At 49.2% G+C, this 282,747-nt stretch overlaps 10 protein-coding genes and 2 long non-coding RNA genes across 20 annotated transcripts in view; 5 read left to right on the top strand and 7 right to left on the bottom strand.

Annotated features, from left to right (window-relative positions):
• Positions 1-4,111, top strand: part of LOC308064020 (E3 ubiquitin-protein ligase TRIM39-like) — a 5,542-nt gene extending 1,431 nt beyond the window's left edge. The window contains exons 2-6 of one of the 2 annotated variants that reach the window (XM_080387843.1): positions 1-71; positions 1,666-1,893; positions 2,031-2,053; positions 2,542-2,654; positions 3,199-4,111. The exon at positions 1-71 is cut by the window's left edge and continues 25 nt beyond it. In XM_080387843.1, coding sequence (XP_080243969.1) covers positions 1-71; positions 1,666-1,893; positions 2,031-2,053; positions 2,542-2,654; positions 3,199-3,770 — 1,007 coding nt within the window. In that variant the 3' untranslated portion in view covers positions 3,771-4,111. Of the gene's footprint in view, positions 72-1,662; positions 1,894-2,030; positions 2,054-2,541; positions 2,655-3,198 lie in introns of both variants that reach the window. The other variant, XM_080387842.1, reaches the window with a different exon arrangement.
• A 6,461-nt stretch (positions 4,112-10,572) lies between these two features.
• On the bottom strand, positions 10,573-12,019 carry LOC308064031 (C-C motif chemokine 4 homolog). The gene is made up of 3 exons (XM_080387869.1): positions 11,786-12,019; positions 11,313-11,427; positions 10,573-11,001 (listed from the first exon to the last, which is right to left on the bottom strand). The coding sequence occupies exons 1-3, from the start codon at positions 11,922-11,924 to the stop codon at positions 10,914-10,916; spliced, it is 342 nt and encodes a 113-aa protein (XP_080243995.1). The 5' UTR covers positions 11,925-12,019; the 3' UTR covers positions 10,573-10,913.
• Positions 12,020-20,915: 8,896 nt separating this feature from the next.
• Positions 20,916-22,615, top strand: LOC308064037 (C-C motif chemokine 4-like). Its single transcript, XM_080387884.1, has 3 exons — positions 20,916-21,101; positions 21,614-21,725; positions 22,105-22,615. The coding sequence occupies exons 1-3, from the start codon at positions 21,029-21,031 to the stop codon at positions 22,190-22,192; spliced, it is 273 nt and encodes a 90-aa protein (XP_080244010.1). The 5' UTR covers positions 20,916-21,028; the 3' UTR covers positions 22,193-22,615.
• Positions 22,616-28,717: 6,102 nt separating this feature from the next.
• Positions 28,718-30,915, bottom strand: LOC308064486 (C-C motif chemokine 5-like). Its single transcript, XM_080389040.1, has 3 exons — positions 30,546-30,915; positions 29,955-30,066; positions 28,718-29,341 (listed from the first exon to the last, which is right to left on the bottom strand). The coding sequence occupies exons 1-3, from the start codon at positions 30,616-30,618 to the stop codon at positions 29,254-29,256; spliced, it is 273 nt and encodes a 90-aa protein (XP_080245166.1). The 5' UTR covers positions 30,619-30,915; the 3' UTR covers positions 28,718-29,253.
• A 4,590-nt stretch (positions 30,916-35,505) lies between these two features.
• Positions 35,506-58,261, top strand: LOC308064394 (myeloperoxidase-like). Its single transcript, XM_080388854.1, has 16 exons — positions 35,506-39,115; positions 39,262-39,693; positions 43,262-43,348; positions 44,374-44,451; positions 45,038-45,134; positions 45,991-46,166; positions 46,785-46,908; positions 48,829-48,958; positions 49,557-49,757; positions 49,857-50,172; positions 51,343-51,503; positions 51,865-52,117; positions 53,510-53,680; positions 54,514-54,751; positions 55,265-55,482; positions 56,843-58,261. Exons 3-16 carry the CDS (start codon positions 43,306-43,308, stop codon positions 56,881-56,883), a joined length of 2,247 nt encoding a protein of 748 aa, XP_080244980.1. The 5' UTR covers positions 35,506-39,115; positions 39,262-39,693; positions 43,262-43,305; the 3' UTR covers positions 56,884-58,261.
• A 138-nt stretch (positions 58,262-58,399) lies between these two features.
• On the bottom strand, positions 58,400-90,458 carry LOC308064383 (eosinophil peroxidase-like). The gene is given in 22 exon segments (XM_080388825.1): positions 58,400-59,115; positions 61,522-61,594; positions 62,108-62,203; positions 62,483-62,658; positions 63,128-63,261; positions 64,582-64,711; positions 71,932-72,155; positions 73,833-74,070; positions 76,305-76,475; positions 76,856-77,102; positions 78,696-78,856; positions 81,334-81,613; positions 81,617-81,649; positions 82,648-82,854; positions 83,961-84,013; positions 84,016-84,089; positions 85,468-85,591; positions 87,761-87,884; positions 87,888-87,936; positions 88,849-88,942; positions 89,319-89,393; positions 90,253-90,458. Coding segments are annotated over 21 exon segments (2,907 nt in total). The 5' UTR covers positions 89,392-89,393; positions 90,253-90,458; the 3' UTR covers positions 58,400-58,969.
• Positions 90,459-95,946: 5,488 nt separating this feature from the next.
• Positions 95,947-169,413, bottom strand: TSPOAP1 (TSPO associated protein 1). Of its 4 annotated transcripts, none has more exons than XM_080388676.1 (31): positions 165,580-169,411; positions 153,116-153,223; positions 151,263-151,391; positions 148,900-149,076; positions 145,369-145,638; positions 139,986-140,093; positions 139,026-139,109; positions 137,517-137,606; positions 136,088-136,210; positions 135,584-135,688; positions 134,978-135,028; positions 132,337-132,357; positions 128,791-128,974; positions 128,252-128,472; positions 125,790-125,899; positions 124,594-124,703; positions 122,323-123,138; positions 121,637-121,788; positions 120,044-120,637; positions 117,750-118,052; positions 117,286-117,465; positions 112,886-114,010; positions 112,152-112,278; positions 111,844-111,995; positions 111,503-111,671; positions 109,284-109,355; positions 108,875-108,910; positions 107,772-107,875; positions 105,741-105,812; positions 104,450-104,578; positions 95,947-97,293 (listed from the first exon to the last, which is right to left on the bottom strand). In XM_080388676.1, the coding sequence occupies exons 1-31, from the start codon at positions 165,859-165,861 to the stop codon at positions 97,078-97,080; spliced, it is 6,420 nt and encodes a 2,139-aa protein (XP_080244802.1). In that variant the 5' UTR covers positions 165,862-169,411; the 3' UTR covers positions 95,947-97,077. The 4 variants fall into 4 exon arrangements, with proteins under 4 accessions (XP_080244802.1, XP_080244803.1, XP_080244804.1 ...); XM_080388679.1 differs by lacking the exon at positions 95,947-97,293 and adding an exon at positions 97,472-101,373 and having other exon boundaries at positions 108,875-108,913; positions 165,580-169,413; XM_080388677.1 differs by lacking the exon at positions 132,337-132,357 and having other exon boundaries at positions 108,875-108,913.
• LOC308064493 lies at positions 151,398-156,322 on the top strand. The gene is made up of 2 exons (XR_013928402.1): positions 151,398-152,822; positions 154,820-156,322. It is a non-coding gene; the product is annotated as an uncharacterized lncRNA (long non-coding RNA).
• A 2,045-nt stretch (positions 169,414-171,458) lies between the features above and the next one.
• On the bottom strand, positions 171,459-186,529 carry SUPT4H1 (SPT4 homolog, DSIF elongation factor subunit). Its single transcript, XM_080389028.1, has 5 exons — positions 186,400-186,529; positions 185,907-186,013; positions 185,736-185,791; positions 185,476-185,529; positions 171,459-183,676 (listed from the first exon to the last, which is right to left on the bottom strand). The coding sequence occupies exons 1-5, from the start codon at positions 186,466-186,468 to the stop codon at positions 183,609-183,611; spliced, it is 354 nt and encodes a 117-aa protein (XP_080245154.1). The 5' UTR covers positions 186,469-186,529; the 3' UTR covers positions 171,459-183,608.
• A 23-nt stretch (positions 186,530-186,552) lies between these two features.
• LOC308064496 lies at positions 186,553-191,286 on the top strand. Its single transcript, XR_013928403.1, has 2 exons — positions 186,553-186,694; positions 187,240-191,286. It is a non-coding gene; the product is annotated as an uncharacterized lncRNA (long non-coding RNA).
• RNF43 (ring finger protein 43) lies at positions 189,817-250,114 on the bottom strand. Of its 2 annotated transcripts, XM_080388840.1 has the most exons (10): positions 249,723-250,114; positions 247,687-249,240; positions 205,866-205,988; positions 201,598-201,672; positions 200,127-200,258; positions 199,506-199,607; positions 198,684-198,839; positions 198,007-198,109; positions 196,110-197,627; positions 189,817-189,944 (listed from the first exon to the last, which is right to left on the bottom strand). In XM_080388840.1, exons 2-10 carry the CDS (start codon positions 247,921-247,923, stop codon positions 189,901-189,903), a joined length of 2,490 nt encoding a protein of 829 aa, XP_080244966.1. In that variant the 5' UTR covers positions 247,924-249,240; positions 249,723-250,114; the 3' UTR covers positions 189,817-189,900. The 2 variants fall into 2 exon arrangements, with proteins under 2 accessions (XP_080244966.1, XP_080244965.1); XM_080388839.1 differs by having other exon boundaries at positions 247,687-250,114.
• A 1-nt stretch (position 250,115) lies between these two features.
• LOC308064406 (heat shock factor protein 5-like) lies at positions 250,116-277,080 on the bottom strand. Of its 4 annotated transcripts, none has more exons than XM_080388883.1 (7): positions 276,902-277,080; positions 276,599-276,792; positions 273,402-273,767; positions 267,257-267,354; positions 261,787-262,305; positions 256,593-256,752; positions 250,116-250,517 (listed from the first exon to the last, which is right to left on the bottom strand). In XM_080388883.1, exons 1-7 carry the CDS (start codon positions 277,072-277,074, stop codon positions 250,489-250,491), a joined length of 1,539 nt encoding a protein of 512 aa, XP_080245009.1. In that variant the 5' UTR covers positions 277,075-277,080; the 3' UTR covers positions 250,116-250,488. The 4 variants fall into 4 exon arrangements, with proteins under 4 accessions (XP_080245009.1, XP_080245007.1, XP_080245008.1 ...); XM_080388881.1 differs by lacking the exon at positions 250,116-250,517 and adding an exon at positions 251,938-252,136; XM_080388882.1 differs by lacking the exon at positions 250,116-250,517 and adding an exon at positions 251,938-252,136 and having other exon boundaries at positions 256,593-256,749.
• Positions 277,081-282,747: the final 5,667 nt, after the last annotated feature.

Genomic DNA, 282,747 nt, shown 5'->3' with positions numbered 1-282,747 from the left:
ATCTTTCAAAGGAAGTGGAGGACGTGAGGAAGCGTGAGTCAGTGGAAAGGATGAAAACCCAGGAGTGCAAGGCAGGTGCCTGACTTAATTCTTAAAGAATGAACTTCAGAGATATCAGCAATTAAAAAAAAAAAACCCTGAATGATCTTGTCTGGGGGCCATGAATTTGGCTTAGTCTTCAGGACTGGGCATGTCCCCACATCCATACGTAGGACCAGTGCTGGAATCCAGGCTCAGTAACCATGCATGGCTCTACAGAAAATTACAAAGGTTGGCAAAGAAATGCTTTGCGAAGAGCAGCACGCCAGCTTCCCCAAAAATATGGGTGCTTGTGCGCTGGTTAAATACATAGATGCTGGCTGGTTTTTATTTGCCTTTTGTTTTACAACAGGCACTTGAGTTACAAGCCAGGTGTGAGCCATAGAGTGAGCTCTGCTACACAGCGATAGGAACTAGATGTGTTTTCATTAAGAAAAAGAAAAGCTGAATTACTGCACCTCTGCCCGACTCCAGACAGTCCTGGGAAGACCCAATGCCAGCAAAACAGCTGGCCTGGAAGCTGGAAAGTAAAAGTACCTGCAGAAAAGGAAACAAAACTGCTGGACGAGTTATTCAGCCCTGAGCTGATGATTAATCAGCTTTGGCAGGGAAAACAGGTTTCTCTGGACTCTCCGAGTTATTTGCTCAGCTCCCCGCCTGCCTGCTGCAGCCTGCTTGGGGTGGTGGGTTTCTGGGGTGGCCCTGTGCCTGCCGTTCCCCTGGGATCTGGGCTGGGGCTGAGGCTGTGAGAGCCGTGTCTGTCTCCCCCATCCACCTGAGTCAGGGCTCGGGGCATTGGCTCAGCTGCCCCCGGCTCCCTCCTGGCTGCTGTTTTAGTAAAAAGGAAAAAATACATCTTGCGAATTCTGGTGGGAAGTGGCTGTGACCATCCTGGCTTATCAAGCTTTTGTGACTCAGGTCCAAGAAATCATGTGCTCAAACAGAAAAATAAATGCAGTTCAGTTTTGTTTATCTTCTGCATTTTGAGGTTTCATGGTACCAGCTACCTGCAGTGTGTTTTCCTGGTGCTTCAGGTTTCAAGGGAAGTGCCAATTTTAAGGGCTGAGGCAAAAAACCCTAAAGCACTGGCAGACTGCTGCCGGCTCCTCACCCTGGGCTGTCGTGAGACACCAGGGGAGTCCCCTTGGCCTCCCCCTTTCCATCCCTCCCCCAGCCCGGGGTTTGTTCCCCTTGCTGTGGGTTTTTCCAGCATTCCCCAGGCTGCCCGAGTAGTGGGTTAGCCCGGGTCTAGCTGAAGGTACAAGTTGTACCACATCTCACAGAAACCTACCCTGACACCTGATGGCATCTCCTTGCAACCTAGCGGCATCCCGTCCCCTGTGCTCCACCAAAACATCATCAGACATCTGAGGTCCAGCTGAGCAGAAATGCCCCAGGCAAAGTCCTACTGCTGGTAAACTGAGGATGTTGAGTGGAAACTCAGGCAAGGTGAAAGCACAGCAGTTAGCCTCCGGCTGTTTTTTTAAATAAATGTGCTTATTTAAAAAAATGTGGTGGTTTCCCAGGGCCTGATGCTGGGCACGGATGCTGGCGCATCCAGCTCTGTCTGAGCTGCCTGGCTGATGTTGCCTCTCTTCACCCCATGTATCTTCTTATCCCAAGGAGACGGTGAAGAAAGAGCGGGAGAGGATTGTGAGCGAATTTGGGAAGCTGCATCGGCTGCTGGCTGACGAGGAGAAGCTGCTGCTCCAGAAGCTGGAGGAGGAGGAGAAGCGGATTCTGCTGCTGATCAATGAAAACCTGGCCAGGCTGGTGGAGCAGAAGTGCTTGCTGGAAGAGCTGGTCCTGGAAATAAAGGAGAAGACCCGGCAGCCGGCCGACGGGCTGCTCAAGGTCAGGCTGCGCCACCAGCCCCGCTCACTCAGCCCCAGTGCCTGTGCTGTCTGGGCAGGTGGTGGGGGCCAGGCTGGCCGGTGGGTGCGAGGCTCTGGAGCCACACACCCAGGAGGGTTTTTCTCTTCTCCTTCTAGGACATGAAAAGCATCCTGAGCAGGTAGGTACCCATGCTCATTTCTCCTACCGCCTTGACTGCCTCCAGGCTCTGCGATGTTCCTGTCGGCACCATGCCTGCCACCCCCTGTCCTCCTTGCCCAGTGTCTGGCTTGGTCCTCCCTGTGGCTGCCAAAAGAGGGACTGAGCCCAGCGAATGCTAGAGAATGGACCCCATCCTCTTCTCCTAGGGCCCCTGAGCCAAGGTCTTGCCAGGCCTTACGATGTGCGAGATGTGTCCCCTCCTGAGGGACATGCTGTCCAGCAGCCTCGCTCCTTCCTTCCCAGGGACTGGCGCTGCCACCCCTGCACCACGCAGCGCTGGTCCCACCAGGCTGGCCTTATTGGTTGTCCTGGTGCGCTGCACGGCCAACGTGCTCAAGGGCAGAGATGCACCAGTGCAGCCCAGAGAGAGGTGCCAACCCCTGCCCAGCAGGACCTGGCCGTGCTGTGGGCTCTGTGTACAGCCCATGGGCATCGCTCTCCTTTCAGGTGCGAGGGGGTAAAGTTCCAATCCCTCAAGGCTGTGCCTGTGACCCTGAGGGAAAACTACAGCATCCCCGAGCACTGCCTGAGCATGAGGGACATGCTGAAGAAGTTCAAAGGTAAGGGGGCTGCTTTCGTGCCAGCTTCTGGCACATCTGGGCTCAGGTCATCCCTCCCCATACCCTCGGGCACGGGGAGTTTTTTTCCAGCAAACTGTCCAGCTGGCCCCAGTTTGTGTACTGAGTTCAGGCTGGTTTCATTGGTGGGGAGACCTTCCTCCTGCTGGTTTTCAATGGGTTGTGAGGTAACCCCGAAGCCTAGGAGGTCACTTGGGAATTTCAGGCTCCATGTTGCCCATGATCTCTTGCTTTCAGCGTTGGTTGTTTCTGAAGCGGTGCCAGGGGCTGCAGAGCCGCCCCTCATTCTGCTCCTGCTCTGCAGCCAGATGGCTACTGTTTTGATGTGGTTTATGGTTAGCATGATTTTCTGTACTGCATTTTCCTGCTGCCAGGCAGCACTGGGAGCTGCGCAAAACCACAGGTACAAGCAAATAAATGTGGGAGGCAGGAAAACATGGAAGCCCAGCATCCAGGTCACAGGCTGATGTCTGTGCCTGCAGACCCCTGAAGCCCTGTCTGTCCTTCCACCTTCCTTTCACTCCAGTGGACGTGACTCTGGACCCTGAGACGGCGCATCCTGAGCTCACCCTGTCCGAGGACCGCAAGAGTGTGCGGCGCGGGAGCAAGAAACTGCTTCTGTCCCTCTTCGACAACCCCAAGAGGTTCAGTACTGCTCCGGTGGTGCTGGGGAGCCAAGTCTTCTTCTCAGGCCGCTGCTACTGGGAGGTGCAGGTGGGAGACAAGCCCGAGTGGGGCTTGGGGCTATGCAGGGAGTCTGCCAGCAGGAAAGGCAACGTCCTCTTCTCCCCAAACAACGGCTACTGGGTGCTGCATCTGCAAAATGGGGGCAACTATGAGGCCCTCACCTCACCTGTCTCCCCTCTGGCCCTGAGTGTGAGACCCCGGCGCATCGGGATCTTCCTGGACTACGAGGCAGGAGAAATCTCCTTTTACAATGTGAGCGACCGCTCCCACATTTACACCTTCACTGACAAGTTTTCGGGGAACCTCCGGCCTCTCTTTTTCCTGGGTGCCTTTCTCGGGGGCAGAAACGCAGAGCCCTTGGTGATCTCCTGGGTCAGGGACACGCAGGGGACTGGGTGCATCATCCTGTGACAGCACCTGCCCTGGCTTCTCACTGGTGGGCAGAGACTGGGAGCCCAACCAGCTCCTCCTGTGAGCAGGGCAGCACCGGGGAAATGTCTGTGTGCCTTGGTGAAAGTCCTGGCTGCTGGGGGTGACCCGCCACATGTGACACCCACCGTGTGCCATGCCTGTGCTGTGAAGGGCACTCTGCAGCAGGGATGTGCCATAACCCTCCCGCAGGGACAGGGGAGCCCACTGCCCGCCACTGTACTGCTGCTCATCTCGTCGGCTGTACACATGCAGCCTGCTGCATAGTGCTGATTTTGGTGTGAATTGTAGTGGAACAAGGCAATAAAACATTGATTTGGGGAGCCTTGTGCAGTTAGCAGTGTGGCTGTGGTGTGTCGTTAGCTCCAGCTAATCCACAGTGTCTCAGAGGGCAAATGGTGCTGCTGGACCTGGTTCTCTCCGGCCCAGAGAGGGTCCCCGAGACATCCCGCTGTGGCATCGGTGGGGCACCGCAGCGAACCTGGCACCCGCCAGGCAGGGATTCGGTAGCAGCAGCTGCCTCTGTAGCCTTGCTTCCGCCCCGTGGTGCTGGGTCCTGGGGCGAGGGCCGGAGGGTGTCTGATGGGTGTGGGTGGTCCCCGGGCTGCTCTCTCTTGTTCCCTGGCAGGGAGATTACCTCCAGGTCTGGTAGCTCCGGTCCCTCTGCCTCCCTGCACAAGCCCTCTGGGTGGGAAATCTCCAAGCGTGGGAAGCAGTGTGTTGCCCACCCCAGGATGGGGGCACTTTGGGGGCTGCAGAACCCAGAGAAAGAAAAATAACCCAGCCTCTGCTGATGTCTCCAAAGGTCACCTTTGGTTTCTCCATCCGCTGGGACATCCCTTCCCCTCCAGGCTATGTTGCTGCCCTGGCCTCTTGCCTCAAGCAGCCTGCCACAGTGTTGGCGGAGGAAAAACTCTCAGGTCCTTAAGCTCAGCTGTGGCATTAGCCAGTCCTGCTCATCTAAACCAAAGTGCCAGGAGGCAGGAGACACTGCCCTGGGGGCAGACGGTGTGGAGGAGATGCCAGCAGCCAGGGACTGCCAGCTGGAGTGGCTGTGGAGTGTGTCCTTCAGGCAAAAATAGTGAAGCTGCTTAATTTAAAGACTGATTCAATTCAAATAAAATGAAATTTGATAAAGCACAGTCTTAAAAGCTCAGCAACAGTTTCTCCGGGGGTGTCCTGGATAGTGCTTTAGGAGTCTTATAGTGAAAAATGATGCTGGACCTGAGACAGCAGTTCCTCGGCTGCGTTTTGGGGATTCCCACCCCCTCCCTTCAGCTGCAGGCTCTTTCTTCTGGAAGCTGCAGGGCAGAGAGAAGAGGGCAGCTGAAAGAGCCCAGTCGCAGCTTCGCCATGTGCCAGGAGGGAGAAGGGCAGCGGGTCTCGGTGATCTCTGCAGCTCAGTGACCTCCGTGGAGATCTTACAGAGGGAGTTTATGGAGCCTGAGAAGGTAAGAAAGGACATGAACTTTGAGGTCTTGACAGAGGGCTGGAAGCAGAAGCAGTTGGGGGTGGGGGAGGAGTGGTGAGGACAGCCAGGGAAACCTGTTGTGTAGGGTGACCGCTGGGAAGGGACCAGTCTAAATGTCACTGAACCAGTGGCAGGAGGAGCTGGTGGGACGGAAACTGTCCAGAAAGCCAGAGCAATCTGACCATGGCAAGATGAGTAGCACTTGCTGCAGCGCTGGAGGGACAAAATGTTTACAGAAGAGGCGAGAGGAAGTGCAACAGTTTGGAGATCTTGCAAACAGGGTGAAGAAATGAATGAGCAGAAAGGATGTGAACTCACCCTGATGCAGCATCCAATCCATTCCTAGAAGTTATGAATCTGCCTTTCCCAGGAAGGAGGGTAAAGGTTGAAGGTATGAAATTGCCCTTGAATAGGCTATAAAATTTTCCATCTGTTGGACTCTTTGCATCACCTGCGACTAAGAAACTGCTCAGGGCAGATACCAGTCCCCTCTGAGATGCCTGGACTGGTTGGCAATGGGCAGCTAGAGAAAAGCCAGGAGCACTGGGACCCGCCTTTTAGAGCTCCCTGCTGACTTAAATCTGTTTCTAAAGCTATTTATAAGCAGGTGTTTTGTTTAGATCATGACGAGTCGAGCCTGCCCCTATCCTCGGTGGAAACACATTTATTGCCCGGCTCTGGTCTCCACACAGATCCTGCCCAGCAAGGACCAGGTCCTGCTCAGACCACCCTCCCCAGCCAGGAGGGATGGCTGCAAGGCACAGAGTGGTCCAGCCTGAGCACGTGGGTCGTCCTGCAAGGGCTTCTGCTCCCCAGCTCCAAGCAAGCTGGTGACCCTCTCTCGTGGTTTAACCTCGGCCAGCAACCAAGCCCCACGCAGCTGCTCTCACTGCCCCTCACCCAGAGGGATGGGGAGGAGAATTGGAAAGGAATGTAAAGCTCCAGGGTTGAGATAAGAACAATTTAATAGGTAAAACAAAAGCCACACATGCAAGGAAAGCAAAGCAAGGAGTTCATTCACCGCTTCCCATGGGCAGGCAGGTGTTCGGCCATCGCCAGGACAGCCGGGCTCCATCATGCGTAATGGTTACTTGGGAAGAAAAACACCATAATGCTGGATGTCCTCCCCTGCCTTGTTCTTCCCCCAGTTTATATACTCATCATGCCGGCATATGGCATGGAATAGCCCTTTGGCTAGTTCAGGTCAGTTGTCCCGGCTGTGTCCCCTCCCGATTCCCCATGCCCCCCCAGCCCTCTCGCTGGCAGGGCCCAAGGAACAGAGAAATCCTGCACCAAGTGTAAACATCAGCCAGCAACAACCCGAACCATCAGCGTGCCCTCAGCATGGTCCTCACCCCAGATCCAAAACACAGCACTGCACCAGCTGCTAAGAAGAAAATCAACTCTGTCCCAGCTGGAACCAGGACACCCTCACACGACATCGCAAGTGTATTTATTACCAAGGAGGCTGACCGGTATGTGCCAGGTAGTCATAGTCACACCATTTCCATTTGATTTCCATACACTGAAGGAAGATGGGCATATACACATGCCTGTACATACATTCTGCAGGGACGTTTTGGGTTGGAACAGTCTCTTCCTGCAGTAGGTCGCAGGATGGGTCTGCTCAAGGTGTCTGATTTTACTGAAGGGAGTAATCCCTCGGGACACAACGTCTGGCAGAACAGCCATAGGTTGGGGTTGGGTGATCAGGGAGCTGTTTTTCTGAGCCATCAGTACATTAATGTCGCAGAGGCTGTGGCCTTGGGGCAGTTGGGTCACCCAGAGGCGCTGACTATGTCCCCTGTTAAGATTCGCTGCAGCAGAATTGACAGGCTTGCAGTTGTAGAAATGTGCTTTCTCAACACATGTTAACATTTTTCTTTCTCTTCTAGTTCAGTGGAAAACACTTCATCATCTTAGGGGGATGTGAGCAGTCACCTTGTGTCTTTCTAAGAACTGAGCAGAAATGCTCTTTTGGGTCTTCATTGCTACTTCGTTTTGCCTTCTGTTGGCTGTTACAGGGAAGGTGGTAGCCAGGCACCATTTCCAGCATAACACTTCTGTGCCTTCCTCAGCCCTGGAAGTCTGGGATATATCGCTGCCTTAGGAAAACAGTGCTTCTGTATGCAGCATGCAAACCCATCTGCTTTTACACGCCCTTTTTGGATGCTGCCCACCCCCTAAGAGGTATGCTCCCCCATCTTGGTGCCTCTGGAAGACATTTGGTGTCTCTTGGTGACTCTGGGAAGAGCTGTTTTGGGTGGAGGACCGAGCCTTCCCTCCCTGCAGCAGCCACACATCCCTGGGATGGTGAGGAAGGCACAGCGCTGGCACTTTTGAGCACACAGGCATTTTGCCTTCAGGCTGTCTAATTCCTCTCTGAAAAATTGGAGATGTAAAAGCTGTCAGACCATGAACTCTGAGTGCCGTCACTCTGTACCTCTATCAGCACAGCTTTTCCTCCTGTGCAATGCCAGACCCCGACCTCCAGCTCCCCTGGCTGTCCTGATACCTCAGAATGCCTATGGACACCCCAGGGTGACATAAACTACAAATGTGCATGTGCATGTACATTATAATAATGATGCTATTCTTATCAGAGGAATGATGTTACTTTTGTTCACAGATAGACTTACCCAGGGTTTTAATTACAAATATTTACTTTTATATACATTGAAAAAATTATTCAGTAAATACCACACACTAGTTTCAGGATGAGTCTCTTTTTTAGGAGTTCACAAATTCTGAAACCCTTGACACCACTGCCCTTGTCTTGGTCTGAATCCAGAGGAAACCCCCTGCAAACCACCCTCCTCTTGGGTCCCAGCCTCCCTTTTCTCATGTGCTGCCTCAGGCTTAGTGCCCTCTGCTTCTTGCATTCACCCACCCCGCCCACAGTGGGGGCTCCCCGAGCACCCCCCCAGGCTGTTTTTCAGAGGGATGAACATCATGATTAGCCCCCAAGACCCTTGCATGAGCGCCAGGGCATCCTGGGGGTCCTCCGCAGGCTGCACGGTGTGAGGGTTTTCTTGCATCGCTCAGCTCTAGCAGCAAGGCCAGCCCCAAAGAGCTGCATCATTGTATATGGCAAATACATCCCCTGCTCTGGCCGGGGTAATCCCCGGGTGCAGATCTGAGCTGATGGCAGCATGGGTACCGCAGCCCCTGCCTGCCAGTCCCTGCTCCGCGCTATCTTCTTGCACTCCTCCTCCTCTGAAAAACGTGGTGGCTCTGAAGATGGCCGGGGATGCCTTCTCCATGCGCACACCTCTGCCTGCAGGCTTGGAGGCAGCTGTCAGCTTGCCAAAAACTGCTGGCTGCCTTTGCCTTTCTGGTGCAGGCTTTGTTCACACCCCTGTGCCCGGGGGTGTGGATTAACAAGCATACTGTATTCCTTGCGTGCACTTTGAGGGCTCCTCTGAGCTGTCACACGTAGGTGGGTGTAAGATCAAGAAAGACATGAGCAATTCCGGACTCCCTGCAGGCTCCCAGAATAGCGGTGAGGAGTTAGCTGAGGTACCCAGGGTAGGTGTCTGCTGTGGGTGGCTTGGATGTGACCTGGGTTGTTAAGGACCTCGGTGCGTGGGGTTGTTTGCCACAGGCTCCAACGGTGCACGGGCTGGATGGTGCTCCCTGGGTGACACTGTGCTTGTGTGTCCTTTGACAAGAAACCCCAAGGCTGTGTCACTGCTCCCAGTGCCACGGGGGCAGGTGGGGCTTATGTCCAAGAGGGACTATGAAGGCTTAAGCCATTTTGGGATGACCCCATCACATGTCTCCCCCCTCCTGTCCCCTGCTGTTCCCTGGAGCGAGGGCAGCTCTGGGCGCTCAGCTTTGTGCCAGTCTCAGTCCCCAGGGTGAAGCTGCCGGTCTCCAGCGCTCCGGTATGGGGCTGGCTGGTACCCAACGGCCAAGGTGGCCTCACCTCCAGCATGGCCACTATAAGCCCCACTCCTGCAGCCATCCCTGGGGCATGCAGTGTCTGGGGAGGCAGGCCTGTGACCAAAGCCACCACCCTCGCGTGCAGGAGCAGCTCCTTGTCATGGAGGCACAGCCACCTCCATGGTGATGCCCACCTGCACCTCCCAGCCATGGGCTCCCTCCCAGCAGCATCTCAGGGAAGGGGGCTCTGGTTCTGCTCACTGGCACACCTCTCCGTGCTATCCCCCTCCTCCCCAGATGCTATTTTGAGCTGGGTGCAGTCAGTGTTTCAGCAGGATGACTGCTGGGTGCACACCGCCCTGTGGGCTGAGGAGCTGGGGGATGCAGTTCCTGAAGTGATGAGGTTCCTGACACAACCAACATAACGCAAACACATCCACACCCCCTGGTCCCTTCCAGCCCCCACTGAGGCTCCTCTCGCTGCACGGCTCCCATCCAGCCTCCACCCTGTGTCTGCTTGTCTTCACCCCTCCCCAGGAGCCCCCTTCCTGCTCTGCTCCCCGGTGTCTCAATGATGTTTGTGGTTGTCCTCCCCAATTCAGTGTGTGATCAGTGTAGGTGAGCTGTGTGCAGGCGAGTCTCCGATCTAAGCCTTTTTTGTTGGGCTGCCCTATAGGCACCAGAGGTCCAGGCAGGAGGAACCCAAACCCTCATTCTTCAGCCGACAGCGCCTGCTCAGAGCTGATGCGAGCAGCCTAAGTGCTCTCAGTGTTGTGGCTCTGTCTCCTTCAGCTCCGGTGGGAGACCAGCCCCAGGGCTGCAGGGGAGAAGTCTCCTTGCAGGGGCAGATCCTGCCTTGGCGCTGGGGTCTGGCAGGATGATTGCAGGGGGACTCTGCATCTCTGGACAGGCATCTCCTGAGATGGGCAGGTTTTGGAGGCATGGAGAAAAAACACCTTTTCTCATACGAGGGACTCATGTCCCAGCTAAATGAGAGTTTAATGAAATGGTTCTAAAAATCTTGTAGTGAAACATATTTTTTCCATCCTCAGCTCTGGGAATAGCTGATTCATTTTAGCTACAGCTCTCAGAAAACTTTCCTTGAAACAGCCAGCATGTTAAATTTCAGCCCCTAAAGGTAACATTTTAATTGACTATAATGGGGCCAGAGATGGAATTTAACTAGCTGCCAGTAGTCATAATGAGTAGTGATTAAATACCTTCTAAAAAGAGTGAGCCAAGCTACCTGAATGTAACCTGTGCCCTTGTCACACCTCCTCTTTGTGATTTTTCTCTTATTTTGCAAAACAGGATGTTTGATAGGGAAACTTGTGGGGGGTGTGGCAGCATAGAAAAGGGAAAAAGAACATGTCACTATTAACATTTCAGCAATTGCCATCACAAAGAACTGGAATAGATGCAAAGACAGAAAGTTCTTACAAAAATATTTATTTCTCAAAATTTGAATTAAATATTACATTGAAAATACAAGCAATTAAATACAGAAAATATAAACTGAGCTTAAGTCTTCACATAAAAAAATATATCTATTAATTAAAATTCTTATTTGTCTGGAATGGAGTTATTGCACCTGAACCCTCCCCTATAAAAAATTAAATAGCAAAACACTAAAGTCAGGATCTGGAACATTTTCAATTTCTCAGCTAGCTTTAAATGACATTGAAGTATTTCTGACAGCGCCCGCAGGTGGCTGTGGCTCGCTTGTCCCGGCAGCCAGGGGACACGGGGCGCAGGGTCTGCCCGGGACCTCAGTTCAGCTCCAGCTCGTTCATGTACTGCTGGACCCACTCCTGGTCGGGGTTGGCACAGACCTCGCGGCCCTTCTTCGTGACAAACCTGTGGGGTGCGGAGAGGTAAGTTTTCAGCGGGAGAGCCCTGCAAGGAGAGGAGCCCTGCCCCAAACCCAGCCTTTCCTGAGGACCAGCAGAAGTCGGCCTATCGCATCAAGCAGCCACCAGTTCCTTTGCAAAGCAGTGGAGCAGGACCGGTGCTGAGCCCACGGACCATCACCTTGACCTCTTGTCCCCCCATGTCTTCCGTCCTCTGGGGCCAGCCTCCACCCCCTGCCTTTTGAAAAGGGGTCTTTCCCTCTCTGGATCCTCAGCCCAAAGGGAGAGCCCACCCCCGCCCCGGAGGAGAGGACTTACACAACGGCCGGCTGGGAGCACTGGCTGTTGGTCTCGTAGTACTCCACCACGAAGCTGCGGGGCAGCTGCCGGGCGGTGTAGCTGAAGCAGCAGGAGGTCGGTGGGTCGGAGCCAACTGTGAAGGGCAAAGGTGGTCATTAGCAGTGGCAAGGGATGGGGGGCAGGGGCAGGGAGCTGGGTCCACCGATCTGGGTCTGGGGCACGGGAACAACTTGGAGGAGGAAGAGAAAAGATCAGGCCCTTTTTCTTCTTCCTTTGATCCTTTCTCTTTCGGGTTGACCCTGAGCCGGCAGTGACACAGCCCGTGTTGTGCTTCGAGCTGCACCTCTCCCATGACAGGAGAGCCCAATGGCCCTGGGACACCTGCTAGAGGGTCTGACACTGGAAGGGACCCGGGGGCAGAAGGGATGGCAGAAGTGACCCTCTCCCAGCAGGAACATCTTTCCTGTTCCCATTTAGAGAGGAGGACTTACTTGGTGCAGCAGAGGTTTGATAGCAGAAGACGGCAATGAGAACAGCGAGGGCAGCCACAAGGACCTTCATGTCAGCTGAGAAGTGGTAGCTGGAGCTGAAGCAGGCAAGTGGAGCTGAAAAGCCTCTTTTCTGTCGCATGCTGAGACAGCCAGCAACTCCTCAATTTATAGGGTGAGAAGGTCCATGCAGTGGCTTGCGTAGGCATGATGGAATTTCCCCTAGAGAAGAGACTGCTTGTGGTGCAGTCTCGTGGTGGAGTGGAGCAGCAGCCCCAGCCCCGGAAGGGTGAAGCTCCCCCCTCGATTCAGTGCCTCTTCAGTGACACAGGATATGAAACAATCACCATTGCTATTTCTGCTTCTTTCTTGCATGTCCCTTAGTAAGAAGTTCCCTTGCGGAGGTTCCCGCATTGGTCAACAGACCCCTATTACCCAACCTGCCCAAGAAGCTCGAAGGCGAGAGTGTGCCGGTGGGCTGAAGAGCGTGAGTGGGATGAGGCCATCAACTTCCTGGTTAGGGAAAAAGGGGCTGAGGTCTCTTCTACCATGCACTGTTTCCCTCCTGCATCTGCACAGCCCATGCTGCCCCAGCAGCAGCAGGTGGGAGCTGTCACCAGTGGGCTCCTTGTCCTGCGTGTGCTTCCCACAGTTTGAAGGGACTCAGGCCACGTCCTGCAGCTGTGACAGCACTGCAGGCACCAGCACAGGTTACAGTGGAGTCCCAGAGGATGAAGCACTTGAGTTTCCTCCTCAATTTAAGGGAAGGGAGATAGGGTGATCTCCTGGAGATGCCTCCTGCGCTCCAGGTCCTATAAGGAGACACTAAATGACCAATTTAGATTAGACAGTTAAATGTCAAGGGCTCCTGATAGGTGAGGCCTATCAGTGATAAGCAAGGAGATGCCAAGAACCAAAAGAAGTACGGAAACTTTCAATGTGACCCTGAAGATGAGGCAAAAGGAGCTCCAGAAGCAAGGTGACAAGACACTGCTTCTGAAGATGAGGAGCAGATTAACTGGGGAGTGAGGGCGTGGGCAGAAAATGGGATGTCCAGAAAAAAAAGAGTATCTCATCTCAGGAGAAGAGAAAAAATTGTAATGACCACAGACAAGGAAGAATGACCACACTTTATGGGAGAGAGTAAGATCTCACAGGTCTCTGTGGGCTGGGCAAGGGCTGTGACCAGGGATGGTTCACTGGGAAGAAGCCACACAGACTGCCATGGAGGTCTGCCAAACTCCTCTCTGTCCCTGGGGAGGGAGGTGATGGATGCTCTGGGAGAGGGCTGTCCAGCTGTGATGAGATGTTCCTAGAAGGACATCTCTTCTCAACAGAGAAGTAGGTACATCTCTGTGAAAGTCTCCATTTCATTGATTTCAAGACATCACTAGGTGGTGAGTGATATCTTGGCAGATGCTGCCTGAAAGTCAGTGGAAGGACTGTGATGTAAAGCGGAGCAACCCAACCGCACCACCAGCGCCTCTGCACCCTTACTGTGGTGCTGGTCTCTGACTCACTGTGTTTCTATTAAAGATCCCAGCTATTGACCCAAGCGCCTTCTGTAAATAACCTGGTGCTTTCCAAACATCACTCCAACACCATGTGGTGTGCACAGCCCTCCACCAGGTGCGGCAGGGTAGCTCCACGCAGGTTAACTGCTCTGCTCCATGCAAGCAAAGAAGGGTCTGGAGGACAGCGTGGTCCTGGACTTGCACAGGTGAAATCCCAGAGGTGGCCCACCCTCAGCGTAGGTTGGGAGCCGTGGTGGTGCACCTGCCCCTCACCGAGGCTGGGAAGGGCAGTCTGTGGAGTGAATGTGGCTCTTGCCAAGTTGAGCATCACCTCCTTCTTTGCCACATCATGGCCAGTTTGGTCCCCTCTCCATCCTTCCCTTTGCTATTTGCGGAGAGAAGCACCTCACAGGCTCACTATTCAGTTCAGACCTCACTCCCCTCTCCCCTTGTCAGCTTGGTTGTCCCCAGATATCCTGGGAGGATGAGAAGAGAGCCTGCCTCCGTAGGCAGCGCACCCCGCCAGGCAGGAGGTGGGAACTCGGACACCAGCTGGACCAGAAATCCTCTCTGAGCTTGTGTCAGCTTACTTGGCTCCTCTGTCTGGCTGTTCAGGGAATATAACTTGTAGATGTACGTAAGAGCATGCTTTGCCTCTGAGCTGTCCCCTGTGATTGTACCTTCAAGCATTCCTGGGTCATGTCTTGAGACCTGCCGCCTACCGCCGTCTGGTCCTGTCCTGCTCCCGAGGCACATGGTGTGACTAGGGCAGGAAGGTGAAATACCATTTATGGTGCAGAAATGGTCTGATAAAAAATGAGTTTCGTTAAAACAGAAGAATTAGTTGGAAATCTGCACTGATTATTCAGATGTTTTCAATGAGGCATCTGAAAACCTCCATGCCTTTATGTTTTTGTCAGCAAGCAGATGCCAAATTATTTTGTACTGGTAGAGACTATTTTTTAATTAATACATTATTTTTTTCTTAGTTTAGCCGAGTCAGTTTAGGATCAGTTTAGCCTACATAATGTGTGTTACAGGTAAGGGCTGAAATTTTTCTACTGCTGAAAGGCAAAACCAACCCCAAAGTCAGGGTATTTGCTTCCCAGGGGGTCTGTTTTTACCTTAGAAATCTGACAAAAGCCCCTACCCTGCCAGCTCTGCAGGCTGGACAGAGGTGGGAAGCTATAGTCACATCAGTGAGCCCTGGGATGTTGCAACTCGCAACTAAAAAGTGTTCTCTTACCCACTCCCCCACATCCAAGTCGTGATGAAACGAGAAAGTAATTTCTTCTAGCTCTTTCACCTTTTAGAAAGAGAGGATGCTGCGTGTCTCAGACGAAGGACCATCTAACCTGGGAGATGCTCTGAGGGGGGGAGATGGCCGCAGAAGAGCTGCCAAAGTGGGCTGGAGCATCTCAGGGGAATTTAGGCTCATAGCACAGCAAAATGGTGGTGTAAGATGGAAATTTTCCCAGCGTGGCTCCAGGTGGTTTCAGGATTCACGGCCCAGGCTGTGCCCTACCCTTGCCCCCGCTGCCGGCACGCAGTGCTCGGAGCCAGCAGGACAGGCCGTCCAAAGCAGCCTGGCCGGTGGTGCACTGATCTACACAGAGGGATACGATAGAGCTTTTCTGCAAGCCCCCCAAGAATCCCAGGAGAAAGTGCTAAGTAAAGCAAATGCCCAAAATAGATTTGGTGATAGTAGAAATAGGGAAATTCTCGATCTTGAATGAAAGGGGAACCCTGAAAATGGTGAGACTGGCTGATGTAAGTTGCTATTTATAGCAGGTTTTAGTGCTGAGGAGTCAGGATTCATTCAGAAAAGGAAGTACTTCAAAATGTCCAGTGTTCAGAAACTGCCTCTGAGACAAGCTCCGCTTCCACCTGCAGCAGCCTCCAGCCTGCCCTGCTCAGAGCTCAGGCGCTAGTGACTTTCCATTAGTGTACAGAAACTTTACCCCCACCATTCTTGACATTTCTGGAGAAATACTGGAATTTTTAAGATGATGTCATGTCCTGGAACTGGCTCCATGCAGAACCTGAGCCTGTGGGAGTGACTGGGAACCATCTGTCCCCACCGTGGTGGGTGAAGGGGAGAGCACGGCCACACCAGGCAGATGGTGTGAGCGAGTGGCCACCGCCATCTGCATTGCACAAGAGACCCGTTTGTGTTTCCCTGAAATCCTGTCATGCCAGGAAGATGTTTGTAGCTGATAAGAAAAAACGCCTCTTGTTAAAGGTTCAGTCTTTCTCCAGCAAGAGCATTTTCTGAAAAAAATACCCCAAGCAATGCTATCACTTTCTAATGACAGATGCCTCATTTTTCCTGGCCTTTCCTTTGAAGCAAATCAAACCAAAGAAAATTAACTGGACTGTATGTCAATGCAAATTAAAATTAAATTAAAAAGCCTCCTTGCTCCATACCCCTCTCCATCCTTCACATGAAAGGAAATGAAAGAAACAGGGAAAAATTGAGTTTTAGCAATTTTTGAGTCTGGTCATGGTTCACCCCGACTGCAGCTTCAGGGGTTGGGGCGCACCCGACCCGCGCCCCCCAGCATCCCTCAGACCCTGCAAATGCCTGGGGGGACCAGACGACGTGTCTGCTGGGGCTGAATCCTCTGCTCCGGAGGACAGCCCACCTCACTCAGATCTTTGGCGAGTCCTCCAAGAAGAGCAAGGAAAACGAGGCTGAAAATTCAGAGCTCTGCTGGGATGAAAAACAAAACCAGTTTATAAATGAGCCGACTGGGCCTTGTGTGTTTATTGTAATCAAGCAAAAAGGAAAAGAAGCAAGCCACAAAATGATTATTTTCGTTTTCATTAGTGGTCCTGGAGCCAAGCTCTCCAGGGGGTTTAGGTGGGCCAACTGCAGGTGGCTGCAGAGCACTGGGTGGCTGGCTGCACCCCATGAGTGTGTCAGGGATGGTGGTGCACCATGACCCTCCCCTGCTCACAGAGGGGGCTGAGACCAGGGTTAACCTTTAAGCTTGTGTCAGGGCCACTGCCACAGCTGAGGAACTTCTGTAATGTGTGGCCCTTGGACCTTCTGAAGACCCCGTGTCCACGTGCTGCACCTGCTGGCAGGGATGCGTGTGTTGTTGGTGCCACCGGCAGCACTGACGGGATGTAGGAAACTCCACGGGAGGTGTGAACCCTGTGTTTCCACAGCGAGGTGTGAGCTTTCCAGCTGCAGTGGTCACACGCACAGACCGGCAGTGGGGCTCGGATGTTTACTAGCCTCATGATTTATTTTGGGTTTGTTGCAAGGCTGCAAACCACTTCCCATGTGTGGAGGCTGTTTGTAGGTTAGGGAGCACTGCAGCATCTTTCTGAAGTGCTGATGTTGGAGGCTTTGCCACCCCAGATGGGTTTGTGCCCATCAAAAGGGCCATTGTCTGGCCGCCTGGGCCAGCACGGGCTCTGCCTGGCACCCGTGTCCCCTGGGAAAGGGGAGGTCTGGGGCAGCCCTGGCACTGGCGTGCCTCGGCCCTGCAGCCTCCCCACGCGGCATCCTGCATCCCTCCCACACCACGCAGTGAGGTGCAGCCGCAGGAGGGACTTGCTGGGGACGGTTTGAGTGGGAGAGGAGGGGAACCAGGCTCGGCCAGGCAGCACCCTTGCCCCAGGCTGCAAGTAGAGGAACAGGGCTGTGACCCTCAGGGCACTGCACCTCTGCCACAGGCGAACCCCCAGCTCCTCCACACAGAGCACCCCACACCCCAGAGCTTGTGCCCGCTTGGCTCGTGGGCAAGCAGAGCAGATGGCTAGCAGGAGTGACAGGGATGGGAACATATCCCTTCACGTGCTCCAAGTTCCTTCTGAGGGTGCTGCGGCGCCAGGGCTGGAACGGTGCAGCCCCCACGGGTGGGCTGTGTCCCCAGGGGAAGGCAGACAAGGGGACATCAGCCTGGGGACAACCCCCACCATCACCCATGAGTGAAGTATCCTGCACCCCTCTGCCCTGGGGGGGATGTGCTTTGTGACTGTGGCTCTTGGTGAGGGCAGGATTTCAGGGGGGCCTGAAGGAGTCCCAGGGCCTCTGGGCTAATCCTTCTCACCACCTATCCCAGGGCATGAAGACAGCACCCACCGTAACAGCCTTCCCTACGGTCTCCCTCTTTGAATAATTTTAGCTTACTTTTTCTACTCTGCCTGCACCCAAACAAGTCTCGTGCCCGTCTGGGTGAGACTAAACTTTTAAAACTGGCTCATTTCCAGGAACAATAAAGGAAGCTTGAGAGAGGTCAGCTTAGAAATACTTGATCTGCACGGACTGTGACAGAAGAGGGCTCCGGGGTTTGAGAAGCAAAAAGCAGTGTACAGAGACAGAAAACTGAAAATGGAAGGTGGCCTCGGGGGGTGGCGAGGGAGCAGAGGGCAGCCTGGCGGGGGTGTGCAGCTGGGCTTGCAGCTGGGGGCTCGGCGCTGGAGCCCAGTGCAGGGGGTCAGTGCAGGGAAGCGGCCGGGAGAGCAGCCCCCCGTCCAGGTGGCTTCTCAGCACCCCGGGGAAAACAACATCCCAGCTGACAAAGGGCAGTTTTGTAAGCATAGTGGGTTTGTGCTGATGACACAACCAAGCGATCGCAGCTGCAGCAGCTCTTTGCAGACCCTCCTCCTCCAGCTCTGTCAAATTCGTTAGCAGTAAATGATGGCCCCCATCCTTCCACGGACCATCTCAGGGCTTCCCGACAGAGGACAGAGCTGCTTGACACAGATCACATCACACCTGCATCACACCCCCATCACACCTCCATGCAGCAAGTGGGACAGCACCGTGCGCACCGCCAGCCCTGCGGCTCGCTGCTTGCCAGCAGCAGGCTGGAGAGCAGAAGCTGTGAAGTTCCCATTATCAAAGCTGTCTCTGGCTGGCATTAGCCACAAAGCTGCTTTCTGCAGCCACAACCTTCCTCACCCGGCAATGCGGCGCCGGCCACCAGCATTTGTCATTTCCCCCTGCACACTCTGGCATGTGAGTTGCAAGCACAGGGGAACATAAAACTCCCACTGTTGGTTTCTGCATGATTTATTTCCATGGCAAAAAGCCAGAATTTGGTTTTGCTCTGCAGCAATTCAACCAAAAGCTGGAGCCGCTTCGTCTTCTGTCGTGCACCTCTGCCCAGAGCTCTCAGACTTGCGCAGGGAAAGCAGAGCTGGTCCTGCCAGGGCTCGCTGTCAGTCCGGGGGAATCCAGCACTTCCCTCGATGCCCGTGTGAGAACTCACAGTCTTTGGCCCCAGTAAAAGTGCACTCTCGGGCGCTCTGCTGGTGTCTGCCCAGTTGCAGGGTGAGCCTGCAGCCTGGCACAGCCCATGGCACCAGTGGCCTGGGTGGCCGTGTTGGGAAGCAGGAGTGCAAACGGGATCCACCCTGGGAGGGCAAGCGTGGGGAGGAGCAGGTCACCACATACCTCGGGGGCCCTGAACCTTCTTTCTGTCCCTGCCAGAGGCAAGGTGTGAAGGACGGTGTCTCCACTGCTCTCACTTGCAGCACCATGGTAGCCAAGCAGGGGATTTGTACTTCTGGGAATGAAAATCCAGATCCAGGCCCGGGAGCTTGAGCATCATCTCTACACTGGAAGGGGCTTCGACCCCAGCTGCAGCCCCAGGCTGTGGCAGGATGTCAGGAAGCCCCAGGTCACCCACTCCCTGCAGAGCTGCTGCTCTGCCCTGCTCCCCAGCAGGAGCTGCCCAGAGCTGGAGACCTGCCAAGGCTCAAAAGTTTCTCCCATGCCAGGCAGGTTCTCCACTACTCACTTCTCAGCAGAAAATCCATCTTGTACTCAAAGGAGCTTTTGTAGGGACCAGTTCAGGATGGCAAAATGTCTCAGGTATGGCAAACCACCTCTTCCAGCGAACTCCCTGCTCCCCAGGGACTGAGGTTGAGGTGGCAAAAGACCCTCCTGCCTGCAAAGACCCTCCAAAGAAGGGTGAGATCCTGCCCTCTGATCCCTTCGTGGAAGCCTGTGACTGTTAAGGTGACTGAGTAGTTAGACACCTCACCAACCTGGTAGCCTTCAGAGATGAGGTGGCTGGCCAGGTAGATGGGGTCAGAGGGATGAGTGGATGTTGCTTCTTTTGGATCCAGTAAGGCTCCCGTAACATCCTCACAGGCAAACTGATAAAGTACGGATTAGATATAAATGGCAGTGAGAAGGATGGAGAACTGGCTGAACAGCTGGGCTTGGAGGGCTGTGGTCCATGGCACAAGTCCAGCTGGAAGCCAGTCGCCAGTGGAGAACCCCAGGGATCGATACTGGGACCACTACTCTTTAATATCTTGATGACCCAGATGATGTGTCAGAGTGCACCCTCAGCAGGTTTGCAGATGACACAAAGCTGGGAGGAGTGGCTGACACACCAGAGGGGCATGCTGCCATTCAGAGGGTCTTTGTCCGGCTGGAGGAATGGGCTGACAAAAATCTCATGAAGTCCAACAAGGAGAAGTGCCAAGCCCTGCCCTGGGATGGAACACCTCCAGGCACCAGTATGCGCTGGTGCTGACCAGCTGGAAAGCAGCTTGGCATGAAAGGACCTGGGGCTCCTGGTGGATACCAAACTGGACATGAGTGGCAACGTGCCCTTGCCACACAGGAGATCAACAGGCTTTCAGGCTGGATGAGGAGAAGTGTTGCCAGCAGGTCAAGGAAGGTGACCCTTCCCCTGTGCTCAGCACTGGTAAGGCCAGTCCTGGAGTGCTGGGTCCAGTTCTGGGCTTCCCAGTTCAAGAGGGACAGGGAACTACTGGGGAGGACCCAGTGAAGGGCCATGAAGATGATGAAGGGACAGGAGCATCTCTCCTAGGAAGAGAGGCAGAGAGAGCTGGGACCATTCTTCTGGAGAAGAGATGGCCCAGGGAGATCTTGTCAACTTGCCTGTGGGGACCAAAGCAGACAGAGCCCAGCTCTTCTCAGTGGTGGCCAGGGACAGGAAAAGAGGCAACTGGAAATTCTATTTAAACACCAGATAAAACTTTGTTACTGAACACTGAAAGAAGTTGCCCAGAGAGGTTTGGAATGTCCATCCCTGGAGATACTCACAGCCCATCCAGGCATGGTCCTGCGCAGCCTTCCCAGCTGAGCCCACTTTGAGCAGGGGCTGGACTGGACGATCTCCAGGGGTGCCTCCAGCCTCAGCTCCTCGCTGGCCCACGTTATGCCAAGCACAGCAGAGCCGGTGCAGGCAGAGCACTTTGGGTAGCGCAGAGCCTGCAGTCCGGCCACCTCTCAGCCCCACATGCTGCAGTTTAACAACCTTTAATAAACACCCTATACACAGCAGCACGAGCGTGCTTTGGACCTTGCCTGATTTTTTTTCCCCAGAGTTGCATAATCTTAGGCAAACATTGTGTCTTGCTATACAGACTCACAGGGAAAATCCCTGCTGTAGTTCAGATAAATAGTTTTCCTCTTTGTGGCCATGCCACTTGGCACATTTTAGTTTCCTTTTGATTTGCTAAAATCGAAAATGAATGCTGAGTAAGAGCTCAGCATACTTGGCTCCAATGTGAACTATATCCCATTCTTTCTGATTACTTTTTTTTCCTCCTAATTTCCTTTGGCTATTTCATTTTCATGACATCCTCTGTCTTCATTCTGGAATTTCCATTCGGGCCTCTCCTGACTGCCTCCAGGACTCTGTTAAAAGGGAGCTGAATCCATCTGCTGCAGTCTGAGCTGCATCTGCCAGAGCTCCTGGTCCTGCGCCGACTGCCCTCACCCAACGGGAAGATGAAGGTCTCTCCAGCCATTTTTGCTCTTCTCCTCATCACAGCCTCTTGCTCCCAAACTTTCTGTGGTCCAGGTGAGTCCTGCTTTTTTGTTTATGAAGGAAGGACAGATTTGAATCTGGCAGATAACTGGGAATTTTTCAGTATTTGTACCACTCTCCACTCTGCACTGAGATCAGCTATGTGTAGGAACCCCAGAATTAGAAAACCATCCATCCATCCACCCATCCATCCATCCATCCATCCATCCATCCATCCATCCGTCCCTTATCCATCCATCCATCCATCCATCCTGCACCTGGAGTACTTATTCCTGGTTATAGTGTAGGGACTTTAGTCTCTGCCCTGGGGCTGGGGGAGGTGGGAAACAAAGCTCTGAGCAATGACTGGGTGGGAATGTCCCCCAGTACCTGACAGTACTGTTCCTGGCATTGGACTGGATGATCCCCAATGTCCATTTCAGTCTTAATTATTCTCTTATTCCTCCCTCCCTTCCCTGCCAGCATGGCTCCCTGAGGTGATGGGCTGCTTGCTCCCAATGCACAGCCCAGCATGTGCTCACATGGTCTCTCCTTGCCTCCTCCAGCTGGATCTGACCTCCCAGTCTGCTGCTTCTCTTACACATCCCGCAAGCTCCCGCAGAAGCTCATCTTGCGTTATTATAGCACCAGCACCAGCTGCACCCTGCCGGCCATCGTGTAAGTACCAGAGCTGACTCCTGGGTGCAGACATGCTGGGGTGGTGTGGGGGCAGCCGTGGTGGGAGCTGTGTGGGAGAGTGACCAGCTCTGCAGGGTGGCTGTGGGCATAGGGATCTGTGGGAACAGAGCAAGGGGAAAGGACTTACACAGAGACTGCCAGGGATGCTCTTGTGGGGACTCCCAGGGATGCTCCTGCAGGAGTCAAGGAGGCAGTGTGCGAAAAGGGATGGGAGTGAGGGAAGTCAAAGTGAGCCGCTGGTTTCAGCATCAGCTTAGCATACAGGGGAGAACCTTTTGCAACACCCCAAAGCTGGGGTCCAGGGTCCCCTGGGATGTAGGTCTGAGCAGAGATCTAATGCCTCATCCCTGTTCCACAGGTTCATCACAAAGAAAGGCCGCCAGGTATGTGCAAATCCTAGTGACACCTGGGTTCAAAGTTACCTACAAAACTTGGACCAGAACTGAGCAGAGCAAGATGGCAAGCGTAGCGTTATCCTGAGCTCCTGCAATGGAGCAGGACACTAGGGCAGGAGGAGGTAGAAGAGCCCACGTCAGCTGCCGGCGGCCCTGGGGACTGCTGGAAGGGCACCGCGAGGCACCTCCTGCTGCGGTGCTGCTACTCGCCCTCAGCTTGCACTGACCAGTCTGCAACCTCATCCCTCTGCCCTGGCACCTCCGCCTGTGGCCTGGAAAGGCTCATGGGACTGTATCTCTATTGTTATATTATTTCAAATTATTTAAGAAGTTATCCTATGGGACAGGCATTACTTCTGTGGATAATAATGCTATTTATGAGAGGGTGGCTCAGAGTCTCAGTGTTGGATGATGGGTGGCTGTGGCTTTTGTGTGTGAAATCATGATTCTGGAGAATAAAGTATTTGGACAAAATCTCTTACTTTTTTCCTTTTATGTGCCTCTGAGTGGTGTTCACCAACACAGAGACAGAACTTCACCCTGATCCTATCTGCACACTCTGTATGACATGTGGTGATGGGAAATGGTTTGAGGCAAAACCATAACATTTCCATACTGCAGACATATGAACATTCTCTGACACCTCATTCCCCCACCACATACACCCCTGCCTCCCACATCTTTTAAAGAATTAGATGTGTTTGTACACACATATGGGCCTTTTACATATAAGAATATGTTCTCCGCACACCACAGCATGTTCCATATGCTCTTTTGCTATGCCCAGGCCCACACGCTGCACCCCAAAGTGGTCCCTGGGCACACTGTGTGTGCAGTAGGGTGGTGATAGGACATGTCACTGTAAGAGGTAAAATACCACCAGAGGTTTTGCAGGGGGAGAGCAGGGAGAGTGATTCATGGTGGGATGGGAGGAAGCAGAGGGCATGGAGCTACCATGGTGCTGAGGCTGCCCTGGGAGCTGGCAGGTACCTGGGGCTCATGAGCTGCTCATCCACACTTGTGCCAAGGGTGCTGAAGCACAGATCAGGGCCAGTTCCTGCCCATACCCACCCCTGCTAGCCATTTCTTTCAGCTAAGCGTCAGTGTTTCCTAGCATAGAGCCCGCAGGCATCCACATGCACGCTGTCAGCAGCCCTGCAGCTCCTCTCCTCATATGTGTCTGTTCCTCTGAGACATCACTGCATCTCTGCCTGCCAGCTGCCCTGTGCTGCTGGGTCCTGCCAAGCCCGGCAGTGCTGCCTGGAGAGGGGCAGGGACCCCAACTTTCTTTCTGACCCCCCTAATGGGGGTTGTTCCTCACTTTGCCACCTGTAAAACAAAGGGAAGGGTTCAGCTATGCTGCAGGGGCAAAACAGCCACCAGCAAACCTGCTGCAGTCATTCCCAGGATGCAGCTTTGCATGGGAACATGAATAGGAGGTAGCAGGTCTGAAGGGTAAAAGCACAGGGCTGGGCACAGCTGGCCCATCAGAATCGTGCTCAGCACTCCTTTGCTTCTGCACATGGAGAAGAAATGCTCCCAACAGCATGGTCACCCAGAGCTGGCCTGGCTTTGCAGCCATCCCATTCTTCTTCTTAATGCAAAAAAAGCCTTTCTGTTATTGTCTCATCTTCTTCCTGCAGCTATAGATCAGATTTGGCAACCCTGAGGCTGGGAAAACACCTTCATGTTGTCTCGTGATTTCCCTCTAGTCTTGTGTTTTCCAGGCTGGAAAGCTGGCTGCAGGAAGGCAAGCTCATGGGAAATCCAAGGAGTAGCATCCCAGCAAAGGGCAGGCTCAGCCCAGGTACCATTCTGTGTCCCAGGAGAGGGTGCTGGTGATGGGGGACCATGCAGAGGGCTCCAGCTCTGGATGGCTCCTGACCACTCTGCTGGGAGGGTGATTTAGGAAAGGCACAGGCTCTCACTCACCCCGCAGGGTCCCTATGCTCTCCTGGCACGGTGTGGTGCTGGTGGAGAGGGTCAGATCAGGTCCAAGCAGGGACAAAGTGGGTCAGCATGTCTGCAAAAATCTTGTCCCACTCTAAGCCAGGGCTTACCACTGTCAGGGAGAGACAAAAATCTGCAGAGGGAGGTATCCCGAGCAGGGCTTCCCAGCTGTGCCATGAAACATGGGAGCAGAGAGTGGCCACTGCGTGGTGGGGTGGATGGACAGGAGCTGCTGCCCATGGGTGGGCAGGTGAGGACCCCGGGAAGGGGGTGCTGGGGGTCTCCTCTAGCCCTGAGGGCATCCCGCCTGCATGCTCTGTCGCCTTTAGTGCCGAGGAGCTGAGTTTGGTGTTGCAGAGGGAAACTGGTGCCTGATGTGGGGCTCCGTGTGCTGCGAGGGGGTGGAGGGTGGGTGTCGCGGTGAAAGAGAAGGCTGCAGGGGGTCTGAGGTTTGCCCCAGGCCCGGGTGCGGGGGGCAGGCTGGGGAGGCTGCAGGACTCGGAGCTGCAGCTGGCTCTTCTCCGGACAGTCCCTGGCCTGGAGCCCGGGCTCACGAGGGAATTTCCCTTTCCAGCCTTCCCAGTTTTGGTTTCCTTTCTGCAGCTCCAGCCGCAGCAGCCAAGCCAGCCCGCTCCCCGAGCCCCTTCCCCTCAGCCCAGCCCGTCTGCCCCGGCAGGAGCCAGGCACGGTGCGGACAGGTCCCTCCGCACGGGACCGTGGCCACCCAGCCCAGGCTCCCGGGGTAAGAGCACAGGGGAAGTCATGGCCCCAGGGGTCAACCGTGCCGCCAGCATCCTTCCTGCAGCCTGCTGCCAGCTCTGGGCAGGGGAGGGTAGCCAGCAGGGGACACCTGGACAAGCAGGAGAGCTGCCGTGGGGAGAGGTACTGCTGAATCCAGGGGATGCATCAGCTGCTCTTGATGGTCCTGTCTTGAGGCTTGGGGCAGCGCCAGCCCTTTCTTGCCTGCTGCACAGAAATCTGCAAGAGATGGCTCAGCTGCCAGTCAGTCCCTGGCCCTGACATCCTTCTCCACGGACAGCTCAGCACTCCCTTTCCTGCAGGTTTCTTTGCTCTGCAAGCAGTTCAGGGGCATCTGTGCTGCAAAATGGGGTGCGAGTTGGGATGGCTGCAAGTGGGACATGGGCACAAACGATTATGGAGCCATGTATTGAGTCTCAAGACACAAGTCAGGACTCAGCAAGGCCAAGTGGTCCACCAGCCAGATCTGAACTGAAGGAATGAGAGTCCAGCAGAGAGGCAAGAGAAGCGTTCAGTTCCCCAATTGTCTGCTGGAAGGTGACCACCACCCAGCCATCAGGCTTCTCATGTGCTGACAGAGGTGGACAAAAGCCAAGGCCAGCTGCTCCCATGGGACTGGCAGGTTGACTCTGCTGGACCCCATGATCCAGGGGTATCCTGGTCCTCCTCCCTGCCTGCGGGAGCCAGCAGTGAGTTGAGGCAGAGCCAGGAGTCTGGCCCAGGGTCCTTCTCTGGTTTCTCAGCAGCTGCCCTTGGCTGGATGCCTCCACACCAGACAACGGTCGCAAAAAGGACATTCCCCAGCCCTGGTGTGACTCAGTATAGCTCCGTGGTGGTGCATCCCTTCCCCACCACAAAGGTTTCCTGGTCCTCCCCACTTCCCACCTTCATCACCAGGAAGGAACATCAGGCCTGTGCTGACCCTGATGCCAGCTGGGTGAAGGCACTTCTGAGCATTTTGGGGGCACACTGAGATGGCCACCCCTGCCTGGTCCTCCAGAGCTCCAGCTCTGGCCCCAGGGAGCCCAGGGCCAGTCCCAGCTTCTTTCACTCTTCTTGCAAAGGAATGATTTTGATGTAGTGGACTGCTTGCCTCCTGCTTGTCACAGTCCTGTGGGCAGGGAAGTGGAACGTGTGGCCCCAACAGGGAGTCTGGGTCCCATCAGCCCACCTTGCCCAGCCTGGCTCTACAAAGGCACTGTGCCTCAGTTTCCCCATCTGTAAGCGAGGGATAGCAATGCTTAAAAGCTTTCTGTGAAGTGCTCAAAGAGCCATTGTATGAAAGCAAACCGCCACGAGCACTGTTTGACTACTCTCATGCTCAGGGAGACCTGTCTGATTTTATACCCCTCCCCTGCTTGCCTCCGCTGCCGGGCTGTGCCGCAGGGTCCCCCTTGCCTCCTGTCCCAGCGGGCTGTGCCACAGCTGCTTTGCAGGGATGCAGAACAGAACCTCGTACCTCCCCCTCCCGCTGAGCTGCCTGCCCAGCCTGCAGAGGAATTGGGGTCCTTTGAGAGCTACTCAGGGTCATCTCTCTTCTGCCTTGAGGGAAGGGGCATTTCGGGTGTGCTGCTGCATATTAGCAATTTTCAACCTTATTCTGTAGATGTGGTTTCACGCTGTCTTTAAGGGGTAAAGCTTTCTGCTCATAATGCCTGTCTCCATTGCTGAGCTTGGATATCGATGAACCTCCTCCCTGATGATGAAGGCTACCCCTTCCCACCCACCCCCAGCAGAGTGGTCCTTTTGGGACAACAAATCCTGCTGTCCACAGCCCAGAGTCCTGGATGCACAGGGGAAGGTGTGGGGAACCAGCCGTGGGCCTGCTGTGAGCCCCAGTTTGGGATGGAGCTGGGCCCTGGCTCCCTGTGGACCACACCGTCCCCCGTCTCCTCCTGCCAGGCCTTTTGTTCACTCTGCAAGGCTGCTGTCAGGGTGAGATGTGGGGCAGCATCCCGGGGCCTCAGCCCCTGTGCCTGTAAACCCCACTGACCCCACAAGGCTCTTCCCATCCCTAAGCACCGGGATACCTTCCTTTGCTGCATTGTCCTTCTCCCTCCCTTGCCCCTGTCCTCTGCTCCCAGCCTCCCAACTTCCCGCCTCTTCTTTCTGCATTTTCTTGATGCCCTGCTGACCTCTTCACCTCAGGGTGCCCTGCACCCAGCCCTCATCACCCACCTCCACTCCCCTACACCTTTCCTCCCCATCCCCAAGGACAGCCACCCTCTTCTACCTGGGGTTGTGCTGCCCTGTGCTCCATCACCAGGGATGTGGGACTCCCTCCATCCCTGGGACCCCTCCATCTCTCAGCACCCGGGAAGCATGCAGGCGTGTGCCCCGCTAGGATTCACGGACAAGATCTGTTCAGGTTATGGTACCAGCTCTTGGTGCACAGACGCCTCAGGGCTCTCTCCACTGCCTGCTCTCACTGCAAGGATGCTCTGCCAGCTCAGCTTGGCAGAGCAGGGTCCACCAGAGCTGCAAAGGCTGCTTTCTGACCCTGGCTTCATGGCTAGGGCAGCCCCCTCCTCTCTGAGGACCCTCATCCTGGGCACTGAGACCCTCCCCTGTGCCCTTGGGCTCTGCGAGGTTTCTGCACCCACACAGTCAGCTGCTCCTGGGAATTGTCCCAGTCTGCAGAGAGCCCCAGGAGCAGCGGGTGAGAGCTGTGGCCTTGGCTCCTGCCAGAAACAGAGACTTTGAGACAGTTAATAAGGAACTGCAATAGGAAATGCTGGTTAATAAACAGGGAGACCTGCGGAGAGGTGGTGATGAGCAACAAGAGAAAAGGAGACAACCTGAACACTTGTGTGTTCAGCATTCAACGACATGAACCCTGTGGCACCAGTGGGCTTGGGGGTGTTTTACAGACACCATAACTCACAGATTTGCTTGCCTCTAGTTATGGGGGTTCATTTGTTGCTAGCAGTGAGGGGGACCTGAGAAATTACTCCCAGGGGTGATGAATGGCTCATTTTGTGATGGAAGATGTCCTGGGAGGTGAAGAGCTGACATGCACAAGATGCCAGGTAGGGGTACTCTCAGCCAAGGGACAATACAAAAATTTCTGAGCTTTTGCTTCAGACAGCTCTGATGGAGACAGGCCAGTGAGCAAAGGTCCCCACGTCCTGCCAGCACAGCTTCAGTGGCAAGAAGGTCACACCCAGCAGTTTCATTCTCTGCCCACAAAGATATCAGCTAGTTTTAAATGCAAACCATAAGCTGATAAAGTGCTTTCGTCGATTTTACTTGGTGCAAAAGATCTCTTGTGATTTTTTAAAGGAAATTCAGGTTTCCTTCCCAAAGCAGCTGATGACCAGCAGATAATTGGTGCCTGTCCTTTGCAGTAACACACTAACAGAGTACCCAGAGCCGAGCACAGCTCAGGCTTCGTTCCCAGAAGAGCCTGTGCTGGGGACGTGGTCCTGGCTGGCCAGTTCCTGAGCCACCCTCCTTCCAGCCCACTGCAGAGATGTCGCTGTACCCCTACCTGCTGATTTCCAGACATCCCTTTGCCAAAGCCACAGTGGCAAATCCCCGGGGATCCAGCTCCACCAGCTCCTGCCTTTGGCTACTAATATGACAGGGGAAAAGGGCTGGGGGAGAGGTCTGGCCCCGCAGCAGCACAGAGGCTGGGAGGGAGCAGCCCTGGGGGTGCTGGGGTGGTGGTGGGGCTGCTGCTGCAGTGCCGGGAGCAGGGAGCTGCAGAAGGAAGGTGCAGAAGGGAAGGTTTAAAGGACTAAGAGGGCCGAGGCATTTCCAACGCAGAACTTGGAGTTCTTCCTCGGCCTCTTGCAAAATGGTTGTAGTGGGGTCCCATCAGCCCTGTTTTCCCAAGCGGGAGGGGAACAACCTCTTCCAGAGCTGACACAGAGAGCACAGACACTTTATTCTTTGGCACCAGCAAGAGACAGAGTTTTGAGGACAAGGCTGAACGATGTGGTTCCACAATGAGCAGCCTGTAAGTAACCAGCATGCCACTTCCTTCGCTCGCGACACAGATCTCAGGCAGAGCAGCTGGCTGGGAGGTCAGCTGGGTTTGCACAACAGCACCCGCACTTAATCCTGACACACCGCTTCCCACAAATAGCCCTGGGGATAAAAAACCCTTCCCATTCTAGCAGTGTAGGCACAAGGAGGGGACAGTTTAGCCACATGTCACACAGCAGGCCATTCCAATATGGGTCTGCAAGGCCAGGAGGTCCCCAGCATCACAGCTGCCCATATGGGTGGCTAAGTTATCGTGGATACATGACATATTTGCAAGACAAAAGGAACTTCAGGGTTCCCAAGGTGGCTCAGCAGGTCCTGGTGCTCAGCAGCAGGATTTCTAGGTCTGTGCCAAGACTGCTGGATGGTATCGCAGGACTTCTCCAGGGCAAAGACCTCTCAGCTCCCAGCACTCACTGCAGCTCCAGGGCGTTCACGTATTCCTTCACCCACTTGGCATCAGGGTTAGCACAGACCTCCCGGTCCTTCCTGGTGATGAACCTGTCAAGTCAGGCAGGGAGGTGTTACAGTCCCCGATGGGGACAGGGACATGAGGACCTTGGGTCACCTCGGGCACATGCCCTGTGGTCAGGGCTAGGTCCCAAGGAGGTCACCTCCCCTCCAGGCTTCCGTCCCACAAACCCCCAAGCATTAGGGGGCTGCAGAGACTGCTGGAACCCAGAGGGCAGGGAGAGATCAAGGTCTCCTGGGAGACCCTCCCCATGCTCAGAGGTTCCTGGCCATATTCAGTGCAGAGGTGACCCTGGAAGCAGCGCGTGGGTGGCTGGCACATCAGGTGCAAGTCTTGCAGGTGGCACATTATGTGCATTGTACTCATCACCTTTGGGGGGTCCTGCTGGCCACACAGAGACCTCCACGCACTTTATTCCCAGCACTAGGGTGGTTCAAGGAGACCAAGGAGACCACTTATTTTTCAGCTGGGAAGGATGAGTGTTCATCTGCTGCACATGGGACCTGTGGTAGCTGTCCCCTTCCCTTGCTCCAGGTATGGTTGCTCACAGCACCGTACTCTTGGCCCCACTGGACATGAAGTGAAGAACCCAAAGGCTGGCAAAGCCTTTCCTCAGAGCCCAGCGCAGGAGCTGGTACTTACACAACTGCTGGCTGTGAGCACTTGCTGCTGGTGTAGAAATAATCCTTCACATGACTCTGGGGCAGCTTTCGTAAGGTGTAGCTGAAGCAACACACAGTTGTGTCAGCCCCAACTGGAAGAGATCATGAAAACCAGCATGAGTCTGTCACTCAATGAACTGCACATTCCCCAGCTGAGAGCATGGGCAATCATCCCCTTAATCAGCTGTGGAGCCCTCTTCTCTTCCTCTTTCCCCAGAAAGTTAGCAATAAATTGCTGTAAACACCAAAGCTTAATTAAAATCGTTGCTAGGATTGCTTGTTACATGTTTTGCAATCACATCCAATGATAAAAACTCCTTCAGTCACCCTGGGGCCACTCTTAAAGCCCAGCAACAAAATCAGGGGAGATGAATCCTGAAAACTTTGATACTTATCATTAAAACTCATCTTGAAGATAAAAGGATGCTAGAAAGGAAGATTAGTCCCAAGAAAGCAGAACTCACACAGGCTTCCAACCTTTGCAGCTAACTTCTTCCAGCTCTGCTTCAAAATTACTGCCAGTCAGAGCAAAAGTCCACCCCAAGAGAGCAGAGAAAGATGCTGTACTCACATGGAGCAGGAGAGGCCTGAGAAAAGAGGGCAGCAACAAGGATGCTGGAGAGGCACACTGTGGAGGCGTTCATTATGGGCAGAGATGAGCTGCAAGGGCAGAGGCAGGACCAGAGCAGATTCCTCCTCTGTCTGATGCAGGGTGCAAGCCCAGTTCTTGCTTTTTATAGGTAGGGTGGACAGCCACACAGTCCGATTTCAAGGCAAAGACTTGGAGTTTCCAAAACTTAATGGAGCTGATGTCACGGCACCTTTGCCTCACAAAAAAAAACCCAAAAAACAAACAACAGCAAAAAAAAAACCCAACAGAAAAAGGGAAGTAACAGGTCTAGGAAATACCAGAATAGCCTTTGTGTGAGGTGAGGTAAGGCTGAGCGAGTCTGCACCCATGAAGGCTATGCTGACCAAGACAGGATATGAAACCACTCTTGAGGTGCAGGTTCACGCTTAGATTCACCAGCATGACACCAATAGTCATCAAACTCCTCTCAGCATCCTTCCCAAAGGACCAGGAGGACCTCAGCTCAGTCTCCTTTTCAACGACCCAGACATTGAGGACAAAGGTGCTCAGACCCTCAACCCTCAAAACGGCTTGGGGACAGTGCAGGTCCAGGGGGGGTCCTTGCTGCTGTGACTGGGTCTGGGACATGCACAGGGTGGATGCGGGGGGGCAATGTGGGCAGCATGGGCAGCAGGCACGGTCTGAGCTCTACTGCCTGTGCAGGCAGCAAGGATCACCCAGCACCCTAGAGACTGCTTGTAGGTCTGGGCTGGCAGTCTTAGCACCATAGAACACAAAGTCCTCAACTTCAACAAACAAAAGTTGTACTTCCACTATGGAGCTCGGGACCTCCAAACCCCTCCTAACACACCGCAGCATCAGCCGGTAAGGGGAGGGCTTGCCTGAGAAGCCCGACTGAAGGTCTGACTCTACAAATACTGTTTTCTCCCAGAGCCAAGGGAGAAACACAAATGCCAGCATGGGTTTCATACAAGGTGGGATGGAGAAGGCAGAGTGGGGGGTTCCCCTGGCTGGGGATGTGAGAGACCAGCTCTCGTGCAAATGTGTAGCCCCATGCCCTTGTGCACACTCACAGTCACAGGGCTCACGTTGTGGTCTGCCCAGAGACCCCAGTGCTGCCCTTGCCATGAGGCGATGGGCTCCCCAGGATACCCGCCCAGGGAGCATTTCCCCTTTTTCCAGCTCCCTTTTTTCTGCAACAGGCACCAAATTTGCCAGCTCACAGCCTGTGGTTTCTCTGGGTATTTTCATGCCTGGCTCCCAGCGACAACTGCTGTTCACGAGGCACCACGGGCTCATTTCCCTGGGATTTTCTCGCTGCCCCACAGTCCCAGTAATGCAGCGGGGACCGCAGGGCAGTGCTGCTCTGCTCCCACTCTCCTTCCCCTACTACACACACCGCATGGGTCTGCATGGGGCTCTTGGAGACCTCCTTGTGCCTGGGTGTATTGGAGCTGTCTCCCCACAGTGTCCTCTTCACTGCAACGTCCCCACAGGAGGTGGTGGGGAATGGTCCATGGCTTTCCCAGCTCATTCTCCCAGGAGTCACCCTCATGGGGCTGGGTGTGGTGGTGTCCTGGGGACCCTGAGGACTCCTGCCTTCCAAAGCATGTGAAGGACCAGGGACTGAACCAAGTGACTGACACCATGAGATTTTCACAAACACGTGATGGTGGCATTTTGGGGCAGCACAGCAGCATGCTAGCTAGTACTTGGGCTTTGTAAGGGACAAAAATCTCAGCTGGAATTTGCCAAGGGACATCCCACTCTGAGAGGTGGGGAGAGTGATTGTTCATTGCTACTCCTGTATTGCATGTATCCCAGCATTGCAATTAGCCTATTGTTCTGGCTAGTTTGTGTATGTGTTGCTCATGCCCCATACCCATGTAGGAGTGTAAAGCAAGGCCATGTGTCTCAGCCTCATCTCCTTGCTACAACAGCAATTGCATTTTCTACTGAGCCTTGACCTGTCCCTGCTGCCCCAAGGCTGATCCTGGGGCCGGGACTTCTCTTTTGAGGGAGGAGTGCCTGTAGAAAGTAAGTTTTTATATCCCAACCACCTGCCTTGCCCCATGCCCCTGCACACTCCTGGGCTCCAACACAGCTCCTGGGCTGCATCGCTTCCTTGTTGCAGTTTGTGGGGTGGCAGTCGCCCCTCTCCCCTTTGTCTGCCAACACAGACAGAGACCATCTTGCTATGGGACATGCAAGTGAACCTGTTTTGGTGTGCCCAGATCTGCTGACAGAGGAAGGAACTGTTACGATCTATGACAGAATATCTGACAGGTCTAGATAGAGATCTGAGAAACCGCAGAGATATACTGACGCTTCCCCAACCGCAAGGCTGCCAGAGCTCATGCTCCGCTAGAGCTTGTAGGGGCAACTGAAACCATGACATCTGCATATCTTTCTGAAAGCCTCAGCCCAGCACAGTGCTCTCTTGCCCTCACCCAACATGCCCAGCCTTGCCCCTCGCTTGGTGGGTTTGGCCCTGTGCAGGGGTTTGGAGGTGTATTCTGCAGCCCTGACCATCACAGCAGAGATGCCGGAGTGTTGGAAAGATGCCAGGCCGTTCATCGTGGCTCCATCCTTGCTCCATGGTGACACTCCTCCCTGCTCTCCTTCCTCCTCGTCCTACTCTGCAGTGCTCCAAAGCCACCTGCTGCCTCCCTTTGCCTTCTCCTGCTCCCTGCAGTGCAGCTCCTCAGGGAGAGGTGGTAGCCAAGGCAGCAGCCAGCGGCTGGGATCCACCAGGCATTGCAGAGAAACCTGGGCAGAGCTGGGGGCACCGTGGGGACAGGGGAGCTGGATGCCACATGTCCCACTGCAATCCCTTGGAAGGGTTGCAAGGGGCACCATGCTGGGCTTTGGCTTCAGATGGAAGGGGAGTTGCACTGGCCATTTTTGGGAGCTGTGTGGGAGAAGACAAGCCACAGGGTGGTTTCATCACTGTGTGCACTGGCCCCTGCAAGTCAGAGATATTTTTCTCTCTGTCCATTTACTTCCCCTCCCAACCACACACGAGCATCCAAGGAGCACCGGGCCCTCTGCTGTCTTCTGTGGGAAATGTTCCTGGAGCCTTTTCGTTCACGTCCACCTCAGTCGTGGCTCATCCACCTGCTGAGAAGCCCTGCAGTGCTTTCTCCTGCCCCCCAAGTGCAGGGCTGGGGCTCCGTTCCCTGCGCGCAGCCTGGGGCAGGCAGGGCTCCTGCACAGGGCACCCCCCGGGTGCCATCCCGTGTCACTGCTCGGTCCCCTCAGGCCTGAACCCCGCTGTGCTGGGTGCTGCAGGGGCAGGTGACACTTGTACTGTCATGAGCCCTGGGCTCTCCCTGGGGCTCTTTGCCCTGGGCAGGGGTGCAGGGCTCTGCAGTGCCCTGTTGTGCTGCCCATGCTGGTAGCAAACACCTGCAGCACGGGGGGGTGGGGTGGGGGGGCGCACATTTCAATCCCCTCTCCATCTTTCTATTCAGCAGAAAGCCTCCTTTCTAGGAGGCGAGTGTAGGTGGTAGAGGAGAACTCTGCTTTTGGTTTTGACCCAGCCTGACTTAGCCTCTTTTTTATTTTTTTTTTAATACAAAATACAATTTTTTATTAAGTGAAATGTATTCTTACGTCTTATTTTCTTAAGTGAAATGTATGGGGCCAAGGACCCAGGCTATATGTAGCAGGCAGGACAAGGGTGGGGGGATCACTGCAGCAGGATGCCCAGGCAACACCAGTGCATCGCTGCCACCCAGCCCCTCCGGCAGCACAACCACCCTGCACGCTGCTAACGAGAGCTGCTTCCTTCTGCAGGGTAAACAAAGACAAAAGTCTCTGCCCCCTCAGAAAGACCCTCTGGAAACTGGGATCACCTGCCCTTTGCAGCTCCAGATGAAGTCTCAAAAGATGGCCCCGACTGGCTATTTTCCCTTAGGAAAACAAGATGCAAACATCACTGTAAAACCAGTAGGACCAGGGACTCCAGACACACTCCCTCTGCCAGCACAAGGTCTCAGACCCCTGTTTCCCCCGAACAGGGAGGGCTCCGCTGGCAACCATCAGCCTGTACCTGCTCTGTCCTGCTTCTCCTGAGGTGACTACAGGGAAATCCTGGCTGTGCACTGGGAGTCAGCGTTGTTGTGTCCATGGAACTGGATCACCTGTGCCCAATGCAATGTGTGTCACGAGAGCCTGGCAACGTACAGCAGCACAAATGGGGTCCGTGCTCCACCATCAGCAGGACTGAACCTCCCTGGTGAACTCCCAGAGGACTGCCAAGTCTTTTATTGAACCATTGGCCATCATTGCCTTCCCCAAATCTGCCTTTGGCGGTGAGCAGAGTCCTGGCATAGCCACCCACTGCTTCCCAGGTCTGGCAGGGATGGGGTCCTCTTGCAGATAGTCTTCCCAATGACACAGCTCTTGAAAGCAGCAGATATCCCTGCAAAGTCCCCTGGAAAGGCTGTGGCATCCACCCCACCTGGTCATCTTCTTGGGCTGAAGAGCCCAAGAAAGTGCCCTGCCCTGTCAGGGCTTGGTTGGTGACCATCAACCAGGTCCACAACCACCACCACCTTGTCCCTGGTGGTCTAGTGGTCAGGATTCGGCACTCTCACTGCCGCGGCCTGGGTTCGATTCCCAGCCAGGGAAGGGGGGTCCTGCAGCCACTGCAGGTCTCAGCCTTTTCCTGGGTGGCTGCGCTGCTCTTGAGCAGCTCCGGGGGTTCAGTGTGGTGTTCGGGAGCTCCCACACCCAGTGCATGGGGCTGGGTCAGGATTGGAATTTTGGGGGGTGACACCAGCCTCCTGTCCCCTCAATGCCATCAGGCTGTGCCCCCCGGCAGAAAAATACCCCAGGAGGGCAGCCATGCGTGAGGGGCTGTAGGGAGCAGGGTGACCATGCTGTGTGGGGTGGGCATGCTACCGCAGGAGTTCTTGTGAAGAGGAGAGGTCCTCTTCTAAAGGTAAGGGGGTCCCTGGGCCCGGGGGACAGTGCCAGGTCTGTCCTGGGGACAGGAGGGTGGGGGCTGCCAGTAAAAGCTCCCGCTGTGAGCAGGACTTGAACCTGCGCAGGGAAACCCCATTGGATTTCAAGTCCAACGCCTTCACCGCTCGGCCATCACAGCAGCTTGCACAGTGTCTGCAGGAGCCCGTGGTTGTCACTCTGCCCCAGGGGACAGATGAGGACCTGATCTCACCCTGCACGTGGGTTCTGCCATCCTGGTCCCCACTGCATACCCAGCACGGGTGCTGCTGTCCCTGCTGCCACCTGCCCTGCACAGAGCTGAGGCTGATATGGGAATCAGCATCCCAGCGGTGCTGGGAAAGGGAACTAGGCATCAATCACAAAACCAGTGGTGGTGACATGGGAAATGGATGTGGTGGGACCTTCATCTCCCATCTCATCTCCTCGTATCCAACAGGAAACTTGCCCCTGGACAACCATTCCCAACCTCCTTTGCTGATCTGGGAACATCCCAGTCTCCTCCGTCCCCCTCTTCCCCCAGTACACATACATTTGCCTCTGTGAAAAGAGGTCCAGCCTTCGCTGGCTGAGGCAGTGTGTCACACAGAGCAGGCAGCGCTTGTCCTGTAGCTGGCAGGGTGACATTGCAGACTCGTGTGGGTTTCACCTGGTTGCTGCCTGCCTTTTGGCTTTTGGAAGAGGCAAACTGGAGAAAAGAAGAAAAGGTGACTGTCAAGAGGAAATCCTTGCTGAGCAAGGTCTGGTGGTGACCTTGGCCTCTCCTTTGGAGCACAAATATCCTATCTGAGGACAGTCCTAGAAACACTTGCCTGTCCCTGGTTTGGGTGGGAGCTGGCTCTGCGACCTCATCCTGAAATATCCAAAGCCCTCTCTGGCTTCCCAGACTTATGCCAAGAGCTGTGCAAGTGTCACTGGCACCCTACCACTCTCCCATGGGGATAAGCAGGGAGAAGTTCGGCTGGAAACCTCACCTTGTAGGAACTGCTCCTCCATGCTCAGCTCTGAGCCCCAAAGAGGGTCTGTCTGTACTGCCCCCCTCCCTGGCCTCTGCTTTGCTGGGTGGTTTGATTTCCCTCCTCCACTGGCCAGGGAGGAGCATAGTCCTGACACTGAGTCAGGCTTGGCACAGTCCCGCAGGCGTGGATGGATGCCCAGACACTGGTGGCCACCCTCTCAGATGCATCCATGCGTTGGAAACCAGGTGCTCAAACCGGCTCCATCACTGGACAGATGAAAGAGTGCGTAGAGCAAGGCCAGAAAATGTGATAAAATGGGTAAGTGGGGGGAATACTGACTTTGGACAATTATGGAGACACTCAGGAGAAAGGTGAAGCTTAAATTCATCCCTTTCATTTATCCCAGTTTCCTTCCCCCTCCTCTATGTGCCATGTTCATGTTTGGGGCCGTGAGATACATTCCCTGAATCTCCTAGTGGGCCTGTGGAGTTCAGGTCAGGGTATGGCACAAGAGTGGAGACCCTTCAGAGCTGGAAAGCCACTAGCATCCTGGTGGGCACAGTTACTGAAGCTGAGGTCTATGGTGTGCAGTGAGCTCTTTCTCCTTACTGCTTCTGAGGATGAAGTACTGTGCATTCGATATCCAAAGAGGTCTGTTGAGGTGAGGTTTCATTTCAGCGTAAGGATTTGAACATCCTTCAGATGGCAGAGGAACCCAGAGGGACCAAGCCAGAGCAGGTAGACCTGCACATTACCAGAGCCCCAAAGGAGGGGTCTGCACTGCAGGGGTCCACAGTGCATATGGAAAGGACAAGGGGGTCCAGAAACCCAGTGGAGGGACCTGGAGAGGACCAGAGCAGTAGCAGAGGGACCTGGAGAGCAGTGGTACCCTAACAGAGGACCTTGGAGGGGACCAGAGCCTGAAAGAGAGGACTGAAGGGGTTAAGGAGGGCAAAATACATGATCTGGATGTGACACTGTGCTCGCCCCGACAACCTGAGCTTTATTTCCTGTAACCCTGCTCAAGCGATAACCACCAGCGGCAGTCCTAATGGACGTGTCTGGTCCTGGTGGCTGCACCTGACTCCAGATGGATTTGGGGGAGACAGATAACAACACAACAGCCAAGGGCTAATCTGAGCAACATGCCCACCTAACCACAGTGCTAACCATGGTCCGACTCAAGGCAAGTTTGGAAGAAGCTAACATCTGTAGTCAGTATGCAAATATGACTATGAGTCAGTTATCTTACCGTGTAAACAGTGGACAGCACGGGGTGCATTGAGCTCTCCATGATAGCAAGCTGCACAACTTGAGTAGGGATGCCTTTCAAGGTTATCCCTTGAGGATTAGAGAACCCTTATCATGTCAGATACTCAGTAAGTGAATTGGGAATAAGAGCACTGAAGCTTTGAAATCTTAGCTAAGTGATATAAAGGATTGACTGTGCATATATCATCCTTTAGACATAAACTGCTGACCAAGTCTGGGACTAGGAGTGGCCAGCTGCATCTAGAGTGCTCCCTGTGAAGGAGTTTAGAGCACAAGGGTGTCCATTCTGAACCTCAGGACTCAACAAGAGGGTCTCCCTGACAATTTTGTCCGACCCTGTCCTCTATGAGGTAAATACTCAAGCATATCTTGCCACTGAATCTTGTTAAATCACTGCCACATTTACCATTGAATTTTGTTAACTCACTGTCTTATATCAATAAAATATATTGTTGCTTCTTTCTTGAGAATGAAGTGCATGAGTCCACGTGCAGCACTGGAGAGCTCCAAGGTCCCAGACAGAAGGGTCTGGAGACCAGAGGAGACCGAATGCCCCAACTGGTTCTTGCAGCTGGGCTGGACTCAGACTGTCATTGCACTGGCCAGAATTCCCACAGTATTTCTCACAGTTCGTCTTTCTTTGTTGACCTTTTTTCTTGTCTAATCTTGTGTCATTGGCAGTGAGCACCTATTTTCATCTACAATTCTTGTGGTATTTGCAGACAAAACAATCTTGCCTAGTAGAAAGAACAGGATGTATTTATAGGAAAGTCTGAGTTCAAAAGAGAACTTACAGCTCTTTCCCTGTAATAAATGGCACTTTTCATATTATGCAATATAAAAAACCACAAGGTCTTTCACGAGGCAGAACTTATTCTTCCTCAAAGAAATGTTCAGGCTTTGCTTCTACTTGCAAGTTTTCACTTTTTAATCTTCCAACTTCCAGAAAAAAGCGACTGCCTTGGTCGAGTACTGGCTTTGCTGAACCAGCCCACAGTGGTCACCATTCACTGCTGTTGTCCCATTGCCTGATGTAATGTTGAAAACACTTTGTCCTGACCATAAAACAGTGCTTAACCATCTCACTGGTTGTGATATGATGGCCTATGATGACCAAGAGGAGACTACTGCTTGTGCATTGTGAATATCAATGAACCCCTTCAAGTTCTGTCCTTACAGACACTCCTTCACATGGTTAGTCATTGAATCAAACCACAGAATCTGTGATGATTTTTACATCTATTCATATATTCAGCCTCTCTAGAAATTAAGCTGTAGTTCAGGGAAAAGAGTCCACTGCAGTGAATGACTCCCATGTCTCCTGTCTGGTATGGCACAATGAAAACTACAGTGAGTACCTAAAGCTTCTTCGACTCTCGCTTTGTTTAAATAAATCTCTGGAGCTTTTGAAGTCATGTATTCTCTCCGTGGCTTTCTAGTGGTTTGACAACTGCTTCTGCTTGGGTGTATGGGTGTGTTCTGTCCCACATTTCCAGATAAGATGGGAGCTGGTTCAAGAGCAGGAAGATAACATCAGATGGAAAAATGGAGAAACCGTCCTCCTGTTTGGCATGAGCATCAGCTGAGGCCTCCTTTCTAGACCTGCCAACCCCATCTCCAGAGAAGCCATCTCCCACTCTCCAGTCTGAGCATGGCGTCACAGTCTGAAAGAAAAGCGGAACGGATGGAAGGAGGGTTTTACTAAGGGATGGAACAGCAAGAAGTTTGGTTCATGAGGAGGAGCTGAAGGTTTTCTTCATGGAGAGGGAGTTTGGTACATGGGACAGGAAATAAGAGACCAGCCCATGGGGAAGGAGAGCTGTTGTTCATAGGGAAGAAGTGTGCTAGCTGCTGCTCAGGACAGGAGTCATGTTTGGGCCTTGCAAGCTGAGTTCTTTCCATGGAGGGATGTGCAGTTGACTGTTCTGGTAGGCGTGGGGGGTCCTACCACTGTGCTAGAAAGTCACAGATGGCCTTCCACAGCTGTCCTGCCCTGGGAACTGTGCCTACTGCTTGGAGCAGAATTAGTCTGAAAGCCCTACCTTGATGAGTTGGCATAGCCCCCACCACCAGTGGGACCACCAGCAGTGCTCCAGGTGGCTGCAGCAGCAAGAGTGCTCGGGCTGTCCCACATAGAGCCTGAGGAGGCCACCCATGGTCACCCCAAGGGTGTCTTTCCTGGAAAGAGGCACAGAGCAGTCTGTACTCACCGATGCCAGTTTCCAGTCTGTTTGTTGGGCTCACCTATTTCTGCATGGCAGACAGAGCCACGGTGCCCTTGCCCGGAGTACCTAGTTGTGGCTATGAAGTAGTTTGTGTGGCTGATGGGGGGCTGCACTAAGAAGGCTCCATAGCCTTGGGTGTTGATGAGTGGTGAGTTCAGTGGTGAGTGAAGGAGGACTTCAAAGAGGGAATAATCTCATCGTGCAGCTGGAGAACCCCCTGAAGCGAACAGCTCAGTGATGCTAGAAAGACCTGTGGTGCCACCTCTTGAGCATCCCTTGTGTTGCTGTCACTCCCACACCAACGCGGAGAGAAGAGTCAGGCCTGAGCTAACTGCCATAAGCACGGGGCCCTCAAGCACATGTGCAGCTGCTACAGGGTGGGTGCCAGCTCCTGCTGGGGGACTGAGGGTTGTTTCTCAGCCACCCTCACCAGTTACCACCCCAGGCCGGAGAGTGACGCCCTCCTGGTGTGCCAGTTCCCCTTCTCCAGAGCTGCTAGCTGATGGGGGTAGATTGGTTGAACCATGGGTAGAAGGAAAGTGCTCTGGGTGGGAGAGCTACAGCTCTGTAGTATGATGAAGTAAGGAGGAAATAATGTCTTAGCCCACCACTGCTCAGTTTTTCATGGGCTTTCAACCCACATTGCTGCTCTGGGGTTGGGCCCTAATGTGTTTCCCAGAGAGCATCCAGCAGCGAGCCTGTATCCAGACCCTGGACGTACCCTTCGGTCCGTAAGAGCTATTCCAGAAAGCTGGACTATGGGCTGTGCAGAGAATTCTCACCACCAGCTTTCCCCTGTGCTCCACCTTCTGAAACTCCCCTGCTGCCCAGAGGCTGTATCTGGCCTCGAGCACAGAACCAGATGCCCTCTCCATAGGGAGTTAATGTTACTTTTTGGTGCTGCAGCCTTCATATTTTTAAAGCTGGACAAACTGCCTGAACTGCTGGGGACTTTTCCTTCTCTACTTGCCCTACAATTTCTGTGCTGCAAATCGATCACTTCTTACTTCTCTCTGTTTTAACCTGCTTACTCTATCCCTTTACAAGCTCTGTCCTTCTCTTGGAGCAGAAGATGCACTGGATACAGTTTTGTAACCCTGCAGTGGTTCTTCCATGCCACTGTGCCCTGGACAAGGATGGGCTTGGCTTGTACCGGCTGTTGGTTCTCAGTAGGATGTAAACAAACCCGCAGTCCAAAATACAAGAAAAATATGCCATTGGCAGATGAAGAAGGAGCTTTGTATGTTTGAAGTTGTACCTAAATTAAGTTCTTAATTGCTGTTAACCTTGAGACATCATGGTTCACACCTGTGTTCTACTAGCATAAATGTGTCTGTGTCATGAAAATGAGTTGCTGAAAAATCTTGCAGGAAAATCAGAGGTGAGGATGTTGATTTTTACTGTTAGGATGGGGAATAAGGAACGTAATAATGAGATCTTTCTTTTTTGTGTTGCTTAAGTTTAATGATGTTGCTGTACCTAATACCTAATCACACGTTTAGCAGACATTGGTCACGTATCTACAGGTTGCTGGTTTTACACCAGGATTTACAGGTGAAGATCTGCAGCCTGAATAGTGATACCAACAAGTGATGTTAGTAATACCAAGAGCCTGAAAGAGAAGAAATATGTAGTTTCTAAATACCCAAGACAGAGAAGAGCTGATCGAGGAATCTGCTGCTTGGTCAGCTAATTAACGGATAATTAATGCCCTGGCTGCCCAGATGTCTTGTATGCTTTGCTGAATGAGCACCAGCCTTGGTGGGCAGGATACCCTGGTTTCTCTTGAAGGTCAAAAAATTGCACCAAAGCACCATGAATCCTAACTGGAGGTGACATGGGACAGCTTGCCTGTGGACATGTGAAAGCCCTGAGTACTGCACTTACACCCAGGCCTGGGTAATTGGTAGGACACATGTAATGTTAATGCAACATTTGCATGGCAGGTGACTCTAATTGTGGCAGCAGCATGGGCCGACCTGCAAATGACGGCACACACCCTCGAAGGCAGGGGTTGTCCCTCTACCAAGGGCATCTGGGGATTACCAGACTGTCACTGAGGCACTAATGCAATTGCAATGATACATGGCAAATACAAAAGAAATAGAAAACACACCCTTCAGGTACCTGGATTTCTGCTTATCTGCATTTTGTGGGCAGAAAGCTGGATGGACCAGGTAGAGCACCTGCCAGGGTGATCAGAGTCCCTCTGGGACCAGGGCCCAGCTTCTGCTTTGGGTTTTGAATTTCTCTATAGGGCAGAAATACTGACACTGTATTTTCAGTTTCTGAAAATACAGAAAATTCTGAAAACCTGACCTTCACAAATATTTTTCTTTTTTCAGATTTAAAATGACACAGGTTTGTTAGCTCTCCTCTCTCATATATTCTTTTTATTTATCTTGGCTTAATAAGAACTGTGAAAATATTTAAACAGTAAACCTAATCCTGTGACATTTACGTGGATGATTGTCAGTAAGAATTCAGCATTGTCTTTTGTGATCAGCCTGACTGATGTTCAAAGAATTACGCCTGTGACCTTCCCATTTCTCCACTGAACTACGGCCCTTTTTCCTACCATATAGCTGTTGTAATCTGCATTGAAGTGCTTGGCTGGCCCAACAACTTGTTCCTTTCCAGATGCTTCAGGATAGAATCTCCCATTTGGCAGCTCTGGTCTGTTCTTATTTGCACAGATACAACCTGGTGATGGTCCATATTACTATGCATATGATCTTACTGGAGAAATTTTGAGCTTGCTCAGTGCAAGCTCTTTGTCCAACCTTTGTCATCCACGATGATCAGCAGTTACTATACATGCATTTCCAAATCACACTTTAATTATACAAACCATCTCACTAAGCAATTTTAAATGGGACACAATTTTGGTTTTCCTGGATACAGGTTTTGGCAGGTCCACCACTCAGACATACACAAATATACACAAAGTATACTCCTCTGTATACTCCACAACTGCATATTGGTAAAACGACACATTTCTGACTTCCCAAACCATCAGAGACGTCAACCAACAGGGAAAAAAAAGCCAGATTCCACCATCATCTTTTACCTTATCTCTTTCATTTGCAGAAAAGATATGTGTGCCTTTATTCTTTATTCCTGTTCACTGGTTTGCTAAAAAGGAAGTCAACATGCACTCAGAAGGAATGGAGAAGTGTGCACTTTTCTGTTTAATCCAGCACAATAAGCCAGCAGAAATTTCCTCTTGGCTCAGTCTGGTCCCAGCTTCTCCCTTTTTGTCCCCACCCAGTTCAGACCTGGCTCATTTCTGCCCTGGTCCAGGTGCTATAAAGGATGGGCTTGCTCCTGAGTCCTACCAGCTCTGCAGAAATGACAGGTAAGATCAGTGCTTTTTAATTTTATATCTGTATTTGACTGATTTGGTATTTCTGGTGTGTGTATTGGCATGTTCCCCCCAGGAGTTGAGGAGACGGAGTAGAGCGTTAGGAGGTTGGTGGTCCTTTGTACTTACTTCTCCCCCCCACCCCGTATGTGGAATACATTTATTTTGAAAAGCAAGAAAAGACAGCTTTTCTGCCTCGTGTACTGATACCCTACAATATAAGATTACAAGGAATAAGTGGCCTTCAATCCCTGTGTAGATGTCTGAAGAATTTCCACAGATGGTAAATGTAACATAACCTGCCCTACTGTGAGAAGTTTGCTAGTTTTTCCAAATTTTCTGTTTTTCCTGTTCTAAACAGTTAAAATGTTGACTAAATCACTTAAAATACATCTTTTTGTAACTTTTTGGTGAAAGGTCTCCTTTCAGGGAAAGCACTGTGCTGTTGTATATGATGCTGATAGGAACAGATAGCACACATTTCTAGTGCTGATGCAAAAAAGGCATAGAGACAAGTTTCAGGGAGCATCAAGAAGACTAATAGAGGTGATTGAAGGCTGGAGGACTGGTGCTAGATGTAGCAGCTTGTCTTGCTCAGTAACAAGACAGGGGGGCAGGGAGGGATGTGTGAGGTTTAACCTCCTTTACATAAGCCATCTGAGAAGGACCTTCCCGAAGGCAGGACACCAGGACTCTGCCCTCTCACAATGCACCTTCCCAGTAGTCTCCATCACTGAAGCGTGGACGCTACTTGGCTATCTCCTCTTTGGCAGTTACTCAGCCCCGTTTACTGAATGTCCCATGCCACAGGGATGCCCCATGCCACATGCCCTGCGTCCTGCCAACACCTAGAGGTGCAGCCCTTGCCAGCCAGAGTCCCACTTATAGACCTGGTCAGCGGGCTGCTGTGTTTTATTCCTGGATCCTGCAAGAAATATTCAAACCAAACCTGTCAATCTCTTCTGATGTTTCAGTGAAGCCCTGCCCATTCAGAAGGTTTATGTTGCATTTCTCTCTAGGCATAAAACCAAGAATTACTCTCTTAGGATCTATCATCACTCTCTGCCTAGTCGGGGCAATGGATTCCTCATTAAATAGTAAGTTTCTGCTTCTCCTTCAGCTGCTACTGTTTTTGAAAGGGTGTGAGCCAAAACTCACTCTTGAGATCCTAATTAGATAGAGCTTCAATATAAATTTGAAATATCCTGTAGCTTCACCCACTAACAATGAAGTTAATACCTAAGAAACTTGACTAAGGAAATTGCTTATTCAACCAACAGGTCTTCCAAGCATGTGGTCATTATTTTATGGTGGGGAAACTGGGTCAGAGATCCTGTATTTGGGTGCTTCTGTGCATTTCCCTTCTTACAGGGAAGAATAGCTTCAAAAAGCATGAAACTCCCTAAAAGCCTCCCAAAGCCATCAGAGCCAATTCTATGAAATGGACGATAAGCTACTCTTTTACAGTCACTTCTCATCCTGTGACTTTCAGGACCTCAGCAATGGGATGAAGCAGATGAGCAAGAGAAACACAGATAAAGGTGCCCAGGTAGCACCAAACACACAGTGGGAACTGAGTGTAAATCAAACCAGTGCACCCCAGCACCCAGTGATGGGTGGGAAGTGTAGCTCCTGGTGTACGTTGCAAAGTATCCTCAATTTCTGCTTTTTCTTCTTTTTTAGTAGAGGAATCAGAGGTGCTATCAGATTCATTTCTTCTGAGCAGCATTAGTGAAGCCAGGCAGCTGGTAGACACAGCATATTTACATGCTCGACAAAGGTAAGTCCTTTTTGCATGAGGGCCTCGACATCATAAGCAACAAGAGAAAATATATAGTGTTTCTTCTGTTTTCCAATGCATATTTATTATGGAGATGCCTTCATTCAAGGGCTCTGCCTGTCATAGCTGGAGAGATCCATTTGCCCAAGTCTGGTCGGATTCTAGCATCTCATCTTAGTCCTAGGGCCACCCTTCAGAACCCATTGCCTCCTCTCCACCCTGCACACCCCTCAGCAGTCCATACTGGTACGGGCACACCGGACACGTGTGAAGTCCTCTCCCGGCTGCTGAAGTTCTGCCCTGCTTTGGAAGGACCACAGCTGTGCAGACAAGCACCCTGTCACAAATAAGTCTTGGTGGAAGCCAGGCCCCAGGTATCTCTCCCCGGGATATGGCCCCAAAAGGCTGGTTCCAGGCAGCAGGATGCTTTGGGGAGGGGTCTCTCTCCACCCACCCTGCAGAATGTTTTTCATTTGTGCAAGAAAGAGCCATAGGACTGGGAAAAGATGCAATGACCAAGGTTGTCTCTCTCTTCGTAGAATATATCTTGTGACATACTAAGTGTAAAATTTTATCCAGTCACTGAATACCCAGTTTTCCATTGATTTAGCTTTTCACATCATATTACAAGATTTATTGTGACAAGGACATAATGCAGACTTGAAGTAGGGGATCACAATGATTTGTTTGCCAAAATCTGAGATGATGTGCAAAGCTGATGAGCAGCCAGCTTGTCCTAGGTGAGCAGAGCCTGCCTGGGACCCAGCAGTGCTGTCATGTCTAAGTACACCCAGCATACCTGGCAGAGGAGATCTGATTGCAGAGAAGGTGCTTCATGGGACTTTTTTATCTTCAGCTTAAAGAGAAAACTAGAGGAAAAGTTTATCAACCCAATGGATTTCCTGAAGCACTTAAAGGACCCAGTAGGAAGAACCAGGTCTGCAGTTCGTGCTGCCGATTACTTGGAAACTACTTTGAAACTCCTCAAAATAAGGCTGCATATCTCTGGGAAATGGCGATTCAATGTTACAGGTAATGTGGTTCAGACCAGAATGTCTTACAAAAAGCTGAGAGCAGAAAACCTGTCACAACAGGTGACAGAGAGCAGCTCTGCCACGATGCAAATAGCTGGTAGTAAAACCCCTCCCCACAACAGCCCCAGGTGAATAGACTTTAAGCATGCTCAGAGGCAGACCAGACCATCTGGTATTTTATTCATCATCTTTGGCAGTTTGATGAGAAAAACAGCTTAACAGTAAGTGTGATAAACCTGAGACAAAATGTGCTGAATGCCAGGAGGCTCTGACCACCAAGACAGAAGCTCATCTTCCACTTCTGGTCCTCACACCCACCTGCCCAGGTTGTAATACACTGCGTGATCGTAATTTTATTCCCAGTTTAGGGCAAAATGTTGTTGCTGATGATTCTCCCCCGTGTTCCCTTGGAAAGTTGTTCCATGCCATCCCAGTTTCCCTAGTGCAGAGGTGAGAGCTGATCCACAGATGGCCTTAGGCACCAAATAAACAGTTCCAACTCAGATGTTATATATACACGGCTCGGACTCAGCTGACTCAAGCATTGATCTAGAATAATGAGAAGCTGAAATAAAAAAGTAAAAGAAGATGTTATTTTGCATGGTTTCTCTTACAGACCTACTGGACAGAAAACAGAAGGAGGTGATTTCCAAAGAAACTGGCTGTGACTATCAAATTCGTTCCATTAAATGCCCAAAGCATGATATTTACCGGACCATTACGGGGGAGTGTAACAACAGGTAGGATTTGTGTGCACAGGGAGAGTCTCAAGTCTGTACTTTGACCCTGGGTAGACAGCTTAAGGTAATTTGTGTAAGGACCTTTCAACAGGGCAAGAAGAGTGAAATGCTCCTTTCAGTGGTGCCTGTAACAGATGTTTCTTTTCTATCTATGCCTGGCAGGAAAAACTTTATTGAAACTTTCTTTTTTTTGTCATTTCTTGAAACTTTCGGATTTGAGCCCATTGTTCTCCAGGTGTTGCTTTGGATGAAGGAAGGGACTTCTTGGGGTGGGGAGAGGTGAAAAGTTGAGGAAAGCAGATTTTGGGGCTATGACACCCAGCCTCTCACTCAGCTTGAGGCTCCAGGAAGTCACCCCTCCACTCTTCCGTAGCATGGATAATACTAATTTCCACAGGTTGGTTCCTATGAAAATATTCAGCTCTCATCATATCTGTGTGGCTACTGTTGATGCGTAAGGATGGGAAGTAACTAAGACTTTAATTATTAAATCTTCTAGCTTTGTGTATTGTGTAACCTTAATCTGAAGAAGTGAGCTCTTTGGCTTTTTGCACATAGCTTCCCTCTGGTTTAAACCTGGGGTCAAACATTTATTCATTTATTTCCTTGTTATCTTTTTTATGTTAGGTTGGTTTTTTTTTGTTTTTTTTTTTTTTTTTTACCAGAAGATAGCAAAATTTCTAGCCTAATATTTGGAAGTCAAGGCTTGTTGTCCTGTTCTGCCACAGATTTGCTGCCTGGTGTGCTAACTCCAGCCCCTAGGTCTGAGTGGGGCTTGCATCTGATGTGCATCTGGCATGAAACAGATGTGCCAGATGTGAAGACATAGCACAACTCTGCATCACACGTGCAGGGAACTCACACTCACGGTGCTAGCGTTACAGTCAGTCTGCACCCTCAGACCCAGAGCCTTCAGCTCCCTGGGGACAGCAGTGCCCATGCTGACTTTTAGGCTCAGAGTAGGGCTGTCCTTGGGCTTGCTAATTTAGTGGGCTGCCAGGGAGATAACAAGGCACTCAGAAGCAAGGGGACTTTGTCATACGTTAATATTTTTCTAAGGATCTTGCTCAGCTTGAGATGCCCACCGTGAGTTAGCACTTGGATATTTTGCAAAAATCTGCCTGCAGGGACAGTAATAGCAATCAAAACAAGAACCGTGGCTGTACTGGGCTCTCAATATTTGATGGAATTGCTTTAGCTATGGTGTGGCAATTGGTCTAGGGCACGCTCTTCTTTCACAGCACACAGCTGTACATTTTGGGTATACCACTCCTTTTTCAGTGTAGGCAGTTACTACGCAGGTTTTGTGGATTGAAGAGTTCAAAAACAGAGCTGGTGCACAGCAGCAGCTGATATTCAGTTTCCCCAGAACAACTTGTATTTCTGTGTCCTTAGGGCTCAATTAGCATTATTGTTCTTCTGAAACAAATGTTGCTGAGTTTACCGATTCAAATTCTTCTGAGCAGTGTGAGGCAAGATAACAAGCGGGCTCAGCTGCAGATTGCAGTTTGAGAGGTTCTGTGTTGGACATGGGGAAAAACTTCCTGAAGGGGTAGCATTGGCACGGTCCGCAGGGAGGTGGAGGATCTTCATCCTTGGAAGCTTCCAGCCCTCAGCTGGGCAAAGGCACGGCCACCCTGATCACAGGTGATGGCCCTCCTGTGAGACTGATTTTGTGTGCAGCAGCAGACACAGAGGTGTAACACAGGTAATGGCACAAGGAATCTTAATGTCAAAAAAAGTTCATTTTCCTCGGTAGTAATAATCTTGGTATTATTTACTTCTCAGTGTTTTCTGGCTATCACCTCGGTTACCAGACTAATCAGACACATATTAAAGGGCTGCAAAATATTAGTCTGTACAAGCCTGTTTGTTTCTGAAATAATACCAGTGTTTGCTTTTCTTCCTGTGATGCTCCAGAAGGCATTCCCATCTGGGGTCCTCGAACCACGCGTTTGCCCGCTGGCTCCCAGCGATGTATGAAGATGGAGTGTCGGTTCCCAGAGGGGCGAGTGAAGGAAAGCTGTACAATGGGTTTCCACTCCCGCTGGTGAGAACTGTTCTCTTGTCCAGATAACAGCAGTGGACACTGCCCTCGCTGCATCCATCAGAAATGTAAACAGTGGCAACATTGAGACTGTACATTGCTTGATCCCTTCCTCTGATTTCAGCTGCTGATTTGAGGCTTGTTTAGCTATGACTTGGAGTGATGCTTTTGTTGGAGACAGACAAGAGCACAAAGGTTGTGAATACTTCACTGAGTAAAGCACGGACCACATAACGTTTTCAGAAATATGCATCCCCAGGTTTGACGCAGGCAGCACCACAGTGTGCTCAGATACACCAGGATGTTTACACAAACTATAAGGCTTGGGTGTTCCACAGCTATCTTCTTGACTTTCTGGTGGTGTGCACATACATCAGTTCCAGCTGTAAAAGGCTTTCCATGAAGCTTGGCTGAATGACTGTGGAGTCAAGAGGGTGTTACTTATCACATCTGTTTTAATAAAGATGGGGCATGGCATGTTTAATGCCATAATTAACTTTTATGAGCTTATCTAAGATGCATGATCTCATGGTGGGTGCTATACTGAGGTAAATTCACCATGGTAGAGAGTCACACACATTTGCATTTTGATTTTCTGCAGGTTCGAAAAGTGTCAAATGAAATTGCTTACACAGCCAATGAGAACATCACTCAAGACGAAGAGCTCTCTCTTGTCTTCATGCACTGGGGCCAGTGGGTCAACCATGACATAGACTTGACCCCTGCCAGCGGTGCAGGAGTGAACCCGGAGCTTCACTGTGAGACCCACTGTGCCTTCAAGTCCCCTTGCTTCCCAATTAAGGTACCCTGACTTTCATTCCATCCAACCCATGCTACCTTAAGACAGTACAAGTAAGACCGCACGGCTTTCTGAGGCATTGCGTTTGTTTGTTTGCTTTAGTTTCCCCCTGACGACCCACGGATGCTGAGGTCAAACTCTTGCATGCCGTTCATCCAGTCGGCATCCGTGTGCAATCCCGGGACGTTCACCCGTGAGCAGATCAATGCTGTCAGCTCCTTCCTCGATGCCAGCACGGTGTACGGCAGTGAAGACTCCGTGGCAAAGAGTATTAGAAATCAGACAAACCAGCTAGGTTTGATGGCTGTGAACCAGAATTTTACTGATGCGGGGCTGGAATTATTGCCCTTTGAGAATAAAATGAAAAGTGTTTGTGTTCTCACCAACAAGAGTGCAAACATCCCCTGTTTTAAAGCAGGTAAGGTGCATTTGTGGAATGGTTTTCAGTGGCCCATAAAGTCAAAAAGGATCATTATGGTCAGGTGTCTGATGTCTCTATATTTGTTTGAGGTGCTGCAAGACATGACTGTGTAAGGTGAAGGGCAAGGGATCCTCCACAAATTTAAAAAGAATAATAATTGAATAATAATTGTTTAATTAAACATGAAAATTATTTTGTTTTGATTTCCCAAAAGAGTTGCAGCAAATCCGTCCTCCCTTTAAAAAGTCTTTTCAAAGGTAGGTGAAATTTTCAATAGAATAACCACCAGTGTTTAAAACTTCTCAGTAACTCCTTCCTCCCTCCACCGAGAATTCACCATTCAGTTTTCAACTCAATCAATATTAACAATTAAATGCTCTTAATCAATTTAGTTAACTCTCCTTGGTACCACATTCTAAATTTTTAGTATTTCAAATATTGCAACCTACATCAGAAGAGAAGCCTAGAAGTTTGTCTGAAATTTAAACACACTGATGACTCAAACCAGATCTTATTAAAATAGGAGTGAACCATCATAGGCACAACATTGAAAAAAAAAATTATAGATGTGAAGCTTACGAAATCAGTCATAAGAATATAGTATTCCCACTGCATGTCATTTTCTCATTCCCTGCACAGGAGAAGAGCTCCTTGCTGAGTGAGGAGATGCTCAGTGCTTCTTCCACCAGCTGTCAGAGGGTCTTCACTGCATCCCCTCCAGTTTTCCCTCAGCACCACTGCCAAAGGCACCTTCACAGACCTCTCAGAGGTGTTCAGAACTAGGGGGAACTGAGACAAATTTTCCAAATCAAACATTCACAGCACTGACATAAAAGAAAATTGTATCCTTGAGGTATGAAAGGAAAGCAGACATGGTATTTTTCACAGAAATGAGACACTTACAGCTGCTTCACGACGATGTGTAATATAGTTCAAGTTGCCAAAAGCCTCTTCTTCAGTGGTTTTGGCTGAATGGTTTGGATAGAGAATGTTTTGTCTGTGCTGGAAAGAAATACCTGGCATGAATGATGCCTGCTAGGAAGCTTAACCATGAGGACTACTGCCAGTAACACCGACCATCAGCTGGCACTCACCTGTCCTAGCACAGCAACCTGCTGCTGAAATAAAAAGCAATTTACAAAATTCCTAAAATATTTTCATTTGTAGGTGACAAACGGGTAACTGAAAACCTGGGACTTTCTGCACTGCACACTGTCTTTCTACGAGAGCACAACCGCCTGGTTACAGAGCTGAAGAAATTAAATCCTCACTGGGATGGAGAAAAGCTTTACCAAGAGAGTCGGAAGATTGTCATTGCCATAAACCAGGTACTGCTTGCTGTTTAGCATCCGCATGCTTAGCAGTGGCTTTTCCTCCAGGAAAAGGGGGAAACCCATGCACTGCAGATACAGTGGAGTTATCTGTGGGAGTCAAAAATTGTGAATCAGGATGGTCCATCTGAGACAACAAGAATATCCAGAGCTTTTTTATCCATTATTTTACCAATTACTTATTATGTTTAGTAATTCCAATGTATTATGCTAAACTCATGCCATTACTGCTGCTCTTTTTTCTAAAGATCTTAATGAACTTTGCTACTAGACAGAGTCCGTGTTCATGCCCTGCACTTGACTGATGGCATTTCTGCTACAGCTGCTGACAACTTGCTCTGCTTTTGTGCTTTTTCAGATAATAACATACAGAGATTACCTTCCACTTCTGCTTGCAGAGGAAACCAGCAAGTGGATCCCTTTGTACAGTGGCTACAATGAGACTGTGGATCCTAGAGTTTCAAATGTTTTTTCCCTGGCTTTCCGATTTGGTCATACGTCAGTACAACCTTTTGTATCCCGTTTGAACAACAGTTTTCAGCCTTTGGGTTCATTCTCCCATGTCCCACTTCATTTGACCTTTTGTGCTACGTGGAGAATTATAAAGGAAGGTAAGAACGTGGGGCAGCCAGCAGTGCTGGTCTGGTCCTGAAGCAGGGGATGAGGTGGACGTCTGCTGGTAAGACACATGAGCCTAGACTCCAAAAACTACTTTAGCTCCACTTTTTTTAACTGGCCTCACACAAATTACGGTGCCATTTAACTTGGAAGGTGGTCACGACGTGTCTACCCATGGGGCTGCAGGCAATTTGGCAGTCTGCTAAGTGTGGGGCAGCAGGACAGTCCTGTAGATTTGTCACCAGACACAGCCTAACACTGGTTCTGCATTGTACCCAGCCAAAATGTGTGCACAGTTGTTCTCCAGCCATTGAACATTATCAAGCACCAGCTCCCGCAGAAGCAGCCACATTGGAGCAGAATTTTGCATCAGAACATACAGTTCTGTAGCTTCTTTGGCACAGATTTTCAGTGTTGTCTTCCTCAGGCCATGGCATGATAATTGCATTTATATTCTGAACATGTCAGTAAATAACCAAAATAGGTTGTTGTACAACTCTCCGTTCAATGAGACCCGACAGTGTGAGCATTGCTCATTGACTCAAATAGTGCAGCTGCTCAGGCTGTTCCAGGAGGCATGAAACTCATGGTGCCAAATGTTAGTCAATCAAAATTTAAGTCAATCTGAAGCATTATATCCCCCTGTAATCAGTAGGCATCGCCAGAGGGTGATGCATCCAGTTTAACTGAGCTAAGACAGTGTGAACGCTTCCTAGTGGTGGCCGTCTCTCTTACGACTCTAAAGGGAGTTGTGGGATCCTGCTCTTACACAGCTGGTGTCTGCAGACATGAGTTTTTCCAAGGAAGACAAATGCTTCTTCTAAAGCGAGTTGTCTAACTAATTATGGATAACATACCAAAACACACATGCAGCCAGTTTTCCTGAGTTTTACAAATACTGTCTTCTTAATGGCTATGAAAAAGACATAGACAAACAGACATGAATTCATTTGATCATTGCATTTAATGTTTTATTAAATATCTGTCAACTAATAGCTAACTATAAACAAAATAATTTGCAAAACCTAAACCTTGGGCAGAACCACATGTATCTAGTACCTGCTGGGGACTGGCAGGCTAAGGAGAAGTTCTGCAGAAAGGGACTTGGAGGTCCTGGTGGCCAACAAGTGGACTTAGGGCTGCAGAAGGGAAGGCTGAGCGTTGAGGAGGGGTGAGAAATCTAGTTACTAAAGGGAGGCCTAATCTGCTGGCCTGTGCAGATACGTACATCCACACCAGATATGTTGAAATGGAAATAACGGAGCTAGGTAAACAGCCCAGGGTGGAAATTACATCTAATGCAGTGCTGTTTCAGCTGCACAGAAGGGACTATCAAAGCTGTGACTTGGTACAAAAGGTCTTTGCTTGATTTACCATGAATGCAGGTGGCATTGACCCACTGATCCGGGGCATGGTAGCTGATCATGCAAAACTGATGAAACAGAATCAACTGCTTGTTGAGGAGCTCCAGAACCACCTTTTTGAACAGACAGAGATAATGGGTCTGGATCTAGCAGCCCTGAACATGCAACGGGGAAGAGACCATGGACTTCCAGGTAAGAGACATAAGCCCAAACGTCCTGCGAACAATACTCTTTTTTTCTTCTGCTGTTTATAGTAGTTCCACAAATGTACTAAGCTTTTTCCATACCAGTGGGAAGATACAGTACCTTGATTTGAGGGCAAAGGATGGAGATGGAGTCAAGCTCAGGGAAGAAAGAGTCTCTGTATTATAAAGAACTTTTTCTGCAGGATTTAAAACAAGGACACAAGGCTAGGAAAGCAAAGATTATAATTGGATAATGCAATAAAGAGGGGTAGAAACAAAGAACATGTGGGGTACAGAAGGTACAGATGCAAGCAATCAGGTTCAGCTTTCACCTGGGCTAGAGCAACCATCTGTGCTTTGTTCTCTGCCAATTGATGTTTATTTTGTTTCTTCAGACAACCCAGAGCTCTGAGCAGAAGTGGCTTGCACCCACAGGTATGATTGCCCCCAGGCACTGGAGAAGCAGAGGTGCTCTTGGGTTAAGCACAATCAAACGTTGCTCTTTTCTAGGACTTTGGTCCTGGAAATTTTGCCTCCCAAAACTGCAAGGACTGGTGCATTCACCCTCGGCACTGGGTAGCTCTAACGGACAGGATGAGATGAACCTGTGGTCACATGCAAAGGCAACCCGGATTGTTACTTTAGTGTGTGCATATAAAAAGGACCTTTGAAAACATGGCATTTGTGGTGACTATCTAGACAATAATGTCTTCCAGATCCTTTAATGCCATGAGAAGAAGCAGACACTGCTCATGGGCCAAGGGGTCGGTTTAGCTCCTGAGCCGAGGCACATGGTGTGGAGACATGGGTGCTGATCAGCTGCTGTTCCTGCTTTTGCAGGTTACAATGCCTGGAGGCGCTTCTGTGGGCTCTCCCAACCTCAAAATGTAGATGAATTGTCTGAAGTGCTAGGCAATTCCAAACTGGCCAAGAAATTCATGGACTTGTATGGGACACCAGACAACATTGACCTCTGGATTGGAGCAATTGCAGAGCCCTTTACTCCCCATGGCAGAGTTGGACCCCTCCTGGCCTGCATCATTGGCACCCAATTCAGGAACCTGCGTGATGGGGACAGGTAGGTAACCGAGAGCAAACCCCCGTAGCATTTATTATGGGAAAAATGCCAACATTTCATGTGACATGCTAACCCAGCCCATCTCCAACACGTCAGTAAGTGCTCCCAGCAAAGCTCACACCTTGATTTCAGCCCAGTTGCTGAAGGACTCTGCAGCCCATTCCTACAGACCCATGTGGTTGAGGAGCATGAGCTCCAGGCCATGGGTGATTTGCAGCAGCCTCTGCCTGAGGTGGGATTTGCTCTCAGGGTACAAAAGGGGAGGGTCAGTCACTGCATCCCAACAGCCTGGTGATGCTGTGTAGAAGAAGCAGCCTCTCTGCTGCAGATGAGTGGCAGAATCCAGACCTGGCTGCACTGGAGACACCTCTTTCCAAAGGGGTGTGCCTGCTGCCTGAGGAATCGAGGTGGATCTGGCAGAGGCTCACCTTAGTCAGACCCCCATCTTGGCAAGAAACGAGCACCAAATGCCTTCAAGGAGACTGTAAGCTCCTTCTGAAAAAATCATTGCAGATTCTGGTGGGAGAAGCCAGGAGTTTTCACTCAGCAGCAGTTGCATGCACTGAGAAACATCTCACTGCCAATGGTGATCTGTGATAATACTCGTATCAAAAAGATACCCAGGGATGTGTTCAAGGTCAACAGTTATCCTGAGAACTTCGTTGACTGCCATGAGATCGACACACTGGACCTCTCACCCTGGAAAGATGAGCCTGAGAGTGGCGCAAAAGGTACACAGTTGTCTGAGGTCTGTCACAAATCATAAATGCCCTACAAGGTCAGACTCTTCTGTGCTTAAAGAAGTAAAAGAATTAAATTCATCACAGTGACTCTGCCCCCCAAAAGACCTTGACCATCTATCCAGCCCCATTCAGACACCGCTGGAGGCAGAGGTGGTGTTAGCCTAGTCTCTGTGCAATCCATCACCTCAATCATCCTTGACTAGCCTGCCTCTTCCTCTTCAACTAGATGGGAAATCCCTGAAAATCCAGTCTGTTCTGGCCCTTGCAAATGTGTCCTTCTCTAACCACCTCATTCCAGGGCAGCTGGAGACTTAATTCACCGGGAGGGTGTCCATGAATAAATCAATTAGAAATAGCCAGCTTCTTCCAAACTCTTATTCTGTTGCTCCAAGCCCCTGCTCTCCCCTTGCCTTTCCTAAATCTTCAAAGCATTTTAAGGTATATCTGGAACTGTTTTGACACTGTATGGCCTGATACACCAGCAGTTTAACACACACAGCCAGAGTTTACAACTCTTGAAAGACATTAAACCAGTGTCTTCATGTAAGAGATGTGGACACTAGCTGTGTCCTCCTAGTGACACACTTTTGGCATGGGCTATCCTGGTTGAAAATGATGTAGAGAGAACAGAGACTTGTAGAAGACAGGTATGACATGAGCAGAATGGACTGGATTGGATTTTTTCCTTCTGGCAACCCATTTACAGAGAATCACAATACCTGGGGATCACCCACTCTGTCCTTCTGCAAGGCACAGGCCACAAAGCATCTCATGCAGTTCCTGTATTGAGTTTGATTAACTGTACTTGAGAGAGACACTGTTAAGTCATTTGCACTTGATGCAAAGGCTAAATTACAGTGACTTCACCCCATTCTTTAGGATCCAAGTCCAGCGGATGCTCACCTTCTCTCTCAACAATAGAGACTTCCTGATTTCTTTTATTAACTTAGTCTTATGGTCACTTAAATTTACTGAGCCACTTCCCATGGCTCTTTTACCACCAGGCTGTGGGGCAGCTGCACTGTGACTGCATAACCTAGAGAGAGTGAAATTCCAGGGTGTTAAAAAGCAGCTGCTGAAACTTTAACCTTTTCGAGTGTCAAGAAATTGCCCCAGAAACACTCATCCAAAGGGATGCCTGATACTAGGTCTCCAGAGGTACCTTTTGATCGGGCTGGAGGCACCGCCAGTGTCTCAGAGGTACAAGGATACAGGGATGAGCTGGTATGCAATTACCCATTCACCACTGCCTATCTTAAGCTATGGAGTCAAATAAAACTGTAGGGAGAAATACTGTGCTCAGGAAAGACTTTCTGCCACTCAGTAGCTTTTTCTGCTTCATTGACAGTTTCCAATCCTGCTCATCAGACCAGCACTGGAAACTCCTAACGGTGGCAGTGAGCTGCTCTTGGGAAACTGCTGCCTGTACATCACGCTCAGCTGACTGCTGTTGACTGAACCTCAGCACATGACTTCCCAGAGAGGAGCTGAAGACTATGTCTGCTGGTTTATTTGCTGTACTGTGATTTTTTCTGTAATTTATTTGTGAAAGCTTCCAGTAATGTAAGTTTTCAGATAGAAGGGTGATTGCATTTTATTGTCTGCTGTCCTAAAAAAAAAAATGTTTAGAGGTGTGCAAGGCTTGGTTAGGTGCTGGATGCTTTATAACTCTCTAAAGGCACAATTGAGACAAATTTTTTTACTTACTGTCCTGAATGGGTGTCAAATCTGGAAGCTGGTGTGCTTGAATTTCAAAATCAAATTCCTTATCCTTTGTACCTGCTCAGAAATTAGCAAGTTCATGTAAACTTTATCAAAACTTTCCTTATCTCCTTGTTTTGCACAAGAGCATAAACTGCTCAGGCTGTTTCTAATTAGCAGTGCGATTTCAGTCTTTGAAGAGCTGGAGAATGGCAGCTGCATCTTGAAGCCTATAAACGTCTTTTATTTAAATGCTATAGTAAACATGTGCGTTTGGGTGTGCTGAGCAGTAATAAAATACATTGTATACATGCATCTACGTTTGCCATCAATCCTGGTATGTCAAACATGTCCAAAACTTTCTTTGGCTATGGTTCATAGCTAAACATACCAGCATAAAAAAGCAAACCATAAGATGGCTGGTATGTAAACCACAAGCACTAGGGCTAAAAATTAATCACCTGGCTGGCAGGATAGCTCCCAAGACCCTATTAAGTCAACGAATACCAAACACGTAAAATCCATGTTAAGTTTCCACATTTCCTTGGCACAACTGGAAGGGAAGGAGGGGATTGGGAGCAAGAAGGTGGCAGCCCAAGGTAGAGTCATGAGTGAAGCTTGTAGGTGCAGCAGGCACCTCTCTGATGAGGATTAATGAAGGAGATGCTTGGTAAGATCCCATGGCTACAGACAGCACTGGCACTACGCACTTGGCCACAGCGGTATGCCAGCAAGGCATGCCCGTCTCAGCCCAGTGCCCCACGCTGCCTACCCACGGCGCGGGCTGCAGGGGACCCACGGGGCTGCCAAGGCCCCGCGTAAGCCGTGGAGCTTGGGGACTGTGCTGCTCCACGAGCCCCTGGCATGTGGGGAGTGGGGAAAGGCTGTGGTGACCCTGGGCAGAGGAAGGCAAGATGTCATCCTCTGACACACAGAAGACAGGGCAAAGCCAGGCAGTATTCAGAAGTCAGGAGCTGCAGCTCCCAGAGAGCATTTGAGTTGCAAAACACATAGATTGTGTTACAAACCATGAGGTTACTAGGGCACAGCAAGGATACCAAGCAACACATTTTTACTTTTGCCTCTGGTTTCTGAGTCCCCAGGCATGCTCGCCTCGCACTTTCAAGATCTGCCCAACCACTGCAAACAAGACCATGCTTTGCTTAAAAGGAAGGCTAAGAAAAACAAAGAAACCACCAGCCCCTGCAGGCACATGTCAGGTCTTTAATTCCCCTCTCCCGAAGCTGCCTTGGCTTTCCCCTCTCATGGCAGAGGTACCTCCCAAGTCCTCCCCACGGAGAGAGGTAGGAGACAGTGCCTTCTCCAGAGTGTGCTTCCAGGGGAATGTGGCAGCCCTCAAACCCCCAGACACCCACTTCTCCAGGCAGGATGGTCGCAGGCTTGGGGTATATGCCTCCACCTTGTTGGTTTTGTATAGGAAAAGGTGATTACAAGCATGCAGTGATGATCACAGGAAGGGTCAAGCTCTGCCTGGGGTCCAGCTGGAGAGAAGGTCTCAGGGTTATGATTGCAAAGAAATGTCCAGCTACCCACCATGTGTCTGTCCACACAGGTGGCACAGTTCTCTGGAAGGAACATGGCAACCATTTCACCACCTCCACTTACAAGCTGTTCTTTCTCTGTGGACTTTTTGCCTGTCTTTGGTACATCAAAGTTGTAATTCATGGTTGTCTCTGCTGCCAGACCTTCCTGCAGGTGCCATGCCTTTCCCCTCAGCTCCTACACACGCAGCTGGAGCTGGAAGATAGGATCACTAATGGGAAGCCCCGTTAGTCATTCCTGATATCCCCTGAAAGGTGGTGAGCATGGAGTCACGGACCTGCTCGGTGAGCTTGGGGACATCATCTGGGCCCAGGCCGACGGTGTCCACTTCTGGCAGGATTTGGATGATGCTTTTTCCTGGAAGAGTGAGGCAAGAGGGTCAGAAAGGGAGAGGAAAATACAGCGGTGCTGTAGAAGAGCAAGAGAAGGTATAGCAGAGGGATCAATGCAAACGAAGGAAAAAGACAGAAACAAAGGGAACCACCTCTTTCATATACCAACAGTGGTGTCGTAACCCAGTCATGTCCCAGATGCACACAGCAAAAAACCAAACCAGGATTTTCCCATCCACAGAGACCACAAAAATCATAAATACTGAAACAGGTGAATCTCTTCCCAAATACATCCAATCCAATGATTCAAACGGAAGTTTTCACAGTGGAAAGACCTCTGGGTATATCTAGATCATGGCAAAGAGAATGAGATGTCTGTTATACAACACATCCAAACTGGTTGTGCTCTGATCTATGTATATGAAAGTCAGCAGAGTCCCTCGTTCCAGAAACAGGCTTTGGGATGAGAGGAACTGCACCCAGAACTCCCTGTTTGGCCAAGGTGTGTCATACTGCTCTTGCAAAGTGCCTATGCAACGGACTGGTGCAAACAGTTTATATATATATCTGTCTGTATATGTATGTATGCATGTACATATACATATATAAATATACTGGGGAAATGTCATCATCCTCTTCTGCTCTTGCACCCAGTCACCCTTGCTCTGGCCAGCGAAGACGAGACTCTGCCTGCACAGACATCCACCTGAGGGTCTGGGCTGTGGCTGTTATTTTCTTTCTTGCATGCCTTTACACGTGTGTTAGGAAATGAGATCCAGAAGTGTTGCAAGCAGAGCCATGCAAGGGAGGCAAAACAGAAGTGTGGAGAAGAGCTTCACAAAAGAGGGCATGCTGCCCGCCTGCACATCTTGCAGCCAAGGCTGGGCTTGGTATCTCAGCAGCCTACTACGCTTCACTTGGTCCTACAGACAAAGCTGAGTGATGATGGGGCTGCGCTGAAAGCGTTGGTCTGTTGGGGTGTAACAGACATCCAGCAAGTACCAGACTTGCTCCATGCCTGACCGTGGGCACACACTGGACACAGCTGGGCTTTCCAGAAGCTCATCAGCATGCCCAGAGCCACTGTGGACATGGCGAGCTCTCCTGACCTGAGGATCAGCCTGCTCAGTGTGCAGAAATCTTGGCCGTGCGTAGCACATCTTCAGAATCAGCCCTGGCAAAACTTCCAGGCAGGAAAAGTGGGAAGGTACGGGAAAAGCTAACTGTGGCTCTTTCATCAGCAGTGAAGGTCCTACCTGTTTAGCAGGGCTTTGGACAAGGGCTTAGAGGTCAGCTAACCATGAACTCCCAGGCTGAGATTATTATAAAGGCCAATGTACATGCAACCTTATGCATTAAGACCTTAAGAGTCTTCCGTAAAATGTTCAGGAGGGTTGTGGAATCTCCTTCCTCGGAGTTACTCCAAACTTAACTGGACAAGGCACAGAGAAAACTCTTCTGTCTTTAGAGCTGGCCTTGCTTGAAGCAAAAGGTTCCGCTGCTTCCAAGTTCTCCTCGCAGTGTGCTGTTCTGTTTTCCCAGAGCAGCGCCCTGCCTTGGCAGGCACGTATGGGGGAGCGGGCTGGCATCCCTGCTCATGCTCCTGTCGGCGTGCCTTCAGGGAACCTTCCAGTACCAAAAGGCTTTTGTGTGTGGCCCACAGAGAGAGGACAGACCCAGCAGGCAAAAGATTAGTAGAAACAGATGGTGCAGTGTTTAATATTTGCACCGACTGTCTCTTCCAGGTGTCTGCCTGCCGGGAATGACTACACCCAGGACAGACAATGGGAGGAATGAGAATTTCGGGTGCAAATCCTTCCCTCAGGAGACAGCAGGGCTGGCCCGCGGGAGGGTGGGAAGTGGCAGAAGCCCATGTTGGGGTGGGTGTCAGCAAAGGAAGTGGAGGAACAAGATGGGTTACTTTTCTCTGTTGGAATTTGAAACTTTTTTTTTCCTGCATTTTCATTTGGAAGCCCAAGACTTGCACCATTTTTTTCCTCATACAATTTCATCAGCGACCAGCAGAACATTTTATCATCATAAATGGATGAAGCATGGTAACTGGGAGGAGATGCACTCTCAGGGTGACTTTTGCTGAGAGGTCCATGTTTGCTTTTGTTTCCCAACTCTCCATGCACTTGCAGCTCCAAAGACAGTGTGTGGGGGCCAGGGCCAGGACCTGCCCCAGGGCTGCTGCTTTTCCAGGTTCCCTTATACAGGTACCAGGCAAGCTGTGAGAAATCCAAGGGGAGAGGCAAAAGTGGTGCCTGAAATCTCCCATTCCCTCCCCTCCAAAGAAGACAGAAACTGCTGTTGCCTGGCTGCTATCTCCAAATCACACATAGTCCTCTGCCCACTCACCTCATGGCTTCCTCCAAGGACTGGGCTTGCACCAACACCCAGCCCATACTTTACCCTGAGCCGTCCTCACCTGTTGTAAATCTCTTCTCCTTCTGGTTGTAGAATTTGCAGTAGGAAGAGATCACTACAGGAATAACAGGGACCTGGAGGGGAGGTGATCTACAATGAATCGACAAATTTCCCCATTCCTTCCCCAAAACAGAACCACTCTTCTTCGGTGAATCTTGCACCTTGCTGATAATTATCCCAGTCACCTTCACCGTAAACTCTCAGAGGGTTAATGGGATATTTAGCTCATTTAACTGTATCACTCTATGTCTTCGCTGTCGGGTTTTGCATTTTCATCTCTGTATTTAGACCAACAATGCACGGATTGCCAAATTAATGTACAGAGACCTGTTCAGCAGAAACTCCCCATGGCAGGTCCAGGGCTCTTGTTAAGGTCCCCCCACCTTTTTCCTCAAGCTGAATCATGAAGGTTTTCCACTCATTCCAGAAACAGCCCCCTCCTGTGCCACTTGCAAGCTGCTCATGGGCTCCTGGATGCACACTTGATCCAAAGGGAAGCCAGGAACCAGGAGTCACACAGCCCTGGCTGCTGGGGGGCCATGGCAGGCGACCCATACCCCAAGGGGCAGGAGGCAGGTGGCTCTCACCTGGGCTTTCACAGCCAGCTGGAAGGCTCCACGTTTGAAGGGCAACATGGAGCCACCATGATTGCGAGTTCCTTCAGGGAAAAGCAAGACACAGACCTGCAGGAGGGAGAAGACATTGAGCTGAAGGGACTTCCAGTTGCTATTCTAAGCCACTGCACAAGCGTACTCCTCTGGGACTGATCTGTCTGCTCCTGACCATGCAGAGACATCCTCTTCCTCCACTTCAAGCACTTTATGGACACACAAAACACTGAACCCACGAGAGATGCTCTTATCCATTCTGCTCAGTGCCCAGCCCAGAGACAAAGATCCCTTTCCAGCCACATCAAGGCTCACATTTTCCAGTGCCTCCTTGCCAGAGTCCTCCCCACTCACTTTTTCTTTGTGCAGGGAGTGTGCCACCTGTGTCAAGGTTGTGATAGACTCTTCCTTCTTCTTGCGGTCAATGAAAATAATTCCTGAAAGCCAGCATGCTAGGCCAAAAGTGCCCATGTATAGGATTTCCTTCTTCGCAATGGGCACACAGCGATCTGGTAAGATCTCCATCATCACTAGAAGAGGAGAACAAGGACAGAACAAATTGTCACCTGCACTGGGGTTTCCTTCAGATTCTGGGCTACAGAGCTCTGCTCTGGGAGTTGCCATGCCTGCATCACCCATCCAGCTTCATAGGATCAGAAAAATGTTGGGAAAGGGATCCTGGGGGTCTCCAGACTAACCACTCGCTTAAAGGAAGACTATTGCTGGGCACTGAATGAGAGCAGCTATGACACAGCTGTGGTCCACTGACACTCTCATCCCCATTCTCTTGGAAAGGATAAAGCTGATTTAGCTTGAAAATACCTCTAATACTGTGGAGAACGACCCTGGCTCTAGTATCCTGGAGATCAGCCCTGGCTTGGGGCTAGCTGGTAATGGACTATGTAGCTGCCACTCCTGCCCCTCTGCCTGCGGTACTTTCATCCTACCCTCCCCTACAGACAGCTGGGGCCACGAGCAGCAGGCAGGATCACCACATACCCATAATGTCAAGGGAGGTCTGATGATTCAACACGAGGACGAAAGGTTTCTTAGTCCTGAGGTTCTCTTTGCCCTTCACCACTATCTTGAGACCAAAGATGTATTTGAGTGGCAGGAACATCATGCGCAAAAACCTGGAAAAGGGGTGCAGGCATGATCCAAAGAGACACTGAAATTGGGTAAAGGGACCAAACACCATTCTTCCTAACCCGCCCATCTCACAGACTGCTCCTGCACAGCAGCCTGTTTCTCTGCAGTCCCAGACTTGACCCATGACTTGGAGAAGAGCAACTAGTATGTCTCTTCAGCTTATCATTTCTTTAGAGAAGATAAATACATTTAGCAGGTTTTCTTCAAACCAGGTTAGACGAATGCCCTAGGAACTAGAGCTACAGCAATTCTGCAGATCAGCCAGATTAGATAATGCCCAAATTAAGAGTGCACCTATTTGTGTTCTACTTCCCTGCCCAGCTTGCTGAATCATGAACACAGGCTGCAATAAACATGTGCCTAACTGCTGTTGCCCAGGCTGTGAAAAGAGAGGTGATTTTGCCTCTAGGTGACATTAGACTGCAATTCTGGGAGTCATATTTTAACAGATACTAGGAAAACAATGAAAAGAATAAAAGTCAGGCACAAAAGTCAAGAATCGAATAAAATTCCTTAAAGCAAAAGGCTGACGCTCAGTTAGGAGATACAAACTCCCACTGTAGCATACAGCAATGAAGTGGTAAATTCAGCCTCTGCAGCACTTTAGAAGGCTACAAGCACTATGCTGACATGTAGCAGAGTCAGTTTCTAGCCCCCCTCAACTCACACCCCAAGTCACTAATGCCCACTGCTGCTAGCCACGGGCGTGCACTCAGCGGGCAGCCCTCTGCAGAGGCAGGAACAGGTGGAGGGGAGGACCGGCAGCAAGGGGGAAGGTTCAGAGACTGCTGGACCGGGTGTCACCGGGCTAGAGACACCAGTGACAATGCAGGTGCCAGCACTCCGCCGTGGTAACAGTCTTGTGCCTGTTCAGGTGGGCGCTGGGTTAGAATAAAGTTGAGAAAGAGAAGAGCACCTGCAGAGGCTTCCTCACCAGAGCTTAGGGAGGGCATGATCAGCCCCACAGAAGAGGGAAATACAGCTCTGAGACCAGATAGGAGAGGTTTACTCAAAACAGCAAGTTACTTTAGCTGTGCATTACGTCCAGTTGGTTGGCGTTACCCAGTTTGTCAAATTAATGTCACCTTTTACATCCTTTCCTTCCATGATTCATTATTCTTTCTATTGACTCCAATACAGTCCTTAAACCTACATCCCTCCTCTGCATTACAGGGCCTGTCAGCTTTCCACACTGATACACAACTTGTGTCTCCCCACTGCAGTGCAGATCCCAGAACCCTCCAAAACGAGTGCGAGTTGAATCTGTCAGTGCCCCGAGCAGAAAGAAGCCACAGACAACTTACTTCATGTTTTCTGCGTCGCGTCCGCGAGGAATACTCAACATAATAACCAGAATGCTTACGGTGAAGACCCACAACTTATAGAAGGTCATCTTGCAGAAGTATCTGAATGCAGGATTCACCTGGTAAAGAACTAGAAATGCAATGAATAGAAAAGTAAATGGGTAGCGAAGGAGCAAAAGCTCCATCCTGCCAGCCCAGTGTCAACCAGAGGAGTGTTGCACTGAGCAGTAAATGAGTCACGAGCACCCAGTGTTGTGGAGAAGAGTTTAGATTCCCTTGGTCAGCTACATGTGGGTGGCGCAAAGCTGGAATGAGATTAGGGAGTGATGCTCCAGAAAGGCTGCGCTTGCTGCTCGGAGCTAAACTACCATGGGAAGCCGGTTTAGCAAGGGCACTCCAGCAGTGCCGTGGGTGGGAGCCAGCTGGCAAACACGCAACAGCAGGGCTGCCTGTGTGCGGGGGGTGTGTGGCTCTGGGCTGGTAGAGCAACGGGGAGCCAGCCCCCCTTCAGGGAGGCTCTGTGTGTAGACGTCCTGAGAGCTAAGAAAATCTTTAATGGGAGGGAGTGGGGTGAGTTGGGCACACAGACCGTCTTGCTCTCTGTGCAAGCACTGAGCCTCACCAACAAGTGAGCTGGCTGTGAGATGTGCAAGAAATCAGAAATTAGCATTATGGAGGAGAGAAAGACCAAACCAGTGATCCTAGCAGCCAGCTCCTGCCCAAAACATCTAGGGACTGGAAGGAGCAAGCTGAGCAACTGGATGCTCCTCAAGTAGAGTGGGAAAAGTGGGAAAAGTGCCAAAAGTGCCACATGTCTAGACAAGAAGACAAAGCAAGAGCAGGTACTCCTGATGTTTTCATGGCCAGAGGCAGGCACATGTTTAGGCAGCATCTGCTTAGGTAAGAAGTAAATCAAGAAAATGCAAGTATAACCTGGGAGCGCTCCAACGGCATTTCAGCTCCTAAAACCACCACATCAAAAGGATCTTTGTGGTAAGTACAGTGACTAGGCTGAGAAAGCGAAGTTTCATGATCCATCATCTGCACACTGCTGAAGCAGCTGTCACTTAAACAAGTAATAATAATAATAAATTCCAGCCAGGACTGAGAGCTGCAGATTCTCAAAAATCAATAGTGTGAGGACCCATAAAACCACACTGATTGTCGTCTGCAACCTAAAGAACAAGATCAAAGCCCCGAGAACAGTGAAATGGACAAGCCTCAGTAATATTATATGAAGAAACTGAGGGAAAGCATGATAATGAAGGCATTCCCTGTGCCCCCTGCTCCCTTGGCTTAGCCAGGGCCCCTTTCTTTTCTTTTGTGGAAAAACTGGAGAGAAGGGACTGCTCAGCTCTCCCAAGGCTTCCCTGCAGCCACAGGAGAAGCAGCCAAAGCAAAGAGCTTTGTCCACATCCTCCACACCATCCCTGCACCATGACATGGAAAAGACAAGCACCTCACGTGTGCTCGCTGGATCCAAGCTCTGTGACCCTTCTGTACCAGTGCTACAGAGACCAGCTCCCTTGTGGAGATGGTTCACAGAGACTTGCCACGGCTCTTCATGCGTATCCAAGGTCTGATCTGGCAAACAGTTACCTCCCTAATGCTTATTAGCCTTCTTAATATCTCACCAATATCAGTTATGGCTTTTCATAATTGGGTGGAGGTTGATAGAATGCGCAGCTGGTTCATCCTGATCTGCCAGGAGCGAGGCTCCTAAAACACAATGCCAGTGAAAGGCTTTTTGTGCGGTGGTCCTCCAAGGATGGCCGTAGCTTTCAAATCAAGCCTGCTGTTGTCAGGCTCCCAGTGCAAGAGGAACATCTTACACAACTCCGCACATGAAAACCAACCTAGAACATGCGCAAATAGGAACTCATCACAAAGCACAAAAAAGCTTTATTTTAAGTTACTGACAGCGATTTTTGCATACTTTCATCAAGGCTGTAAGGAAATGATGTTCCTGCAGCACACAGTGCACTCCCGAACAGGTACTAAGCTGTAGCAAGGTGATGATTTACCCAAAGGAGCACAGCAACCCTAACAGAGCTGGTCTACATAGAACACAAGATCCTGAACCTGAGGAAAAGACAGAAAAATGTCTTCAACATAAATGGTGGTGTCCACATGGTCAAAACCAAGCATAGCCAGAGAAGGACCCACATAAGCAGATTTAGAGGCGTGAGGCCCTGTTAGACCCTCGTCGTGGCCAGCTGATGGAGGAGCGGTTCTCCACAGACCACCCAGCTGAGGGGTGGCCAACATCGCCTGGGCATTGACGAACTGTTCTGAACAGAAAAGTAACTCTGCACACTCAGAGCACTGGGAACAGACACACTCTCGAGAAGACATCAGATATGCAGGAGTCTGAAGCTAGGCTTATGATTATTTGGGCTTTTCAACAGCTGGTAAGTGTCTCTCAGAGTATGGAAAAAGACAAGGACATAAAGTGATAGTAAAAATCATGGCATTCCCATCTCACCAAGGAGAGATCGTCAGCACAGATCTGACAAAACATTTACGCTCCAAACACACAGATAGTAAATTCTCAGCTATAATTTTCTTCTGTTGCAAGAATCCCTAGCACCGAGATCCGCCATGCTTCCATTTCAAAAGCAGTCAGATCTTGCCTAACCTGCAAGGTGTTTTCAGAAGCTACAGCTTTAATGAAACGCCTGTTTCCAGACAAATGGATCCATGCTCAGTTGACTCCCTTTTGCCCCTAGGTCTTTGCATCCTTTCCAAAGCCTGGCTCAATTCAAGTGAATCTTAGGAAGAGGAGGGGCTTGCTCGTATCATGAACTCTCATCATGCAGCTTAAATGACTCTCCTACTCACCAGCTCTGCTAAGCCACACACATTGGCCAGAAGAGAGAGGTGGAGGCAGGGAGGGTGATCTAATCTAGTGGGAAAAGGCGAAGACAATGGTCTTGTTCGTGGTAAGCAAATGAAGGCTCAAAAGAGAATGGACTGCTGCTGATACAGCACTGCCACAAAGAGAGAAGAGTTGCTTAAGTTCACAGTTGACTTCTAAATGCAAAAGCAATGATTTCAGGATGAAATATGGGGAATTGATTCTGAAATGGGAGCAATTCCCATTGGAAACTGCAGACACAAATAGCTCCGCTGGAACAGACTGGAACAAGTTATCAAAGGGCAAAGCATTGGGACTGCTCAGTGCCAAGGATCACATCAGCCACCCAGTCTTCAGGAGGAGAACAGTACTAAAAGGAACTCATCTAGTGCATGCAGTTACTACTCAGTTAAATAACATTAACACTGATATTAAAAACTTCAGAGAGATTCCAAGGTAAATATATTAGAAATAGATCATGAAGACCAAGGAAAATATCATGCACTGTCTGCAGCTCCATGATGAATCCATGCATTGCTCAGTTTTACAAAATTTACAGATTAGCTTTGAATGCCTACTTATGAGCAAAGACATAGATGGGAATTTTCATAATGACAGGAGAAGAGTTTCTAGAAAAAAATGCATCCTGACTCATGAAGATTTCCATGGCATCTGGACAGCCCTGACAGAAATGTAATGCAACAGGCTAGAACAGCCTGTGCTATAGGACTTGCACCCATGGAGGCAGTGCACAGCACAGCCAGTTGAACGGTGAGCTGGAAAATAAAACAGTTTATCACTGTAAATCACAGAAAAATTGAGATGGGATGGGAGCCCTGGAGGTCTGCCAGCCAACCAGCTACTCAGAGCACGGTTAACTCCAAACCCAGATTAGCTTGCCCAGGGCCTTGCCTAGGCAAGTCTGGAGAATCTCCAAGGATGGAGATCCCACTAGCTTTCTGGTCCCTGTGTCCAGACTGCACTACTATCACGGAGAATAATGTTTTCCTTTGTCTAATGGGAATTGCCCTTGTTGTAACCTGTGTCTATCACCCTTTATCCTTTCACTGTGTGCCTCTGAGAAGCATCTGGCTTCATAGCTAGTCATTAGGAAGTCGAAGACTGCAAAGAAATCTCCCCCTCTCCCCTTCTCCAGACTGAGCAAATCCAGCTTCCTCAGCCTTTCTTTGTACATCATGCGCTCCATCCCACTGACCACTTTGGCAGGCCTCCACTCAAGTGAAGTGTAGTCATCACTGTGAGGATGTCCTGAGCAAGATGGACATCCATTCTCTGAGCTGAAACAGCTGGGGGAGGCTGCAGGTGGGAAAGAAAGTGGATGAGAGGCCCCACCAGAGCCGGGAGGGAGAGCTGCATTTCTGAAATCAGCAGCAGAGGCTGAACAGGGCAGATGATCCTGTCCTGGCTCCTGCAGGCTGCATACCCCATTGCAGTGGCTCCACCAGCCAGGACAGGCACCCTCCAGGCAGTTCTATTGCAACAGGTTGCATCCTGCCACACGTGTGTGTCATAGGCTTGATTGAGCAGTTTGATCAAGTTGATGGGCTAGATTAGATTTCCCAAATTTCAGTCTTGTGCTTGGTGAAAATTGGAAAAATAGGCCCTCTGTGCTTAGGGCAACCAGGAAGATCGTGCGTGATTTTGAGCAGGTCAGTTCCTCTCCCTTAAGTTAATTGCTGAAGTCAAACAATAATGAATGAGATCCCCTCTGTCCCAAGGGGCTGAACACATGCTGGATGTGCAGGTGTTAGTTTGTTAACTAGTATTAGAAAACTAAAGCTAGAGAGACAGACACCCCCCATGTCATCAGGCATCTCACACCCATCTGTTGACTCCCTTGTAGCTCTAGCACCGGGAACTTACTCAAGAAGCATGGGGCTTCAACCCACTCCAGAGCATGTTTGCATGCTTTCTGCCTTCAAAACATGCCCTGGCTTATGTTTATCCACCTACACACCCTGCAGCGTTATCCCCAGCACTGCCCCTCCATCTTGGCCAAATGCTGGAGCAAGTCAGTGTCTATGTCTCTTCTTTCTCGCCAAAGATCTCACAGAGATGTTTTGGGGGTGATAAGGAGGAGATTATTGTCAAGTGTTTGTTTGAACTACATCCTGCACTGGCCTTTCCGCTGTGGAATACTTCATACTGCCACATGACACAGGAGTATGGGTCAGAGATTTCAGCAAGAAATACCTCCTTTCATTAAAAATACACAGGTTCTTGAATCAACTTTTCCAATATTCCCATACAAAACCTACCACCATCCTCCGCTCAAAGTGCAAGGAACATTTTCGCCTCAGCTCAAAATTGCAGTTTATTAATCAATAACAGTAACATAGCAGACTACAGAGGAAGGAGAAAGTGGTTTTGATCCCTTTCAAGAAAAGATATTGAGGGGACAAAGCTGGAGTAAAACCAGACTGGCTTTTACTTTCTTGTACATTAAAACTGTTCTTATCTTTGCCAGGGCACATCCCATCAGCTCCACAACCCAGGGGTAAGTCACACTGGCTCGTGCCAGGCTGCAGGTATAACTTGTCATGGATTTCTGTCACACCAGATGATGCCTTAGGCTTTCTGGACTAAGGGCAAAAAATGGTGAAAAAACAGCTTGCTTCCATGTGGACAATTTCTTCATTCCATATTCAAGCAAAACCCAAAACAGGGCATTTTAAGCAAGTCTGTTTGGGGTGCTTGATAGCTATTTCTGCTTCATCTAAAGGCACAGTGAAATAAGTAGTTTTTCTTTGGAAACTGAAGTATGTACTTTTCTGTACTTACAGAATCGGAGACAAAGAATAAGCAGTTATTCCAATGCCCCAGTCTCTTTCTGTTTAGGCTGGCAATTTTGAAAGGAGGGTCCAAAACATGTTTTTGACAGTAAAGCTTACGGGAACACAGCGTATGTGCGATTGCCTAAGCCAGAAGATGGTTTGATTTGGAACCAGTCTCTGGATAACTCATTTTGCTTTGCTTTGAATATTGAGTGACTTGCACAGCTCTGGGACATCTTTTCATGAAGTTCTTTGACCGCTGGAATCCATCTCGCTGAAAAGACTTCATGCAAACTAAACTGAGCAGATGACAGCAATCATGCCCAAACATTTGAGGCAGTAAAAGCATAAACACAGTAAAAAATAATAATCCATCTCAGCAGCTTCCCAAGTCTGGACTTCTGGCAAATCCTCAACATTCAGCATTGAAAGTCACCAGATGTTTCTTCTACAGGACATAAAAAGCAATGTGTTATCAAAGGAGAACAGGACATACCATAGCTCCCTGTTACCTTACGTGGCTGATTTCCACCGGTTAAGCTAGAGAAGAGGGACTGATAACTCTGGTATTAGTCCTGATTGCTCTAAAGACCTCCTGGGATCCCTCCTTGACTGCAAGATCCTACAGGTCTCACTTTCTGGCACCATAGAATCATTTGGGTTGGAAAAGACCTTTAAGATCACTGAGTCAAACCATTAACCCAACACTGCCAAGTTCACCACTAATCCATGGCCCTAAGTGCCACATCTGCAGTTTTTTAAACACCTCCAGGTATGGTGACTCCACCACCTCCTTGGGCAGCCCATTCCAATGCTTGACAACCTCTTTGGCAAAGAAATTTTTCCTAATATCCAATGTAAACGCTGCCAGCACATGAGGATGGCATTTACGTTTGTACCCTGCCACACTTCCAAGCTGATAACGCTGTGGAGAATATGGTGAACCGCCCTCGCAGAAAGTGGGAGCTGACTGCAGGTGGAGTTGTCCGACAGTGGAGGTTTGCTCCTTCTCACAGCCTGGATAGCAACAGGAGAGCGTGGCAGGGCTGACTGTCACAGCAAAGGAAAGATGGTTTTGTTAGCAGTCTACTGCTCCCAGGGGAGAGCCACTCTTTCCTACCTCTACTTCCCCTCTCTACTTCAGAGAGTATTTTGGAAGAAAAACATTAAACCTTAAGAATTTTACAAATACTGAGGCAGCCGAGGGAAATATTGTAAATACAGGCAAAACTTCCCTAGCAGAAATCAAACACCTCAATCTCTTCCATTAAGTGGGGATCTCTGTCCAAGCGCAGGGCTGCTTTTGGCCTGACCAGGATGAGCTGCCAGCCTGCTCGGAGCTGTGCAAAATACAGACCAACCAGCTAGAAAGACAGACCAGCTTCCTCGACCCGGGCATCACTCCCCATGCAGAAAAGCACCGGCATCAACAGCAAAGAGCTAAACTAAAAAGGCCTGTAAATGAGAAAAATCCCAAAGCAGCGTGCTTAGCTTGGTCTTGTAATGCCAATGCTGGAAAATCTGCGTGTTGGCGGTACTACTCACGGTGGACCTGAGGAAACTACGTATCTACACATGTGCTAGATACATGCCTGGCACACATGTTCAGACCTGTGTTGGGCAGCTGTTTCAGATCCTCAGGGTCTGGTTATCTCCCACAGCTGCAGGCAGGAGCTACCTGCTGTTTGAAGCTTATACCTTGCTCTGCAGCTTCCTTGGTCCTTGTTGACTTCCAGGCTCTGAGGTCCAGCTTTGGGATCTTGCTGCAGCTCACAAAGCCACAAGGGTATCTGTTAGCCTTGAAAATATGTCTTGGTACTTTAGAGATGTCGGTGTTGTCACATATTATTCGTGACAAGGAGATTTTGACCAGTGAACAGCGCTGCAAAGGAGTAAAAACCCCTGGGTTCTCCCACCAAAACCTGCAGGAGAAAGATGATGACAAGAGATTTTTGCCTTCTGGCTTCTTCACATTCAAGACTCCTGCAACGTTATTTCCCACTAACACCAATAACACATTTCTTTTGCCAAGAAGAAATTTAAATTTCTATTACTTAAATTGAGCCCTGACTCACCAGCTGGATAGTTTAGCTTGCTTTTCTGCCATGGACCTATAGTAAAGCTGCAGTAGAATCAAAGCCTTGTCCTGTGTTCCCTCAAATGAGATACAGGCACCCTCTTTCAAATAGGAAAGTCTGCACATACTGTTCTGTGCACAAGCTGTGGTTACGTCCACAGGATTGTCATGCTGGAACCAGCCCTGTAATTACTGTCTTTTTTTTAAAAAAAAAATCTGTTCTTGTATCCTGCCATAAGAACAGGATTTCTAGATGTGCACTAGACTGTTTTTAAGCTCCCAGTACTAGGGTTTGAGCTCATAGTAAGTCTTTCTAGGCAGAACAGTTTGCCAGAAACACTGGTCATGATACAATTTTCAGGCTATACTGCTAGCAAGTGCAGGACCTTGCCTCAGAAATGCAGCTTAAAATGGGACATTGTAACTCACTTCTGCACCTGATCCCCCTGAGCATCTTCAAGGCAGAGGAGGACTTCAGGTATGTTTCAAACACGACACTGCTCAAATTATTTTGCCTGGCAAGCAAACCCCAAGCCACCCATACCCTGGTGCAAGTGAAGACCAAACACTGCCACATGTCCACATGGGTGGACATGACCCAGACCACAGGGTTCCAACTCAGAACTGGGGTGGAAAGGAGAAACAATGAAAAATCATCTCTAAGGCCCCTGAGAGGTGCATAAGACACTGCGATGGTGCAAAGCTGTGTATTGCAAACTCAGGAGATGGGGAAGTGGACAGATGTTTAACTTCTGCAGGGCGCAGTAGCCCAGAAGAAGCAGACAGACCCACAGAGAGGGTACAGGGATGCCGCCAGTGCCAGGGAAGCAGCTTGGGCTGAGCTAAGTCTTAACTAAGAGAGAACAATTAATTTCTTTTACTCCCTGCAAAGCCTGACAGTGCGTTAGTCCTATAGCAACTTCCCTTGGTCTGCAGGCAAATTTTCAAAACTACCCAGAGCATGAGCCACCACACTAGCAGATGCTGAGCATCTACTATCAGTGCAAGCTATTTAGGCTAATTAAACCTGACTGCTTTTTTTCTAATTGGTGAAGTCAATCCATCTAGATCCTGGTTTTCCCACCTTTAGAGCTGTACCTGTTCTTCTGGTTAAGGTATTTACATATAGTTTCCCTTTGCTGGAGTGAGCTGAGGTTTGAATACACAGTAATACGAGCCTCCCCGAAAACAGGTGTCTGCAGGAGGAGCAGAGCTCAAATGTTCACACTAGGTGAGGACCATCAGCATGGAGAAGGGCAATCCAGTCTGCACAATTCGTGACTGGCAGTGAATGGTCTGAAAGTGAAAACACTTGGCTGGGAAAGGATCTTAGCCTAGGATCTCAACCATCATCTGGACAAGCAATAAGAACATCATCAGAAAGGGAAAAAACATCTGGAATAATAATAATAATAAAAAAAGCAACAAACAAGAACAGCTTCCAAATCTGCATTAAAGAAATATGCATAAATTCCTGTCTCCCTCTGTCCTTTGGGGTTTGAATCCCCAGCTCCTCTCTTACCTGTCCCCATCACGAATGTTTCTGAACTGGGTGCCAATGAGACAAGCCATGAGAGGCCCAACTCTGCCTCCATTCACAAAGGGCTCTGCAAGTGCCCCAATCCAAATGTCAATGTTCTTTGGTGTCCCATACAGCTGCATGAACTTCTTCGCCAGATTAGGATTCTTCAACACTCCAGCAAGTGCCTGCAATCCAGAAGGCTGCGAGAGCCCACAGAATTGTCTCCAGGAGTTATAACCTGCAAGTAGTTGGATATCAAAGCAGACAGATCAGTAACATGTTTCTCCCTCCTGTAAAGATTTTTTCCTTTCTTTCCCAAAGCTGGGGACACAGATAGGGTCCCTATATGTTTAAAACATTTTTCTAAACATTTCTTTATTTCTGTTAATGCCATCAACTTTTCACTCCTCCACAGCCAGTACATCCTGCCTGGCGTTTCAATGCTGTTTGTGGAAGGGCTATGTCTTTGCAAGTGATCTCTGCTAGTGGGAGTTGCTCCACCACCTTCCAGCACTGCTTTGCTGTTCCACTCAGCGGCAATGCAGGTGCCTGTGCACAGGCTCCAGAGCCAGGGATTATCTAAAACAACCTTCTGCTGATGTGATGGAGGAACTATGGGAGACCCACACCTTGCCGAAGCTGCAGCAGAGAGCCAGAGGAGTGTCCCCAGGACATTTCAAGTAGCAAAGGAGATCTGTGTGCAGGCACTTGATCTTGCGCGTGCTGTGGCTGCCCCTAACCCTGTGCTGTGGGTGCTCAGATGAAGGCTCTGGGCACACCTAATGGCTGCCTCATCTTCACTGGGACCCAGGAACCCTAAAGGAGGTCAGGGAGCATACAACTTCAGATACCTTCAGGCAGAGCCACAGGAGAGACGTCTTCACAAAACTCTTTGATATTACCTCTGTTGGAAGTGAACCTGGACAAGATGTTGTACAACAGGACAGTGGCCAAGTACTTCCCCACACCTGACCTCCCTCGTGTCCGTGTCTAGCCACAGGTACAAGCCACCCCACACTGCAAAGAGAGTTCTACGTAGCACAGGTTACTTCAGGTGGGAGTGGGCCAGTGGACTTTGCCAGCTGGACTCATTTTTCTGTACTGCAAACAGCTGAAAATCCACGGGGCCACAACTGGTGCATAATTCTGCACCTTGGTGGAAAGGGCACGCACCCAGCAACGGGCAATTTGTGACTCAGTGTCTTATCAAATGGCCACTTATGCAGAGGAAAGGTCTGTGGAGCGCTAACGCATCCTCCTACCTGCCAGCCCAGTGAACTGTTAAGGTGCAGAGATGAGCTGCTGGTGCAGCAGTGAGCTGTGAGCAAGATGTCTAAAAGTTGGGGAGAATTCAGAAAAAAAGACACAGCATATGGTGCCTGGATCACACCACTATCAAACAATTCAAGAAGACTGAGAATTTGCTTTATTAGAAAAAGAATTAGGAAGCTTTTTTGATCTTGCTATACTGTCACCACTTTCATAGGTTGTATAACACCGAGTGCAGTAACACTCGGGGTTGGGCTGAGACCCAAACGCTAGGAGCTAAACACAGATTCACACTGGGAATACACGTCAGTTCTGCTGCAGTGGAGCAGCCGTCAAGGCTGTAAGTTCACAATTTGTGGTTTAGATCAGGTTCTGCACAATAATGTTCCTAGAGACAGCATGGAAACATCACAGCCTTCTGTTGCAGCAAAGGCAGAGCCTGTGACTGATCACACACCTGGATGTATTGCAAAGCCTCTGTCTGGGCTTAAAACCGGTGAATCCAGTACCTTTTTCATCACAGTTTCAAGGTGAGCACTATTGCATCTCTCAGGACGTTACCGACACGGCAGCTCCAGGCACTTACATCAGCCTAACAGCGCTTTTCGGCAACAACACACCCACGAGCCAGTTGTAAAGTCCTATCAACAATCTATTTCTCAAGACCATCTCGCAATGCTATTACACTGGTTTTGCACCTTGCAGAGCCTTGAGAATGGTTCTGACATGCTTTTTTTCTGGGACGCAGTCTTTATAGAGAAATTACAATGAGGCTTTCCTCTCATGCTGTGATCTGCTCTTCCAGCCATGCGTGGCTGGGCTGGACCACTACAGATACCTGGGGAGAAGCCACAGGGGACATCTGGCCCCAATTCTGCTCCTGAAAATTTGTTGTGGAGGTCCTTAACCAATTTTGCCATTTGAAGAACAATACAAATGGCGCAGTTACTGAACACTTGGCTCTGCTCTTTGCAATGCCCTATGTTCTTCTGGTCACAAGTCTCCTCCAGCTCCAGCCAGGCTCTGGCTTCACTGCTCAGCCTCCTATCCACTTACCTATGGCTGTACAGAAATTATGAAAAGGTTTAGGAAGCAGTAATTTCAGCTGAGCACGGGCTGGAGAAGTTTCTCCATGTTCAACCACAAGAGTGTCTGATTTCCACTTGTTTTCCTTTGGGAGCTCAGCTCCCGCAGCCAACTTACCTGGGAGGCCATGATCTCTGCTACGTTGCATGTTAAGCGCGGCTAAATCAAATCCAATCCTTTCAACCTGCTCAAACATCCGATCCCAGAGCTCATCCACAACCATTTGCTGCTGTGTCATCAGCTTGGCTTGATTAGCCATCAGGCTCCGGAGAAAGGGGTCAATACCACCTGCAACGGTTACAGAGGGACTTGTGAGCAGTGCAGGGTGGCAAGTGTGTGTGTGAGAGGCTCAGGAGAGCTGAATGCAGCTTATATTTAACTATAAGCTTCTAATACAAGAGAATCAATTTTCCCGCACTTCAAGAATTAAACAGAAAATACTTTGAATAAAATTGTCAGAGTCTACAGCAATTAAGCAACCAGACTGCGTGCTTCATAATAAGATGAGCCACATTTGACTGCAGCCACGTTGGGAAAAACTGCCTGGTAGTAAAGGTCACTCAACAAATTTAATGCAAACCACTTTTAGGTTTGGCTGAAGCAGGAGCGCGTCCAGAGAGGGCAAAAAAGGCTGAATGAAATAAACAGAGGTGCAAGAAAGGCTTTACCTTCTTTAATGATCCTCCAGACAGCAAAGAAGGTGTTTCTGAGTTGAATTTTGGGACCCATGGGTTTGTAACTTTGACTTAAGCGGTCAACAGTTGGGGGAACTGAAGCATGAGCAAAACGAAAAGCCAGAGTGAAGACGTTGGATATTCGAGGATCCACAGACTCATTGTAGCCCTGGTAGCGAGGAATCAAACCCTGGAAACTGGTTCCCAGCAGAAGAGGCAGGTAGTCCCTGTAGGTTATAATCTAGGGGGAAACAAGGAAAGTGTGAGTCATTAATTGCTTGGCCATCAGTTTCTTTGGAAGCAAAATTCTGGTTTGTGTCTCCAACTACAGGAGCTGTTACACTGAACTACTTTGATGGGATTTATGTAGGACATCTTGCTAGCACAGATGCAAAGCAGAGAGACTCCCCAGGACCAATCTTTCTTTCACCTCATCAGACCTTCACCCAGCTGCTCTGGCAGTCCAGCGAGGGTCCTTTCTGGCACCACTGAGTGACATTTTGGTTTCTTCAGCTCCATGGCTTTGGTTCAAAGCATCTTCTATACTAGCCATGGTACCATGGCACAGGTGGTGCAGCTCCAGGCACAGACACTGCAGGCCACTGCCTGGGCTGCTGGTTTCTCCAGCCATGCATGGTGTCATCTCTACACTCTCTAGCAGTGATGAGGTTTGTGTGGAGATGCAGTGATTTCCATGAAAATGTTAAGTGGACTTAACTGCTCCAGGAAGATCAGGAAGCACAGACTCTGCTTGTGCCTGACCCGCTCATCCTCTACCAGTGCACTGGGATCCAGCACTCAAGTGTCCCCAGACATGCTCCTCCCTGCCTCAACAGCTTGGCAGGTCAGAGCAAGAAGAAAGCCTGCCAAATCCTCCTAAATATTCACTCCTTGTCCTATAGGTAGAGGCCATCCCCATCAGCCAGGTAGAACTGAATTTACTCCTCCCTCCCACCTACATGCTTCAGATGACAAAGAAAAAGTCAACAGTGTTGGCACAGATGTTATCACCACCCACGAGCAGCTGAGTTAGTCCTCCCATAGTAAAGATGTCCAACTCTAGTTTCATGTCTCTTTGGGACATTGAGGAGGGTGCACAATATAATTTTAAAAAAAATCAGATTCTGTGTCAGTAGGTGAAAATAATTCATAGAATTGTAGAATTTGGAAACCCCATGTCGTCTTCTCTCATAGGAGCCTGCTTTTTCTGTTGGCTGTGAAACCTCATCTGGCTTTGAAGCTGGTCCTGTTCTAAACCAGAGGTTGGACAAGAGACCTGGAGAGGTCCCTTCCAAGCACAGAAATTTTTCTGTGACTGTAGGATCTCATTTAGGGCAAAGTCTGTGCTGCAGCACAGTCCCAAGGGACTCTCTGCCACAAAGCAGTGAGGACAGAGGAATGCCATGGCTGGTTGCATGCACCAGCACATGGGGCTTCTTGAGAGGATGACTCACAACTCAGAGGAATTTTGATCCGAATCTCCAATACCATTTTTACCCTGTAGCAAACACTGGCTAGAAAAGCTTCTCCTCTGACTTCTCTGTCCTCACATTTCTCAAACACAGACGTGCAGTTTAAAACCCATTAAGCAATTTGGAAATTTAACAGTAGAGGGACATCAAAGATTCAGGGGGACCCCTCTGTGTGTGTTATTTCAGGTATCTCCATGTGATTTTTGTTTTGGGCAAAAGGAGCTGGTGGAAAGAATCGGGGCATTTGCACCCCAAAATACCACACCCGTTGGACACCCCACAGTAAAAACCCCATCACGTTCATTCTGTGAGACTGCAAGACAAGGCAGAAGAGCCAGGACATACAACATGGTGGCTGGTACCTGGATCATGGCACCCAGGATCTTTCGTGCCTCCTGGTAGACCTTCTCTCCATTCCAGTGGGGATTTAATCTCTTCAGCTGCCTAGCCAGGCGGTTGTGCTCCCGCAGAAAGAGCGTATGCATGCATGTCAGCTCCAGCATCTCATTTGCTCGAGAATCACCTAGGAGTACCACAAGTGAGCAGACTTGTACTGCCAGCAACCTGCGTGTGCTTGGCTGCTTCCCCCTGGAAGGAGGCAAATGTCGCGTTGGGAAGCATGCACAGACACATTTTTAGATGTCTCAGCATCTGCACTGTGAAGACGACTGGTAAGAAACACACAGGAGGGGAAGGAAACCAGGGTCCAGGCCCCAAGAGCTGGAGAGCACCAGTGAAAAGCCATCTATCTGCCAAGGCAGCAAAAGCCAAGATGCCCCCACGGTTGCGCTCAGCAACACAGAGAGATGGGCAAGTTTTTGGGGTTTTTCAAACAAGGGCTAGAAGCATTAACTTAAGCTAAATAAAGCAGGTGTTCTGCAGGCTCCCATATCAGAGAGACTGTCTCACAGCTCAAGAGAGAAATGGAAATGGGCAGAAGGAGGTCAGAATGGCCAAGGGAGCTCTGAAAGTCAGAAGGCATCCTTCAAACCAGCTGAAGCTAGGGCCAAAGTGATATAACTGTCACAATCAAGCCCCCTGGTGAGCAAAAGTAAAAAGCAAAAGGAGTCACAACGTAGAGGAATAAGTTACAAACGGCATCACAATGAAATATAAAATCCTTCTTCAAACATCTAGGGCAGGAAACCCAAGAGTAAGCAGGTGATGAGGGTATAAAGAGGCACTCAGAGAAGAGTAAATGTGTCGTATTTAGCCCCCAAGTCCCATAGTAAATAGAGGGATTGGCTCTTGCACTCAGCACAGAGCCCTTTTCATTTACTGTCAAAGGCTGTCTGTAAGAGGCTGCGGAAGAAGAAACAAAAGCAGCACTGTGAGGTTTCCTCAAGCAGAACACACACCCAGGGATTCCAGCAGAGCTCCAGCGGGACATCGCTGAACCCTGTTAGGCAACTGCACACGTGAAATTTCCCCAGTTCTCAGGGACCGGAAAAGTCACAAATAAGACACTGAATTTTCAAAGGAGCTTCTGAGCCAGCCTGACTGTTCCCTACACTACCCAGCTACGGAGCAGCGATGGCTCCAGCCCCTAGCTGATGAGTCCTGGGGGCTGGGAGCCCACCTGCGAAGCACCCAATACACCTGCCCATTCTGCTCTTCACTGGGCATCTGCCTTTGGCCACATGGTCCTCACCAAGGAGAGACCTGCACAGAACTGCGGAAGCAGCTGAAGATGTGGAACAATGGATGGGACAGATGGAGAGCTGTGGGAGGCTGAAGGAGACCATAAACCACCAGGAGTTTAAAAGGAGGGTGCTGAAGGATGACAGCAAGCAGAGCTCTGCCACTGGTCCCACCACTAGGACCTGATGGTATCCAGGGACCATGGGGATGATGTCCAGAGGAGCTTAGGCCAGATAGGTAGGGGGCCAAGGGAACAGAAATCAGCTCCACAGCTGATGAGATGTGCTGTGCCCTCAAGCTTTCTCCAGCAGTGTCATGGACAGTCCAGGTGGCCAGAGCCAGCAGGACTTGGCCAGGAGGTCCTGCTTGTCAAAAGAAAAGGAACAGGGAGTGAGACACAGATTCACAAGGTATATCAGAAATGTCCCTCCCCGGGGTCTTAGGCTTTAGCAACATCCTGGTCCTCACCAGCAGGGTCCAGGCAGAAGGGAGCAATGCTGTAGGCTCCAGAAGGTTAGTTACCTTGTCTCTGTGTGCTGGGACAGGAGAAGACAGCAAACGGCAGCAGACAGGAAGGTTATGGTGACTGTGCGGTGTTTTGGCTGGAGGGGAGGCATGGCTTTGGCACGCTGTGCCCAGGACAAAAGGAGTTATTCCACATTGAAGAAGTAGACAGGAGGATACCAGAAGCGTGACAAAGTATAAATGGACCAGGAGGCCATCCTGATGGACTGAAGGCCTATGCTGATGTCCTGGCTGGCATGCTGTCAGTGCACCCTCAGACTTCAGTGGTGGGGACATGTCTTAAAAGGTCACCCTGGTCTGTGGCTAGCCTCATCCTCAGCCCAGCTAGGATCTAAGCTCTCACAGTGCAGCAGACACACTGATATGCAACAGCCCAGGCAAATGTTTCATGCGGAAACATTTCAAGCACCAACACATTTCAACATTTCAAGCACCAACACACCTGTACCTGTCCTGACAGAAGAGAGATGGCCACCAAATTACAAATATAGACAAGCCATTGCCTTCAGGCCAGTCTGCTATTGCTGCATTTGGTTGGTTCCATCGTGGCAGTGGTTCCCAGGTCACCTCCAGCAGCCCCATGTGCTCCCTGGGCCCTACGCCGGAGCTGCTGAGCACAGATGGGACAGCTTCACTCCATGCATACAATCACAAAGAAGACTTGAATGCAGTGAAGACCTTTTCCTACCTAGCGCAGCCTGTCTCAGTCTTTTGTGATGTTTTGCTATGCTCCATTTTCTACTTAAGAAAACCAAACAAATAAAGAAATGAACTGGAGCTGGGGGAGTTGTTTGCTCTGGATTTCAGGGTTAGGGGTGCCAGCACACAACTTACCTGCAAGAAAGCAAGGGATTTTAGCTTCCTTGTTGGCTATAAGACATGGGCTCTTCTGCATGTTGCTGAAGGGCATATATGCCTTCCCCCTGTCAGTGAAATTCTGGTTAACAGCCAGCAAGCCCAGCTGGCTGGTCCGATTCCTCAGTGTGTTGGCCAAAGACACTTCACTGCCATACACCATGCTGCCGTCAAGAAAGGAGGTGATGGCACTGATCTGATCTCGAATTGCTGTGCCGCCGGTACAAGCAGGAGCTGAGCGGGTGAAAGGAAGGCAATCTTACGTGTTTTTAATTCGTGGGTCATTGAGTGGGATCTGAAGATAGATAAAAAAATAAGTCATCACTAGTTCAGGGGTGCAGAAACAGCACCGTGATATACTACAGCCGTAAGAAAAGCCAGGCAGGAGCCATTTCAAAGACAGTCCCCATGCTAGACAGCATGGAGGTCAGTCAAAAACCCCAAATAGGAAGGGTCAGAATGACAGTGGAGGTGCTATTTTAGGAGTCCAAGACCCAAATATGCATGAAAGCCTGGAGATGCCTACATTTCCATTAAGATACCTAATTTTTTCCCCCTGAATATATAAATATCAGATTCAATCTTTAAAGCTTCCTATCTCATGTTGGAGTCTAGTGTCTGTATCTACATTATTGACAGCTGTCATCCAGAACTTGTGACCCTGCCTGCATTCTCAGATGCATGTTGGGCAAACACTTGGTGCTTGCTCTGTCCATTCACAGTTTTTCTTGACAGGACAGACGGGTACATGGGACAACCAGAGCCACAGTACCTCTTCAAAGGCAGAAGAGCAGGGCTGCAGGGTGGACACGTACATCATTAAGCATTCACTGGAGCAGAGGCTGCAATGTGACTATTGTGCTAATGCCTTGGCCACTGTTGGGAGATGCTCACCACTCCCTTGCCCCATGCACTACTGAGCATTGAACCATCAAATGGGCAAGGATTTGCTGGGGTATTGACACCCTTCAGCTCCTGTCTTTGACACATGTACTATAATCCAGGTATCACCCATGTTGTCTTCGCACCATACCCCCAAAACAAAGCCATATCGTTGAGAGAGATGGGTAAATGGTTGGAAATGGGGGGAAGACAGGTTGGGGCTGCGTCCGACATCTGGGGACAGCCCCTGGGAACCAGCACTGCTACCTTACAGAGAGCGGTCTGACCCCCTTGGCCTGTTCTGGGAGGATGTCCCTCTGTGGCCAAGGACCTGGGGAGCCACCAACATCTCCCGGCTGGAAGGCAGATACCCTCTCCCTCTCTTCCCTGCTAGAGAAAGGCTGGCTGTACCTTGATGGGGAAGCAAGGGGGCTGCTTGGCACAGCTGATATCGCAGTCCACATTGCCAGTGAAGGTGACTCGGGCTGGGGTGTCTGGACTGAAATCCAGGTCATGGTCAATAAACTGGCCCCACTGCATGAACATGAGTGATCTCTGCTGGTCCATCCTGAGCTGCCCAGGGGGGAAGCGGACAATCTCATTTGACACCTTTCGAACCTGCAGGGGAGGAAGGCAGAACATGTGTGTTAGGAAATTACTCTTATGAATGGGTGCGTCTGTTCGTACGGCCATCAGCAAGAATTCATGAGGCATTTCTTACACTTCACAGAAAAAACCCCAAATCTCTGCTGCCTGAGCTGGAAGGCATTACTGAGTGCCTCCTTTGCTGAGCATTGCACTGTCCTGGCCCTAGCCAGGTTTCTGAGCCTCTAGGCCGAGTACATCCCTTGGTGGATATACGGACACAGCTAAGCATGAGCCATACTGAATAACCGGGAAAGAGAGGTAACAGATTTTAAAAGACCAATTTGAAATAGAAGTGTGGAAAAAAATAGTTGTTGGGAATTTCTGAAAGTTATCTCAGTGAACTCCCAAAGCCCTTTTCCCTTCTCATCCCTTCTCCATCCATCACACTTCCCCACCAGTTCTTCCTTCATGTATTCCTACAGGAGAAGTGGTCAAAACTTTGCTCAAGCCCTGACAATGTGCTGCAGAACAGTTAGGAAGTACAACAAAAGCACAAGTGTCGGGCACAGAACCCAGAAAAATCACAGAGCTCCTCACTAGCACTGTCGTTGCACCAAGCCCCAGTGAGCAGAAACCACATCACAGCGTCCCCACTCCAGGCCCCATGAGAGCCACACACCCCGCCACAGGTCACCCTGCCGTGGACCCACACACAGAATTTCTAGCTGGATGGTTTTTATTCTGGGGATTCTTTTTTCATTTTTATCCTCTGTCATATTGCTTTTCAGGAGACAACCAGCTTCCACAAACAAATCAAAAAAGGTGAGCAAATCACTTTGGCTTAAACGCAGTTAATTTAAAAGAACACATTGAGTAATTCTTAATCCTGCAATTCTGCAGTAATCAGATTTATTTTCCTTTGCTCTTCCTCACAGCATGGGAGTTAGAAAGTATTTCTGTTAGATCACCCTGAAGATTCTCATATGATCAAGCTGGAGCTGGTGAATTTAACTTCCTCCCCCTGATCCCCCCCACGCCAGCTGCTGAGCACGCACTTGGACACCTGTGATCTATCCAAGGACCGACAGTCCCTGAGCCCTGGTACGGCATTTTCAGATAACAGTTACAAACATTACCAGCGGAAAGGGGAATCCAGAGAAACGCTTTTCTTCTGTCCACCCACGGGGACTGACACACCGTCCTCATATTCTGCTGGCAACCATCTGACCAGGGCTCTGTTTGAAGCTCCTAGTGATGGGTTTCTCCTGTTGGAGTGAACGGAAGAACAGCAAACTATTAGTGTCATTAGGATAATGGCAGGGCCAAGAGCTCGTGGATGTAGAGAGAGACAGGAACCTTGGAATGGGACCACACAGCAATGTACAATGGTTGGGAGCTACTGCAGCCCTGTGGGTTTGGTGCTATCAGTAAGCCTCATGTTTAATAATAATAATAATAGTAACACACACCAAGCCTCGGCTTCTCCCAGGCAAGAACCCAGGATGCTGGTGACTCCTTGTGTCATCCAGCCTGAAGAAGGGCCCTTGACTCCAGGCCATGGGTGGAAAACAAAGGTGAAAGCTTAACATCAGAGAAAAGGGGTAGCAACTTATGCCTGTTCATTTAATGGTATTACCAGTGGTCTTTAATAGAAGCAGGCTGATTTGGATTGTGAGTCTTACTATGCTGTAATTGGAGTAAGTGGTTATTGTAGTTTGATTAGACCATTAAAACCTTAGACTAATAATATATTTCATTTTGGAGTCCATGTATAAGATGTGTTCTCGGGTTGCCGGTCATACACCGTGTGTCACACTGCCTAGGGCCAAGCAATGGAGGGACACAGAGCACAGGGAACAGTTGAACCCATCTTCTCCAGGGCTTCAGGGTCTGGTTTGTGTGATGGGCCTGTCCTTATCCCAGAGCCCCACCCTGAATGAAGACACCACTGTCTGAAAATTGAGGAGGCAGGTAGCTCTCTCCCTGCTTCTTATACAGATACCTGAAGGCTAAAGCCTTCCCTAGGCAGGCATTGCTGTCTGAACTCCTTCCTCTGCCCAAGGTGCTCCCAGGGGATGCTCTGCCCACTGGGCTCTCAGTAACAGGAGAAGGATGGGGAATGCTCCTAGGCTGTCCCTTTTAAAACACTCTTTACTACAGCTTCCCTTGTCTCCCACATTACAGTCATGCCCCTCCATTTGTCCACGGGACACGCAGAAGGTGTTCTCTTGCAGCCCGCGTGCCCAGATTCCCTCCTACACAGCGTGGGGCAGGGTGACAGCCAGACAGATCATGCCCCAGTATGGGCTTGGGTCAGGAAGCCCTTTGAGACCCTGCAACGGGGCAGAGCCAGACAAAGCACAGAGAAAGCAAAAAGATGCAGCCTGGTAACAGAGACCCTGGGCTGAAAAGTCAGTCCCCAATACAGAGCTATTCATATTTTGGCCAAAGAACTAGTTCATGTACAACACCATGAATCCTCGAAGCAAGACTAATTAAAAGCTCCACGCACCTAGGAAACAACACAGTAGCATGTAAAACCCTAAAGAAGGCATCCTGCATAGATCGTGCTTGGGGACATGGGTCTAGTTCTACTGATGGAGGACCCATCCATCCATCCTCCTGCTGACACAGCCCCCTCACCTGTTGTTGCACTCGCCAGTGATCGTTCGGTAGCCATCAGAAGTGTCACAATTTATTTTCTTATCCTGCCGGTCACATCCGCTTGCCTTGGAAATCATCCCCAGCTGATCTGGTGTCAGCAAGTCTGCCAGGTAAAAACAGAGAGGAAACATGCCGTAACATACTGTCCCTGCTGGGTTTGCAGGGCCTCCCAGGCTCAGCAACAAGTTTTCCTTCTTGCACCCTTGAAATGGTTTCTGATCACAGTATCATCTGGAAGAGCATCAGGGGCTGTTATTTAAGGTCTTGCTGCTCAAAGATGTGCTGAGGATGCTCTCTAGAGCAGCAGATTGCTTTTTTTCTGGTTTGGAAAGCATTAAACCTAACAAAGTTGTGGTCAAATCTTATTTATGATTACACATTAGGCCTGTGCAGCAGTGGAATTATTTTCTAGCACTAGCAACCTGTCGCAACACAAGCAAACTAGTTGGCTGCAACAAGGCTTTTACCACCCCATACCAGGTTAACTTCAGTAAGTAGTTCCTACGCCTTGCCTGGCACGGCCACCACAAGGTTTCAAAGGTTCATCTACTGTTCGTGCTGTTTCTTCATACTCTTCAGGCCAGCCCCTCCACTTTCTTGCCTCTGCTGCACCTGTCTCTCCTACACCCAGAGCGAGCGAGCGAGCAAGCCAGCCTGCCTGCCTGCCTGCCTGCCTGCCTGCCTGCCTGCCTGCCTGCCTGCCTGCCTGCCTGCCTGCCTGCCTGCCTGCCTGCCTGCCTGCCTGCCTGCCTGCCTGCCTGCCTGCCTGCCTGCCTGCCTGCCTGCCTGCCCCTCTGCTTCTTCCAGGTCTCTCTTCATCCAGTGCCCATCTTTTGTACCCCTCAAGAGCTATTTAACTACTTAGCAGGAACCAGCCACAGCTGCACCTTATCCACATCAGCCAACCCACGCCCCTGAAGCCAGCCCACAGCTGTATATTATCAATGTTAATTAACCCAGCTTCATTTCTCTACAATCCCTCCCTTTTTTTCCCCTTCTTAACATTTCATACCTCATGTTAGTAAGAATCATCACAACCTTTTCACAAATACATTTTTCATGCAGTCTTCTATAATTCCTCTACAGCAACCCTTTTGCTTTTCTCTCCCCTCCCTTTTTATCTCCACCCTAAGGTGCTAACAGCTACGGTCGTCCTAGTGGTGTGCCACAAGTTTTTTTCCCCCTGGGAAGCAGCCACCAGTGTGACACCACTGTTCAGAGCTGCCTGGAGAAGAAACCATCAGATGGCTGGGCAGGACGGGGGGACCTGGCCTCGCGTTCCCAGCATGTGGGTTTCCCCAAACGTAGGAGAGAAGCGGCCAAGGTCAGCGGCAGAGCCTTCTGGGCTGTAGCTGCTAGCACACCCTGTCCTGAGGCCCTCGGAGGTTCCCTGGTCACTGCTGCCACCAGCACGTGGGTCACCGCACGCTTAAGCAGCCACTGCTGCCTGCCGGGCAGGCAGACGGAGGTGGCAGCCGGGTGGGCTGGGGGGGCTCAGTATCACTGCTGCACGCAGGGGCTGGAGCCCAGCGCTGCCTCCCTCCTCCAGCTCTGCCCGTGCTGGAGGATGCTGGAGCAGCCCGTGGCGGGTGTCTGGGCCTGGCGCTGCTCTGCTGTAGCGCTGCAGATCCCACAAGTTCACCTTTCTATGGCAGGAGCCCGCCTGGTGCCTCCCTGAGCTGTTTCTCTCACTGCCCCCGATTTGCCTTCTGCTTTCAGCAAACTGGTCTTGCCAGGCAGCCAGGATTGCCACCTCATGGAGGACTTTGCTCCTTCAAGACACACACTGAAATGTCCTTTCACATTGCTCCGTTTGCATTCCCTATTTGTGCCTTCCTCATAGCATCCTGTTCCCGACTCAGAACCATCTGGCAGGGACTTTTGACTATTGCTAGCTGGAGCCTGGCAGAAAAATGACTTATGCTGGGGTTGAGTCACATCCTCTGTGTTTGCTCATTCCTTACTCAAGCAAAAGAATATCATCTAGCAAAGTCTGACAAGCTTTGACTCATCGGTACATTAACTGCTATATTGCACAAAGAACCAGGGAAGTGCACAAAGCACTTCCATTAACTGATAAACCCCCAAATAATTTTTTAAGGTAGAGAGCACAGAAAAACACCTCAGCTTTGCCTCACTGCGGTCACGTGTGAGGGATTTGTGGCGCATCATAACCCCCTTTCACCCCATCTTCCCAAGCCCCACAAAGCCCCATTGATCAAGCCCCGTATCTTTCTCCCCTGCCCTCCTCCCAGCAAAGTGCAACCCCTACCTGTGACATTGAAGTTGCCCCTCACAGCCCGTTGCAGCTTCTCCTTGAGGAGGGCCAGGGTGGTCTCCATGTAATCTGCAGCCCGAACGGCAGCCCGAGTCCCTGCTACCGGCTGCTTGAAATATCACAGAAGCTCTACGGGGGTGAAGGCATCGTTCTGCAGGTGCTCCTTTATGCTGCAAGGGAGAATAACACAACATCTGCAGGACTGAAATGGGGCAAAGCCAGGAGTCCTGCAGGTTACACACCAGCGTGCCAGGCACCCCAGCTCTCCTAGTGCGTCACCAGTCTGAACTGCAAACCAAGGCAGCGTCATCTGCCTCCCCGCGTGGTAGCTGGAGGAGACCAGGGCCGCTCCTGCCACGCTCGGCAGAGGAGCAGTGCGAGTTGCAGGAAAAGAATCTCTTAAATTGCCCATCTCCACCTGCCAGAAGACAAATTTTAAGTCTTTACATCCTTGAGGCAAGCAAACCTCAGTCAACTGCTGTCCAGCTCATGAACGTCTGGAGGTGCCAGTCTCCTCCCAGAGGTCCCAAACATTTCCAAGTCATCCTCTCTTAATGCTGCTGGAGCCTCCTCTCAGATGGAGGGGTCCCTAAGCCAGTGAGGGGTCTCAGAGGATGGCTACTGAAGGGGGACATGTATGGGCTGCTAGGAGACACACTCTCAAACGATGGTGTCAAAGGCTGAGCTTTCCTCCCAGATCCCACAAAATGTCCTCACTGCAGCCTGCAGCAGTTTTCTCCCTCTGTAGGGGGAGAACCACTAGAAATCAGCAGGAGCCTGTGCTGGCTTCAGTCCTCCTTGGAGCATCCCTGAGGGATGAAACTGAGCCAAGCAATACTGAGCTGGGCAGAATGGCATGCACAGAGGAGGACACAGTTACAGCTCTTAGGCACAGACCCAGGAGACTGGAGATGTGGCATAAAAACAGGGTGAAGGGAGGTAAAATGCTGATTACAGCCCACTGTGCTCCCAGAGGACCTTGCACCCTTGTCCGCTCTGCTAGAGCAAGGAGGAAACGCTGGTGATGCTGCAGTGCAGGCAGGGCACACAGCACATGCCAGCAGCCCAGCCCCAGCTCTCACCGGTTGCGTGTGTGCTTGTAGGCTGCGTCCACCAGCTGCTTGGCCTTGCTCACGCTGCTCAGGAGGGATGCATCCGACAGCAACTCTGACAGATCTCAGCAAGGAAAAGGAAAGAGCGGAGGTGAAAGTGCTGTCTACCACCCCGGAGCATCCCCGCGCTGCAGCTGTGTTCTCTTTGTGCCTCCAGCACCCAGGGATATCTCAGTGCTGGAAGCAATTGCTGCTGCCCACTCTCTAGAGAGAGAGATCTGTACATACAGGTATTCCTCAGGAGAGTCTGAGTCACTCCTGGGCATGAAAAGGGCACCAGTATCAGCTGCCACTGCAGATATGAACCGACCATACTCCTGTTGACACCTCTACAGGACTTTGCTGCTTACAATAGAATAATACAGGCTCTTCTAGACTTGATTTTACCTTTCCTACTCAGAAGAGCACCTGATCTGCAAAACCTAAGAAAATGACAATACCAGAGGAAGAAGACAGAGATGCCTGGAACAGGCTGAGGATCACCAGCAACCCCAGGAAGATTCCTGCCTTCATCCCTGCGAAGAAATGCAAGAAGTGAAGAAAACCAAGAACCTGTAAATATCGCCATGCATTTGGAAGGTACAGTGCCCACACTGCTGATGGCACATGTTAAGGGAGCCCATGGGGTGTCCCCTTCCCAATGCGCTGCTCCCCAAAAGCAATCGTGCTGCCTGGGAGATCCTTGCAGCAGCACATGCAATGGGAGCTGCCTCCTGCCCTGGGGACCTCAGGCGCTGGTGGGAGCACACTGCTTTGGGACCATGGGGTGGCACAAAACGGGCAGAGGACAGAACACACTGCGAGTGCTGCAAGCAGGCAGCTTGCCAGGGAGCCCAGGCAGCAACACTGAGTGTGCAGGGAGAGCTGGTACACAGGGTTAGAAGAGCTGGAGGGGAAGAAGGATGAGCCAGGGCAGCATGGGAGGTCCTTTACACGTAGACATTTGGGATGGTTTTACCCAAAGCTGATCCACTCACCTCCCAAGGCTGCTCCAAAGCAATCAGCTCTATCAGAATGAGCCCAGAGGTGTGGGCTCTGCCTACTGCACATTACTTAGCACCCACCATGAAGCTGCTGGCAAAGGTAGCCCAGAGTCCACCTTCAAATGCCAAGCTAAAACCATTCCCTGTGGAGGAGCCCCCAGCGACAGCAGCAATGTGGTCCAGCCACATCCTCGCTGTGCTTGGTGCCAGGCGGAGAGTGGCTCTGCCAGCCCTGGAGCAAGGAGGGGGAAGCCATCACACAAGCAGTGGGAAGCGCAGACCTCAGCTGGATGCTCCAAACACAGCCCCAGCCCCCCAGTCTCCCGCCCACGGTACAGAAACAAGTGCTCCACAAAAGCAAAAGCAAGCGTGCAATGGGCCAGGCTCTCACCTGCAAAATTCTACTGTCCTCCCCATGGCCCCTCTGCGCCTGCGTTTTTATCTGCAGCAGGGCGTTATCTGCAGCAGGGCGTTATCTGCAGCAGGGCACCCTGGTGAGGCTGACCCACAGGGCTTGGAAACTCCCGCACAGGGGAATGAAGCCAAGGCAGTGCAGCACCCACCTCCCACCCCAGCTCCCTAGCAGGGTGGCTCATGTGCACCCACCTGCTTACACAGCCTGATTCTCAAGCAAAGCTTCCCCAGGTTTTTTGCGGGGGGCGGGGGGCAGAGATGCAAGGCAGCACTTTGCCATGGTTTTGAAAGTCTTGACTCCTTCTGGGGATGTCGTACAGGGACAAGGTTCCTTCCCCCATTGTGCTCTTCATCTTTTGCTGCTCTTAAAAGTCGAAGAAGTCTTCATATCCACCCAGGGAGGCACCATCTCTAAAGGGTGTCTGCTCTGCTGAGCACTCCCCATCTTGCCTCACTGATGCACCCTGCCCCACGTCCCTGTTGTGATCTGGAAGGGTTCATGAATGCTGCTCCATGTGCACTTCCCTGTGTAGACAAGAGCAGGGGAGGAGGAGGCCCCTGGATGACAGTTTGAACAGGCTTCACCAACCTCCAGCTGCTGATCTTGAGCCCAAGGCAGCTCAGGTAGGGTCTTGCCCTCACCCAAACGGCTGTTGCACTGGGAGATCATCTACCAAACCACCACCTCTTCCCCTGGCCAAAGCCCCTCTCCCTGTCCAAGTGTAAATTTGGCTCATGGACAAATCCTTGCCATGTTGGAGCTGTGCCGCTGAGGCAGGGCAGGGGGATGCTGCTGCATCGGGTGAATGATGCGTTGGAACAAGCCAGTGTACAGAGAAGCAAAGGAGCTGCTCACTAGTGCTGCTCCTCAGCTTGCTCCTAATCACAAACTGCAATTGTGTTTTTCCTTCTGTAACAGAAAATGCTTGGTTTAGCAGCACAGACTGAGAGCAACCAAGTCTCTGCTGGTGTTCCTCCGGGGAGGTTAAATGTCTATCAGCTGAACGAGCTCTTCCCTGTGTGGGGCACTCCAGGAACCACAGTGGCTGTACAGTGCCTCTAGCAGTGACCCTGCAGGTGTCCCTGTCCCCAAAGCTGGGCTATTTGCAGGTGGAGCCATACTTTTTGATGCACTGTCTTGACCCTTCAGTGCTTTAAAGCAAATCTGCAAAGCAGATTGCAAATATTGCAGTGAGTCACAGGTGAGGCTGCGGCCAGAGCACTGGTTCCGTTTGCAGATCCCTGGTCCCAGACAGGTTTTGAGAACCTGGAGGGAATCCATCTAGAGCACAGGAGACACGAGCGTTTGGTCATCCTGGAAGGAGCCTCACTATTAGCTTCAACCGTCTCATGGGAAGGATGGAGACAAAGTATTTTCTGAAGTGCACACAGTGCTGCAAAGAAAATTCCCATTAGATCTAAGAACCCCTACCCCCCACGAGAGCAGTGCCGTGCTGGGACAGGGCCCAGAAACAGGGTGGGATCTGCAGCCTTGGACGACAGCACTCGCTTTTACAAGCCCCTGAGCAAACCCCACTGACTTTCGAGGTAGCCCTGCTGTGGGCAGGGAGGGCAGCCGGAGGCTCTGAAGGTGCCCCCACCCCCACTTTTCTGAGATGCCGTGAGCTCAGCCCGTTTAGGACAGCCCGGAGCATCCGCCTGGGCTGCCACCACCTGCTGCTTGCACAACCACCACTGCAGCACTGCTCTTGTGCAAAGGGCAGGCTTTCAAAGCCAGTTTCTGTGTGCTTCCCCTGCTGTATCATGCAGCTGACCAGCTAGAAGATAAGGATTTTTCCAAGGCTAGTGAGACAGTTAGCGCCTATCTGTGCTGATAACTGCATTTCACAATTAGCAACTTACTTAAGCTTACTGGATGCTTAACATCCGGATACAACATCTTACTGATAAAACAACTGATACAACAAGGATACAGCTTACTGAAGCTCTCAGAACTGCTTCAGAGACCATGAAAGTGGGAGGTTTTGACAGATGCTTTGTCTCTTGAATGTTCATTTTCCCTGGAGCCATGACCCCACTCCCAGATAACGGTGTATGGGAAGGACCATTGTGAAAATTTATTATATTGATTACTGCTTATGAAAAAGACTTTGTCTTGAATTAGGAATCATTTAACTTGGACAGGGAGCTCAGGGAGCTCAAAGACGTCTTTGTCCTGAGCCCCCTGAACAAGCAAGATGTGAGCAGGAACATCCTGACAGTAACACTGTGTGCAGCTGTGCCGTGGCAGTAACCACCACGCTCGGGCACCTGGGCAACATCCCTGGCACGTGTGAACCTTGTGAATCATGAGATAGTGCATGCCATACATACATACATGTTTACATACACTATGTGTGTAAACTATTTTTATTTTTCACCGAGTATAAAGGCGAGCAAGCTGTGGGACTGGGCCAGAAGCCTCACCTATGGGTGGACACACCGCGTAGGAATTTTCCCAGTTCCCAAGAGACTCCTGGGGCTGGCTGCAATGGGGCTCCCAGCCGAAGGGTGGGCCTGCAGGACATTAAGGTGGTAATGGGTGATGTCTCCTTTTCTTAGTCTCTGTAATGCTTTGCAGTAATGATCTGATGCTTTGCTCCTATTGCTTTTTTATCATATTGTGCATAATAACTAGTACTGTTTCCTTTTATCATATTGCATACTGGTTTCCTTTATTGTACTGTAATATAATAAACTGCATTTATTCTTGTCTTTGATTTGGAATTTGGTTTTGCTTGGTGTCCAGTCAGTCAGCAAAACAGCCATGTATCTGGGTGAGCCTTTTGTTAAGCACCAATGCTAGTGCCAAGCCCTTGCACTCACCACCTTTGGCAGCAAAGGAGAAACCATGTGCTGATCCTCTAGAACAAGGAAACAAGATTACATCGATGCAAGCAGTAACACCTCAGAGCAGAGATGTGCCATCAACACCTGGGATACAGCACAGCAATTAAAAGCTGAAGGTGCAAAGCAGAACATCTAGATTGTATTTGTATTCTATCTTTTTTATTTTGTTTGTTTCTTGTAGCCTTTTGCATTTGGCTCCCAAAGCCTGAAGGTCTTAAACCTTTCTCCAGAAGACTTCTCTCAGTGTTGCTGTAAAGACTGCCTGGTGTTAGGGAACCAGCTGACTTAAGGTGACTTTGCTAAATGATGAAAGCCTGTGTCTATCACAGCAAAATTTGCCGGGGAGCAGCTCAGCACATACCTGGGGAGCAGAGAGGCAACATGCACCTTCTGGTCACAAGGGCTCAGCCGAGGAGGAAGGAAGCACCAGGAGCGAGGGAGCCATCCCGCTCCGCAGGCACCGGCTGCAGCCATGGCCCCTGGCTCTGGGCAGGCCCCATATCGTGACAGCCACTGCTTTTCTTCCTAAGGGTTTTGTTCTTCAGTTCATCCCCTGATGAGCTGATAAAAGCAACGACTGTTTCTTTCAAAAGACTTTCAAAAGACAACTCGCTTAGGAAACTCCAGCTGGTAAATTCAGTTAGAACAGCAGCCAACTTCCCCGGTGGCAGGGCAAGCTGCAGAGAAATTACTGGGTTGCTGATGACTTTCATCACTGAAGTCTGTTTCAGAAGCCATGGAAACTCCTTCAGCATTCATAGCTGCAGCAACTTCATTACTTCAGACCTTTCAGCCTGTCCTCGCCCTGACACCTGCAGGAGATGGTGGTTCACTGCCGTGTTAAGACCCTCCTGAAACATTTCTCTCCCAGGGGCAGCAGTTTCCCAGAGGAGCCCCTCCTGTCAATGGAATCCTGAAAAATCCCCCAAAAGCCCACAGTGACATTTGCCACCTTGGCTGAGTTCCCACAGGTCCAAGGCACAGAACTGCCACTCCACACAACCAACTTAACAGCTACGCACCAGTGGCCTTCGCAGAACCCCATGTGAAACCGCAGATCAGAGCTTCCAGTGCCCTCGTTTCCACTGATGGGACCAAGAGGCATCAACTACTCAATGAGTTGTAAGAGCAAGGTACAGAGCCAAGACCTGCGGTCTGACCTCAGAGCCTTTGGGGTTTCCTTATTTTTCCCTCTTTTAGCCAAAGTACATTAAAGCATACAAATATCATCCAGCTGGATGAGCAGGGAAAACCGCCTTTTTTCTTCTCCTTTCTTGGGGCCACACACCACAGACAGCAGCCTTGCTCAGTTCCAGATGTCTTCTAGGCAAACAGGCATTAAAATTGTAACTCCTAGCAGGACCGGGGGAAAGCTCAGCCTGTCTCCAGCATCTCCACCTCCCTCTTGCCAGATCGAGAGACCACACAGGGTTGGAGCCCTGCAGAACTGAGCAGCTAGAGCAGGTCCACACAGAAGGACTGGACATTGAGTAGCCCAAGACTCACGTGTCTGTGGTAGCACTACAAAAATCAACACCAGTAATAATGGCATTTTTGATAATACACATTTAGACTTTTGCATGGGGCAGCAGTCCCCAGAACAACCCCAAACTGGGAGACACAGAGGCAGCAAAGCCTCTTCTCCAGGCACAGCACTGATTCAGGGCCCCCAGCAGCAGGCTGTTTACCTCTTGGGTAAGAAACATCAGAGAAGACCCTTGCAACAACCTCTGAGCAGCTGTTGGCAGCGCTCGGGCAGGTCCTGCTGCCTGGACAGGACCAGTCACTGCTGGTACACGATGTACCCGGACTCTCTGGAATTGTACCAGATGCTTGGGAAGCCTGCACATGGACCATGGATGATTCCACCTACAAGACTGGGGCGGCGGCTGGTCTCTACTGGGGCCATTTGTTCTGACAAAGCAAATTACCATCTGTCACCCGAGCACAGCAGTGGCTGTAACTGCAGAGAGTTGGTCTATCCCAGCTAACCTGTCCCGCCAGCACGGCATGAAAAGAACCCAAAGCCTGCAAGGGATACGCTGATCTTCTCCACAGGTAGGTGTTCCCAGCCTGGCTTGAAGGTAGCTCACTGTGGAGGAGCCAATTGAAAAAAGAAAACACCAAAGGATCTGAAACTTAAAAAGTAAAAGCTGTATAACAAAACCCATCATTGACCTCTTCAATTTTACTCTATCCTAAACATGAAATCATCAGGTGGTCTAGATATAGCCACCACACTTGATGATGCTTCCACTGCGCTGCTACATCAGCACAACAGGGCAGCGTGGCTGCACGGCCAGGCTGCAGCAGGCTGCAGCAGCAGGACACCACTTCAACCCCGTGGCCCTCCCTTCATATCCAGGAGCACACGGGTAACACCCAGGAGCGGAGAACAGAACGGTGGAAGAAATCTGGCTGTGCAGGCCCCCCGGGCTTGGTGGCACCCCCAGCGAAGGGGTCCAGTGGCCAGAGCCAGGGACATAACGCTGCATGAAGCCACCGAGGCAGCACCACAGGGCTACATACATGTCCGGATGAGGTCTGGACGTGGTGTAACTGCGCTCAGGCACAGTGTAAGTGTAAGTGACACCCCAGCGCTTTCTCCTCCAGGATTAGGTCTCTGAAACAGGAGAGGCAAAGACCTTTCGTTCACAGCGAAGGTACCTTGCACCATGGTCACAGGAAAGGCGGGCTCCTATGTGAAGTGCTGTGAAGCATCCTCAAGCACTGGTATCATTTTCCCCTCTGCCTCCCCCTCCCCCCCCCCCTCCCCCCCAGAAGAAGCATCACTGAATCTTTTGCTTTTTTAAGGAAAATGTATTTTTGTGAAAATAGACTTTATTATAATAAAATTTGATATTAAATAAAATCATACCATGTCACCAACACTTGTGGACACTGTGCTGGCATCATTCACATACCTCACGTAACTGTCCTTCTCAAAACAAGTACCCCACTGAAACATGCAAAGAAACAAACACTGAAAAGGATAGAAACCATGTAGTACAAAACTCTCCGTGGCTTAGAAAGGGATGTGTCTTAACTCAAGGAACACATCATCTCATATGAAAATAACTGCAAACTCTCCATCCCCAGCTCTGCTCTCCAAATGTTCCAACTCAGGAGCAGCCCACTGAAACAGCCAAATAAAACTGCAAAAGAGGCAGACAATAAATAAATAAATAGATAAATAAATAGATAAATAAATAAATAAGGCAAAGTCCCCAGCCAGTGTGTGGTCAAGGTGAACCAGCCAAGAGCAGCTTACAGCAGCCCACCTTAGAGGCAGAAGTATCAACACCCTTGCGGGTATCGCTCCTTCCTCCGTGGGAGTCCTCGTGCTGAAACATGACTGAGGCAGTGTGGGATGCTCCTAGGCACAGCTGCATATTTACAGGTTTACAGTACAAATAACTCACTCATCAGCCCAGAGACAGCAAAGGGGATTCACGGGAACAAAAAAGTGCAAATTTTCTTTGCAGGAAGTGAAGGAGTTGACACAACCTCCTTTGGACCAGAGAAATACCAGGGGGTGTGTAGTACAAGGGGTCTCTTCCTAAGGGGCCGGGGCTTTGTTGGGAAAAGCCATTTAGCTAACTTACAGCCAGAATATATATTTTAAATTAAAATATTTACAGGGAACTGGTGCATTGAGGGCTGCATGAAGCAGGACACACTACGGTGGAGGTAGCTGTATCCTAGAGCTGAGGCCTCACGCCCCAGTGCCATGACACTGCGTTCAGAGCCACTGCCCATGCTGGGTGGGCACCCACAGCTGGGCTCTCAGCAGAGACCACAGCTCACAGACCCGCTGAAGAGTTTTCTCTGTTCAACATACACTTTTTCCCTATGAAAATACTCTTATCAGCTTATTGCAGAGGGCTTCTCCTGAATTTTCAGTCTCTGTGTGGACTGCACAGGCAGTCTTTACAGAACAATAAATCCCTTTTTAATTTTTCTTACTGGAACCAAGTTTTCTGAAGAGCTTTTTTCCTTTGAAGAAGAAGCCTCTCTTCTTTTTACTCTGACCAGGTACATCACTGCATTTGAGAACAGCCAGCGATGCCTGCTCTGGACACTGCTCGCCCATGACAAGGCAGGAAGGTGGTAGAGTAGGAGGAATTGGTGAGGAGTCGCTCTGGTCAACCCACCCATCTGGATTTAACTGAGTGGGAAAAAGAGAAAACAAAAGAAAAAAAAGCAGAAGTTAGAGCTAATGGAAGATATGCCAACAAAAACCTTCAGATAGAGAAGCCTGCCTTCTCCCCACCAGTCTGCCCCTCACCCTGCATGGCTCAGCTCCTCTGTGTCATTGCAGATCCAGTTAGGAACTTTCCAGTGGATTTATACTTTTTTGTACCCGCTACCCAGACCCTGCCTGAGCTCAGACATCCTGAAATTCCTTAACCTTGGGCTAAGAACAGGACAGCAGGGAAGTCCCACCGAGGACTTGGTGAAAGATGCTCCTTCACAGCTGAAGATGCTGTCAGTGAAGCACGGATGGATAGATACTGATGCATCCATGTATGCCTGCTGGCTGCCTGGGTCGGGGAAGCCTGGCGGGCTCTCAGCACACTCTAGGACACAAGGCAGGACATCAAGAAAAAAACAGCCTAATAAGAACAAGAGCTGTGCAGGACCTTCAGAAGTTCAAGGAGGCTGGCTAAGCTGGGAGGCTTCTGCAACAGTGGCCACGCTCTGTCACTGTAAGAGGAGAAATTCAGAGTCTTGTAAGGCTGCTCAGTATCCATCAGATCGAGTCGCGAGAGTGGCAAAAAGCAGAGTCTGGTGCTCTGCAGTGGCACCAATAATGGAGAAAAAGTTCATGATGGAGCAGGACACGGAGAAGTCTGGGATCAAGTGGCACACAGCAACAATATGTTCCTAAGTCATCTGAGCATTTGAGAATGTTACCTGGGATCCACAGTCCCAAACGATGCATGGTACACTGCTCCTTTTGAAAAAGGCTTATTAGAAATCAGAGAGTACCCTAGTCCTGGGCTCAGTTTCCTTTTCACAAAGTACTAGCAGCAGGTCAGTTCCCAGCAACAGCCTTCTTTCCGTGACCTCCTCTCACTGGGTTTAGGTGTCTGGACAGTGACCATTTGATCTGTCAGGGCAAGCTTTCCCAAGAAGCTGCAAAGTTCACCAGGGAAGAGGCTCTGGGTTTCTGAGGCCTAGGGGAGCATTTGTCCCACCGCCTTCTCTTCCACACAGCCTTCACAAACCAGCATCTTCCAAGCACCCAGCTGTGCATCCTGTCTTGGCATTACCCAAAACAACATGCCAGTGGCTGGAGCTGTGCCACGGAAAAGCCTTCTTCCCAGGGAAGTGGTGGAGTCACCATCCCTGGAGGTATTTAAAAGATGTGCAGATGTGGCACTTAGGGACATGGTTTAGTGGTGGACTTGGCAGTGTTGGGTTAACAGTTGGACTCAATGACCTTAAAGGTCTTTTCCAACCTAAATGATTCTACGATCCTCATCATCTCTCTGATTGGGTCCCACTAAGTCGGGGAGAGTCAAGTGCATCCCTTAAGAGTCTGTAAGTAGCCACAGGTCCAACAGGGGAGACAAGGTAGTGACACTGGCAGCAGGATGCTCTGCCTAGGGCGGAAGCATTGCTGAAGAGCAAAGGCATCAGCCCTGCACAGAAAATGTGAGAATCCCAGCAGCGGCTCGCAGCTCATCGGCAGGAGTGGATGTGCTTCAGCCCTGGTCCCACACTGTGCCTGGGGAAAGCTGCTGAACCAAGCAGGTGCACAGGTTTAGCATTACTGCCCTAACTATAGCACACTCACACTTATGTGCTGTTGGTTTATTTAACATTTCCTGGGGTCAAAAGCAGAAGCAGTAGTGCTTTATCACCCTGCTGCTGTTTCAGCACCCAACCTCCTGCGTGACAAAAGAACACAAAAAGCAGCTGTGACCTCTCCTCCCGCCACAGGCTGAAGTTATGCTGCTGTACTGCAGTCACTTCGCTCTGCTGCAGTAAGAAAGCACTTCTGGTACCAGACGAGCAAACAGCTGCTCTCTAGAGTCAGACTAAGTATGTACAATACCTGTCAAGTCAGTGTTGAGCACACAGGAGTACAGGGTTTTTAAAGAGCTCTGTCTTGGTGTGAATATATGACCCCTCCCAACCCCAGAAGGTTCAGAGTCAGCTACCTGTCTTGCAGCAATCACTTTAAACTGTCCCAGGGGACGGTGCCATCAGACTCTCTCTTACCTGAACCAGGGTCTCTGGCTATGGGAACAGAGACGTAACTCCTTTCCACCTCTTTGTTAGAGTTAAAAATACAGTGGCTGATTTTTCCTGAAAAAAATTCACACTCTATTTTCCCCTGGAAATCTTGTTCCACACACTTTCAGAGGCACTTCTGTGACTCCCCAGATACTCAGCACTGTGTTGAAAGGCCAGCTACTGCCAAGGGCATGCAGCAGAGGGCTTGATGGCACAGCCTGCCCCTTTTAAAGCTGCACTCTGCCTGCGAGGTCCACTCCTCCAACTAACGCTGCAGCATCAACTGCAATCTTTGTATCCCCTGGCAGCACACACATGCAAGGTGCAACACTTGGTGTTGATGGCTCTAGCACCAGACAGGTCTGAGAAGTCTGGAAATAAATCTGAATCAATCTAGACAAACCATTTTCAGCCAGCAGTGCAAAATGTAGGGAGGCAAAGAGAAAAAGTAAGCCAGATGACTGCTAACTTGCTAGCCTGCTAGGTTAGCTGTGTGCAAAAGTAAGAACCCCTGGGTTCTGCTCCAGAAACTATTTACGTGTGGTGCAACAAAGAATCCCTGGATAAAATGCACAAAAGCACTTGGCTAACATCAGAAGAGGTCCACTAACATGCAGTAAGTGATCTCCCCTACGAAGCTCAGGCCTTGGGCTGTCTGGCTCAGCAGCCCCAGAGGATGTGGAAGTGATGTCAAGGCTGCTGGGCAGCCAGGGCAGCGGAGGCTTGGTGCCCATACGCCACTGGAAACCATTTTTCTGGCAAAGGTGGGACAATTTCAGGGCAGATCTGAAGTGGCCCAACAAACCTTACACAATTTCTCCTTAGAGCTATGCATGAAAGACTGCATGCAAAATGAGAGGCAGGTACCCAGACCAACTCACAAATGTCACAATAATTTACTATAATAAGGATACTGCAGTATCAATGTCATTATCAAATATTGAACATTTAAAAGGAAGTGACTAGCAGTTTCCTGTCTTTGTGGCTTTAAGTCCTGCTGATTCCCAGCTGTGGTATACGATACCCAGGCAGATTTCCACACACAGAGGCACTCTCACACACAAGCATGTGCAGATATTCTCAGAAGTCTCTATATGGCAGAAAAGCAACAGAACCAGTTCATAGATTCATCTGGTAAGAGACAAATGATACTAAAATTAGGGTTTCTTCTCTAAGAGAAACATGAAGGAAAAATTGCTCTGTCAAAATCCTGATAAAAGCTATTAGGGTTGATAAATAGAAGAGCCATGTTAGTTTTCAGGGGGTGGTTTTCAGTGTTCTTAGGTATTACTGATTTGCACAACTTCAGGAAAACGTTTTATTTGAAACTAAGAAAAACACAGATTCACTCCCACTGCCCCCCAAAACCAGAAGTTTCACACACACCCCAACTTCAAAATTGTTTCTTTAAGAGTTATCAGACAGAACAATTATCCACACAAGGTTGGTTTTAGGGACTAAATGTTACTACTTTAAGTTGATGGTGTGCAGAGGGTTTTCAGGACTATACTCAGGAAGGAGTAAAATCAAGCTGAATATGGGGTGTGCTCAGTCTGAGCAGGATCTTGCAAAGGCTAAACGAAGCTTTGGCTGTTGACGTGCTTGAACAGTGGTAGAAGGACCAAGCTGAAGTACAAAGCAGGTCTTTTCTAAACCTGAATATCCAGCACAGTCCAATCATGGTCCCCAAAACCACCAGATAATTGTTCCAAACAATTGCACTTCATACACTGAACAGATCACAGCTTGTCTTGAATATAGGACCAATCTGGCAGGTAAAACTCTGCCACCAGAGGGTTTGAAGGTGGACTTGCTAGCAAAGCCCCAAACCAGCCTGTCAAACTACAAGCAAGAGAAGGAGTAAACTACAGGTGTAGGACCCTTTAATAGGCTAGGCTGGGTGGGATATTGAAGATGTCTTCTCACACAAACTTACATGGTTGCTCTCTCTCTCTCTATGTATCATTCATATCTATCACTGGACTCTTCTCTTCCTCATTCTCTGAAGAAAAAAAACCATCACGGGTGCATAATACAGGCAGAAATAAACACATAAAATCAATTAGAATCAAACACTTTCTGAAGGTGCTTTATAATCAGTCTTTGACAGAAACTGCGTATCACTGATGCAAAAATACTCCCTCAACAGCCACAGCATTACAGCAACTGCTCCAAGTTGGTAAGCATGAGTGTTTCAGGGCCCTAGCTTGCAACCATAACTTCTTGGATACTCCTTTTTGTGCTGTATGTTTTATTGCTTAAATCTAATCCCCAAATGTTGTCAGTTTGAAAGTTAAACTGCTTAACTTTTTTCAATTGCCAGCATTTTAAGATATACTCAGAAATAATTCAAAATGATCCACCTTCCCCAGTTTAATTTGGAAAGTACATTGTCCTTAACCTAAGGCCTCTGGCATAGCAGCAGGGAGAAGGGAAGTATGAAGAACAGACAGGGTAAAAACACCAAATCCAAGAAGTTACAAGTGATTTAAAAATCATTCATGATCATGCTGGAGAAGCTTCTGTTAAGATTGGAACTAGCTTTAATCCAAGTCCAAAGTTCTGTCGTGATACCATAGTGCACATGCATGCCCCTGATGTGTTAGATCTCAAGCTGGGACTGGTAAATTCGATGGGAGTCTGTTTTGCCATGCTTTCAGAAGATTCTTCTCCAGAAGCTGCCATGCATCTTTTGCCTTGGTGATTTTTTGCATTCCCCCCATCCCAAACAGTAGAAGCAAAGGTGCTTCTCTTTGTGTTGTATATGCAACAACACACTTTTACAAGCAAGTTCCTTAACTCTATGGAGTTAGTATGTCGGTGGAGTTTGGAAAGCCCCAGGCATGGCTGTATCACTGCAAGAGTTCATTCCAGCTCAGGGATGGCCCTCAGAATATGTATGTTTTACAGGAGGAGGTATTCCTTCTGCCTTACCCATCAAGTGTTCTGCCCATAGGTAGGGATGCTGTGATCGCTGTGACAGAGCCAAAAACTCAGTGGGTTCAGGTCCTGTCTCTCCTTGGCAATCACTAAACATACTTAAATGTAGTTAACTAATACAAGTTTGGTTATCAGCAGGGTAAATGTACCACTTGCAAAAGGGGGCAAACATGCCTTCCTCATTTGGAAGCTGGTAGATAGATCTGGATTGCAAAGTATAAGTAGGAGGCAGGACTGCACACATAGTTAAAGAGCGCTAAGCCAGAATAAACCAGGACAGGTATCCTGGTGAAGCAGGGGGGCAGCAGGACAGGAGGCAGTCTGTCACTACACAGAAGCAGCCAACACCAAATCATGCCTAGATAGTTAATGTGGTTTCCCACTGAAATAAAATTGGCTTAATCATCATCAACTGAATTTTCAAAGTCCCCAGACTTCAGACAACAAAGAACAGCAGTTCATGGATCAGTTGAGTACCAAAACTACCCTGTCACTCCTGACCAGCTTCCTGCTCTGCCGACCCGAAGTCAGAGCCAAACTGAAGAAAAATGGACAGGTTTGAAGGGCAGGCAAGCCTGAAACACATCTATTTTATATGGGTTTGGTTTATCACATTTGAAAGGCATTTCTGTTGAAAAAGAAAAATGGCCTGAACCATAGGAAAACAGCTTACAGCCTTAAGCATGCAGGAGTATCTGGGCCAAACTGCTGTGTCCAGGGAAACAGCCACCCACTGCTGAACCCAGCACCAGTGGAAAGCAGAGAGGAAAGCAGAGCAGCAGCAAGCGGCAGGGCAGCAAGCAGGAGCAGCTTGTACTGCCTGCTCAACAGCAGAGCAGACAGGACCTTGTTACCCTGCTCTCAAACCCTGGCAGGAACAGCCTGTGATTCCCCAGCACAGACCAGCACTTACGGGCTGGGAGGAAAGGGATCCTGAGTGTCCTAAACAGGTAAGCATAAGGGACCCAGACAGCTTCTGAGTTTAGAAGATGATCCAGCAAGCTATCCACAAACCTTATTGCTGAGACAGGCCTGTCACCTGCTCTTCAACGCATCAAGGCTGTAGTGCAGACCCTGTACCCACAAAGCCTGAAATGCCTGGAAGCAAGAGATGGGGCTGCAGGTAGAAATGGGAGGTGGGTACAGAGAAAAAGAGCCGAGCATGAAACATAGGACCAGGAATGCTGCAGAGGGCAGGAAAGCTAGGGTCACACCAGTGGTGACTTCAGCAGAGGAGGATTCAGGGCCACATCCTTAAGGACTAGCTCAAACCCAATCTGGGCCTGCTCTTACACACTTTTATAGGTCTGGCACCACTTGACAGTGTCAATAACCTCCCAAGAAGAACTGAAGGCTGAGTACATGTGAGCTGGAAACAAGCTGTGTCCCTCCCTGCCTCCCACTCTCTAGAACAACACAGCATGAGAGGTCCTGGCATGGTCAGGGAGGTGCTATGCTTTCGGTGTCACCCACTGAGGATAGACTGAACCTGGAAAATAATCCAGATCTCCTGCTTAAGCATTCATTTCAAGAGTATCAGCATCATAATGCAAGGGGTTTGTTCAACCTTTGGTTTCCCTACATCTGTGGGATGCTTTCAGAGACGTAGGATACATCCCACAGATCTGCTGGGAAACTCGCCAGTGCATTTCGGATTTATCTGTAAGCACCTCAGATGGCACTAAGATATTTCTAACTCAGGTATGTAGAAGAACATTGGTGTTTGGGTGTCGGTAACTCCAGAACTCTTTGCCATGGATGTGAGCATATCGGAGGAATTTCATGTGTCTGGGGAGCTGGCTGAACTGCTTTGCTTGCAGCAGTATTTCACCACTGACCCTTTTGTGGCTGCAAAGAATCTGCTGGTGGGACTGGAGATGCTCTTTAATCACCTGACCATAATGTGACTGAGGCTCCAGTGAATGTTGTTGCTTTGTGCCTCTTTCTGCACTACACGTAAGTCTTCAAGAAGAGCTTCTAGCGCTCCCTTCTAAACTTTTAAGCATCTCCCATGGGATGAACTGAGCTGCATGCAATAATTTCAATGATTCCATCAGATGCTGCATGCTGCGCAATGTCCAATCTCCAGTCACATCACAATTTGGATGTCTGTAGTATGCAGTGTCACACAATCTTACCTGGCTCTCAGCACTCAGCAGAAAAGCTTCTTTATCTTTTGAATGAAGTTCCTTGACCATGCCTCCATCAGAAGTTACAGCTTCCAAGAAGTTAGATGGGACAAGGCCTCTCTGCTGGTTCAGTTCTCCCTGCAAGATCAACATTCAGTTCTCCCATCAGGTTTCCTGGCTGATGGAGAAATAACAAACAGAGGAGCAGTCCCATGCAGAGAAGGCTAGGCTATGATCTGAGAGAAGCCCAGAAACACACTATGTTGGAAGGATCCTCAGCAAATTTCGTGACTCACATTCTTGCTTTGTTGTGGAACAATTCAGAGCGCAAAAATACAGAAGAGAGTAAAGGAAGAAAAGACAGCAGCAAGCCATGACAAATGTATTCTAGCAACATGGTCACTTTTACAAACTCAAAAAATTTCCACAGCTATCCTGGAAGCAACTGGAATACGACTGTGCCACAAGTTTTCTAAAGGGCTTTGATTTTCTCTGGTATTTATTTATTTTTTAAAGAATGAGGTACAATATCCTGTAGGCATTGCCTCCACGCTCACTGAGGTCCAGAGCTGCAAGCCAAACTTGGGTGTATGCCTAAAAAGTGACTCCAGTTCAACAGCAGGTGGTTGGGTGAGACAAAACAACCCCAGCCAAGTTGTTTGGCCAGCACTACAAAAGAAGTCAAACAAAACTCACAGTGATCCCCTCCAGATTCTAGCTGGAGCGGAACCTCAACTTTGATGTCTGAAGACACACCACTTTCTGTGCGGAAAAGATGGATGATCCAAGGGCCAAGGGTCATGTCTAGCATGCTGCTCACTGACAGGCACAGTCCGCAGGTATATACAGTAAATTACAACAGATACCAGTGCTTGTTGAAGTTGATACGTTGCAGTGTGGCCCAATGGTGGGCATCATAGATTTTCATTCTTATCTTACCATTTTAGCCTCCTGCCCTGGATAAGACCACGTGTCTGAGTGCTTGGTGACAAATTAACTTATAGCAGATACTGATTTAGCTGATGCATGTACAGAAAAATGCATCCCAGGCTTTGGGAAACCTGCAGTCAAGTTATGCCAAGAAATAAACTCAGAACCATTTGGATAATTGGGTTTACAGGAGAAGCATGGACTGCCAGAAACAAACTGCCCTGCATTAAGCAGATATGGGTTTATTTATTTATCATTTTTTTCAAAAGCAGAATATTTTGTTCCCCGATTTCTGCTCTCCTGCCACTAGATGGACTCCAACGATTTCAGATGTAGCCACAGGAACTTCCCAACCAACACCCATACTTACATAATAGAATCCATCATCATCCATGGACCCAAACACAGTGATAACGTCCCCGGCACTGAAAGTCAGTTCAGCCTGCAAAGAGCAAGAGAACAGCAGTTACAGGAGAAACACTGCCTGGAATTTCTCACCAGAAACACGTGGTCACCCTGGGCTGCTTGCACAATCTCATCCTGACGGAGCAAGGCCACTGTGTTAAGACTTGCAGGACCAGGAATCAAGAAAAGCAAATGAGGTGGGTAACTGCAGAATTCAGTGCTAAGGAAGCAGCTCCTAAATTAAGACAAGAGCAAAGTCTGTTTCTTATACCAAATTTTAATAAGGCTTCAAAATAGTACCCACCACCTGTTCTGGAAAGGTATGTTGAGAACAAGCTGAACAAGCACCAGAAATACGTTTCTTTAAATGTAAGTACTAAATCCCGCTCCCTTGGGTGAGCCTGTTCTGTATGCAATACTCCAGGATTAGTCACTAGTGGGAATGCATACAAATGGGAGGACTCGACCTGGAAACAGAACATTACCATGCAACACACATGATCCTTCACCATCACATCTGTCTGTCCCATCAGACACCCCGGCACACACTCCATAGAGCGTAAGACCAAAAAAAAAGGTGTAAGCAGCCTCCTCTTATGGAAGAAATCGCCCAGTTACAGCAAAAAAGCTGCTCTAAGATAAAAAAGGTGGAGTCTCCCAACAGGCCGTGTCCCATTCAGGACACACTGGCTTTATAAGCACTTCACCAAAGCATTAGCTGGAAGGGACCTACCTCTAATGTATTTACCTTATTATATCCCTAGTACTCAATTTATCTCTGGAGGCTGCAGGTTCCTCCTGTTGGCTGTGACTTTGTTCTAGCAGAAAGACACTTCTGTAGGGAACTTCACTCACAGACACACAGAATGGCACAACTGATCCTATTACATCTTGGTGCAAGTTCACAAACAGCAGCTGCAGCCTTCTAGCAGAACAGGTAACCAAATTTTCTAGGAATGTGAACAGGAGCATCTCCAACAATGCAACAGAACTGCACCAGCTTGTTTCAATAATTTGAGCTCTGTCCACAGGGAAGGTTCTAGGAAGAGCAAGTCACTGCATAAAATACAGTCATCTTCTTGTTGAGAAGGGCTCAAAAGTGTTCTTTGGCCAGATACACGTTCTCATTGTATCTCTCCCAAGGTAATCCACCATCCCTAACACACTCTGTCCTCAGCAGCAGGCTGTCTTGCTCATGAGACACCCAGTTTGGGAGGCAAGCATTACCTGAACTGTGCCACCACTTGGCTATACATTCCTTTCTGGATACAATCTGATTCCAAACGCCACGTTTATGTTTGCTCACAGTAGATTAATACTGATATGGAGGAACAGAGAACAGAGCATGCTCTAATTTAGAAAGGTATTTTGCAAAAAGGATTCTGCATTGCAATCTTTGCACCTTAAACAGACTTAACTGCAAAAATACTGTTGGGATTATATGTACGTACTGCTTGAAAAGCAAGAACTTACAGGAGTGGTCCATTAAACTGGAGCTAAATCTTCTTGTTTGAACAAAGACCTACACAGGTATTTAAAACGAAGGACATGCTCCAAGACACGCTCATCTTAAGTATCCGAAGTCCATTCAAACCCTTAAGTAGGTTCTTCCTTTTTTCCAGAGTGTGCCCTGGATCAGTGCTAACAGCCGGGGCTGCTTCCTCCTGCCCCAGATCTGTTTAGTCCTGTCTAATCACTGGAGGATGCTACAAGGCCATGAGATGCTCACATAGTTCCACTGAGACATATACTGAAAATCATTCGGGCTATATCGCTTCATATTCTTCACTGACAACTGAACTCTGTTATCAGAGAATGGATGACAGAACATATCAGCAAAGTCTACATTTAATGAATTCAGCCAACCCCTTTTTAGCAGCATTATTGCCAAGCTGTAATTGTATCTGTTTTGATCAAAGTGCCAAGTGTCTTGGGACAGAAGAAAAAAAAGAGGGGGAAAAAGACATCTATAAATGAGTGAGCAGCTGGTGGTTACCTCTACATCTGCATTCGGAGAGCTCTCCTTAGGGTTATAGTCAAAGACAGCCACCATACTTCGAGGAGTCAGCAGTTCAGCTTCCAAGTCTTGATGTTTCTGTTCTGCAGGTCAAAAATAAAACAAAATATCCTGAGCCAGAAGTTCTAAGACAAAATCCAGTATCACAGCAACTCATTCACCATTCTTGGAGCAGACCGAGCAAAGAGAATACTAGGGGGAAACTGAATGGGAGAAAGATTGTCGAGGCCCTACAGACATTTGGTAAAGCAGTTTCCTATCTCCTGTATCACCTCACAAGCACAGAAGTGGGAACATCTCCCCATTCCAGCACCTTGGTTTCCTGCCTATATATACATGCATGTTTGATTTTATGTTTTCTATTTATACACACACACATACACACACACGCAGAGGACAGCAGTCTCAAATACACATTTCTCCTCCCTCCATGCAATGATCTGCTACTGACCTACAAAATTTATCCTTCAGGTGCCACGGGAACAGCAAGAGCGCAGGACAGCACTGACCAGCAGCCCAGCCACAGTGCACAGAACTCAGCACACAGGGAAGCACAGGCCTCATCATCCAGGGAACACACTGCACTTTCTACAACCATCTGCTTGCTCAGCCCCATTACTTACAGACCTGCTCTGAGTCTACAAAAGCAAAGCCTGGTGTTACAGAAAGCACACATTGTCCAGTCCTTCATCTTATGGATTTAAACCCTGCTTCAAGTCAACATTGGAAGAGCCAACAAGAGGTGTGCAGGCTTGGCCTCTCTGGACATCAACAGATGATTGCACAGAGTGAGTGCTCTCTCAAGGGACCTTGGATTTGCTTAAAATCCAGCACCATCAGGTGAGTAAGAGATTTCCATGTGACCACATGTACCCTTCACCTTCAGGCACTCCCTGTTTAGTCAAAGTCCACTGCACCCACAACTCAATTAAAAGAACTAAAACTCTTTTTCATGAGAACAACCATGTTCTTACAGCGCTCTGAAGCAGCACTACAGGGTCTTGCATTGGCCCTTGATTGCAAAATGCATCTGTATTATGGTCATGCGCTATCTACTCATAGTTGGAAAGAGCAGTTCTCACCTGGATGAGACTTGTACGTCTCCTGTTTATCCAGCCCTACTGGGGGAAGAAAGTGTCTCATCAGTGAGAGTTCATCTTTCAACAGTGACCACATGACATAACTGACAACAATAAAAAGAACAAAGACCACGGCAGCAAACAACAGAAGCAAACCATTCATGCAACTCAAAGTCTACACCAGTAACCATGACTCAGGGACATAACAAGAAGCAGAGGTCAAGCTCCAAAACTATAAAAGACATCACTGTTGTTAAAAACTTAACACCAGCACAGGGATGGGCTCTCTTTCCACTTCCTAGCAGTCGTACAGAGACAAACAACTGAGGGTCCTGTAAGCAAGTAGTAAAAATTCAATGCAGTCTGTAATCCTATTGCAAAAATCAAAGAGGAAGCAGTGGATGACACAGACCTTTCTTGGAGCGTCTGGGTTTTGGAGGAGGGACGGTTTGGCGGCGTGGAGGTGGAGAAAATGTGCCATTTCCTTAATAAAAATCCAAAAAAGCAAATAAATAGACAAGAGAAACAGACAGTGAATGGAAAGTGAAAAGCATTTTGAAGAGTGAACAGGCAACAGAGTAGCATGACATGCCTCCCCTGGGAAGCAGACACCGATTTCTACGGGCAATGCCCAAATCTTCATTTCTCATACACGGACTCAGATGAGGCATGACCCACATCCCAAATACACATAGAAATCCATATTGCATTTATGCCCATTAGCCATACCACAGTACACATTAGACAAAATTTGCTGCGCTTTATCTTTCAGAAGCAGCATCATAAGGACAAAATAAAACCTTATACGGTTAACAACTGAAAAACGCCGGGTGAGGTGCACCCCCAACTCACTCGGGTGAGACAAGATCTGGGGAGGTCTCTAGCTAAAGCTTCTGCCCTGAACAGGGCCACTACTGGACGAGTCTCCGGAGGAGTGTGCAGGAAGAGCTCCCAGAGCAACCCCTCCAAGGCATTTTCTTAGTTATGAGGCTGCAAGACTGGTTTATGGCAGCAGGAAAACAACAGAGGTACATACAGCCCAGATGCCTAAGGCAACAAGGTTTACTCTCTGCACACATGCCTAAGGTACGCCTTTTTCCCTACCACCACAGTCCTGAAAACTTTCAAACCCACTATGATTCATGAAGTCTCAGAGCTAGTAAGTTCCTTTATTCTTCCAAGAGTACACAGTGGGACAGAGAGCCTTGTGTATCCCCACAGGGACAAAGGCCACCACAGGCATCTAGCCATCTCTGGGCACCAGAGGGTACATGCAGGAGAAACATTATGAATGCCTCAAGTGTGAGAAAGACTTACTCAAATCTCTCCTCTCCCTAGACATGAGAGAGGCCAAAGGACAAACACCTACCAGAAAGATCACACAGCCACAAAGTGAAAGCAACAGGCTCCATGGACCCCTTTGCTCTTCAGGATCAACCTTCCAGAGACCCACATTTAGCTGGGCACTGTCAGCCCTTAGCCTCTAGGGCTGGATACTGGGTCTCACTGCAGGGAAATGGAAACAAGTTGGATTGCTTCTTTTTCTCTTGAGGGTTTTTTTTTGTTTTGTTTTGTTTTGTTGGTTGGTTAGGTTTTTTTCCTCCACTGCCTGTGAGGAATTGACACAGTCAATGTCAGGGCTTACCTTTGCCATCAGACCCTCACTTGTGCTGTTGTACTCTGCTGACCTGGTAGGGAAAGAGTGGCCAGCCAAAACAAGAATTTCTTCTTGTTTTGGCAAGCGGAACAAGTCACACCATTGCCACTGGTAGCACAGAGTACACACAGAGGTGCAGGATGAGAGATGGTAGGGACAAGGGACAGGCATTGGGACACCAGTATGTTGACAGCAGTCTTGGGGCAGCTCACAGCCACTGAACGGCAGTCTAACTCAGCCTGAGCTGTGATGACTGCACATCCCAGGGAAGGTTCCTCTCCTCCCTCTGACTACACAAGTGGGAAGAAACCATAAAGTCTCTGCAGTGCACAAAACACTGAACCGTGTACTTCAGGGAGTGAGTAAGGAGGAATCGAAGGACCAGGTCTGCTCCTTGTACACTCCTGACTGCCTACCTTGCTGTCTCACACCCTTCCTTCCCTTTCCCCATGAGTCTCTCCCCATCCTCCTCCATTCTGAAGTCACAGATTCTGTCACTCAAGAGCAGGGTCACCCCTGTGGGTTCAAATACAGACTCACAAAGCAAAGGAGAGAACACGGAAGTGAAAACTCTTGCTCACATCCTTCAGCTGCTCTTCAAACTTTTTTGTTTCCCCTTCTCCAGCGAGAATCAGCCTCACACAATCCATGCTGAGTTCGCAGGCACAATCCTCAAGCACAGGAGCAGCTCCTCCAGCAGCTGCAAATGCAGCCTTGGGCAGCACTGTGCTGCAGCAGAGTCAGGTATGAACTGCAGCCTCAGGACACCTGCCTCCCTCATCCATCAAGACCTCCCTGCTTGCTACTGCAATAACCACTAAACAAGCCTTCAGATCCTGGGGACCAGCCCTGGAGATTGTTGTGGTAGGCTGCACCGGCCACACAGCTTGACAGCATGACTGAGCTTTCCACATGTCAGCAAAGAAGCATGCTGACAATAGCACAGCACGGACGTAATAAAGGAGATACAGTACCTATGCTCTCCATTGGGGTGTCGGCAGGCAGGAATCCTTGCTTTAGGAGCTGCTTCTTGATTTCGTTATTCTCCACCTGGACTTCTGAAACCATGTTGCATGGAATGTACCCCTCCCTTCCTGCACATTCACCCCTGTAAAAGCCATCAGCATCCTTGTCTCCACATACCTGCAAGGAGAAAAGACAGGCCAGACTGTTTACGCTACAGTGACTGAGCTGCAAGGAGAAAGGAGAAAGGGAAGCTAAGGAAACACCCAAGATGAAATCCCAAGGTTCATGCTGTCCCTGGAACATCAGATGGATCCATAGAGAGTAGACGTTTAGTACAGTGTCCTCTTACTTTCAGGATCTGTCCCTCCTTAAATGGGAGCTCCTCTTCTGCTGCATCAGGGTTAGGAGACATAGAAACAGGATCGTAGTCAAAGAGTGCCACAAATACTCTAATGCCATCATCTTTAACAGAGGTTTCTGAAGCAGTGCTCCTTGCAGGACCTGCGCGCAGACAGGGGACACACCAGAGATAACGTCAGCACCATCCTCCCGCCATAGCCCTGCACGGCTCAAATACTGCCTACTGGCCTCTTCCCTGCCATTTCCAATAGCTGCCCTCTCTCCTGCTGCCCAGCTCTCTCCTCCTTGCCCACTCACCTGGACTAGACAGTAAAGGTTTCTGCATTTGGCTTCTTCTTACGCTCTTGTTCCCTCTTCTGCTGGGAGCCTGCCAGGTGGCTGTGCCAGGCAGTTCCTGGCCCCTAGGATCTTTATTACCGGACGCCTGCAACAGGAACCACCAGAGAGTTAGTAGCAGCCTCTGCCTTCCAACTCACGTGAACAGTGCTCAGCCCAAACGCACTCCACAAAGAGCAGCGCATCCAAATGCAACATTCCTCTTCAGGGACAATCTAGAGCTGAAAATACCAAGGAAGTAGGAAAACAGAACTAAGTACAGGCAGGCACCCTGCCAGGCACCAGTGACAATCCCCTCGGTGAGCGTGAGGACACAGCAAAGGGCATTTCAAGGGGAGGCAATGACATTACAGTCATCATCTACACAGAGCTTTCACAAATCAGCTTATTTCACCAGGGATTTTCATCTGGGTCTCACAGCCTCCTGCCATGGGGAGGAAGACCCAGTGAGAAAAGGAATACTGCATCGGTGACACTTGGTCAGTTAGCAGGAAAAGCAGAAGCAGGTAATACAAGAAAAGCCACGGAGCAGCACAGAACTACAGAATCTCTCTGATTTTTCTTCCAGACAATCCTAGAGGGTCCTTTCTCTGGACAACACTGAACAAAGCAAGATACAGGCAGGCCAGGGAAGCAGAGGGAAGCTAATGCCACTGCAAGCTGCTTCAAAGCCAGAATAGGAAAAGTCACCCAACCCTTTTGTGCAAGGAGGTGCTACGTATCCCCTTCGAAGGATGTTCGAGCCTCCTTCTCCAGCCAGGTGACTTACAGTCCAGCTCCCAGCCCTGCTCCTCAGAACTGCTCTCACATCTCAGTGCTTCGTTCTCCTGGCAGAACAACCGCAGGCGCCGGCTCGGAGACCCAGCCCACTCCATCCCCTGCTCTTCCATCATCTCCAGTCTGGTCAGGTCCCTCCTGCCATCCGTGTGGGCAACCTCAGATTGACTGGAGCAATCACTCCAGTCCCCCTGACAGCTCTGGGACCTTTCTGGCCACAGCCTGCTCTCAGGGGGGGATGCACAGACTGAATCCTGATCATCTTCGGAGTCATATTCAATGTCTATTTCCAGGCTCCTGGGGCTGGAGCAGTGTGTTGCCGTCACAGCAGGTTCTGCAAACCCTGAAACCACTGCTTTCGTGTGGTTTTTTCGTAAGGTGGCTTGTCTGGCACGACTGTACATATCAAACCCCTCCTTACCACCAGCACTGCTCACAATGTTCAGCTCTTCCCTGAGGCTAGGAGCTCTGTATAACCCACCTCCCATCTGACTGCAGTTGCCCAGCAGACGACTGCAGTGCTCTGTTAAATCATTCTGTCTCCTCCTACCCATCTCAGGCCGACTCCGGATCTTCTCTCGGTAATTATTTCCCTTCTTGCTCCAAGCAGGACTTGCCCCAGTCCCAGACTTCGGATCGTTCTCCTGGTAGCCCCAGTTCCAGTTTGCCTTCTTCTGACTCCAGACCAGCTGGACAAAAGCAGGATTTGCATGGGCAGCATCCCCTCTGCTCTCCTTAATGTCATGCTCCTCCTGTGGAGTCTGAGCAGACAGATCTGTGGAGGTGTTACTCCCATCTGCCTTTAGAAATGGCTCCTTGACACTGAGCACCTTCTCTGTTCTTCCTGAATGGTGGGTAAGTGTTTCCAAGGAGTCTTGAGGGTCTGCCTTTTCCTCCATAACACACTTCTCATCTTCATCTTCATCCTCATCCTCAGTCACTTCAGGGATGCTAAACAATTTCTTGCTGTGGTTCTTCTGAAGCGGGAGCTCCAGTATCCTCTCCAGAATCTCCTCATCGCTGTCAGTATCACAAAGATCCATCTGTACCCAGCCCCCGAGAAAAGCCACAGCCAGGACAAGCAAAGGAAAAAAGAGAGGAAATAAACATTAAAAAGAGAGGCAAAGTTACAGCTGATTCCCTCCCAGCACAGCAGGATGGAGCAGCGACGGTGGTCTGCAGCAAAGCAAGGGTAGGAAGCAAAAGAGAGCAATGGGTCTTCGGGCAAAAGACAATTAGATGAACTAGCAATGCAGCGGAAAGCGAGAAAGGCCAATGCATGGAAGAGCTCCCTCCCAGCCTCTGCCCCTACACACACAGCTATCTGCAACACCTTTCATCCTGCCCACTTGATTCCCCACAGCTTCAGCATCCCCTGGGATGGGAAGATGGGGCAGGAAAGGCACAGTTCCTCCGTGGACGTTTGCTGCAAGTTAGAGCTGACTGGGTTCCTCCATTCACAGGGATGAGTCTCACAGCCTGTGGTCACACAAGGACCCACAGTCTTCCCTTACCTCTCTGTCCTCGCACTCGAACAGAACAAAGTGACCCTGTGCAGCAAGACATCCCTTAGAGATGTTGCTGCTACAGGAGGCCCTTCCCATCATCTGTCAAGCTCCAGCTCTACAGTAGTTTACTGTCTGCAAATCCAGGTGAACAGAGTTGCCACAAATACACATGAAAATCCTTTACCTGAAAAGGGTCACACAGACATGTACTTCACTTGCAGCAGGGCAAGACCCTGCCAGGTTATATAAAACTTCTGGTCAAACACTGCTGAATTTTAAAGTTTGTCTTGGAACAACTATAGAATTTATGTTTTTGTCTCTTACTACATTTATACTAAAATAAAAAAGGTGGAATCCCAGATGCATAGTGTAATTTAGATTGAAAGATACCTCTGGAGGTCTCTTGTTCAACTTCCCTGACAATTTATACCATGACATGTTCTAAAACCATCTGCAAATAGTTTACAAAGCATATGTAGCTGCTTTTGTTTTACACTACATTCAAGAGCAGGCCTGTTCAGAGATAATTAAAAACTGAACCACAGTGGGGGGAAAAAAACAGGCAGTTGTAAGCTGCCTACTAATTATTCCAACCTCCATAATTTTTTCCAAGCAAAAGCTGGTCCTGAATTATGTTTAGAATTTGTTGAAGGGGCCTCCAGAGGTCTCCAGTTCAATCTCCTAATTGCAGCAGGACTGCTGCCAACAGTAAATCAGCCGAGGGCTTTACAACACCAAAGAACGGAGATTCTCCACCGCTCTGGGGACCTGTCCCAAGGCTGCACCATCCTCCTGGGAAAGAAGTTTTGTACTCATCTCCAACACGAACCTCCCAAAAAGCAGCTCATGACTGCCACCTCTTTTTATATCACCTGCCATGAACAAGACAACTTTGGCTCTCTCACCTTTTAACCAACCTTCAAACAGTTGTAGGAAGCTACAAGATCTCCCACTAGCCTCTGTGACAGACCAAAAAAGCTCAGCTTCCTCAGATTCTCTTTACAGGGCATGTGCTCTAGGCTCCTACCTTGTTAGCACCCATTAGGGATATGCAAAATTCATAGATGCAACCATAAAATAATCCACTCTTATTTTAGCTGTTTACAAAAATGTGGGTTTTGATTTGAGTTTTAATACAATAAAAAGATTCAGAAATTAAACAACTTATTTGAGGTTAAACATTTTAAAAGCAGCACCCCTCCATTCTTTCATGCCCCAAATCCTGAAAGAGTTGGGTGAGGAGTCTTGAGATATGTTACTAAATAGAATTCTAGAAAACAGCCCTGCTGAGACCTGGCCCACTTCAGTCACCATCTTCCCTCACTCTACAAGGTAGCGTTGGGAGCTCTGTGGCCTAAAGCTTCCTGCTCTTGATGCCCTCTCCCCATTCAGCATCTTGTCATGATCACACCCTCAACTTGTCCCTGCCAGAACAGAAAAAAAATAGCACTTTTTCAGATCAAGCAGCACCAGTTTGCTCAACTCAACAAGATGTCCATGGGGTTTCAGTGTTCCTTTTGCAGAAAAAAAACCACACAAAAAAAAAAAAAACAACAAAAAAGCCCAAGCCAAAAACATTCAGGCCAATAAAACATCCAGGAAAAAAAAGAGACAAAAAACAGCATTCTTGACTGTTCTTGTTTCCTCTTTTCTCCTTCCAGGAAAACTCTTTTTCTTCCATTTTTTCCCCCAGTGCAATCCCAACAACTGGAAGCCCTTTCAACAACACCTTCCCAGGCAGCCCCAGCATCTCCAGGCACAAGGCTCTCCTGGGACTCCTGACACACTGCAGTGCAGGTCCAACCTCCCCACCTGGGAAGCAGAACCCCCATCAGAAGGAGAAAAGGAGCAGCAGCAAATGTACTCCAGAATCATTACACTGTCTGCTATTGATCATCTAAAGCCCACCAGTCCCATCCCGTCCATGCTGCAGGCTAGCAGCTATCCAGGTCAGCAAAAACAAACCACATGTGTTCTTTGGTCATGTGAAAAAAACCAAACAAGGATGCTTTCTTGCTATATACAGGCATATCACATTTCTGGCAAATCTTTCTAATATCTCCGTCATTCAGCCTCAATACTTTCCCTCATGTACATTCACCTCAACTGCTGTAATTTGTATGATTACATACCACTTTCCAGTCATGCAGTTTTAAGCACATTGCCTGTCACAGATGCATTACAACACACTAACTAGATTTAGCTGTTTGAACTTACAACATGAATTAACATGATCGCTCACAGTTCCAACTCAATCAGTATTTCCTCACTTGCAACATCTGAGCTGCAAAGCCACGGCTCCACCCCTACAAGCCATCCATTCCTACAGAGAGCACCAAGGTCTACGCAAAATAATCTACACTAAGTTACTCGCATTCAGGAGTGCTTGCAGGACTGAGGACAAAATATTACATGCCTGTTTTGCCTTAGGAGGGAAGGTGGGTTGGTACAGGATCTACAGATGGGTGGACTTTACAGATTCCTATGTGTTCACTGTTTATGTCTATATTAAGAACTTGATCAATAGGATTGATTTTTAACTCTGGGTTCTAAAGTTCATACTACATTGTGTGTTTTTCCAACTAATTAAACCCTGGGTACATCCATTACATATAAACACCCTTTCCCCTCACAAATAACTTGTATTTTTACTAGCTTAAGACAACACTCATAGTAAAAGCAGAGCAGGCAGGAACTTAGCCAAGCACTGCTGAGAGCGCTGGGCACAGACCAGTACCTCCTCCTGTGAACTGATGATATGGGATGGCTGCATTGGCGCTCCCCGCAAGCATGACTCTGCTAAAAGTTACCTTTTCCCCGTTCTCCCGGTAACATGGCTCTCTCTGGTCCCATTTCTTCTCTTCCAGAGCTTCTGAAGACAGTTCATCTTCTTCCTCCTCTTCCAAAATATCTGAAAGGTCAGAACTACGGCTGTGCTCAGCAAAAAGGGTCAGCTGTCGTCTTCCCATTTCGGATATTTTTTCTTCTTGCTATTGAAAAGCAAAACAGATTTCTTCAGTCCTCTCAGGCACTCTATTTCAGCAATAAAGTAGCATTTTACCTTTTTCTAGTACATATACAGCTGAAGTATGGCAGGAAATAAATTGGGCAGCACCCAATGCAGCAATTGGCATGGGTGCACACACACAGAACTGACAGACACGTTTTATAGCCTGCAGAAGAACAGTACTGCATAAGGCTGTAAAACCTAAGGGTGTCAAATACAATCCACACCCCTCCATAGGCAGAGACATTCACCCAAGGTTAAACAAACCTCTCTTTTCACTCTGGACATTTCTTTGATCACTTCCTTGCCAAGGGACAATCTCGAGATCTCCTGGCAGCTGCTCCCACTCATGCTTGCATCTCTGAAGGTGCCATCTGTCCCCTCAGCCTGGCTGGGGGAGGGCAGAGGCTCTGGGCTCAAGTGTTTCTCCTTTATCTCTTTTTCTTTTTCAGCACTGAGACCTTTCGGTGACTCTTCCACAGAGCATGCATGGCAGGTCTCCATACGTATCTTCAGACTGCTGTTAGATGGACTTTCCAGTTCTGATGCTTTGGTTACAGATTGTTCTGCCTGGGAAACAAACGAAAAAAAAGGTCACCACGAAGAAACCTGGAGGAGGTATCACACAATACTTGTGCACCAAAATGGGGCCCTTGCCACCCCAAACTCTCTGAAACACTGTGCATTCTGTGCTGTCGGCACATGAATATTTTGGCAGGCAATTTGCAGCTGGGAAGGTTGGCCAGCCCTGGAACAAGCCCCTCTCTGCCATTAGCTGCAAGTACACACAAGGTATTTCCACTGCTGCAGCTCTGGCCACTGCATGTGGCTCATGTAAGCCACAGAAGTGTATTGACAATAACTAGTTTTACGGCAGCAAGAAGAGCCCAAGCTATATAAAAAGGTCATTTCCCACTCTTATCTGCCAGAGGAATGTCCTACACACCAGCTTGCAGGTTAGCTTGAGCTGGAGGTGAGGACATTACCCCAGCACTTCTGGGAGCTGTGAAGAGAAGGGGAATTAATGAAGAACATACACAGAGAATACAACTGCACAGATTCATGGTTAGATCACCTAGTTGGATTACAGAAATTTTAAATTTTCATGTTTTCCAGTTGGTTCAGTCTGGTGTTTAAGAAAACCTCTGGGAGACGGAGGAGTGGAACCCCAAGAACAAGGAGGGTAAGGCAGGTGGGGGCCTTCATCAGCCACCCCTTTCTCTAACCCTCACTCTAGAATATGACAGCCTCCCCTGTATTTTGCAATGGAGAACAACCTTGTCCCTATTTACAAAGTGTGCTCTGTATGTATTTACAGGATCAGACCCCTAGGGAGATTTACACACTGCAGTGTCTAGTTTCCAAATGTTCACTGGGCTCAGGCAAAAGCCAGACAGGTCTAGATCTCATGTGTCATCTGACAGCTAGGATCTTTCTGCCCTGTTTCTCTTTGTTGACAGCCAAGTGAAGACACACATCTCCAAGCAAGGAGGATGATGTGCATCCTGGAAGCACCCATTTTGCTCCACCGACTACAAAGGAGGCAAAGCAACCCATCCACGTTAGCCACCTACACCAGACATCTAAATATGTGCAAACAAATCACAACAACTGACCTGAGGTACTGTGAGCAGAAAATGACCAGGGATTGAAGAATGACGATTTAAATTTTGGACTCAACATCTCAATTCTTCTGTGTATTTACCTAGCCTTTGGTTTTGGGCCCACACAGCTGTCGATACTCCAGTAATTATCAGAAGTCTTCCCTGCTTTTGTCTAACTCTGAGCCTTCGCAAGCTCACATTGCCATAATTAATAAAGTCATGCTGACTTTAACAGTTTGAAGCACTCCCTGTGCTCCCTGAAGTCCCTGATGTCACAGGTCAGAATGGGAAAAAGATCCTTTTTCCTGATATAATGCATCACACACAAACAGGACCCACTTTCCTCTTGTCACAGAGCGAGCAGCTTATAGGTCATTTACCTGTTTTCTTATGAGGCTCTCGGACATCCTCACCACTGTCCTAGGAAAGCCCTGAAAGCACTCACCCACCCTACAGGATTCCAAATACCCAATGTCAGGACAACTTGCCAGCTCTTCTCCAGACACGGCTATGTTGGTGTGAAGTCCACTAAGGTGCTCCACTGTGCTGAAGTGGCTCTACTCTGCCTCACACAAACCCACTAGACTGGAGAAGACCCCTTCAAGTCAGAGAACACAGTGTTTGGAATAAGAATAGCAGTGCCAGACTAACACTGACATCATCATCAGTGGGAACATCCTTTTCACCTTCTCTCTCTGATGAATTCTTGCTTTCCTGACTCTATTCCTGATCACATGTGTGTGCAAGCAGATCAAGCGGAGAGCTTCATCTGCTCTTCCAGGTACACAACAGCAGACAGTACTCCCTGACTGTTTGCCAACCACTGGATGATGACCCAAAGGCAACGGTGTGTCACAGAAAGAGAAACATGCTCACTAGCATTTTCTTCCATTCCCCAAAATGATCCATTCTCCTTCCCAGCACATTTGGTACTGGGCAGGAGATGTAAGCACTTACCTGCACCTCCATCCCCTCACCCAGGCCTTGCGATTCTGCTTCCCTTGAAGCGACAGGCTCTGTGCCCTCACAGGGGAGCACTGTCCTGCCAGCTTGCTGAGGAGGCACAGTCAGGCATTTCTTGTCTTGTGCAGTGTCTGATCCTTGTGGGGAAGCATCTAAAACCTGCACCAAGGAAGCACTGGGAGAGGAGAGGTGCGGCGGTGAAGAGGCTTCCTCTGGCAGAGATCGTACTGAGCTGTCATGGCTGGAGGAGTGATCAGTCAATTTGGCATCTGAGCTATCAGCAGGAACTTTTTGTCGATGCAGGAGTGCAGCTGTCTGGCGTGTGGGTGGGCTGCGTGCAGGCAGAGAGCCCCTGGGCTCTCCACGGGGCAGTCTAGAGGTAAAAGTGGTAGAAACAGCAGAATCTGAAGGTGAAGAGTGGTGAGAGGCTCGCAGCAAGACCGAGGAAATCTGGGCTGGAACTGAATCCACTGACTCCCCATACAGAGACATCGTTCTCACAGAAACCTCCCGGCACACCTGGAACATCTGAAGCTGGGACAAGTCCACCAGGACACTCCCAGCCGTTGGAGAAGTAACTTCTATTGCCTGCAAGCAAAAAAATAGGGAGTAATTATTTACTGTGCACAGCTCAGCCCTTCTGAGAATGACAATTCCTGAACACAAAGTTAACGAAAGACCCCAAAGCTCTTGAGAGCAGGCATACAGAATTCTCACCCTTCTGCACAATATCAGGGAAGAATGAACAGCAAAGGTAAATTGTTACCACAACCATTTGAGAAACTGAATATTCTATAAAACATGACTATTCCCTCCTACACCAGGTTTTAACTCTTCTTGTTCCCTACACTTTAAAAAAGCTATCTCTTTTTCTGGCCTCTCTTTTGCCTACCTTCTCGGACTCCTTTTCTGACCTATGTAACGAAAAAGCATTTCCACAATAGAAGAGCAATCATCCAACACAGCACCACTCTGTTTTGCACTCTGCTCCTTTGAACAGTTGTGCCTTGCCTCTCCCATGGCCAATAGCACAACATCCTATATGCAGAAGACTGCAGGCCACTTTTAATACAGAATATCTTTGGAGGTTCTTTACCAGTATTCATACAGGACCCTGGGGTGTCTGTATACCTCCCTCTTTTCCCTCTTTGCCTGTCCTTAATATAAAAAATGGCTAGAGAACCCATAGTCCAGAGATAAGCCCCAAGTGGTGGCAAGGTTGAGTACTTGTACTTGTACTCTCTCCATGTGCTATGGACTCATTGAGCTCGTCGTTTCCCAAAGGATCAAGCTAGTGCTTAGGGTGTGACAGAGGCGGCTGACACTAATTGTCCTGTTTTCCTAGTGAAGGGTCCTGCCACAGGAACTTTCCTAGCTTACTTATATCAAAACCACATCAAAAATCTGGATGGAACTCTTTTTTTGGGGTGCTTCAGTCAAAACAAACAGCCCAAGCATTGTTTCTTCTCTAGTATCATTCCTTTCCAAGCCAAGGACTGTCACTGCCTCCTCCTGGCACGCTTCCTGCACCAGCCTCCAGCCACCCACCTACACAGACGTCAGCCTGGCATAGCGTCAGCACAATACCTTCTGCCCATCTGCATACACAGCGTAACCGGTGACTCGGACTCCATTGGAAGATCCTTCGGCATCAATAGTGACAGGTAACCAGCTGATAACAAGGATACCTGGTGAGGGACCAGCTTCTACCTGGACATCCAAAGGAGCATCAGGTGTGCCTGTGAGAGACCAAACAAATTTTGCTCTTGCTTACCTGACAACAGCATAAAGCTAAACTAAACTCTGGTTAGAATCAAGGAGAAAGGTACCACACCAGACTTGCCACTGCAGAACTGTACTAGAATAGCTAGGCTAGTCTTGGGAAACGGTAGACAGAACCAGAGAAAGTAAGGTGCTCTTGTTCTGTGAAAGCTTTAATGCACAGAAAACAGAACTTTGCAAAAGTAGCTGAGGCCAAGATGCAGCAACCCTTAGAGCAAGGTCATGGCAAACCAGATCTTCCATGCCCTGAGAGGCATGCTGTTCAAATCAGCAAAGAAGATGTCTTCCCAGAGCAAATGAAAACAAAAGAGATAATAAATTTTTAAAATAAAGGAAGAAAAACATTAAGACAAAACAGTACAGCATCTCAGGCTTTAGGACCTAATAAACCTTGCTTCCCTTCACCCCAAGGCTTCATAGCGAAGTAATGACAGAGCGCACTGCTCCAAGCACTCCATGCACAGTGGCCATGGGCACGACTTCTCTGATACCTGCTAGTGGGGTAGTGAAGTGTATCACAGCTGAGTTCTGCTCCTGCCCCTCTGGGATCTCTTCCCAAGGTGTTTTCAAGGGCCGGGCCTCCAGCTTGGCAACATACTGAGTGCTTGGCTGCAGGTTGCGGAAGGTGTACCAGTAGACCCCAGGTTTTGTTATGTCACATTCCTCCCCATTGAGATACACTGCGTGGTTGTAATTGCTGTTGCAGGGAAGCCACATGACCTCTGCCGACGTGGCAGTGACACTTCTGACTTTCAGCATAGTTGGTGCCACACAAAAATCTTGCCCCACAAAGAAAGTGCATCGCAGTTTATCAGAACTGCCTTGCTCTGTCACAGTCTGCACAGATACACGGTAAGCCTTTGTCTTTAAATCCAGCTTCTCAATCACTGCTTTGGTCTGAAAGCCACTCTTCACATTTTGACATAGCTCTTCATCCACATAGATGTTGTAGCTTTGTATGTCTGGGCAGCCAGCTGGCAAAAGTGGTGGTTCCCAGCCTACAACTATGCTTCTGGCAAGCTGCTTGATCAAAGTCAGTTTTCTTGGGTAAGGCACTGCTGTATGACTAACACGTTCCTCCTGGTCTCCTTCTGCTCTACTGGCCAATGGACTGATGCTACTCTCTTCAATGGAAAAATCACTCTTATCTCCACTGCTGGTGCTTGCACTGACAAAACTTTTCTCCTGGTATGAACTATGGGTGAGATCATTCAGCTCCAAAGGCAGAAACGTCATGAGGTCATCATCTGAAACTCGCTCAACAAAATTGGAGGGGACTAGCCCCCGCCGGCCATCCATCAGTTCCCCTAAACAAAAAACAGGAAACCTGTTACCACTGCACCTACCATTCAGCCTTCCAACCCATCCACGAAGACAACGTGACAATGTCTACGCCAGGTCACAACTGCGCTGCAGTCAGGAATGAAAAAAACAAACCTCGGGGAGGTTATTCCTGGCAAAGTTTCCTGCATTTCACAGGGCTTCCCTAGGTAGATCCTAATGGTCACAGTGAGGAGCCACACCGCTCCATACATTCCAGAGCCAACTAACTAGAAAGTTGTTTTGTGTAATTAGCTTAAGGGGTTTTCTTTCTTCATTACCCTACTTTTCCTGATCACAGCTCCTTTACTAACTTAAGTGTATTTTTCTAGCCTTCCCAAACTACGAAGACTGATGATTTAACATCTTCTCCCAGCCATACAGATTTGGGTTTTGTAGTACTTCCTCATGAAAGTCCACCTTTCCAGCTCTGTATTCAGCTCTGGCCTTCCGTTTTAGTTCTCTCCTTTGTTATGCTAGCTTCTGTAACAAAGATGTCCCAAAAGGACCCATGGGGATGACTGATACCACAGCACTCTTGGTACGTGCAAGAACCGTCAAACCACGGTCAAAACAGCAGTGCGTAGGCATTGCACTTACTTTCCCCTTTCCACCTCTACCTACAGCAAATCAATTGAAAGCAGGGAAAGCAGAACACGTTAGTAAAGAATAACCTTTTATTCTTTAAACAACAAACAAACAAATAAATACATGAGAAGCTTAGAAATAGAAAGAAAGAAAGAAAGAAAGAAAGAGCCAGAAGAGTCAAAGAGCAAGCAGTGCAACATGGCATGCATTTGCCTCAGCTCTTGCAAACCACCTCAGTAAATTAAGGTTCCTTCATCCCATTAAGTAAGCCAGGTCCACAAAGAAACTTCATTACAAATTTACAGTCCACAATTCTTGGTTTTAATTCCATCTGCCTATTAGTCCACCAGGATCGTGTTTTCAAAGGTGCCAAAAGCGAAACACACTGTATGACACCAAATGACATAACTGTAGTTCGGACTGCTTATTTTATACCCTGCTCTGCCAAAAGAGCAAGAGGTAGTTAAGACCACCAGCTGCTTATGATCTCTGCCTCACTATGAAGTTACTGGAAAGAGGGAAACAGACCATATGCAGAAGGTGCCCAGGGCTGAACATGTTCCTCTCCACAGCTAGGGAGGAATCATGTGGGGATGAAACCTGGAGCTCTCCTGAAAGCAGTGGCAAAATTTCCACTGAAATCACTAGACCAGGATTTCATGTTCTAGACTCAATTTAATCATGACACAAATAAACCCTTTTCCAACAGAATCTGCTCTTGCCTCTAACAAACCAACTTTGGGTAGAAAACCTTTATCTTGAAGTGTCAAGATTCACTAAATTCCTCTCTTGGTTTTTTTAAGAGATCAACTTCCCACAGTAGTTTGGTCACATTTCATTCTACTAAAACGCACCTTCAAAGAAGCCATCTTCATCCATGTCTCCATAGATGTAAATATATTCGCCAGCAGTCAGTGGAAGCTCTGCCTCTGGATTTTCATTAGGCCCATCAAAAGGATTGTAGCTGAAATATTTACAAATATGAAGACTTACTTTGTATAGCAACTTTCACAGCAATACATTCGAGCTGTGATGTTAGATCAGCTTACAATTCACTGGGACTGCATCCACTTTTTGCAAGTGGCAAATTCCATAGACAAAGGTCAATATTTTAGTTTACAGTTTCATAAATAACTAATAACATATTGTTCCATGTTCAAATAGCAGCTAGGAATAAGGTTTTGAGTAGCAGAACTGACATCTTGTGATGTCTGAAGGAACAGATCAGAGTGACTCAAGAAAGTGTTTAAGAGAAGATTTAAATTACCTGAGTGCCTGCTGTGTTTCTGAGCGTACTAAGTAGATAAGCTGTAGGACTCTGCACTTCTAAAACAGAAACCCTGAAATTCACCTGCAGCCTTAACTATTTTATGTAGATCTCTCTCTACATTTCATGCATTTGATAGTTTTGACGGAAAACAAAAATAAATTTTTGAAAATGCCCAAAACTTGTAAGGTACACTTTACTTGCCATATGACTGTCATGGACAAGCACAGCACAGAATCTCAGAATTCCTGTCTTTAAAACCCTAAAGAATGAGCTGATCCGTGCAAGAACAACATTACATGAGTGAAAAAAAAAGGTTTCTAGCCCTTTTTTTTTTTCCTCATAATTATCCAGCCCTCAGGATACAACTTACAAAACACTCAGTGCTGTAACTCCATGTTTTGAACAGCAAGTCAAAAACTTCACTTAGCATGAAAACAGTAAATACACTGGTGATAGGATTTGGCCTCCAGGTAGTTCTAATGTGCCTACCCCAGGATTCTCAAGCTCATCAGAGGGCCTACCACAGGGAAATGCCTCATGAAAAACCTTTATCTTTGCAAGCACCTACTGCCAACTCCTGCTCTTTAGTCTTTAAAAGGGATTTCAACATTCCAAAGCAATGTTATCCCTCTGAGCTGAGCGAGACCTTATGGGCCGAAGACTCTGACATGGAAGACACAGATCACATTTGATCTGCTCCTCACAAGCACAGAATTATCTGAGTTCTCTTCCTCCCAGTCTACAGTGTAACCTCATAGACCACAAGAAATGATCCAGTACCTGTACCGAGCTAAGAACACCTGGAGCTTTGCAGGGCCTTGGCTGCCTGGCTCAGGCATTAGAGAGATGCTGTCAACATCCAGTTCTTCCATTTCACTTGCAGTGTCCACCTAAAAACATTGAAGATGAAGGATATGATAAGGCCCAAATCAGAGTAAAGGAACACTCAAAGGGTTCAAACACCGATGAACAAGTCCCCTAAGATCATGTACGGTGTCAGTCTGGCCACCAGGCAAAGACCACCTGGCAGAATGACTTTTAAGGTGAAAAAGTAGTAATAAGAGGCAACACCTCCAAGTTGCAACTTCAGAGGTTCCAGTCAAACACCAGGAAAAACTCCTTGCCCAGGTGCGTGATGCAGCTTTGAGACAGGTTCCCACTGAGGTGGGGGATCTCCATTCGTGGAGAGCCTCAGCTAGACAAAGCCATGGCCACACTGATCTAGTGTTGGTGACAGGCCACTGGAGTAGGAGATTGGAGAGACGCTTGGAGAGGCGCCTTCCACCCTACATATCCGTAATTCAGTATATTCATTTCTTGCTACCTCTAAATGGTAGCTGTCCGTGTCTGCAACATAAATGGCAACCTGTACAAAGGAGACCTTACAGTTTTATTAGACGTCTAGGTCTCTAAGCGCTTTTGTTCAGGCAGTTCCCCTCCGGCACCTGTAAATACTTCAATATAATGTGTATGTACTTTCAGAACACTAGGTAGAGCTTTGGTTGGACCTGGTAGGGCCACCTAGACCAAACAGCTGGCTCTGATAACATCCAGTAGCACACGCTGCAGGAAAGCATACAAGAGACAGGGCAAACATGAAACTCCTCTTCCCCATATTGTCTCTCACTTTCCAACAATTGGCTGCTTACAGACTTCCTAAGCTGGAGGCTGCACCCTGAATGCATTTGGTGGCTACTAGCAGAAGAATCTTTGAGAAATTTGTCTCAGTCTTTTTGATCCCAGTGACGTTTTGGAATTTTACATCCAGTGGCAATGAGTTATATAATAAAATCATACTTCTTGAGGAAATGCAGTTCCTTTGTGTTTCTTTGAAATGGTGCCAATGAACCAATTCAAGCTGCTTTTTTCAAGCAGACCTCAAGGATGAACACCCATTGAAGGCACTAGAATACAAAGTAGGTGTTTTCCAGTATATAAACTGCCAAACTTAATCTCTGAAAGAGTTCAGAGCACCTTTTCAATGCAATATACTCCTTGTAAGGCAAATCTGCATCATGTCCTAGGATAACAAACACCTGCACCCTGTAACACCCAAAGACAGACCCAAATGGAGTAGCTTTTAGTAGCCTGGCCAGCACTCTGGAATGTTCCCATAACCATGTGTTGCTGAAGCCAAACGCTCTACACACTGGCTCTTTTCCAAGGACACCACACTGATCTCTATAAGCACTACTTGCCTTATCTCTCCATGGAGGCACAGTGGCTTCCAAGCTTTCTCTTGAACCAAAAAAATATTAATTTTTCCCACTACAAAATTGATAGCAGTCACATACTTGTTCCTCCACAGGTGTGACATTCACTTTGCCTCTGAACCTGACAGCTTCTCAGAGCTCTTACACAGTGGTAGGCGCTGCCTGCCACAGCAGCATCCCTTCCTTTGTGCCCTGGCCTCAGTGGCTCAAGACTTGAGTGTCCTCCACAGGTACAATGAGGTACTCCATGTGGCCTTGAAGATTTGCATGCCCAGGAAACAGCAGTGGACCAAAGGAGCAAAAGTTGCTTCCCGTGCCATCACAGCCAGCCCCACCCGCAACACTTCCTTACCCTAAACTGTCACATGAAGTGATATACAGCAGAGAGTACGAAAGACTGTGTAAGTGAACCCTACAGTACAATGTAAGAGCTCCTGGGGAGAAGCAACAACTGTCTATGAGATCTTGGTGACACAAACAAGCAAAGTCTATTCATTTTGCCCCTCTGCTAGCACAAACTGAGCATCTTTTTATGGTTTCTTTCACAAAGTAAAATTTTAATACCTAAAAGCATGCAAAGAAGTTTGAGCCCCTCATCCAGAGCTCAAGGCCAAAAACCATCAGAAATCAAGGCCAGAAAAAAACTGGACACAGTTCCTCAACATGCTAAAAATAACAGTTTGTAGCCTTTGTGTGTTTTAGCAGTAGCTGAGATGTCACAAGAAAGCTTAGCAGGAGCTTTCCCACACTTCCCACCAATGGACCTCTCCATACTGCTCCTTCTCCAAGCCCCCAGCACTGTCTGCTCTGTTGTTTCCTTCCTGGAGCACAGCAATTATGTTCAAATGAGTATTACAGACATTGGCATGCAAGGCCCCTTCAATTTTTTCCTACAGCTTTTCTCTTGTTTTTCCCACTTTTTTCAGGCAGCCAGGAGGGAATGACTGCAACTTTACCAGTGCTCTCAGCAATGCATTTATTCCCTTGTGGCTAGAAAGCACAGGCCGCAGAGGGGGCTCCCATACTGACCTCTGGAGTTGGGGAGGATTTTGGACTGTTCTGCATGGATTCTGATTTTGAAGAGTTTGACTGAGATTCCACTTTCTTGGCTTGTCTCTGAGAACTGGTAGCAGCAACTGGGGAGCCAACAGTGGCATCAGGCGCCCGCTGTGATGACTCAAACTCATCAGCCTCTTCATTCTGAACCTTCTTAGCACTCTGGTGAGTAAGCAATCCAGGAAGAGTTGACTCTGCCATAAAATAATCTGTCCATTACTTTTAGCCACAGGCAGAATACAAGATCAGCAGTGAGCAACACAATGCGCAAACACCCTTTAATGCTCAGGTCTCTAAAAATGTGACTCATTTAGCAGCGCAACAGACTGGACACCCCAGGCTCTCTTTGGTCAGACAAATGCCAAGTTCTCTTTATGACTACAAAATGAACCACAAGAGAGACAGAGGTCTCAAAAATTAACTGAACATTTGAATTATTTTCTTTACACCTTTCCATTTACACAAGTAACAACTCATTTGTCAAAACACTTGCGGGCATCTCCAGTAATTACCCTTCTCCCAGTGGGGCTGTGGGGTAGAGCTGCAGAGAGCAAGAGGAAGCTCAGAAGTCACCAGTGTAGAGGTGAGAAGGTCGATTTTTCCTGTTTGAAGCCGGAACTCTTTGAGTTCTTGAGACAGGAGGCTGAACTGCTCTGTTTGGCTGCGGCACTGGTCTTCTAGATCTTTCACTCGGGCCTAACAGGAGAGACACAAGATGAGGGAAAAACTCATACCAAAACCACCACAGAGGCTCCAAACAGCATTTCCCTTTGCCATGTCTTTTCAGTGGGTCTCGGATTCCCAGGAAGCTAAAGGTGTGCCATGCCCAGGAATGGTCATTAGGAGCCGTCAGCTCCACACCTAAACCATCTTTGAAAACCCAAGCCTCATCATCTATGAGGACCCTGACTGCAAGTTCAATTAGGCATTACCCCTGAAATTCTGGGTCTGAACTTCAATATCCTATCCAAGTCCTGCACAAGACCAGATGAGATAAGTCAAAGATAAATAAGCCTTGAAAAGAAAAAAGATTGAAAAGCTTTGCTTGTTTATTGGAGCATTAAAATCACACCTCCAAAGGAATTGCTCTCCCAGTGCTCCATTTGGTCCATCACTCCCGAGGCTCTCAAAACCCTACCCTGGCCTGGCCTCCTCACCATTCTGGGCAGGACTCCTGATTGTCCCTCCAGATCTCAGCTTCTCCAGGGGCTAGGAAGGGCAGAGAGTACTGGCACCCTGGTCCATGCTGCAGAACATTTCTTTGATGCAGGCAGCCCACACATGTTGCCACCAGGTCCTACAGGGATGACGCTCCAGGAAAATGCATGCTGAGTACAAGAAAGCTACATCTCAGCAAGATGAGATGCAGGAAAGCCTTAGAGAAGAAATACTATGGAAAAGGAGGGACACATTCATATTAGAGAACCACTTGTATTTTCCAGTATTCTCTTTCTACCATCTCTGCATCTTCCCCTTCCAAAATATTACCGAGTCCTGGCTGTCCTTGCACATCCCCACATACTCCCTAGTTGTAGGCACACCAATTCCCAGGAGAAGGCAACTGCTTCCCTCCCTCTTCTCACTCTTCCACCACGCAACACCTTACTCTGCCTTCTTAGACAGGTATCCTGTGTAGGCCCCGCTCATGCACTTCAGGTAACGAGTAAACAAAAAACATTAGGGCTGGATAGGAATATATCATCTAATCAGTTCTTCAACTGAGTTAATGCAGACAATATTTAATTAGGCACTAGTGCATCTGGTTGAGGTGCAGACTCTGCCTTGCAAGAGTTGACAGTTGTACCCTTTTTTCTCTTTGGGCTGAGATCACACCAGGCTTTGCAGTCACTCATCTCATCATTTTGTGTAGGTAAGATGCAACAAAATAGACGACTGCATTGTGCTCTTCAAAATTTTCCATTCTACAAAAAGCGTTTGAAGTGTCTTTTTCTTCTTCCAAATCAAAAAATAAATCATGCCTTGAAATATTAAGTACAACAGGAAGTCTGATTTTTAGGGAGCTCTAAAAATAACACATCTAACCTGGAAAAAGCTTTCTTTCTGGTCTCAGAGTACCACAATATCCTTCTAGCCCACTCCCTAACTTACATGGGTGCATGCATTTTTATTTTATTGTGACAGGTCTGTTTCGAACATGTCAGTTTATCAGCTATTTCCTTCACAACTAGCTAGGTGCTCTAAGTCTTTAAGGGAAGCCTCTGAAATCTGGCAAGAAGTAACTGCCGCTGAACTGAAAGACAGTATCAGATGCCATGAGCAACTTCCAGAAGTGTCTGCATTTTCCACTCAAAGCCAACTCCTTGTTCACTAAGTCATGTTGTACAGAGTCCCTCTGCAATCATGAGTGTTTGAATTTACTTACAGGTAAGATTTTTTGCATAAATGCTTCTCCCCTATGCATAACATCTTAATAAAGAAAAGAAACCATGAACAGTTGCACTGGGTTGAAGTAGGGTTTTCTCTAGACCAACATCTGTCCCCAGTCCCACCCTGGGACACAGCCTATGACAAGAGACAGGTTACAGAACAACTGCAGGACCACAGAGGGTTTTCCTATATTGTCTGGAGACCTGAGCCAGTAGATGCATCTGGAATATTGTGTTTAATAGCACAAATAGCATCCTAATAGTTCCTTGGTTCTGTAAATGTATTAATCACAGTTTAAATCCATTTATACTGGTGGCCAAGTAAATAGCCTAGAAAATCCACAGTTTAATTCTGAGATATCTAATTGGTCAGGTGTCTTTTAGATCTTGTGTTATTCAAAACAACGTACAAACATCTCTTAAATATTACTACCACATCACACACAAAGCGCACTTCTAGTGGACTACTTGCAGAGGTTCACACACAGCTGAGTAAGCAGCAAGTTTCCAGGGCAGTTCTAGGAGATGGGGGGATAAGGAAGAGGAGCCTAAGGACACAGCCAGGAGCTTCAGGGAACCAGCAGGAATCAAGCCCCAGACACAGAAGAGGTAGGAGACTTCTGTGTCTATGCCCAACCCAAAAGGAGGAAAGAAAGGACCCTCACACCAACCGAGACTGAGTACCATGATTACCAGAAGAGGCTGCAAGAGCAGGGAGCAGAGCCTGGTGGGGTCAGTTTAACAATCAGTTCAGGAACTTACTCTCATTTTCCACACCAAGCTAAACCCAACCACCATCAGCTCAGCCCTGTCCTCTTAGACACTCTCCTTCTGGGCTGTGCTATTACACTTCTCCTACAGATGACACTCCTTCATCCAGATGTCCCTTGTTACCCTTCTCCATATCTTCTGCTGTATGTTTTTGAGATCAGAGAATCACCATTTTGCTAGTCAGAGCCCACCACTGTGCACATTTAGGAACGGCTGCTTCTCCTCCATGTGCACAGTCCGTGTTACCTGTCATTTAATCTCCCTGTTGCTCATGAGATCTTCTCACAGCTCTCTGCAGTCAGATCTGAAGGTGACTGCTGAAAGCAGTTTTCTATCAGCTACAAACCTCACCACTCCCATATAAGCCTTCTTTCCAAATCATTTGTGAATAGGCTGGCTAGCACAACTCCCAGACTATAACTTCATCAGTTACTGCCTCTTCTGTGAAAACTATTATTCACAATCTCAACTTCCCATCTTCCAACCAATTACAAAGCCAGCAGGACCTGTCTTTTTCTTTCACTTTCATTTGCAATGCTAACTACCATTGCTTTTGGGTTTTGAAGGAAAGTCTTCACTCTTGGACTGCAAGTAGTTCCCAAAAGACCTTTAAATTTATGCAACACATGGAGAAAGTGCACAGTTGGACAATTGTAAAAATCTGGAAATGCCAAAAAAATAAAGCTCCTAATTCTAATTGGTCAAGAAAGCAAAGCGTTTAAACAGAAAAGCAGCTGCTCCATCAAACTCATAGGTGGTAGCTCCTTTAATTACATTTCTTTCTTGGAGGTGACACTCTTGCAATCTTTTCCAGAGTATAGTTAAAACAAGAACATCAAGCAACTGTCAAAGTCAGGACAGAGGAGAAAAATGTCCTGTTTGACAGGATTATAGCAGTACCTGCATGCAATCCAAAGTACTCTGGTAGCAAGAAAAGCAAAAAGATATAAAACCACATCAGCAGTTACACTAGCCAATCAACAATCTGCCAAAGATAACCCAGCCCTCAGTTTGAATGAAATTGTTTTCTCACCGACTTACAGTGTTTGCCTTGTTCCATACTGAGATTCCCACAAGCATCTGCTTGCTAAACAAAAGCCAAATCCCGCATACCAAATGCATGCGTAAGACAACTGCGCACTTTTTGAGGTCCTGCAAATCACAATATGCTTTGAGTGCCAGCACCCAATTTCAAGCCCTCTTTTCCCAGCACATTGCAACCACCCATAAAATCAATGGAATGGACACCTTGTGTCCAGAACTTTCCCCAGGTCTGAGACCAAGGAGTTCTAAGAATCAAGGCACAACTCAGAACCTGGCTTTGACATGATTTCAAGCAGCTAACAGCCTGCTCAGTCACGCACCCTGCTCCTACGTCAGGGAAAACAGGCAAAGTTTCCGTTCACTGTATTTCCCAGTAAAATTCTATACTGTATTCCTCAAATCAGGCTGGTGCCCTTTGCATCTCTGCAGTGCAAAAGGCAGTTGAGAATCTTGTCTCACGAACTTTGTAACCACTACTGAACTCCTCCATTCCCATGACTATACCCTCGAGGTTTCTTTTCTAAGCTGAGACAATCCTTCTATCCATGGTATTTCTGCACACAGAAGCCATCCCATACCTCTACTTACCGCCATCACTGCCTTATCACACAACTACAGAACAGCCGAGGCTGGAAGGCAGCTCTGGAGATCCCCTAGGTCAACTCCCTCAGCTCAAAGCAGAGTCAGCTACAGCAGGTTGCAGAGAGCTTTGTCTCATTGAGTTTTGAACATTTCCAAGGAGGGAGACTCTACTTACGACAACCATGTGACTGAACTCTTCCAACAGAAAAACAGACCACACTCATTTTTCATTAATACTATATCAAAAAGCAATCCAAACACATGTAAAAATGACAATACGCAATGTAAGCGCCCCAAACCCCTAATTTTGCCCTACACTGATGTTCTGGAATGACTGTGATTATAGTTAAGGCATTTAAATAACTGTTGCTCCACATTAAACTACCTTTTAATGACAATTTCTTTTCCTTCAGTCCACCTGGTGTCATTGACTTACAACATCTCTGTACCAGTAACATGAAAGCAAGAATATTTAACTGATGAGCCCCTTGCACAAGAACATGACTGGCCTCTCAACACAGAACAAAATGACTGTTCCTTTCTTCCTTTACACAGGTAGATGTTTAATATAAACCTTAGCAGCTTCTCCAGTCCTTCAGTGGATTAGTTCAGGAAGCATTTGGCAATCATCAAACCTCCCTTTCCTTAAAGGCTGCTAAGAAGCCAGCTAAACATCAACTGACATAAAAGCAGCACCTGTATCAGCTCTGAACCTCTCTGCAGCTGAAAGCAGATGTCCCAGAAAGGACACGGCAACAGGGTAATAATTAACGTCACTTCCCCACGATATTCACCCAGCCTGCAACAACTTCAACCCCATTCAGTAGAAGCCCAGCACTCTTGGGCTCTACAGTTCAGATACAGATCAGGCCCCCTTCAAAGGAGATGTTATTTGCAGCCATGGAGCAATCTCCTCCGTCAAGGACACTTACCACCTCACTTCACTCTCCTGGGCTCCTAACAGCCACAGAGCTGCTGCACAGCAGTGGACACAGGCAATTCAGACTGACACCTCTGATTGTAAGTCACCACTACAGACGGGGCCACGGCCTCACACAGCCTCATTAGCACGAGATCTCACTGTCCAGGTGTTGTACAGCGAGGCATTCTGCTTGGTCTCAGATGATTTAGTATTCAGAGAACCTCAGTGGACTGAGAGAGCAGAAGCTGCCCTATTTGCCATAACACCTAACAACTTCCTGGCAGCCACTACATCACCACATTAAGTTCCAGGGTTGGGTGCTCTGCCTTTGCAGCTCCAGGAATCCACAGCCAAGGTTTTCTCCAAACTCATCCTGATAAACACCAAGATAAAGCACATCCAAAACTAAAACAGTGCTCATCACATCTGCCGCATCACCATTAAGCTGTCTGCCACCACAGCAAAGCATATTCTGTGTGGGTGTCAGAGCATGCGCACAGCTGATGCCAGCCCAGCAAACGGGACAAGGGAGCTGCCTCAAACTTCACCACTTATTATGCTCCAGCAAAGGCCACATTTCTCCTTTTTTTTCCCTAATAAAAAGCACAGAGCACGTACACACAACAGAGATTTCAGATCACATGGATGCAAGTATTCTTTCTGCCTGCACACAATCCTGGAAAATGGAGCAGGCAGATCTGAGATTGGTTACTTAACACATCCCTCAAAGAGTTTCTGGGCACAATCTGAACAAAGTAACCTGTCCAAGGACTGAGCAGGCCAGAATTTAAACCCCTAAAACTTTGATCCCAGAAACTACTCTGCAAGCACAACCAATACTTGTTCACAGCAGCAATATGTTGCATCTAATCAAGACATTAAAGCGTTTTGCTCAAGAATAAAAAAAAAACCAGGGCATCAAGAAAGCTGACATTAAGAACAAAAGATACCAAATCTGAAGCAACTAATCAATCTTGTTTTCTTCTGTCTTACCTCTAGAAGTTGTACTGCTCCTTCATGTTCTCTTTTTGCCTCTGCCTGCGCCTAAGAAGAAATAAGCAGAGCAAATAAGAAAGCGGCCTACTTAAGTTCACTTCTGCTATTACCACCACCTTGATAGACCATTACAGGTTTACAACACCATACACTCTGAAAGCATCTTTGGTCTTTGAACAAAGAGCAGTGCAAGATCAGAACTGCCATTCATGAGAAAAGCCTTTCACTTTGCTCAGGTACCAGAGTTTGCCTAGAGGCAGAGACACTCTTCCCTGGTTTACTTTATCCTGTAAGCTCACGTATACCTCCTCCATACACTACACTTCCAAGGAAACAAGGTTATGCTCCCTCCCGGCTTCTTGTGCACCTGCTTGCTGGCAGAGCATGGGAAACTTGGAAAGTCCTTGATTTGAAGTAACCACTACTTAGCAACAACTGAAACATCAGTGTGTAATCAACATTATTCTCACACTAAATCGAAAACACAGCATTGTACCACCTACTAAGCAGAAAACTTATCCCGGCCAAAACCAGGACAAAGAATCACATCAGTTTCCACAGGATTCAGAGAGCGAAACATCCATTCTCTCACACACTGCAAACCTGCTGCAACCGTCTGACTTCCTCTTGCTTCTCCTGCAGGACTAGCAGTGCTTCCTTGTGCTCGACTTCCAGCTGCTGCCTTCGCTCAGCCACATTTCTCATGTGCTGCAGAACAATTCACAGACAGTGAAGGGTGACATTACTGAAATACTGTCCTGTGTCCTATCATCAGCCATGAAGTCAAAATATGGCCTGTATTTCATGTCATTCAACAGAGCAAAAACTAAGAAACTCTTACCAAAAGCCAAAGCAACACAGTCAAAGAAAATCCCTAAATCAGTGATGGCCACCTAATTTCCCTTCCACCCAAATCCCTGAAGCAGCCTTTCTAAAGCGCCTCTGCCCACTTTGGGAGGCCATGGTCCAGGATCCTGCAGAAGCAGAATCCCCAACAGAAGCACAAAGACAAAAGAATGGACAAAAAAAGCAAAGAGACAACACGTGCCATCCAAAAGCAGCACAAAGTGTCTGCACAATCCTTCCAGCCACGTGAATCCTACTGACCTTCAGGACCTGCTCTAGATTCTCCAGCTTGGTTTGGAGTCCTTGATTCGTCTGAATTACTGAATCTCGCTCCTTAGTAACCAAAACAACCTGCAATTTCAGGTCAGCATTCTCAGATTCAACCTGAGGAGAAAGGATTTTCAATTAGCACAAGGAGCCACAGGTATCCCCTGTATAAATAATGGAGGACAAATTTATTTCTGTATCTCAGTAGGCTGTTTTGCAGACCTGTTTTCTACTTGTAATGATACCAAAATCATGGATCTCCTCTCCCTCTGGCTTTCACTCAGAACAAATAAATGAACATTTGTATCAATCTTCAATGTGCTGAACACTGTACATACTGCTCCTCCCACAAGTCACATCTCCCCTCCCCATTTACAAGGAGAAAAGGGCTGGGGTATGAACAGGCTACATAGTGAGAAGATTCAAAAAAAGCACAAAGGTCTAGGTCTACAAGTTTTTTTAATCCTAGGTGGTAGTATTAAACACAGAGAACAGTAGAGAAAGTTCAGTAGCCTGGTGAAATCATGTTTACTTCCTCCACTTACTACAGGAAATTCCAGCAACATATTTTGCTTCTAGAGTGTACTATGGCTTGACGACTATTAGCAATGCAAATTATCAAGCAAAGACAAACATTTCCACTCAGAACTAAAAGTTATTAGATAGATGGGAAGCCTTATGCATGGTGACAACATTGACATATGGAACAGACAGGTAACTTTCTAACTCTTGTCTAAACCTGTATTTGTCCAGAGGAGTTGGGAACAGAAACTCATGGAGGATCTTCGTTGGAGTACCAACTCTTCCACACCACAATGTGTTCCTAGAATGCAACCCTCCAAGGTGCAGCCACACTGCCCTGAAATCCACTCTGCAAACTGAAGAACACAAGTATCCTGACTTTTTCCCGAGACCTGAAGCTTTTGTGTTTTCCATCTAGCAAGGGCAGCTCTGAATTGCAGGGGTGGCTTTCTCCCCTACCCCATCATCAGCCACCAAAAGCCCTCTTTGAGGACGACAAAAAAATGCCAGAGGCGACTGAGGACTTTCGAACATACTCTACACCTGCACCACTTGCGGTGATGGGTTCAGCTCTATGGCCACTCTGACCAGAGCACACTGCTCCCCACCAACCACTGTCTTTGGTTATGAATTCCGTAACAAGTTAGCACAAGTAAACCAAGTACAAACTTAAGTAAGGACAAAGCACCTTGCTCAAGTCTTGGGAAACTCTGTAATAAAAACAGGCCAGTTAACTGCTCTGCTTGCAGTGACCATGGGGTACACAGGCCAGAGAGGTACACAGATGGGTACACAAGCATCGCTCAACCAGCAACTTGAAAACTAGTGTCCTAAAAAGTTGTTCTCAGCAAAACGTTACAGAAGCTAATGTCATGTGATAAACAAAGATACTGCTTTTTACCTGTCCTGCCCATTCAGCCTTCTCATTCAGCTGCAAGTTCTCTTCAGCCAGTCGTGCATTTTCACTTTGTACCTCCTGCAGCTGGATCTCCTGTCCAGGAAGAGCAGGCATTACTACACCAAGGCCCTCAGCCTAACTCCCCCAGTTATTCTGCAGAGTGGAGCTGCTCCTGTTGACTGATGGTACAAGATGCTGACAGGATGCTGCTTGAGGAGTGGAAGGCAGCAGCGTGCAGCACTGCTCAAACAGCTATCATCCCTGTGCCAGACAATATCTTAAGTTTCTTTTCCCATTAACATAAGCTCAAAGCCCAGAATGAGAAAGACATTTCTTTGTCGACTTGATAGCTCCAGTGTTACATTATTTACATATTGCTGTCTAGAACTCCATCTCCACCACCAACAATTCAAGTTTCACTGTTAGTTCAAGGAATAAAAATTATTTGGAAGAATGATGCTAGAGAGACATCTAGGCTGCAAACTTGAGAGTTTTAAACAACTGAATCTGAAACCAGAATTCCGTCTCGAGTTAAGCAAGCAACAAGAGCCAGCTCTCACTCTGCCTCAGAGAATACTGACTCTGAGCAGGCAGGAGACCATGGACATCGGGAGACACTGACTGAATTTGTCAGGTCCAGTCTGTCTAAAGCAACTTTGTACAGCATTACAGGAATTTAATAGTTGCATGATCACATGACTCCACGTAGACACAGACACTTCCTCATCCCAACGTTTTACAGATCATCAAATATTTTCTGGCTGTTCCAAGAGCTAATCTCCTCTTCTAAGTCTAAGTCCCAGTACTTCAAGGTGAATTGGTCCCTATTTGCCCTTGAAAAGCTACTAACAACATACAATGACCAACTTATTCCTTAAACATCCCATTCTAACCCAGACCATGAGGCTGAGCTATGCACTATGAACTGCTTATGTCTGAGCTATGCATTAGAACTGACCTGAATGGAGACTGGAGCAAGAAATAAAACATTTATTCAGAAGGTAAGCACTCCTGGGTGAAACTGTACATTGACATAGTCACTAATGTCACCAGTGCTGCTCAACAAAGTAGAAACAGAAGGGGGAAATCCAGATGCTGTGACATGACTTTCAAAACCCCCATGAAATTAAAGAGGCAAGATCTCATGCAACAAACACGAAGCATAAGAAAATGACCGTGGGTTTGTGTCATTACCACCTCAAGATACAGAAATCTTTCAATACTTTTCTAGAGTGCGTGCAAAAATGGCAAGCATCTCCTCAAGCTAGCAAAGGCCACAGAGTTTCATCCAGTTATTTTTGTAATTACATTCAACCCAAAGCTGGCTGAAAGACTAAATAAACAATTCCAGTCTCAAGGGCTGGAGCCTAAAATCTGTGACACTGTTCAAATTAAGAGAAAGACTGGTGATTCCTTATTAAGATAAACTGAAGAGAATCCAAGAAAGGCATGCAATAACCTAGCTCCTCTCCTACTATTATGCTCACAACAGTAAGCAAAATGAACACTTACCAGTTCTTTGCATCTTTTATGCTTTTTCCTCACTTCATGCTCAAGGTTTTCACATTTTTTGCGCTTTTTCTTGAGTTCAAATTCCTGCATGAAACAAGCACAAGTAGATCAGCAAGTCCCCATTCTTACAATGCATAAGAAATTCAAGCCCAGCTTCTCAGACTCAAAGCTGTATTAGCTATTTTTATTTTCTTAAGAAAATCTCTTTGTGACAAACAGAAACAATATAGAAACCAAGGGAGTTTTTTTTTTTAAAAAGGTAATGAAAAGCAAAAAACATTTCAAGTGAAACAGCTATTCCTCTCTTCCCCAAGCCTTTCATGTTCTGGAAACAGTTTTCTGTTTCCCATATGTGCAGACTGTTCCTATTTGTATAGAATAGTATGGCAGACAAGATGCATGGGACAAAAAGACAGAGCTGTGCAAAATATTCAGCTTGAAACACTAGCTGTGCTGTCTTAACTCCTATTCTAATCCAAATGACATCTAACAGAGAGCAGACATCCTCTAGTAATGTACCTTTATCTGCAGTTACTCCCTACCACTCTTGGTTCCTCAGATAGATTAAGAACTGCTAAACTTCACTCTGAACTGTCCTAGTTTGCTGGAATAATTCACAAGGGACATATTCCTCACACGATATCTGTCCCAGTTCAGTCATATCTGTTGCCAGTTTAAATAAGACTAAACAAAACACTGCACAGAATCTACTGGCATGTTTCCCTCTCATTTTCATGTGACATATTCTCCCACAAGCCCAATACCTAGAGCTGTCACCCACCAATGCTGTCCACGCAGACAGCCTGTGTTTTCCCACCAATTCCCCTAAGCTTCCCACTTTTGCAGAGCAGCTGCACCTAAAAAGACTTCAGTCCCCAAAATCCCCGCCTGGATTGCACAGGTGAGAAAGCCAAGGAAAAGTATAGCACTGCTTCACCCAAAACCAGGTTCACAACTCACCAGCTGTTGTATCTGTTGACTGCTCTTGTGGTCTCTTACTGCATTTTTGGGAGGGAAATTTTCATGTCCTTCAGAGGCAGGTCCCAGCGGCTGCACACCTGGTTCCACCTGGAAAGCAAACAAGATGCCAGAGAGCTCAGAGACAGCCAAGACTACAGAGCACACCCTGCACACCGAGGGACAAGAGGCTCTCATGGCAGCATGCCTGGGAGAGCAATGCTCCTCATAAAAACCCCTGATCTCCTAACTGTGGCACTGGACATGGAAAAGGTGAACACCATGCCAGGGATCTCTCAGTCACCAGAGACCTGTGCTGGGAGTCTTCTGGAGCCCAGTGCCAATCACTCCAGCTTGACTAAACCACCCACACGCAACAGTGGGCTCTAGAAAGCTTTCAGATCTGAGTTGCCTCATCTAAGGTTTCAATGAGAGGCATCAGCAACACCTCTCATGGCCCTCTCCAAAGCAAGAAAAAAGTGATGGAAGATGGTCAAAAGGGAGAACACAACCCTCATCATGAGCAGAAAGTAGAAATCAGTGAAGATGTCAGAATCTAAAGGCAGGGAAGTGCAGAAAAGACCTATCAAGAAATGGAGCATCCCACCTCAGCCAGTAGCTGAGGAGGACTAAAATGGCAGCAGATGTGCTATGGCTTATGTGCCACCACCAAACCAGATGAAAGGAGACAGTTCTGTACATGTTTGTACGTAAGTTTCTATCAAAATGCCTTTCAATTTGGGCTACAGACAAACACACCTTTAATCCTCTGAATTTTCACTCTCAGCTGATACTTGATTTGACACTGTCTGCCTAGAGTAATCCCTGACAGCAGGGCAAGGCCTGAGGTAAACAGAAGAAAGAAGGCTTTGAAGTTTTCAACACTGAATTTAAAATTATTTTTGATAAATAGATTTTACGGACAGAACATCTTTATGATCATCAAAGCCAATCTGTACAGTGAGCAAGCAGTAGGATTTTGTGACTCCACCTCAGCCATTAACTTTCAGTTGACCTCTCATCAAAGTGAAATGAGAAATTCCACTTCTGAACACCTACAGTGCTGAGGGACCTACATTACTAAGTCTGAGCTCCCTTTAGAGTCAGTCATTAGGACAGTGTCTAAGCATTATACCTAAAATGTGATTTCTTACACCCATTTTAGGCTTGAAAGCCACAGGTATTAACTACATCTATATTCACAGTTCCACTGCTGAAAGCCAGGAACTCTCAAGCCTTGACTACCAAGGTTTTCACATTTTCTGCTACAAGAAAAATTCTGAAACCACCTCCCATGTGAACCTTATTCCATACAACCCATGCAGTAAGGTTCACTCTGGAGTCTGGCAGTCTGAGCACCAACCAGCGGCCAGAAATCTTGAGATCTTCCACTCAAGCTACAGTACCTTATGAGCCCCAGCCCTCGGGAGCTTTCATACATGCAGTGAAACCACTATTTAACTGTGAAATATCCAAGCATAAATATTTCTGAGATTTTTGGAGTTTTTTTAAACCACCTGGCACATACTAAGTTTCAAATCTGTATTTCACACCTCCCTCCAAAATTATGCTTCCTTGCAAACTGGAAATGTTGCATTTTAGTCAACCTTAATGAAATTAGGTCCCAAGGAATGATAGTGGATGCCAGTTAAGGTTAGATACTCACTGCACAAATACCATGCACTATGCTTCACAAGTCACATTCTCTTGCAAATAGATAAGCAAGACAAATTTGCTTGTTTGTGATCAGTTCCCAGCAAAAAGCTAAACAAAATGATATTCCTAATAACAGACAACTTACAAAAATTACTACAAAATTATAGATTTGCCCACACGGACCTAATTTCCACCCGAGAACAAAGACGTGTCCCCAGCCTCATGCTCATATACTGTTACTTTTATGCAGAACCCAGACTCATCACTGTATTAACTGATAAACAAGACTGGCACAGACCACAAAGAGAGCTGTGACCTGGAGCTGTGCCACCTCATTTATAGAATAGAATCATAGAATTGTTTAGGTTGGAAAAGACCTTTAAGATCATCAAGTCCAATTGTTCACAGCAGGGACTGGAAGATGCTCAAATGAGCCAGGTGCAAGGAATCTGTTCAACCATACAGTTAAAAACCCCTGTAGAACAGCTGCTTTCCACCCCCAGCGCTATCCACCTGGGGTGCACTGACACTGGCAGAGATCCTGCTGAGAGAGCAGGATGGGGCTGTACAACTGGTCAGCACCCCCAGGCTGTACCAGCTAAAGCCGAACATAAAACAGACACAAAGTACCTGCACTCTGGCAAATGACCGTAAGATTTAAAGCACACAACACAATAAATTCAATATGTTATAGACTTTTTAGAATGCTCTGCCCTTGGCATCCAGAATCCACTATTACAATCCTGCCCCAAAAGAATCGCTACAGGGTTTTCCACCTAACCATGGCCCATTCCCTCAGCTGTGCCAGGGCAGCTCTGCAGTGTCAGGCAGAGCTGGACCAGAAAACTGATGCAGGTTTCAGAACAAGGGGGGAGGAAGGCCAGGTTTGCCAGGTTATTTTTAACTCAGATCCGTCATGTCCCGCTGCTCAACATAAGTTGCACCAACATAACCAAAGGGGCAGTGAGGACAAGCACTGGTGAACAGGAGGCTGTTGAAGCCAGCCAAAGAATGAACTCCCTGCTAAATTATGATTTGTCATTACAGAGATATGCATCACCCCAAAACCCTAAATAAAGAAGTAGAGAAACCAGAAGAAGAACAGAGAAATGGCATTTTCCAAGGACATTTAGAGGCAAAGCTTGCTCTTTATACTCTGAGGAAGTTCTTTGAAAGCTGGGGAATACTGCCCTGATGCACTGTGCTGGGGAACAGGACAGAAAAGCAAAGTAATTTCTGTCAATTACAGTAACTGTGGTTACTGCCCCAAGAGCTGACTTCATCCTCAGCATGGCACCTCTGCACCTATATGAATACTGCCTGTTGAGGCTGGGGTGTTCTGCACTACAGGTCTCAGCCAAAAGACTGCCGACAGCCTTCTTGCTCCCTCTCGACACTACCGCTGTCGGGCTTAGCCTTGTTGCTATTTGTCACCTGGAAAATCTTTTCACAACGAGGACAGGCTCTCCTGAATCAGTGAGAAAGACCATAATCAGTTGAAAATAAAGTTATGAAAGGGTTGCTCAAGGAAGACAAGGGCAGAGGGGAAAGAAAAAAAAAAAAAAGTCTGTGCATCCCTCATCATCACAGAGGAGCTAGGAGTGGGGTGGGATGGGGTGATGGGGGGGTGTCTGTGTGTGGCCAGCAGGCCAGAAATCCTGAATTAGCCTCAGACCAGAGCTGAGGATCTCTCTGAAACTAAACTGCCTATAATAACTGCGGAGGCCACCAAAATGCACGGCAACAAATCACCAGGATTGGACATTAACCCATGGGTTCAAAAAAACCCTTCGGCATGAACTGAATCTCTCACTTCAGCAGTAACTGAATCAAGACATACAGTGTGTCACTCCCCTGACACTGCCTTAATATGAAATAACTGGAAGATGACAAATGTCAAGTTTTAAGAGTACTCCAGTGGAGACCTGTGAAAACACAGACCAGTACACCTGACAGATGTTCCGGACAAAATTCTAGAAATCACAGCAAACATCAGACACTTAAAAACCCACTAAATAAACATATCTGGGGGAGGACGACACGGGAACGGGACGGACCCCACTCACAGATCTATAAAGAGTTTTCTTAAGGTGTCAGCATTCAAATGGGTGAGGGAGATTCAGTAGGTACAATCTGCTTGGGTGCTCTGAACACATGCAGCTACAGTGTCCTGAAAGGCTCCTGCAGACACTGAGCCACAACAGGATGAGGGGGGAGGTTTTCTCTCGAGTAAACAGCTAGTAAAAGTGAGAGGACTAAAGAGAGGAGGCAGCAGGAACCCTGCTCTCCAAGTACTGATGTTGCAAAGACACAAATGGTGAAGAGGGCCTCATGACACTGAGAGATTACAGAAGGCCATCAAACAATGTTTTAGTAGAACCCCGTGCCAAGACAAAAAGGCGAAGAAATCTACTGGGAAAGGGAGAGAAAACTTCATTATGCCACCATATAAATTAATGACACAGCATCTCAGCTCCTGCGCGCAGTGCTGCTTCCCCCAACACAAAAATGACAATGTACAAAGGAAGGAGATAAAGATGATTAACGCTGAATAATGGAAAAGCCAGAAACAAACAAAAAAAATGGGTGAAGAAGGGCCTGTCAACTCCCGAGCAACTTGTAAAAAGCGAACAAGGCATAAATATTCAATACATCTTCTACAAGTTCAGAGGGAAGCTGAGCAGCCCATCCCCACGCAGCCTGCAGGCGTTCTGCCGCTAAAACTTCAGGAAGATGCGGGGGAGCCCCCCAGGACAAGCCCGCCCAGCACCAGCGGACCCGGCCCTGCCGCAGGGCACCCGCGGGCCGCCGCAGTGGGGCCCTGGGGCACGCCGGGCACCCGAGACCCGGCCTCACGCCCCCACCCGCCTGCCGCCTCCCGCGGGCGACCCCGCGGCCTCCCCCGGCCCCTCACCCCCCGGTCGGCCCTCGGCCCCCGCGGCGGGCCCCGGGCCTCCCACCGCGGCTTCGGCCTCCCGAGCGGAGGTGTGTCGCCCGAGCGCAGAGGAGAAGCCCTGCTGCACTGCCCCGCAGGCAGCGGAGGCCCCGGCGGGCCTGGCCCGGCGGCCCGGCAGCGGCTGGGCCCCTCTGCGGGGGAGGCGCTCCCCGGCGGTGCCCCGGCGGTGCCCCGGCCCCCGGCGGAGGCGGCGCCGCAGCCGCCCCCGGCCCGGCGAGGGGTGCAGCGGGAGGGCCCGGCCTTACCTGGCGCTGCGCGGCCCGCCAGCGGGGAGGCGGCGCCCGGGGGCGGCCCGGATCTGCCGGGCCGTACCACTGCGGCCGCGGAGGGGCGGCCGGGGCCGGGCCGGGCCGAGAGCGCGGGGCCGGGGCCTGGAGGCGGCCACGCCACGGCCGTGCTGCTCTGCGCGGCCTGGGCCTGAGGCCCTGCCCGGGGCCGGGCTCTGGGGCTGGGGGTCCCGGGCAGCAGGCCTCCCGCCACTGGCACCCAGCACCCGTGCCTCTGCAGGCGCTGAAAACGTGTGTTGGCAGCAAGTGGGGGCAAAAAGCGGCGATGCCTGGTCTGCTGGGCGGGAAGGCAGGGCTCGGTGTCCCCAGGAGCAGCCCTGCCCCACGGGCCCTGCCAGACCTGGTGTGCCAGGCACTCATTTCAGAAACCAGCACAGCAGCGCAGGTGAACCGCAGCGCTCATGTACTCCAAGAAGTTTCTTAAGAACAGTAATGAACTGAGTAATTGAATAGCAAAACTTGTAGATGGCTGACCCACTTGTCTCACCTCCTTGCATGCCTCCCCTGCTAGTGCTGGCTCTCCCGAGCGGGCCTCATTCGGTGGAGGTGAACCTTTGACGCAGGTATTTAGCGTTGGTGCGGGCGTTCCCAAGCGTGCTGCGGCACCTGGCAAAGCGCCACCCAGACTGATTTTAGGGGAACGTAGACACTCCTTGAAATTCTTCAGTGCGATCTGTCTCTGCAGCCGTAACACCTCTCTCTGGGATTCCCGCAACAGGCGATCAAACTCGATGACGTTCAGGCAGCGAGGGTCATCCTGCAGGAAATGCAAACACGGCATCGTGTCGCTGACAAGCTCTAAAAGGTGGAAGAGGTCGGGCTAGTGATTTAACATGCAAATTCCAAAAGCCTTACTGGGGAGACACTGGCAAAAAACCAGGTAATGTGGCACACAAAGGCTTCTGTTTCCAAAGCCTCCAAAGCAGCCACTTTGCATCCCCTATGCAACTACGTTATTCTTCCCGCAGACAAAAACTAGTCTGTACTGCTTCTGCAGCTACCCCCGGCACATGGCAAAAGGCTTGTCTAAGTGTGCGCTTTCTCAGTGGTTGCCAGCAGAGTGCGTGTCAGGATAATGTAATTTCATTCCTCAGCCAAACGGGAGCCTGAGCTGAGTTTCCTCCCTGATGTGGGTGCTGGCATTCTGTGCAGCCCTAATGGTGGTTAGGGCTTTAAATACTGGAAAGAATGAAGAACATCTGGGATTTGTTCAGTTCTTGCTCAGGATAATGTTTGCTTTTCAAACACTCTTGATTTCTAACCTCTTCAGAGACAGTATATGTGGATAGGTACCTATCTTTAGCACAAGGGGTCACTCCCATCCGCTCTGGACCCCAAACAAGCAGCTTTTGGAGGAAATGAGTGCAATCTTACTCTCACAAAAACGGTGGGAGTATGTCACCAGCTTGTTTAATTCTTCAAAGGTTTTCAGATTTCAGGAAGCTGAAGAAACACGTACCTGCATGTCCATACATACTTACAAAAGCCAGTTATGAAAACCTGTCTTTACAAATATGCTGCTGGAGGAGACATTGCTCATTCCCCTGGAAAGCTCCTAAGCCAGTGAATTCAACACATAATTAGTATCCAGGACAAATTTAATCTCCTTCCTCGTTCACTTTATTCACCCTAAAAATAGCATGTGCTTTATAAATACAATTTGTGTAGAAAACCATGGTAACTCTCATGCTACAAGGGGGAAACTGAGGCAGCATTAATGGGAACTGATTATGGATTCAAGAAGTGAGCAGCTGGGCCTCCTCTGTGCCAGACCCATGTTCAGGCTATCAGGATAGTAGTTCTTTAAACAAAATTGGCTGTGGCTCTTCATAAAATCTCCCTTCCCCCACCAAAAAAAAGCCAGCTATTCCCAACAGACAGCCTCCAAAGCCTGAGGGGGAACAAGGGAGTAGAAAAAAAGCTCAGTCCTCCACTCACAGTTTCTATTGTACATGTCCCCTGCAGCTGCCTTGCTGTTCCTAGCAATCCCCCTCTTCCAAGAGTCCATGCTGCAAGAAATCGCAGCCTGGTTTTAGCTGGAAATGGGGTTTGGTTGGAAGACCATCACTGGAGCATAATTTCAGGAAATAATTTTATCCTATCCTAAGAGCCTTGACTTTGCAAAACAAAGCCAATATTTCTGCAGCCTGGCATGCAGGGTGTCCATTCTGCCACTGGAAAGGAACTGAGTTAGATCTGTTTCATAGCTACTGAAAAAAAATTGTGCTGATTTAAATACCCTAGATTAAAATTGATTTGGTTACAAACCGAGCCTGCACATAATATCTCTGCATATAAACCCCTTCATTGGCATAATGCATTTTGCATGCTGCAGAAAGATTAGGTGAATTTTGAATTTTAACGAGCTGGAAATTAAAATTTAATGAGTGGCTTGCTTGGAAGAGGAATGGGAAGAACAAGATCAGACAGAATGATCTCCTGTCTTGCTCTCTTCTCTGCAGATTCCCTGCTTGTGTATAGATGCCCCCAGTTACTGGTGCCTTGGCAGTTATGAAAACAGACTATCTCATCGTCTGAGCCAGGGTTGTCACCCATGCCCTAGAAAGGCAGCGGCTGAATTCTTCAACTCTGAGGATTGCAGGCATGTGTATTTCCTTAGCCAGTAATGAATCTTGCTTACCCGCTTTTGTCACATTCCTCTACAATTTGTCACTCTCCTGTCCCTGGCAGATCCAGGTTGCCCAACACACTCTGCTGTGAAAATCAGAATGCTTTGGAAAGTGTCAGTTCCCCCTTCTGTGGGGGTTTACAGGGAGATATGAAGGACATGGGAAGAAATTTCTTCTTGTTGACACCGTAGAGCACAGTCAGACCTAGATAACTTTCTCCTGTGGTTTAATGCCAGAAGGGATCAGTGGGGTACCTCTGTGCAAACAGCAAACATCAGCCAGTCGTTCTTGTCCTCACTATATCTACTTTAGGGAAAGACTGAGAATCTACCTTCAAACCTGCAGTTAAAATGAACATATGGGGAGCTCAGGGATGAAAATAAAGCTGCTTTCAGCAAGGAAGTATTTATCACAGAAATACCACGTAAGTAGGACAGGTAGAAATGTAGGTATTCATTCAGCTCAGCTGGGTACAGGAACGTAGGGTTGCACTTGACCACATCTGTATTAGCAAAATGGGGAAACCTGTGCAAGCCCTAATGTTACTGTGCTTCTCATGACAGTTTATTAACTGACCTAAACTGAAAATGTCCAGCTTGTGAACAAAAGACATAACTGATAGAACCCAGAACAGGTTGCTTTAATCACCTTGAGTGGGAAACATTTCACCTAGCTTCAGGGGTCTGTAGAAGCTCACTTTCAGAGTCATTGCAGAGAAGTGCTTTGAGGGACCAACGTGTCTGACCAGTTTTAGACATCTGTCTCAGGATGAGCTGAATTATCCCTTTTACCCCACCATTTATATCAGCAAGCCTTGTGCTGGTGCTGAGGGGAACACAGGTTACCAGCCCAGATGCAGGCATCAGCATTCTAGATGGTTTCATGAACACCCACCCTGACTAATGATTTGGACCCTTAGTCGCAGTTATACAAGGATGCACCTAGTTATCACCAGTTTTGTGGCGGCTGTGAGCACTTGGGAATGTGCTCAGCTGGTTTACTTTTCAAAGAAATGCTTTAAAAGGAGGTCCTGCTTCTACATCTTGCTTGAAGCTCGGCACTGTGAAAAGTCATCCTGTATCTGTGGCTTCTTGGGATTTCCCAGGGGGAGAGTTTTAGTTGCTGCTGAAAATAGCAGCTCTAACCCATGAATTCATGGAGGGACAACTGGCGTGTCCCCCAACAGACTGTTCTGGAGGGGCCTAGACACCATCTCTACCACACACTCACCCAGTGTTCCCAGTCCAACCAGCACATCAAATGCCCCCTACTCTCAGTTTGTGCTTGGGACTAACTGCCCTCACACTGCTTCCTGGGGTCTGGTTCCCATCACTGGTTTTGCACCACTTTTCCCCAGCCCCTGAGCGATGTCGCAGAAAGTGTCTCACCTTCCCTGCGAAGAGTTTAGCCTGCAGCTCCCTGCACTCCTGCTGCAGAGCTTCAATCTGCTTGTCTTTCGCCAGGAGAGCACTGGCTTGCTCTGTCAGGTCCTTGGCACGCTGGCGAGCAAATGCTTTTTTGCACAGCTCCAGGCTGGAGCCCTTCAGAGGCACCGGAGCAGTTACCTACACCAGAGAGAGCGGTAAGGGAGAACGCCACATGCGTTAGTGCTCGTTAACCACCACCCCATCACCCCAACAGGGAGCACTGTCAAGAAATGCCAGCCTAGCCCCAAACGACAGACAAGCAGACAGAGAGGCAGGATGGACCTCTGGAAAAGTGAGAGGAAAGAGGAAGGGCTGGATGGAGAAGTGGTTTGGAGAAGAGGTGGGAAGCAGAAGGTGCTCAGAGGATGAGGCCAATGGGCAGAGTCAGCACAGGGAGCTGCACGCCATGCAGCAGTGGGGATCGAGGAGAGAAAAACAGAGTGCAGGCGGAAAGACAGGAGAAGGCAGCAGAGAAGAGGAGGGGAGGCTGGCAGGAAATATAAGCATGGGAGCAAGGATGGAGGCGGCCAAACTGGAAAGAGAAATGGAGCTTCTGTGAGTTTCTATGCCACGGGAGAGAGAGCTTCAGCACAGATGGGTGGCTGATACAGGCAAACTGAGAGGCAAGAGAGAGCCCAGCAAGGGCCAGCGCAGCCAGTGGAGGACTGGGAGATGTTCAGCAGGAGAAGCAGTTCAGATTCACGTGCTCCCTGCAAGGGAGGGAAGAGCAAGGGTGGGGATGGCAGTGTGCTTCAAGGGGAGCAGGGCAGACAGGGACAGGCAGCTGGCTGGGCAGAGGCCCCAGGCAGGAGCTGAGGCTTCCTGGCTGCAGTCTCCCCGGGCGGGCGGGATGACTGCTCTCAGCACGCACCCCTGCTCTCAGCACGCACCCTGTCCCTGAGGCTGGCTCTCCCCCTGGGCACCAGCACAGAAGAGCTGGATGAAAGGGCAGCTCGTGGCCCCAGGGCAGTGAGGCCACATCCAGTCCCTGGGTTTATCAAACCCTGCCTCTCCCTGTCTAGCTATTTTCATCTGCAGAAAACCTGACAATTGGGGGGGTGGGGTCTCTCTACCTGATCGTGAACATAGCATCCTCTGTGCAAACTCTTTCTCCCCAGGTCTTCCCAAGCATCTCACCCATGTGCAGAAGCCCCGTGCTGAGCCCTGGCTCCACGGGACCTGCATACCAGGCACTGAAGGCAACTGCTGCCAGATTAACCCCAGGTCCTCAGGGCCCCTTCTGTGGGCAGGCAGCTGCCTGGTCCTGTCTCCAGCCCACCCTCCATGAGCCTCAGCCACCCAAGCACTTTCTGCTGTGGGGAGACCTGGGCCAGAACAGGAGCCCAGCAAGTCAGTTCTCCCAGGGCTCGCACAGGTCTAAAACTGTCACCACCCCAAAGTTTCACTCGGAGAAAAAAATAAACCAGCATTTGTATAGTTGCTGGAGGGTCTGCATAGCTGTTGGATGTATATATAAAATGAGTTCTCTTAACACAGTATGTGACAAGTCCATCTGGCAGCAACTGTTGCCCTGCAAGTACCAAAACCCCACGACAGATAGGCAGCATGCCTGGGGACACAGAGGGCAGGCAGTGCCAGGAAAACCCCCTACCTTCTCTTCAGCAAAGCTTTCACTTCCTCCTTTCTATCCTAAAGGGCTTGAATTCCCCATCACAATCCCTGGTTTTCTTCCAATGGGAGAAAGGTTTTGCCTTACTCCGCTGCGATCCACCTTTAGGAAGCTCATGCAAGTGCTTGTGCGCAAGACTCCACATCCTACAGCCATCTGCACATCCTACACCCCTGCACCGGATCAGATACTACAGGGTTTGCTACAAGTTGCTGTTGGGTCGGAGAACGCAAATAACATGCAGCTTGCACAGCAACTCCAGCGAGGTGTGGATGGGGCAGAGCAGAGTCTCTCACCCCTTCCTGTTTTGCTTTACCGCACTCCTTTTCTCATTCAAATACTTCCTGTTTCTTTTTGGTGAAGTCAGATGAATTATTTTCATTACTTGCTCAGGGAAAGCTGAGCTAATTACCTTAAACTAACACCTTATGGTATGTCAGCATATTTACAGCAAGAAACCAAGCAGGAGGAAATTGCTCAAAGCCTGCTCCCAAGCAGGAGCAAAACAACCTGGTGATGGCCAGGTTTCGTGATTCTTGCCCTGCTGCTGATGTGCAAAGCATGTTTGCCATAGGTTTAAGAAAAGGGGAAAGAAAAGGCCTTTCTAGCTCAATACAAGTAGCAAGCGAGAAGTCCCAGTGATGAGGTGCTCTCCAAACTCCGCTTCCCAGCAGCGGCTGGCCCCCACACTCACAACTTTGAGGTTTGCCTCCTGGAGTTTCCGGGCTCTCTCCTCCAGGCGCTTGGCAATCACCGCCAGCTCCGCATTCTTCCTCTTCAGGTGCTTCACCTTTTCCTCTGTCTGGGGGAAGCAGCTCCTGCGCTAGATAACAAAAGGAGAGGTTTAAGGTGAAGCCCCTGCTCAGCTCGAAGCGGGGTGCTGGGGCTGTTTGGGGAAGCCAGGGCCCCCAGCCCTGCCTGAACTGCTCTGCACCCACAGGGCTTTTCCCAGCCACAGCTTGGCCTCTTCTCCTGTAACTATACCAACCATTCAACACTGACTTCTGCTCTTTGCCGCTCCAGTCACCAAATCCTGTATTCCTGGTATTTTTGTTAATGTGACCTCTTGGTCCCCGTAAGATGCCCTTCGCCCCACCCCAGGCCACCGTGTACAGTCCCTTTCCATCCACCCCACTCTCGCTGCAGGCTCTGCCTTTGCCGGCTGGGACTCAACATGTCTCCAACATCAATCTAGACTGGCTGCCCACCCTTTGAGCTTTCCCTTCCAAAGCCTTCCCAGTTTATTTCCCTGGGGTTACAGGAGCAACACATTGCTGCAGATGTGTGCTGCACCACTGCTGCAAGCTTAGCCACTGTCCTTTCTCTCATGACACCAAATCATGAGTTGGGGGGGATGGAAGAAAGTGGCAAAGGACTTTATGATGTTTGCAAAGCAAATTTCCTTTTACTTCCTATTGATTCTATTCACTCTTAATCCCCTTTTATTTGTTATCTGTCCATTTCAATAAGCCGCTGCTTGCCAATGGCTCGTTCTCTCAAGGTTGTATGCAGATGTGTTGTGCTGTCTTTTTACATCAGCAAAAATGTCAGGTCAGCTGGTCCTTCCAATTATTCTCCTCACCACCCCTGTGAGATCCTACCATGGGCGCTTGCTGCTTTCACTGCTTTTCTTCAGCCAGGAGACTGGGGCTGATTTTTGAGAGTAAGATTTCATGAGAGCTTACACGATAGTGCTTTGCTAAAATCCAGATGACTGATAAGGAGTAACCCCACAGCGTGCAGGTCATACTGGAATGATGCTTTTAGTGTAAGAAAATTATCTAAATATGCATTTTGATTTTGGTGATATAGATCTGAAATGCTGAGCAATCAAATTTTCAGTGGCGTGGGGTGGCTGCATCCCCACACTGCGAGGCTGTGCAAGGGGCTGCTGCTCTCCAGGGAGGATGCAGGAGGGGCACATTCCCTCTTCCCATTTCCCAAGGGTCCTGGCTGCCCACCGTGGGCCTGGGGCGCCAGGGATGGGGGAGCGGGGCAGAATGGGTGGCCCAGGCTGTGGTAGGCTGGCTTGGCGTTGGGTGCCAGGGTTGCAGCTGGGGAGGTGCTGAGCTCCCACAGGAGCAGGGGGCAGTGCTGCACTGTCACCCAAAGCTGAGGCCGAGTGAATCAGTGTTTCTGCTTTTCCACTTAAAGAGGAAACAAGAGTGACTTCCCTCTCCCTTGCTGTCAGCTCACTGCTGCCTTGCTCTCCGCCTGCTCTTGCTGCATGGAAGCCTCTGGTGGTTTCCAGCAGGTGAGTAGCACCAAAGATGGCAGAGAGGGCTGGCTGTGCTCCTCATCGTGAGGAAGGGGTCCTGCTTGAGCCAGCAATGGGTGCAGTGTGAAGGCACTCAGTGGACCCAAAGTGCCCAGGCCCCCTTTCCCCTCTGGCCCTGCCCAGCTGATCCCATGTACTGGCACCTCTTGGAGTTGGCAGCAGACAGCAGCTTGCCCTGACTGCGATTCCCTCCCCATGGAGAATCCCGTGCCAGCAGGCAGCCCAGCACCCGGCCCAGGGTGCAGGATGGGGCCGTGTGCTCTGCTCACCAGCAAGCTGTTCTCCTCGGCCAGGCTGGAGCAGCGCTGCCGCAGGTCCTCCAGCGCACTCAGGAGCTTCGTGTTCTGGCTCACAAGGAAGCCATAGTCAGCCCCGCTCTGCAAAAGAGCACAGGAGAGGCAAAGCAGGGCTTCACCTGCCGGGGGCAAGGGGAGAGGGACCGCAGCTGCACGCCCACCCTGCCCCCACAGCGAGCCCAGCCTGGCTGCATGGGGTGGCTGGCAGGGTCGGGGTGCAGGCAGCCATGGGGCAGGGTGGGATGCGGAGGCTGAGTTGAGGAGGAGGAGGAGAGGGGCTGCATGTCCTCTGGGGGACAAGTGGCCTTCAGGGCCAGGCTATATCACCTGTGGGTGACAGCTACCATCTCCATATCTTTAAAGATGCTTTCAACTTGCACCTGGGGAAAAAGCCCAGACCCTCATGTCACCCTCAGCCGCTTGCATTTTGCCATGGTACCATGTAAACTAGCTCTAGTTAAACCCTAGCAGAGCCAGCAAGAGCCAGGCAGGCAGAGCACGAACTGTGACACCCCAGACACGTGCACTGCTCCCCATGGCTCAGGGACCTGTCAGCCTCCAGTACAGCATGGCTTTCAGAGGCGACAAGAGCTCCTTGCCCGCTTCCCCACACCAGCTCCCCCAGTTTGACCCACGAGACTGCCCAGGAGCCAGGCCCTGGGCTCTGCCCTCTCTGTGTCAGCCTCGGCTCCGGAAGACAGCGACACGCTGGATTTCTTTGCAAAACACCACCTTCATTTTGTCACATCAAAAGCAGCAGCAGCTCTGCCGGGAGCTGTATATATAGCTTTGTGGTTACTGCTTCCTGCTCAGAGCAGCTCGCCGCAAGCTCGCTGCCGAAGCAGGCTCCCAGAAAGTATTTTTGTGCATTAGCAAAGCTCGTAGCCAACCTATTGCTTCACAGCTGCCATATGGCAGCAGCAAGCCACCCATCTCGGGAAGACCTAGCCAGATGTTTCCCAGCAGCCAGGCAGGTCTTGCAGGACCTGCTCCCAGTACCTGACAAGTCTTTGCTGGTGCTGTTTAACAGCCATGACCTTCCCAGTGCACAGCTCTGCTTCTGCAGTCTGCAAGCCAAGGCTATGAGGGAAACGTCCCTTGGCTACCGAAGAAATGCTGCAAAAGGGTTTTTGGTAGCAAAAAGTCAGACAGGCAGCTCAGGGCGCTCGCATGCTGCTCAGCTCCAGGAGGTCTGAGGCTCGCTAAAACTCACTGCACAAAACTATATTCTGGCTTCTCATCACACCCATTGGACAAATACGGCAGGAGACCAGTGCCACAAAGTCCACCCCACTGAACCCCCTGGCGCAGCTGCCATGCCCGTGCCATGGCTCTCCCAGCCTCTCACACCTGTACGGAGATGCCTTGGCAAAGCAGGAAGGGAAAACACAACTGAAGGAGCTAAAAAAAAACTCTCAGAAGATAACACCCACCCCTGCCCCCCAGCCTCACACGGTGCCCCCAAGTCCCACGAGCTCTCTGGGACACCAGGAGAGGATATTAGGTGCTACGAGTTGACAGGCCTTTGGGCAGAGTGGTTTGTAGGTGTCCACCCTGCAGAGATCCCAGGGTTTGAGAGAGCTGGAGTGAAATGCCTCACAGAAAGAGATTGTACCACTTTCCACTGGCGGGAAAGCAAAAATGTATTTTCTTCTATTCTTTTTTATTTCTCCCTAGGCACAAAGGTGCAGTTACTACCATAGATCCCTGGGGACATTGTGCCACAGCACCCCAGGCACCTGGGTGCTGTCTCCCACTCTCCAGTGACTCAGGGCTGCTCCCAAGGGTGGTCAGGGCAGGCCCAGGAACCAAGGAGCTCCCCAGACCCAGCAGCCTGGGGGAGCCAAGGGGTTCCCCTGGGAGCCATGCACCCTGCCTGCTGCAGTGCTGTGGGCCCAGAGACCCAGCGCCAGATCCTGCAGCACTGGTCCCATCCCTGCAGCTTTATAGAGACGGTGAGATGTCCCAGAGAATATTTTCCCTGTTGACAGCTCCAGAAACAGCAAAGCACTTCCTTGGGCTGGGCACCCATGCAGGGGACACTGCAGGTGCTGATGAGGGGACAGAGCAGCATGGGTGCACAGGGCAGCGGGGGGAGCGGGGGGGCTACCAGCATCCCCCATGCTATGGGCTGGTTCACTGCCACCATCCCCAGAGCCAAGCAGGCAGCCCCTGGGACGAACTCAAAATGCATTATTTCCATCTCCTTGCCGCTGCCAAGAGGCCTCAAGTTTCTTTTCTGTGGTCGCTTGCACAGAGACAGGATGAGCAAACTCAGCCAGCAGCCTCTGTGCCTGGGACAGGAGCTGGGCAGCTTTTGTGGAGGAGCTGATGGGCTCCTGCCTCTCCCCACCAGGCAGCCAGGACTTTGACATTGTCAGTACCGGGTTTCTTCAGGGGACACTTGGCACTTCCAGCAGGGCAGCGGGGATCTTTTGGGGACCTACATTCAAATTTCTGCATTTGAAACCCCTTTTCTGTAGCTGTAAAACAACATCTTCATCAGGGCAGGATGCAAACACTCACAAGCACTCTTCCCCACGCTACCAGGCTGTCCCCAGTTCAGCCACCACTCCAGAGCCCATGACGTGGCAAAGGCTGGGATGTCCTTTCCAGTTCCCTGGGTGTTGCAGGACCCTGGGGCAAGGTGCCATGGAGCAGAAGAATGTGGCTGTGTGCCCCAGGCTGGGGCCAGGCATGCAGCCAAGCCTCCCCCCTGCCAACACGTCCTACTGCGGCCACAGCTCCTTGGGGCTTTGCCCAGAGAGGCACAAGGGGCATCTGCAGCAAGACATGGAGGCAGGAGATCTTTTTGCTGTGCCAGGATGTCTGTCCCACGCAGGGACCTCACTGTCCAGGAAAGCTTTGCCAAACCTCCCCTCCAGTGCTGAGCCGGCGCTGGCTGCATCAGCTGAACCCTCCTCCAAGACCTCGTAGAGCCTGGAACTGAAGGACTGTCTAGACGTCATCCCACGCTCATTAAACATTCATTTCCTATAATGAAATAGCTTTTAATTTATTAACCGCTCCACTGTTCCTTAAGGTTCCCGCGCTCAGTGCAGCCTCACTGCAGGACACGCTCGTGGCCCCCACAGACAATGCTTTCCAAAGGGAGCTGGAGGAGATTGTTAGGGAGAAGAGGCACAAAGCACACACACCCCACCCCCACAGCAACTCATCTTAATAAAGACAACGCAGAAGTGCTGTCAGGAGTTGAAATCCAAAAGCATCCTTCAGTCAGGGAGATGGAATCAGCAGGAGCCAAGGCAGAGCTGACACCACAGGGCAGCAGGGAAGGTCTCCGGGCAGTCACATCCCCCAGATCAGGAGCATTCTCAGTCACTAAAAAATTAAGCCAAGTGACATGTTCTTTGGCTGGGGGGGAAATTTTCTAAAACCAGAGCAAGGCAGGAGAAAAGCAGCAGGGATGCTGAGGGAGGAGAGCAGATCGCGGCTCCTGTGTGCAGCAGGCACACAGCTTTGAAGCCTCCCATGACAGGGACATCGTCATCATCTGTCGCCTGCTTTGGCAGGTAGAGCCCAAAATACAGATTCTTCGCGCATTGAGAACAAACAACGAAAGAAAAGCCTCAGCAGGGCAGCTGCAAGATAGCTGCTGCTTTTTCACCTGAAAACTTCAAAAAGCAATGGAGAGCTGCAGCAGCTTTTGCAGGGAGAGGTGTCCAGCCAGGGTACTAAATGGGTCATGCAGCCAAAATCCCCCTGGAGCACTCATGACACTCTTTAAAGTCCTGCAGAAAACTTGCAGGAAGCCATTTGGGGGACAGTAAATCAAACCGTGGCGAGGACGACAGATGCTGCCGGCAGCAGCTGCTCTGCAATGCGGCTTGGGCTGCCGGTGCCTCATGGCACAGCCTGGCATGGGCCAGCGGAGAGGGCTTCCCCCACACCAGCCCTGGGGAATGTGCCAAGGTCTGAGCCCAGCCTTGTTTGAAAATCCCTGCAGAGCGCCAGACGGGGAGAAGGAATTTACCAGGTGGCCCTGTGAGCAGGAGGTCTCAGGTGGCCTTTGGAAACAGGCGGTCTCATGACTGATTTTGAAACATACACAATTTCAAGATGTATAAAACATACAATGTCAGGCTGTCCCTGCACTGCCTTCCTCGCCTGCAGCAGATACGGGTCCGGTTGCTGGGTTGGCAGCACCCTCCCTTGCAGACATATTTCCTCGGTGAAATGACACCAGCTCCTGTGCTGTCTTGGATATATTAAATCCACCACTTCTTCATTGGAAATCATTGTCACCAAGCCTCCATCATGTCAAAGCCCTTTAGCTGTTCGTTCCAGCTGACTTTGGTAATTAGTTTCCTTAAATTCTCCGTCCTCACCACTTAGAAATGAAACCTGTCATTGTAAATCCGCTTTCTCCTCTTCCATTCAGTTTCAAGGGAATCGGCTCCCTCACAGAACAAAGTTATTTCCCATAGGCTGCTCTTCTGCAGTGCCCTCCATGCGTGTCAAAAGCAGGACAAAAATAGCCTCACCTCCTGCTCGGTCAGTGAGCGAGAGCAAAGCCCACCCCCGCCGCTGCTGGCACAGCGAGCAGCCTCACGCTGGGCGAGCATCATCCCAGCGGGGGGACGGGGGATATTGGTCTTAAAGATAGGGAACGAGTAAGAGACATGCCTGGGATGTGGTCTTGGTCATTCTGCCAATCCTTTGACAGGCAGTCTGTGTCCCGCAGCACTTGTTCTGCTTCCTTCATTTTGCACCAGGTTCCTGGTTTCAGACACAAACATCTCTGTTCTTCCGTTGGCTTCATGGCACTTCCCCACCAACCCCTCACCCCGTGCATTGCCAACTCGCGTTTCCATGATTCAGCATTCTCTCCCACTGCCCATCCCTCTTCCAGCCTACTACTTGCCCTTATTTATACGATTTCCTCATTTATCTGATTTTTATTAGTCCATGTAATAAATTCACGGAAGAAAAAATCCATCTGAGGCTATTAACTTCAAAGATACTGCCTCCAGCATGGAGCGTGCTGGAGCCACAAATTGCAAGATATTAAGAGAATATTCAGGGGAGCATTCACTGTATATTTGCTCTTTCTCACACTTTCCCCGGGCATTCTCTCCTGCGCACCCTCTGACCACTGCCAGCTCTTCATGTGTTCCTCACAGTGTGTTTAAAATGAGATACACAGCTAAAAATGGAGTCTCACAAATCCAGATCCTCTCTATCTTTAAACCATTTCATGAAAGCACCATCATCAATCCCAGGAAAACAAGCCCAGCTATTCCAGGAGAAGAAAAATCAGCTCAGTAGCCCTGATCACCCTGGCTTGGCTGTCCTTTGATGAGCTCAGCTTCTCCAGCCTCCCCAGGCAGGGAGAAATTAATGTACCTGCAAAACTGAGACAAGGAGGAATGTGAGTGGAAAATAAACTCTCAAGGCAGAGGCAGAGCATCAGCTCTCCAAACCCAGGCTGCAGCCAAGTCCAGCGTTCAGTGCAGCACAACTTCTCCCCTTTAACAGCAAATCCAAAATACAAGAGGTTTTGCAAGCAGACAAGAGAAAATGACACCAAAATACCAACACAGCTGCTGGAAAGGCAGCTCGGAACTGCTCCTGATGTACCGTGCACGTGTTTCTTCACCTTTCACAATCAGAGATAAAACAGGGCAGTCAGTCGGGAGGGACGGAGGGTTTGGAGACGGCCTTTCCTTCTCCCCAGGGCCAGCCTGTCCCTGCACCGCAGAGCCCAGCACAGAGACCCACAGCAAGCGGTCCTGCCAGGTGAGGCCCCAGTGGGGACTCTCGCTGGGGAAAGGCCCTCCTGAGGGTGCAGGTGTTCCTCTGGCTGAACAGCTACTGGTATCATCAGTCCTTGATTTGCTCCTCACCCGGCTCTCCAGTGTGGTATGGAGACCTGTATCCCACACTCATTCCAGCTGGCCGCTACCTGCCAACAGCAGGAGCACGACAAGGTATGTGTGGCCCCAGACAGGCTTTCCCCAGCTGTGACCTAACTTCTCTCCACGTTAAACACAAACCACTCTGCAAACCCAGGATGTGTGCAGCCAGAAACAGCAGCTGATGATCGCTGGGATACGATCCATCTTGGCTACCAGATCACCTGCTGCACAGGGTTGTGCAAAGCATGCTCCTCAATGACAACATCACCATCACCTCCCTGCCCTTGGGTCATTCTGTGACCCCTGGGCACCCTTGTATCCCTTGTAGGCTCTTTCCCACCTACACACTTTGTGAGAAAGGTACCTGCCTTTCAAAGGACAAAAAACACATGCAAAGCCTGCTCTTCCAAGTACTGTTTAACACTGATGTATGTACAAGCTTCTCCCTTGTCTCTTACCAGCTTTCAGAAAGATTTGGCCTAGCCCTACTCTGGTAAAACAGGACCATGCTCCATCCCCACCACAGTCAGGGGACACTAACAGCATCTCCGTTTCATTGCACAGCTTGGAAATGTATGAAAGCCAGGCTATAGACATAAAACCTAGTCTAGTTGTAAAACTCAGGTGCCTGATCAGGAGCCAAGACAGCCAAGCTACCTTTTTTCCCCATTGCAGATTTTTCTGGGTGCTGCTGAGCAAGTCACCGAACCTGCAGAGAAACAGGCTCAAGAAAAAGCATTTCTACTAGAAAAAAAGCAAAACATAGAAGAAGTGGGAAGTAAATGTGTTAACATCTTCAATGCAAACACAGAAAGACTTTGCAACCTCTGCTTTTTGTGTTGCAAATCATTTGAGCTTTGGTTTTTGGTTTCCTATAGAAATTTTGGAGGCTTTTTGTGACCTAGCTCTGAGCAAAGGTCAGCCTGCAGCTCCCAGCACTGCAGGCTTAGGCCCAGATAACCCCAAGGTCTTTGTGGAGCATCTGGACTCTTTTTGGATGCCACATATCAGCTAGTTTTATTTTGTAAGCATGAAAAAAAACCAACCACCACCCCAACCCTGGAGAATGATAAAATTTAGCTCTTTCCAGGTTTGGTATTTTGACGGCTGGAGCAGGGACAATTGTTCTCCAATACCTCTTTTCTTGTGACAGAAACTCTAATGCAAAGAAACGCTCCCTAGAACGGCGTGAGACTTTGGTACTGACAAATGCACTTGGGAACAAAGCCCCTGTCCCCAGTGCATGGCCCTGGGCTGTGTCAGGGCTTCACCCTGGAAAGCCACTGAGCTGTGGTTCAGCAGATACCCTGCCCACACCCACTGTGCTCTAACAGTGCCATAACTCAAACATTTAATACCAGGTCTCCTTCTCACCTCAGTGCCTCGTCAATGGTATCCATAAGACTTTTTGGTAGGGTGTGTAGCAATAGGACACAAGGGTAATGGTTTTAAACTAAAAGAGGGGAGATTTAGATCATATGTTAGGAAGGAATTCTGTACTGCAAGGGTGGTGACACGGGCACAGGCTGCCCAGAGCGGCTGTGGGTGCCCCATCCCTGGCAGGGGTCAGGGCCAGGTGGGACAGGGCTTTGGGCAACCTTCTCTGGTGGAAGGTGTCCCTGCCCATGGTGCAGGGGTTGGACTGGATGATCTTTGAGGTCCCTTCCAACCCAAATCATTCTATGACTACCTACTATGTTTATCTCTGAAGAGGCAGATGTGCCACCTTGGAAGATACATCAGGTAGCTAGAGCAGCAGGTGTATGCACAGCTCAGCTTTTGCCTTGATATGTGCTCCCCATTTCTCCCCTACCTGTTGCTGTTTTCCAAATTACTTGCGGTTTCCCAGTGGCCCAAAGCACCTTTTCTGCTTGGGTCAGATTGGCTTAAAGCCTGTTCTAGTTTCCCAGGCTCTGGCATGTTGGAAACGGCATTCCTTGCCCCTGTCACTGAAGCAAGATCTCATCTGGGGCAATCACAGGATTTTGTCCTGAGCTGAGAAGCCCCACTTCTCCAATGGCTTTGACAAGTAGCTAAGAGATGGAGGGAAACATCCCCTCACACCACTCACAAAAGCAGAGCTGGTGTTCAGTGATCAATATGAAAATGTGAATGACAAAACCAGCAGAAGCCTTAAAAACTGATGCCCAAAAGGGTGTTTTCTCAGAACTGCTAAGCAGACGGCTGGGATGCAGAAAGCCGACACTCACAGCAGGGGGAGGGCAACAAGGCTGCCAGCATTGCACATGCCATTTCTCTTCACATTATTCCAGCAGGAAGGAAGACTACAGCCATAGGACTCCCAAACCAAGGAAGCAAAGACATTGGTGAGTCCCCTCACCAAAAATTTACAGAAGGTGAAATTAAGAAGATGTTGAGGCAAAAGATGACAGTACAGTAATGGCCAACACCAACATGGTGTGACAGCCCTGTCCCAAAACCCGTTTGTCATCACCAGTCCACAGGAGCCAAGGATACAATGAGGCGGCAATGGTTGTTGTCCCTCATCCTCCATGTCCCACACAAGTGAGCTGGCCGAGACATTTGGACATGCCTTTGTACAGAGAGTATGAGCTTACTTAGAAATATAGTTAACAGGAAAATTACCTTCCCCTTCCTACAGCCTCACTTTGCCTTTTCTTCCATTCGTTCCTACAAATAAAGTTGCACTGGCTCTTCATGGCAGGCAGCTATCTGAGGTTGGCCGTACATTCGTAGCACTTGCAGAAAACAGCACTAAGTCATTTCCATGAGGCTAAGCATTGCCAAGACAAGAAAAATTAATTTACTCAGATTTTGAGAAAAATGGAGCAAGATCTTTTATCTATTTGGGATTGCAGGAAATGGTGTCTGTAACAGAAAGAACTGGCTTCGCTGCCCAGGAAGACCTTCTCGCCCTACTACCATCTTTTATTCTGCTGACCTATCCTTTCTAGTCAAGGATGCAGCTCTATGCACCCTCAGACATTAAACGAATAGTTTTCCATCTTGGCCAATGAAAAATCTGAAGCTCTTGAAAGGCCATTAATTCCTGCAAAAGGCACTGAGCTTATTGTTAAATGCAGCTTGGTCTGAACACTTGACATGGAGGATCTTTACCAGCATTTTATAATTCTCAGTGTTTCTATGCTTTGTTATTAAGCCCCACTGGAAACAGTGGTTCTTTTGTGGGTATTTAAATTCCTGCTGACTGGGGGGCTCCTTGGTTTAAACACTTTCAGTTGGGTTTTTTGATTTATTGAATATCCTCAGCTCCATATGACCTCCAGGGAAGCTGAGGCTTGGCTTTTAAGAAGTTCAGGTCCAAAGCAACCTCTTGAGATTGAGTAGTCATCGTGATGGCCAACCCTGAGCACCCTAGCTGTGCTCCTTGCTTGTGCCATTCATGGGATGCCAGAACAGGGATGTGGTCAGCCACTGAGTTCATCCCTTCTGTAAGTGCAGCTGAGGAGGTTGCGGGAAGCGAGCGAATGACCTTGCTCCTCTCCCTTCTTTCAATTTAGGGCACAAGAAGAGAGCCTTCGCTTCAGCAACCTGCCCCCAAACCAACCTGAGTTTCCAGGGCCAAAGCAGATCCCACTGGAACAGCATCCCATAAGAGATGCAGGCAACTGAGCTCTTGTGGGAAGTGCTCTCAAATCCATCTGACAGCATTGGGGTAACTGTCCAATTACCAGCCAGACTGTGTCTGTGCCACTTTAACCCCATTCTTCCTACACAGACAACATTTTCCTCATTCTCTGATACTCATTATTCTGATCAGGATCCTACACCTGCAGTGCCTGGAGATTCTCAGCAGGAAAGAATTTTTTTTACCTGCTGTGTCCCCACAGAAATTTTGGAAAGCAAGACTGGAGCAATTTCAAAGGCTCAGGACCAAGAATTCCTTTGTGACAGCAAGCCCCCAGGCAGCATTATTCACTGGCAGGATGGTGGGACCCACTACTCTGCAGTGGAGCTAGGAGACCCTGCAGTGCATAGCAGGATGCAGAAGCACACAGCAAACGGCTGGGAAGACATGGGCACAAGTCACAATGAGGGAAATTCCCGCCAGACCTATGGAGAACATTCCTGTCTACGAGAGCGCTGCAGCTTCAGGACAGGGCTAGAGAAGTGGTGGGATCCCAATCAGAATTAGGCCCTGAGCAACCTCTTCCAGCTCTGGAGCCAGCCCTGCTCCAGGCAGGGGCTGGATGGGAGGCTCCAGGTGTGCCCCCCCAACCCACCTCTCCAACTCCAGAGTTCCCTTGCCAGCTCCCAAATGGGAGAAGAGCAGCAGCTCTCCAGCCTCTGCACTCAGGAGGGACCTGAGCAAGAAAGCTGAGATTAACTTGACCTACAGACAGCCTTAACATCTGCCCATAGACTGTCCCTGAGGGAATAGCAGAGCAACAGCAGTGGAGGCTGGGACACACGGCAAGAGCTTCATCATAAAATCAACATCTTTAATCAACTTTGTCAGTGATGAGCCCTCAGGAGGCTCTTCCCTGCACTAGGAGATTACTCCCTGGAGGCATCTGTCCTGTTTGCGTAACGGAGCTCTGACATCCCAAGGACGAGCCTCCTAAAGGAAGCCCCGTTCTGGCAGCAGGACACATGGCATCCATAGCGCTTGTCCAGCATGGCCAGGCAGAGCCATGCTTTTGGAGGGGAGCTATGTAAGCATTCTCTTATGCCCAGCTGTAGCACAGCACCTTGCTCCCTAGGAAGTCGGTGTGAGGATGTAGCTTCCACAGCCCAGCAGCACCAGCATTTGCTCTGCCGGGGACAGCAGCGCTGAGCTCCCTCCGGGGTCTGAACTGGAAGCCTTGCACATCACTAAAGCCACTTGACTTCAGGAGGAAACGCTGGATTATTTTTTTTCTAGGAAAAGACAAGTTGACCTTTCTGCAGATCAACATCAATGTTAAGGATGGTACTGCCATGGCACCACCAGTACCACCACAGTAACATCATGATAGTACTGTGGCACTACCACAATGCAGCAGAGCACCACCAGGTACCACAGTACCATTGCTCTGACACCATCATGGCACCATCAGTACCATCAAGTACCACCATAGCACTGCCCTGGTACACTGGTACTATGATGATACTACCATGGTGCTGCACAACCCCTTGGGAGTGGGAAGGGAAATAATAGTCACCCACCAAGCCAGAAGCCTCCAGGATCATGCGGAAACACTCAAAGCAGCCCAAGAACCAAGACAAACTGGATGGCAGGTGCTCACCAGTCACCACCACAGAAACCAAGAGGGGTCCTCAACCCCTCCACCACCTCGTGCACAGCTGGTGCATGGGGGACCCACTGCAGGGATCAGCTAGAGCTGGGTGCACGGCCCCCACGCCACAGGATGCTCTTTGGCTGCTGGAGCACCCACAGACACCCCTTTGAACCAGCCACCTGTCCCCCAGCGACTCCCAGCCCCCCCCACTTGGGCTCCCCCACCAGGACACTGTGCCTACCCCGTCCCATGCCAGCTGGCTCTCCCAAAGAGAGAGAAGACAGTAAGTTTGGCACAATGGATTCGACTCTTGCGATGGATAGAAAAAAGGTAGGAGCAGAAATCCTTCCCATTCTGCTGCCCCATTTTTGGCTGGGGTGCTTCTGGAACAGTCAGGGGCTGCGGTTAGAGGCAGACCAAGGACAGCATGGTTCAATGTGGCCTTTCAAGCCTCACGATAAACAGCCCTTCAAAAGAGACCCACAAGAAACTGTGCTTGAGTGAAACCTCTTCTCATTTGATGGGTGTCCAGCAGCACCATTTCTCCTGTGGCCAGTCCAGCCTGGTCTCCAGCCAGGCTCAGCAGCGCAGCACGGGCTTGGCTTAAAAACCTGCTAAACCCCAATCAGCTCCGCTCAGCCCTTCTCCCCTGTGCTCAAGAACAGGCCGAGAGCTGATTTCTCCCCTGTTTTAAAAGCACTGCAGAGCTACCCCAGACCCCAGGGTATCCCAGGAAGGTGGCTGATTTTACTCATGGGAAAAGAGGGCAAGCTGTCCTAAGCAGGACGAGCTGATGAACTTCTGTGACCTGGATCAGGAAGCGAGACTCTGATGGAGCTTTTGGGGCTGTTTTTAGAGAGATGCTGCAAGGGGCCAAGCATTGCATTGCCTCCAGGTGCCCCGGTGCTGCCTGCAGGGACGGGCTCCCCAGCAGTGCCGGTGCCCCAGGCCCTCCTGGGCTACCCTGGGCCAAGAGGGGATGCTCTGGAAGGGGGTGGCAGTGAATCACGTCCCTACCGCTACCTGCAGAGCCATTGATGCTGCCGGAGCGAGGAGACACCGCAGGAACGGCTCAGCCTCGCTAGTGCAGGGGCTGCGGCTGCACCAGGTGGGCTCTGCCCAGCGCGGGCCCCGGCGGGACCCCCCAACGGCCGGGCAGCAGCGGCGGCTCCGGCAGCCCCCGGCCCCACGGGGACGGTCCTGCGTGTGGCTCAGCCCCGGCCGAGTGCGGCTGCCCCCCTTACCCCTCGGAGCGCTGCCCCGGCGCCGCTCCCCCCACAAGGTGCCCGGCCGCCCCCCGCCCGCAGCAAGCGCCCCTTCGGCAGCGCCTTACCTGGGGGGGGCCGTCCGCCCGCTCGCCTCCGCGCCCGTCCATCGCTCGCAGCGGCCTAATGAGCTCGGGTGCGGAGCGAACGCGCTGGGGGTCCGGCGGGGGTCTGTGGAGCGGCCCCGGGGCCGCCTCCCGAGGCTGGGCTGCTCCGGCCTCCCCCGGCCCCGGGCCCAGCTGGCAGCTCGCCCTGTCACCGTCGCCCCCCGGGACGTTACGCGTGCCCAGGTCCGGCCAGGCGAAGGCCGCGTGGTCCGCGCTGGGCAAGCCCCGCTCCGGCTCCTGCATGGCTGGGACGGGGCTCTGGGCTCACTCGGTAGCAGCGAAGGCTCCCGGGGGCCGGCACGGAAAACCCGAAGGCATCAGAGCCGCGGCGGCGGGAGCAGCCCGGGCCGCGCTCCCCCCCGGCGGGGACGGAGGCGGCGGCGGCAGCAGCAGCAGCAGCATCCCTGCGCCGGGGGAGGCTCCATCCCCGCCTGGATCCGCCGGATCGGCGGGCGGCCGCCGCCCCCCCTACGCGCCGTACAAAGGCTGCCGTCCGCTGCCCGCCGCCCTTAGCCCCCTGCCGCCCCCGGCCCCATGCCCGCCGCCCGCCCGGACCGGGATGACGTAGCGGAGGGGCCGGGGGAGCCGCCAGCCCCTCACCGCGGCTCCAGGCAGCCCCCGGCGCAGACGCTGCCGAGTCATCAATATTAAGCCGGGCCGCGCACCCGGGGGGCCGCGCCGCGCCCCGGGCCGCCAATAGCGGCGGCTGCGCCGGTTTCCATGGCAACGCTGCGGAACCGGGTTTGCTGCTTATTGATGAGGCAGCGGGGGTGTGCGGCAGCGGGGGGACGGGCTGCCCCCCAGCCCCCTGCCCCGCATCACCGCCCCGCATTCCGGGGCCGGGGTCCCTCAGAGCCCCGCACCCCCGCCGGGATGGAGGTTTGGGGGCAGCACCGGCAAGCCCGCTCCCGGGCGGGGCAGCGGGTGTTTGCCCTCCCCCCGACCCCCCACCCCCGACGGTGGGGCACAAGCAGGGGCGCTGAGCTCTGCCCGGGGATGCTCCCACAGCGTCCCTCCGCACCGCCAGGGCGTGCTGGGAACAGCCCGCTGCCCTGCCTGCAGCCTGCCCGGGGTAGGGGCTGCGGGGCGAGAGGCGGGGGAGGGTGGGAGCAAGGAGGGCTGGGGGGCGTGATGTGATGCAGGGAGACCGGAGTTCGCAGCGCTAAGGCTGTAGCAGAGCGGGGCACTGCCATCTCTGAGCGCACACACAAAGCGGGCAGACTCGTGCTCCCTCTGCCTACTACCCGTCTCGCGGTGTCTTTGATGAAGATCACCTCATTCATCAGGCTGCGCGGCTTTAGGGATGGCTCAGGGGAAAGCCACCTAATCACCCTGAGGGACATCTGCCTGTCCTTGCTCCCCAGCCCTGTTCAAAGCTCGCCCGGTGCAGCGCAAGGGTTAATGATCCCAGAACCAGCAGGGGTGGCACAGACCCTGTACCACTGATGAGCAGCTGGGGATGGGTCCTGCCTCCCCACCTCCTCTGTGTGGCAACAACTCCCGGTCCCCTGCGGGGTGGGGACAGCAGCTGGCATTCCACAGCGTCGCTGCCTTTGTGGTCCTGGCTCCTGCACCTGCTCCGCGCCTCTGCCCTGTGCAGGATGTCTTTGGTGCCCCTTTCAGACACCACTTTGTGAGCACCTCCTTTGAAAGCCCCATCAGCACATCCAGATGTGTACTGCGCAGATGTGTCAGCTCTTGAAATGAATGCCGTTGGCTATGTGTCATCTCTGCCTGAGCAGAGACAGCACAGGCAAATTGCCACTAAGACAGTTATTTCTCACTGCTGACTGCAAAGGGTGTAGATGACCCACTTAGATGAAGTCCTGCGCTGTGGGGAGCTACCACCAGGTCCGACAGTCTCAGATCTCCCAGCATGCAGGAGCCTGCCATTCCACCCCAGTCCCAGATCTCTGAGCCATCTGATTTTAAGGAGCTCTGTGTGTATGCGGTAAGGGGAAGCCCCAAGCTGGGGATGAGGAGCAAACGCAGCCAACAGAGCAGAGGCAAGATTCCAGACAATTGATCCCACCTGTCTGCACTTTCTGGTACTTGTGTGCCTTCAAAACAGCAGCTTAAGTGACCTCCTCCAGGAACATCTCAGGATGAGTCCCACCATCTCCCGCTGCTGGGATCCCCCCTGTTCCCTGCCCATGACCATTTCCCCCTGGGGAGACACCAGGCAGGATCTCCAGGTGCTGCACAAGCATGGAACAAGGCCCAGGCACCACACAGTTCGCTGACAAGACAGAACAAGCTCGTTTAATTAGCAGGAGGCAAGAGCCAGCAGTGGGAAAGGAAAAGCACCACTGATAAGATCGCGTGGTTGCGAGCAGCACGCACGCCGCTCACAGCACAGCCTCCTTGGAAACCCTGCTCCAACACATCTTGCTTTGCACTTCCACTGCCACGTGCTGCTTAGGGTCTCCGCTTATCTTGTCTGGGACGTGCTGCCACCACCCTCGCCAGACAGCTTTCTGCTTCTCCTGCTCACCAGTGCCAGACCTGTGCAGCTCCATGGCACTCCCAGGACCTGCTAGCATGGAGAAAGAGGGGCCAGGGACAGCCTCCTGGGCCAGCTCAAGTTCAGCGCTGGATCTCCCACACTGAAGGCCCTGGATGGGGTGTCTGCACACACTTGTCACCAGCCCTGGGGAGGTGATGTTCCCCAGGGCCCTGCACTTGGGAAGCTGGAGATGATCTTTCATGCCTTGGCCAGCCTACAGCTATTCAGCCAGCTGGATAAGTCATGGCTACAGACCATCCTTAGGAAATAAAATAAATTAATCTGGCCTATTAAGCAAAGATTCAGTAGCTCAGGAGCTCCCTGAGCTGCAAGTCAATGAAGTCTTCATGAGAGCTATGGGGATGGGGTGCTAACAGGCACCCTGGTCCTCAAGTCTCCCAGGGATCTGCTGCAGGGCTGCAGCTCCTGTAGAGGAAAAGGGCCAAAGCACTTCCTAGAAAGACCCTTGAAGCTCTCCCAGGACAGGGGAAACCACAGGATCAGGGGAAAAAAAAAATGATGTTGATATAGAGCAACCAATGAAAAATGAGTGATACTGGAGAGTTCAAGTTCAGCAGCTCAATTCTGGGGAGATGAAAAAGGATCCCAGCAGAGCCTTCCAGCAGCACCCATTGCTCTCCAAAAGCCTCCAAGGAGCCAGGCCTGCACCCAGCAGGGCAGGAACAGGGGTACAGTACATGGTCCCCATGGCCTCTTGCCTTCTTCTGTAGGGGAGCACCAAAGATTGGGCTGTTCCACAGTGGACAACAACTGAGAAGCCAAGTGTGACCCTAGCACTCATAGGCCCCTCAAAATACAGGGAGCCATCCCACAGTTTTTGAGCAGGACACTGATGACAGGATCCCTTGGCAACCAGACAAGGTAAGATGAACCAGGACCAGGGAGCCCAGCCAGGAGCAAGAAGAGGCAAAGCCAGGGCTACAGACAAGGCTATGGCATAGGTGTGGGGTCCATTCAGGGTGCAGGGCCAGAGACAAGCTACCTGCAACATGGACCTGGGGTCTGCCCAGGAGATGTGGCTGGACATAAAACTTTGAACAATTTAGAGCCAGGGGCCATCTAGGTGCCAAGAACAGAGAGAAGCTTACCTCCGTCAAAACTTGAAGTAGGATTGAAGTCCCAGGGCTGAGTTAAATAATGCTGCTGGCCCAGGGGCGGTGGGTTGGAGGGGATTGGGGGTGCAGGTGAGGCTGTTCAGGGCAATTAAGGCCAATTAGCACCTGTGGGGTGCTGTTGGGCTCTGGAGATGGCATTTGGCAGGGGCTGGGGGGTTTATAGGAGCTGGGGAAGGAAGCATGAGGGTGGGTGCTTGGGGTTATGCCAGTCCTGGGGGACCTGCACATGGCTGCAGGGACAGTGACGTGTGTCAGCACTCACAGGCACCTCCAGATTGAGATGATTGATGGGTACCAGCCCATTTCTACCTTCTTTCCAGCAGATCCCTGGGGATGGCCCCAGTGAGACAGTCCCTACTGCTCAGCACTGGTGGCTGCAGGAACGTGCAGTGACATGAGCGGGTGCCTGCTCTGCCAGTGGAGTCCTTCAGCTCCCACCATGGACCCGCCCCGTGGCCAGGGGGTTGCACAGCTCCAGGGGGGAGATGCAAGTGGCCATGTTGCTCACATTCACCCTTCCCCCTGATCCTGCCACTCCCAGCAGCACATGGCCGCTGGTGAGACTGTGCTATGGAGCAGCACAGGGGCTGCACCCTGGTTAAAAATAACCTAGCAGAAAAGGGGATGTGATGGGCTGGCCCTGCTGGGGGGTCACAGTGCAGCCCCAGACATGCTGGCCTGGCACAGCGTGGTGTCTAAATGCCATTACATGCACCAAAGCTGGTGCGGGAGAGAGTGGCTCTTACTCCAGCCACCAGCAGAACCTGGGTGGGTGGCTGTTAGCACCTAAAGCTGGTCTCCAGAGCTGCCACACACATCACTAGGACAGGCACCCACAGGAGGGGTCCCAGCCACAGCCCCTGCCCTGCTCAGGGCATTTCTGAGTCTGCAGAGCAGCAGGGATGGGGACCGTGCAGCCTGCCCACCTCTGGCACCAAACCAGGGTAGGTAAAGGAGCCGAAGTCCTTCGGAGACCAGGAGCTCACCCCAACTTGTGGGAACCTGCCCAAATGCATTCAGTATGGAGGGAGGGCACTAACAAATGGGGTTGGTTTTTTTTAAAAAAGAAAAAAAGTAGCAGTTTCTGGTTTGCTGCTCTCAGCAAGAGACAAGTTTCCAAACATCTCTCCCAGCAGTGAATGCTGAGTGGCTGTAATATTTCTAACCACAATAGTCTTCCATCAAAAACATACAGTGTTTATCCTTCCTAATACTTGAATATTCATTATTAGGAGATGAACTTTCAGAACTTTTGCATGTTAAAAACTTGGGCTTGCTTTTCCTTTCTAGCATGCATCAAAACGAAAACTGCTCGGGGCAGTCTGCACTGGCTGCTCCAGGGTTTTTTTTAGCCCTTTTTCATTTTTACTGTTTAAAAATTTACCTCCTTGTGACTATGACAACAGTTTTGATTTTATTTTTTTTTCCTTCCGCATCCCCTTTGAACAGTCACAAAGCCAGGGAACGTGGGAAAGCTGGGACAATGAAGAGAAGCAAAACACCCCGATCCTTTCTGGACAGTCCGGGGAGGGGTCACAGTGAAAGAAAAATACCACAAACTCAATAAAACCCACAAACACTCCCGAGATCAGCACAAGAAGTTTTACAAAATGTGGAAACACTTGAGCTCAAAAAAGGAAAAAATGTGTATGTTTAACATATTTTTTCTACTATTTTTAGATGCCCTCTCCCACTTGCAGGAGATGGGGAGTCAAAGCCAAGGGTGAAGCTGCTGGAGGGGGTTTGGGACCTGATGTTTGGGGAACAGGGACCCTCTTATGGCCCCTGTATCCCTCCAGCCACCCCACCCCACCCCCAGCCTTTCCTTGGGGGATCTAAAACCAACCCAGCTTCCAAGGACACAGGGGCCATAGGGAGGGTGTTTTCACTCCACGTGGCCTTGCGGCCACAGCTGGGGCTGCCACAGGACATGGCAGCTTTGCAGATGAGCCTTGTGGGGTGAAGGTGACAGCCCCACGTTGATGGGCTCAGATTTGCCAGCTCCTCTTGAGCCATTTCCAACACCCCCACCCATGGTCCCACCGGGGCTCCCCCAGGGCTTTGAACATGCTCTCCAGCAGTGTGCAAGCTCACGGTGCCTCCCTCTGCAGGGCAACCCCGCTGCTGTGGCCCTGGGCACCACCGTGTCTCTTCCCTGGTTTTGCATTTCCCAGGAATAGAATAAAAAAGTCCACAAGTCAATGCCAAAATTGTTTTATTTAGCAGCCCCTCACCCTGCTGCATCTGGCAATCATTCAGCAGCACAAAGCCATCCAGGAGCCTCCATCTGCCTCCCATGCCTCTCCCCATCACACGTGGCCACCACCACCCAGCTCTTCCAAGGGCTTTGCCACATGGAAAATGAAGATGGCGGGGGATGGGGGGGGGGGGGGGGGCGGGGGGGAGGGGGAAACGGGAATCGGAGGCTTTGCTGCCTACCTGGCCTCCCAGCGTGGCGCTCACTCCAACCCGACAGGCCCTTCCACCGGGCATGTGGGGCATGTGGGGCACTGGGCCGTGTGGCCTCTTCCCCACGTGGCCAGTCCCCAGATGACAGAGGGACAGCGGGACGAGCAGAGCATCTGCAGCCCGGGGGGACGGCAGTGCCCACGGCACGGCAGCCGAGCACGGGCACCATGCGGTCGGCCAGGCACAGCCCAGCCGCTGCTCTCGGACTGGGTGCAACTCGTGATGGGCACGTGGGTCGTGGCGGTGCTCTCTTCTCCGTAGCCCACAGTACACTCATCCATAAAGTAGGAAACACTACACCCTGCAGTGCTGTTTAGTAGTGCTTTCTACTTTATGGGTGACTGCACTGTCTCTCAGTTGGTGTCCTGTCCCGGCGTTGCTCTCCTCCAGCGATGTGTTCACGTCCACCCGCGCAGGGCCACCTCCCGCACCCTTTGTGGCCCGGCTATGGGGCCACCTTCAGTGTCAGTATGGCCAGGGACGCAAACTGCAGGGCTGGTCTTGCCCCGGGGACAGACAGCCTCTGCCAGCATCACCTCCCACCTCGAGGAGCCATGCTGGGCATGGGGAACACCCTCATCCCCATGGGGGAGATCCTGCCTTGTGCTCCTTTGTTTTCCTCAAACCCCCATCCTGGGCACAGGGGACATCCTCACCTTGTCCTCCCCATGGGCAAGACCCTACCTCATGCCCCATCATCACACCGTGAGCTCTGTCCTGGGCACAAGGGACATCCTTACTTTGCCCCCAAAGTGGGGAAGCCACCTAATACCCCATCCTGGTCAAAGAGGACAGCTTTGACTTGTTCCCAAAGGGAGGACCCCACCTCAGACCACATCCTGGTCACAAAGAACGCAATTGCCTTGTCCCTGCTGGTGGGGACCCCACCTCAAACCCCACCATGCCCTCTCAGACCTCATCCAGGGCACAGAGGGCATGTTTGCTTTGCCACGATGAGGAGACCTCCACCTCATACCCCATCCCATTCACAGAGGACCCCTCACCCTGTCCCCACTGCCAAGGTCCCACTTTGAACTCCCTCATTGCCCTTCAAACGCCAACCCAGTCTCAGAGGACCCCCCTTGTCTGTATCCCAAGGGTGGGTTCCCAACTCAAATTCCATCATTGTCCCTCAAATCCCATCTGCATCACAGAGGCCCCCTTGCCACCTAAACGGCACCCTGATCACAGAGGACTATGCCTTATCCCCCCATCCCCACGATGGGGAGCCCACAGCGACCTCCATCCTTGCATTGCCTTGTCCCCATGGTGGAGACCTCACCTAAATGCCACTCTGGTCACAGAGGACTCTTTTGCCTTGTCCTCATGGTGGTCGTTTATGGCAAACCCCACTCCCGTCACCCTTGAAAAGTCCCAATAGGGGACCCCACCTCATGCCCCTCTACCAAAGACCCTCTTGTCCCATCCCCCTGCCCCTGAGGCCACGGGAGATCCATGGCCTGGGGCTCCCCATAGGACCTCACCTCACCCCATCTGCTAGCCCCATGGAGATCCCTCCGATGTCCCCATTGCCTTTCAGGCCATGTGGTGGGTGTCACCCAGAGGTCCCTGTGTCCAAGGCCCCGCAGATCCCAATCCCTACAGCCTCACCTCACCTGCTCCACCAGCCTCTGCGTCTAACCGATCCCGTCCCCACTGCCACCAAAAACCCCCTGGGTGGCACTTCTGCTTCGGGCACCGCCCGCCCCCACCCGTCCGCCATCACGGTGCCTCCTCCCCCCGCGCTACCTTACTGCGCCCCGATCCCTGGCATGGGGAGCACCCCCTTACCTGCCATCGGCCCTCAGCACCCACTGCCCCCCTCGCAGCGGGATCGGGGCCATGGCTGCCAGCACCCCAAAAGACCCCACGCTGCTCCTCGAGTGCCACGTGGGCGCCTCAGATGGGGCCCCCCATTACCGGGTTGGGGCATGGATGGCCCATGCCACGTGCTGATGGCCCACGGCGGGTGCTGGTGACCCACATCGGGTGCCAGTGGTGCATGCCAGGTGCTGATGGCCGTCGCCGAGTGCCGGTGGTGCGCGCCAGGTGCCGGTGTGGCAGGGTGCCGTCTGGGGTCTGGGCTGATGGTGGTGGCTGGGGAGCAATGGGCCCCCGTGGAAAGCAGGGCTGCTTTTAACCCCATCCTGCCCACGTGGCCCCGACCACAGGAAGAGCCGTAGCTGCCGAGGAGATAACGGTGCACGGTCCCACCCAGCGCCACCCCGCAGCCCAACCGCAGCCGGCCCAGCCGTGGGGCGAGGGGCGGCCGCCGCGGAGCGCCGGAAGCACCGGGGGCCGTTGCAGAGCAGCCAGTTACGCTCCCCTGAGTTTTGCTGCTGCGAGTGACAAACATGTTTGTGCAAAAAAAAAGAAGAAAAAAACCCATAGGCTGTTTGCACAGGGTGACAGTCACCGAATCCGACTCCCCATGGCTGTGTGGGGGCCGGGGAGGCTGCATGGCTCCACCATGTCCCCTTGCGCCATCCTGGGGGTGGGACCCACACAGGACCGAGGTGATGCTGAAAATGGAGAGAGCTTATGGAGGAGCCGGCAGCCCGTGGTGAGGGTCTGCAGGATTTAGTGTGCTGCCCAGTGGTGGTAGGGGTGAAACAGGTGGGGACATGGGTGCCAGCAGGCTGCGAGCCCTAACCTGCTCTTTAGGAAACGTGTTGCTCAAGAGACCTCCTGGAGCCTCTCACCCACTCAGTGCTCTGCAACACCAGACTTCCCCCGGTCCCAGGCAGCTCTAACGGCTGATGGGGACATGAGCCCCCCCAGGGAGAAAACCAGAAGCCGGGTTTGCAGAGTTTGCATGCCAGGGTCACAATGGCTGTCACTGCCCGATGGCACCGGGGCTGGAGTAGCTGTGGGACGTGGAGCAGGGTGAGTTCACACGGCCAGCACCATGCTGCATGCCAGCAGCACACCCTGCCCCAGTGTTGGGTGAAGGTGTCCATTAAACTACATTAAAAACTAAAAGCTAAATCCCCAAAATTGACTGTAAATTGGACCTCATCTGTCCATACAATGGTTTTCATGCAGCTCTGCAAAAGCCTCTTTTTTAGGCCAACACGATTGACTCTCTACATTGATAATCTGGACGGAAATGTTAAAAAAACCCTACTGGTGAGGTTTGCAGAAAGCAGGGGAAGAGTGAAGACAAAAATAACCAAGAAGCAGCATACTCAGAAGTGATTTGACTTGAGCAGCACATGCGCTGATGGCAACAGGTTAGAAGGGGCCTTGGTGGAGAGGGAATTGGTTGGGAAACTCTTTCCAAACTGAGGTTGAACTGCTCGCAGAGTTTCACTGGGAAAGAAAAAAAAGAAATGGTTGGAGCGAACCTGTCCACTTCCCCATCCAGTCCTGTTCCCATGCCCGCGACCCCCAGAGGGCTGCCCTGTCTCCCACTCTTCACTGGCCCTGTGCCCATCTCCATCCCTCATGGTCACGGAGCTGGGGACAGCGTGCTCTCCATGCTGAGAAGAATTTCAACAAGGAAGTCCAAACAGCCATTGGTGATGTCTCCACAGGGTCCATTTGGCAGCTGACACAGCTCCAAACCCGGGGAGCATCCCTCTGCCTCGCCACAGAGGTATGTGGCGAGCAGCTCCTCGCTGGTGGCAGGGGCCACCACGTGCATGGCTGGTCCCACATGCAGCTGGGCTAAGTGCCTTCCTGAGCTCCCCCAGTTAGCCCTCCTGGGACACCTGAAATGTGTGAACATCATTTTGGGGCTGTGAGCAGGTTGTTCCCAATCCAAAGAACCACCCCCCTCCCGAGATAGCACTCAGTGCTGTCAGCCACCTCGGTGCCATGGGATGGTCACCAGTGGTGATGGGTGCCATCATGCAGGGGACAAAGTTGTGCAGGGCCAAGGAGCCTTTTTGGGGGCAGCCAGAGGGAGCTTTGGTGCCAGAAGTGCCCCTGAGGGACTTTCCCCTCCGCTCCGAGGTCAAGGCCATGTTCCCTGCAGTGTGCCTTGCTCTGAGGACAAGTGGGTCCCGGCCAAACGCGGAGGGCGGGGAGGCAGGGGGTGAAGGTGGGAAGCCAGACCCTCACGAGAAAAGCTCCGTTAAAGGCCAACTGTGTTGCGAAGTGAGATGAAGATGTTGCCTAAAGGAGGCAGCTTGGAGAGACTGTGCTGGAGGGCAAGATGTTGGGGGAGGGCAAAGCACGTGGCTGGTGTCAGGGGACACTTTGGGGAGTGCGGCAGGGAAGGAGACGTGCCCTTGAACCCGGGGCTCGCTGGCAGAGCGCTGCCCGCCACCTGCCTGCGCTGCTGTCTGCACCCAGCCGGGTGCCGGTGTGCCGCAGAGCCGTGCGGGAGGGCCATGGGTGCCTTCCTGGCAGGGAAGTGGGGGGAGGTGATGCTTCCTCTTTCCCCGGCTGAGCACAGACAGGGGGATATAACATTTTGCGTGTCCTGAGCTGGTTTCCTTTCACCAGTAGTAGCCACCCGCTGCCTGTGCTGCCTTGCAGAAAGGAGGAAATCAGCAGATCTGGTTCCTCAGGCTCAGACGAGGAGGTCTGAAAGTCTCCAACTGATGATGAACTTACCACATCCCCTGGCCATTGGTTAATTTTACTGACCAGTGAACAAGGCTGTGGGAACTTCTACCCCAGCCCTTGGCCCCACATTGCTGGTGCTGCTCTGCTCTGCACACCCAGCTAAAACAGTTCCTGAAGGGCTGAGAGCACAGCAGCTTTCTGGGGCTGGGGGAGACTGAAACAGTGGCATTTCCTCCCCTGGGGACCTTGTGAGAACGTCTGGTCCCCAATGCTCCCGAGGCCCCCTTCTGCACCCTGCCCACCTGCTTGCCACCACCCAGGGACTTGCCGATGGACCCCCAGGGTGCCATTGCTCCCTGGGGTGCAGCACCCTGACCTGCCACGGCTCCCTAACCCAAACCATCTCCCACCCTGGCACTGCTCCACTGGCTCTGCCCTCCCCTCAGGGCACCCAGGCTCCAAAACCTGCAGCATCCCCACGCACCCGGGGCTGCCAGCCCTCTTTTTGCTCCACATTGCCTCGCGGGACATGGGCTGTTGCTTTTCCAGTAACTCTCCCGGTATCGGCAAGCACAGGGCAGTGGGAGCCAGGGGCTTGGGGGACAGCAGCGCAGGGACACAAGCAGGGGGAAGGGCCCTTGTCGGGCCACGCAGCCCAGGCGCTGCGACAGCGCCGATAGCGCTTATCGCACCACACAGCGCTTCCCCTCCTCGCTGCGGTCAGGCCGCCTGTGCTGGCCACTGCCTCGGCACGCCCACGGGGCTCTCTGCTGGCCTTCGGCCGCAGGAAGAAGGTCTCACCCAAAGCCTCCACGAAGCCCCCCGAGGCCAGTGGGAAAGGGGGTCTGCTAGCCACTGGGGCCACAGCCAGCCAGCAGCATGTCCCAGCCATGGTTCTGCCAGACCCCAACAGGGCCACAGTGCCCTGGGTGGGTCACTGTGCTGAAGCCTAATGACTGCATTCCCGACACAAGGCACCTCTGGGAACAGGGGATGGAGGCACAGGGATGGGTACAGGTGGCTCTGCTTTGCAGTGCGAGGGGTGGCCTCAAAAAACACTCCCAGGAGAGAGGGCTCCAACCTGGTAACGTTCCTGGAGAGTGGGGGAGGGCTGCTGCCGCACCAAAAAAAAAAATCAGGTTACTAAAACCAGCTCCTGAGAGCTTTTTGGGTGGGCACAGCATTGTCTGCCACTGTCCTGCCGGGCACAAGGAAGAACTGCAGCACCTGTGGCATGGCCGAGTGCCCATCTGCACCCAAAGAGAGGGGCTGCCGTGCCTGCGGGGCGGGGCTTGGGCTGACCCCCGTTTCACCAGCGGGTACCAGGGTGCCGGCACCGGGTGGGACGTGCTCCCAGCCTGACCCCGCCGCCTGCACCCTGCCTGTCCCTCCGGGAAGCACCGCTGCCGGCGGCTGGGGTTGGAGCGAGGCCGTTATGAGTGAGTCAACTAGAAACTGCTGGGTGAAACAGGCGGCAAGCGGGAGGCAAATGAGGGCGCGAAGGGAAACCTCAAAAAGCCGAAGTGACGCGGCGGGGCGGGCGCAGGGGACGCGCGGGCGAGCGTGGCGCCGCGCTTTGCCCATATATAGGCAAATCGTGGCCCGTCTGCACCAATGGTGGCACGGGACCGTTGACTGGCGCCAGCAGGGCACAAAGTGCCCCGTCATTTTCCATGTCACCTGCTGCAACTGGCCTCGCAGGTGGGGGAAGGGGAGGCCACGGGTCGGGGGCCCCAGTGCCCCCGGAGAGGGTCCCCATGGCACCAGGTGCTGCACAGAGGCAGCATAGATGGATGACTCCTGTTTTCCTCTTTTCCACCTTAATCCAAAGGTTGTGCGAGCTCCTGGGGTGCTCTGCACCAGGGTGCGCCTGTCTGGGATGGAGGATGCTCTGGGACAAAGGCCAGCAGTGACACAGGGAAGGAGGGATGAAAGCCGCCCTGCTGGGCTGTGGTAGGATGGGCTCAGGAGATGTGGGGCTGAGCTCTGTGGTGACGGTCCCTCCTTTCCTAGCAGGCCCTGGACCCCCCAGGACAAGGTGCAGGAAGACCTGAGCATCTCTGAGCATCTCTGAGGTCCAGAGAGCCCAAGGCAGGGGACAGCCCCCAGGGTTTCCAGGAAGCGTCTCCCCAAACCTGTCATTGATGGCACTTTTCCAGACCAGCCAGGCCCAGCCATGCTGGGAGAGTGGTGTCAAAGCCCACAGCCTGGCCAAGGTGCCGGATCCTGTGGTCACCAGGGCATGCTGACGCCCTGCCCTGTACCGTGCACCTGGGCTGTTTGGGGACCCACTAGAGGAGGTGCGATGTCCTCACCCAGCATGTCCCAGGGCTCTGTTTGGGCACTCAATGGCTCTTCTGCAACTGCCTGCGCAGAAGGACCATTCCCTTGGGGGAAAAAGCCCCTTTCAGCCCAACGGCTGCTGTGGACAGAGCCTGGGTGATGCACATCTGGCCAGGAGGAAGAAGGACAAGTGCCACCCAGGATGCAGCAGGAGATCTAGGAGAGCTGGGGGCAGCGTAGATTCCATCAGGCTCTCAGATTCCTCCTGTGACTTCAGCTGTGGACTCGCTTTGCTATTTGCCCTAAGAAAACATGCCCTCAGCACCCCTAGTGACCTCAGCCATCAGGGTGAGACCCTGCTCTGCCCCACCAACCCTTGTCATCTCCCCTTCTCATGATGCCGAGCTGCCAGAGCAGACCAGGGAGGTGGGAGCTCCCAGCCAAGAGGAGGTTTGGGAACCTCCACAAGCTTCTTGTGTCCCTCCAACCACCTAAACACCAAGACTGTCAGCAGACCAATGGCTTTAGCGGCGTCCACCATGAAACAGCTTAGGGCCTCTTTGCAGACAGCACTGAGCTTGCAAGGGGTGGCAATACCGTCTTCATGTGCCTTTGGCAAGCTTACTCCAGGAACCGATGGCCCACCAGCCTGTCTCTCCTTCACAAAGCACAGCTTCCTCCTTCCACTGCAGTTCTTAAGGGACAAACACCCAGAGAACCCATCGTACATCAGAGCTCCCCGTTTTCCCTGCAGATCCCCTCAGCGGGGAACATATCCCAGTTCCGTGCCCACCCGCCTCCATCATCAGTGCACCAGAAACCTCTTGGGATGGCACATGTGGCAGCCGTGCCTCATTTCTGCTATCCTTTGAAAGCTTTTGTAGCTGCCTACACCTCAGAAACCTGCACCCACCCGCTCTGCAGCCTGTCCAAAGGTCAGCCGAAAGCTGCCCATGGACCCCCTCCATGGTGGTGATGTGGTGAGGAGACCACATCAGACACAGTCAGGTGCCTCAGTGGCTACTGCCCGTCGGCCCCGATGCAGAGGTGATGGGCAGGATGGGCCACCATTAACAGCACGCACCGTGGCTTTGCCATCCTTGCTCCAGCAGCGTTTCCCCCTGGCCCTGGGCAGGCAGCACAGGTACCGGGAGGACAGCCCACATTGTCTTCCCCTGCACCTCCACCCTGCCAAGCTTTCCTTGGCCACTTTCCAAGGAAAACAGTTTTAAGTTGGGGGTTGTTTTATGGTTCCCCTCCCCCAGCACCTACCACCAAAAGTCTCTGCACCCCTGTGGTAACCAGCCCTGCTGGGCGCACAGGGAGGGCTGAGAGGCCCCTGCGAAAGTCTGACTCCGTGCCCTGGAAGGCAGTGAGGCAGCATGTGAGAGCTGATTGAGGGTGAAGCAGGCCCGATGCTGCTGCAGCCGCCCCCCAGCAGCACCTCTGCCACGGTGTGCAGAGAGCAGCTACGGGAGCAGAACTAGGGGTGCTCGCCCTACCTCAGGCACAGCACCCTTGGGCGCAGCCCAGCGTGCTCTGACATGCTTGCCCCGGCCTGCAGTCCAGCTTGCCCAAGCTACAAGTCAAAGGCCAATGTGAGCCGCTTTCAGCCCTGGGTGGTGGGGTGCAGCGTGGGTGGGCAGGACCTCCTCCCGACCCACAGAGGGGCCCCCCCACAGGTGGGGACAGCTCAGCCGGGCATTTCCCAGCACCGCCGGCAGCTGCTTCGCGTGGAAACACCGTGTGCGCTGCGGTTTTGGAAAGTCACTTTTCTCAGCCAGAGGGAGAGCCGGGGTATCGGTTCTCAAAACCCGCACAAAGAAATCCACTGGCTCGTGCTTCCTGCCAGGGGGTGCCCCGGCCCCCCCACTGCCTGAGAGCTGCCGGGCTGCTTCGGATGCCAAACCTGCAGGATTTTCAGGCCTGGCTGAAATATTTCAGCATCATTTGGTGCAGGGGGAGGAGCTGTCTTAAACTGACTCAGATCTACAGCTCACTGCCCGGTTGACGCTTTCTCTCCTGATTGCAGCCAGGCTGCCACCACACGTTTTTCCTCCAATTTCTTCAACGTGAGAGCTCCCTGCCCTACTTTTCTCAGCAAATAAAGCTCCGCATCCATTTGCTTTCTGCTGATAAAAAGCCTTGGCAGCACCGGGGCTGGAGTCTAACTGAAATGCTCATTTCAGGTGCTTTGCAGAGGTCCAACGCTCAGCTCCGGCAGCCTGGGAGCAATGAATCACTCAGCGGCGTGGGCATGGAGATGCGGTACATGTGTGGGCGAGTGAGTGAGCTCGCAGGGAAGCGGCTCGCCGAGCCAGCCTGATTAGAGGCACCAGGCTCTTGAAAGGGCTACGAGCTGCTGCAGGAAGATGAGGCGCAGCTTTCTCTGAAAGGCCACCAGCGTTCAGCCCGTTTGCCTCGCAGTTCTGGCTCTATTGCACTTGCACTGCAGCCCCTGCCTGTCTTAACTCTATGTAACCTGGAGTAGTTGCATTTCCTAGCAAGAGGCGAGCTCCCTGCGGGGTTTACAAGCCCCCTCACCTTCCCTGAGAGGCACAGTAGCAACACACGCAGCTCCCTGGGGACAATTTCCTAAGCAAAGTTCCCAGCCCTGAGCAGTGACTGTTACTGCGAGTGCAGCTCCCCGGGAAGCGAGATGTGAAGCACCGTGCCTGCAGACCCACACCCAGAGCCCAGCCAAACCATCCCACCCTGCCCAGGGTCCTGTGCAGAGCCCCCTCCTCACCTCTGCACCGTGGGGCCAGGGGACAAGGTGACCCGGGACTGGGGAAGGGGCTCTGACGTGCCTCCGGCACTGGGGCAGCTCCAGCACGGCCGTGCCCGTGCCTGAAGCCGGGGAAGGGGGACCCAACCTGGGAAGCCAGCAGGGAGCGAAGGGCGCTGGGGAATACAGCAGAAGGCGGAGCTGAGCCTCGGGTCCCTCTCGCCCAGGTCGGTCTCCAGCAGCTTCCCCCGGCCCAGCGCAGGCTCCGCGCAGCCCTGCTGCCACCCCGCGGCGCTCGGAGGGCTGGGCACGGCCGGGGCGTCCCTCTCCGTCACCCCAACAGCCTTCCAGCCGGGCTGGAGCCAAAACCTCACTCCCCAGACCCATCTCCCTCCAAGCGGACAAAGAGCCGCCCATCTCATCCTCCCCGTCCCCCTTCATTCGGAACCTTGTGAGCTCTTGTTAACCTCTGCCCAGGTGCCACTGGCTGCAGCTTTCCTGGACTGTTCTGCAGAGGATGAACACAGCCCGGGGGGTATCCCAGGTCACCCCGTGCCTCCCACAGCACAGCCCGTCTGAAATCACCTTCCAGGACCCAGAGGTTCACGCCCAAAATGTCTAAATCTGAGCATCCTGCAGAGCCGGTGTCCTGGGCTGCCCAGACAGTCGCACCTCCCTCCCACAGACCTGACACGCTGGGCATTTCCAAGGCACAGCTCCTGCCTGGTCTCTGCAACCAAGCAAGCCTGGAAGATAACTATCAGGTAACTCAAGTGCTTTGGATGTTCACCAGGGATGCGTGAAAATCACAGTCAACAGCCCCCTCCACCCGAGGACATGAGCCTGCTGCTCTAACCCCCAGGCCAGCGCTGAACCACTCTCACCTCTCCCCACAAAAGGCAACCTCCAGCCAGAGGTGCCTGCTGGAGCCCAGAGCCCACCGCCAGCTTGGCTTGGTCCTGGTCTGCACTGAGCAAATGCTCTTGACCTCAGCATCATGTCTGCAAGTCCCCAAGAGAGATGCAGTTTAAGATGCCTTTCTCTGCAGCATTTTGTCTCGACTAATGCTGCGGCCCCCACACAGCCCCCCTGTGCTCACAGCAGTCTTCTCCAGCCACACATCTGCTCCAAAAGGCCGCAGGAAGGCATGCTCTGGCTGATGTGCAGTGCTCAGGACTCGTTTGGGGCCAGGTCTACAAACCAGAGTGGGACAGAGAGCATGCCACCTCCGTGCCACCTGACAGTGTTGCTCCCCAACAGTGACACATTCCTTTTGCTGCAGCTTTCATCCCAGATCAAATGCAGTTTCCAGGATGTGTTGGGTTTCCACTATTTGTCTACGGAAAACAAAAACTGAGCATGCTTCACGCAGCTACTGATCTAGGACTCTGCCCTTGGACAAGACACCTTTTTGTGATCAGTGGCTGCTGCTGAACTGGAACAAAACAAATGAAGCGAGAGCCATCAGCTAAGGAGACCAAATCTCTCAGGCGCCCATACGATGCAGATGCTATCTAAGCTGACACTCAGAACAGCCAGACCTACAAATACAAGGCTGAGTGGGTGTTTCCACCCCTGCTGTCCATCCCTCCCCTTAGCAAGCCCAGTGCTGCCTCCCAACCACACCAATGGGCTCGTCTAGCTCTGCCTGCCCCGAAGCCCCTCCAAGCCTGCTTCCACATCCCTTTTACAGGACCCTGCAGGCCCAGGGCGGTGACCTCAGACAACTACCTCTACATGAAATACTTACCATCATCTTATGTCTTCCATCCAGCCATGAGCTGTAAGGTGCAAATCACTAGTCTGCTTGTTCCTACAGCAAGGACACCCCAATTCAGCCAGGGCAGAATCTTCCTTTTGAGGCAGGAATGTGGTCCATGGCATAAGAAGCAACGGCAATCGTGGGCTCCAAACAGCCTGGCAGGCAGGGGGCTGAGTGTGAAACTCCTTACTGCACCACCCACCCCCTGCAGCAGGTGACACTAGTGACCGAGTACATGGATGGACTCAACTCTGACCATGCAGTATGTTTTATTTAAATATTTACACAGCTATATCCCAGTTCTCTCTCTGTAAAAAAGTTGATGCATTACCATTAAGCACCGCTTCCCCAGACTTACTCACATCCTTCCCTTTGTCAAGGCTCAAAAAAGCATGTCTGTGGTCTGTGCGGGCACACCATGTGTGGTGGAGTCCAGAGGTACTGAGCAAGAGGAGCTGAGCCAGCAAGCTCCCTGAGTCCAGCATCGCTTTCCCACATGCTGAAGCTACAGGGTTTCAGAGCGGTGCCCTGCATGCCCACTGCCTCTCCAAACACAGCACCCAGGAATCCTCCAGGCAGCACAAGAGCCCCTTAGGTTTTTATAGCTGTGTCTCGGGACTTGTAAGCCACGCCACGGCTCTTCAGCTCTCGGACGATCCCTGCAGCAAGGAGACAAACACATTTCAGTATTCTCTAGGGATGAGGACCCATGAAAAAATCTGGCTGCTCTGTCATGTAGCCTTCATTGCAAAGAGCAAGATCTGGACAATCACCTTCTTCATTTCTCATAGAACTGGTCAAGAGTGTTCCCTCTTCTAGTTTAAATGCCTAGATAGAGCTCCCAAACATCAACTCTTGTTTTGCCTTGGGAAGGAACAAGGCAGAGATTTTATGTACATTATTTTCTACCTGAAAATGTTTGAATTTTCTTCCAGAAACTAGCGATTTCTCCCAGATAACTAGCGACAGGACAAGAGGAAACAGCCTCAAATTGTTCCAGGGGAGGTTTAGATCAGGTATTAGGAAAAATTTCTTCACTGTTTCAGTGAAGGGTGGTCAAGCATTGGAACAAGCTTCCCAGGGAGGTGATGGAATCACCATCCCTGGAGGCATTTAAAAAACATGTAGATGAGTTACTTAGGGACATGGTTTAGTGGTGGGCTTGGCAGTGCTGGGTTAATGTTTGGAGTCGATGATCTAGATCTAAAAGGTCTTTTCCAACCTATATGATTCTAGGAATCTTATGACTGAAGAGATCAAGCTCTTAATGATACTTCTTAAATCTTTCAGTCACTTCTGTGACCTGCCTGCATGTCCCACCTTCTCAGTAATCCCTTAAGAACAGGGCTAGTAGAAGAGCACCATGGGGTTCAGCATTGCTCTCACCAGCACCACGCACCAAGGGACAGCCAAGCGACAGCTTACAAGACCCAGGAGTGCAGCCTGCTGGTTACCACACTCCCCAGTCCTCTTGCTCCTCCCTTCGACGCGAGGATGGGCTGAGCAAGGCCAAATACAGTACATCCCACCTGCACTCCCTTCACCTGCTGCCCTGTGCTCCCTGCCTGCAGCTGCATCAAGCTCAGGCCATCATCTGCTGCACTCCAGTTATTTCAGATGTGCACAAAGCTAGGCCAGCAGGCCTTGGCTTCAAGCCTCGCGATGTTCCAGCTCCTTCCCAAGGCAGATGGCAGAGCTCAGGTCAGAAATAAGAAGCCTGGGATTCCAGACACAAGCACAGCTTTCACCCTGGGGATACATGACTGCAGCACTCCCGGGAAGGGGCACAGGTCAGGAGTCTGCTCTGGGGCAACGTACAAGGCAGGGGCTCTCAGCTAGATGGATGATGCAGTTTTGGCATGACAGAGATAAGACCAAGCCTCTACACTCTCCACTCCATCTATAAACACACAAAATGCACCTTAACGTAAGCTTTCAGTGCAGTATGATGATGGAAAGCAGTATCTGCTCACTGAGATTGCCATAACAGCACCCCATCCTGCAGAACTCCTTTCTGTGGACAAACCTTCATGCTTCCCTGTAGCTGAATGGTTTGAAATGCACTCACTTTCCGGAGTCACCCTTTAATCACAGTTTATCCCTCTGCTATCACAGGTTTTAGCCAGTAGCACCTTTAGTATCAGCTTCTGGCAGGCATAGTGATGAATGACTGCAGGTAGAACACCTGTCTGCAGCACCCTGAAACCACCCTCCCATTCAGCATCTCCTTCTTGCAGTCACCTTGCTAATCCCCTCACCCACACGGCATGTGCTCCCTTCACAACACACAGAGTTCATGGAACCCCCAAATACTGATTTCATCACACAGATACAGCACAACGCCCTGCCCAGTTTGTCACCGCAGAGATGACTACAGCCCCAACACCTCATGCGCAGAGTAACCCCTCAGCTGCCATCTGTGCAGGAGCCTCCCCTGAACACAAGCCAGCAGCGTTACCTTGGGGCAGGCGGCCGGTCACAGACACTGCGTAGACACCTGGCTTGAAGTTACCTGGGGGAAAGAAAACTCCAAGTTACCCCGCACAACAGCAGCTGGGTGGGCAAGCATCCCTGCCAGCTTCTGCCTGCACAGGTGCCCCCTCACTGGGAGCAGAATCCCCCTCTGCAGCCCCCCCAGCGACTCCCGCTGCCCCCCGGAAGGGTTTGCTACAGAAAACGGACCTCCAGCTCCCAAACCAGCTGGGAAAAAACACTTACTGATTCGCTGCCACTTGGAGACCCAGCTGTCCTCAGGGCTCATCATAGCAATGATCCTGTGGGCGGGATGGAAGTGAGGGGATGCTTCCCAGCCAGGTGACATCGCAGTGCCACCACAGCGACACCAGCACCCCAGGGAACGCGGCCTGCCCGCGCCTGGGCCGCACTCACCCATCGAAGGAGGAGCTGGTGCAGTCGTAGACCATCTCCCGGTTGCCCTTCATCTGCAGGTAGGCATCGCAGTTGTCGCAGCCATCGTACTCGAACTGGTCGATGGTCTGAGGGGGACAGAGGTGTCAGTGCAGGAGGGACGGGGCCCGGCCGGGCCCGGGGGGGCAGAGGGGAGGGCCGGGCCGCGGGCAGCCAGAGAGGCCTACGCCGGGGGAGGGGAGTCCCGGGGCGGAAGGGAAAGGCCCGTCCGGGCGGGGAGGCGTTCAGAGGCCGAGGGAGGCCCGAGCCGCGCGGCAGGAGGAGAGGGCCGGGCCGGTCGAAGGGCCCGGGCCGGGGCAGGAGCGGCCGGGCCGAGTGCGGGAGAAGGGCCTGGCCAGGGAGGCCCGGCCCGGGCGGGGGAGCTGGGCCGGGCGGGGGCGAAGGGCCCGGGCCGCGGCCGGGAGAAGGGCTGGGGCCGGGCGGGGAGCAGCCCTGTGCCCGGGGCGGGCCGCACCTTGACGAGGGAGCAGAGCAGGCAGGCGCGGAGGTGCCGCAGGTCCTTGGGGACAGTTTCCAGCGCCATCCCGCCGCCACCGCCGCGCAGGCGCAGAGCGGGGCCGTGCTGGGCCGGGGGAGGGCAGGGGGGGCCGGGCCGCGCCGTGGGGGCCGGGCGGGGCGGGCCGTGGGCGCGGAGCGGGGCCGGGCCGGGGCAGCCGCCCGTGCGATTCGTGTCCGTGGCGGCGCCGGGGCCGCGCTGGCGGCCTGGCCGCGGCGTCGGTACAAAGAACAAAACCAGGCAGGCAGACCAGGTACATGGATAAATATATTAGTAAATAAATATATTTCTGAGCACATCGGCATATTCACACATCTTTGTTTCTATCGGACATAAATACCGTTTTGCATATATATAAAACGTATTATTCCTTTTTTTTTTTTTTTTTTGGTGTGTGTGTGTCATAATTTATTCCCAAGCCCCAAGAACCAGGACAGACTCGGAAAAAAACCAAACAACAATAAAAACCAACAATAACAAACAAACCTATATTCACATTTCAAAAGGATCTGAACATTACAAACGGGTGAGCAGAGGCTCCGTGTGAGAAGGGCGCCGGTCACGGGGGGAGGGCTGGGGCTTTGGTTTCGGCCAGAGGGACTTTGGGGTGCTCTGGCTTCCATCAGTTTTCAGCTGGGACTTTGGATGCAACAAAGGAAAATTTGCTCCCCCTCATTGCGGCGACGCTGAAGACATTTGGTGACAGAGCCCAAGGGTGCTGAGCACCCCAAAGCGAGAGGTGCAGGAATGGAGAGGCGCTGTTCCCCGTTTTCTCAGGTATTGCTTCTTCCCTTCCAGGCAGCCAAGGATGGTAGTCCATCTACTGAAGAGGCTCTTAAAAACCACCTTCCCGGAGAGTTCCTCCCTCTCCTCCCGCCCGGGACCCCACTGAGGCAGACCTGCACACTCGCATCCAGCTCAGCAAACCCTGTGGAGGGGGCCCGGCGTCCAGGGTGGCCGTTTTCCAGGTGACAAGGAGCAGCAGCATAACATGAGGAAAGGAAAACACTTTCAAGCAGGCGGTGCCCTGCATAGCCTGGTAATACTGCAGTGGGGAGTGGAAAGGGTGCGTTAGTGCTGACCACTTTCTCCAAGAAGCTTGGGGCTTGCCACACCTTCAGAGACCTCCTTTTTTTTTTTTTCTTCCTTTTTTTTTTTTTTTTTAAGGATAAGGAGGGAAAGAGGGGAGAACTTTCAGACTGCAAACTAGATGCTCATTCCTTTGGAGCAGTGAAATGCATCCCTGAAGGCTCTCAGCCTTCTTGACTCCTAAAGAAACCAGTGGGAGTCCCCAGACTTCATCACCCTCCCCTCTGTAAAGTAACCTGAGGCCTCTGGGATGGTCAGACATTTGGAGCTGGTTGAGACAAGCCATGCACCATGTGCACAAGAAGCTGAACAAGGGGAATCTAGATGCACTCCTGGGGTTTTTCCCTCTAGTTTAAGATTGACTTCCCTGCAAGGGAAAAAAAAATCTGAGCTTGTGTCTTCTGCTTGCTCTGCAGGACAAGCAAGAGGCTGGAAAGGTTAAAATATAATTCTGCTGGGTTCTTTGATGAAAGACGTTCAGCTCTTCTGTAGCCTGAAAGGTCCTGCAGTGGCTTGGTCACAGGAGACAAGAAATGAACACCAGCAAGGGAATAATGTTCTGTTAGACACAGTGCTATCGGCTGACTTTTAGTACCATCACCTGAACATCACCTGAATTAGTGACTGATTAGCAGCTGGGACAATGATGCCTTTTTCAAAGACTAAGGGCCACAAACCCTGCAAAAAGCTTTCCTCACCAACAAAGGAAGGCAAAGGCAGGATTATCCTGAACTGGGACTACATAACCAGTGCACTCTCTTGAACTGGAAAGGAAGCTGCTGCTTCAAAGGAAGACACAGAAAGCTTACTGAGCACTGAGCAGATGGGGGAAGTCTGTCCTACACCAGGTTTCAAATTGTCAGGAGTTACCTTCAGCTCCAGTGTTGTATCCTCACCAATGCTTCATTAGCATGAACTCTGGAAACACTTGGTGCCATATAAACATGCACTTCATGTCGGAATCTAGCTAATTCCTTAGCCTGAATGATCATTTAGGGGAATAAACTCAACAGTCTTAATTCCTTGCTGTATGGAAGCTGTTTGGGTTCTATATGTTTTGAATTTGGCGAGTTTTATTTTACTTGAATGTTCCCAAATTATAAGCTATAGGAATTAATAACTAGTGACATTCCAAAAAAACCCCAAACCCCAACCACAAAAAAACCCACAAATGGGAGGAGAGGAAAAAGTAATAAACTGAGAGCCTAGCAATTTTTCAAGTTTTCTCTCTCCATCATCAAAATGTTAGAAAAGGCAGAAGGGTATTTTGAAAACTTCCCTCGCAGGATCATTTCAGGTGTCTCAGAAATGTGGAGATAAGGCTGGGTGATGGATGGGGCTCTGCTCTGCATTTATTATGGGTGCTTTTGCTGAGAATTTTTGCTGTGTCTTGGGGCAATGAGGGAGGAAAGAGAGAAGCAGGAGCCATGTGAACTCAAGGACTTTCCATGATTCCTCTGACAGGGGCATCTCAGGTTTGAAATATGCTCAAAAAATGGGTTGCTCTTAACAGGGCTGGCTATCACACCTATTTTGAGGGTAGGTGGAAGAGCTAGAGGATGAGTGAGAGATTTGTTCACATTGCCAAATGAGAGGGTGGATTCTTTGCAATGGAAAGAGTCTGACACAGCTCCTTCCCAGAAATGCTGACGTTGTCCCTGTGTCTTTGCTTCTGCTGCCGGCAAAACGCAGCAAATGGCCAAGCTGGCATCAGCTGAGGGACAATGAAGTGGTCAAAAGCGGTGAGAGCTGTTGGTTTCCAATAAAGTCAGAGGAAGTACCTGGCAGGGCAGACCTGTGAGTGGTGAGATGAAGAAAAGCTTGTTCCTGTGTCTGAAATAAGAGTGGAAAAGTTAATTGAAGAAGTCTGGCTTTTGACCTAAGTGAGGAAATGAAGTCAGGAGCTACCAGGCCACAGAAAGTAATTTCTGCAGCTTTTGGTCTCGAAGGCTTGTTTATTTTTGAAGTGTTTAGCAAAACCTTCTGTGGCATGAACATGCCAAAATAGCAGCTTGCACTCACTCCTGAGCCCTCCAGCTGGTGACTCCCAGGGCCGGTCTCTGAGCGAGCCAGCCCACGCAGGTAGATGCCACAGGATGAAGATTGGCTGCCTGTGCCTTCAAAGGAGAAGGGGACCTGGAGAACATGGCTCAGTGTTTGCGTGACCAGTGCAACCTGGGGACACGTGAGGAGACCACAAGTGCCACATTGCTTATTTGCAGTCTGCACCTTGGTGTAGGCCATGCAGGCCAGGGCTGGTAATTACGCGTTGCCTGTGCAGAGAGCACGATGTGAGCTCCTCTACGGCTGGTACGCTGAACATCTTTGTCCACTCCAGCTCTCCAGTAAGCAAACAGGCCAGTGTTTTAATTAAACTGAGTGTTCGTGGGCATCCTGGACCTCCTCTTCAGATCCTGCATTCAGAGAAAAGGAAAAAGAAAAATGTCAGCTACAAGCAGCTGAACATTCCCAGATTGCAGCTGCTGGAACCTTCACCCTGCAATACAAAGAACAGATGCTGCAGTGAAAGCCACGAAGTTTCTCCCAGTATTTTTGATGGACTTTTCTGGCCACCTCCCCAAAAAGTTTATTCCTCCAAGTTAAAGCACAATAAAACATAAAGATAAGATGTCAAGCTACTCTTTAAATATTTCAGAAAATACAGGCTAAGGGCATGGTGTACCCCAGGATTCACATTGCTACTAGATGTTTGCTGCTTTTGAGGCCTGTTGTTTGAGGAAAATCTGTACAGCTGTTTTAAAAATCATTAGCAACAGAAAATAACACCGGTTTATATTTACACAGCACCACTGCAGGACCTTCCAGGGACAGGGGACAACAACAACATAAACTCCAAACAACAAAAGCAGACTGGCAGTGATGTGTGTGTGCAAGAAAGGAATGGCACATATGTTTCACAGTGTTCAGGAGGTTGCACAAATTGCTTCTGAGCCCCAAACAGGCCAAATCCAACAAGTGGGTCCCAGTGAGTGCCAGTCCCTCGAGCCCAGCCAGTGAGGACTGCAGCTCATGCTCTTCACCAGCCCTTTCTGCCTGGCGAATTGACAGGCAAGTGCCAAGTAGTTTACTTTGAAACATTCAGGGTAAGGGCTGCCTAGAAATGGTTTGCCCCAAGTTACTGCTTCAGATAGTGCCTTTCTCCCTAAGCAACTGAGTGTTGATGCACACACCATGGTGCCTTTCCCAGGGGTTTTTCAAGCCTGCTCAGAGCTCTCACGCAGTCAGCATAGCCCAGTAAAGGCATACATACATTATTTTTCACATTTCCCTTTTCTTGAATGTTCCTGAGATCAAAAGGAATCAAATGTCCATATAAGTATTCACAGAGAGCAATTCAAAACAACTTTTCAAAACAGTCACAGCAAATTCTTGTTTGTTATAAATCACCAGCTGTAGGAACAGGACCTCTGTAAATTAAATATATGTGAAGAAAACAAACAAATGAGATTCTGCTTTGCAAATGTAGCTAATCGACATGGGAACGTTAATTCACAGGCACAGTGTTATACATGTATATATGTGTGCAGGCATGGCCAAAGTACCAGAAGACGGAGTTTGAGCCTATCTGGCATTTGTCATTTGTGTCACCAGTACACTGAAGAAGCCATTGCCAACTGCTTCTCAAGTACACCAGCTTATGCACAACGCAGAAGAGACGGTACAGCTTCAATCATGCTGTGGTCAGTCAGATGCCCTGAGTGTCAAATAGCATTATTAAAATATTTTCTGAAAACCCTGCCTGTGTGAGTGTCCCCTGTTACACAAACAGAAGGAAAAGTTAAAAAAAAAGGTCTTGAATTGGGAGAGGTGGTAGAGCCTCAGCTGCTGAACTGGCCATCGAGACCTACACAGAGCAATGACCTAAAGGAGCACACCTTGGTGATAAAACAGAAATCTTGTTCTCTGGGTATTAGGTTTTAACGGTGGTCTTTTTCTGCCCTCTAATCCCTTTCCTCTTCTCTAGTAAAGATCAAAGACATGACATGAAAGGGAATGGCTAAGAGGGTGAGCAGGAGATGGAGGAGAGGGGGAGGATGCTGACAGCACGCTGCAGGAGGTGAGATTTCCCAGGGAGAGAAATCAAGAGATTTCATCAGCCTGTGCTGGGAGTAATCTGGCTGTTCTGGGACGAGACCCATGGATGCTGGGGTGGTTTAGGAAGCCATCTAACTGTAATTCACTGCTGGTTGTATGACTTCTCTTGAAAGGACCCATTCAGCATTGATCAAGGATTGATTCTTCAGTGAAGTAACTCCCAGGAATAGTCACACAGGCAGGGATGTATCTTTAGCCAAACCCCACCAAGAAAAGGTGGTGGGAGGTGCTCAAGGAAGCAGCATAAACTCCAAGCTCATGCAGGCATCTTTGGGATCACCTGCAGTGCACTGGTGATGGCTGTGGGCTGCGTTATTCCCTGTGATGCCAGTGCATGGCACTGCCTGCACAAGTGGAGTTTCTCCAGGGGCTGTGGACCAAGATTCAGCCTCACCTTGCAGCTGGGCGAGGTAACCACACACCTGGAGGGTGCTGCATCCCACAGGAGTACCGTCAGCTTCTGGAAACCCTGGTTTAGGGACTTCCCAAGCCAGAGAGTGTATTTGCATCTCTGCATCATCTCTTGATCTAAGCTCTTGAACCCATTTCACTTCTGGCACCTACCTCCTCTGGGCAGTGAGCACCAGTTTCACTACACAGCGTGTTACCTTATCGGGTGTTTTAAAGCTTCTGGTTCCCATTTGATGCCACCACTTACTTTGTTATAAGCACCAGTGACTCCCTCTTACCCGCCTTCTCCCGGCTCTCCCCATTTCATATCCTCTCTTTCATGTCCTCTGCTAATCATCTTTTTCCCACATGAAAGTGTCTATACTCTGTTTTCTCAGAAAAACCTCTTCTTTATGTACCTTTCCGCACTTCTCCCAAGTCTGCTATATCCTTTTCTGAGCAGCAGTGCTCAGTGGTAGATGATAGCTGTGAAAGCACCATGGACTTACACAGCTGCACAATGGCACTTTCTGCTTGTCCCATATTTGTCCTAATGGTTCCATTAGGAGCTAGCTCCTAATAATAATTTTATTTTTACTCAGAAGCAGTTGTGTTCGTGTGTGGCACTTTGTACTACTTAAATGGGATTTTGCCACTACTGTTGCCTGATAACTCAGCTCAGCGATGTGAGATCCTTCTGTAATGCCTTCTAACCAGTTCTAAAGCTGACAGTCCTGAAGGAGTTTGTCTTTTATAAACCTTGCTGTCTCCTCTCCTTGTCCAGGATATTTATGAGCTTGCTGAAAGGTGTAGACAGTTGGAGAACTCCACTTTCCTCCTTCTCTGAGTAACTTTCCTCCATTAAGACTCATCTGCACTTTGTCTTCTATTTTTCAGCAAGTTATTTACCTACGAGAGCACCTTCCCTTTTATCCTTTGAGAGCTTCATTCCCCTAAAAGATCTGTGAGGCGTTATCTCTCTCTACAAAAGTTGTGTTGCCTCCTCCCCTGGTTTTCACATTTAGCCATGTGCCTACAAGTCAGACCCTGTATTTGAATTTTTAACAATTTGCTTGGCAGGAAAGTCAGGCTCATCATTCTGTGGCTTCAGCTATTTCAAGCTGAAATTGCCCTCAGCTTTTCTTTCTGGCCCTGGGCATGGGTAACAATTGCAGTCCACATTTGTCATTTAGCAGTTTTGTGCTTGAGCCCTTGCACGATGCCCAGGTGAATGATCTCTAGCCCTGGGGATTTGTTACTACCCACCTTACTGATGTGTCTCAGAAATGCTCAATCTGATGATTTGATTTATGAGGGATCCTCTACCCCATGCCCTGAACGGAAATGTGCCAGGGTGAGAACCTCCTCAAGCACTTCCACACTGATCACTAATGCCATAAATTCAGTTTGCTCTTCTGCCACGCAGTTACAGCCCTTGAACATCCCTCTTAGACCTGTGTTACTCCCTGGATCTGCAGAGCCTCTGGCAGCCGCCTTCTGACAGAGTTGAAAACGTTTGCATTAAAACCCTCTATCTTCTTCACAAGTTGTTCATAGAAATCTTTCCTGGCCTGCCTCACCATGGCTCTGCACTTAGCTTTGCATTCAACTCTTTGCTGATTTCTTTGTCTAGCCACACCTTTGCTTTGGAAGAATGGCTTCTTGCTTCTAATTGCCCTCTCTGCTTTGCTGCTAGGCCAGCCCTTTTCTGGGGCATTAAATGATCCCTGTGCCCAAAAGCATCTTATTCTTTTGACTGCTTCTTTTAGTACGATTTGAAGAAGATTCTCCTGTGTATGTAGGCTCCTCTTTCGCAGCCTGTACTAACACAGTGTAGGACAGCCCTAATACCATACTCCTACTTAGGCGCAATTGGAGATTTTTGTGTTACTTGTCATTGGACTTTACGCTTTCCTTAATGCATAGTGTCCCTCCCATGCCACCAGAAGAGACACACTCTTCTCCTCTCTATAATTTCACCTGAGAATTACAGGGTCCCACTATTTGTTTTGTTGTTGTTTTTTTTTAAACTGGGTTTCTGAAAAGTTTATGTCAAAACCTTAATTTAAAGCTTTAATTTAAAGCTGGGCTTTCTAATTCATCTACTTACATTTTTAGCCTTACAACATTTATCTGGAGGCATATATGCATTTCTCCTTGATCTCCTTGTCTATTTTTTGTGTCCTGCTTACAGGGGACTGTCTATTGAGATTGTTCTTTGCTCTTTTTACTTGTTTCCTATTGACTTACGTCCAGTCCCTTTCTAAGATAAAGAATCAATGTGATTATAACTCAAAAGGTTGTGTTATGTCAGCCAATGTGTTTTCAGCTTGATGGCTTTTCTGCATAAGCCCTGCATGAGCTCACACTCTTTAACTGTCCTCAGTTCCTAATAAAGTTAAATCCTTCCTTTCTATGTATTTTCTCAATCTTACAAGGCAATTCTGACTCTATGGCTGATCCTGAAAGCATCCACAGAAGCTACTGCAGTCAAATAAAATCAGACTGCTTTCGAACACATCGATCCTTCTAGCTCCTGCTAAAGGGAGGTAAGAGGGAATGAAGGCTGTGTGTGCTTGGCAAAGCACGCTGGCACTGGCTTGGGCAGGGGGGCAGAAAGCCTTCCCCCATCATGCCATCGGGAGGTGGGCACAGATCTGGGCCACTGGGGCCATCTACAAAAGGGACAGAGGCATCACAGCACAGAGCCTTGCGATGCCCTGGGCACTGCAGCCCCCCGTGCTGCACAGACTCCTGCTCTGGCGGCTCTGGGAGTCGAGCTCAATGCAACCCCTGAGCAGCCTGCCCTCTCACCAGCAGGGCTCTCTCCGTGTGGAGGTCCCCTGCTGTGGTCCTGGGAGGGCTGTGTCCCAGGATACCATGCCCGCTGCCTCCAGCCCAGGGGACATCAGTACTTGGAGCTACCTGTGAACCAGAGAGACATCTCTGCACTGCTGCCTCCTTGTCTCCCGAAACGGCAGCATCCCTCAGGGCCCTCTGAAGAACTTCCCGTGTCACCTATCTGCAGTGTCAGGTACTTCTGCACCTGAGAAAAAAAAAAAATCTGTTCCTGGGAGTCTGGGAGCCTGGAGCACCACAGGCCGCCAGCACCGTGCTCCATCCAGCCTCTCCCGGTTCCCTGCTGCCTCCTCGGCGGGCGCTCTGCCACCAGCGGCCTGGGTGCGGTGCTGGGCTGGATAGACGGGAATGGGGAGGAAGTTATTATCTCCACGGCGCAATGGGCACGGTGAGTCACAAGTTTAAGGCCAGCATTGTAACAGAAATTAGGCAGCTAGATCTGTATTTGGTACCAAAATCAAAACAATTTGCCTGAGGAGCTGCAATGAGTCAGCGGCACGGCGAGGAGGGGAGCCAGGCTCTGCCTGGAGCCAGCACCTGCCCAGGCTGACTCCGGGTTGCTGCTTTAAGGAGCCTGAGAGAGCAAGGCCTGGGAGCTAAACTCAGTCAGGTTCGTTCAAACAGCCTCGTCTCAAATGCATTTTCCTTCTCTCAGCAGAAGGTGTACAGCAGTTAGGCAAAGGGCCAAATTTTAATTACGTCTGATTTCCAAAAGACACCAAAAAGCAACTCCCACACAACAAAGGCAGGTGAGAAACGAGGGATGTGCAAATCCATAAACTCACTCAGTCTGTTCCCCTACTCCCACTGGCCTCGCACACTTCCTTCCTTTTTGATTCCAGTTAGCTGGGGTTGGCTGAAACAACTAGAGCCCAATAAGCCTCAAGGATAATGACTCTGACAGTAAGACATCCAGACTGGTGTAAGGACACTGGGAAATGTGGTCTCATGCCTTCCTTTGGGAGACACTCCAGCTGGTAGAGATGTTTAGTTAAAAACAGCCACCTTATTTCTCATTTGTATTATTTTAGGATGAGACTGCAGGGTTTCGTGCGCTCATTAACAGACTTGCGAGTCATTCAGGCCATCACCTTGACAGGTGAGCTCTGAAACCCTTCTGTTGTCAGTGGTCCAGGTCTCCCAGCAGCCCAAGTACCCCCATAACCCACCTCCATGACCCGCTTGCTGCAAGAAGAGGCAAACACCAGACTTACCCTGACTGCCCCGCTGAGACGGGCAGCGAAGGTGAAGACTCAGACTGTGTCTGGGGGTGCCTGTCCCTGAGAAATCAGCAGGAGCCGTGCAGTTTCCCTCCCGTCCTGACAACCCCTCCTCCTGCTTTTTCAGCTCTGAGCCGGACTGTGACACTAAACACTTCCAGAGTGTCCGAGAGCCCGAGCCGCAGGGCAGGCGAGCGCTGGGGATCAGGGGCTGGACTTCGGGTGAGCAGCGGTAGCCAGCGGGATGGCCGTGAGGCACGTGGGCATCGCAGTCTTTGGCGAAGGCTGAGTCCTCGGGCAGGAGAGCGGGGTCGGGCTCCAGGGGACACTTTCTTTTCCTTCGGTGATGACGGCTCTGTAAGCTGTGTCTCGCAGGCAGCGGGACAGGGGATGTGTCAGCTGCTCCTGATTGTCTGTTGGCATCTACACTGAAGTCCAACCTGTTTGGAGAAGCGGAGGGGGCATGAGGGGACTCCCAGCTTTGCTGAGGACAGGCTGGCTGTCCTGCCGGAGCTGCCTCCTGTAGCACGGCACTGCTTTCCAGAGGCTGCTGGCAGTTATGGCTTTTCTCAGTCCTCTTTTGTGTCCGAGCACCGTGGAAGCCAACCTTGGCCCCAGAGTACCGGGATTTGCGCTGCCCAGCCCGTCCAGGTGGACACTCCGTGTCTCTTCTGTAGTGATGGTGCTGGTGGTGGTGGTAGTGGACGTGGCTGAGCACCTGGGCCTTGGCTGGAGCAGCACCCCCAGGCACCATCAGGTCCAAGGACCTGGGTCGTGTCTCCCTTGGTGGCCGCGGCTGCTCCTGGCCATTGTCGGTGGTGGGTCCCTCCGAGCTGCAGTACACGAAGGGGTCGTAGTCGCTGCTGAGGGAGCTGCGGAAAGTGGAGCAGCTGCCATGGATGCCCTGCAGACTGACGTCCGTGCAGTTCAACATGGAGTCACTGGAGGAACCATGGCAGGGCCCCGAGCTGGAGTCGCTGCCTGGCCCGTCTGCCAGGTACCCGCTGTGCTCCGTGAGATAGCTCTCCCCGGAGCCGCTGCTGTTGTGCTGGTGCCCGTGGCCACCCCCCCGGCGCAGGGCAGGTGCACGGTGCTGCTTCTGCACCAGGGCTGCCTTCAGCCCCGGGCAGGGGGGCTGGGGCTGCAGAGAACAAGTCCTGTGGGGCGGCTGTGGCTGCCCGCACGCCGAGGGGTTGGGATGCTGCTGACCCAGCAAGCCCGGGGCCAGGGGGGATGAGTGGCCACAGGCGAGCAGGGAGGTGGCTGGCCTGTAGGGCATGTAGTGGATGGTGTCAAAATCCACCTGGGAGAGCTCGTGAGAGTGGAAGAAGGGGTTGCCATGGGCTGGCTCCGGGGGAAAGCTCCTGAGGTTCCTCTGAGGATACGCGTGTGGGAGGTGGTAAAGGGCATGTCCTGGGTGCTGGCGGAAAAGGTGGAGTCGCCGTCCAGGCTCCATGTCCCGTGGGGCCAGCCTGGAGCCAGCAGCTGTGGCCTGGTCCACCGACTCTCTGGCTGTGGAGAGAGAAGGGAGTGTCCAGCGTACATCCCACAGCCCAGCCCAGTAGCCCCAGCACTGGTGAGCCTCCACTGCACTCCCACTACAGTCCGACATCCCACTCGTAGCCTGCAACTCCTCACTGCCACCACCAAACCATCTTGGTGGTCCTGCACACTCAGCACCCTCCCTGCTGCCCCGACCTTCTGTTCACACCTCCCTTCCCCACAGGTCTCAGGACTGGAAACCTCTCCTCCTGCTGCAACCCCAGCCCAAGCCCTGCACCTCGCTGTGCACTGCCAGCACACCAGCCGTAAGCATTGCCCAAGGGTACACGGGCACAACCCCTGTACACCACCCCGTCCCTGGCCAGAAGATGCTGTGTCTGAGCCCTACCAAGAATATTGAACATGCAAAGTGGACATGTGTGGTGTTGCTGCAGCCAGGGGTCAACACATTCCCGGTGAAACTCATGGGAGCATGAGATGATCCGCAGTTCCTAGAGAGAGGTGGAGAGAAAAGGAGAAATGTGAGCAAGGAGAATCATGTCCCAAGACCTGGATGGGTCCTTCCTGATGGAAGCAAGCCTTGCAGGATGGAAAGATGTCTCATGGCAAGCGGTCTGCAGCCCAGCTTTGCATGGAGAAGGCTGTGCAGCAGCCTGGCAAACCTGGTTCTGCTCACTGTGCGCAGCTCTGGGGTGTCCAGAGAGATGCCAGGCCTCGGGAATAGGGGGGTTTCAGTGCTCTGGAGAAGCAAACCCCACTTTTGCCCCGTTGTTTCAACACAGATGTATTATGGATGTTTTACCCTACAGCAACAGCTGGAGACCCATCTCCAGGGAATCCGAACCTGTAGGCAAGTGACTTCAGCAGGGGCAGGGCTTTTTTGGCCAAGGGGCAGGCAGACCTCCATCAATGCCGGTCCTTTCACAGCCCTCAGGATTTGCTGAAGGAAACATCTCAAGGGCCTCCCACCCCTGCCAGATTGCTCAGCTCCCACCACAGCTTCCATCTGACTGCAGCCGGGAAGCTCAGGGCTGTGGCTGACCAGCAGCCATGCCCGCAGCCTACCTGGCCCTCGCTGAACTCCTCCAGGCAAATCGCGCAGACCGGGGCTGAGCTGCAGCTGCTGGCCGAGTCCCACCGCGACGCCTGTCGGCACCTTGCCTGGTACCTGCGCGTGGCCAGCTGCCTGATGGCCTGCATGGTCTGCTGCTGCAGGGAGTCCTGCCCCGGAGAAAGGAGGCTTTCAGGAGAGGCTCAGCCTTATGCCGCCACACTTCTCACTACCCTTCCATTCTCAACATGGGAGATCATCAGGAATTTGGGGGTGATACTCATTCCCAGAGGTGACTTTTTGTCTAACCTGACTCAGCCAGAGTAGGCTTTGTCACCAGCAGGAGACATCTGGCACTGGGCATTCAAAATCACTCAGCAGTGCCGAATTTTTGATCTCCAAAGGCTTGTCTTTCTATAGGACAAATGGGGTATTCTCAAATCTGGAAATTGATTTGACTCTGGAAAGATGATTATTTAATTCATTAGTTTCTATTCAAAATACTAAAACTTCTACTCTCTACCAATACAGACAATACTGTTGAAATCCAGAGTGTGAGGGTCAGCCCTGCAGCTCTGGGTGCTGGGACAACTCTGAAAGGTGCTGGGACTGCAGGCGGCCGTGCTGGTGGGGGGATAGGAGAAGAGCAAGGCTACCGCAGGAGGGGTGCTGCCAGCCCCCCTGAGGACCACTCCACCCAAACCCAAGCCACTCCTGCCTCATGTGGCCACATCTTCAGCTCACACAGGGGCACCTTAATCCTCCCAGACCGTGTCCATCCCTGCCTTTCCTGCATTCCTGTTTGCTCAGACATGTCTGCTCCATGAGATTCCTACCTGAGTCCTGTTCAGCTGGCACTTTGTGCGGACGACAAAAATCAAAATGATGACGACCACAGTGCTGACCACCGTGAGAAGAATCCACACGTCGTAGTCTGGCTGTTGGATAAAGCATGAAAGAAATTACTCTTGTGTAGCAGGGATGGGAATTCGAGGCTAGGCAGAGGAACCGATTTCTTCCTGACAATCAGCCTTTGAATAAACGATCCTTGGCCAAGCCCTACCTCCTTGCTCTGTACAGGTAGAAGAAAAAGAGTTCAGTCTTTTCTGCACATTCCAGTAGGAATGGAATTTCTCTGAACTTGCAGCATCTCTGCTCCCTAGAGGCCATGGCCTAAGGTAGCACAAGATGAGAAAATGAAGGTTTGGTTTCACCTGGAGACAGAGAATCCCCTCGTCTCACTTGTGACATTTAAGAAAAATAAAAACAAAACTGAAAGTGCTTTTGAGCCTTTATTTGCAGCACATCATCTGAATGCTGCAGACAGGCAGCTCCTGCAAAGGGCTGTGATCTCTGTCCCTGGGGAGGAAGGCTCAGCATCTTTGGGAAAGTCCTATTCCATGGCACAGCAGCTTGGGAGGGAGAATACAGAAGGCAGTGGGATTGGTGTGTCTCACCCAAGCTGGTGGCTCCTTGACCTCTATCTTCACATGGGCCTCTCTGTTCTTGTTCACGACACCCATGAGAAGCTCAGCATCGTGGCCCCTGATCAGAACAACAGGCTGACTCAGACCTCTGGGCTTTCTCAGCTGTAAAGAAACAAACACAGTGAGAGATGTTCCAGAACAGCCTGAATCAGGGACTACCCTGGTCCCCCAGGCATGTCTCGTTTCTCCCGATGCTTCCTGCACACACTTCAGAGACTGACTGCTCCCCCAAACTTGCACTATCCCTGTATGATGAAATCAGATGGAAGCTCCTCCTCTTTTACCAACTCTTCAGCATGGCTTTCTTCATTTCCTGTGATGGTGCCTCCTCATGCACAACTGGAGATTGTTCAGTGTCTCTTGTGCTCCTCCTTCAACCCCCTGTGCAAAAGTTCTTGGTCTCTCCCCTTCTGTGTGGTAACTGCCAGCAGTGCTGAGTGCTGCCTTCACTACAGAAACGCTTCCCTCCTCTTCCTCCGAGACCCATCAGTGTTCCCTCTCCACCCCTGTGATCTGCAGGACATGGCAGGGGGGATGGAACCAGCTGATCTTTAAGGTCCCTTCCAACCCACTGTTCTATGATTGTATCACACCGGCCGTTTTCCACCACAGTCCAGGCAAGCCTGGCATGGGCTGGTTCAGCAAGTGTCCAAGTCTGCCCTCTCCTCCAGACTGACCCGAGCCTGGGTGGCCATCTGACCTACTAACCACCTCCCAGACCCTTCCTGAGCAACCCCAGCATCACCTCATGGGCCTGCACTGGCTGCTGCATCCCAATGGCACCAGAAATTAAGTTGCAAGTGCCTGAAAGAACCATGAGGGATGGATCCAGCCAGCAGGAGTCAGCCCAGAGTTTTGATAAGCTCAGGCACCAGCTCCCGTATCTGTCCTCTTATTTAATGCTGGATGCTTTTCATTGTCCCTTGATTATTTTGAGACTACAGCAGTGTTGGTGGAAGGCACTACTGGAGGTCTCTAAACCAACATTAAACTTGCAGCAGGAGTATCACCAACAGCATAGCAGGGTGGCCGTGACTTTGGCTTGAAAACTCAAGAACATCTTTCCCCCAAGAGGTACCTCAGGGCTGTCTGCCCAGACGGGGTCAGGTAGCCTGTGGCTTGCCAAGAGGAAGAATCCAGCTCCTGGCAGAAAAGCTCAACTGACCAGAGAACGCCCTGTAGGAGCAGCAAGGTGCTGTTGGCACGCCACTGGCCTGCTCGTGCTGTGTGGAGACCTGGACGTGCCACAGAGTGAGCAAAAGAGAAAAGCACTGTCTGTGTGCGGGGGCGAGCTGGGTCAGAGTCCACGTTCCAAGCCAGCCTGCAGTATCCTCCTGGGACCTGCCACTGCCTCTTGGTGGCTGGTGGGTCCTGACCTGGGCACATTTTGGGATGGGACAGGGGCACTGTGTTTGGCTGATAGTATCAATGGGGTTTGTACCTGATCAGCAGCGCTTTCATCATCAGTAATGTCAAAAAGGATTGCACGGGCTCCACGCTCCCCTGCCAGCTTTGCCTGTCCAAAAGAAAAGAAGCTTCAGTGGACATTTCGTATTGTACATCTGTAATAACTTCTACCGTTTGGATATGTATCTGTCTCCCTGGCTCTTCACAGGAGAAAAGAGACACCTGCTGCTTGAGAAAATAGTTTACACCTTGGTTTCTGTACAGCTGCGTTGAGCTGCAGTGCCTGCTCTTGCTAGAGCTCTGCAGTTTGTGGATGGTTTCTCCCTGTAGCTGTGGAGGCAAATCAGGAGGTGGGCTTGCAGTCACAGTAACCCATAAACCTCTGTGCCATGTGCCCCTTTGCCTCAGAGCCGGCTTTGCTGGGGAGGGATCTGCAGCTCCATCAGCCCTACTGACCACTATGCAACCCTCCCATCCCTACAGAATCCTCTGTAGGTCCCCACTTCTCACCATGGCTGCACCAGCTGTGGGCTGTCTATGGGCCTGACTCCCGTACACATTGCTACCCCTGGTCCCCATCGCACATTCATCCCGGAAAAGCTCAGGCGATGCCTGGGCTGCAGGTCTGGTCTAGGATCAGGAGTGGGATGGCTTTTCACAGCCCACCGGTTGCTGCGGTCCTCGGACGACAGCTTTGAGACCCACCCAAATGAGTACACATGCCACCCTGGTGAGGTCAAAGCACACTGCCTGGAGGACCTTGTGGGGTCACCCACGTCCTCCCACCAAGCCCTTCGAGCCCTCCAGGCAGGCAGAGGCAGCCTTGGGAGACGGAAGGTGAACAAAGTGCAGGGCTGGGCCGCTGTTACTCATGCGGAGCCCTTTGATCTGCGCGTCCTGAGCGCCTGTGCAAACAGGGAGCTGCGGCGGCAGGTTACCCGCTGCACTGCCAACCCCCAGCTCAGCGGGCAGAGGTCAGTGCCGCCGCTTCCCAGCTGCAATATCAAACACGGGCACCGGCTGAGTGAATGGAAGGGGCATTCCCGGTGCAGCAAGCAGTGGCAGAGCAGGTTCAGCTCCATCCCTTGTTTGCAAGTGCTGGTCACCTCCACACACCTTGTTGGGGACAAGCTGGGTGCCAGAGGTGGGCGCCTGGGTCTGGGGTCAGGGACAGGGATGTGAATGGAGTCACAGATGGTCAGGAAGACCACGGGGGCAGGGCTGAAGGCTCTGAGTTACTGATAGCATTTGACACTCTTGGGTTTGGTATACCAGATGGGGAAGCTGGAAAAGTGGGATCCAAGGCTCAGGGCAGGGATCAGAGAGTGGGGTCCTGCCAGGGATCAAAGCAGCCTCAGCGTTTGCCAGTGCTGAAAAACAAACAGGACTTTCAGGTAGTGAATTCCACTCGTTGGAGCCCGTCAAGCTTTGATGAACAATGAACAGCTCTTCAAAGATTTTATTCTGCTAAAGATACCAACAATGGGGAAATGAACAACTGAGACTGGACAAGTGGCTCTTCCCAACATCTTTCTGACTCCTGTTGCAAAGGACGCAACTTTTGTTCAAGCTATTCACAACCTGCTTGCTGCAATCATTTTCTGAGTGCTTGCTGTCTGTGTTAGACCTCTCCAGCCACATGGCACAGCTGACCTCCCTCTCTGAGGACTGAAACACTTTTGATGCAAAGATGTATTTACAGGATAATTTAGGAGGTTTCAGCAGTCTGTCAACCAGACTTGCAATCAATGGTTCACTCAGAAAACAAAAAAATTACGAATGATCCATTATAAAGAAAAATAAATCGCTCTGAATTGATCCCAGAGATGTTTTCCATGCCTTCCTTTCCTCTTGCAGACCAAACATCTTCCCTACTGGTTTTAGCTTTGGATGCTGAAGCAGTGCTAGAATTTAAGAGAGGAGAAGCAGAAAAGTGCATCAGGTGGCTGGCGGCATTATCCTCATGCTGGGCTGGACGGGGTTGCCCATGTGCAGTGCTTGGCTGGGTGACAGCTAAAGCAGAGGCTATGATAACACTTTGCACATGGCTATTTTTATCATCATTGATACAGCACTGCAATTCAACATGCAAAGGTCTACCACAAGAAACACATGCCAGGAAAACAAGCTCTTGCTCCAGTGAGCACCAGCCACATCCCAGAGCTCTTGAGGATTTTGAGTCCAGGGATTTTGAGGAAGTGATCTATATGGTGCTGGAGGGAAGGAGCTTGGCAGAGGCTTCAGGAGGATGGAGAAGCAGCCAGACAGCAATTGCAGGGGGATGGAGGAACCAAGGCACAAGGCAGGGCTCGGGGATGTGGCCAGCTTAAGAAGCATCTGCCTGTACTTCATGGCTAAACTAGTTCTACTTGGGGGGAGAAGAGCTGTGACCCTCTCTGGCTGAGATCTTGGAGCAGGAGGACTTCCTGCAGGCAGGAAGGCAACTGATGTCATGCTCAGCTGGATCTCAAAATCCAGCGTTGGATTTGGCTCTGGTAACAAAGCAATGATGAATAAAGGCCAGGGAACTGTCGCTTTATTGAGTCATGAGCATACGGCAGTGAACCGAGGGGTTTATTTGCTTTGGGGGGTTGGTGATCCTGGAGGACGAATCCAGGCTAGTGAGGCTGAACCACAGTGCAGCAATGCACCACGTCTTGTCCTGCCTGTGCAGACCTTCCTCAGCCAGTCCCTGGACTCAGTAACACACTGGTACTTCCAGTCCTGTGATCAGAGACTCAAAGATTAAGGACAAAACCAGCAAAACAGTTTTTAAATCTTTTAGGTTCTTAAGTGGAAAATGAGTCTTTGAAGTTGCTCCTTCCTGCTTGCTGTTCAAGAGCCTTCACAGTAGCTGCACTGACCAAACCAGCCATTGCTGCCCCCACCCCTAGCATCCTTCCCTGTGAGATGCAGCAGCCTAGGACCACTGTAACACAATGGTCATATCTGGATGGACATGGGAGGGTTGGAATACCCAGCTGTGCTCCCTGAGGCACCTACTCTCATGTCTGTCACAAGCTGCACTGGAAGCCCTTAGGTTCTCCCTTTATCCCACCATCCTCGAGCATCACTGACACCCACAGGTGGGACCTGGCGATTTTCCAGATGTGGGGTAACTGATAGCCGGTCGATAACTCCAGCATGCTGGCTTGTGCTGACAGCTGGCATCAGCCTCACAGCAGCAGCAAACCAAACTTAAGCTTCCACCCTGGTCCAGAAAGGGACAGGCATCGCTGCCTGGCTGCCCACGCAGCTGTGGAGAGAAGCCCCGAGGTGAGAAATCCATCACAGCATTACATCCCTTTCCTTGCTTTTGTTGCCACAGCCTCTGCAAAAGAAATGACTGTGCAGGAACAACTGCTTGGTACAAGTTTTGCCTGCCCTTTTCAGCTTTGCTGCAGAGAGGACAGAAAAGGACCCTGTCCCCATCCCCAGCGCGTCACTCCCAGCAGAAAGCAGACAACAGCAATATCACCTGAATGCAATCCTGATAAAGCCAAGAAGAGCTAAAAAAGGTTTTTTTCATGTTTGTACAGTGCTTGTGGAAAATAAGACAGCATTTAGTACAGACAGAATAAAAGGATACAGTGAACCACTGAAGAAAAAGCTAATGTTAGCCTTATCCACACAACTTTATCAGAGACACAAAGATTTTAAGGCTTAAAATGACCCTCGTCCCTACCTGACTTCCTTATTACCGAAGAATTGTACCAGTGACCTCAGCTACCTCTTTCACAGGAGATCTCGTCTGAAGACCTCTGAGATCTCCCATCCCTTTGTAGGATGAATGGTGGCCCATGCTGTTAACAAGTCATGTCCCACCGCTAGTTCATCTGGTTTGTGTTCGTTTCAATTGCTCAGCTCTGATTCTCCACATGCCTCATCCTGTGAAGTATTACAGTATTATTTTCCAAGAGAGCATCACAGAAGATGTTTTCTCTGTCCATGTTTTCCCACAGGACAGAGGACACAGAGAAATACAATTCCCCCCAACAGGCCAGCAAGCAACAGGAGGCTGCAAAACAGGAGGGGCACATGGCTGCCGGGCAGTAAAGCATACGGGATGCTGGGGAAAGGTCCGAGCATCCCAGAGCAGTCAGGTTACAGAGAACTCAACAACTTTTACAAAGCCAGGCAGTCCAAAAGATGAGGAGGGATGGGTATTGGGGATGGCTGGCACAGTGTCTTTCCCAAAGACCCCTTCTGCCAAGGACCCTGCTCTGTCCTGCCCTTACTCCTTCCTGCACCAACAGGTTTCACTTCCCAGGTCGGTGCCATCTGGGGCATTTGTGCACGTACCTTGTTAGCCAGAGACAGGCAGGGGTTGGGATCCCGATCCGGTTGTTCAAGCTTGACAATGGTGATGAATCCCGACTCAGTGTGTTCATCCTCACTGGTGTTGCACAGGGACAGCGGGTGGGACTGCAGGACAAAAGCAAAAGGAAACTCACTTGGAGCTCAGCACTGCAAAGGCTGGCTCAAGCCCACCGCAAAGGACCTGCCCAGAGGGTGTAGGACACCCCTGCAGGGGGCATCACCACCACTGCCAGGTCCCATGGCCCTGTCTGAGAGTCAGCGAGGCTTTGAACACCACAAAAAGCAAGCCATTGCAGAAGTTTTGGTTCACCAGGAAAATGCCCCAGAGAAAGGTGGAGTTTCTATCCCAAGCTTCACTCAGGACTGGCTTTGTCCTCGCCACAAATATTCAAAGCCACAGCAGCCCATGAGACCACTGCCCTTGCCTTCTGGGACGGAGCATCCCGACAGCACAGGTCTTGGTGCTGCAAGCACTGCCAGTGCCCTAAGGCCACGGGACTCTGCCTGCAGCCAGCTCCCTGCCAGTGCTCCGGGCAAGGCAAAGGGACCACAGCAAAAGCAAACTTCTGGTGCCCTCAAGGATTCAGCACTTCATGTTTCTCAGCCAGCAAACTCAACAACTTTATGATAAATTTGCAGAGAAGAAGCCAAAGGAAGGAGTGAAAAACCTGAAAGCAGGTAGAGTAGTACCAGGAATGAGAAGGGAGAAGAAAAGATCCCAGTAACCACACCCCTCGTGAGTCCTGGAAAAATGTTCAGCAGCTTCAGCCAAACTGCTGCAGTGAGGAGCTGAGCCGGGACCGGGTCAGGACACCGGGTCTGGGTACACACCTCTGCCAAGCATCTGACAGAAGAGGATACAGGGTGCCCCACCATGTTACAGGAACACGAGCTGTGGGGCTCGCCCCTGTCAATGGCACTTGGTTCTGGGGTTTGGTGGTCAAGTCCACTGGAGGTGAGCCTGTCCTGCAGCTGGGGCAGAGCTTGGATGGGCAGTGCCTGCTGCCCACGGCTCTGCATTCACCATCACGGTGACACCCACTGAGGACTGCTCCCATCCCTGCCTGGAAAGTGTGCAAATGCCTCTGATTTTTCAGTCTAGCGGTGGAGGGGCAACGGTCTTGTGCTGGATGGCAGGATGTTGAAGAAAACTGCAATTCAGCTGTTGGCTCCCTCTTGGGAGCCCCATCACCTTGTGTGAGTCCCCTCCCCCCCTCCAAGCTCTTCCTAAAAAAGCCATCTGGCTTCCTCCTCTATGACTACACTGTGGTGTATGAAGCGCACAGGTTCTGGTACAGAAAAGCTGGTAAATACCAAGGTTGCTGAACAGCTTTTTTCACTGCATTGGTGTGTGGAAGTGTGGGAAAAAAGCAAGGAAGCCCAGCATTATAAACCAGGAGGATTAAGGCAGGCTTTCAATCTGGTGTCCACCCAGCAGCATGCCCAGAAGGGCTGCCTGCCCTGCAGGTAATCCTGCAACAACATCCCAGTGCTATGCAAAAATGGCTGTTGTCTTGGCAGATTTCAAAACAGGGGAGGAACTGTCAGAGCAGCCCAAGGACACTCATTGCCCTCCATCCAGCTCGGCCGTGCTGCCCCAGGGCTGCGAGGCAGCGCTGCTCCCATCCCCAGCTGCCGTGTGGCCCAGCACTGCCCCGGGCACCCAGCACGGCGGGCTCACCCCTCGGCTGGTGGGCGCTGGGGAACGGGGCAGGCTGGAGAACAGCCTGGTGGTGTGTCCCCCACGGCAGCTGCTTGCTGCAGAAATCCAGCTGCGGGCAGAGGGGGCACGGGACTCATGTCACCTGACTTCAGACATGGCGATGTCGCCTTTCAACGTCCGAGCGGGTTGCAGGGACAGGTCCTTCAAGGGGGTGCGACTCACCCGGGCTGGTTTGAGCCGCGTCCCTCAGGAGGAGCCGCACCATGCCCGTGTCTCAGCTGTGCGGAAGCCTTCAGAGGCCGGAGGCGACAAGCGGCACCTCCACTCACCGGGATCCTCGCTGCCCCTCCGGGCAGGGGCGCGGGGGCTCTGGCTGCCGCAGGGGTCCCAGCACCGGCTGCTCGGAGCATCCCTGCCCTGCCTCTGCGCCCCGGCTCCGAGCCCGGCGGGGCCGAGCGGTGCGTCTGCGCCCGGCAGCCCCGGCAGAGCCCCCGGGGCTGCAGCAGGAGCTGCCGCCGCTTGGTGGGGGCTCTCGGCCGGCCACGGCCCCCCCGGGCCGGGCGTGGGGCTGAGCCCGCCGGGGGCAGCGGGGACCCGCTCCGGGCCGCTGCTCCCCCAGCTGGAGCCCGGCAGAGCCCCCCAGCCCCCAGCCGCCCCCCCCCGCGGGCAGCGGGGCTCCGGGGGCGCAGCCTGCAGGGCACCAGCCCAGCGCGGGCACGGGGCTCTGTGCTGCCTGCGGCGCGACACAAAGCGGCGCCAGTCCCGGCCGCAGCGCTGCCTTCCGCGGCACCCAGTCCGGGGCTGCAAAGCAAGGGCAGGTCTTGCAAAGCCGGGAAAGCGAGTTAAAATGGTGAGGGTGAAGAAAAAACAAATGCACAGCCACAGACAGGTGCAGGTGCAGGTTGCCTAGATTCTGAGGTAGGTAGCACCTACGGTCACAAGAGCATAAAGAAATCAAACCCCAGCCTCTCATCCAGCCTTCAGGAGCCCGAAGACAAGAGGTCTGAGTGATGGCACCACGAGTATGAGCCAAGGCACAAGGTGCTGCGCCTCCACCGCGCAGGGCAGCTCAGTGCCAGTGAACTGCAGCGGGCCTCTGGCGGGCAGCCCCTCATCCGTCTTTCTCTTGGGGACTTCATCTCTAATCAACCCATCCTGATATTCAAAGCAAAGTAATGTAGACTTCAGGCTTAAAGACTCTAGAGAGATCGCAAATGTACCATGCCAAGCACCATAAAACTCTACAAGTTCAGGTTTCCAGCGAAGCAATCCAATCTGTTACGACTTTGGAGCACTCAGGGAAGGCTCCCGAATAAACCCCGTGCTTCCCTCCAGCAACAGCAGGCGCTGCCCCCACCAAGAGCAGCAGGGCACTGAAGTGCCCATGATCCTGCTGGCTTTACCAAGCAATGCCATTATTTTTATACTGTTTGCTTGACTGGGAGTTCTCCAGCTTCTGGTTAATGTATCATTTTAATAATCACAGAAAAACACAAAACAGGAAATGCAAAGAGCATGTCTCATGATACTTCTAATACTTCAGAGATAACCCTCCCGCTGGCGTTATCGAGCCTTCACTGGGTTGCTCCCAGAGCCCAGAGGAGCCCAGGTTGCCAGCGCTGGGGAAGAAGTTGCACCTCCCAGCGCTGCTTGGAGCTGCGTCCAACCCTGGGTGGGAATGGCTTCAAGTGCCGTGAGGCTCCAGGGGCCTCTACGAGGGACAGTCCTGTGTGCTGAGCACGGAGTGGCCTCTCTGTGATGGGGATTGCTGGGCCTGATCACAGCATTAATGGTGAACACTGGGAATAAGAGCAATGAGCTAAGCTTCTGCAGCAACAAACAAGTGTGGGGACCATATGAGGGGGGACCCAGCCAGTAAACCTGGAGAAGACCTGCTGATAAATGTACCAGAACCTTCCCTCTGATCTGTTAAGACTGGGCACTGTGTTCTTTTCCTTTTTCCCTCTGGGACACCCACCGTCCCCAGGCCAAGCAAGGGTCCTTTGCCTCAGGCACTCCTGCCAGGGCGCAACTGCACCCACAGAGGGCACAGCAGGCAGCCGAGAGGGTGCCGGGACAGCAACAGCCATGCCGGACCCCTGCCAGCTGAGAGCCTTCCTCGCATGGGCAGCTGCCCATGGAGCTGGGGCAGACCAGTGGCCCCCTCGCCATTCTGTGATGAGCCCCTCACCAGACACTAGCCACCCTTGGAGGCTGAGAGTCTAGGCGCCTTCCTCAGCACTCACCACGAGACGACCGGGGGGAGCTTGGGAAGATACTTCTTGCAAGGAATGGACATGTCATCCACCCAAGTGACATGCTCCACTCGTCTCTGCTCCAGACCACCTCTTCCCTCTTTTCCTACCATCTCCTCCGATTCGGTGCCACACAGGCAATTTCTCAAGCAGCAGCAAAACTTGGCTCTTACTGTCAACATCCTACAACCACATCTCTTGGCACTTTCACTGCTCCTGACCCTTGCATTATGAGTAAGTGATCATGGCTGCACATCATGCTCACAGGACACAAGCAGACTCGAAAAGTAATCTAAGGATGATGTGGTAAACCAAATATTGTGAGATTCCTCAGTGCAGAGGACTCATGTCCCAAGAGGTGGCCCTGGCTGCAGAGTCAGGATTGCTCACACCCTCTGAAACCGGACCTGTGCATAGTGGCTGCAAACGGGCTCACTGATGGCATGAGTGAAGGGTTTCTGCAGGCAGAGCATCCCCTGCCCTGCTGGGCTGGGTACCTCTGGCACTGCCACAACCAAGACACCATTTCTTCTTACAGAAAGCCTCTCTGACCTAGTAGACAAAGGACAGGCGAGATCCAAGCACTGGAGACAGGTGGTATGTTCATATCCAAAAGTAAAGACGTCTCATGCACGCTACTTAAGTCCCACCAGGGTCCTGGACCAGCACTCCCTGCTCCTGGGGGGTCCCGGTCAGCAGAAGGACCTCAATGGGTGTTGCGCTGGATCCCGCAGTGCTGCTCCAGCTGGGGCTTCCCTGTTCAAAGTCACATCAATGCTCGGCCGGACCCTTCTCCCAGGATGGTCCCTGCCCGATTCTGTGCTGCTGGGATCCCAGTGGTGGGGCTGGGATTAGCTAGTTCCCTGACAGGGTTTGGATGATTCCTGTCTTGGGTGATTCAGCCTTGCCAGCTCTGCCTGTGCCCTGGCCCAGGCCCCGCTTGAGAGACACCGTCACCCAGACCTGCGAACCCCCTGGCTTTGTCACTCTGTCTCTCCCTGTCACCACACCCCTCCTGTCACTCCTTCAACAGGATGCAAAGCTCCTCCACATGCCTGTGTGCTTGCTACCGTTCCCCCCCTTTCCTTACCCTATGGCATCTCCTTCTGTTCTACCTTTTCCATCCACACCATCTCTCCTGAAATACTTATTTCCCCTTTTCTGACTTATCTTTGCCATGTTTCCCACTTTATTCCCACTAGGGCCACTATCTTCACACCAACCTGTCCCTGCCACCATGCCAGCACTGCTCACAGGTTGTACGCAGCAGCCAGGAGCTCCCCTGCAGAGATGCAGGGCAGGTGGCAAGGTCTCAAGGAAAGGCAGACACAGAGAGGTGCTCGATTCCCACTTGGGGGCTTTATTTATACCACAGCAGAGAGGTCATCAGGCCCACTTTGCTGCCTGAAGGCAGGATCAGCCAGACATTCCTCAGAGACACTTGCTCAACCTGTTTCGGAGACCTCCAAAAGGGAGACTCCTCACCCACTCCAGGGCTGCCTTCTCCCCCGCACCAGGAAGTATTTCCTGACGCCTCATCTGAATTGGTTTTGCTATTAATTCTCACTGAATCAACAGTGCCCACAGAAAAGGGTTTCTTTGGTAGATTTTTTCCCCCAGAACCATTTAAACATTTCTGTTCTCCTTTCAGTTCACAAAAGAGTCTTTAGGGACAAGGGCTGAAAAAGGATTAAAAGGACTCAGAGAAGCACAGTCCCTGACAGCCTCAGTTTCCTCTGTAAGGGGACCTGGAGCACTTCACACCCTTCCTTCATGGAGCATGAGTCAAAAGGATTGGTTTGATTTCAAGTGGCCGTAAAAATTGTATAAGCAACCAGTAAGGTTGGCATGGAAAAGAGAGGAAGAGAACAGGACAAGAGAGTGTTCACCAAAGGGCTCTAGAAATATCATGGACTAAACTGGTGAACCGTTAACACCAACATATAACTCGTCCCTAAACTGACCACAATACCAGAAGAATTGCAGGTAGTGAATACCAAACTGAATTTGAAGAAGTTCAGAGCAATGCAGGCAATGGCAGATCAATAATCCTGACTTCCCTGCCAAAAAAAAAAATGGTAAAAAAACAGCATAAGGAAGAGAAGGGAAGAACTAACAGCCCTTTGGCAAAGCAGAGTGATGCTTTGCAGGCCCACGTGGTTCCTCAAAGCAGTCTGCACACATGGGAATAAAGGTAGTTCAGTTAATGCCGTACACTGGTATCCCCTCTTCTGTTCTCCTACAAGGTCAAGGCTACGGAAGATGACAGTCATGCAGGCACTACCCACGGCCATCCTCAGAACTCAGAAGAGAAAAAAGCAGGTTAGCCTTCACAGCGGAGTGAACTTATCAGGACAGCACCAGAAGTAAACAGTGTTGTCCAAATATTCACAAAGGACTTGGAAAATGAGAGGAATGAAGTAGCTGAGTTTTTAAAAATACATAAATGTTCAAGCTGGTAAATACAAATCTGGCTGCAAAAGGATCTTGTGTTACTGGGAGGTGGACTGATAAAAGATGTTAAAAAATACAAACAGGAAAAAATATGCCTAGCTGTTTGGCACAGGAATGAGCTCTAGGTTAGCTGTTAACGAACAGGGAAGATCTTGGAGCTCTTGCAGGGAGTTTTATGGAAACTGCTGTTGAATTACCCAAAGCAGTCAAAAGGCAAATAGACTGTTAGGCGTTACTGTAAAAAATGTATTAAAAAAATAAAATCTATCAGACAAAGCTGCAGTGTGTCAACATCTTGAATATTACAAGAAGTCCTTCTCCCTCCATCTTAGACAGAGGGCACTACTTTTTTACAAGAAGAGATTAAGGAACAAGAATTCTTCACCTTAGTACAGATGGCACATGTTAGAGCTACATAAAATCATTAAAAATACAGAGAATTCATGGAACAAAAGACCGTGAAGAGCTGTCAAATGCAAAGATGCAGACACCAGCCCTAGCTCAGGCCACCTCTGAGCGCAGCCTGCCAGCAGCCGGGGAGCTGCAGAGGAGCATCGCTTGGTACTTGCCTGGTCCCTGCACATTTTGAGGCTGCACAGGGGCACTGCAGACATGGGAGTTCTGCCCCAGGTCTGCTGCCCCTGTGTGAGCACTTGCCAGGCAGCACCATGGGCTGCATGCTCACCTCCCCGCTGGAAGACTTTTGCCACAGCTATTTGGGCTAGAAACCAAATATTAGAATAAAGCTGAGATCCATGGTCAGTGCCTGAGAGCTGGGAGAGCTTCTTCCACCCCGCGGGCTCCTGCAGAACATTAGCGGAGCCAGCAGCTGCCTCACCTACGGGGGACAGCTGTGTGACTTCTGACTGTGACCCAGCACCAGCTCTCCTGCCCTCCCTCTTGCAGGCATGGCAGCAGCTTGAATCCCATGCAAGACTTTGCGGGAATACTTGAGCGTGCAGGGCCAGGAGGAACATGCAACGATCCTGCTCAGGACAGCAAGCCCCTGCACTGCTGCAGCTCGTGCCAGGACCATTTTGCACGTGCCATTGGTGCTGCAGTCTGCAGTGGATGGACATGCCTTGCTGGAAAATCTCCTTTCACAGGTGAGCTACATGACAAAATAGAAAGGAGCCTGGCAGTAGCAAGGGGATAAGCAAGGAGCCTAAGGTAGGGTGAATGGCAGCCTTTTGAGGGTATGCAGCATCTTGGGCATCGCTGTGCCATGTCTGCTTGTCATTCAGAGATGCTCACTCCCCACGGACCTGCTGGCTTCACCCAGTGTGCCTTGTCACTGTCACTCACTTGTGAGGCCAGAATATGGACATGTCTATATTTGTGGATATCCATGCCTGGCTTGATACACCCTCTTCCCCGCTGGAAGTCTGTCAGTGAGGCTCTGAGCTAAATAAATTATTGTCCTTCATAGGCTTCAAGAGCGCAAGGGGAAGTGCCCTACTACTGTCCTCCCTGTCTTTGCTGCTAACACTGACCTTGCTGTGAGAATTATTGGGCAAGATCCTCTGCCGGGGTCTGTCAGGAGATGGAAGGGGGAACCTGCAACAGGATTGCTGCAGGAAGGAGCAGGGCAGACGTACCAGCTTGCAAAGCCAGATGTGCACCTGCATGGTGCATCTTCCTGAAGTGTCAAGCACAGACACTGTCACAGCTGCTGGCACCAGGGAGATGTCAGGGGACCGCTGCATGGCTGGGGTGGAACACAGCACATGCCCTTCCCCGGTCTTCTCCGTTATGTCCCATGTCACTGAAGCACTGATTGCCCTTAGCAGGCTCAGACTGTGACGCGGGGCAGTGCTGTGCCCCTGTGGCACAGGGGAAGCCCCAGGAATGCTCCTGCCAGCTACACCGCCCTGCTGGGACACCCCAGATCCTCCTCCCCCTGGCTCCCCCAGTGCTCACGTTGCACGAACAGCTTTATTCTTCTGTAAGAGTGGCTCTTCCCAGTTTTTCTTAACACTTCAGGTCTATCAGCTCAACAGAAGCCCCTCTAACACCAAGATCGCTCCACTGTGTAGCTGTCACTTTACTCACAGACACAGAAGTCAACATGAGGGGACGCTACCAAAGGTACGGGAGATGCTGCCAGGAGGCCAGCAGGTAGCTACAGCAGAGCTGAAAAGTGCTGTGGGAGGCTGCTGGAAGGACATAGGAGAATAAGGAGGGACGAGGCTGGGAAATGAAGTGGCTGTTAACCATGAAGAAGATGGAAATGGCTAGTTGGAAAAGGAAGGGAATGGCAGAGTGTTTCAAGGGGCCTGAGGAAAAATTGCAGCTTCCATGACTCCTGGGCATGAAGCTTAGCCATCAGGATATGGGTCTTTTTAATTTACCTGCATAAAGTTTTAAGAGCTGTTATAACAGCAAACACACCTTACACACATGTGAGACACAGACAAACACATTCACTGATAACAAATGCATTATTCTCAGAGAGACTCGGGTCCTACCTCAACGTGCGAATGGCTCAGACACCCATCCGAGTCCCCTGAAGGAGTGGCAAGAGGTGGGCAAGGAGACAAAGCAGCAGCAAGATGCCAGTGCAATACTCCTATGCTTGTTCCCTTACATGTCCTCATGACCTTCACTATCTTTGGCCTGTCTCATGGGTCAGCAGTGCCTGAGGGTTTGATACAACAAACCAGTCCCCAGTCAATAACTGCATCTCCTTATCCTTTTCATTACAAAGCTGGTGAGCAGCAAAAAGAAGCGCTGAACCCCAAGAGGGATGCTTATTTGATTATCACATGTGCAGGATTAGATGGTGTAGGTGAGTCACTAAGCCTGGATCTTTTCCGTCTAATTGCACAAGCATGGCCATGGTGTTGGAGAAAACTCTCACTACACACCCCACTGTCCTACTGACAGCTCTGCTGAAGTTTGCTCTCCTATGGACTGAGAGGTCCAACAAGCAAGTGACATTTCTAGCATAGCCACCAGGATGATAGTATGGGGCAACAAAGGAATTTCTGGCAAAGTTTCATCACGGTGTCTGGTAAAACTCTCTCTCTCTGGTCCACGCATCCATTTTGGAGTATGAAAGGCAAAGGGAGGTTCTCCGGTCAGCCCTGACTCACACCACTAAACGAAAGTAAAGGCTAGCTGGCCAAGTCACAGGACAACAGCTCACGCTGTCTCCAAGCACACCGCAAGGCCATCTGGAATCAAAACCCAATGAACAGCATCCAACCCATGCTGACCTGCTCACCTCATACGCCTCAGAGGGCTCAACTTGTCCCCACTCTGGGGGACAATGCCACTGGCAATCTCCATACTTCAAGGTCCTATTACGCAATGACCTTCTGCACCATGCTGACAGTGGTTTAGAGGTTACAACTGTTCCGCAGAACTCACACCCCCCTTGCCTCTCAGCAAAACCTCAAAGCACTGGCAAAACCCGCGCTGTGAGGCAGGACGGCAGCTCGGTGGCATCCTTCGTGCCACTCAAAGCACAGAGCTGTGTTGTCACTTGGGACCAGCTTAGGGGTGGCACAGACATATGAGGTCTCCTATAACTGATGTGTCAAGCACCTTGACAGGAGGCAGCTCTGACCCTAGAAGCAGCTCTGCAGCAATGGGCCAGACACAGTGACCCACCCAGACCCACGTCCCTGTACTGCACTGACTGGGGTACCTTTTCCCCAACCAGCAAGTTTCTACACTGAGTTTCAAAGTGAAAGCCTTGAAAGTGGATGCCAAAGAACATTCTTGCTCTTCTAGAAAGAAGATAACAGACCTAGAAGAGCAAAGACTGACAAGGAAATTCTCCTTGGGGCAGATTATGCCATAATTCCTTCTGAATTCCTTCATAATTCCTTCCATCACGCATCTCCAGGAGGGCTGAACTGCTCCTCTAAGGAGACCATAGGGCTCTCCCGGGGTTGACATCGACTGGGGAACCCTCTAGGACTCTTCCAAAGACGAAGCTCAGCAGCAGTGCTGTCTCCACCATTGCTTGGAGACTGCAGTGCCCTGATGTGGACCTGAACCACCATTGTGGCCTTTTCTGGAGAAACCAGCAACGGTCCAGGGAAGCCTTACCTGGTCACGAGTGAAACACAGGCATTTGTCACAACTGCACACGAACCTGTGCTCGCCAAGTAAAAGCTGCAGCAGATGGGCATGGGGCGGAGGAGTCAGCCCTGCTGTGCCTTCCCAACTGGGGCTGCGCCCCAGGGGGAGCATTGCCCAGTCCCCTCCCCCTTGAATATCTCTGGGCTCCGCTGCCTCAGCCAGGTGCAGAACAAAAGGAAACTAATGATTTAGTTATTGCTTCAGCGCCGAAGGTTTGAAGGTCAGCCATTCAGCGCCGCGCTCATTGTATGACCAAGCACTGCCTGCACTGCCTGCCCTGCCTGCAGACCTGCGCTGCAGCCGGCTCAGCAGGGGCCGGTACTGTACGGCTGGCTTCTGCGCGGGGAGATGAAAGGCTTTTTTCTAATGTAATAACTGACGGCCTCTTCAGTGCCGTTTGAACTGTTTACAGACCGAGTTAACGATTACAGGCAATGTGTACCTTGGCTGCTGCCCAAAATTCTTACCCGCCCGTCAGATATTATCAAAGAGCCCTTCACTGCTGGCCTGGAGTCCTTCCAAAGCACAGCGCCGAAATGCTGGCGTAGAGGAGGGGCCTTCGGCGCTCGATCATGAAACCCAAGCTAGAAAGTCACAGATCTGCTCTGGCGAGGTGTCCTGGGGACTGGGCGCCAAGTCACGTAGAGACACAGGAACACCCCAGAGGTTCCTAAAGTCCCCTGTACCCCCTAGGTCCATGCGGGGTGGGCTCTCCCCTGCAGGCCATCATCTAGGGCTTTGCCTGTGCTGACTTCCAGGCTTCATCAGAGGACACCACACAGCCCATGAGCTCGGTCTGGCCAGATCCCCTCCACGCACAAGGTCGCGGCCGTCCATACCTTGTCCTTTACCCATAGCCTGTGTGGTTCTGTGAATGCTGGTGGTTACACAGCTTAAAGCTACTGCTGCCAAAAGCATTTTCAATACCCTCATGCCTAAGAGTGTGGACAAGAACAAACCAGGTGGTGGGAGATTAGATAAAATCACTTCCATTGTTATTTGTAGCAGGTGTAGGTATAAGGTCTGGCTAGATTCGGGTTAGAAAACAAGCCCCAGCTCTCTGGGGCAAACTGCACCAAGTCTGGAAATCCTGTTGAAACGAAGGGATGAAATCAAGAACTGGCAAGCTGCTCTAATTACAGCTGAGTAACACAGAGCCACATTCAAGCAGCACTGAGGCAACAGAGCAAACTGCTTCCGAGGCAGGAAATACCGCAGCTGCAGAGGACGGCTCCATCCTACTGACAGTCCTGCACCCGCAGAAACCTGCAGAGGTTCAGCTGATCTCTGTGCCATGCATTGCTCTTGGAAGTTTCTGTCAGAGGCAACTTCCTAAATACAGCTAGAAAAAAAATTTTAAATCTCCATTTGAGGTAGAAACATGCCTCACGGACCATCAGTCCCCCTTACCACCGAACTTCAGGCTGTAAAATGCTGTTTAATATTGTTCACTAGACCATCTGCAGTCTGAGCTACCATGGTTTCAAGGTACCTGCAGACCACTGTTATAAAACCTCTACTTCAGTTCAGCCCAGGGTTTCAAACAACCAGCTACACCAGCAGCGCGGAGCAATGCACCTCGTGCCTACCGGGAAGCTGCCCCTGTGCTGGTATGCCATCACCCAAAAGCTCTTCGTAGAAAAGGCCAGATAATAGAAGTATGAAAATGTATGTTAAAACTTTGCTCCTGTGTTCCCAAAATGAGTAATTTTGTCCTGCACAAAACCACAAAAGTGCTTCTTCCAAGGACAGACAAAGAGATGGCATTTGCAAAGGATGCTCTCCAGAGAAGGGCCGATGCCTTCACACGGCGCCAATTGTGTGCTTGAAATACGATATATGTCAGCAGGTCCCAGGCATAAGGGTGACGATCCAATAGCTCAGTGAATAAACTACTTGCTTTTTAATCATGTACTATACCAGCTTCCCATTGTTTTATTGCTCAGATGTAGTTTTTTAAAATAGGGACAAGGGAGTGGCTGGTGAAGGACACAAGTACCTCTCTTGTTGGATGTTGTAGTATTGCCAGGAGATAAAAATACAGATGCAAATATATTTGCTGTGATTTGATTCAACAAAACTTGCTAGTACAGTGCAGTACACTACAAAAATCGGTTCCTCCTACGCTTACTTGCTAAGACATGAGTTCAGGCCCTCTGGGATCCTCAATTCCCTGGCTGCTATCAATGACATCACTGGCATCTAAGGAGCTGCAGGAATGCCGAGAATGCAGCTCCCTGCTCCTGGGGATGCTGAGCTCATCGGCTGCTACAGAAGGCATGAAAGATGGGGTGTCTGGTCCCAGTCCCAGCTCCTTTACAGCCTCCCCCTTCCAATGTAGACACATATGCTCTTTTTAAGGCCACACAACACGTGGTCACACAAAGCTGCAGCAGCTTAGACAGCAACATTGGAATTGTCTGGAAATATATTTCATTGACGTCTTCAGATGCTGAGCAGAAAGAAGAATTTCAGCACAGGCATGTGGGGTCAGACCCAAAATTGATGTCACCCTGTCACCCATCTCTAACAAGCCAGCAAAGACCACTCGGAGCGGTCTTCCACTGTTTATACCTTTCCAGCATTAATGAGCTACTGATCTGGAGGTTGGTAAACACCCTGAAGGATTTCACAAACACACCTTATACCCTTTTTCCCCATTTATACTTTCTTCCACAATATCCTCTGCAAACGAATTCCAACAAAGGATTTCAGCTAAGTCAATAACTTCTTTTTTTTTTTTTTTTTTTCACTGAAGATATTCTCACAGGAGACTTCCAAGAGGGATCTCCGTTAACACTCAGCTGCACCTTTGACTATTACCGCCCTTGCTGCACGTAGCCAAGCTTGCATCCTGGGGCGTGCAGCCACTGAGATGCCACAGCCGTTCAAAGAGCTGGGCTAGCAGACTGAAAGGAGCTCCAAGCAGGAAAGCATAAAGCTCTTCCCCTTAGCTTCAGCCTGTTGGGAGCCTCTGAAGACTCCAGCATTCATCACCAAAGGGCATGTCTCCACGTGGAGGTTCTTAGGGACAAGGATGACACAGCTCTTGGCCCAGTACTCAAGAGGCTGAGGCCAAAAAGGTGGAGAAATTTCCATTTTCAGCCACCTCTGCTGCAGTGTTCCGAGCAGCACAGAGCCGTAAGACACAGCATCAGGGACAAACGGGGCAGAAAGTGAAATAACTTCCCTGCTCAACAGAATGTGATGCAGTAGAAGGTTACCTACCCACCGTCTTTATTTGAGGACACCCAGTAATTCAACCAACCACCACATTAAAATGGTACTGACTGACTAAGCTGTAACGGCTTTTTTCAGAAGGGAGCCATTCGCAGGCCATTTGTTTGAGGCAGTGAAAGTAGGTTAGTTGCTACATCGCCTCCACGGGAGGATCCAACTCTCATCATCCTGCATCTCAAGAGGGGACTGAGATCCAAAGGGAGGATGGATGCCGGGATGCCGAGGACATCTGAAGTCACGCTAGTTAGGACTAAAAGAAGTTCAGAAAGGAGAAAAGCCCTCCTGCTTACAGAAGGGCAGTCTCTCCCTCACTTCTCTGGTTATTGCAGATTACAAGACACGATGGACAGAGCTGCCAGCCTGACACCTGCCCATTCTGCTTTTGTTTTGACTTCTTAACAACGACGCTGGTCCCTGCCAGAGAAACACCACTGGAAAGAGGGTCTAGCACTGTCTGGAGCTTCTGATGTGGCTGCTCAGCAATAAAATTAGACACTGTGTTGTGTAAAATCAGCCATCTACACCTTGTGTTGACTCATGCAGACTCCGGTTCCTAGGCTCAACTGCCTTTTCTCCTGGTTCTGAAGGATGGAAGTGGTTGTTGCAATCACAGATTCTCCCTCTGTATCTGCTGCGTTTCATCTTGCTGGGCTCCCCCTCACCAAGGCAGGATGTCTGATCAAGGGTTTATTACACAGCTGTGCTGAAAGCACAGCGAACAGCTTTCTAACGTTGTGCCTCACCCCTCCATGCCATAAGACTCCATACTCCTGCCCTGATGGCCTGTGAAATGGCAGGCGCCCGTCTCCCGGGAAAGGAGAGAGCTTGTTCTTACAACAGACATCACCAGAGCCATGCCTGCTCCACACGACGTGAATGTGCAGCTCTCTCTGCAGAAACCAAACCCTTCATACGGCCGTGCCTCGCTGGCGTTGATGTTACCATGTGGAAACTGCTCAAGTGCCTGCTCATGACTGTCTGCAAATGCTGGAAGGGACAATACTTCGTTACAGCTTGCTTGATTCCTCCTCTGGTACACGTCAGTTGGTTTTCCCACCAATACTCCATAATGTTACACTGAAGAAAGTGCATTTGCACTGCTCAATACACCAAGCCCTTGGTTTCCTCATGCCATCTGCATCCCTGTCACTGTGTAAGGCCAAAAAGCCATTGTAGCCAAAACCTTAAAGCCTGCAGAGCACTGCTTCGATGGTTTCTGTTGTATTAGGAATCAGTGCGGCACTTGAGAACTGAGGGATAAATCATTAACAAGTCATTATTGTTCACAGGTATTTCTGGCAGGAAACCACTGAGGTCAGCTTGGACAAACTGCTGTGGGGTGGTGGGGGTGGCACTTTTCCTGGAGAAGCATTCAAATCCTCCTCTAATACCAAAAAATCGTCTGGAGGTGACCTTCGTTGCTGAGTCTAATCGACATGAAGAGTGTCACAGCCCCTCCTTCCCACTCTTCTTGGCCTCAGCTTTCTTCCCGCGTCTGTGATCAAGTCCTTATGTCTGCAAAGTGCCTGCCATTCTTCTGGCACACCCGAAATGACAGCGCTGTTAATCACGAGCTCCCCTCACAGCGTGGGCAGGCTGACAGCCCAACCAGTACTTCTCATTTACCAATCCTATAACCTCACAGCTCGCATCAATCACTTCTGCTACCAGGGGCTGGGGAATTCCCAAACACTGCTGCTTCTCCTGGAGATCTGTCCAAGGATGGCTGTTTCTCATTCTTTGGAAACCTGCAGAGATGCCAGTTCTGTGCAACAGTATCAATCATTCCTTCCATCCCCAGCAAAAATCATCATCTTCGTGGGCAATACAATGCCCCTGCTCCTGCAGGGGCACATGTGTGTGCAGGGAGGGGGCATGAATCCATATGCCGTTTGCTCCCATGGCCACCGCTGCTGGCAGACAGCTGAGCAACCACCGGGAGCCCTCGCCATGGTTAATATTCTGGAGCCTGATCCATCCTCACAGCTCCCAGCACTGTCAGACACTCCAGCTCCATGAAACACTATTTATTCTTGTTGTCACTCAGTTTCCTGCTTTGGCGGCCAGCTGGCCACTGACCCCATTGCTATTTAGCTGTTATAAATCAAGTGCCAAAGGACACTTCCAGAGCATCATGATGTGGCAATCCCTCTGATTATGTGGATGTGGTCGTTTTAAAATTAAGTAAGCAAACAATTCTGACACAAACAGCTTCAAGGCTGTTGTGTGTTGTTCAGTGTGTGCTCCTGGCCTGGAGATACAACATCAAGATGGGGCTGCCTTTAAAGCCCTAAAAATCTCCTACAAAATGCCATGGAGTCAGCCCAGCTGCTCAGACGGTTGCATGCCCAGCCAGTTCTGGATGGCTTGGTGGTGATTTTTTTGCTAAGGAAAAGTACTTTCAACTTTGACATTTAAAAACCGCCTTCCGCAAGCACAAAAAAAATTACTTTCCAAACTCACAAGCTTCTGGACACATTTATGGAAGCCAAGAAAACCAGTCAGGTAACCGAGTCCAGCTCCTGAGCCCATGCTTCCATCTTTCTCTAAAAAATATTGACTCCACCACCACAGACCCAGGCAGTGACATTCGCACTGCAAAGGGAAGCAACAGCTGCTTTACAAAAGCCTGCAGTATGGTCAGATAACTCCAAACCGTTTTTCTGCCCAGCCTGAGGTTGCCAATACCCCTCACCCACGTGTCCTGAGAGGGGAGGCTGTGCCCTGGCAGCCCTTCCTTCTGACAATGTTCCTCCGCGACCTGCTCACCATCCTGCCCGGTCTTCATCCTGAAGCCACAGCCGGGCTGTCTGAGCCCCAGCTTTTTCTGAGCTTTGAGAAATTTTTGCTTTAAGAGGCTGAAAGGATGTATGTAATTGCAGCCTGAAAAGGCAAAGAAATGAACAACAGTTGCTTCACAGTAGGACTATGAGACCTGGGCTACCAGGACTATGAGACCTGGGCTACAAACAAGGGTGTAATACGCAGAGAAATACTGGAAATAGGATTTGGAAACATTTAATATTTCCATCACTTAAGGGGAGACTGCAAGGCATCTGTCTGTGATAAAAACGGCAAGTTCCCTATCTCCCACCATAAACCATTTGTAACAGTGATGGCAGATGCGTAACTGTTACAGCAGATGCTGGTGGCAGCTGTGTTTCAGAGCCGGTAGAGCCTGCACCTTGACCACACGTGTTTCATGCTCCTGCAGACAGGAATGACGTCCGTCCTTCCCAGCTGCAAGGCCAGCCATGTGCCGTGCGTGCCCTCCAGCACCTCCGCCGGCAGGGATGGACTAAAATCTGTTGGTCACCCACATCTGTGTGCTGCGGTTCTGAAAACCATGCCCTGCAAAACCTTCCTTCAAAAAAACTTTCTTCAAGGAGAAAAAGTCCTTCTTTCCCTAGGTTTTCCCACAGCTCTTGAACTTGATGTTGATGAAACCTCCCCAGGCTCTCATGACTTCCCACTTCTGCACGGAAGAGAAGATCCACCGCAGGGCTCCCATCAAGTAGGGTTCAGCTAGGCTGCTTCTTCTCTGCAGCGATGACCAACAGTGTTCAAAGAAAATCCTCCGAGTTTGACACGGTGCTATTGACTCTGAGGCATATTGACTCTGAGGCACAGCCCAAGCTCCAGTCAACATTTTGAGGGTCTTCACATGATGGAGCACCCAACAGAGCCATCAGAGTCCAGCCACAGAAGCTGCAGGAGTAACAGCCTTCTCAGCCTACCACAGCACATACCAGGGACCCCCCAACCCTTTCTTTCTTTCTTTCTAGGACTGTTCCATTCCTGGCATTTTGTCCAAGGCCCCCGCTCCCAGAGCCGCACCCGAGAGCTTCACTGCCTCTGGGGTGCCCCCCAAACCCATCCACCCTGTCCTGGCTGGGCTGTGCCACTGGCTACTCTCCCCTGCTTCCACGACTTCCAGACTCCATTCCCCTGGTCCTTCAAAACTCCTTTCATACCCCAGGACTGGGGATGAACATCAAGTTGATTATAAAACAATTTCTTTTGTTGATAGAAAATTCTTTGCAGGGCGTGAACAGCAGGAGAAAGAAAGGACTCCTCTGAACTGCGGGCTGGCTGGAAACCCCCGGAGGGCAAGAATCCGATCCCTCGCCTTTGAGGAGCGCAGGCCTGTCTGTACAGGCTGCAGGAGCAGCCGGCCCAGGAGAGCTTTGTGTGTGCAACGCCGACAATAACACACACCAGCCCTCTCCTTCGCAAGGTTCATTAACCGCCTGCACGTTCTGCACCGCGCACAGAAAATGGCTTCGCTCCTCCCGCGTGCACCCCCGGACAGACCTAGCCTTCCCCACCCCATAATACCCTTCTGCAGAGGCAAAGCCCATCCCCAGCATCTCCCAGCCCACCTGCCCTGTGCAGCCCCCCCTGCCTCCCTCCCCGCCCCCACGCGTTCTTCGCCAGCCAGTCCATCCACCCAAAAATAAACCCTCCTCTCCTGCTGCTCAAAACCTACCTGTGCATCCTGCTGGAGCCACTCAGGAGGAAGAAATCCTCTATCCACTGACCATGAAACTGGGTCACAGGGAATCCCACCCCCCATTAAATACCAATGCCCCACCAGACTACTGCTGCTTGCAGCAAGCACTGGGTGCAGTGATTCTGCAGATGCCACCAAATAATCCATGACTGTCTAAATCAACGCCTATAAAAAGAAATCCTGAGGATCATAAAGCGCCACTGTTTTTGCAAACTGGGCAGAACGTGTTCCTTAGGAGCAAGGAATTTGTTCATCAGTGCCGAGCTTGAGAAGCCAAGCATCACAGGCTTCAGCCCTGTGAAGAAGCATCACTCCTGTAGTTTTCATAACGGCTGCCACGATTCCGCAACTTGGGCAGCCAGCCCTGCTCTGGATCAGCCCTATCTTCTTCCCATGAGGACCAAAGTCCTTCAAAGTGGACTGTATTTTTCAGTAAAATAACAAATACAGGCACACAAAAAACCCCACAGTGCAGAAATCTTTAAGAATGGGTTTGAAACTCCCCCTGAAGATCTCTACATCATGAGCAATGGCAACACCACCAGCCCACCAGCATCTCTTGATGCAGCCATGCCACCCTGAGCAGTCCAGTTAGGGCCAGACCCATTCCAGCACCATTTCTGTCCCACATCTTGGAAAGCGCATGGGTGTGCTGGCTGCCCCTAAATGTGTTTTCTTTCTCCCTCTACTCCCACCACACAGCTTTGCTATTGGGTTTCACGGTCTCTCACACAGTGCTACTAGCTAATACAAAAACATACATATATAATAAATAGCTGCATCCCAGCTGTCCTGCTGCTCACAATGTTCAGCACCTGCCTCTCAGCCAGGAGGAAGCAAAGCCGATGGACCTGCGGCAGGGGGAAGGAGCTGCAGCTCTCCATTTCTGGCCCCCATCATCACAACCGAAGGCGTACGAGGTCTGCAGTTCACCCCCTTGTCACATGTGGATTTCAGGTGGTGGTGTGGTCCTCACCAAAGCTGGGCAAGACTTACCACAGCTGCTCTCTGGTTATTTCTGGTGGTAGCCCCTGGGCTGGGGTTCTGCTCGTCCCAGCACCCTCCAGCCCACCAAGGCACTACAGGCAGTACGGGGGGGGTTCCCACTGACCAGTCCCAGCCTTTTCTGCCACTCCTATCCTTCCTGCAAGGAACATTCTGCTTGTTCAAGCTGCCCTGCTGCAGCCCCGCGGTCTCTGGCGAAGGATGCCCTATAAATGAGCGCAGCTTCAGGTGACCCTGGCTCCCGCTAGAAAGCCGGGCTGGGGAGGAGACGGCGCTGGCCCCCTCTGCCCATCGTACCATGGCTGCAGAAACACGCCTGCTTGTTCCTCACCCTCCTGGTTTCACTATAATGGCCGTCTGGTCCCCCCACTGCCACCCCACACCCCATGCCTTGACCTGCGGGCTGGTCCTCAGCCCCTGGCCACAGCGGGACTGGTGGGAGCGGAAGGCACCGGGCAGCGGGGCAAGGGCTGGCAGCAGGGGACGGTCTGCGCAAGGAAGCTCGGCTAAAGTCCGATTAGGAATGTGACGGGAGTTGAGAAGAAAGCATAGGGTGTGGAAAAACAGGGAGGAGAAAGATTGTTTTGGAGGAGAATAGGTCCAGAGCTCTGGGCAGTTTCATTAGAGGAATATTAAGTAAATGAGTCAGAACTTGTGGTGCCTCTGAGGCTCGGGAAAGCTGCTGCTGGTGCGAGGGGTTGGCAAGGCAAAACGAGGTTCGTGGCATGCTGTCTGCATATGAAATTCAACCATAACAAAACAAGAGGAAACATGTTGCCTGCCTAATACTTTTATTAACATCTGCAGAGATTAAGTGCTGCAGACGTTCGATCAGTGCCTTCGTCTGTACCCGATTCAAGCTCTGCCTCTGCCTTGCTCTGGGCTAGCCGCTTAAGTGAGCATCTTCCAGTTCCTTGCACTTTCAGAAGGCAATGCAGAGTGTTTGGTGCTCCCCTCTCGAGCAGCACCCACCACACCGCTCTGCTCTTTTAGGTTCCAAAAGTAATTTTGTATGTCAAGCTTTATTCATTCATAGCTGGGATCTGTATATAAAATTTGTCTCAGTTCCTGCCCCTAAAAAACAGGATATTGCACTAATACCCACCATGCAAGACTGCTATGTCTGTCAATAAATGTATATATATGTATGTATGTGTGTTTACTGATATACACGTATATATACAGATATATACGTGTGTATATATATCTATATTAAAAATATGTATCTTTCAAACACATAATCCAAGCCTGAAGTTGAGTAAAACAAAATGCCTACTTTTTAATTAGAATATTAATTTCATAAGCATCTGGGAAATTCATGGTAAGCGCGTTAATCCAGAGGATGCTGTAATAATAGAGATACAGGAATACTATAGTAGACTAGTATATATTTAACCCTATGGAAGAGTTCCAAAGATCTGTAGGTTGAAATTCCATGCCTGTATGGGGGGGGGGGAAGAGTATTAAAACTACCACCCACCCACCCACCCGTGGTGCTGCCAGAGACCAGGAAAGGCTAAGGGAAGCTAGCAAGGTTACAAAAGTGGAAAAGCTTTTAATGGGTGACTTCCATTGCCATATAGGCAGGGCTAATGCCGTATTGAGGTCTCACCAAAAGACAACTTTAGGTATCTTTAACAAATTCTTTATGGAGCAACTTGGAGAAATCTCCAGAGTAGATGCAATCCTGCATAGTACACAGTGTTTGGGCTTGAAGTAATAGTGACCACTATATATTCAAAATTCCTTTATTTGTAGGAAAGGAAAATAAACATAAATAAATAAATAAAACAAAACCTTCAAACCATAAAAAATTACGAGAATAAGCAAAGTAGTTAAAAAAACATTTTAGAAAGCAGGTGAGAAGGTTAAATGTTTCTAGGCGATACAGAAATTATTCAGAGTTTACTCCTGCTAGAGGCTTGGAGTAAACCTACATCATTGAGCAAAGGACCCTAGCTGGACCCCAAAAGCCCAACAGTGGACAATAAAGGAAAGGAGAATACCAGAAGGAAAAGGCAACCTTTGAAAAGTGGAACTTGCATCCAAGTGATGAGAGCAGAAAAGCCTGTAATCCTGGCAAGTTAAGGAGACTGGTCAAAAGAGAAAAACATGCTAGGGGCTTACACACAAACAATAAAGCCTTTTTCAACACATCAGAAGCAGGACGTCTATTAGTGAGTTTCTGTGGCTAACAAATAACATAGGGAATGAAAGATGCACTCAAAAAATATTTGCAAAAAAAGCTAAATGAATTGTTTGCATCATGGTTCACTACAGAGGAATTCAGGAAGTTCCCATGCAGAGTGTTTCAGCATGTTCATAAATTACTTGGGAAAGGGTAAATTAATGAGGTGACAAAATTTGCAGATGAAACAATATTTTTTTGAATTATCCAATCTCAAGCTGATTGTGAAGACTTGCATGAAGGATCTCAGGCCACTCAGAGTATGGCTTAATGAGCAACTGGATGCCAATAGCTCCCACCTCCTCCCATGCTCCTGGCCACACATTCCCCACTACTTACCCTGTCCTTGACTTCTCCATGAGCAGCTTATGAAAACATCAGAAAATGAAACTGACAAGTAAAGTTGAGCATTTTCTGCAGTTTTAGTGAGTTGGACAAGTTTGGGAAAGGGTCTCACAAAGACTGGGGCCACAGGAAGTGAGGGGTGTGTTGTGGCATGGAAAATAGGGGTGCGGGAAAGCAGTAATTAGGGGAAAAAAGAGACAAGAGCCAGCCTTCTTCCTTTCAGCCGCAAGGAGCCATCAGCTGGGATCAGCTACACATGTAACTGCAGCTTGAATGGCTATGCAATGAAATGACAGGTGAAATTCAGTATCAGTGAATGAATGCAAGGGGATGTGCCTGGGAAACAATCATTCTAATTTTAAGGACAAAATGATAGGCTTTAAAGTAGCTAATTAAACACAGAGAAGATCCCAGAATAATTCTGGAATATTTTCTGAAAACATCACACTATTTGTGTGCACTGTATATATATATTTTTTTTCCCTCTATATATGTCTGCACTATCCAAAAAAGCGAACTAAGTCTGGAATGTACTGGAAAAGAGGGCTGGGAAATACTGTCTGTGGTACACTTCCTGCTGAACAGTCCATCCGGTAATGGTCACCCTATCTCCACATAGAAAAATATATAAAATTACAGAGGTAGCAAAAGCAGACAGGTAGCAACAGGGTATGGAATGCTCTACCCAGAAAGGACGGTCTCTTGTAAAATTGTGAACATTGTAAATAATATAAATACAGACTAATTGTTCACTATTCTTCATAATGCAAGGATGAAGGGGGCATCTCAAACCACTGCCAAATATAAGGTTTAAAGTAAAGAAAAAGAATTCTTTTCACAGGCCCAGAGTTACATTCCCCGATTAAAGATGATGTGGAGGTTGTGCAAGATGCAGAAAGCTATGCATATCCACCCCGGCCAACAATCCACATGTCCTCTCTGTCACTTCCAGCCCAGATGCCCCCAAAGCCCCTGACTGCTGACATTCTGGAGGACATACCCAGCTTAATCTTCTCCTACTGGGCTGCTTCTCCTAACTTCTGGTTAGAGGTAGGGATATAAGGTAAGCATCTACCATGTACACCAATGTACGTAGCCCATGGACTGCTGAGCTAGCTGCCTCATCTCCCTTTAGAGACAAACCCAAAAGCACTGTGCCCTTACAGTACGTGGTTCATTTGCCCTGTCACGGATGCATGCGCTGTGTTAGATCAGTTGACCCCAAGAAGTCCCAATCCTTTCCAGTGACTTTCCACCAACGAGGAAAAACTTGTCTGCACAGAAGACAATCTTTTGGAGGGACCAAATCTAGCAGTGCAGACTGGATTCTCTGGAGGAATAAACATTGTTGCAGATCTTATTGTTCACTTCTAGGTAAAAGTGATTTCATATTATCCAATAAATGTAAGAAAACTATTCTTTTAAAACCAGCAAAGCAAATCGCTCTTCTACACAAAAATCCTGACCCTAAGGAGATGATGACAAAACAATTGATGAACGCAGGTACCCACGCTGCTCCATGCGCTGATGGAAGAGGTTCGACACTATCTAACACGCTAATAAACAACGTAGAAGAACCTACACAGAATTAAACTCTTGACTCAGGCTTTCATACTTCCTTTAAACCTGGCTCCAGGCTTTGATGTTAAATAAACCGATCGTGCAGTTTAGCAAGGCTGGCGTTATCATTGGTATCTCTGTGGGAGGCCCTGGAGGAGATGCAGCACGGTTGCTCTCCTGCTGTCCTCAGACTGGTTTGGCTCATTCTGAGGCTGCTGGACACCTCGGAAGAGTGAAGATGCAACGCAATAATCTGTATTTGCTTGGCTCCAGATGGTATTATGCCTATATAAACACCGACCCAATACTGTCCAAGTAAGACTGAAACAGTATTACCAGGCAGTAAGAAGAAAGAGAAAAGGCATTATCAACTTGACTTTTGTTCAGTTATCCGACTTTACAACCTTTCCAGTCAATAACGGGCAAAAGTACATTGCATTCTTATGTCACTACAAGGTAGCTAGCCATCTCCTTGCCTCTCAATGAGGTTGCATCGTGGTTATCAAGGTGGATTTTTTAACAGGTAAGATCACTACAGTGAGCTCTGAGGATGTAGAATATAGCTGAATACTTGCTTAGCTCATTTTAAGAAAGCGTTATCACATCTGGCCTCAAGAGACAAAATTGTTTCCTAGTTTATTTGATGTAGAACTTCAGTTATTGTGTTTCAGTCATCAATTCCTTTATGGTTTGAATCTTCTATATATACTTAAACCCTTCTTTTTCTGTGTTGCTCTGCAGCCAGTCACAACAGTGGCACTGAGTTTAATAACACCTGGATGGAATTTTCAGAGGGCTAAATGATTTCAATGAAAGAACTCTGAAAACCTGAAAGAAACTCAGTTCCCACCTCAGTGTTTGATGACGTCAAATTTCCAGGCATCTGGTAAGCATCTCTGTTTACACAGGCTGTGTCTTCGGGGAGTGAGTTCAGATAAATTTGTGGGGTTTTTCCTTTTGATGCTCTGAGGAGCTTTTAATAAATTACCTGAGACGATAATATGTTTAAGTGAGGGCTCTGTGCACTGATTTGGGCTGCACACGAGATCTTGCACTATGTGAACAGAAGAGCACAGGAAATCGGTCACTAGAGAAGGCAATTACTGAAATAAAGGGGAAATACACTGAGAGATGCTTATCTTGTGAAAACATGGTGGAAAACAAAGCAAAACAGAGTAGTGAAACTAAGAGAAACCCAAGGATATCGGCTTACAGGTGCAGCCTGAACAGAAATGACAGATACGTTTCCCTGTAAATATATCTGAAAGACAGCTGAATTCCTGAAGTTACTCTGAACTCTGGCAAAACACAACTGAATATCAGAATTTAAAGATGAAAGAGAAATAACTTTGAAACTCAAGGTTCTCTCCATCCGCCATCGCTCATGGATGTCTTTTGTGCAGAAATTAGCACTGGACTTGACCAAACAACTATCTTTTTTTCCTACCAGATGACATTTTTGTGTTAAAAACCATATGATTTCTGTATGGCAAGATTTCTGTATCATCTGCATCATTGTAGCAGTTACAGACAAAATGACACAGATTCCTTCAAAGCTGGATGAACATATCACCCAGCTGGGCTCTGCATCAACTGAGCATAACGAAAAGAATCACTTCTACAAAAACATTTTATAAACATGGTGTTTCAGTTAGTTCCTTACACCAGAACGTTTCATTTCTCAACTGAAGAGAGAAAAGGAAACTTGGTGGCGATGCAGTTTCTTAATGAACAATTCAGGTATGCACAACAGCCAGCCTCCAACCATTCATACGGATGAGACTTCAGTATCCACAGGTGAGGCATTAGGTGAAGAATAAATTAGAATGGCATTCAATACACACATGCATTGCTCTTTGTTCTTCACCCTGCTCTAATCACTTAAGTTTAATCATTTAAATGGAACTGAAATTATGTAATTTAAGAACTACCTAAGAACTACCTGGAAAAGCCAATCAAACAGAGAAGCAGATTACTTCTTTCTCGCAGTCTTGTTGTAGATAACATAGTTCTGCACCATCTTAAATAACATCAAAAACAAGGCTTGCCACCACTCTGATGTCTTGGCCACATGGGAACAATGGATGTCCAGATATAGCCACAGGCACCAATATAATACAGGAACAAAGAGCTCAGAAAATACTCAGAGGATGAGGGACTCGTACCCTTGAAAGCACCGACTCCGAAAACAACCAACTTCATTGACCTTCCAGTCGATAATGAAAGGACAGTATCATGACAAACTAACAAATGAACAGAGGCTGCCAGTGTGACATCATGGTCAAAAGATCAGATGTGTTCCCCTGAGTACAGTTTCGACTGGGGAGATTGAAGATCACAGGAATTGCCAGGCTGGATCAAAGGAAATCCTTACCATACGCCCAAACTATGGGCTAGTTTGCACGGCCAAGAGGCAGCCAGACTGTCACCAACATCCCCAGGCGATGTGATGTCTCCACCAGGACACAGACAAGCAACAATTCAACATAAAATCTTCCTAAATCTCCTTCAAATCGGTGCTAACGTAAACACATTCCAAAAAAATCGCAAAAGGTCTTAAGTGTCAGCAGCTTTCACCTGGGTTCTACAGGACTTTTCAAGTCCTACATAATTTTTAGATAAGCATAGGAATATTCACAAAACATCTACAGTTCTTCAGCCCACCTGCTTAAACACATGCTCATACAGATGCTTAACCAGAGTTTATAAGGTATTAAAAATCTCTCAAAGTTCTTAACAAAGAATTAAATAAACACAAGGAAGTTTGCCTTCATGGAAACATCAGGCTTCTCAATATCGGCATTCATCTTGTTTACTCAAAGCAGTATGTCCACCCCTGGTATTTACCACCAGTTTCATTTCACCTTTTTTTCCCCTCACTTCATAAGTCACGGCACAAGGGTTAGATTGCTGCTGTGGAAGAAGAAAAAAAGCTTACCATCATTGGGCAGTCTTCCTTGAGATACATGTCAGTGTGTATGTATTCAGAACGGTAAGTATGGACATCCTCATGGACATCCTCTTTGTTGTGGGCCTGCAACTCATCCCAGCCACAAGGCTTCAGTGCAAGCAGAGCAAGCAGTTAATGTGGATTTGTACTATACATCTCCAAATGGCCCAATTACTATCTGTTAAGATTATTTTCTTCTTCAAATGACAACACACATACATATTCAGAAGGCGAGTAACTCCAAGCGGTAATTCCCTCCCTGGCTCTCCTCAAGAGCAAGTGGGGAGGGGCATCTCAAGCGCTTCAGAGAGGTCTGCAAACCACAACCCACCTAATTTGGCATCATTCCTGGAAGCATCTGCAACTGTACAGAGTTTAATGGAACTCTGCATGCAAGCTCTGTAGATGTCAAGAATGGAGACATCCACTGGAGAGGCCATTGTATAACTTGACCTTTGATGGAATTTACTGACAGCCAGAGGCACGAACACTCAGGCAGTATCACCACATCTCCTCATACAACATGTTATGCAATTACCAGTATCACTGCACCTCTTTATCTCCCAGTTCATGACACAAATGAACAGAGGCCACCTGACGGGTTTGGTTGGGTGCAGACAGGAAGAAGATGGTCTGCTTGACATCAAACATCTGAGGAGACATACCACTTTGCCCGTGAAGATCTGGGGTTCGCTGGAGGGAAGAGAAGGGCTATTTTCCGGCTCCAGTGAAACTTAAGATATGACCTTAGCAAAGCATATAAGAAACCTTATCTGGGAAGGGGGAATAAAGCCGCTGGATGTCAAGACATTTAGCAGCAGGTCTTTCTCACCCTCTGGCAGAACTTCTTGCTACCAGGACAGTCACATTTAAGAACATGGTTAAAATAATAAACAAGCTGCCACAGGCTCATGTTATCACGCTGTCTGGATGGTGTGACCCTGCTTAGGATCCCATGCTGGGATAGAGGTCAACGCTCCTTTCCCAAAGCTCCATACTGAATTGTAGGACCACAGGGTCAAAGAAAACTGTAAAACCCTCAGATGGACAGAAGTTCAGGTATCTGCAGTGGTGTAATCTATACATTACTGCTTTTTAGTCCCAGCAAACAATCCAGAACGACTGAAACACGAGTCTGTGTAGGGATGAGATGTCTAAGAGAAGAGAAGCTGCTTCTGATCATCCTTATGAGTCCCTTCCAACTTGAAATATTCTATCATTCTGTGATTCTATAATAACAATCATTATCTAGCATCAAAATCTAGAGGCAGTAGTTCAGAGGAGGGACTGGAGGAAATGTCCTGACTTCTGCGCGACTCGGTCAAGGAGGACAAGCAAGCTTCTCTGGTAGCTCTGGCTTTAGCGTTCCCCCAGCCTGTCCCAGCCAGACCAAAGTCCACAGGATCACCACCAATGCATCTCACCTGATCTTGCAGCAGGGTTTCGGGGGAAGACAGATTAGACAGGTATCAATTAATCTGTCAGACTACAGAACCAAGAAGGTGCTTACCAGGAATCCAAGAAACAGGCTGGCCTGTAGGCAACGGAGCCAGCACTTGTTGGCACCTGTGGAAGTAAATTTTGCAAAACCCGCTGCTTCTGCAAACTGTCCCTTCAGACGTTATCCCACATTTCTCATTTGTAGCCTGTCGGCTAAAACAGCTTTCCGCCACTGATATATTCAGCATTCCTGATGCTGGGTTCCTGCCAGGCACACTGGATTCCCTGGCTCCACAGCTTTCAACAGCAAGGATGGGATTTCAGAATATCTGGTTTAAAATTACTTGAGCATGAAGACCTTAAAATGCAAATGATACAGTTGGCAAGGACCTGAAACTATTTTTGACTTACTTAACACCTCCCAGGTCGGGGGAAGAATTCTATGTCCCAGAACAAGTGAACTGATTTATTTATCTGCTATCTCTAAGTAAACCAGACCTTCCTAAAAAGCACAGAGTACTTATGGACATTTACTGCACATTTAGGGTCTTCATTAAATGACTAATGTAGAGTAATTCAGCTGATGGCCATAGGATTACGGGGGCGGGGGGTGGGGTGTGTCCCTTTTCTGGTTTTGTTTCTACTTTTTTCCCCCCAGTAGGAAGATGTCTGGCACAGTCCTTTTTGCTTCAAGACAAATGTTGGTTTACAGTTGGACTTGATCTTAAAGGTCTTTTCCAACTTAAGTGATTCTACATCAACCGGTCTTCTGGGTGGCCAAGCAGCTGCTGTGCACAGGTTACCATGATTCCCTCCCTAGGCAAGGGATATATGCCAACAGACCTGTAAAAATATATATATTCTCTAATATGTAGAGAGGTTCTTATTTCAACCACACGAATACCTGACACTGAGATACAGAGAAGCTAACTTCTAACAGCATGTACTCTACCCAAACACTCTGGGGGTTGGCTACAATATACACAACACACTGGGAACATGAGGAGGAAAGAACACATCCAGTGCTAGTAAGCAGCCTCCTGACACAATGGTATCTTGTGACAGAGGTCCTTGAAAAGGTCAGGAAGCTGCAAAATTGAACAGTACACATCTCAGCTCTTGCTCCCTAGCACTGACTGGGTGCTGTGGTGTTGGGCCCAGCTGGGCTCCTAGCCTGTGCCCAAAAAAAAGGGAGAAGAGGGAGGACAGAAATGGCAGAAACAGGTGGAAGGAGTAAGATACCTTGTTACATCCCAAGATCTGGTGCACAGGAGCAGGATGTTTGCAAGGTGCGCTTGAAGGTTTAGATATACAGAACTGATAACAGTTTTGTCACAGGTTCCAGAATTCAACATTGGTTGATGTTGTTGGAGAGGAATGATATTCCTGATGGATGCACCCAATGCTAGGGTCTTCCGGGCAGCACCAAGGACAGGATTCCTAAAGAACATAAGCAGCATGCAAGTTCTTCGTTGAGTTAGACACATGCATCCTACTATTCTGCACCCTTGAAGTCTATACACCCTTGAAGAAAGTCTTCCATCAAGACAGTTACCTCTTTAGGAAGACCAGACCTGTGAAGGCAAACTGTATGTACCAGGTCAGGAGTCACAAGGAGACACATTCACTGTTGCCTGCAGGATAACTCTTGCTATTCCTGAAGACTGTCTGGAGTTGGGACAATGGCATCTCAATATTAGGAGAAATGTACTCAACTGAGCACTTAATCTAATCACAGATGGAGAACATGCAGCAAGTAATAAAACTCAATAAAATAATTAAATAAATATGACTTAGCCACCTTGCTAGAAACTGATTGCACAAACTCTGACTTTGCCATAACTGCAATATCCAAGCTGGGGTAGCATCATTCAGAAGGACAATGGTTGTACGTTCTGCACTGAAAAGTGCAGAATACTCAAAAAAAATTGAGAGGGTGTTCATGTTTTCTTAAACAAGATCCTGAGAAATTTTGAAGTCATCTTGGTACATTTGCAAGAGGAAGAGAGGTTTTATTGCAAAGGGGCACAACAAACTTATGTGGGATGACCAACATGAAGAGGCCAAAGGTAGTCTGAAGCTGTTAAAGATGAGAATTAGTAGTGAAGGTTTATGACCAAGAACTTCCACATCTTACCCTATGTTCATAAGACACAGCCCACCTGGCCCTATCACATACGGAACTCTGCCTCTTGCCACCGGGGCTGAAGTGACTGTGCTGTTTCTCAAGGGGTACCAGGTTTCCTCCTCCGTCGCTTACACGTCAAGCTGTAAATGTGCAGGGCATGGCTGGATACAAAGATGGACAAGTAAGAGTCCGAATGCACACTCATTTAAGCCATTCTGAGAAGCAGATGCTGCTCTGAAAAATAAGAACCTATAGCAACATTTGGGTTGATATTCCACTAGGTATTATTGCACTACAGAACACACCAAGGCAGGGAGCATACCTGCCTAAATCATAATGGTTATTATCCCACCAACAGAGCAGCTGATGGGATTGTGCAGATTGAGGGTGATGAGGAATAAAAACAGTACCTCCAGGAAGATATGAAGGCCAAAGTGTCAAAGGCATCCAGCACTGGCTAGCAGCACCAGGTGAGAGCTATGGGTTCAGATCTGTGATAACAGACCCCAGGGAACTGTACAGTGCCTTCTAAGTGAATGAACAGCCAAGCTCAAAGCTGGTACTGGATGGCGAAGGATGTACTTATGACACCTCCTCCACAGAGACTTGCCCAAGCAGACCAGAGGTGGACTGGAAAGGGCTGGTGCTGAAGGTGGTAGGCCCAATGGCTGAATAGGTGTTCTGTCGAAGATGAGACTACAAGAACAGCAGTATAGCTTCAGACCAAAGGTCCATCTAGCCCATGATCTTTTCTTTGACAGTTGCCAACAATGGATTATTAAAGAAGTATGAACAGGATGAGCATGCAGGGCTTCTCCCCAGGACACTCCAGGCCTCCAACAAGCTGCATTTTATAGACTTCCTGAGGCAAAACTGGGACCAGTTATTTAACGGCTGTTGATGGAATCTTCTCCCATTCCCTAGTTCCTATGGTTATTGAACCTTTGTAAACTTTTAACATCCATAGCAGTTCCTGCAGCAAGGAATCATACAGGTTAATTGCACAGCGTATGAAGAGCACTTCTTTTTGAACCTGGCTCCTAGTAGCCTCATGTGATGCCCCAGTATTTTCATATCGAAAAAGACTAACAGCCAACCCCTGTTCATGACTCTGTAGATCTTTTCCATATTATCCTTTGGCTGCCTCTTTTCCAGCCAGAAGTGTATTGGTCCAGTTAGTTGCTCCTTGTATAAAACACATCTGATACTTCTTCTTATCCTCACGTTCTTCTCCAAAACTCTTCCAATACTACTACATCTCTTTTAAAGGTGTGCAATGGAACTGAACTTCCACACAGCATTCAGCATGTGAATGTATCGTGGATTTCTACAGGTGCTTAAAAATATTCTCTGGTTTATTCTCTGCTTTTTTCATTCCTAATGTTCTTTTTGTCTCTGTGACAACCACCAGGTACTAAGTTGACACTTGCATGGAACGATCTATTACAGCCACAAGGTACAATTTCTAAGTGGTAATGGACAAATCAGAGCCCACCCCCTTAATATAAAGAAATGGCTGATTTTCCACAAGCATCTCCTTACAGCATTTAGTCTCATAAGGTTCCTCTGCAATGCTTCAGAGCTAATCCTTGTCTTCATTACTTCAAATTAGCATTGGGAAGCACTAAAACGTCACCAAGCCCTCGGTCTCCAAATGCCTAAACATTCAGGGCAGCATTGCTGCCAGCACGCATGCCTGCAGAACTATGGTCATCAGCTTCTTCCACTGTGACAATCTGCCAGCTACTCCTACCACCCACTGCTTATCTTCCAATAATTATTTATCCAGGAGCCTCCTTCTTATGCTATGTCTTAGTTTCCCTAAAAGTCTTTGCTGAGGGACTTGGGCATTTTGGAAATTCAGCTGGACCTACCCAACTGATGCACCTGCTGACCCCTTCACATCCACTTCTTAATACTCTGCCTTATAGTTTCTACCAACTTACTCCATACAGATTTTATAGCATCTGGTCTAGGCTTTTGTGGATGCCTTGGACCCCAGAGAAAAACTGGTATCACATCAGACACCTTCCAGTGACTTTGAGGAAGAGTTCATATACATAGTTAATAGTTCAACGATTCCATCCTCCGTAACTCCTGGGTGAATACCATCTGATCCTGGTGACTGATAATGTTAATTTTGTCTATCTACATCACCATCTCATCTCCAGACATTTCAGCCTGAGACAGATGAAAACACAAAAAGAATTGCATTCATTTTTCTGCTATGAGTTTGGCTGCCCCAAGTGCCTCTTTTAGAATTCAATTTTGTATAGGTCCTACAGGTTGTCAGGCAAGTTTTCTGCTTCTGATGTGACTGAAGAGAATCTATTATTCAGGTTTTTATCATTTTCAGGTTATTTCTCTTTTTCCTCTTTTCATGATGTTTTCACATATTTTTAGCTTGTTTTTCTCACTTTAACCACTTTTTTTTCCTTTTCAGGATGCTTTCGTATACTGCCTTACCCTTATGTTTAGGTAGGCTGATATGATTTTATCATTTTTTGAGTATTTCTTGAGAGGTACATTTGATCTTAATTCCTACCATAGTGTCCTTAAATACCTTCATGCCACTTGCAAGGATATAACTCTCAGTTGCCCTCTCAGCTCCTTTTTGACAACCTTATCCAATTTCAGATAATTCCTCTTTCTGCATTAAAACAGAACTACGGATGATTTTTCAGTCTCTCTCTCAACATCTTTGCAGGAACAACATGCATTGTTGTCACTGTCACAGAGCATCCTTTCAGAAGCAGGATTTTGAAGGAGGTTCTGGAAAAGCCCAAGGCCAGCACTGCTTCTCACCCTCTGGGCTCCCTGCCTAGCAGCTCCCTGAAGTGCAGTGGATGTAGTTGAAGTGCCCCATAACTGCTGCATTTCCCGCGCCTTGATCTCCATCAGAGGTTCCTGGCCAGTCGAAGGCTCTGTGACATCATGTGAACACAAGATGTTCCACTCAGGTGTCTTCAGCAAAGAAAGCTATGGCTGGTTTTCTTGGGGAGGGCTCAGCAGGGACCTGTTCACAGGCATTCCCCAGTCTTTTTTTTATGGAGAAAGCAACCATAAAGGAGGCAGTCAGCGACGGGGCATGAAGGCATCAGCCGGCACCAACTCAGGCCTCAACTAGGTGCAGCTGTCAGAAATGGCACACTGTGATTTCCCAGCCAAGAGCCTACACAAATCATTTTGATGGTCTTTTTCAACACACGGCTTGCAGGAGCTGCGCGTTGTACAAGTACACGGGGCTCGTCCATCACTCAAATCAGGCATCTGCATCTCTCATGGAGGTATGTATTTTTTACAAGCTGACAAATAACAGCTTTTGGTACAGCCACCTTCCGCTTGAGAGAGAAACGGAGATCAGAGGTACTCTGAAGGAGCAAATGGAAAGACCAGATGACCATTGAGAAGCATGAAGGAGAGGAAAGTGCTGGAGGCAAATGATGCCAGGCCACAGCCTAAACCATTTTGTGCACTGGCAGTGATCAAGAAGAACGTGTACAGAAAAATAACAAGAATAAACATTGTTCTGAACAAAAAGGAAGATGTAAATGATAAAAGAAAGAAACATCAGAGAGTAGATGAGTAGAAAAAAAAAACCAACAGTTGAGTGGAACTATATAACCTGGGGCATCTTACACTTGTATGAATGAGACCAGATGAAATAGAGGGTAACAGGGAGGACAGAGACATTTTTGTGGCCCTAGGGAAATGTCTGGACAGAAGTCTCTGGCAGTGACACTCAGGGACATACCTGCACCCACAGCACGGCTGGGAATGAGGACTGCCATTCAGGACATTTACAGAATGAATGAATAACTGAGGTCCAGCTGACAAGTGGAAGGGGGAGAACTCCTGCTTATCTCTTCAGGACCTTAGTGAGGTTCCACTTACTTTGGAATACAACTGTCTTAGTAAATAAAAGTTGTTAAGGTAATTTTGGAAGTAACATGGTCCAAGACTGAAGCAATAACAGATATACATGTCAGCTCTCTTAGTATAAAACAGAGTCAACGTAGGGTTTATGAAGTTGTATTTCTACACTGGGTGGTCGTCTAACGAGACTAACTTGGTAAGCATTAACCTGTGATTCAAACTGACACCCAGGAGGTGACAGGAGTTGCCACGATGCACTCTTTCTTATTTGACTTTCACATCCTCAGAGATGTTGCCTATATTTAAACAATCTGAAAGCAACATTTTTGTGCAGGACTCTGCATAAAATTCAACTAAGGAAAGAACCAGTGTTCTCCATTCACTACCTAGACCTCCTCAAGTCGCCGCTTCTGCTCTACCACGAGGCAATTGCCCTAAATCCTTTTTCAGACAGTGTCTTCACTGCACCTGCTCTGCTCCATTATTGGGCTTTTGGGCCTTTGTAAAGAAAACCGCCACACATCTGTAACAGGACTGGAATGCTATCCATTTTTTATACCTGGATCCAATTCAATCCCAATGTCTCTCTCTCCCAAGTTTCTGCAGCGTGTGTCCTTTCTGTGGCGATGCACCAGCAGTCTTGAGCAAATCCACCTAGCTGAACAAAGACCCCTTGGAACAACAGCTGCTGAAGTGCTTTAGATGTAGGAAGTCTAAATTCTTTTCTTTCATGTGATTTTGAACTAGAATTCACATACCTTTTGTCAAAACAATAGCAAATTTAATCCCCAAACTGCTTCACTTATGTTTGAAATTAACACATCATAACTGAACTTGGTAAAAAGCTTGTAATTTGTTTCACAGAGTTTATGGCCAAAGGAATTAATTCAGCTACCTAGTCACAATTTCTGTAAATGGCAATCCATTCCTGCCACTATCCTGATCCGGAGCACAGTGATACACACTAGATTAACCTACTCGATCACTGGAGACCACATTACTGAGATGGAGAACAAAGGAGAGATCAAAGGCCACTAATGCCCTTAACTACCCCCTTTAGGGTTAGGGAAGTGACGAGGTGAGAACACATCCGTTGATCTAGGCAGATGATTCATGTCTCAAGCTGCAGAGGAAGAGGCTACACACCCAAAATTTCAGATAATTTGGATGGGGTGGCTGCAGGGGGGAAGAGAACCTTCCACTGAGCTGGCGATCTGCACAAGAGTAACCCGTACAACACAGGCATATTCGAAACAAGACTCTCTCTGCTACCTCTGAGCACTGACCTATATGTTCCAGTGCCTTGTTCTGAGGGAAGGCCAGTCCCTGATGCTCCTAGAAAAATGGTGAAAAGGTCCAGAGACAGCTCTTGGCCACCTCCCACCTGACCCGTGCTGGCAGCAATCCCGAAGCTCCGAAGCATGAGATGTGATTATGATTCCTTAATGCAGACTGAAAGTGTTATGGGCAAATGAAAGGCAGTACAACGCTTCCTGTTCTTTACAGGTGGTGAAATAAGGGGAAAATAAAGAGATATTAAAAATAAATAAATAAATACACTCACAGAACTCGAAGCCAGAAGAGACCACCACAATCATCCATGCAACTTATGCCTACTTCATACCCTGTCCTCCTGTATACATCTAATCTCAAGTGCTAGAATGGAAGGAAGCCCATAAGGCTGATAAAATACAAATGTGAATTGCTTGAGTGTGGTATATACCCCTATACTGAGCTTTAGCTTACAACTCCGCTTTATTTACAAACCAAAATTTCATATATTTGACTCTTGGTAACGCTTGCAACACAGATTTTTATGATACTGAACACACAGACCTGAAGATCAAACCACACTGCCCATTCTCTCCACTGCACCGATATGTTACGTTGCTTCCTTTTAAGTTAAAACTTGCTTGTTTTCAGACTAAGTAAGACTTCTGGGGAAAGCCCACAGAAAGCTTTTAGGCATATTTGAGAGCTCTATGCATGGAAAAACACAGAGATAGAATACACAAAACTGCACGACAGGTTTTGTCCAAAATGAAGTCTAATACAATAGTACTCTTTGATCACACAAAGTTTGTGGTGTTCGTATCACTGACTATTCTGTAAGTTTTCATCTAAAGAGAATGAATTCACGTGCCATTCAGACCAGCTTTCCATAATTTGTACGAAATGCCTACCAAACCTTTCCTTTTATTATTTTTTCTTTTATTTATATAAATAAATAGTATTAAATATTATTCCTTTCATCGCCTTTAGCAAAAAGCGATTTCTCTAATGGTCCAGATCCATTTCAACCACAAATCCAGCCTGGCTACCACCAACAGGAATGACTGAGGCCTGTTTCCCTTCTGTAATCTCACCCCTTTGCCAGCTTATCTTTGGGAAATGTCCACTTGCTCCTTGGATATATTCCAGGACTGCTGTGCATGGCCAGAAGTCCCCTGCTGACTGTCACTTGCTCCAGCCCTGTTGATTTCACCTTCTGACCATGTATCTTTGCTCTGCTGCTGTTGGGTTTGTTTCTCTTGTTCGTGCCTGCCCCAGGTAATTACTTGGGCCTCCAAATCCATGACCTTTTTAGTACTGAAAAGCCTCAATTCAGGATGGATCTACGCCTACGCGTGCCATAAATAATTCTGCCAGGACAATGACCAGCACCAGATGGTGCACTGGAAGTCCTTTGAACTCCTTGAACAGAGAGCAGTTTACCGCCACGTTTTCTGGATCAGGAAAGGAGAAGACACACCAAACAAAGCTCCAACACCTCTGCACCTGCTCAGGAGGGGGGTGGAAATTCAGATACACCCTCTAAGCTCAGCTTTTTCTAGCAGCTAACTCTAGCTGAGTCTCCCTACTCTGCATCTGGATTTCAATGGCTCACCTTTCAGACACACTTAAATCCTATACAAACACTAATATCACACTAACCTACACTGTAGGTTATACTATATACTGTATCAATCCTACACTAATACTATATGACACATTTTTAAAAGATCTCTTTAGCCCAAATAGTTTCCTGAACACCAGTGTATTTGCATTAGGTTACTACCGTCTTTTTGATTCACTGTTTCGTACGCTTCCCAAGTCTGCTTTTACTTTCCTGAGCAGTATCTGTCACACCTAAAGATATTTTTTTCAAGCTGTAAGAGCCATTTGTCCCACTGTTTCACTTTAGTGCAATTTCCCATTCCAAAGGTTCATATCAGAGTTCCACTTTTTGGTACTTAAGCAACAAATTTTATTATGTCGATCCAAATGGCTCAATTATTGCTGTTTTTTGAGTCAGTTCTTGCACATTACTTAACACTAAGTCAAGAACATCTCTCTGTGTACTCTAGTACTAGCTGTTCCAAGAGGCAGAAATTGCTGCTTTGAACCTACTCTTACTGTGCTATCTGACCAGTTTATTCACAGGTAATTTAAGTCCCCATTATCATTTGGTTAGACTTTCCCACTTCTTTGATCTCTGTCAACATTATGCACTCAACATCCTTTTGTTGATCCAGGAGCTAATAGTATAGAAGACTACTAATAGATTTACTTTCTTATGGGTTGGGAGTGTAACCCTCCATAAGCAGTTGAGTAGGTGATTGTAATTCTCCAGTAGCACTATGCATTGCAACACTGGAAACACTCTGCATTTCCAGGATGATCGTGTTGGGTTCCTTGTAGCAACTTCAACGGCTAATTACCATTGCTGTTACAAACACACACTGGGCTTCTTTTCTGAATATATCTGTCTGATTTTCAGTGTCTGAATCGTACACAACACCTTAAAAGTGATGACTGAGAAAACTCCTCTAATTCTCACTCATTCCATCCTAAATAGAAGACTGACTTTAAAAATAATGGGGTTTAAGTAATTTATTACTGGTGGGGGGGGGGAGGGGGGGAACGGGACACGGACGGATGGATGGACACACACAAAAGAAGCCAACCCTTGCTTTTGGCGTTCAGAGCCTTTAGGGAGCTTGTTTGGTGTTCTCAAGGTTTTTTTGTGCAGTCTTCACTTAAAGCAATGTGCTCAGTGGGTAACTGAAAGTTGACTTTCTTCAGCAATCACGTAGCTCCATAACTGCTAAGATTATACAGAAATGAAACAGAGTATTGTGAGACTTGCGATAACATAATGCATGTTGGGAAAACTGATTATATACTTTTGCCTGCTATATAAGACAACCGTTCCACTGTTCTGCGTATCTATTGTGTATTTTCTACATGTGGGCATGTAAGGTGATTGGTGATCGATGATTTCTTTGCCTTCTCTATAGAAAATACACTAGTTGGAGTGTATTCATCTCTTTTTAAATATTATCATTTGGGACTTTTCCCAAACTTTCAACATTATTTCCAAAATACTAGCCCCAGAACTAGAGACTGTAATGATCCCAGCCACACTGCACACCCCAACAGTGTCACCCTTTTCCCTATCTCAAATAGATATGAATGCTCAGTTTTAATTATACATGCTTGTATATACACCTTACTTAAAAAACCCTTCAAGTACTGAACTATTTCCCAAATAAAAAGGGCTTTCTCTTCCACAATTAGATTTGCATGTAAATTCTGTTGTAATTCTATATGGAAAAAAACTTAAATCTCCTCCTCTCAGGTCTCCACAATGGCTCTCTCTTTTTTTCTCCAAGATGTTCCTTATTTTCCTATCTATTGTCAACCCAACATCTTCAGCTCTCTCCAGTATCAAGTGGAGACTGAGGCACAGGCAAGAAGCCGGGATTTATTCCTCAAAAATCAGCTAAGACAACAGCCAAAAATGAAAACTGCATTATCAATCATGTTCAGGGGAACCAGTCTGCAGCCAGCTATGGGAATTGCCATTTGGAGGGCATGTTGAATCCCCAGCTGCTCATGGATCACCTGGTACCGGTCAGATCCAACTCTGGGCTTTCCATCCTACCCGTCTAAAAGGTTTGGTTCTTCCATCTTTAACACGGGGCCATTTGCTGGCTTCCCGGGGACTCTTTTTCAGAAGTAGCCCAGGCTACTGCAGTAAGCTCAGGAGAGATCTAAACCTCCAGGCATCTGGAAACTGCAAACGACTTGTCCTGTGTTAAGCAATAGTTAATGCTTAGAGTATGTGCTACCTGAACAAGCTTGAGCTCTGAACAAGCTCGAAGACGACTTCTGTAAGAAGTCTAAGGTGTTGGGTTTTTGACCTATAAAGTCTTAAGTGGCTCTGCCTACTTGAGAAATTCCTCTCCCTTTGCATCATACTGCACCGTGCGGGTTGCCAGAGGTAACACTGTCTGCGTTCTGCTGAACAGGGTGGATGGCAGGCGCGTCCCCAGCAGCTGCCTGGTGTCTCCCTGCTCACCCTCCACGGATCACTGACCTGCAAAACTGAAAATCCAGGCATTTCCCAGAAGAACCAGTCACAGGGGCACGGGGTGTGAGGAGAAATTCGACACTGGGGTTATTTTATTATAGGTAAAGAAGATATTTTTGAAGTTAGCTTCTAAGAATGCAATACACGGTGATCAAAGTCTGTTTCTGTAGACAATCCCAGAGAATATGGCAGGGAGCAATGAAACCAAGAAAATGTTCTGGTAGAAGTATATTTGGTGAGGCTCCATCACTTACGTGCAGGATTTCCTATATTAAATTAAGAATGTATTTCTAAAAATACATTGTCCAGAACAGTGTGAAGTTAATTATAAGTTGAAGAGAACTTTGCTTGAACATAGGGTAACTCTGCACCACTTATCCTTAAGCAATCTTATTATTCCACTGAACTAAGAGAGAATTGCTCTGAAAATAGGACTGGGCCATCCACTCTTCCAAGCTAAGCTCTGCAGTTTGTGTTCTCCTGCGATGGGCATGAAAGCTGATGGCATCTTACTGGGTCTGACCTAAAAATGGTGTAAAAGCTATACTTCTAAACTCCTTAACTGTAAAGATCATAATGTTATGTACCTAAATTACATATAAAGAACCAATTGTGCGGGTATGTGTGAACAGGCTTAAGTTTGTTTAAATAAGTTCCAGTGACATCACAGTTAAGCACATGATCTAACGTTTCTGCAAGACTGGGATGCTGACAACCATATGTAAAATGAAATCTCCCAATAAAGCCCAATTCAGGTGTATGTAGTATCCAACTAACTAAACGAGAACTAAATGTAGTTCCTCCCACTAATTTCTTACTTATGTTGTACCTTAACAGTTACAATGCCATTTTCCATTGTGTCTTTCCAGAGGCAGGAAGCCACTGCAGGATCAGGACCCAAACAATTTCAAATGGCATTCTATATTCCGAGTTTCAATATGCAGCGGCAGCATTAGAAACCACACCGTCAAGAAACACATGAGAGCAGTCACAGGTACACTCGACTACGCTTTCCCAGAGCACGGTACGGGGCACCAGACAAATATCCTGCTGCAAGAGGCACAGCCTGACCCTCCGACCCCCGATCCCAACACTGCCCTCTGAAACCAGACCCAGATGGTTTTCCGCACTGGATTCAGTGGGATATGGCATAGGAACAATCACCTGCGCGCACACAGTGGCGGAATCAAGGCCTGAAAACATATACACTGCAGGTCAGTATCTGTGTACACAGACCCAACAGATTAGATTAGCATTTCCCCGACCCTCTCCATTTCAAGGATGGTTTTTAAAGGATGAAGTCCATTTGTTAATCTGACCCTATTCTGCACTTAGTATTCAAAACATCTTGTTTGTGCTGCTGTGACAGCAGGCGACACAAAAATCCCACTTTGTATCACTTCATCTGGCTAAAGACGTCCACACATCACACAATAGGGGTTATCATCTTCTCATTTCGAAAAGGTCCACACTCGATACTTTGTGCTCAGTTGCGACACCACTGTAGTTTTTGTAAGGAATAAATATTGACTTTCCTGGACATTGCCTCACGACAGAACAGGACCTTGAGTACATTTGCCTAAGATATTTTTTTAGCCTGGTAATATAATTTTATAGCATAGCTTTCGTTCTGAGTAGTTCAAAAGCAGGGTGGAAAAACGGGCTTTACAAATGTCACAGATTGCCCATTTTCATTTTCAGACAATTGACCGTGTTCTAAAGCTGGCTCAACTGTATTTCTTGTCTTACATGACCATACAAAAATTATTACTTTAATTTAGATTTCCAAGCTACAAATGTAATTAAAATTACAACATACCACATTTGGAAAGTGAAGACTAGAAAAAGCCACGCAAAAACTAAGATTTAATATTAATGCAGGCTAGTTTGTAATTTTTTTGTTTTCAAGAACAAAAGCACACGACTGCCAAGCAAATTACCAACAGAAATGGGAGAGTACACACCAGGTCTCAAGAAACTGGGCTCTAAACTTAGCTTGTGCAGGAGATTGGTCTGTTCACTGAATAGCTCAGCTCTGTCTCTCAGCAGCATCTGCACCTCACGGCGAGATGTTCAGATGCTCTCTCCTTAGTAAAGGTCAGAAACCAGCATTAATTTCACTTACAAAAATACATGGTGGTGACACCACAGGCACCACTGTATAGGTAAAACACAATTTTCAGGTACAGGCAACACACAAGGTGAGAACTAGCAGGGTCAGTCATTCTGGTGGGCAAAGCCTGGATGTGTATTTTAGCTGTAACAGAAGCCAAGTAACCCACAGCAGCATGTGTAAAACCTTCCAGATTTCATAAAAAAAAAAAAATAATCATGCTTTCTGTCAGATGTTTAACATCTCAACATGTGACTCTACACATTCAGCTTTATAACATCAATTAAGATATGCAATAATCTTCATGGAATCGACCGACCACATCCGATATTCAACATTAACACAACACAGCTACAGATCGTGACCAAACGAAGAGCCAACCATGTGCACCATCCCCTCTCCCCCACCGCAGCCTGCAGGGCTGGGGGGCAGGAACACGAAGCAACAAAACACACAGGTGGACAGCTCACACGCAAAACGTCTCGTCGCTTCGGCTATAAATCCGCAGCCAGGAAATAAAACCAAACACATTGCGCTGGGAGTGAAGCAGCAAGGAGGGCAAAGGGGGGGGGGAGGAGCGGGAAGGCAAGGCAGGTGGAGCTGGGTAACACGCAGCTGCTCTTACCTGGAGCAGCTTTCCTTCGGCTGGAGTCACCTCCGCAACGTTTGCAAACTCCCCTTCCAGGACGATCGGCTCCACTTTGAGAGGGATCACCCTGATGATGGCTTTCTGCGTCGCCGACCTCTCCGACTCGACCGCCGCCGCCAGCGCCAGCCCTGTATGGTCCAGTGCTGCCTGCAGCGTCGCCATGAGCAGCCAGGGCCAGAGGACAGCCAGCTGCAGCTGGGGGCCAGCACTCATGCTACCAGCTGCAGCAGCGGGCTCCGGCCACACATACCGCTCAGGAATGCGTCCTCACCCTGCGGTGGGCTCCGGCTGTCGGCCGCTTGCCCAGCGTGCGGTCCCAGTGGCGGGGAGGCAGGAGAGCGGGGACAGAGCGCCTCGGTCACCGCCAGCACTGCTTACCGCACAACTTCTCCAGTCCTTGCCATCACCATTTCTCTTCCTTGGTGCCACGTGCTCAAAGGCCGCTGGGAGCTCAAAGGCATATTTTAAACAAACAAACAAACAAAAAACAAAAATCCTGAAGTATGAGTCCCTCCTCCAGCAGATAAATCCCAAAAGGTCAGCGGAACAGGTTGTAAGCAAGAAATCAGTTCGGCTCTACAGGAACACTGGGGCACGTTTGGAACGCGTCGGTCCCACAGAGATGAGGCCCGGGGAGATCTCCCCACAGACGTGGTGTCCTCGTGTCTCCTGCCCAAGGGTTAGGGAGATCCACAGGTTCAAAACATCCATCTCAAATACCCTCGAGAGACACCTCACCTTCTCGACAGCACTTCCCACCACGTCAGCTCAAGCTCTTCCCCCTGAATGTTACCTGCAGTTACCGGTGGCTTTCTCAGAAATTATGCTGGAGCTGTTGCTTGAATTTATGGTGAAAAGGAAGTTTGCTTCGGTACTGTTCTCCTCCAAATCAAGTCGATCCCTTCCATCCTGCTCATGCCAGAAGTGCTTCATTCAAGTCTGAGATCAACTTTACTCTTCTCCGGGTAATCCACGTTCCGAGTCTGACTCCGGGTGCAGTTCTCGAGAACAACTAATAAAGCATGGAGCTTCTCTTCAGAGTTTCAAGTTCCCAGGAAATGAAAAGGCTCCAAAAGACTTTGGAAGTTTAGCTACCACACCAAACAGGTAGCAAGCAAAAAGTTACAGCATCTCTGGTTTCTCTCGCACTTTTTCTGCGCGTGCCCGAGTTCTGGTATGACCGCTTCCACGCGCACATTAAGAAGATCTCGGCTGAAGGCCCCACAAAATAAAATATAAAGTTCTGTGGTCTGCCCGAAGGTCCCATGAAATGTGTCGAGGAGCCTTCATAACGGGGAGAACTCAGGCAGAGGCTGTTTTCAACTAAACCTAAAGTTATGGTGATCGCACAGCCATGAGGAGAAAAAATGATTTAAAAAAAATAAAATAATCTGCAAACCTTTAGGCAGTGCGTGCCTGCTGGAGTCCGCAGGGGCCGGGGTGGGTGGAAACCAGGCTGTAAATCCTGGGCCAAAGTTATTTCCAGCAGCTTAAGAAAACTGCGTGGGTCTGGTGATGTCTGGTCTCGGTCTTTAAAAAAACCCACCAACCCCCCAAAGTCGGTATTTATAATAACAAAAGGTTAAAAGCCAGCAGGCAGTCCCCGCGGCGCGCAGGCGGCAGGCAGGCAGGTGCGAGCGGAGCCGAAAGCACCCAGCAGGATCAAGGGCAGCACCGCCGCAGGCAGCGCTGCGGGGCCGGCGCGGCGGAGCGGAGCGGAGCGGAGCGGAGTGTCCGCAGCAGCGCGAGCCCCGCGCACCGCCCCCCCCGTGGGGCGCCCCCCTCCTCGCTGCCGCGGCCGCGGGCGCCAGGCGCCGGGAGCGGGCGGGCAGCGGCGCCGGGCACATGGGCAGCGCGGCAGCGGAGCCCGGCGCCGCCGGCCCCCCCGCGGGCGGGCAGCCCCCGCCGCTCCGCCCCGGCACAAGCACGGCGAAGCCCCCCGGCCCGACCCCCGACCCCCGGCGCGGGCAGCTGCGGCCGCTCCTCCCCCGGGCCGGCCAGCGCGCTCCTACCTGCGGACACAACGGGAGGGTGGAGCAGCCGGAGCCACCGCCCCCCCGCCGGGCCGGGACCGCGGGCTCCCCCTCCCGCCCCGCCGCCCGCCTGCAGCTGGGCGGGACGGCACCGGGGTGCGGGGGGGCAGCGCCGGGGCCGGGGGCCCGGCCCGGCCCGCTGGGTCGCCGGTGCCGCCGCTACCGCGCCCGAGGCGCTGCCGCCGGGAGCTTCGGGCTCAGGCTGATGCCGGGGTCCCGGAATTCGGCGGCTGCTCCGCGCTGGCAGCGCTTCCCGGTGCGTAACGCTGCAGGTCAGACCTGAACCGCGGCGTGGGGCCGCAGCCGGGAAGCGGCGTGCGCGGAAACCCCGCAAAGCCTCCGCAGCCGCGCAGAAAGCGCGCACGGGCCGGCGCCGCTGCCGCGGGTCCCGGAGAAGGGCCAGGGGCCGGGGGCGGCTCGTTGCCGCGCAGCCAGGCTCGCCCCTGCAGCCGCCCCGCAGGAACTGGGACATGGCGCAAAGGAAGAGCGGGCCGCCGGCTTGGAAACTGCTCCGCCGGGCAGCGGCCACTGGGTGATTTACGTGTCAGCAAGAACCGCTGGAAAATAAAGCTTTTTTTTCCAGCTGTGACACGCTCACCCTTGGTCATCGAGAACACGGAGAGAACCAATGCGACACCCATTTCCGTGTCAAAGCTTAATTTATTGCAACACTGCTACAAGTCTGACAAGGGAATCCAGCTGGCAGCTGCTGCACATCTGTCACCTCCAGAAAGCACCCCCGCTTTCAAGGTACGTCCACCAGCAGACGGAGATCTAGGAGGAAAAGGGAATACTGAGTACACAGCAGTGCTCGGGTATGTTTCCCTTGGCAGCATACAGAGCAACCGCATTTCTATCGGGCACTATAAAATACGCTTCCAACAGCAGACTAGAACCTGCTCACCTGAGGCCCACCCTGCCTGGGCAGGAGTACAACAGGACACACATGGGAAACCACATCCCACCCTGCTCCCGGTAACAAGACTATCGGTAAAAATATCTTATTACAGAAGTTGCTACTTAGTACAAAACATCTTATTTAAAAAGTTACTACTTTATTTAAAAATATCTTACTACAAAACATCTTATTACAGAAGTTGCTACTTATTAAAAAATATCTTATTACTGAAGCTGTAATTAAAGGTTTCGCCTCAGTTCATCTTACTGCCCGGTGCTCCCTTAGCACATCCTGGCCACAGCTGGGAGCTACACAAGCCGAGGTGGTCCTGACAACTTCTCTGCTCCCTTCTCGTGCGTTTTGCTCAGGGCTGGCTCGTATGAACATGTATGAAGCCATTACATTGATGGTTTAGGTGCTCTTCCACATGGATCTCCTTAACACCACAAACAGAGGATGTGCCCCCTTTATTCTTTAAACAGTATTTTAACATAAAAACAAACTTATAGCTATTAAAAACTTAAGATCTGCTATCAACATAAGTACAATCTTCCTCTAAAAGACATAATTAAAACAGAGTACTAGAACAATAAATAACAATAATAATAACTTATCTTTACAGATACCATTACAATCAAAAGAAAATTATTAAACCAGAAGAATTCCCCATGAATGTGAAAGATCAGCAGCTGTGACATACATACACTTGCTGGTGAAACAGAGAGCTGGTTTAGGAAGGAAGAACATTTCCTGGTTAATCACTTAGAAAATTAGCTCATCTTTCCTTTAGCTGCTCTTCTGAAATCTCTGACCCATTCAGACCCAGAATCTTGTGACTTTCCAATGCTTTTGTTTCATACACAATCCCCAGTAAAGGGCCACAGTATGACTTCAAGCAAAGACAGCGAGAGCACCAAACACCTTCTATGCTGAGCATACTGTAGCTCCCAACAATGTTAAGTAAATAAATAAATAGTTAAATAGATTCCTAATAGAGCACTAAAAACAATTTGCTTCCCGGTAAGGATGTTTTTAAAGTTTCCTGTTTACAAAAAGTTCAGACTTTCCATATCTAAAGAATACAAACAGCTAAGTAATTACTTCACATTAATTACTCTGACCACTAGGTGCTTTATAACTCAACAGGTAGAAAATGTAATGAAAGAGGCCCACTAAACAATACCCTACCAAGTTAAAAAGAAAGCAAAAAAGAGTGGTGTGGGAGGTGGGTTTTTTTTGTTGGTCTTATTTGTTGTTTTTTTGTGTGTGTGGTTTTTGGTGTTTTGTTGGGGTTTTTTTGGTGGTGGTGTTTTTTTTTAAACACAGCTGAAATGATCCAAAGTGGCTGTTGTGTGCAAAGCTCCACTGCTGCTGGAGTCTGACAGGGGAATCCAGCTGGCAGCTGCTCTACATTTGTCACCCACTTCTCACTCTCTTGTTTCATCCTCCAGAAAGCACCCCCACTTCCAAGGTACATCCACCAGCAGACGGAGATCTAGGAAGAAAAGGGAATACTGAGTACACAGCAGTGCTCGGGTATGTTTCCCTTGGCAGCATACAGAGCAACCGCATTTCTATCAGGTACTATAAAATACACTTTCAACAGCAGACTATAACCTGATCATCTGAGGCCTGCTGTTTAAAGAAATAGGAATTCTTCCAATTTTTCAAAAAAATTAAATATAAAAAACTAACAAAGCAGATTATAAGAAAAGTGCTCCCATTCTTCAGTATGTATTATTTAGACGTGCCTTCGCTACCATGGATACCAAAAGCCAAACATTAATTACTATAAACCCCTGGCAGTATCTACAGAAAGGCCTGACCTGCTTGTGCCATATCCCTTTGTTTGCCCAGAAAAGGCACAATTGCCTCAAAGCACACCACAGCCAGCGCCAGTTTCCTAGAGAAAACTCGTGGCATCACAGAGAGGACAAACCAGAGGCTCCTTTTTTGACAATTACCTCGATCCACAGCAAAACAGAGATACTTCCAATGTATGGCCAGATCTTGCAGGTCAAGAAAGCAAACAAGTACCCTGATAAAGTCACAACAGCACTACCACTGTAAACATCACCCACAAGAAATTTAACTTCTGAACAGACACATTCACATCTTCCAGCCTCTGTTCTTTCTCTGTACTACAAAGTTCCTGCCCAATACGCACCACTTTTGCACCTTCTGACATCTCCCTCCTGCCAAAGCAGACTCTGTTGGGGACACATCTTGAAAATGCATAGGGATGGAGAAATGAGGGGGGCTTGTAATAATGCACTTCTAAACTATGTCAAGTTAAGACATAGGGTATAACATCCACTCATCCAAAATAGCAGACTGCCAGGACAGGCAATTTGAAATTCCTTCAATGAATATATAATGATGTAAAGGTAATGGCAACTAGCTGGAGCAAGAAGCTGCAGTTTGGACTCCCGAGAGCTACTTCGCTTTGGGATTCACACAGATGTTCAAGAGTTCAGGGCCAGGCCTGTCCCCACATTAAGTCTTAACACCTTTGTAGGAAGAGATCTCACTGTAAACTGCTAGGAAAACTAAATGAACAGTAACAATATTTTTGGCTGGAAGGTGCAGAGGAAACAATTCAAGTGAACAGATGATAGCAATGGAGACCTTACCTGAATGAAGATTTGCCCTTAGCAATTGCACCTAGAAATCTATTTACCTTGGAGGGAATGAGAGAGAACGCATAGTGACACAACTGTAGTGGCATGGGAGTGGGTGGTAAATGTCTAGGGCACCTTGCAGCATGATAGTGATGGATTCACCTGAGTCAGTAGCATCTCAGTATTATGCCTGCCTTCTTGCAGGAAAAAAAAGAAAAAAAAAAAGAAAAAAGTCAGAGAAAGTCACCAGATTATTTGAAGGACTAGACGACTCACAGAAAATATACAGTCAGCCATCGAGAAAGAAAGTTTTTTTCTTAATGTCTCAGCATCAGCTTAAATGCTTCAATCCAGAAGTAACAAATTCACCTTGCTCCATTCTGAGATGCCTATTTCCAGAAAGATGGGCTGCAAACAAAAATTCCTCCCATCAGAATCTGGTCCTCTTCTCGTGCTCTTTTAGAAGGGGAAGCACAAGCCACAGGTATTAGGTCCAGTACAGCTGTGTTCACTAGCTGAGTGTACCTGTGGAGCACAATACAGAGGAGATGGGGAAGGAGACTCAAAGTATTTACAGAGTTCCTCTCAATCGTTTGTGAAGTCCAAAAGGACTCCTGTTGCAAGTGTGTATGCTGCCAACAAAAGCTGACAATTTATTTCCAAACTCCCATTTTAACAGACGAGCTCAGCTAGAAAGTAGTGGGAAAAGCAGATGCATCATCAGCACCTTCAAATCTATGTCCTAAGAGTGAACTTGGGGCTGAAAAAAGCAGTTCCTGAAAGGTGAACTATTCCTTGCACCTCCGTGTGATAAACACGGCAGGAGCTAGAGCACCATACCCATCGCCTCTCAAAAAAAAGAGTGGGCAGGGACAGATGACACAGCCTGTAATCATTTGCAACGATGTATCTTAGTGCTGAGTTAAGTTCTGCACCCTCTGCAGCAGACTCTGGCTCCTGGGAGGACTCAGAAATAGTTTTTGTTCTCCCGCTGCTACCAAAGAAAACAGGGTCCCTCTGCCAAATTGTCAGGCACAAAGAAAACTAGTGCATAAGGAGTAAAGGTATGGTTAAAGCAAACGCTTGCATCCAAAACAAAGGAAGAGGAGGGTTCTTCACCCACTGTGTAGTTAATCTGCATTAAGGACATTAACTTATAAAAACCACAGTGGATGCTAAATGTTTGCACAGCTCCAAAAAGTGACTCTAAAAATCAATTGAAGAAAAGGTTACTGAGGCCTTTTCTGCTTAATGGTACAGAAATGCCAAAGATACTGTTGGAGACAGGACAATGAACTAGAGACACTTTTCATCTTGATTCTGCTGGGCAGAATGTTCTTAAAAAGGGTAAACTAGAATTTAGCTCAGAAGGTTGGTTAAATAATATTTTTTTCCATTTGAAGGAAGCAGATAACCTGTTTCAGTGATTTATGGTGCTGCAGAGATGGGCTGGCAGCTATAGAGGGAAACCCTGGGGATGGTGTTTTAGTGAAAGGATACTTGTCTTTTCTTGCTACAGAATAGCTGTGAAATGCAAAGAAGTCCACTCCAGCTCTTCAGAGGGAAGCAATGCCTTCTCCACAAAGGCGAGTTTGACTCTTGGTGCGTTTTTACAGATTAACACCTTGGGTTTGGCTCAGCGCTGTTCCCAGTCACTGAAGTGACTTTTCCTTCCCGCTTCATTATGTACCACATTATATTGGCTCTCGCTGTGTGGTATCTAGAACTTGGTGTCACCACGTAACAAAGAAAAGTGAACATGTCAACAGCCTACTGAAACAGATGGAACAAAAGCCTTTTCCACAGCAGGGTATGTATCAAAGTGCAGGCTCAGAAAACTTGCAAAGGAGTGCCCAAAGGAAAACAGGAAAACAGACAGGACTCCATCACACTCAGAGGGTAAGTTGCCAAGAAACACCTGGAAATCATCATGATGCATTTTAGCACAGAAAGATTAAGAAATAAATTGTTTCCAAAGTCTCACAGAGGACAGGAGGTGCTGACAGACAAAGGTGTAGTCAGAGCAGCAGAAGTCAACTTGCATTTGAGCCTGCCGGCTTCAGGCTTACAGCTGACATGCAGTAGACAGGCTATGCCAGCTTTGAGGCTTGTATCATGCACCCAACTAATTTTGGGCTAGCTGGAGCCTGATCACGTTTGGCTCAGGTGTGCTGTCTATCTCTACCCTTTACACACACACCAAGCCTCAAAGGTACAACAGTGGAAATGCAGGCCTGGATGACCGTCACATTTCCCAGAGAGCAGACTATGCCAATTGTTGCTAATTAGCGTTAGCATAGTGTTTCATCCCTGTGAAACAATCCCATGGAAATGCTTTCCAAAATGTTCCTGTACATAACTTTACAGCTGGCATGTTAAGCAAATGTTTTGCTTCAGATATGAAAGCTGAGAAGTTTGCTAATTATCCATGATACCAGGAAGTAATTGAACAAGAACTCTCAATTCTGCTTTAAACAAAAGCTTGTCTTCTTTCAAGGTGGCATCCAACCTTTTTGCTCAGCTTCCTGACAGAAAAACTTTATTCCTTACTTAAATGTTTGAAAATGATGGGCATTATGAGCTGAACTATTAACTAGCATCATGATCTGGAATCTAGAAAATACCCTTTGAAGTGAGCAACAGCTCTTTAAACTCTACCATCAGCTCTTTGATGAACAGCTGTGAGGGAAACAGCTTCTTAGAGATTTGCAGGCTGCACCAAATTCTCCTCTAGAACGGATCCCAAGTACTTTTTGTGACCTCTTATGTCTCTCTAATCTGTGGACATTTCTGTTTTTCCTTCAGTTACTAGATTTGTGAAGTTTTTAGCCTCAGATACTCTGCTGCTTGTTTTTCTCGTGTGTTTCAGGACACGTATCAGACTGGTACAATGTATTTAGTGATGTGAGACAAAAAGTTCAGACTTCTACACTAACTTCATCAGTTTGGTGTTTTTTTCCCCTGGAACTTGAATAGTTACCTCATTACTCAGTGTTTCCTTCACAGCATGTCACCCTCCAGCAAACACATCCATGGACTTAATCTCAATATTGTGACATCCAGGTTTCTGACGCAACTCCCAGAACTTCAAGTTTTATTTACTTACATAATTTATACCCTTTTCCACATCAGAGTAATTAGCATAAGTGTATCTATAGAAGTGTGTTGGTAAGTACACTAAGAGGTTGTACAAGTATAATATTTTAACTGAAGGAACAATGAGGTACTTACACTGCAGACAATAACTAAATTATTTTACTCTCCCCTTTCTGTAATAGTTTCAGAGTAGCTGTCACCGTAATCTCTGAGAAAATGTAGAATCTTTCTTACCAAGGGAGTTGCCTGTGTCTGAACTGCGTCTTTTCCTGGAGAAAGATTTTACAGATGAATCTGTGTGTTCTACAGATTTGTTCACGGGCTCAGTTCCTGAAGTGAATTGTCTCTCTTCTGTCTCCCATGTCCTGGATTCACTTTTAACACTAGCATTCTCCTTAAAATAACACAACACAACAACAAAAGAAATAAAACCAAAGATCACTCAATGTTATCTTGTAATAAAACCAATATAAAACCAATAAAACAAAATAAAAGCTATTCTTCTCCACTCCAAAAGGACAGCTAACAGGTGTTGAACACTGCCTACACAGTTTACATAGTAAGTGTTTTTAACTCAGAATTAAGGTTGCCAAATTGAAACAACCTCTTACAAAATATCGTATTAAGCAAAATATGAGATCAGAAAACTAGAATACACAAAGTTAGGGTACGTGTCCTCACAGTCTGAGCTTTGCCTTCTGTTATCAAACTAGCTAGAAGAAATAAGCTAGAAGAAATCCAGGTGCGCTCATTGTTACCAGCACATGTATTAATAATGACATATCTAGCTCAAACAACTTGACAGAGCTGTGTGGTGCAAAACCACATATGTGAACCACATATTTCTGGTTGGGAATATCACCCCACCCCATCCAATCGTTAAGACATTAAATTGCAATGTGTTGCTTGCTTTTGGAGCCCTCTGCTGCTGCTCCGCATGTATTTTGTGGGCAACCACTTAACGAACTGGTACAGTTCCATGATCATGTGGCAGAAATCTGTAGATTAAAAAAAAAAAAAAAAGGCCAAACAACCAAGTTCTGTTTCTATTTCACTGAGGCAGTACAGGCCCAAAGTTAAGTACCTGGAATTTACCTTTAGACAGAAAAATTTTCTCACTATCACCTGTTCTAGAATATTCATCTCTTCTGTAAATATCTTATCCATCAATAACCTAAAGATGAATGACTGTTCAGAGCCTGCAATGTTTCCTTCTATTAAGGGGAAAAAAGCTTTTGAAAACCATTATGTGTGAGTTTACAGAAGACAAGAGGTCATACTTGGTAATAAGATAGTCTTTCCAAAAATCACGCTCGCCACCTTGAGTCTGTCATTACTCAATGTTGGATATATAACAGGCTATGTGTATACATATCAATAGAAACACACATACATTCCTTGACAAAGTTGTATAATAACATTCAAAAAGGCCTGTGCAAATACAAGTAATGGAGTACTCCAGGGAGAACTAGTTCCCTCCAACACACCTCCTGCACTTGCTAGATACCCACTTTACTCTTTTTTTTTTTTTTCCTCTTTGAAATGTGCTGTCTGGATGTCTTGCATTAGTACTATTAACAAGGCCATGTGAAAAAAACGTGGCTAGCAGTGCCTTTTGTCTGATGTCTGAACCACAACTCCTTCCCAGGCATAAAAACAAAGAAGGAAGGCAGGCTGTAGGTCACTATCTTCACCAGCTAGAATCCAAGTTTGACGAGTGATGATGCCTCTCTATTCCTGGTGACATTTACATAATAGTAAATTCCAGAAAAATTAGTGAGCAGCCTTAATCAAGTAGCGAGAGAAGGGAAGATTTCTCAAGTAAGCATTCTAAACTGCATATTCCACAGGACAACTGCTCTAGAAACAATTCTGCTAATTTCATTATTTAAAAAAAAAGAGAATAATGAAGAGCAATACCAGGCAGGGGATGTAGAAACCAAACTGCAGTGTCTAATAAAGCAAAAACAAATAACATACATATTGGGATAACCATTATTAAGAAACTGTTACTAGCCGATGTGCTGAAAGAAGTCTAGACACTCTAACTAGCAGTTCTGCAAAGGACCTGGGGATGCTGCAGTGCCCAGTAAGGCTAGCGACACCTTGGGCTACACCAGGACAAGCGTGGCCAGCAGACTGAGGAAATTTCATTCCTCCTCACTGGTGAACCTGTACTTCCAATGCTGTGTCCAATTTTAACCTTTACAGTTGCGTGTGTGGAAACTGAAGAGCAGTCATACTGCACAGTACCCCTTTCAGATTCCTTTTTATCACTGTGTTTATTTAATCTTACACACCAACTCTTCAGTAACCTAATATAATAGGTAATAATAAGATTTTCATCCTAACAACATCAGCCTAGCCCACACAACTCTGGTTCCCAAGCTATCTCTTTTTTTTAATTGTTTAGTCTTTTAAGTGAACATGTTTCTGACCATGGATTCACCGCAGCTGTGGACAGACCCTCCACTCTGGTCTAATACTTCTGCAACTAAAGAGTCCGAAACATTGTTTGGCAGAGAATCAAACAAAGCTACCAAAGCTGACAGATGTGAAAGTTTTGTGTTTTCACTTCAGTTACCGAAAAACGCCAAAACTGCTACATCTCACTACTTACACAACTTAGGAGACACTGACTGGACTATACCTATACCCAGCTGGAACCATGATGGGAAGCTGAGGTACTAAAATTAGCAACTCACATGAAGGGGTTTGCTGGATTCACCTTCCCCAAAGAAAGCAAGTGTTTCAGCCTCCACATAGGTATGCTGCCAAGGAGACTGAACGAAATCGGAGGCAAATTCCTCTTGATCAAGCATTACAGAAATGTTCTATTTCCACTTTAAGAAGAAAATAAAACAATTCTTACGAGTAGGAGTGGAATAAAATATGCCCATTAAAGGCCAAAGCCTGTAAAAGTCTAGGGCTGAAATTCACTGAGGCTAAGAGGACAACGCTGGATCTGAACTGTTGAATGTACTAACTCTTTTCATGTAAAGAAATGCTTTTTAATTTGCTGTCTTTTAAGAAATCAGGAAAGCAGAATAAAGCAGGTTTCTACTAAACTGTTAGTTCTATGAGGAAGACAGTTCAAGGCTCAGTGCTGGTCACAAGAGTAATTAAATGCTAGGAAATACTGTGAAAGAAACAGAAAACAAAACAGCAAACATCTTTGTGTCACTGTAAAAATGTTCTCTTCATTTCAGAAGAGTATGTACTAGAAAAAGTTGAGAACAAATCCAACGCTAACCAGAGGTGCAGAGCAGCTGCCACGCAGAGGAAACTACAGCAGGGCTGTACAGTCAGGAAAGGCGACTACTGAGGCGGCTGTGATAGGAGATGCGTGAAGTCACAAGTGACATGCAGTAAGCAGCCAGGAATGACAGCTGAATGCCCCTTCTGAGACAGAAATGGGGAAGCATCACATGAAACTAGTAACAGACATGCACAAAAGGAAGCTCTGCGTGCAACAGTAGCTCATGAGCAAAGTACCAGCTTGGTCAAAAGGTCCCATATGCTAAAACCGACAGTTTCAAGGGCTGACTTCAGTCCACAGAGCAGAAACCTAAGATGAAGTACACGGTATCATCGCAAGTCCTCGGGCTGAAAGTAGCTGGAAAGTACAAGCAGGAATGCCCTGTTCTGTTTGCGCGCCTTGTTCCTGCTCTTCCCTACACATCAGATTACAGCTATTGTTTTGAGACCTGACACTGGGCAAGACAAACCTTTGATCTGACCCAGCAGAGCTGTTCTGATGCTCTTGTATGAACAGTGGAGGAATTTGCTCCCCCTCTGCTCCTGTAGAGAGGCATAGAACTGTCTTCTGTGCACACCCACTATTCTGTCATAAGCTTGCTCTAAAACACATGGTACCAACAGCCACTGAAAGCCTCAGAGTGCTTCCAGATTCAGAGATGAGGAAGAAAACTGTGTTGGAGCCTGATGGGAGGAGTACAGGCACAGAAGCCTCCTCTGGAGATTTCTGCACCTGCATTGATCCCAGGCTCTGGACAAGCAGGGTGTTAAGTTAACCTTCCCTCTCCTGAGTTTGGGATGAGGACACTAGTTAAAGAGTATTTCTAACAGAAAGAGGGAATCTGACAAACAAAATGCTAAACAGTCCCTGAATTGCTCTTCAACACAGAATGAGGCCAGTTATTTAACCAGTTTAGGTCCAGGACCAACACCAGGATTCTCACAAATATACAAAACCTCCCTCTCAAACAACTACGTGGTTCATGCACTTAATTCCCCAGTTCTTGACAAGGAAGTTTGGGTCACAGACTCCAAAGGCCTTCAACAAGGGAAAAAGTATAATTCTAAAAATGCAGTTCAAAAATTCTCGAAACTGACAGTGTTTAAAGTGCAGTCAACACTTAATATAATGAGTGGGCACCAATTAAGGAGTATTGCCAACTTTATGCACTAGCACAGGGATGTGCTGTTCCCTACACAGTACTGAGCAGAACAGTCTAGTCTAGACTTGAGCTATGTAGAGGCTTGATCAGAATACACATCTCATTCTAGAAAGATACTCTAGAAAGAAAGAGGAAGATGAGTAATCTTTATAACACTGAAAGCAATAACAGGAGGTTTGCACCAGCTGATGATTTCTGATCTAGAAACTTTAGTGAAGGTGTCAAGATACCGATAAAAGATACAATAAAACAGTAGCTTCAATGCATACACAAAAATGAAATTTTGAGTGCCTACATGCAAGGTAGGTCTCATGCAGCAGAAACAGATGCAGTCAATCTCCTGAGTTTACTTTGTTTTCAAAACAAAAAAAAGTAGAGCATGCCTTAACAGAGTAACATCTAGAATGCCCCTCACTGCTCATGAGACTTACAATTTTGTATACAGGGAAGACCAGGTACAGGTAGACCAAAGTACAATTACAACTTGTTGTACACCACAAGGTATAAACCAATGAAGATGCTTTATACCATTCAAATGTCAATAAACTATACTTTCCACAGAAAACAGAAACTTAATAACTATTTATCAGAAACAATCTAACCATTTATCTAAATTTAAGCAAAAATCTGCCTTCAGTGGCAATTCTCAAAATACTCTTCTTTGTTGAAGATTAAAGATGGTATGTTATAACCTAAAAAAGCATCCACTTCATCACCATGAATACACCTGCACTACACATGTTTCCCATGCAAATGAGCACCCTAACTTGGGCAACAGGCTGACATGTGTCATGCTCATGAACATGGGATACTTTTTCATTCTGTCTTCTTTATTATTTTTTGCTTTACCAAGCAAACCCTTCACTGTCCATTAAAAGCTTAATTACAGAAGCCTTCAGTTGTTAAGCAGGAAAGAATATTGAAAAGCTATCGGTCCAGACCCTAGCATTACTATCAAATATAGTTAGCTCAAGAAAGATGTTGGTTTATCTCCTTTTACCCCTTACCTGCTCTGGACTCAACAGTTCTTCCTGAAAAAACATGAGGGAGAACTCAGCTGGGCAGTGATCTGGTTCTTTGCTCTGTTTTTCATCTGCTTCCTGTGTGGTCAGAAGTTCTTGCAGTATTTCAGCAGCAGCAGCAGTGTCTATAGCCAGAGTGGTATCGGCAGCACAAAGAATGTCAGAAGGCTGTAATGGAGACAAATTCAGTGCTCGATCTGCTTCCACCAGAAATGATGTGTCTAAAGTTAGAGGAGTGAGACGTTCCAGCTGGCTTTCCTCAGTTGAAGAAGGTGCGTAACTATTAACGGGCAGTGGCTGATTTCCATTAAACTTGGGGATTGAATACTGGCTTTCTACAGGTGCCACTTCCACCTTTTCAGCTTTGCATGATGAATGCACCTCATCGGCAGCCTGAAACATGGCTTCAAGACTGACTTCTGCCTTCTTGTTTTCTTCAGATATATTACATAGCCAGTCAGACGGCATCAATTCAGCTTCGTAAGATGACTGCATTGGAGGATTCTGGGAAAAACAAAATACAGTGAACTTTTATATCCAAAAATTACCATGACAGAATGTGTATTGGTTCAGTTTATCCATTTATCCAAAAGCTTGCTGTTATTCTTAGTTAAAATAGCAAGTTTAACAACAACAACAACAAAAAGCGGTACTACTTTGTCTTGGTTTTCATTAACCACCTTACTCTTGGTACGCTTCCTTTCTTCTATTCATTGTCTATCCTGGAGAGAAGGTTACCTACCAAGAGCTGGTGTATGCCTGCAGATGCATTGTCTGCACACCCTTTGCACTGCAGGTATTAAATATACCCAAGCATTCAAATCAGAAACTTCTGGTCTTAGTAGGACCTGTGGGGGTACATTAGAACCACCCTCTTCACATGCCACATACGTAATAGAAAATGAGAGAGAAAATCCACCCGCCTTCAGTTCCTTCTAAAACTCAAGCACTCCTGTTGCGTATAAACCACAACATTTTTAAGCAAAAGAAAAAGGTACATATGCTGTAAATGTGCATACGGACAACACAACTTGAGGAACTCACAGTTTCTTAACCAAAAATATCATTTTCCTCTTCAAGAGATTGTCCATAGGCACATCTACACAAGGGGTGCCCCCCAGGAATGCCCCAGTCCCAAAATGAGTGGGAGTTCAAATACCAATGAAAACAAATACTGTAAAACTTCCCTGCCTGTCACAGCCTCACATCTGGACTCTCCTGTCATGACAGTGTCCCACAAAGGCACAACTCAAAGTCTGCACCAATCTGCATAAAAACCCTACAGAATTTCAAGTCAGAAACACTTCTTGTAGAACCTACAGAGACTGCCTTTGCCATCACAGATCAGGTCTGAACACTACTAAAATTGTTCACTGTAATGACATCACAGGATGACAGGACACAATCAGCAATCCAATGATTACTTTTATAGTAGCATTCATATAAATCAAATAACCTCTAAAACAGAAGGAGGACAATGAAAGAGTTTTTCAAAAGCAGCAAGTCCTACCCAAGTGAAACAATAGATGACATTTTAACAGCCAGTGTCTGTACTGCCACTTCTTCTGGAGGTGACTCAGTCAAAGGACACTAGAAGGGTAATTTCTTCTGACAAATACAAGTCATACAATGATGTTGAACAGAAACTCAGGTCTATTTAAAATACAGCCTTCTTTTGGAAGAGATCCAGTATGAAGGATTAGTCCTTAGTGCCTGACTATCCTTAGACCTTCTAGCTGAGGTAATGCTTAATAAAAAGCTACTTCCAGAGATGAGTAAATTAGAGAACAGGAAGCTACAGGATCACCCACTAGGAAAGCCGTATCAGATCAAATGCCAGTGAAGGACTTGGTCTCTCCCTGATGGAGATACCACAAAAAGATGAGATCCCGTCTTCTGGGTGTGTGAAGTCAAGTCCTAGTGTGGATTTGTGTAGATGTGCCAGTTTGTAGATAGCCACAGACTGTGGAGGGTGGGGGGAAAGGGAGGGGAAAATAAAACCTGGAATTTGAGAAATTTAGGTTAAGTTAAGCAAAATCTTTTCATTAAAGGCAAGCCACCTTTATGTTTTTATGAGATAGGTTTAAACGTTATTCCTCTCATTTGATATTTTTTTCAGTTCTGTTTTTTTTAAATGTTAACAAGGTGTTTGATTTCTGTTGCATTGCTTGTTTACTGTCAGTAAGTAGTCAGGATTTTAAGTAAGATCTGGGTTACCAAACTGTCCAGGAATAAGATCATCCTGGTCAAAAACCAACCAACCACCCAACCAACCCACCCATACTGAATCTTCTTCTGCCTCTTCTTAGGGGACCTCAGCTTTAAGCCATTATAACACATAGTGTCTTCTTGGGTGAACTACAGGATCTCGTATGTATTTCCAATAGGAGAAAGTGGCCATGCAAAGGTACAATTTAAATCCTTTTAGTTCACCTGGAGAAGACATGACAGACCAGGATGCGGGGGAGGCAGCAATGAAACAAGGAAATTTGATAAAAGATTGAGAACTCAGGGTTTAAAATAGTTTGCTGGTCATTTGATCTCAAGAGGAAAAATGGTCTAATTTAGCGAAAGTGGTGAAAGAGAAGATGGGCATTTCACTTATAAGATTAGCATAGCATGTGCAGGAATTAAAGCACAACCACACCTTTTCAGGGACTGATAGGATTACAAAAATCTGGCTTTAGTGCTTGGGCAATCAGAATTAGTTCAGAATTGATTTCTTTTTGAAATAACATGACTGATTGTCATTCCTTATTACAAATAAAAGCAAACTACTTAGGACTGCTTTTAAGGTCAGGAAGGTTTTCTTCTTTTTTCTTGCACATTTATTTCTTCCATTTCCCATTATCTCTTGCTTCAGTTCCACAAGGAAATACTGACAGCTTAATAACCATGGTAATAGCAATAATCAAACAGCAGGGCTGCTATTAAAAAAAAAAAAAAAAAAGGAGAGGGGGGCAGGAAAAAAAAATTGCTGAAATCCAGTATGTAGCCTCAGTTCACATCTATGACAAAGCAGCGGGGAAGTATTGAGATAATGGTTGTGAGGTGCCAGCACTGCTGTGGCAGAAGATAGCAGGAGTTCTCTCAAAAGACTCATTCCTCCCCAAGGATACTGATTCATCACACTAATCCAAACCCCACTTAAGAGAACCCAAACAAAAAATGGGTAAGAAGTTGTACCTGAGCTCCCTGTTTTGTAACCAATTGTGATGAGAGTGTAATACAAATCTCTGAAACCCTGATTTCAGAAACCTGGTGAGATACACCATAATCAGCCACCATGTCTGGGTATAACCACCTATGTCCCCTTGCCATTCCGTGTAGTAATTCTCTGTCGCTTTTTCTGGAGAGCAAACTGCAGCCAACCAACCAGTTACTTACCGGCCTTGTCTGCCCATGTTCCAGTCAGGGTCACCTAACACTTCTAGCAGCTCGGGTGCGTACTGTACAAGCCCAGCAGCTGGCCTCCAAGACCCAGAAACTCTACCTGTCTTAATCTCTCCTAAACTTAAAAGTGATGCTCTCCGCAAGACCCAGTAAGGAACAGCACAAGGTTTAGGCTTCCTTGTCCAAGAGTGCCCGCTTCTCCTTCTGAGACCACAAAGCACCATCTGGATCCAACAGAAACGGTGCTGGTAACCAGCTTGCTGACTACTAGAGCGCCGATACGGTTCACTGCCTTCGGGACTGGTCCAGCAGTTTCGTATAGGCTTTGCCACTCCTATCTAGCAGCACACAGTGTGACCAAACAGCCTAAAACGCCCCGCAAACCACACTTCAACAGCATTGCACTGAATTCCTGCAACTGGTGGAAGATACTGAGTGGAACGATAGGAAACATACCATGTAATAGTTCTATTTTTTGTGAAGAACAATAAAAATGCTTAGTCAGCCTGGGTTGATGAATTTTACTGCTTTTGAGGATTTGTGCAAGTGGTTACTGATGATCAATACTGCAGCTTGCCACATCCCCCAGCAGAAGTCTGGGGAACTATATGCCCCAGAACACACAAAAGGCAAACTGATTATTCCCTCCAGCTCAGCAAGAACCACAGGCAAACTGCTGTCTTCTGTACCATCTGCACAGCCTGTCACCACATTCCAGGAGAAATGACCTATGCTATGCTAAGACTCAGAAATCTCAAGAAGTCCCATTGATCCACGCAGTACAATAGTTGTGTTACCCTGCTCAGAGACAGCCAGTTACTGACCTGGTGGAACTGATACAGGGCACTGCTCACCCTTGGTCTTCTCATGCAGAGGATCGCCTTCCGGCAGTCTGCCCAGATGCTTGGCAGCTTTTTGCTGGAGGTTTCCAGGAAACAAAGCAACCACTAGCAAGTGGCCTAAAGCTCTTCTGACTCCACACACTGCCCATGGACTTGCTTCTCCAAATAACTCATTTTTACTAGACCCTTTGGACACTGTATATTATCCTTCAATCTAGCCACAACGCCCCCTTTGACAACTCCTTTGGAATTATTTGCTATCCCGTTGATCTCGGCCTTCCGAGATAAGCTATTTAATTGTGAATTCCCATCGTTCAGACTCATCCTCATGCCCTGGATGAAAAAGCAGCTCACGATGAAAGATGCACTGTGTGACAAATAAATACTACAATATCGATGGCACGACTGGCTGTTGGCTATACACTAACGTGTTATCCTGGCCATAACCTGGCCATCTTGGATAAGCTCATATTTAAAAAAATCATGAATAAAAGAAAAAGGCTGATATTTGCAAGACAGGAAACTGGATGATCAAGCTTGGGTAGGTCAACCCTTTTTCAACACACATAAGCATAACTTGCTTTGCTTGTCTTCTGTGAGGGGGAAAAAAGTATATGCATTATGCTGTAATAGAAAAGGAAGCCCTTGCATTCTTACTTCAGATCTTCTGATATTTGATAAGCCAGGCCCTCCAAATAAGGTGCAGTTTCCACCAGAATTACACAAAGCATTTACAGTTAGTACTGGAGTTATCTTTAATAAGAGATCTCTGAGGTGGGGCCCATTCCAAAAAGTCACCTTAGTTTTTCTTGTTCATCAAATGAAATTCAGGACTGCAGGAAGCTGTCTGGGACAAAGAAGTGGAGCTGCTTATCAGTATTTTCATAATATTAAAGAATCTCTTTTTGTCCAGGCAAGAACATTCTTCAAATACAAATGCAGACTCATTAACTAAAAGTGATTCTCGTGAAGTCAAGCAAAAAACACTCCACTGATGAAGACACCCGCTATGCTGCTACCCTGAAACTTAACTTGAATTACAAAACCACCCATTTGACATTCAGTGGTTCTTTGAAATAGATATTTGTAAACCACATTACTTTCACTTTATCAAGCAGATCAATTTTCAAATTTATATCTTAATTTCACAAGTGTATAAACCTGCAGTTCATTCATACAGTCTGCTTCGCTTTCACCTCCTTTCAGTAGGCTACACTCACCCGGACAAAGCTGTCGTGGGTGTACGCTGAAGCAGTAGGACCAGCACAGCCAGCCAGAGGATCTGTGTGGGCTGCTGCTGAACAACTCTGTGGTGTGGCTGCAAGAATGAAAACACAGCTATCAGACTTCCAGAACTTGTGTTTGGTGTGCAGAGTTCTATTCTTACTTTGATTAAACATTTCAATAATCACACATTAAATGAAATTCCAGAAATTTATTGTTACCTCCCAAGTGATTTTAAGACCAATTTCTTAATCTTAAAAATACTTATTTTAAGGTATGTATAGATATATTAAAGTATATATATTGTAAAATTTATACACACACACACACGCAGAAACTTCATAATCACAGTCTTTAGTGTCTTAATATCACCTCTTTGATTTGGCTGCTTGAGTTTCTTGCCACAATACACCACAGAAAGCATATTCACATAGCTGAGCCTAGATGTTCATACACACATATGCACTGAGATGAAACAGTGATTTTATTCTAAAAAGCAACTCTGCAGTTGAGGCAGTATGCTGCAGGTACTATTGTTCGGTGACACACATAAATAATTTAAAAGAAAGGCATTATATGCAGTACGGATAATCTTTAAAATCTGCAATCATTCTCAGAGAGAAGTCTTTGATGAAAACAAATTTAGTCCAATTCATAACAAGTAAATGTAGTAAGTATGACTTGAGATGGCAAACAGATCAGATGATTTATTTGCAATGCTTGACACTTACATGAGATTCCACATGAGACAGCTGCTACAATAACCAGTATGCGTTTTTAATGGCTATACCTATGGCTCTTTTTTAATATGATGTTGCTGAATTTTTGTGCAGTTGGGAGCAACAAACATAAGAGCTAAAAAACACAGAAAGAGCTAGTGGACATCCTTCTAAACAAGCATGAGCTATGTGTATGACTCACATTACTACAAAAGCTAATGCTGAGCATATTTATGATGAAATCTGGACATCTTTCAGAAGAATGTTCTATGACCTGTGAACATATTACAGTTCTGGATATTGCCAAAAACCTAAACGATACGTGGGCTTCACTCACTGGAAACTCCAAAGCATGTTTACAAACTCAAGAAAACCACCAAATCAAACTTTTGAAGGACTATTGTAAAAACAATGCAAGAGAGCAATGACAAAGGTGAAATTTCTTGTAACCTGCAAAAGTGATTCTAAGGAAAACCAAACACATATTACAAAGAACCTATTTTCTAAGAACAGAAAAGGAAGGACCCAGTGGGAAAAAACGCTTATGAAATAGTAAGTGTAAAATATTAATTCCAGATCATACACTACAAAAAGCTACAAGTAAAATATAAATTACAGGATTCTTACAGTTAGTAGAGCTTCTAGCAAAAGCAACTCATCAATGAAACAAATTGTTATGTTTTTAAATCAAAATGAGGAGAACAGAAAAACCCATGAAGACAACGAGACTGACAACTGATTCTGAATGTTCTGAAATGCAGAATGTTACATAAAAAGAATGGTTTTCACTCGCAAGAACTTTTTATAAGCTATGGCAGTGGCTGATCTAACAGCAAGAACAATGGCATCTGTGAAAATATCACAGGAGACACAAACGTAGCCTTAAGAGCAGTCAGTTAATAAGCAAATGCATCATAAGATGGAGGCCGATTTTAGACAAGTACCACTTATCACCTGTAGTCACCAAAAGAGAGTCACCACATAACCAAAGTCCACATTAGTTGGGAGAAACAGGCAAGTTCATGGAAGTGAAATCCACTGAGGGCTATTAAACACAACTCGTGTTATGGTTTGTTAATTCCCTCAGCCCACACTATTGGAGTATTTTGGAAAAGCATCAGTCCACGCTTGCTCTGCTCCTGCACTCCTCCTTGGGCTTTACTGTCAGAGAAAATGATGAGCTATATGGACATTTGGTCTGATCAAGGTTAGTATTCTTATATCCAAAGCAGACAGCTATTAGAGATTTATTGAGGCATTCATTTTGTTTTCTGTTTTCTCAATGCTGGACTAATCGGATGAATCATATAAAAATAAACATGTGAAATTTAACTGGAGGGACAACAAAATATTATCGTCACATTCTTATATACATCTTAGTCCTCTTCAGAAAGTGTTATTTTGTGGGGTCTCAGTGTTTCAACAGAGAAGAACAAGTAAATTATAAACTTGCTGAAGACATGAAGGCTATCACTCTAACAGTAAACTAAATCCATCCAGACCCATTCCTTGGAACAGAGTCTGTTAATACTGTTAAAATCCCTTACTCTTCCAAGCTAAAACAGCCACATCCAAACAGCCTGATGGGAATGGTCCCAAGTCCACACCAACTGCTGAACTGAGCACAGCTCTTCTAGGGGAGAGTGCTAACCAGGCTAACAAGGTCATGATAGAGCTGATCAAGACACCCAGACACTTGTCCTGGCAAAGCTCCATGTTCACAGTTTGATGTGTACACATTTGCATTGCATGCTTCTTACAGGTTTCAATACTACATGCAAGCTCAGGAAAGCTGAAAGCCCAAAGAAAGTGCAAACCCAATATGATCAGCAGCAGATCTTTTCCAAGCTTGAACAACCACCATAATTTCTCCAACTATCTGTTGGAAATCGAAGGGAAGCATGTATCGTCTCTAGGCATTCACGATAGCAACAGACATTTTATTAATGTGCTGTTACTATCAGCTCAGCTGGGCCAAAATGCGTGAGACTGACACTCTCCAGCACCTTCCATTCCACTCGACCACACACTACCACTGGAAATACAAAGGAAGAACCTTAAGACTATCCTTTCAGTGTGAACTTACCACGTCAGGTCCAAAAGTTATGCCTAAGAGAAGCTACTTACTCACCAGACAACTGGGTCAACAGTACTCAAAGCTGTGCAAGAAATCAGGGAATGCAGCTGTGCCTGTTCCTGCCAGATCAACGAACACATCGGAATGGGCCTGAATACAAGCTCCCATTCTTTACCAGCTGAAAGACTAATGAAAAGGAAGAAGATACCCAAGATCTTTTCAGTAAGGGAAAATGGGAAAGACAATGTTGTTTGAACTTAGACATTTAGGTGGGATTAATTGCCTTACTGCTACATAGACTCAGATGTCTGGCAGTTGTCAGCTCTCTGAACAGTCAGTGGACAAACAGGCTCGTCAGAAAGGAATGAATTGTCTTCCAAAGGCATACATCTGAGAAAGTTGGAAGGACTCAACCTCTGGGAGGTGCCTGTTTCTCTCTACTGACTATACATGTAATCTAGATGACAAGCCCAGGCACATACAACTAACCATTATACATTGAGATGAATCTTAGGCAAGACGAATCCTACAACTAGTTTTACAAGCACATTACTAATGCACCTAGTCTGCTTTTCTCAAGGGAAAATATGGTGCTATTCATGCTGTGTTCAAACAGTCATTTTCAGCTGCTTATTTATTTTAAGAATCCCCTTGTGACCATGTGAATTTTAAGACTTACAAAGAAAATGAATTATCTTCACTGAGAGTGTATCATTCAGAATATCACGACTCCTCCTAAACTACCACTCACCAGAAAGGTTATCATATGTAAATGAACCCTACAGCCACAGATGTATTCAAAAGGCATGATTGAACTTGCACTGTCAGGTGGCACCAATAACTAATATTTCTCACATGGTCTCCCTGACTGATTTTCATTATTAGACACTCTCGGATAATAAAGCTTCAATGCATTTCTTTGATGCAATTCTACTACTGTCAAAGGTTCTGCAGATAGTTGAAAGCAAACAGAACTAAATCCTTAAAATAATTATGGTCTAATGCGAGTGGGGAAAAAAAGATCCAGATGAGCATATTTTATTTTACTGATCTTTCAATAAGAATCATAATGAAAAACCAGGGAAATCTTTTTGTCACAGAAGTTAACAAACAAGTTTGAATACACATAAAAAGAAATCTTCTGAAAAAGTTCTACTTTGATTTAATTTAATGGGACTTCAAAAGTGAAATGAAAAGAGTCAAGAATAAGATTGAACATACATTCTTTAGTCCTCTCACTTACTAAATACATATCTTAAGGTTAACTATCACTTTCCAAACAAACTAATCTTGCTATTGTGCTCTCATGATGAAGGAAACCAGACTTTTTCATGTGGACATATGAAGAAACACGCTTTCAGCATTCTGTATGTTATAATATACAGAAGAAAGGATAGCAGAGAGATTAAGAGATACACAGGAACAGAAGTAAAACCACTGAGACAGTCCTAAGTGACAGTGAAAATTAAAAGATTTATCATACTCTAGTGAAATGTCACTTACATTCTCAGAAATGCTAATTAAATCACCAGAGTTTTCAAACGCTGCAGATTCCATAAGTTTCTGTATTTTAGTTTTGATTACACCTTACAAAATTTGGTATGTTTTCACCGTGTTCTCACACCCACCTCCCACCCCAGAAGATTCTACCTGAGCAACATAGCCAAGTTATCCTTTAAACTTTTACAAATCCAGTGAGAGCAACGAGCGAGCGTCATCCAGTGAGAGAGATCTACATATTCATGTCTAAATCTACGCTAGTCTCCCTCAGCTCCCCTACAGGCAGTACTTCAAAACAGGCACTTCCAGGACACGAGTAATCTTACCCCAAGACAAACTCTAAACCGAGCTACGTGAATCGCACCCAAGATGCCCCTTTCCTTCCCTTGACTACGGAAGAGGGCTGGGGCCTTAGCTGAGATAGAGACAACTACAATTCACCATGATGAGTTTGAGCCTATGCTCTGTAACCAATAGAAACACAAAGCAGGGACCACCTCGCATCTTAATTAAGCAAGTATTCTGGATGAGGCTTGGAGCAACCTGGTCTAACAGAAAGTGTCCCTGCCCATGGTAGGGGGGTGGAAACTTGCTGATCTTTAAGGTCCCTTCCAACCCAAACCATTCTGATTCTCAGGACACCTGCTCCTGGGAGAAGACTTAATAGTTAGCAGCTGGTAAGGCAGGCTCCACACTTTGGCCACCACAGTAATCTTTACATAAGGAGCACAAGGCAAGGAGCACATGCCGGAAGTTGCCTGTCTCTTCAACATTTAAGTGTGTCTACAAGAAATGCCCACCCAGCTCCGCAGAACCCTTCCTTGACAAAAATGACGTTATGGAAACTAGTGATTATTGTCTGAAATGTTCTCAGCAGAAGTCTCAGAAGAGATGCGCAAAAGATGTAATGATTTCACTGTGTAGGATTTCTAAACAAGGATAGATAGCTGTCTTTGTGAAGGTGCGGCTGCCAAAGGAGGAGCAGGCAGAAGGAAAGAATGATAACTGAGCTTTAGTTTGTTCAAGGAAAGAGTCACTATGTTCTGAATTTCAGAAGTTTTAGGGAAATATAAAAAAAAAAAAAAACAAACCACAAACCCACAACAAATACACCACCACTCCCCAGCAAATAACCTATCACATGATTTTTCCAATTCAAGGTAAGGGCAAGGAAAAGAACAGTAATTTGCTTCAACTCCTCTTCTGAAGAATAAAAACACTTAAGTGAGACTGATCTATTTTGTGATCGAGCGATTAAGTGAGAATGAAAATTTTGGCAGAAATAATTTAGAAAAAAGAAAGGAGTCAAGACTTTTGTACTTTCTAGTCTTCAGTGCGTAAAAAATAACATAAAGAAGCTAAGCAAGAAAAAAAATTAAGATACAAAAATAGTATGAGCAGAATGAAATATTCTACACAATACTTTTGACTGATCTTTGAGTTTAAAACCTTAACCTGGAAAAACATGAGACCAAGGCCTAGGATACTACTTTTAACAAGGTCTCAGTGGTTTAATATCATTGTCCAAGTTTTGCTCAATTAAAAAAAATAAATATGAAAGTTAGCCTAACACCGACTAGTTTTGGACAAATGTTTTTCTCCTAACCCTTTAACCTCAACAGAAAGGCTATCCAGAAAATCACCAGGGGACATTCAAAATCTGGAGGAAGGACACGAATACCAAACAGAAAATCCTTTTGCTTTAAAGGTCCAACTTCCTTTTAGACTTTACACTTTCTAATTCTCACTTGAGATATACACATGACAACGTATTGTAGAAAAATATTTAAAAGTCTCACTTTAAAATATATTTTTGAAAAGCAAATGCAGAAAATTTTTTTATACCTGTTGGATAGCAGGCTTGTGAGTATGGCACTGAAGATGCAGAGCTGCTATAATTTGCAGTGGAAGCGGCAACGGTTTGAGCCCCTTGCTGAAGTGGCAGAAGAGAGGCAACAGGCTGGAGTGTGTACATGGCTCCTGTTGGAAGTGTCTGGAGTACCAGAAAGGCAGCAGCCCCTTTACCTGGAAAAGCTGGGGAAGCCCCTTGCCCTGGCAACAACCCAAGTGGTCCCTGCCAAGGGACTGGAGTCGGATCTAAACTCTGTGCTGGTAAAGTGCTGGGGGCTTGGCACGAGGTTGCCATGTAGGAGTAAGGAGAGAAAACACCTTGACCATAAAGTTGATGAAACCGTCCCACAGTCAGCAGTCCTGCAGTGGGTACAAAATAAAGTGAAACAAGTGTTAAGGAAAGGAGTTTTCACAGGCAAAGAAAGGCAGTATGAGGAGCCAAGGCTCTACAACATTATTTGGGAAGACTACCTTTGCTCCAGCATACTTAATCCAGAAAGAGACTGTACTCTTAGACCCGAGCATGCAGTAACTGCTGTGTGGCACACGAGTGAAGCGCCAGCACAGAGGTGTCTGTGTAGCATTCAATCTCCTTAAACTGGCAGTAACGAGTTACCCATATTTAGAAATGTTCTGTAAGTCAAAATGTGTAGTAACTTACTAAACCAAACAAAAGCAATTTTGAAAGTACTGTGTGTTAAATCAGACAATACATTTTAAAAAAGGGACATCATAAAGCAAGACTTTACCAAACTGCACTTGTGACAGCTCACAAACAGCTAAGGGAAGGGCAATGTCAAAATCCTCCAAGTGACTTTGCAAGTACTTTATGACAAGTCATTTCTTTGGTCAAGAAAAAAAATTCAAAGCCAATTTTTTTCCACTCAGCTCAACTAGTTCAGTGCAGACTAAAATATCCCAGACTTTGCCATTTTGTTATATCCCAGATATTCCTTTTATTCTTCTCTTAGTTTCCTCTCTCAGACAGTTACTGTTTCATGAAATGTATTTGCTTTTATACCATGACAGCTCAATTTCTGTTTTGGTGACTTTGTTTAAACGCTGACAGTAACACTCAGAATGCCAGTGCTCGTTGATTTCTGTAAGAACTACCGCATTTGTGACTCCCCTGCAGTATTCCATTTAGCCATGAGAATTACAAGTTTCAGGATGGTTCACGTCAATAGTGTTTATCTAGAAGCCAGACTTTCTCAGAGACCTGTAGCTTCCAATTCTCACTCAAAAGGACTTTTTTAAAAAATAGACTCACATTTACCTCTTTCACTCTTCTGATGAAAGCTAATTCAAGAACTCAATAACATACAGTCATTATTTTGCAAGTTCACATTTAATCATTAAGAATAACTAAATAAATACCAGCTGACCCTGAAAATTTGCTAAGACTTAATGTATAGGACTATTTATTTCCTGTTCAGTACTTTCACCATTTACAAACAGAGAATGAACAGGGGTATGAAAATTCTTTTGTTTATATTTTACCTTTGGATAGGGACATGAAGATTATCTAGTTTTAACACATAAACAAGACACCACAGGATGCCAAGTTACCAACCTCCAGTTGCTTTACAGGAATTGTTCCTAAATGTTTAACACGGTGTTACATGCTGCAAGACATTGGGAACAGCCTGACGCTTTGCAAACAAAAGTATCTTTTATCTATCAAATTGCCTCACATTTACAGCAAAGACATGCCCCTAAATAGTCAGTACAGAGCACACAGTAAATTGTCAGCCTGTCAGAACTTGACTGCATATAAACCCCAATGTTTTCCTTGTTCCGTCTTTCTAGAAAATGAGACTCCTAGAGCAAAAACTCTAAAACTGCAGCCATAAAAACAGAGGACAAAAAATGAAAAAGTCGTCTTTTTCTAATAATTTCCTTTACCAATGGTCTGCATTACATCAGACAAACCAGATTTCATTGAAATCTGTAATGACTCATCTTAGTGTTAACAATGTTAACACCAAATCATTAATTTAAATGCTTCCTAGCCTCCCTACTGAAGTAAGTTCCATCCCTTCTCAAATGCTTCATTTTGTTTTCTTGGTATTGCACGTGCAGTTCCACACACATCACAGAAAGCACCACATGAATTTGATGACAGTTCCTACCCTGAAACAGTAACCAAGAGTATGGTGATACCCTACTCTGCCCTAAATGCCAGCCAGTGCTGCAAAGAGCGGTACCGTCAACTGCTTCTCCCCTTCTCCTGGTCGCACAGTCCTGCTGCTTCTCCTACACTGCACCTTACAGCTCTGCACCCATGGGGTGCATCACCCAGGTCCAAGGGCCAGCCGCAAAAAGGCTATTAAAGTCTTCTCCGATCATTGTGCTGAACCAGCATGTTGCTGTATCCGCTGCAAGGAAGATGACAGTTAACATGCCACCAAGGGAATGGGAAGCAGGAGTGCTCTTCTGGCAGCAGCCCACAGTTAAGAGCAGCCCAAGAGCACTACAAAGCAAGATATTCACATCTTCCTTACACAGCTCCAACTACAATGCTCTCAGGCTGATACAAAATTTGTGGAGTAATCCTGAGGGCTCAGATTTGTCTTGGGAAAACTCAGATCCTCTCAAAGAGGGTTAGAAAGAAAGAAAACATGTTCTAGGGCTTTTCAGCAATATTATTTTCTAATTAGCTCTCACCTACTCATTTAATCCATTTTAAAAACTATGTAGCTTGTTAATTCTTTTTCAGGAGACAACTGGCAAAAATCTTACTACCAGGTCTTGTCTCCTTTGCACAAAACTAGCAGGATGCTCTAGTTATCACTTCACATGACTCACTGTTTCACACACATTTAATGACAGCTTATTAAGCATCCCTACTGATGGGCATCCTTACTGACGGGCAAGAAGCAGTAATGTTCATCTGGTAGAGCTGTGCCAGCTCCACAGAGATCGGGCAAGGGTGTTCTTAGTGTAGTACGCAATGGAGACTGTACTATAGTCTACAGGCAGCCTGAAATACATGTGAATCATGCTACTCATGCTTACTGGCAGCAGATCTACCTGCATAAACAATAGTTTTCCTACACCAGGTGAACTGAGATGCCACCAGCAAGAACAGGTAACCCTTCTCCCTCAGGGGAGTGTTGATTTTCAAATCCCATGACACCCAGCGCTTCTCAAAAGCCCACCAAGGCCCCACATGGCCCACTCTGACTCACCAGGCCTGTTGGCATTGCTGAGCGTCGAGGGCGGAAGCAGCGGTTGCCCGTTCAGCGGCGTGCCGAGCAAGCGCTGGAAGCGGTTGGGTGGGCGGCTGGTCACATCCAGGCCCGCTGCCATCTTCGCCTTGTTGCCTTTCGTCAGGCGCTTCAGGTGGATGAGGAGGTCGGGGCGGTCGCGGCGAAAGTGGGGGCTGCGGAAGTGATGCAGGGGCCCGTGCCGTTGCCACCGTTGCCTTGTCCATCCTCTGGGCCCGGCCCAGGCCCGGGCCCCACCACACTGCTCCCCGGCAACATCCCCACCTTGCGGAAGCCATAGAGATTGAGCTGTCGGATGAAGCTGCTGAAGTTCTTGAAGAAACCGGCGGCTGCCGCTGCCCCGCCGCCACCCGGCTGCGCGGCGACGGCCGGCCCGGCGCCCAGCAGCTCGCACGCAAAGAGCGGCTGGTTGATGACCAGCCCCTGGCCGGAGGCATCCCAGCGAACGGAGCGGCAGCGCGGGCTGCTGACCAGCCGCCACAGTCTGGCGGGGAAGGCGTTGGCACTGACGGGGACGGGCTGCTGCGACGCGTCCGTGTCGGTAGGTGGCACCAACCGCCGCGCGCTCAACCGCCGCCCGCGCGGCCTCCGCTTCCCCCGCCACGCGCCGAACGGCACGTGCCCCGCCTGCGAGGCGCTGCCCGCCGCGCACGGCCCCCGGCCCTCAGCCCCGCCGCGGCGCTGGTCCGCGCAGCGCACCGGTCCCTCGCACGGCACGGCCGCAGCCCGGCCACCCCCTCAGCTCCCCGGTCCCCTCAGCCCCACCATCCCCCTCAGCCACCCCCGCAGCCCCGCCATCCCCCTCAGCTCCCCCCGTCCATTCAGCTCCGCAAGTCCCCACAGCCAGGCCATGTCCCTCAGCCCTGCCGATCCCCTCTGCCATCCCCTCAGCCCTGCCGATCCCCTCTGCCATCGCCTCAGCCCCGCCGATCCCCTCTGCCATCGCCTCAGCCCCGCCGGTCCCCTCAGCCATCCCCTTCGCCCCGCCGGTTCCCTCAGCCATGCCTGCAGCACCACCATCCCCCTCAGGTCCCTGGTCCCCTCAGCTTCCTCAGCTCCCCCGTCCATTCAGCTCCCCATGTCCCCTCAGCCGGGCCATCGCCCTCAGCCCTCCCCATGTCCCTCAGCCCCGCCATCTCCTCAGACCCACCATCCCCTCACCCCACGTCCCCTCTACACCGCTGTTCCCTCAGCCATCTCTTCAGCACCGCCGTCCCCTCAGGCCTGCCAGTCCCTTCGGCCATCCCCTCAGCCCCGCAGTCGCCTCAGCCATCCCCTCAGGCCTGCCGGTGCCCTCAGCACCGCTGCCACCAGCATCTCCCATAGCTTCCATGAGGGAGCGGGTGGTTGAGGCGAAGGGCCACGTTTCACAACATTTAATCCCAGGCAGTGATAATCTTAGGAAGAGGGTGGTGGAAGTGGTGTTGGTTTCTGATGAGCAGCCGAACCTCTCCAGGCCGCTGCTGCTGCTGCGAAGGGCCGCGGCTGCCGCCGGGTGCGGGCGGCACAGGCAGCGGGGGGGGGGGGGGGGGGGGGCGGGGGCGCAGGCAGTGGCGACAGAGGGGACAGAGGGGGTGCGGGCGGCAGGGGCGCTGGGGAGCTGTTCCATGTGCCGGGGGCACCCCAGGCTGGTGCATACCCCGCCGGGAGGAATGCTGCCGGCAGAGCAGGTGTTGCTAAGTGTCGGCTTAAAAACCACTGGCAGTTCACAAAAGGAAAAGCAAATTTATAAGGAGCGCAGAGGAACGCGGAACAAATCGGGAATTGTGTCACATTTGCCCTAAACCCCCCCAGACCTGTGCAGTTCCGATCCCCACGCCAGAACAGATCAGGTGGAGTTAAAATGGGGCAGAGAAAATCAGCAGCGAGGATAAGAACTAGCTTCAGTGGAAGGAAATACTGAAGAAGGAATCTTCAGAGGGGCAGTTATTGTATAAAAAGATAGGTAGTAAAGCTGTAGTTGGTGTAAAGGAGGCAAGCACGACTAATGGAGGATTTCAAATAGGAGAAATCAAATCAGGTACTTAATCACAGGGAAATCGGGGAACTAATTGCCACAGGATGTTTTGGGTACCATAATGTTACTTGGCCAGGGGAGGGTGTGGGGGGTGCGTGTGTGTGAAGAAAAGAGAGAGGAAAAAAGAAAAAGAACAAGATTAGCTATATTCACAAAGATTAGAACTACTAAAGCAGCACCTTTGTCACTGCGAGTGCTTGCACTGCACTGGCACAGCTCTGAGGCGGTGCCTGAGTTGCACTGGTACAGAACTGCCCTCTTCTCAGCCTTGTGCTGTCAGCTGTGACTGCAGGCAGACTGCAGGAACCAGCAAAACCATCCTTACCGCTGCAGAACAGGAATCTGCTATGAACCAACAGGCAAAGAAGAGCAGGGAGCCGGGGAAGGAAGAGTGCGGTGGTATCTCTCTGCTTGCATCTTGCCCACAGGTCACCAGCAGTGGCAGAAGAAAATGACATTCCTGTCTTGGCTGCCCTCAAAGCAAGTAGTGAGAAGACTGAGCACCTGTGTGTTTCGTGACCTCAAATACACTATCGTAGAGTTGTTGTAAGATTTCTTAGCAAGAAAGTACAAAACAAAACCTCTTCTTTAACTAAAGTCATCCTTATTGCTTTGGTTTACAGCACAGCCCCTAACCACCTAGGCAAGTAAAAGTGCAGGAAGTTCCAGAAAGGGGACAAAATTGAATAAACTGATGGGAAACTGTTCCTATTTTTAAACTGAAAGTAAAATCCCTCTGCTCTTCTGCATAGCTGAAGTGAGGGAAATGATGTTTGGGTGGGGTTGCTAACAGAGTTTCACACTTCAAATTACACTAGACAGGTAAAACAGGAAATAGGACAAGGAAAAACGATAAGGAGAGATTAGAAGATATTAATTTTGCCTCTTTTTCAGCAGACTGGCTGATGTCTCTACCTGTCTTTGGCAGATTTACACATTTATCATTTTTCTGACTCAATAGTAACAGCAGGAAGGAGCAGAAATTTTGTCAATGTTGTCATCAAAGCTAGAATCCAGCACCATAGAAGGATGTTGCTTTACCCAAGGAATTAACGGCCTACGATTCTAGTAAGCTCATGCTGTCGTCTTCCCAAGAGGCTTTGCATTTTTCCCCCTCAGTAATAATTTATCAAGAATTATGTTGCTCAGTGTAAACAGCCAAAACTTAAGTAAAGCATACTGAATGCAAATCTGAAAAATCAAGAAAAATGTCCACTTCACAAAAATTCTTCTCAGCATTTGTGAGGTTGTCTTTTGCATTACTTCAATGAAATTAATTTGAGTTTCTCTCTCCCTGTGCAGCAAGACTGCCAGAGGACTATGACTACCTGATGGTGGGACAGGTGGGGTTTTTAGTGTATCATCTGTAAATCAGGGCAGCACCAGCAATACGTAGTCCATAACTGAAATGCAGAGCATGATTCCCTAAAACTAACACATAGAAACACAGGTCCCTTTTAAGCATTTCTTTCAGCACTTTGAAGCTGAGCCCATAGCTGCAAAACAGATGACTTCTTAAAGACAGAACCATGGTTTTCATCAGCATGAGCGCTGCATGCTCCCAGCAGTGCCATGGCTTGCACCTTTCAGTGCCTCAGTGCTCAGGCCAAGTCACACGAGGCTCTTGCAGCAGGTGCAGCAGAAGGCATAGCATGGACACAGCTCTGTAGCATGCTGGCAGCAACTGCACTTGACTTGCCAAGCACGCCCGAGAAGAGAGGCAATGGTTCCTTTAGCTCTCTTGGTACATTGGCCCCTGAAGCATTTGTGCCTTAGACTTAATGCAGGGGCTCCCCAGAACAACCTGCCATTTCCTCTCGCCTGAACTGGTAATGATTTTTAGCATGAAATGTCATAGCTCAGTCAAAAGCTGTTGGACTGCACAGGATTTACAGGTAACACTGTCTGTCTGCTGACAACAGCGCCCAGCCTTTTCAGCCAGCCCTGCTGTGTCTTCTGGATGTCTCTTCATGCGTGCTTTTGTCTCGCCCTCCAGCCTTCACTCACTGCCTGCTTTGTCACCCTTCCAGCCCCACGCTGATGTACAGAACTCACTCTTCCCCAGATTATATCGCTCTGGCTCTGAAGAGCGGTAAGGAGCACATTCCATCGCGCAGCATGGGGTCTCTGCCCCATGGCCTGAGTTTCCTTCGTGCACAGCTGTGGGTCTGGTAGCACTACTGCTGCAACTCAATCACTAAATTGGGAACTGCAGTTCTATGCAGGAATTCTGGCTTTGTTAGCTTTTATTAAATTTGCTCCTCTTTAAATGCTCATCTATTACAAGTCTGTGATGCTGCATGCCTCCCTTCTTTCAATACTACTGGTTAACCATTTTAGCAAACTACTTACTGGGCACTCAAAAGGAAGATGCTCTGCACAGTGAATATCCTGAATCTGTTAAGCCACACACATTAGTCTTTATTTCTGACACAGCTGTGCCAAACGCTTTCCTTTGGCAAGTGCCTATTCTTTCTGCAAATCTAAATGACGTGTATTTTTTTTCCCAATCGTGAGTGAAGACACTTTGTTCTTTGCCACCATACCTAACTTTCCAGCTTGTTTTTGAATATGACTACTTTCATTAGAAGGTGACAGGGAACATTTTACTGTCTACAGTCACAAAGAGCAGTGGCAGTTGCAATGATCAATATTTTGTCCCAGCATAAAGCTTTTGCCCTTAGGCTGCTGTCACCTCACCTGAGCACTCCACTGAGCATGGACCCATCCACGCAGCACCCAGTAGGTAACAGGGACTCAGAAAGGTCTGGCCTAAACTTCATGAGACTGAATTTGTGTGGTACTCTTAACAAAAGAAAAAAAAACCAAAAAAAAAAAGAAAGAAAAAAGCTGCTTAATTATGATGATTTTAAACATACCAGGGACCGCGTGCAGCATCTTTCATCTAAGGGCAATTTGGCACATACATTAGTTTTAACTTGAGAGATAGAGATACCCAAGGTAGCATAAACAAATGGCAGTGCCCAAACTTCACTTTCACAGAAATCTAACATTCTGGGAGAAAAACATACACCTGTTTCTCTCTTGCCCTGCAAACTGAATTGAGAGAAACCAAATACACCCTCAGAAAGCCTGCATCCTTATCTGTGTCTCTCACTTTAAACTGTTTCCTGCTCAGCACTCAGGGTTCACAACGCACACATCACGTTCCTCTTTTCTTCTTCCATAACTGAGGCTTAACACATCTCTCCCCATCCCTGCAGTTTTAGCATTATTAATGACTTAGCAGCTGCACAACACCAACCACTGCAAGCTTGACCTGGCTTCTCACTACACCTAAATCTATATTTATTTTGTTCAGTGGATGAGATATTATGGTACATTGTAAGCAGTTCCAGTTGTTAATTTGCTAAGAATTCATGGCAGTTGGCACACTGATAGGGGAAGGCTTTGATCTTGCTGTTTGTGCTAGTTTTAGCCACATCTCAGTGCACATATAGATCACCCCAGGCTGAACATGTTGGCAAATTACAACTTTATATTCTTTAAGTGGTAACGCTTGCATATTGAGTGGGCAACAAAGTATTAAGTCCCCTGTGCTCAGCCTGACATTGCAAGGCGCTCAGCCTGGAAGTTAATCTGTAGACACTAATTTCTTGTAAAAAGATTATTCATGAGTAATATTCAGCAACACTGCCTCCAAAGATGACCTCCTTTTGTATGACTGTTTCAGGAGCAACAGTTAATTTTTAAATGCAGCAAGCTATCTTGCTACTAACATTTCTAATACAACAAAGTTTTTTGGTGAACAGTGGCCTGAACTATGGGAGTAGTTTACCAAGGATCTGCTTAATTTTATGGATTGGATGCTTTAAATTGAGGATGAGCTTTCTAGAAGCTTCTCTCCAGCTCTGCCATAAACTACAACTTAGCTTGCTGTGCCAAGGGTGATGCAGCTGACTAAGCAAAACAGTCCCCATCCATCATCCTGCACAGAGGAACACAACCATACAACCTAGCAGGCAAAACGTGATATAAACTGTTGGTGAAGAGCTAGTGAATCCTGCCTAGCAGCTCTTCCTCACCAAGTCATCATGGGAGAGGCTGGAAGGAGCTGGTATCCCTGGCAGCT

Source organism: Falco punctatus (genome assembly GCF_963210335.1).
Source record: "Falco punctatus genome assembly, chromosome: 1".
Taxonomy (NCBI): Eukaryota; Metazoa; Chordata; class Aves; order Falconiformes; family Falconidae; genus Falco; species Falco punctatus.
The sequence above is the reverse complement of the archived record's forward strand: the minus strand, read 5'-3'. Positions and strand labels throughout refer to the sequence as shown.

Coding starts and splice junctions, on each gene's coding strand:
- LOC308064031 (XM_080387869.1), bottom strand. CDS start 11,924: ATGCGACAGAAAAGAGGCTTTTCAGCTCCACTTGCCTGCTTCAGCTCC. Junction 11,428..11,785: donor TCAAACCTCTGCTGCACCAA/GTAAGTCCTCCT, acceptor TGCCCTTCACAG/TTGGCTCCGACCCACCGACC. Junction 11,002..11,312: donor TGCTCCCAGCCGGCCGTTGT/GTAAGTCCTCTC, acceptor CGCACCCCACAG/GTTTGTCACGAAGAAGGGCC.
- LOC308064037 (XM_080387884.1), top strand. CDS start 21,029: ATGAAGGTCTCTCCAGCCATTTTTGCTCTTCTCCTCATCACAGCCTCT. Junction 21,102..21,613: donor CCAAACTTTCTGTGGTCCAG/GTGAGTCCTGCT, acceptor TGCCTCCTCCAG/CTGGATCTGACCTCCCAGTC. Junction 21,726..22,104: donor TGCACCCTGCCGGCCATCGT/GTAAGTACCAGA, acceptor CCTGTTCCACAG/GTTCATCACAAAGAAAGGCC.
- LOC308064486 (XM_080389040.1), bottom strand. CDS start 30,618: ATGAACGCCTCCACAGTGTGCCTCTCCAGCATCCTTGTTGCTGCCCTC. Junction 30,067..30,545: donor TCAGGCCTCTCCTGCTCCAT/GTGAGTACAGCA, acceptor GATCTCTTCCAG/TTGGGGCTGACACAACTGTG. Junction 29,342..29,954: donor TGCTCACAGCCAGCAGTTGT/GTAAGTACCAGC, acceptor CTGACTTGACAG/GTTCATCACCAGGAAGGACC.
- LOC308064394 (XM_080388854.1), top strand. CDS start 43,306: ATGGGCTTGCTCCTGAGTCCTACCAGCTCTGCAGAAATGACAG. Junction 46,909..48,828: donor ACGGGGGAGTGTAACAACAG/GTAGGATTTGTG, acceptor GTGATGCTCCAG/AAGGCATTCCCATCTGGGGT. Junction 50,173..51,342: donor CATCCCCTGTTTTAAAGCAG/GTAAGGTGCATT, acceptor TTTCATTTGTAG/GTGACAAACGGGTAACTGAA.
- TSPOAP1 (XM_080388676.1), bottom strand. CDS start 165,861: ATGCAGGAGCCGGAGCGGGGCTTGCCCAGCGCGGACCACGCGGCCTTC. Junction 151,392..153,115: donor CCGAGGAGAACAGCTTGCTG/GTGAGCAGAGCA, acceptor TTTGTTATCTAG/CGCAGGAGCTGCTTCCCCCA. Junction 105,813..107,771: donor CTCCGAATGCAGATGTAGAG/GTAACCACCAGC, acceptor TGCTCTTTGCAG/GCTGAACTGACTTTCAGTGC.
- SUPT4H1 (XM_080389028.1), bottom strand. CDS start 186,468: ATGGCGCTGGAAACTGTCCCCAAGGACCTGCGGCACCTCCGCGCCTGC. Junction 185,792..185,906: donor ACCAGCTCCTCCTTCGATGG/GTGAGTGCGGCC, acceptor TCCCGCCCACAG/GATCATTGCTATGATGAGCC. Junction 185,530..185,735: donor CTCCAAGTGGCAGCGAATCA/GTAAGTGTTTTT, acceptor TCTTTCCCCCAG/GTAACTTCAAGCCAGGTGTC.
- RNF43 (XM_080388839.1), bottom strand. CDS start 247,923: ATGAGTGCTGGCCCCCAGCTGCAGCTGGCTGTCCTCTGGCCCTGGCTG. Junction 205,989..247,686: donor CCGAAGGAAAGCTGCTCCAG/GTAAGAGCAGCT, acceptor TTTGTCCTGCAG/TCCCACCCGCTGTCCCTGTG. Junction 198,110..198,683: donor AGGAGTTCAGCGAGGGCCAG/GTAGGCTGCGGG, acceptor ACCTCTCTCTAG/GAACTGCGGATCATCTCATG.
- LOC308064406 (XM_080388881.1), bottom strand. CDS start 277,074: ATGCCTCCGGCCAGGGGCTGGTCATCAACCAGCCGCTCTTTGCGTGCG. Junction 276,793..276,901: donor ATCTCTATGGCTTCCGCAAG/GTGGGGATGTTG, acceptor TCACTTCCGCAG/CCCCCACTTTCGCCGCGACC. Junction 262,306..267,256: donor CCCACGACAGCTTTGTCCGG/GTGAGTGTAGCC, acceptor TGTTTTTCCCAG/AATCCTCCAATGCAGTCATC.